This window comes from Felis catus, chromosome C1 (genome assembly GCF_018350175.1).
Source record: "Felis catus isolate Fca126 chromosome C1, F.catus_Fca126_mat1.0, whole genome shotgun sequence".
NCBI classification, from domain to species: Eukaryota; Metazoa; Chordata; class Mammalia; order Carnivora; family Felidae; genus Felis; species Felis catus.
The window spans coordinates 49,531,508-49,819,865 of record NC_058375.1 but is presented as its reverse complement, the minus strand read 5'-3'; the positions used below and the strand labels follow the sequence as shown (position 1 = coordinate 49,819,865).

Here is a 288,358-nt window from a genome sequence, read left to right as displayed (position 1 = left end):
GACTTCTCTTGTGACTTGACTAATAAACAACACCTGGCTTATCTGTGGGACCAGACCTCTCGGCCAGAAACCCTGCCATCACTTGCTGGGGCCTTGACAACAGCACTTTTGGAACTTGTCCACACTGAGGCCATCATTCCCTCAAGTCCTAGCTGGTTGTGTCATATCGACCCCTTCTCTATTTCACTTCTGTCCTCTCTGTTCACTTCTAGCATGGTGTTCATCATTTAGATTCTTGGGTCAGTGTCCATGGAGCCAGCAACTATTGGATCGAACCACATGAAATTGCCTTTTTTTTTGGTGGTGGTTAAACAAAAGCCAAATATCGGCAATTGTAGCCAGAGTGGTTTCTTCGTTGTAAATTGAAGTGTTGGTATCTGGATCACAGGGTTGTTGAAAGATTTAATTAGATAATGTTCATAAAGACACCAATGACATTGCTTGGAACATAGTCAGCGCTCAATAAACGGAAGCCAGGCTTAGAATATGATTACTATTGTCCCAGGCTCCTTACTCCATCTGCCTACAAGTGGAGTCTTGCCCCAAAGTCCTGCTTCATGTCACTGGTCATGTGTGCCACTCCCCACAGCTTGAGTCTGCCTGAAACGCCAGTCCAGCTGAGAGGTTCCCACCGCCAAAGACTATCTCCAGCCCTGAATGTCTGCCTGCCCGGTTTCATGTGGTGCCTTCATCGCCTGATGGCCCCAGAGTAGCCAGCTTCTGGGCAGAGTCCATCCCCTCAGCTTCTGTGTTCACTGAGTTACGCAGATCTTAGGTTGGTTTCCCTCTGTGTCTAGAAGAAATGGGACAGCAGGGTCTTCTGGGGGGACCACAGACTGCTCAGCCTGGGCAGTTCTGTAAATTTAGAATTTGGACCAGTGGTCAGGACAGATTCCTACTAGCTTGGCTTCCGGGAGGGCAGAGCACGATCAGGGCCAATTTATTCATTTTCAGTGAGAGACAGAGCAGCCAAACGGAAATGCTGGGGTCAGTACATGGTCTCTGGGTGGAAAATCTTTAGGGGAAGTTTATGGGATATTTGGTGAAGAGTGAATCCGACAAAAGGAGGCCAAGTATCTTGAGGGATGATGAGGCCTGACGAGTCCTCTGCCCCAGCCGAGCACCCTCTCTGGTGGCCAGCTGGAGTCAGTGATTAGTGCATTGACTTTCTTCTCTTAAGCAGGGCTGGGTAGAAACAACCAGTTCTTCCCTTTAGCGGTGCTAATTATTTTCCTATTCCACTATGACCTCTCCCCTTTGGTAAATACCACCATCGTCCATCACATATGGCAACACCATTTGATCCCATTAACCATCCACTAGCTTCCTGAAATGCAGTTAATCTCGGTTTTGCCTTCCTGAGATGATCCAAGTCATATTCAGTTTAATTCAATTCCATACAATATTTACTGTGTACCTGCCATGTGCCAGGCCTGCCTAAGATTTTCCAGGTTATATTAAATTCTGTCTTTTCAACTCAGTTTAATTTGACCAGTACTTAGTGAGCTAGGCCCTGTCCTAGATCCCAAGGCTGCAATGGTAGACAGTATAAATATATATAGTCTTTATCCTGTAATCTAGTTAGAGGAACTACGCAGGGAAATTAGCAATCACAAAACAGTGTAGAAGGGTTACGATAGGGAAATATGAAGTGCCACTGGGCAGTCATAGGAAAGGCATATAATCTACAGTTCTAGAGGGCTCCCTGGAAGAAGTGACATCTGCTCTGGGCCTTAAAGATCGATAGGAGTAGGGGGAAGGTGTGCATATGCATTTGTGTGTGTATTTGTGCATGTGTGTGTGTGTGTGTGTGTGTGTGTGTGTGTGCACGCACGTGCACATGCATGTATGGGTGGGGAAGGGGGGCCCAGTGGAGACAGGATTAGGAGGGTACCAGGGGCGAGGCTAGAAAAGGGTTGAGAACTGCAAGGTCTCCTAGCCCAGTTAAGTGGTGAGGACTTTGTCGTCCTAACAAGGGGAAGCTATTGAAAAGTTTTAAGCAGGTTGTGAAGTAATCCTATTTGTGGTTTAGGAAGATCACTCTGACTGTAGGGAAGGCTTTGGGGGATTTCCAATATCCTTTACTAATACTTTTATAGATACATGTCTCAATTTCTGCTTACATATGATTAAATTTCCCCGTGGATTATGGATTATCCTGTTTATTTCATTCATTATTTCCAAGTTTCTGATGGACTGGGGGGGGGGTTGGAGAACACTCTTTGTCACCCAGTGAACAGAACATGTCTCTATCCCCTCTTTTTTCCTGCCTAGGTGTTGCTAGAAATGAACCATCACGACTCACCCCTGAGCCTAGAAATAACAGACTGGAATAATGCCGCGCAGAAAAAGTATTTTCATGAGTATTAAAACACTTTTTTGGAGGGAGCAAATGGCCGTAAACATGACTTTAAAAGTAAGAATTCCTAACTCTGCATTTGGTTGTTTAGGTTCCTAAATGATCTGGGTGTTACGAAGGACTCTGATGTGTGAGTGAGGGAGACATCATTGATCACTTCATTAATGGAAAAGGCTCTGGGGAAGGACAGAGATAATCCTGTTAGGGAAATCAGCAGGTTCTAATTGACTTAGAAGTAGTGGGGGCAGGGGGCTCCATTTCTTCTTCACTTGCCATCATCAGATGGAGAGGAAACAGCTCTGCAGCTCTTGCCTGAGACTAGATTTTCCTTCACCAAGGGGAGGAAGAGGGACCTGATGCTGGCCTGTTGGGCACCATGACCTGCCTATTTTGGCTTCCACAGTGAGGTGTGGGTGAGGAGCAAAATGGAACTTCGTGATACCTACAGAGTTACTCTGCACTTCGGTTTGGGTTTAACACATGGAGGGAGGCTTTGCCTAAATTTCCCATCTTTTGCCACTTATCAGCTATTGAAAAGTGCACATGTTCAGAGGCGCCTGGCTGACTCAGTTGGTTAAGCATCTGACTCTTGATTTCAGCTCAGGCAATGATCTCATGGTTCGTGAGTTCGAGCCCTGTGCTGAGCTCTGAGCTTGGGATTCTTTCTCTTTCTCCCTCTCTGCCTCTCCCCTGCGCTCTCTCTCTCTCTCTCTCTCTCTCTCTCTCTCTCTCTCAAAATAAATAAATAAACTAAAAAAAAAAAAGTGCACATGTTTGTGTGCATGAATGTGGATAACAAAGGATGCAGCTCCTAAAGGGGCAAGTTCCTGACAGCTGTGGAAAACAAGTCAACTTGACTTTGTGTTTCCTCAGACTTCTTGGCTGTGGGGGCCTCGGTCTGAGCGCTTCTCTTTCTTTCACCGATTGCTTCCATGGGATTGCCTCCCTCCCTCTCTTCTTCCCTTCTCTGTGCCTTCCTTCCCCTTTCCCTTCCCCTTCCCCTCCCCCTCCCCCTCCCCCTTTCTCCTCTCCTCTCCTCTCCTCTCCTCTCCTCTCCTCTCCTCTCCTTTCTTTTTCCTTTCAGGAAAGGTTAGTAACTTGCAACTGAAACCTATTCCATAAGCATTTCTAGACTACCAAAGGAGCTAAAAAATAAGAGACTGTAGCTTCAAAGGGAAGCCATAAATAGTGAGTCCATAATGTGGAAATTCTCAGGGTTATAAGAGAGCTGGAGAAAGTGCTTACATTCAATGAGCAACTACTAGCTACTTGCTGTACATTATTTCTTTTAATCCTTACGAAAACCTCCTGAGGTAGACATTCTAATCCTCATGGTATTCATGAGAAGGTGATGTTCGGGGGATGTAAATAACTTGTTTAATGTCACAAAGTTCAGCTGTGGCCACAGGTCCATTTGACTCCCAAACTCATGCTTATTTTACGCGTGTTTCAAAGTATAGAGAGAATATATCCAGATTTTTTTGGAGGAAAGGGACTGTGGGTAAAGGCTTCGTAAAGGAATAATACAGGAGATGGACACGGAAAAGAGGAAACCTATTTTAACATTTGAACATTGGGATTTTGTAGTGAGATACGCTTTTTAGTCAGAGGAGAAGCATACAGGGAAACTTTTCCCATGCATGTTAAGTGAGAGAAAGTTTCAAGTAGAGACTTCTCTCCAAACTGGGTTTCTGGACCACAGCAAGATATGTTGGGGGAAAATAAACTGGCTTTGAAGCCTGGGTTCAAGCCCTGGCTCCACCATTCTTTGACTTTCTTGTGTGATCTTTGGCCAAAATAACGACTCCGAGGCTCAGTTTCTGCATCTATAAAATGGGAATAGTGATAGCTACAGTAATACCCGTGAAGATTAAAGAAGCAGATGTTTATAATGTGCCTGGCACATGGCAGCTCCCCAGTCGATATTAGCAATTCTTTTTTTTTTTAAATTTTTTTTCAACGTTTATTTATTTTTGGGACAGAGAGAGACAGAGCATGAATGGGGGAGGGGCAGAGAGAGAGGGAGACACAGAATCAGAAACAGGCTCCAGGCTCCGAGCCATCAGCCCAGAGCCCGACGCGGGGCTCGAACTCCCAGACCGCGAGATCGTGACCTGGCTGAAGTCGGACGCTTAACTGACTGCGCCACCCAGGCGCCCCGATGTTAGCAATTCTTAAGATAAAAAAGCTGCCTGTTGGGGTCCAAGCCACTGGGGTCAGTCAGGAGAAAGAAGTGAGGGAATTTTCAGATTCACCCTGGGTGTAGGCGATGGCTCTCAGAAGCAAACACTGCTCCCTCTAATGACACATCCTTTGGCCGTGTCTGGGAGCGGAACTATTTCCACCTTTTACTGTGTAGTTAGTACAGGCTTTTACAGGCTTCGGTTTCCTAGGAAGGCAATTTTTGAAGTGTTTATTATTTCTGGTTCTTATTCAGATGCTTGCTCGCTCTTCTTTGCACCGTGGGATGGTGCAGAAACGAGAGGCCAGGGACAGCCCCATGACGGGGAGTGTTAGAACACGTCGGTCCACTGAGGCCAATTTGGTACGTGTAGTAGAAGGCCTGTGATGTTCACGAGCCAAGAAGTCTGAGGAAATGGGTCTGTGGACACAGGAAGACGCAGTCTCAGAAGAATCCCGAACCGGCGCCTGGAGCACACGGTCTAGGGCCACAGAGTGGATGGAGCAGAAGGTGAGACAAGCCCTGTACAAGCTACAGACACAAAACATTACCGTGCAGACCAATTTCTTTACCCCGACGACACCAAAACTTACAGGAGAACAGGCTGTCATACGGAGAACGTGCCTCCCCAAACCCTCTCACTTAAGCTGTGGCTTGCGTATGTGATCTGCCTCCTCCACACTCTCCTGTCCGGCCTCTTCTCCTCCCCTTCCCCCTTTCATCTGCTCGGCCCCAGCCACATCCCTCTCTCTGCTTTCCTAGAACATTCCAGTCCTGCCCCTGCCCTAGGGCCTTTGCTCTGGCCTTCCCTTCTGCCTAGAATGTTCTTTCCTGATTGCTTTGCTTAATAGGGCTCCCTCATGCCCTGGCCCTCCTGTCTTTCTCGCCTGCTTCATTTTTCCAGAGCACTTATTCGTCCAAGTTACAATGTTCGTCACATAACTCAGTTATCATTCTAAGTTAGAAAGTTATTCTAGCATTGTTGTGGGTTGAATTGTATCCTCTTTCCTGAAATTCGTATGTTGAAGTCCTGACCCCCCAGGACCTCAGAATATGACTTCATGTGGAGGTAGGGTCTTTTACAGAGGTCATCAAGGCAAAGTGAGATGGGACAGGTGTCCTTACAAAAAGGGAAAATGTAAGAAGTAAACATAGAGACATACACAGAGGGAAAATGATATGAAGACACACAGAGAGAAGATGGCCATGTGGAAGTCAAGGACAGAGGCTCCGAACAGACCCCTCCCTCAGACCCCTCCCTCAGAGCCCTCAGAAGAAACCAGGCCTGCTGACTTCCAGCCTCTGGGTGAGACACTGCATTTCTGCTGTCTAAACCACCCGATTTGTGGTGCTTTGTTATGGCAGCCCTGGGGAACGAATACACAGTCTCTGTAATTTCCTTTCAAAATTAAACTTATTCTAGATCTCTCCCTGTGAGAACACAAGCTTTACAAGGCAGAGCTTGCTTTCTGTTCGGGTCGCAGATATAACCCCAGTACCAGAACGATGCCTGCCATATAGGTGCTGTCCAATAAATATCGGTGGAGTAAATCCATCAGAAGACAGGGCATTCATACGTTTACTCTCCGAGTGCCCACATTAGGCATGAGACTGGGAAGAGCAGCTGTCCGCCATGATTTGCTTGGTTCTTCTATGTGGGGGTGAGGACCCTGTACTCTGGGCGCTATCTTCACTTCCAGCAGGTTTCAGAAACCTGAGCCATTCTTCAGAAGACCTTCAAGGATGAGGAGGGAGCAGGGCCTCATCGGTGCCCAGAGAGAGTAGCTCCAGATGCAGCATTTAGCACACAGCCCAGGATCCAGTTACACTCCACCGCCCTGCTATGAGCACTAATAGGGCCCGACGGCCTAATCGGCTGTCCTGTGGTGAGGCTGTGTTGGGAAGAGGTTACCAATAACAAGATTATTCTCTTGACGGTTAGCTTGGCAGGGGTCAGCAGCCCTGGAAATAGGGCGGGTCAAGGTGTGCTGGGCAGAGGCTTGTGTGCAAACTCTGGGCTCTCAAGCCAGTTTCAAAAGGAGAAACCCCTTCCCTGTTGGCTGGCTGCAGCGGCGAACAGTTTTCTGGAGACACAAAAGGTCCTCTTCCTTTTCTTTGGCTCTTCTTTCACACTGGCCCAAGTGAACTAAAGGTATTAGCATAGCAGAACAGCTTTTACTGAGCACCTACTTATGTGGCAGGAGCTGTTCCACCGCGAGGAGATGAAGGGGTTAGAGACATGCTACAGAGGTATCATGAGGATGGAATTAAGTGAAATTAAATGAAATGCTAAGGAATGGATGGAAAGTGCCCAGTACAAGGTCTGGCTTCGAGTGAGCATTGAAGGATGCTGGGTTCCTTTCTTTGGCTTTTGGCGAAGGTAGTGACCTGGGGTGGACGGCAGCATATATTACAAAAAGGCAAGTTGATTTCTAGTGTCTCCTGGTGGCAAAGCCTCTTATGTGTTACAAGTTTCAGAGGAGGCCGATGTCATGAGGCTGGACTGATCATGGGGACGAGAGTGGACCAGAGGCTGAGAGATATTTGGATAAGGGGAGATGTATGGAGGTGTCTGGGTTGAGGTTGAAGCCCGTGTATTTTGTAGGGACAAAGGCACAGCTGTGGGTGGAAGTGTATGCATTTGGGAGGTCCCCAAGGTAAGGCCTGGGGCCAGGGAGGTAGGGGCCAGGCTCTGTGCTAAGAGCTTTGTGTGTATATTATTTCTTTAAAAATCATGTGCCTCTATGAACTACGTTCAATGATCATCTCCATTTTCTAACTGAGAAGATGGAGGCCCAGAAGGGGACGTAACCTCTGGTTGCACAGGCTGTAGGGGGCAGAGTCTTGGTGCATTTGACTCTAAAGCTCATACCTTTTCCCATAAACCAAAATGTCTCCATTCTTTCTATTGTCAGCTTCTACCTCCTTTCCACCCCGTGTCCTCTCAGGGTATAGGAGTACAGTCCCTTTGTTTGGCAATGGGATTCCTTCTGGGGAATGCAGAGCACTTTTCCAAGTGTCACGTCACGTCCCTTAACACTGTCCTTGTGACAGATGGTTGCACCTTCAGTAAGACTAAGCAAATGTCCTTGAGAATGTATAAGTCTCTTAGGGCTGCTGTAACTAACAAGTGCCACAAGCTAGGTGGCTTAAAGCAATAGAAACGTATTGTCTCACGGCTCTGGAAGCTAGAAGTCCAAAATCAAGGTGTTGGCAGAGGCATGCTCACTCTGCAACCTGTAGGTGAGGAGCCTTCTTTGACTCTTCCTAGCTCCTGCTGCTATCCTTGGCAGTCCTGGCTTGCAACCACTCTCATCTCGGCCTCTGTCTTCACAAGTTGTGTCTCCCTGTGTCTCTTCTTATAAGGACTCTGGTCATATCGAATTAAAGTCCGCCCCAGTGACCTCATTGTAACTTGATTCAACGTTTGCAAAGGCCCTATTTCTGTATAAAGTCACATTCACCGGTATTGGGGATTGGGGCTTCGACAGATCTTTTTAGGGAACACAATTCAACCCATAACGGAGCACCTTAGTCAAGATCCCACTACTGGCTGGGACCTCAAATAGGATTAAATTTTGAATTCCTTGCTTTCTTCTAAATTCTCTGTGTTCTTTCTTATCTCCTTGCTTTGTTTATCTAACTCACTGTTGGGATTGTTCTCTTCCTTCCTTTGTGCTGGAAAGTTCCTCCTTCTTTAAGTCCAGCAACCTCTGTAAATCGTCCTCCTTGACCTCAGTGACCTCAGCTCTACTGGCAGCTTCTTTCTCTAAACCCCATAACAATTAGGTTGACTATTTTACAGTTTACTAATTCCTACCTGTCACTTGGTCTTATTTGCCTGTTATAAGTTTCTGATTCTCAAATACAGGCTAATCATGACCATTTCTCCAGGGGTTAGTGTTGAGTGAGGCCACCACAACTCACCGCAACAAAGCCTTGCTGGGGGAGTACTATTCATTTGTTTCAGATTCTAACTGTCCATTAGGGTTCCTTGGATTAATAGGACCACCCGGCCTACACAGAGGGCTGCGCAATGATCGGGCAAGGCTGATGCTTACAGGAAGCCAAGCTGTGCCAGGCCCTGAATTCGGTACTCTTTCTCTTTCTTCAAGACTAGAATCATCTGGATAATTGTCTTAACTTTCCACCTGACTTAGCCTGTGCCCACCAAGCCAAAATCACTAGAGGTTTGACTAATCTGCGGACCGGTAGACTGGAAGCTAAACTGATTACAGACCAGAGCAGAGTGGAAAATCTAAGGGCCCCTTTGTTCCAGATGTCCTCAGTGCAGCTCCGCCCCTGGGGGATCACGTTGCAGGCTCTGCTCCTGGGGAGCAGAATGCTTCTCTTTCCTCCCCAAAGGCTGGCAGGAGCCCTGGAACAGTGTCTTTCTGCCCTGACAGCTTTTACGTTACTGACAGTACATCCTCTGTGGGGCCCTGGTGTTTCCTCCTTCTTCTTAAGCACCTCTCTTGAGACTTTCCAGGGCAGGACCGATCGGAGCCCATGTTCCCTTCACTTCGTTTCCGGAAGTGACAGGCCCAATGATACCCAAGGAAGTTAGCAAGAAATTGAGAATATGAGAATCTTAGTTAGGTTGGATGATTTTGCTCAAATGTATCTCGCTTGGGGAAAGGAAAACTGAGGCATCCAGAAATGAAGCCATGTGCTTAAGACATACTTTACAATGATTAGGTGACAAATCTGAGATTAGGACACAGGTCTTTTTCCATGCAGACCATGTCTTGTCTGCTCTCCCAGGTGGCCTTGGTAATCATGGAGCCAGGGACCCAGGAGGGGACTCTGCCCCCTAAAAGGAGTATGGAGGGAGGTATTCCTCTATGTGTAGGATTAAACCCAGTCGGCCTCTGCTCACCTCTCTAGCCTCAGCATGCACCTTTCTTCCCCTGGTTAACGAAAGTGTAGCCATCCAGACCTTCTCTCATTTCTCCCTCCCCACCTCCAAGGCTTCACACAGGCTCTTCTCGCAGTCTGGAGTTGTCTTTTGCCTACATTTCACCTGTATACTACCAACCCATTCTTTAATTCTTGGCTTAAATGTCACTTCCTCAAAGCAGCTTTCCTCGAGCTCTGTCATCTCAAGAACACTCAGCACTAACTGCTTTCACAGGACTATGCATTTTCTTTCATAGACTTGTCTGTTTGTTTGATGTCTGTGCTCTCCTACCTCACCTAGTCTGCAAGGCTCATGTGGACAGGGACCATGGGTGCCTTGCTGATGAGCACATAATCTGGGCTAGGCACATAGTAGGCACTCTGTACAAATTTGCTAAATAAGTAGATATATGAATGAATAAAGTAGAAGACTGGCTTCTTGGATATGAGAGGGGCTGACCGATCCATCTATCAGAGCTTTGTTGTGGCTACCGTGTGATAGAGGACATGCTAACTCACTTCAAGCAGGCTTGTGATGTGGGTCTGTTTACTCAAGCTTTTATACAAGGCAGCTAAGGCTCAGAGAGGACAAGTGGCTTGCCTAATGTCATCCACATTGCAGATGGCCAGGCATAGGTTAGAATGCAAGTTTGCCCGGCTCCAAAGCTAAATTTCGTTTTCTGGTGCTTCCCCTGGACATCAGAAGCTTTCTCTCTACATCAGAAATGTCACCACGTCTCCTTCTGCCCATCAGGCAGTTCAGGCTTTGGCTTTCCCAAGACTGCATCCCTTATCAGTGGAAAAGCAAGCTCTTGATAAAACTGCTGGCTCTCAAGTCAGAGTTTTGCATTCCAGCTTCACACTCGGGGCGCCCCTTGGGTGTGCACTCTTTGGGGTTACAAGTCCCTGGGGCACATACTAGCAGAACTCCGGGCTGTGTGGGGTGAAAAAGAAGTCATTACAACACCCATTTACCACGACTCCTGTTTTTTATTTTATCCCTTGTAACTAAGAACAAAGCTCGTTTCACCAAAATGTTCTCATGCCAGGGGCCCAATGAAACTCCCGTTTTCAATCACTTGCACATAGTTAAGTGGAGACAGTTAGAACACTCTAATTACTGAGCTGGTAGGTCCTGCTGACACCTGTAAGACATTTGGCCCAGTGCAGGAAGTAAGGCTTCCTTTCCAGTTTACATCACCATTTAATCTAATTATTCCTTCCAGTTTAGCTTTCACATACTCCATCAAAGAAGAGATTGCTCATTTCCTTGTGAAACTGTATACATCCACTGTAATGCTATTTTTTTTTTTTTTTTTTTGCCTCTCGTAAGTAATCTGAGATTTCCTAACCTTCTCCCCCTACTGTATTCTCTGGTTAATGTATAAACTTGGAAGAAGTTTTTTGACAGAGAAGTCAAGAAGGTCTCACCTGTGGGAATAGCATTTACATTTCAGAGAATTTGAGAGCTCAAAGGGCCTTTCTGTCCTCAGCCACGTGGAGTCCTTCGTTTTCTAACTAAGGAAACTGAGGCCTCAACAGGGGAAACCAATCACCTATTGAACTCCTCTTGAGCTCTTGCTAGGTATGAGACTCCAGAAAAAAGTAGCCCTTTCCTCTAGGCCAAGCCCCTGCCCTCAAGGAGCTTGTGTCCAGAGGAAAAGAGAGAAATAACCTTAATTGAAAATAATTAATGAATCTCAAATGCTCAAAGTAATGTATAAAAGAAGTACAGGTTTTTTATTAAATTTAAAACATTGTGGAAAATTCCCTAGGTAAGTGATGCTTAAAATGAATCATAAAGAATGAAAAAGAGAGGGGAAAGTGGGTGATGGGCATTGAGGAGGGCACTGGTTGGGATGAGCACTGGGTGTTGTATGGAAACAAATTTGACAATAAATTATATTAAAAAAAAAGAACCCAATCCTTACTATTTTCAAGAAATTGAATTACAGAAAAAAAAAAAAAGAATGAAAAAGATTTCACTAAGCTAAGAGTAGAGAAAGAGCATTCCAGGTGGAAGGAGCTAGCGTATGGTTAGGGCCACTGACAGATGTCTGCAACACCTGGAATGGGCAGAGTTAAGAGAGAATGCAGTTGAAGTGAGGCCACCTGAGTGGCCAGGTGAGGGCCAGTCTATGGTAGAGCCCATGTTAAGAATATCTTCTTGAGGTCATGAGTGGATACACCCTTCTAAATCCACTCATCACCCTTCTGCACTGTGCTCCGTGCCCTAGGAGGCTGACCTCTATAAGCTATCTTGACAGGACTCCCTTGACTGCCCTCTGACTTCCCGTTGGGTTTGCCCAATAGGTGGCACCAGGGGAGATTGGAGAATGTGAGGAGAGAGATAAGGGCATTCATTCCCTGGGCTGCCTCTCGGCTGGGTGATAGGCTAGCAAAACGTGTTATGGAAGGTCATGGTTCTGGGTTAGGTGGTCATCTCCTATAGGTGTCCCTTCACATGTCCCTTTAAGCTAAGGGATTGTAACATGCTCTGCTCTTGCCAATGTTAGGTCACTTCTGATCTCTCCTTAGTCTTACTCTCTCCTGCCCACACCATTATAAATAGACCCTTTATTAACCTCCCTTCAGTGACTCCATTGGAGTTTTCCATCTGTTTCCTGCAGGGTCCTTTAACAAGGGCTCCCACCCCAAAGGGCAGCCTGCAATGGAGAAGGCCCTCAAAGTGAGGATGTCAGTGATGTGCATCCCATGGCTGTAGCTGCTGAGAGTCAGATCAAGGGAGAGGTAGCTGGGGACCTAGCAGAGGACCCTCTGAAATCCCACAAAAGTGCACCCAATAAAGCAAGGCATCTCTCAAACCTGGCAGGCCCAGAGATCTCAAAGCTGTCTTATAAAGGTACCTATCAAGGAGGAACTTTCTTACACTCTCCTTCTACCCCAATCCCGCAGCCCTGTGCTCCAACCACAGAGGGGCCAGAAGTCAGGATAAACAAGTTCAGGGAAGAGATGGAGGGAGAGAGACAAAACCAGGTGTGCCCATTGTGTGAAGGTATGCCACTTGCCTGGTGCAGCAGACCCAGAAGATTGAAGTATTGATTGATCTATTTGCATCTCAAAGTTGAGTTACTGTCTGAGTTGTTAGAAAAGTCATAGAATTGTCTGAGTTATCCCCCAGGTGCAGGGGAATGACTTTGACTCCTAGCAAACAAATTTATAGGAATTGTTGGAAATCAAACACCCACAAGCGCTTTCAGTATTATTCTCCATGTAATCTCCATGTAAGTCTTCAACATACTGGTTTTATGATTTTAAGAAATGCTGCAAACTGAAACTCTATTGTGAATTGACAAGTTGCCTATTTCACTTTGTTCGACTTGTGATAGATACCATTAAACTCTTTTTCTGAGTAGCTAACTCTTAGGTAACTGATGTTCCTTCTAATGTACTTTGTAAAATATTGCTTCTGATACCAAATACACAAGTAAGTAAGTAAGTAAATAAAAAAGTGTCTTTTCTTCTGAGAGAGGACATTGGAATAGCTGGTTGAGGGTGTTATGATGAAGCAGATCCTAGCAATATAGTTGTAAATAAAAAATTGATGCTCAGATCAGGAAGTTATAAAAAATCGTCAGAGAACATTTTGCATACCTGCCATGTTATACAAATAGTTAAGTCACACTAATAATGTGGATGCTTTGTATTCCTTTCAGGAGCTCTGGGAACCCACAGTTCAAGGGAGAGTACGGGGAAGGGCCTACTGGGCATTAAAGGGAGGGTGTTAATGGAATCATGAGTATTTATCACGTAGTAGCCATCAACATGAAACACTGTGGACTCTGCATTTATAAAGGCATGTCCTAACTTTATAACTGATTTAAAATACTTGCTAGAATCATGGCAATAAAGCAATAAGTGAAAACAAGGAAGGAGAAAAACGTGAGGCAAAAACTTGCCCTAGAGAGGTCTTGAAATTCACTTTTGTATGAGTGATGGCAGGCTGACAGGCAGGCCTTCGTAGACCCTTCATGGAGTCCTTCAGACGTGGTCGTTTACATTTTGTTTCCCCGAAGAATTAAGTATTGAAGTTGTGGGTGCTGGTGCAGCAACTATCACAGAGCAGGTGTTCACAAACTATTTGCTGAATGAATGGCTTAGCCAGCACCTTCCTTTTACAGGTGGGACACAGGCACTAGTGGGCCAATTCCTTCCTTTCTCTCTGCTTTGCTTCATGCCAGGTACTTTATAGACTTTAAGTCTAAACTTCACAAAATCTCTATGAGGCAGGAGTTACGATTCTTACTGTGTGGATAAGAAGACTGAGGCCCAGAGAAGTAACACAGCTGGTGAGTGAGGAGCCGGACTTATCCCCCCCTGCCCCGGCCACTGCCCCAGACAACGTAAAGCACACCCGTTCTTGGGTTTGTGGGACTGTTGCCCATTTAGCCTAAGACAAGAACCATAAAGAATAGAAGTGTTCATTGTTAACTTCCTAAAAAGCTTTCAATATGAGAGTTTTGGGCCCAATAGCTCTGAACACTTCAGGAAACCAACAATAATTCTTGATGGGCATTTCGGAGGATAGGAAGCCGCAAGATGCTGGAAAGGAGGTCTGAGAGTTGAGAGAACAAAGTAAAGAGGGAATGATACATATTCCAATATTTGACAGCATTATGAAATAGGTAGGGTTGGCCTTTGGTACCCTCTCATCTCTACTTATTGCCTTCAGAATCCAAAGAGTTAGACATTTAATGGTGGGATTCCAGGCATTGTTTTGGGTGTTAAATCTGCTTTCTTCTCATTAGCATAGCTTTTGGCATCCCTAGAAGGTTGTCAAGTTCATCTGCCCCTTCAGTAAAAGCCCCAGTTTCTATGGTCTTGTCTTATTTTACAAAAGCACATCTCAAGGTTGGGAGAACCAAGTCAAGCCAACGTGGAGCCAACTGCATTCTCCTGTGACCTTCCGGCTAGGAGTTCCTTGACTCTTGGGGGATGCCATCATTCATATTTTGTTCCTTGACTCGGGTACACTGGGAATGTTTATTGTTTTTAATTTAATTTAATTATTTTGGGGGGGGAGGGACGTTTCTTTAAATGAAGCTTATGTATACAGATCCTGTTTACAATCTTTCCCACTTCCATTACTATTCTGACCTCATCTCCTACTATGTTCTTGATCACTCTGTTCCAGCCATATGGGCCTCCTTGATGTCCCCTGAGTGCGCCAAGCGTGCTTAACTTCGCCTTTACACTGGCTGTTCCTTCTCCCCCCCAGACACCTGTGCAGCCCACTAGTCACCTCACCTCCCTCACCATCTTACTCAAATGCCAGCCTTTTAGACTCAACTTTCCTGACCACCCCATTTAAAACTGGACCCTTTCCTCACTCAGTACTCCCTTACCCCCCTTTCCTCTTGCATCTGCTGTACTCAGAACAATGCCTGATACGGAGAAGGTACGCAATAAATATTTTGAATAAACTAATGAATTCGAGCAGCCTCTGCTTTAATTAGATTTTCGGCAGCCACTCGCAAGTCTTCAGTGCCTGTGCCTAGCTGGCACTGTTCTTCTGCTCAAACACTTCCCATTTTTATTAAGCTCCTTCCTGCTGGCCAGCTTGAGGTCAAACCTTTTGGCTAACAGGGGCAAGGAAGAAGACAGCCTTCATCAAGTGTAGTGAAATCGCTGGGAATGGCTGTATGCTTTGAATCAATACTTTTCTACTTTGAACACTCTTCCTAAATCCCTTCTCACTCCAAATAAGGCCGACCAAAAAAACAACCAACAGCTCGTGGCGGAGTTTGGTCTTCGATGTTGAGTCAAAATTTAAGTCAGCCTTCATTTTTATTAATCTTTATTTTACGGTCAAAAGAGGGGGTCATGGAGCTAGAGCATTTGGGTCTAAATCCTTGTTCTACCACATATTATCTGGGTCTTGGATAGACCAGTTCTCCTCTTAATACTCAGTTCCTCGTCAGTAAAGGGAGGATAGTTGTCATCTACTTCATGCGGTCGTGGTGCGAATTGACCAGGCTAATGTGTGTGAGGCACTTAGAACTATGAGTGCTCAGTAAGTGTTAGCAGCCTTCCTATTAGTCATCAGATGAGAATATGGCCACCCTCCTGTTGAGCATAAATGGTCACAATGCAGCACCCCCCATCTTCTCCCCTTAGCTGTCCTCATCAGCTGCAGACCCCGGCTTGGTGGGGTAATGATTTCCTGGGTCTTGTATCAGCACAGCAGAACGAGGCAAGGAGACAGCCATGCCCAATTAAAACAGGTCACTTAAAACAACCCTGGGGCCAGCCTGGCTGGACCTCCCGTGGTCATCCCTGCTTACCAGCATCCCTACCTACTGGTAGCCACTGCCCGTCGACTGCCTGTGCCTGCTGGCTGGAGAGAAGACCACACTCAGAGCTCTTGCCAAGTCATGGGTGAGAGGCAGGCTGGTGCCTGGCCCAGCCCCATGACACAGGGGCCTGTTGCCCCAACTGAGATAATTTTCTTGTCACAAGGCCTGAAATCCTCGCTCGAAGTCATCTTCAAACTGGTGTTCTGAAACAGGGCCAAGTCCCCAAGCCTGAGTTTCCAGGCTAGGGAGCTGGTGTTGCTAAAATGCACCTTTCTAAGAAAAAAAAAAAAAAACAAACTTAATTCAGCTACATAGCTTGCCAGGGAGAATTAAGTGTCAATGCTTTTTTTTTTTCCCCCGTTTTTCCTTTTTTTTTTTTTTTTTTTGGGATTGGCTCTTTGGATGTAGACAGGAAGCTTCCGAGTCTTTTGCAACAACAGGAGAGAAAAGATGAAAAAGAAAATCCCCTACCTCCCTGGGGAGACATTTGAGGAATAGTCAAGCCTGAGGGAAGTTTGAATGCCAAGAAAGCCGTGTTCTGAGCTAGTCAGAATGTGGGCACGGTGGGCAAGATTTGGGCAGCTGCACAACTACTGAGCAGCTTTCTATTCAAACCCACTCTGGCAGAGGGGAAATGTCCTTTCTGCTTTCTTTCATCACTTTCTTTTAAAGGGGGGGGGAACCACCATGAAAGATCTAGAGACATACTGATGTCACCGAGAGGAGAGACCTAGGTCATAATCAAAAGTTGGTTTCAGGGAGCCTTACCCCCCCACCCCCCGCACCCTACAATAAAAGCTTTGCTCTAAAAGGCAGCTCAGACAATGGATCCGATGCCAAACCATGTGAAGTGCCCAGAGGCAAGTCCAAAACACCCAGCCCACCAGAGGGGACAGGCTGCCAAGGCACCAGATGCTGTAGCTTTAAAAATATCTTCAGCTGCGTTGGCATCTGCAGCTGCAGGCTGCTGCCTGGGAGAAGGAGCAGGCCGGGGCTGGGACAGCCGGGCAGGCGGCCGCAACCCGCGTGCATGTAATGGAGAGCGCCTCTAACCACGGGGCTGCCCATTTGGCCTTGTTAAATCACCCCCAGCATATGGTGAGAGACATCTGCCCAGGATTTGGACCTCACAGACTGGAAGAGGAGGGCTCAACACAGGCACTCGGAGGCTTGAGAGGGTGGAGGCGGCTGGGAAGGCATTTCTAGGGCCAAGGGCCTCATTTCACAGAGCAGCCCCGAATTCTGAGAAAGAAGGGACGGCCTCAAGGTCATGCCCTAGCCCTACTGTCAGATCTGTGAGCGACGATTCGTTTCGTTTCTTTGAGCCTCTGTTTATTTATCTGTGAAATGGGGTAGACATATACCCTACAGGCTTGATGTGAGGATTAGATGCAATAATTTAAGGGAATGGCCCCTGTCTTCTAGTTGAATGTTTCTCAGTCTTCCAATTATAAAGATCAAAAGCAGCCACCGACGACAACGTTACGTTTTCAAGAGGCTTCAGAGAAGATTCAATACTTTCCCAAATCCTTCTGCCTAGAGCTAGAGGGAACTGCATCCTTTTGATTACTATTTAAGTACTATTTTAATGCAGCCTCACTTCCCTGGATAAAAATGTGAACCGTAGAAGGTTTACTTCTAGGTAAGTTTCTTCTTTAGGGGCCGTCATGAGTTATAGTGCCTGCTTTGTGAGAAGCCTTAAAAACTAGGAAAACCAGCAGGGGAGCCAACATCTTCATTAGAAAGCAGCCCTTAGCCTGTCAGAGCCATTTAACTTCCCTCCACCTCAAACCTCAACTTCAAAATCGAAATTATGGTTTTCTTTTTTTCTTTTTGGCTTCCAGATAACACTACTGGATTATCTGCACCACGACCCTCCCATTAAAAACAGCCACCAGGAAGTAAATTCTTAAGGAGGGCAATGGCCCAGCCTGGAATGTAGTGGGGGAAAATATACTCCCAGAGTGGCATTAAACGAGGAGAAATTCACACCGAAATCCTCGTGGACGTCGGCTCTGCACTCACACCTAAGGTGACTGGAGGTACACCACTGTTCCCCCTCGCATATGAACACTTTGTAAATACCTCTGACGAATACGACATATCTTTGGAAGCATCCAAAAATCTCTCCCGATCAGATCTAAAGACTTCCCAATACAGTAACATCATGACTGTTTCTTCACTACAGTGGCTGCCTTACCAGTCTTTCTTCTCACCTGTCCCCTATTCCTACAACTTCGAATCACCTATTAGAGATACCAGTAGTTCTTGGTTCCACTCAAGGTGTGGAAGGTATGACTGGGTATTTTGGTTTAAGGATGGGCCATGGGACCTACACGGATCCAGAGTGGCTCTTTGTTTTATTGTTGTTGTTGGGAATGCTGGGACCCTTTCTTGTTAGGTATGAATGGGGAAGTAACTCAGAAAGATTCCTGCCTTAGAATTCCAAGGTAGTCAAAATGGAGAAACTAGGTGACTGTGAGTTGCTCGATCAAGCCATGACTGAAGACAATACTACCTTTGGGCTTTTTGTATTTTATAATATATATTTTATTTATATGTACAATATGCATATTATATTTATATTTTAAGCTCATTTGGGCTATGTTTTCCATATTTAGCAACTGAAAATCCAGATGTGCTCCGGAAGCCCTCAGAAGTTACAGACATTTGGCCTTGGCTTATCTTTAGATCATCAGTTAAGACCTAAAGTCTTTTTGGTTTGTCACATATGTTACATGACAAAGCCATTAGAGCTGGGGGCTGAGTATGCAGATCATGCTCTTATAGATGAATAAGATAGTCTTGGATTGGGAACGAGGATAAGTGGGGGCAAATCCTCATCTGCCACCAAAAATACCTTCCTGGTCCTTCATTTATCCACTTGGATTGAAAAGTGGGTCTTACTACATTAGGATTTGCCAAACTTCAGTCATTTATCTATTATCGTTACATTTTTTTTCTATTGTCGCCTGTGTTATTAGTTACTTAATATTTTTCTTTAAATTAACCCACTTTCCCTAATTTTATAAATCTTTAAGAATAGAATAAAATGTATCTTATGATAGAAAATGGAAAAGCCAGTGTTTAACACACATGAAAATAAACACGTTGTTATTAACATGAAAATGCTTGTGTACCACCTAAAATGACCTTGCATATGATCCACTGGGAAAGTCTAGGAGTTGATTGATGGCCTTCAAACTGTGTTTTTATGGGCTAAATTATTTAAATTTAAATTATTTGCAGTGTTATATGCGAGTTTAATTTTGTAGCACATTTTTAACTATTTTGAAAATTGAAATAAAAATCCATGAATATATTTAAGTCTGTGTATATATATATTATATTTCTATTAGAGACCACCATCATAATTATTTGTGCTGATAAGGTTACTAATTTTTGTATGAGCTCAGAAGAAAACTTCCAACAATTCCCATGGGTACTTTTAATTTTATTTCAAAAGTAAGTCTCATCAAAATTGTAATACAGAAAAAGACAAATTACAAATGGGCAACAATCTCCATACCCACAGAATCCCTTTGATGTTAGAAAAATAACACTACACGTCTGTACATACATTCTAATGTCTTACAAATATGTCACCGATTGCGACCATTGTAGCTCTCCAGTGGTCTTTCTGGAATGCAGATTTTTAACCTAGAATTGTATGAGTGAGTCACAGGTACCCCAAATAAATGTCAAGTTAACATCATATCAGGATTGCTTTGACCAATCCTTTTATCAAACTGTAACATTCTAATGCAGAAACTTGTGAATTTGAGACATGCTGATCTCCGTGAATCACATTATAGACAACTTAGTGTTAGTGTAAATTTTGGGCTCCTCCTGTCTGATTTTCATATTTATGTCAAAGAATATAGAGAACCATAGTAAGTGTTGTTACAGATTCAACTTTGAAACTGAAAATGTCTCGCTATCCTGCCTTCAAGCTTCTGGCCCAGATTAAATGAAGAGTATCTTGGCGATTGTGAGTCAAGCTGTTAACAAAAAACAAACAAACAAAAAGCCCACAGATGTTACCACTTTCTCTACTTATCAGTGCAATCGGAATTTTCATAAGGCCATATATGCAAAACAAAATGCCAAAATAAAGATGATACTGAGGCTATGATTGCAAATGTCACCTATCACTCTAGTATCGAATGTTGGGGACGAATCTGAATAAACCCATTGCTCTTTACGGTGGAACTTGATGAAGCACATGTGATCAGTTGGAAATTATAAAACAACATTTTGTCAATATGATATCAATATATGTGTCCAGGTATACAGACACACGTATACATCCACATACACACGCTCGTTTATTCGGAAAGTGGTACCAGTTTTCAGGTGTTCCTCCACCTCTAAAAGTAAAGTCCTTGTTTCCCCTTGGGCTGATAAACCTCAAAGCCGTGGTTTTGAAAAAGAATAAGAAAACAACAGGTAACATTTGTACAGTGTTTTTCAGAGGCACAAAGTGCTTTTTCCGTTGACGGAAGGCTATGAAATCTCAACCCGTAACCTTAAATCTTACTTTTTCTGTGCAGAGTTCCTCCCGGCTCCCAGGCTCCCAGGCCACGCTGTACTGCCCCACGACACATCGTTTTGAAATGGTTACCGTGCAGGCTTGCCTCTGTGGCTGGATTGTGACTGTCTCAAAAGAACACACCGTATCTTGCTCATCTTTGTGTTTTCAGTGCCTAGTCTCACGTGGACTACCTGCTTAATGAACGCTTAAATGAATGAATGGTTGTGTGGGATCCAATAGAAAAGCTGAGCCCTGTATGATTAAGTTTTTTTTTTTCCCCCATTAGCTCAGCACATGTCTTCCCCATCAGGAATATTTATTAAGTAACAGCATATGTTGTCCTCATGAAGGAATATTTATTAAGCAACAAATTTGCGCGTAGAATTTTTTGGCAAGGTACCACTTGGTCTGACATCCCTCCTCTCCTCTCAGTCTTGACTACCCAAGTTCACCTCCTCCAATGCTTTCCCGCGTCTATTTCCTTGAACTCTTATCAGTACACATCTGACCCATCCCTACCTCTGGGCCTCTGTGCATGTGTTTCTTTTCACCTAGAATACCTCTCCTCATCGTTTCTGCACCTTCATTAACACCTGTACTCGAATCTTTTCTCCTTGTCTCTTCTGACCCAGCCCTAGCTGGAGGTAATGGAGTGCAGATACGCCATTTTCTAAAACTCTCTAAAACAGTGACTTCGTGTCACTGTTACTTGCAAACAGGCCTCCTTGACTCTTCTGGAGTTTGCTCTCCATGAGGGAAGCCTGCACCAAATCATTTTTGTGTCTACCAGAATACCCAAATCCTACAGCCAATGCTGGAAAAATATTTGGCGAGAGAAGAAGTTGTATGGTCCCTATGGTTCGTTCTGCTGCTGTCCGAAACAACTGATAAGATAGTCGCTGTCACAATTGGAATAGAATCCTGGAATCTTGAATCAAGCTCACCCATTCCCACCAAGAAAACGAAAGGAACTTATTCCTGCCTTTTGTTGATTCTTACGTATTTACTAGCTGCATGTTCTTGTGCAGGCCACTTAGTTTTTCCAATTGCCCAGCTGTTCTTTCATAATCATGGCTGAGAGTGTGTACCTGAAGAGTGAAATGAGCTAATATATGTAAAGGGCCCGGCACAAGGCGAACGTCGAGTGGATAGTCTCTATTATTACAATAGGGGTTATTATTATTGCCAATAGATGCTGAAGAAAAATTTTGTAAAAATTGGAAATTAAAAGGCATGTGAATAGAGGAAGAAGGTTAAAGCTGTTTTGTAGCTGATGAACAGCTCCCTGACGGTAGGTTCTCTGTCTTTTCTGACTCTGCATCCCCAGCACTTCACGTAGCGCTTAGTACAAACAAGGGATGTATTAAAAGCTTTCTGGGGTGCCTGGGTGGCTCAGTAAGTTAAGCGCCCGATGCAGGATTTTGGCTCAGGTCATGATCTCAGTTCTGAGATATGAAATCGGGCTCTGCATCGGGCTCTTGGGCTAACAGCATAGGGTGGGTGGGTGGGGGAAGCCTGCTTGGCATTCTGTTTCCTTCTCTCTTTCTGCCCCCCCTGCATGCATGCGTAGGCTCTCTCTCTCTCTCTCTCTCTCTCTCTGTCTCAAGATAAACATTAAAAAAAAAAAGCTTGCGATGGAGCCATATGCATTTGTGGATTATGTTAACTTTGGTGTATTGTGTTCACTAGGTAACAGGAAGTGTCCCAGATCCTTTACAAACTGTCTCAGGTACTCCACACAACACCCCTGCTGGAAGGAGCTACGCTACTATTTTGTGACTGAGGTCACCCAACTTGCTTGTGTTTGCACAGCCAGTAGGTGGCCCAGCCATGATGAAGGTGCAGATCACTCCGATTCTAAAGACCACTCTCTTTTACCCATTGCGAGGCACACTGCAAGGTTGCCCCACAATGTTAGAAAGCTCATGGAATGTTCCAGGCCCTGAGTGAAGGAGGTGGCAGAGGTGATGGAAGACGGAGAAGGAAGCAGCAGCCCTTTGCCTTTGGTGACCAATTCCTCAGAGAGGGACCTGAGGGGGTGGAGTGGGGAGAGGAAAGCTGAGGATCACAAAGAGAATTCCTGACCGAGGCCAGCTAGGGAGCCAGGCTGCCCTGTTTCTAGCACAGTGCACTTGCCCCACCCAGGTCCCTGCCGGCTTCCCTCAGAGATTTCCTGACAGGCCCTGATCAAGGTCAGCAGTGGCCGGTTGCAAGGCAGGCAGGCGAGGTAACAGCAGTGTTAATGGGAACTTGGCCCTGCCCCAGGCGGGTATGGAAAGCGGCTGTTGGCTCTTGTAAAAATCCTTGGTCCAGGCTGGTTTTTCCACAAAGAGAAATTCACCGCCCCCAAGAAATGCTATCGCCTGTTCCCGGTGCCAAACTCGAGGAAAATCAAGTCGTGAGACTCTCTCCTCTGCCTGGCTGAAATGACAGATAGCGAAAGAGCTTTCAGTTTCCTCTCCCCCAAAAAAGTCTGCCAGAGATATAAATATTTAAAAACAGGAGCTAGACTGAGAGGGTTAGCTTTCACCGTGTCTTCTTTGGCAAGCGTTCGATCCACCCACCAGATAGCATTTTATTCTGTGTAATGGAATGGCAGTTCTGGGTCGCACATCCCAACTTCTGACACACTGCGTGGAAAAAAGTGACTGTGACCCTTGTAAACTATTTTTGTCTTTGGAAACAGATACAGACCCAGGTTGCGAATGCCAGATTGAACATAGCTATGAGCGGTTTAAGTGGGGTGTGTGTGTGTGTGTGTGTGCGCGCGCGCGCGTGTGTGTTTCCTGCTGTTCCCTTATTTTTATCTCCTGCTAAGAAGTCCCCTCTCTAATTTCTGTCTAGTAGGATAACTCCTCTTCCTTGTTACAGAGGATTTATTTATTTATTATTATTTATTTTTATTTAGCTGTTCTCACCTCACATGGGTTGAACAAAGTGAAGGTCTGTCACAGTGTAGTCTGAATTTCTTTGTTTCTCTTACGTGGCGGTCCCTGCAACTATAATAGGTGCAGAAGACAATTCAAAGTTATTAATTCTTTTTTCATATGGAGAAGTGGGTGCAAACCTCCATGATGTTAAATAGGTTTGAATCATCCCTGATGACCTTCACAATCAAGGTCTTTATAATTTTACATAGATTAGAGGAAACTAATGAGGATTTTGAAACAAGCTTTGGACTAAAACTCTCATCATGCAAATCCACGGAAAAACCCCACGACTTGAAAGCACAATTAACCCGATCCCCTGTGCCCAACGTTCCTGTATCTGACTCATTGTATTTCCTCTTAATCTACTTTCTTCATAAAACAATAATAACAGCAGAGCAGTGGGTATTTTTCTCTGTCATCAGATTCCACGGTCCTTCTTCTTTTTCTTCTTCTTCTTTTTTTTTTTTGTTTTTGTTTTAAATTGCTCTGTCCTCAGAGTCCTTTTTAATATGGTTTAGGACTCACAAGAGTTAATAGGCGAGGGTGGGGGGAGGAACCCACTTGTTTTAAGCCTGGAGCCTGTCACCTTTTCTTGGCAATTACACTGCTAATGGCTGGGTCCCAAGCAAAGTGGCAAAGAATATCTCTTCTCACGTTCCCAACTCACAGTGCATTCCCAAATACCAGATGGTGTTTTTGGAATCCATTTCACTATGTTTGATATGACAATACTTTTGTATAATGTTAAATTATATATAACTATTGCAAATAGCTGAGATCAGAACAACCAAGAAGCGGAAAATTAGACACAAGAAGGAGAGATAGAAACTAAAGACTGTGGACTTTCATCTGCCCCCATTGTGTCCTGTTTCCCTTGGATTTTCTTTTAATCTGAAGAGGATTGGCAGGCGGAGGCTGGGTTTCGGGGGCGGTGAGGGGGGCTGGAGCAGCATGGGGGATGGGGAGGAGCGAGAAGTAGTGCCTCTGTGTTGTTGCAGTGAAATTACATCAAATTGGGATCCTCTCGCTGCTAGAGTTTGGTACACATCATGAAAAACTTGCCAGACGTTTCGAGAGCAGCGGCATCTCATTTCAATGGCCAAAAACCTCAAAATAAGCCGAAGAAGACTGATAAAACCCCATGCTCAACCCCTTTGGAAGCTGTGTGTGTGTTTATTCTGCTGGGAGGGACAAGCAAATGAATTACCAGATCCTAAAACCTCAGTCACTGCCTTAGGCTCCATTAGAAGGACGGTGAGAGAGAGAACAGACACGGACTCAAATCGGTACCAAGGAACTGAACAGAAAGAGTGGAGAGATTTTTCCTAGTTTGGGGGCACATAGACATGTTGATGTGATTTCTAAAACAGTGGATAGAACTGGACCGCAGCAATAAAAACATCTCAAAGAATCCACCCTTGAAAAGCATGGGTAACGCCAACGGAGCTGCATTGCTACCCCAGACGGCCAAATGGGGGTAAACATATCACTTTAATTTTAATTTTCTGGCTATTTGACAATAGGCAACCTCTGGTCCTCTTTCCCCAACCTTCAGACAGGCCTTATCTCCACATTGCAGGACTTATTGATTTCAGCCCAGAGCGAATGCATTACAGCCAAGTGATAAATTGCTTAAAATTATTCTTAAATGAAAACGCTGGAAACCTCCGAGGCAGCTTTTTGAATGGAGGGTGGGCAGGACAATTTCCAAACTGCCCGGATCAGAGATTCTTGCAGACGATGGATTCCTCCTTCCCCGGCTACGGCTACGGCTACGTTACTAACCTTCAGAGCCCACTGTCAGAACCAAGGGCTTACCCTATTCACGCTGCTCGCTGGGGTTTTCTGTGGCAAATGAGCTGTGTTTCCCTACGGGTCCTTGCTCCAAGCTACCCTCCTGGCCGCAGTCACCCCTCCCCCACGTCCTTCTGCTCCCAGCCTATAGCCCCGGAAGGCTCCTACAGCTCCAGTGACTACTACATAATTAACAATAACTTGTAGTAATGCAATTTAAGAGTCCTTTTAATGGGCAGCGATGGTAGAATGTATAGCCCATCTTTCTTTGTCATCTGAGAAAAGCGGCCCCATGCAGAGCTGCTGGTTGCTGAGTGACGCTTTGTTGTCTGCACCAGACACAGTACCAGCTGCACTGGCAGGTAGCCGAAGTGCAAGGAGATAGCTGCCAAACTATGCTATACAAAGGGAGCCGTGCCAGAGAGAAAGGGACCTTTGCATGCGGTGACCTTTGACCCCCAAGCCAGCATGGATCCCATATTCATCCCTTCCAGACAATTGCATCTTTCATTCCACCACAAACTATGATTAGAAAGGGGCCATTTGTGATCAGGGGGCTTGGTTAGCTTATAAGTTCCCAGCAATGGGGTTATTGCTTTTTTTCTTCTGTTTTAATGGTGACAATATTTTCCTTAAAACGGGGTAGGAGGAGATGAGCAATTAAACGAGGGAAAATTATAAAAGCAAAACAGTAACCCAGCCAATGGTGTGGGGCAGGGATTCAAAGAAAGTGCAAAGCGTGTAGACAATGACCATATGGCACTTAAAAAGTCAAACGGAAATTGAACCCTCACCTGATCACGGGGAGGCTTCCCACAAGCAGACCGCTAGAACCGCGCATTTTTAAGGAAATTGCTAACTTACTCGACACTGCTATATAATACTTCTTTCATCCCACCAGCCAAGCTTCTGTTTGGTCAACTTAGATTAATGAGAAACTAACAGCTTGTATTTGAATATGTCCTAGCAAGTCCACTTTTGTTCTTCTTTGAAAAACACCCGTGATCTTTGGAAAACGGCTTTTATTTTGTGTTTTAAAGCCATTCTGCATCAGGACTTCTGAAAAGAAGCTTAGAGCCTCGCGTAAGGACCACCACCGAGTCAAGGCAGCCTTTCTGCACCTGCCTCTTGGCCATTTTGTCCAGTGGGCAGAGGAATCACTTGTAGGCATGATATAGCCGCCTGCATGGCTGCACACCCAGGGTACCTAGGAGACGTTCTCACAGCGGCTGGAACCTAATGAACCACAGTTTCAAATTCTACATCTTTCCAGAGCAACAACAACAACAAAAGCCCGTGTGTAGGTTGGGGGTGCACCTGGAGAGCTTTTCCAGAGGCAGAGGAGTGTCTGGAACAGCCCCGGTTTGATCTGTCTCCCTATGGAAGGCACTGTTTCTCTGAGGCAGGGGAAAATCCGGGTACCTGCAGGCCAGCCCGAAGAGCCGCACCTGACTTCAGGCTCCCGTGCGAAGCCGTCTGTTCCTTATTTTCACTCTGTATGAAGCTAATGGAATTTGCAGCTGATTAACCTCAAATCTGGAGAAGTGATCCAGTCTGGGATTGCAGCTGGCAGGGCGAAGGCTACTTGTACTTCTTAAGCAAGTCAGACAGCAAAGCAACAAGTGTTCTCCCACAGAAGTAGAGGCCCAGAGAAATGGGTATGAGAGCGAGAGTCCCTCGGGTCCAGAACAGCCAACAGGCATGGAGGCAGACTGTGTTTAGTATCTGGGCTCCAAGAACAAAGTCCTGGTGTCTAAATGACAAATTACACCAGGAACCTGAATCTTCTTTAAAAAAAAAAAAAAAAAGAAGAAAGAGAAAAAGTCCCCAACACACAGAGGCTTTACTCTGTGGAAATGCAGCAGTGTGGTAGTTAAAGCACGGACACCAGAACTACACTGCTTGCCTTCGAATCCTGGCTCCCCTACTTATTGGCCGTTTGACTTTGAGTAAGTTACCGAACTTCTCTGTGCCTTGGTCTCCTCATCTGTCAACTGGAATAATCATAGTCATCAAGGAATTGTAATAAAGACTAAATGAATTAATATTTGCAAAGTACTGGAGAATCATGCCCGGCCTATCGTAAGCTTATATGTAAAGACACGTGGATTTTTTTTCCCCCGGAAAATGTGCAAATATGGATTTTTTTGCTGGAAGATATGCAAATCCATATATTTTTTTCTATCAGGGTCATTTCTCTAATTCATAGAGTATCAAGACAAATTCAGTGCTACGTCATCAGCTTCTAAACACAAAAGACAATAGTGTAAGGTATGCTGATATTCTGTTTGGCTAAAAAAATTTTACAGAACAACTCTCATGTTTAAGACAGTCAAGAGAGAAAGTAAAAGATGTGGGGTTAAACTTAAAACAAAGGTATAGGATTGTTTCTTATTGGTCTGCATCAGACAGTAAAGGTTGCTGCTGAATTTTCTGAGGGGAAGCTTCCACATATGGTATATTTAGTGCATGAAATGTGGCAGTTGGATTCCTGTGTGTGTTTTTTTTTAAATTGTCATATAAACAAATAATTCCAAACATATTTCTTCTTCGTGGATTTGTTTCTATTTTGCAAATTGTTTCAGGCATCAATAAACAGGATTACACAAATGTGCATACAACTGCAAAACTCATTTAGTTTAGCAAGTGCTTCTCACATATTCATTTACTCAACAATGCTACTTTCAAGTCATGTCAACATTACTCCATTGCTGCCTCATGACTAATACAGTGTTACTTAAACCCATTTCACATCTTACAACCCAGGAACACCACCAACCTTTTTGGTTTGTACCACCTGGTTTCTAATTAAAATCAAATTGAGAAAGAGGCCTTCTGCGGATGCGTAGGCTCTTCCCCAGCACACTTCTGGGTCCTCAGCAAGGCTTTAAAATATAAGATCACTAACGTGGAAACTCATTAAAAGGAAAAAAAAGCAAAAACTGAAAAGCACATTAGACCCAATTAAGAAGCTGTGCGTGAGAGGCATATGGGTATCCAATAATGCCATGGTTTCATTGTCCGCTTTTTATCAAGGAGGGTGAAAAGAATTTGTCACTTGTAAAGTAAGACTTTGCCAATTCCAAAATACTAGAAATCAGATCTGCGAGATCCATGGATGATAGAACAGAGGGAAACACAAAGTGAAGCCCCTCAGCCTCAGCATAATAACAAGAGAATCTGCTATTTTGTGTGTCAGAGATTTCGAAACACGCAAGCACTCTAACCACGGCAAATAGGAAAACAATACCCGTTATTCACTCAATTTTCTTGAGCTAAAAAAGGCGAATGATAACAACATATGCTCTAAATGTGACCCATGCAGTTTAGCTTAAAGGCAAAATAAGATAAAAGTCAGCATTGCACACAGAGTTTAAACAGAAACATACGTATCTATACACTTCCTTTCCCTCTCCATATGTTACCCTGTGGTGGAGATTATAATACTGTACATCACACCTTTCACTCAAGGATCTCAAGCCCCTCTCAGAAATGAACACAAACCCGTACACCAGCCCTGGGAAGCAGGTGGTGAGTATTAATATTGCCATTTAACAAATGGAGACACTTAGTGTTCCTGACTTCTAGTTGGTTGAACTCAAGGCACTGGTGCTCTCTGGGTGTGTGTGTCTGTGGTGGGGGGTGTGGCAGGTGGGGGGAAGTGTGTTCTCTCTCTCTCTCTCTCTTTTAAAAATTTTATTTTAGTGTCAATACAAGTGAATTGTAGCACTTATAAGTGCTAACGGTTCACTGATGGCATTGTAAAAGGATTTGTTTTCCCGCCACTGACTTTTCTTCCTCCCTGAAACTGCCTAATACCACTAAGAATAATGATTTCAAACTTTCTTCTAGGTATCTCTGTTGGATAAAGTTTGGAACACTAACAAATGAAAGTCACAACCCAGGGAAGTGGGTTCTCAAACTGGATGTTTTTATTATGAGGCGGTGAAGCCTGGGCATCTTAGAATTGAAACTGATGCATCGCACCCTCTGAGATCCAAACTCCTGGGCTGTAGTTGGGGAAATTGGTTTGGACAGCTTTCCAAGGCAGCTCAAATATAAATCCGACGCGGATAGGTGTGCTTCACAGCAGAGTTACCCATTTTAAGTTTTAAGTTTTCATTTTAAGTTCTCAGCTGCTCAATTTTAACCAGAGGACAACTGTTTTTTGGAACCTGAGGTCTAAGTCAGCATGCACACGGAGGGGTCTACAGCGCAGATTCCCAGGGAAAACAGACCTTTACAATCCATGAACTCATCCCAGATTGGGGATTTCCTTAAGAATCATTAACTTCCTGCCAGGTTCATGTTCTCTGAAGTTGGGCTTCAATTTGCTGTAGCTGGTCTTGTGTAAGTGACAACCTTTGTGTATTTGACCTAATGGATTCTTGGGAAAATATGCTTTTTAAAAAATTAAAAAAATCATTTTGCTTATCAGGTCCAAGTGTCTAAAGGAGAAACACACATTTTGTCAAAATCATTTTTATAAAAATATATATTTATGGGACAGACCATTCTTACATTCTTGATGAGACCCAGCACAGTGTGAAATATATAGAAACACTGGATGGGGGCTCAGGAAGTCCTTTGTTTTTATTTTTAGGAGGATCACATATAGCCATAGGAGGAAAAAACCCCCACAAATCAGAACTCCCTCCTCCTTTCCCTTGTCAAAAACAAAAACAAAAAAACCCTTAAAACAAAATAAGAGAGTATATTCATCTAATAATAATAGCTACAAAATAATAATACTTAACACTTTGAGTTTTTATTATGCACCAGGCACTGTGCTAAGCACTTTATAAGCTTGCATCCCTTTTAAAAATTCTGAGAAAACAGAGGCACCTGGGTGGCTCTGTCAGTTAAGTGTCTGATTTCAGCTCAGGTCATGATCTAACAGTTTGTAAGTTCAAGCACTGCGTCAGGCTCTCTGCTGTCAGCATGGACCCCACTTCAGATCCTCTGTCTACCCTCTCTCTGTCCCTCCCCTGCTTGTACTCTCTCTCTCTCTCTCTCTCTGTCTCTCAAAAAATAAAATAAAATAAAAAATTCTGAGAAAACAGAGGCTAAGAGAGTTTGAGTAACTTCTTCATGGTCACACAGGAAATACTCTTGGATGCTAGGTCTGTTCGTCCCCAGAGCCCATGCTCTTTGTCATTGCTTATACTGCCAAAGGACAAAATATTATTTATATGGATTACTACAGCCTAATTAAAATAGGAAGAGAATGAGGTAGCAAATAAAAGAGTTGCTTGTAAAATTATTTCTTTACAGAAACCTGCTGTGCTGGGTAATTATGCACCACACACAGCAGTCGTAGGTTGCCTTTGTTCCTCTGGATTGATCTCATTTCACCCAGCTTTCACCAAGCCTTCCTAGAGGCTAAGGGACTCTATCATAATTGCCTTTGTCTTCTCAGTAGCTAGGACAGTGCTGGTCATAGGCACACGCTTAAAAAAAGTCTATTGAATGAATGAATGAATAAATGAAATGATTCTAGGTTCTCTGAAAATATACGGACCTGCCAATGGATTATCAGTGGCAACTTTTAAAATAGTGGCCAGTCTTCCCAGACGTTGAGTCAGGCTCCCCTTCCCCTCTGGTCTGTGTGCAACATAATGCAAATGCATCGTCAACTATGATTATGTCCGGGGACAGTGGTGAGAGGTGACACTGGGAAAAGCATAGTAGGAGCAGCTAGAGGAAGAACTCGTAAGAGACTTGGTACTCATTTAAAAGAGGTGGCAGTGAGTGATGGAAATTCTGGAGAAGAGGCAACATCCTGATTCAAAATCTATTCTCAATAAGCACAAGAAAAGGTGCTCAACATCACACATCATTAGGAACATGCAAATCAAGCCACAAGGCAATACAAGTTTGCATTATTTAAGTAGCATCAAAGATTCACCCTGTGCCATTATCCAGAAACCAAACCAAAGCAAACCAAATCTGGAAAACAGTAAGTGTTGGCGAGGGTGTGGAGAAAATGGAAACCTTGTGCATAGCTGCTGAGAATGTAAAATGGTGTAGCCCCATTTTACTGTACCATTTACTGTGGAAGACAGTATGGTGGTTTATCAAGAAATGAAAAATAGAATTACCATATGACCCAGCAATTCCACTTCCAGGTATACACATACCCCAAAGCACTGACAGCAGGGACTTAAACAGATATTTATACACCTGTGTTCACAACAGCATTATTCACAGTGACCAAAAGGGGCAACAACTCTAATGTCCATGAGAGGATAAATGGGTAAGACAAATGGAGTTTGTCTTACATATGATGGAATATTATTCAGCCTCAAAGAGAAAGAAAATTCCAACGTAGGCTACAACGTAGATGAATCTTGACAATGTTATGCTAAGAGAGATAAGCAAGAAACAAGAGGAAAAATATTATATGATTCCACCAGCATGAGGTACTAGAATAGTTGAATTCATAAAGATAGAAGGGTTGGTGGCGGAGAGAGGGAGGAATGGGCAGTTATTGTTTGATGGAAATGGAGTTTTAGATGAAAAAGTTTTGGAGATAGATGGTAGGGATAGTTGCACACCCGTGTGAATACATTTAACACCACTGAATTGTACACCTAGAAAAAGTTAAAAGATGATGAATTCTATGTTATGTGTATTTTACCAGCTTTATGTTATGAATTTTTAATATAAAAAACCTATCCTCACGGTCAGCAGGCAATGGGCCTGAAGTGTGTAAATGACTGTAAACTTGGGACAGGCCTAATCTTTCATGACACTTTAACAAATTCCCAGGGCCCACCATCATAGTAAAAGCATGCTTGGTGAGGGTGTTGATGGCCCCTTGGCAAACTCCCAGGGATGGGGAAGTGGGTGGCAGGTGCACAGCCCCAAGGGTGTGGTGTTTCCTGAGCCTGTTGGTAGGTTCCACCATCTGGCACACAGGACCGAGCGTTCCCAATCTCTGCTTTGAACACCTTTTGAATTTGAGTGGGTCCCGGGATGTCAAGCATAAAGTCTCTGGGTTAGAGGGCTGCTTCCCTTTCAACATTGCCTTTGGCTTTTAGCATGATTGCCACGCCAGACAGAGCAATACTTTTTGTTCCGCTTTGACTTAAAGGACGTTGCCCTTAGGCTAGTTCCTCCCTAGTTAGGACGAGGACATTAATACAGGACATCAGAATCAGATGCCTAATGATTTTTGGAAGATGTAGACTGATTCGTTTCATGGTAAGTGGTACTCGATACGATTGTTTAGGAATCGAGAGCATTTAGGAATTTCGAGCAAAGGCGCCGAACTGAATTTTGGTTACTTCATACCTAACATATTAGGGCTTTAAATGACACGGATGATGATATGAATCTCTTCTTTATATTGTTTTTAATATTTTATAGCATTGCTTTCATATCTGCTCCTGACACTAAGATCCTCACAATAAAGAGCCTGTGTCTGGTTTCCCATCGGATCCTCAGTACGTGGCCCTTTTACTCCAGTTTGGAACCTAAGAGGTTTTCTGAAAGTTGCTGCTGAATGACTCCGTGACTGTGTGGAAAACTTTCAGTGAATTGCTTACCGTTCTTTAGTAATGAGGGCTGGGGCTGGAGGACCTTCCGATTTCTTTTTCTATGACAACACCTTGATACAAAACAGCAATTTTTCCCAAGCCAAATTTCTTCTGGAGAATCTGTCCACCAGCAAGGTTAAATACATCTTAGCCAACCAGCCACCAGCTTGGTGGGCTGAATGCCTCAGTGGTTTCCCCTTAAGTAAAAGATGTACATCTCGATTGGAAGCTGGCAAGGTAGTAGTGCTCCTCTCGGATCCCTCCATGCCACCCTGCACCTCCCAGCCCCTCCCCCTGCACCTAGCTCTCTGGTTGCCGGGCTTCTGTCACCCTTCCCTTTCCACGTCAGGCGATTCCTTGTCTGCTTCCAGACTAGCTGCTGCAGGCCAGACTCCCTTTATCGCGTGGCTTTCTATCGCTATCTTATCAGGCAACCCCACTCCTGTTCCAATCCTTCCAGGCCTCCCTGCCGGGTTCTCAGCCTTTGGTAGCTGTGCACTCCCCGCCCTGTCCCTCCCCCGCCCTTCCATGCCCATCGAGCTGCTTCTCTCATTCCCCTTCTCTCTCACAGTCTGCTCTGTTTCCCATTAGGGGAGCGTGCATTTTAAATGTCTCAGCAGCGTCTGTCTCTGCAGCCACAGCTCCACTGCTTCCCCATCCCCCCAACCCCCTTCCTAAGACAGACACTGGAGTGGGGGGCATCAATTTACAGTTTCTGGCCAGATACCAGATGTGCTGGGTGGAAGCAAATCGTCATAGAAAATGTTTGTAATTTCAGATAAAGATCAACCTGAAAGTGGTAAGGAGGGTAAGGAAAAAAAAGAGCTACAGTTTTTATTGTCATCACGATTGATAATAGTCCCAAGCAGTCTCTCTCTGTCTCGCTTGGTCTGTCTCCCTCCCTCCTTCTCTCCTCTTGCTCTCGTTCTCTTTCAACCAGTTGGAAGTGATTATAAAGTTTTTCTGATACACAGCCCCTGTCCTGCCCCGATGCCACCACAGTAACACAGGTAGCTAAGAAGGAATTTTTACTGGGTAATGGGGAAAAGTGATAAGTGATGATCGCAGCTGAACGTTTTGTTTCAATGATAAGGCTTCATAGTCTCTTACGGTTGGGAAATGGAAGGTACCAGTGAAATGATCTACTTGAACCTCCCAATTTTGGAACTTCATCAAAAATAAAGACACTTGCCCAAGGTCACACAGCATGATTGAGGACTGTTGCTTATTATAAAACTGGAGACCCAAAAGCACAATAGCGTGTTCAAGACACTGAGATTCAGCAGTCAATAAATAAGTTTAACTCTATCTGGCCAAGCATACTCCTATTGAATCACATAATTTTTTCTCTCTCTCGGTAATTAGGAATTAGTGCTCTGCAGAATATCCTTTCACAAAACCTGGCTTAATATAATAAAGGCCAGCACTATCTCTGGTCTTAAATGGTGTATTCGCACCCAAACAAAGATGCTTCTGTAATAACTGGAATTATTCTTGAAATGATTTCGGGGGGCTTGTAGAGAATGTGCCATCTGTCTGTGCTCTTTGGAGATGGTTGCTGGAGACACGAAACACACTCGCTGGGTGACCTATGTTGATTTCATCTCCAAAGGGAGAAAACGCTTCCTATTGTGGCACATCCAATGAATGCTGCCTTCCAGAGTTAGAGTGGACACCCTGAAGAAAACATTTCGAATGACAATTAGGGGAAATAAAAATCACCAGACTTTTAGCAAGCACCAAGTCTGAAAGATTCTGGCTGCTTGTCTACGCACACATACCAGGGATTCAGGGACAAGAACGGTATTCTGTGATATTAAAAGTGCTTTAGAAGTTGCTAAGTGAAATAGGTCAGACAGAGAAAGACAAATACCATATGATTTCATTCATATGTGGAATTTAAGAAACAAAACAAATGAACAAAGAAAAAAAAAAAGGGACAAACAAAAAACCCAGACTCTTAAATATCAGAACACCCAAACAAACTGGTGGTTGTGAGAGAAGAGGTGGATGGGGGAGGTGAGTGAAACAGATAAAAGGGGTTAAGAGTAAATTATCTTGACGAGCACTGAGAAATGTACAGAATTGTCGAATCATTATATTGTACACCTGAACCTAACATAACACTTTATGTTAATTATACTTTAGTTTAAAAGATAATTTAAATAAGTGCTTCGGGGGTAAGATAATAGAATCAATGGGTAGGTCTTTGAAAAGTGAACTGGTTGATTTAGAGACTTATGCTTCTGTTTTCCAAGTGCTTCTTTCTTTTTCTTTGGGCCTTCTCTCTCCTGCCCAGGTGAGTATGTGCAGGTGAGTGAAGGAACCCAAACACATTTGCTCAGTCAGCATTTGGACTCCACAGGGACCCATAAAGAAGACTGATGATCTGAGTAAACGAATTCACTCATAAAGTGAGAGACGTGCTGTGCCCACAGGTGGCATTTTAGTCATGTGATAGCTTGCAAATCGAAAGAATTTAGAATCTTCATCTCAGATTATAGCATGTAGGTGACTGCCTACCACACCTATGCGTGACGATTGAAAAAACGCAAACAACGTAAAAAGGTAGATGATTTAGTGTCCATGGCCACGGACTCAAAGGGAAAGAGCTGGGCAGGCAAGTAGGTCCAATAGAGCAGTTGTCCCCATTTTGGGGACGGGAAGTTTGGGGTATCTTTGTCTCCTCAGGACTCTGAGGCCCAGGAGAGTTATGGCATAACTGTCAAGTCCCTATAGATAATGTTAAAAGGAAGGAACAGATTATTCTGAACTAAATTGAGTGGAAATGAGAATTCTTCTTTTGCTTTATAATCATTATAATAGGGTAAGAGGCAACCATAAGGTCAGAAATTGAAATCAGAATTTTTCTCAAAAATGTTACCCAGTATATTAAATTACCTAGGAAGACATTTCAAAGCAGGTCTGCTTCCCCCCCACCCTATCTGAATCTGGAGCTTTAAGGCATGTGTTGAAGGAAATCCTCAACCCCCAGGTGTGCTGATAATGCCCTGTTTTAGAACCACTTTTGGGGGTTTGTCTCCGTGTAGGTTCAAAGAAAAGACCATGGGATTTGGGATCACCTTGGGATAGTTTTATGACAAGAGGGAATTTATTAACTCTCTGAAGCCTCGGTTCTTTTGTCTGGAAAATGGGGATAATAATACCTACATTTGAAAGCACGGAGATCCAGTGTGTTTAAAAATGTCAGGTCAGTGACTGGCACAAAGCATAGTGCTCAATAAATGTTAAATTCTTTCTGTTTTTAAACTTAAAGCCACCACCTTATGCTCAGAAAAATGACTGTGAGCTCTGCAAATCCTCAGGCATTAAATAAAACTTCAGCCCTGTGGAAGCAGAAAAGTAAGCCATTCTATTTTACAAGGAATCTTAGCCTCTAGAGTGGAGATCAAAATCTAGTTAGCTCTCAGCTAACTAGAAAGTAAAATCAAGTAGACCAACTCTTCTCCAAAAATACTGATTGAGATACTTTTGTATATTGACAAGTGCCCAGAGGATCAACGAAAGAAACAATTTTACTCAAGAAAGGCAAGAGGTCTATAAATAATATTAAAGTTCTCCAGATTTAATCCTTTCCAAGCATACATTTCAACATTTTCAAGTCAACATTTTAAGGGTTGAGCTTTCAAAGAAAGTCAATTTCTGGATGGGAAGGGTGGGTGGGTGGGAAAAAATGTTCACTTAAAAAAAAAAATCCCACTCTGTGTCTTTTCACAGCAGACCTTATAATTGACTGGTTGGTTTAAAGACTTTGAGTGGTAAAGTGGGTGGAGCATGAAACCTCACAATCAAACTACTACTAATTAAATACTAATTGCAAATGAAGAGCAATTTCTTAACATTCTTTATCCTCTCCCTACCCTAGGACTATCTTGCCTAACCCTTGAGCTACTTCTCTAATCACACTGGATGGATCACACTGGACACTCTTTCCATTCCTGTTTGATCTTGAGGCTGCTATAGGTTCCGTTTACTTCTCTGAGACATTCCCACTTCTACCTGATGAATTTCTATTTGGTCTTCAGGACTCAGCTCAGATTTGCCTCTTCTTAAAGTTCTCTGGTCGTCCCTAGACTGGGTTTTTGGTTTCCTTTTTAGCATCCTGTGCAAAGCTCTATCATTCCAGTAATCACACTGAGCTGTAATTATTCGTTCCCTTGTCCATGTCTCCTACTATAAGGTACCTGGCATATCAGGGCCATCCAATAAAGAGTTACAAAATTTATTTATTTGACTAATATTCATTAAATGCGTACTATGTGCCAGATGCTTTTGTAGATACAGGAGACACAGCAGAGAAGTCAAATGGGTCCTTGACTTCCTAAAGCTTCTCTTTCAGTAGGGATAGACAGACAATAAGTAAATGGTGAAAAACACAAGGGAGAAAAAATAAAATTAGTAAGAAGGAAAGGAAGGGTTTTGGTGTATGTGTAGTACCGAACCTAGCTAGGGTGGTCAGGGGAGGCACTCATCAGTTGACATTTGAGCAGAGATCTCAAAGAATTAAGGGAACACACTCTGTGCAACCTGGAGGAAAAACATTCTAGGCCGAGGGAAAAGTGAGTGCAAAGGCCCAGAGGCAATTGTGCACTTGCCCTGATGGCAGAACAGCAAGGAAGCTGGTATGGCTAGGTAGAGGAGTGATTGAGAAATCACAGACGTGAGGTAGGTCAGAGAGGGTATGTGACATGCCCAGGTGGGTTCTGTGCCCGCAATATCAGTTCCTTTCCATCCGTCCTCCACACAGCTGCTGGAGCAACTGATGTAAATGTGAATCTCATCTTATCACTTTCCTGCTCAAAATTCTAAAATGATTCCTCAGCACTTCCAGAACCAATTTCAGATGGCTGGCCATGCACTTCTCCCAGGAGTGTCCTGCCCCCAGCATGACTCTTGCTGGTCACACTGAATGAATACCTCTTCCAGTACACTGATTTGTTTCCCCTCGTCTAAATTCTCTGTGTTGCTTTTCCTCTGAGTAGTTGCCTCTACCCCAAGGCAAATCCTCATGTAACTCAATCAACCTTCAAAATTTAGCAACAATTGTCGCGTGTCCTGAAAAATGTTTCTGGACACCGAACTTTCTTTTAGCTCTCTGCCCCTCCTTATACTTCCCCCTAAACCTAACCTTAAAACTAAGTTGGATCCAGACCTACCCCAGATCCAACCTAATCCAGCTCCCACTGCAATGTTAACCCATAATCCTAACTTCAATTTAATCCTTAATCTAGTCTGAACTCCAGCCCAAAGCTCACCCCAACGCCAACCTGGACTCTATGTTAGCTACCCTAGGATCTGCGTACTGTGATATGTGTACTGTCACAAAGACAGAGTGTGAAGTCCGACATTCCAGTACTTAGCTTCCTGCCAGTGAGGAAGTGTGGGCTATACACGCTAGCTTCTTCTTCTTCTTTCTTTCTTTTTTTTTTTTTAAAGTTTATTTGTTTATCTTGAGAGAGAGAACATGAGCTGGGGAGGGACAGAGAGGGGGAGAGGGAGAGAATCCCAAGCAGGCTCCACACTGACAGCATGGAGCCTGATGTGGGGCTCGAACTGACTAACTGTGAGATCATGACCTGAGCTGAAATCAGGAGTTGGATGTTTAATGACTGAGCCACTCGGTCATTCATAAAATGAAGCAAATTAAATTTATGTCACACATTTCCAATGAATCCAACATACTCCAATGCCAAAGAACCCATTAGACCGTTGGAAGTTTAGCTCAGTTGGGACCCCACATGATCCGGGTCTCTAGGAGGCCTTGGGCTTTTCCTATACCTCTGAAGGGTCCCTTCTTTCAGTAAGCAAAGTAGTTTCCATATTAGAAACTGAATACATCTTACTTGGTAATATTGTTATTCTTGAAACTTGGTATAATCACACTTCATTCTAAGAGGATAGTAATCTTCATCTCATATTTATGCAGAATTTTGAAATAAAAATGTTTATTGTCTGCTGTTCAAATTCCACTAAGCTTTACCAAAGCAACAAATAAAGAAGCAAACAACCTACAGCAATACATTAGGATTTGGACCTGAATGGCACTGAACTTCTGAATTAATTTGGGAGAAAACTGTTGTATTTGCAATGTTTATGACATAGCATGTTACAGCCCTACGCTGGGAACAGACTCATTAAAATCTCAGTAATGATTTCTGATCTACTCATATAGGTTGTCTACACTACTTGTTGGGATTTCTTCTAGGTGCTTTATGATTTTGTTTTTGTTACAATTGGGGAACAGAGTCATTTCTCATTATGTCTTTTATTGACCATTGCTGTATATAATTATCTGGTGGCCATAATTATATCATAATTATATCAGTTGACTAATCTTTTTCTTTAAATTGAAGTATAGTTGACATATAACGTTATATTAGTTTCAGTAATCAATTTTATTAATTGCAACAGTTTTTCATTTGGACCTTTTGGATTTTCTAAGTATTTAATCAGGTCACCGGAATAACAATACTTTTGTCTTCCTTCAATAATTTCATCTTGTAGGGCCCCTGGGTGGCTCAGTTAGTTAAGCATCTGACTCTTGATTTAGGCTCAGGTCATGATCTCACCGTTTGTGACAGCACAGAGCCTGCTTGGGATTTTCTCTGTCCCTCTTCCTCTGCTCCTCCCACATTCACATGAGCTCTCTCTCTCTCTCTCTCAAAAAATAAACATTTGAAAGAAAAGTCTGTTTCTTGGCTGAAAAAATATATACTCTTTAAAAAAATATATCTTGTATTTCTGTGTCCTATCTTCTCAGTTGGTCAGAACTTCCAGGTTAATAACATCAAGTTATAATGGTAATTTAGGGCACCCTTACACTGTTACTGGTTTTAGTGGGAATGCTTCTTGTTTTGCCATTATGTATGATGTTGACTATTTTTTGTCATTATATTCTAGCTTCATTGCATGTGGCTAGACAAGAAAGCCTGTGTAATTTTCATTTTGGGGATTTACTGGTATATGTGTGTGTGTGTGTGTGTGTGTGTGTGTGTCCATACACCTGTATGACATAATAAGTTTTGTAGTTTTCATGAATGCTTTTAATTTTTTCAATGTTTATTTATTTTTGAGACAGAGAGAGAGAGAGCGAGGGAGGGGCAGAGAGAGAGGGAAACACAGAATCCAAAGCAGGCTCCAGGCTCTGAGCTGTCAGCACAGAGCCCAATACCAGGCTCGAACTCATGAGATACCGGGCTCGAACTGTGAGATCATGACCTGAGCTGAAGTTGGTCGCCTAACCAACCTTGCTACCCAGGCGCCCCAAGTTTTCATGAATGTGTTTAAAGATGGCACATTCTACGTGTAGAGGTTCAACATCATCCAGTAGCCTTAATATTATTAATTATACTTATTTAAATTCTCCACGTCTTTCTCTGGCTGGTCTAATTCAACTAGAAAAAATGGATAAAAGTGTGGTTAAATTTACAGGTACAAATTGCATTCTTGTCAGTTTATCTTCACTTTTCTAACCATTTTTGCTTTGTATCATTTGATATAAACCTATCTGTTATTAGGTTAATTGCTGCATAAAGGCATTAATTACTACTCTAGCTTCATTATGCTCTTCTCCAGTTTATAAACATAAATAATATAGGTAATCTATTTTTCTCTATTTACTTTTGCCTTGAAGCCTACTTTGCCAGAAATTAATAGTCTTTCCTATTTTTAATTTTTTTCTATTTAATAATTATTTTCCCTTTATTTTAAATATGGACACTTTTGTTTTAGGTATGTCTCATGGAGGAAGCAGATATGTGGATTTAATTTTTTCCTACGATCCAAGAATTGTTTCCTAATTTTAGGACTTAACCACTTAGGTTTATTGACATATAGATGGCTTTGTTAGCTTCTGTCATTCTGCTCTGCATGACTTTTTTCTTTTTTGATTTTTTTGCTATTTCTTTTGGGGGTCTGCATATATGGAATGTTGTGTGTGGTTTTTGTTTCTGTAGTAATTGAGAAGGTGTATATCCTCTTTCCAAAATCCAGACTTTGGTTTATATTTTTCTAATTATCAGAGTCAACAATTGACATGGGATTTTAGAATCTCTTCTATGTGAGGTAAGGCATTTGGTGAATTTTTACTCCTCTCCCACCCAATTTTGTAGAATCCTTTTCCCCCTCCCAAAGACAAGGCTGAACTAGGTATGGATCTCTCATTGGGCTTTTCCTGAAACACAGTAAACTTGGCTCAGTCTATAAACGTCTTATGACATTTCTTCCCCTTTGAGATCAGAAAGTTTTGTTTTGTTTTTGTTATTTCTTTGACTCTTCCTTATTGTTCACTTGTTCTATCTTCTTTGGAAACACCTTTGTAATCTTTGAGTTAGAGCTTCAGTTTCTGGGATAGGTGTCATTCTCTATCATATGAATTTCACATTTGGTGTAATTTGTGTATATCTGGGAAAGTTATAGAAAGTACGACTTTGGGGGAGCCTGGCTGGCTCAGTTGGTAGAGCATGTAACTCTTGATCTCAGGGTTGTGAGTTTGAGCTCCATGTTGGGTGTAGAGATTACTTAAAAAAAAAGGAAGTATGACTTTGAAATTACTGGGTCAATATGCATAGTGTTTATTCTGCTCTATAGTAGACTTAATGCTATTAAATTTCTGGAATTACTGCTTTAGTAATTTCAATTTTATTTTAATTTTAATTTAATTTAATTATTATTTTATTTATTTATTATTTATTATTTAATTTAATTATTATTTTAATTTAATTTAAATCTTATTTAAAATTTTATGCTCTAGGGGCACCTGGGTATCTCAGTTGGTTAGGCGTCTGACTACAGCTCAGGTCATGATCTTGCAGTTTGTGGGTTCGAGCCCCGCGTCGGGCTCTGTGCTGACAGCTCAACCTGGAGCCTGCTTCAGATTCTGTGTCTCCCTCTCCCTCTGCCCCTCCCCACTTGTGCTCTGTCTCTCTCTCAAAAATAAATAAACATTAAAAAATTTTATGCTCTCGTTTTTATTTCATCATATATATTTTCTTTCCAATGACATTCTACTATTGTTTCACAGAAAAGAAAATTTTCTATTTTTCTCCTTAGTGTTTCCATATTTTATGATTTTCAGAAGATTTCTTCCTCCAAGTCTCTCTTTATTCTTGTTCATAAGCATTTAATGCTTTCTATTCGTGTATGTTCTTCTTATGTATCCATCTTCAAATGAGGGAGATAATTATATGGATCTATTTTTTTACTAACATATAAGGTATATGGATTGCTCCTGGGCTCCGTGGCTCTCCAACCGGGTTCTGGTGAAATCCTCTTTCCAAATCTACAATGGTATATCAGACTGATGTCTTGGCCTGATTTCCAGTGTATCAACATCCTCCTGCTATTCTGCTAGACTATGATAAGAATATCTTCTTATCCCAAGGCTTGATGCCTTAATGTTCAGAGCAGGTGCCATATATAAAACTACAATTCCCAGAGTGTAAGGACACTCTGGCTTTCTCCATTATTTCCCCCAGCTCTTTGCGTTCTACTAATGGGAACATACTTCAGAGGAAGCATAGTGTTATCACCAGCTTCCCTGCTACCACCACTTGGTTGTTTTGTGGCAGTTGCATCATCTAAATGAGTAAAAAAATCTTAGTGACAAAAGAGGAATGGCCATGTCTATGTGTTGTAGACTCATGTTTTTAAAGTAATAGGAAGACAGCACGGAAGTGACAAAAGATCTTCCTACCTCTTGGCATGTGCTTGTGGGCCTTTCATTTTTGGAGCATAGCAGTCATGGGCCATTAACTGTACATTTTTATTCAATACCATAGGTATTTATTTAGTTAGAGGAACTTCCTCCCAGAATTGTTAGTGGGTACTAAGAATAGTACCAGTTGTCAGTATTTTTAAGAAGTCTTGTCTTTGTTGGTAGTGTAAGTATTGGAACATTGGAAAGTGACTTCTAGTTAGAAGCCCTTTTAAACCAGAGGTCTACAATTCTTCCCAATGATTCAGCAGTGAGAGGGCACCCAGGCTTAATTATTACACTTTCCAGGTCTTTAGTGATATTGCCTTGACTCCTGGATCCTAATAATAGCTTTGTGATTACTATTCCCAATGTGGAAAAATATTAATGATATGATTAACTGTTAAGTTAAATTCTAAACAAGTAATGCAGTAACACATTGAATTAGGCAATATAGCCAGGTGATTGAAAACATGAGTTTTGGAGCAGGGTTCAAATCCTGGATTAGTCACTCACTGGCATTTTGAATCAACCTTAGGTAACTTACTTAACAGTGCAGCTTCTAATCTATGAAATGGGAATATTTCTTGGGCCTTGTTGTTGCCCAGACTCAGTTGACATAGTAAGTTAACCTAACACATGAGGGGAACAGTTTTATTGTTTTAAAATCCAAATATACCTTCTTGGAAGAATGAATCTGTTAGATATTCTTTCACTGCCTTGCTGTCTTCCTAGGCCTCTGAACATTGATCTCCTAAAAAGTAATAACCAACATGATGATGAGAAGGAGGAGGACAAAAAAACAATAATCTTACTAATGGTTGACCCTTATGAGTATACCGTGTGTCAGGCATTTTTCTTAATGATTTATGCAGATCGCATAATTTAATTCTTACAATAATCTGGGTGGCAGGTACTATCATTTGTCCCGCTTTACATATGAACAGATTAAACAATTTGCCTGAGATCACCTTGCTGGTCTCATTCTAAAATGTGTGTTTTTAAACTACACTCTATTAACTTCTCCCTCTCTCTCCACTTACACTCATGCACGTAATTTCAATGAGCTACTTGAAGTCATTGTTGAGTAGGTGTGTTGAACTACACTCTCCTTCTTCACATATAGTCTATCATGAACAGAAGAGAAAGGAAAGGCCATGAGAATTTTTGATGGACTGTGTTTATTTGGATCCTGTGTTTCTTAGGGTTGACAACAGCACTGTCTTACATATCTACCACACTTTAATAATTTTCAGAGAAACTTTTCCACGTGCTTATTAGATTAATCAGAGAAAGATTTGGGATTATCTATAATAATCAGAGTAACAATAAACCATTTACTGAAGCCAGGGCTCACCCCAGGTTGGGGGCCCTTGGTTCTTTAAGTTTCTATTTCTCTAATTACTTTACTAAGGAGAATTGAATTTTATTTAAAGGACTTATGAAGAAGACTTAATCTACTGTTAAATACCTTTCTGTATGTGGAAAATATTCATTATGATAATAATAATTAACGCTATCTAGTGTTCGCTATGGTAGGCACTATACCATCCATTCGCTCACTGATTTCCTAAGTATTGACGTACCACCCGCTATGGGCTAGGCATTGTTCTGGGAGCATGAAAACACATATGAGCAAAACATTATCTTTCATGGAGCTTACAGTCTTTTGGGAGAAACAGATAGTTACCAAATGATCACATATCTTTATAAACAGTGCTAAGTGCCCTGCAGGGAATTTGGAGTGATCTGAGAGTTTGTCAGTAGACTTCTCTTACACAGTCTTGTTTCCTGACAAAGCCACATTTGTATTGAGAAGGGAAGGTGGAGAAATGTTAATTATAGGAGAAGACTGTGTTCCAGGGAAAGGAGTAGAACATACACAGGATCTGGGATTTGGGGAATTTTGAGCAACTTTTAGGTTAATCAACCAGCTGGAGTATGTTTAGGAAGAAGAATGGCCCTAGACAGGCTTGGAGAGGCAAAGCCATACAGGCCTTGTTAAAGATTTTCTCTTTAAGAGACAGGGTAATTCATTGAAATGACAGATTACTTGTGTTTGAAAAGATCCTTTAGCCTTAAGTGTGAAAGAATAAATCACAGGGGGCAAAGATACATGCAATGAGGCCAGTTAGGAGGCTACTGTGTTAATGTGGGCTGGCCAAGATGGCAGCTTGGACTGGGGGAGGGTGGTGGACATGGAGAAAAGTGGATGGATTTAGGAAGTCTTTAGGAGGTATTTCAACAGAGTTTATTTTGAATTAGATACACAGAGTAAGCAAGAGGGCATTAGGATGTCTCCCAAATATCTGGCTTGTGCAGTATGCATTGTTTCGTTTGCTCCTCACAATAGCACTATGATTACACTTCCAAGTTTCAGGAAACCCATTCAGAATGTTTCCAGTCACTGTCCATGGTCATACAGCTTATCTATGGCTGAGCCAGGATTCACTCAGGTCTGCCTGAATCTGAAATCTGTGCTTTTGACTGCTGTTGCACTGGGGAATGGGAAGAAAGGACATGACCCGTTGTAAGAAAGGGAGTGTTGACAACAGCAGTTAAATGTAGAATTTAATGAAGGAAATGGGCATCACTCAACTCTGAAAATACATACATCCTCAATGCCCAAGCTCTCATGACATCCAGGCATGTTTGCATCTGGTGTTACTGCTCTTTTTGTGAGCTCAAGGAGAACAAGACCAATATCTTCAGTGAGTATGACTTTGCTAAATGTCACTTTTATAAATAAATAACACGTGTTCATTGCACAAACATGAACAAATACAGAAAAGCAGAAAGAAAAACAATGGAAATCTCCTGTAATCCTCAAAGGGGGAAAATAATTGCTTGTTTTTAATTAAACAATGCCATATACTATGATTTACCACCATGGGTATTTAATTGAAAGATCACTGGAGACTCCAGTCCTTGACCCAGACTTCTTGACAATTTTGACTTTGGGGGACATTTAGCCTATGGGGCTTTAGCCTTCTCCTCTATAAAATGAGGTGAAATTTTGTCCCCATTATCCCAGTCCTTTTTGGAGCCTGAGTCAGAGTGTGACAGTGCTGGGCATATTTGTGTCAGTAGAGTGTAGGAGTGAAAAGCACAGCTTTAGAGTTCCTCAAACTACTGTCTGGCCTCTTCACCTCTCCTTGGTTTCCTCATCGGGGAAGTGGAGACAATGATACTGATCTTATAGGGACGTTTTGAGGATTAGTTCACATGTGTGCAGAGTGTTTGGAGGGCTCGGTGCCTACACAGAGCAAGCAGCCAGCACAGGGTAGTCAGGAAACTCCACAAATACCTGGCAGGGCAATAGTTTGCTGAATGGTCTCCTGTAGCTGTGAGCCTCATGCTGGGGAGGAGCAGAGTCACGAAAGGCCCACTAACCTTAAGTGCTCTCACTTCTCCAACAACTTCTCCTGCTGAACTGCACCAAACCACTTTTTTTTTTTTTTTTTTTTTTGGTACTTGCCATGGGTTAGACATTGGCTAGACCTATAAAGAAGTATACGATTTAGACCTTATTCTTTCCTTTTTTTTTCTTTTAAGTTTATTTATTTATTTTGAGAAAAAGAGCGAGTGAGCAGTGGGGTGGTGGTGGGGAGCAGAGAGAGAGGGAGAAAGAGAGAGAACCCCAAGCAGGCTTTGTGTTTTCAGCCCAGAGCCCGATGCGGGGCTCGAACCCACAAACCAAGGGATCGTGACCTGAGCTGAAACCGAGAATTGGTCGCTTAACCAACTGAGCCACCCAGGGGGCCCTAGACCTTGTTCTTAAGGAAGAAGAAACACTGTGGGGCTGGAAAGTGAACAGAAAAAACAAACAAAAAAACAAACAAACGAACAAAAACCCCTCCAAATTATTTTAATCAGTGTTGTCGTAATACTTTGAGCAAAGGAATGGGGGGTGGCAGCAGCGGTGGCAGTGAGGTGGGGAAGTAACTCCTTTTGCCTCAGGGAACGTGGGAAGGCTTCCAGAAGAAGGCCTGAGCCTGGCAGGAGGGTGGAGTTTGCCGGGTGGAAAAAAACGGGCATGGGCATCGGCCTGTGTGCTAGTTAAGAATCCTCTTCTGAAACTCCCAGCCCAGGATACCCTCGAGATGCCAAAGCCACTTTGAGAAATCTGGTGACAAAGTAGAGGGAATCGGGGTGGGTAGGTGAGGCTCGGGAAGGCAGGTCTCTGCAGCCACCAGGCTCCCTGCTCTGCATTCTGTCTGCGTCCTCCAGTATCACCCAGATGCCCTTCCGGCTAACCTGTTCCTGTTTGAGGGCCCCTCTCCCTGTTTTAGGAACTTACATGGTCTTCTGTCTCCCTTCTCCCGCCCACAAAAGTCTGCCGAGAGAAAAAGGATCAGATGCGAATGGGTGAACCTGCAGTGCAGTTTGTGCTGTTTATGTTGCTGTGATTCCCTCTCTCAGGGATACTTGCATGTCAGTTCCCCGATTTTTGTGGAGTGAAACACTTTGAGGCTGGGATCCCATTCTGTCTTCAGATCCATGGTGTACTCTCACTAGCGCTGGGCCCTGGGTAGCAGGTGTGTTTGTTTGGTTATTACAGTTTTGTTTTTACTGTTGGTTAGTGGTAATTAGGTATCACTCTCCAGTTTGTCACCAAACGTACCATTCCCCACTAGATGGATTATATCCTCACTGTCTTACACTTAGCTCACCTGCTTGGGCTGAAGATATTAGCGTCTGTGGCGCCCCGTGTTAGGCTTTGTTATTTCTTAACTTTTCAGTTGAGAAATTGTATTGGTCCTTCCTATGGTAATCTCCCCCCCCCCCAAGACTTTTGCATGCATCAAAAAAGAAAGTGGCCTGTCTTACGCAGTCCTACCAACAATACTGTGTGCTCAGTGTTGGACAATGTATGACAAGTGTTCAAGGACTCCCTCCTCGGTACTAGGACAGAGTCCAGACCATAGCACCTGTTACCAGGTTGTTTCCCACATGTTTACAAAAATGAGAATTGAGGTTGCTGTTTTTCTTAAAATAAAACATAGCAAAGCGATTAATGATGATTTCAATTGATTCATAAATGAATAGACGACATAAATTATTTAGCCCACAATGTTTATCTTTTCAACGTTTGAAGGGAGATTATCAAATCCAGCTGCTGAGACATGTCATTAGCAGGACTAAAAGTCATACATCTGTGGGGGACAGGGTGGATGAGGGATATTCGGGGTTGCAGGGAGGCAGATGAGGCCGTCCTGGGAACATGGAGTTCTCATACCCTAGGTGGGTATAGAGTTTGTCTACACGTAGGTCATATGGGGAGACGATGCAGATAATCTAGCATCTACTGAGGTGAGAAGGCTCAGCCCCATTTACTGAATGTCTGATTCAGCTCAGGGGTGCCAGCCCTCCCCTATGAGCCTGCCATGCACTCTGATTTGGTGGAGGGCCTGCTCTGCCTAGGATTATGCATCCCCACCTCTGACCTGGTCATTATTCCCAATCATCATCCATTTCAAACAATCAGCAGGGCAATAGCATGTGCACATCAAGGATCACAAAAGGAACTTGGATTATGAGGAATAAAAAATCTGTCTAACATGTGGCGCCATTAAAGAGCTCTGACTGAGACATATTGTTTATACGCAGCAGTTGTCTGGAAAATAGATGTTTACTTGTAGCGAGTGTATTAAGATCTTTGCCATTAGGCAATATATATCCTGCACTGTATCTTCTCTTACAGAAAACTATGTTGGAATAAACCTTCAATTAGCAATGCCTGTGGCAATGAAAAATATTAAACAGCAGTAATATTCTACATGGGCATTTCTGCTTATTAGAAAGAGAGAGAGAGATTGAAACACCAGGAATCTTTCTTTGGAAGGATGGCCTTTTAAAAATGGCATATTCCACTTAAAACTGCACGTGAAGTATCTGCTAAATAAAGATTAAATTACCTACAGAAAAAAAAAATGTCCCTAATATTCAGCAAGAACTTGAACACACTGATTTTCCCTGAACCATTCATCTTCTGATGAAAAGGTGTATTTTAATACGACCACATACATCAGCCTTTCCTGTCTCTGGGAGCTTCTGCAGTTGGTGAAGAGGCAGAAAGCTTCTATTACAAAATAGGAACTTGTTTCCCACAGCTCTTCTAGAACAGGGCCTGGGTCCTATCTTGCTTTTGACACTTAGTCATTTCTCTGCCTCCATTTTCTTAGCCAATAGACTTGTGCCCCCCACAATACCATCATGCGAAGGGATGGTGCTAATCCTGGAAGGTTCTGAAAACTGTCACATGATAGCACTAAAAGAATCAATTCACTTATAACAAGTTTGGTCCAGGATGAAGCGAGCGGACTCCTGCAGTCTGGGCGGCTCATTCCAGGTATGCACATCCTTGGACAGTGTGCAACCTTTTGAGTCTTGGTCCCCTTGTCTGTGAGGTGCATCAGTGATGCTTCCTTTATAGGTTTATGGGTAGGATGAATTTAAAACATGTGCAAAGTACCTAAAACAGATTCTGGCAGACAGTTCATGTTCAATCAATGTTATCTCTTAATATGAAATATTCAGAGATGGAGAGGTTGGCTCCCTAGTACCTTTGAAGCTTGAATGATGGCAGCAGGCAGAAGCAGCACCTGATCCTCTGCCCCCTGGCCGTTTGTAGGGGCTCAGTGCATATTTGGTGAATAAATGAAAAACTGCTCGAACAATCTCCTAAGTTTTCACTCCCAGATCAACCAGTCTAACTTGTCCAGCTCATTTTGCCAGACCTTACACTCCTCTGTTTTCACCTTCTATTTTTCTCAGTAGAACCCACCATTTCAGTTAAAAGCAGGAGAAACTGTGACATATTATTCTGGAGCTTTCTTAAGCCAAATCAACAAATACTTATTGAGGGCAAGACAGGTGAGCAGAATGAGGTCAGGAAAAAGAATTCTCAGCATAGTTTCTAGAACATCGCTCTGCAAATATATACGACACGGTAAAAATCTAGGACAGTGGTTTGTCTTTATTATTCCTTTTCGATCTTAGATGATCTTAACGGAATAAGCTGAGTCTTTACCCTCTGTCCTGATTTGGTATTTCATTCCCTGCCAAGCACCCATTTCACAATATAGGCTCACCTGGAACACTCAGCCCTGTTGTCACAGTAAAGCAAGATTTCCTTTCTCCGTAGGTGCCAAGGAGAGCCCGACATGGCTTTGGAAGCTTCTTAGGTTAACTCCTTCGCTCCTTATGGGACACCTTCTGTACTCCCTCAATAATACGGGTGTTTGGAATTCCGAGCAGAACTGAGGAGAGATGGACGGCGTAAGGGCAGCGGCCATCTATTTTGTATTTCCAAACTAGTGCATCTTGCTTTCTCCCTTATAGTATTTCCTTATTTGCTTGATTTCACAGAAATGTTTTAGTAAGAAAGTTTTGAGAATATCCTGGGATTATAGTCTTGGAATGAACTTTCATGATCGTAGGATAAGCCCCTTTAGTTTAAAACGATCCTACTTTAAAAGCATCTACTTATAACTACCAGCTGCTGGTTCTTTTCTCTTCATACTCACGCATGCATACACAGACACATATAGCCTGCATATGTATACACACGCACACACACACACGCGTGCGCGCACACGATCCCTCACATGGAGTGTATATGTGTAAACATCCAGAAGGAACAATGCATTGTAGAAATTGTCCTGTTGAGTTTGTAATCCAGTGTGAGTTACTGAGTGCTGATAAGTAAAGGAAGTTCAACCAGACAGTTTAATCCTCCAATTTCCTGTCTTCTAATCAGCCCCTGATTCTTTTGGTTTTAAATTAGAAACATTCCTGACAATATTCAGGACAGGTGAAGGAAAATCAGCTAGAAAATAAGGAAGGACAAAGCATTTATTTTACAGTCTAAAGTTCACAGGAGAAATATGAGCGTAATAACAGGAAATCAAGATTTTTAAGAAGATAGTACAAGTACATAGGCTAGCTTAAGTAACCAATCACATTTCTGAATGAAGTACATTTGGATCATAATTTGATTTAGAGAAAAAAAAATAGGAGCATAGTTTAGTGTATTTGCTTCTCCCTAAGCATGGTAAATGGTAGTTTAAAAGATGTTGTATAAGGCTAACCTAAAGACAGTGGGAAGGGCAGTTTCTTAATATTTGTGAGAGAAAAAAAAGGAAACACTACCTTATTCAGATTTTGCTTGCAATCGATCATCACTCATACTGTGAGACAATAATAGTGCATGGAAATCTTTGAAGTGAGTGCATATTCTTGGAAATTAATACAGTCACACATATTTGCAATAGGAGATAAAAATAAGACAAGTGTGCATTTAAAAATAAGCACAGGCAGCGTGTGCAAATGCTTGAAATAGAATGTATATAATTATGTTTATCACGGACACTTCCTTTTGAACGTATACTGAGTACCGAGAATACGATATGGTTTATTATTTACTGAATCTCCTCATTTTGATTCTTTTCATTTATAGCCATTGGAGTGATTTCCCAGTTATTTTAATTATCATCACGAAAGAGCTAGGGCAAAAGCAGAGAGAAATCTCCGTTAAAGCCATTTCTTCAAAGGAATATGGAAGACAAATATTAACATAAGTGGCTCAGTGGAGAATTAGCACTTTAAAAATTGAAAGAGTAAACACAACCTAAGTTGTGATTCAAAGCAAACAACAACAGCAAAAGGTTGCACCAAATATGAGTTCTTACTTTTGTGTCTGCAGCACTTAGGACTGTCAGGTGTTCGAGAAGTAGGCTGGAGTTAAGAGTTTATTGAATTGTTGAACACAGTAAGAGTATTTCACAGATGTACCTTGTTTGGTAAATATATATATAATATATATATATTATACATATATTTACTTAAAAAATGCCATTTACATTATAAGGCCTAGCATATCCTTTCTACTCATGTATTTTCCTGGTATACAAAGTCTGAGTTGTACACATTTGAATGAAGTGATGGATAATTCTTGACTGAAAAATTGTATGGCAATTTCTAAAAAGAATGTTTCCGAGATAGGTGCTTGGGAACCTTGCAGGTGGTGAGGGGGGTGGCAGGATGATCTAATAGCCTCCGTTTCATAGTCACTACGAGCTTTTACGTTGGGTTGAAGAAGCAAGACAAGTGTATTTTGTAATTCACATAAAAATTGTCCCCTAATACCTTATTGGCAAATCGCGAGGAAGAGGACGCTATTTATTCTGCCTTCATTTTAATGCCATGTGGGTAGAATGGAGGTGATTCCCTTGGACAGAATGATATTTTGAAGCATATACATGATTCCGGGGTGCTTCCATTTCATTTGGAGTGGAGAAAAACTTCACGAGGGTTTTCTCTAGTTGTCTGTGGAAGGTTTCAAATAGAGATGTCACAGCGTAGCTAGATTAAGGTGATATGCAATATCTATTTCTTGATTTGCATGATTAAAGCATTAGAGAAGTAGCTCAGGTATCAAAAGATTTCTCATAAGCAGTGGCGCCAAAGGTAATTACTGTTAAAATGTACACGCTCGAACCCTGGTCGCTCGTTAACTTCTAAGTTGTGTTTACAACTCTTTGGGTGGGAGTAAAAGTTTTCATGTGATTTTTGGATGCCAAGACCCCTTTCTCACTCCATTTTGATATCAACAGTATATTGAGCATTTCTTATATCCTATGTCTATCACGATGACAATTAGCTTCAACTCAAAAAAGCAATAAAAGGTAAAGAAGGCCCTTCTTACTATTTCATACTTTAATTGTTTCTTAAGCAAACGTAACCTTTTGAACACAAAGCTAAAATGTATACTTAAAAAAAAACAACAACGAACTGATTAATTTAGTCAACCAACCTCCAGTTCCTTATCAAAAAGTGCTGTTAAAACCCTACTGTAAGCTGGGTGCATTATGATAGGGGGTGGGGACAGAGAGGGAAAGAGGAGAGGGGTTGTTATTCTCAGCCTTTTATTAACCAGTTTCTTTCATTCTAGTGGGTCTTTATTATTTAGAAAAATAAAAATGATCTGGGGCTCTATCCATTCTCACCTACAATTTTGGAGTAGGTAACGGCTGCCTACAACGGGTCCAACATATGCCCCAAAACTAAAACAAACAAACTCATTTGCCATACAAATTGTTTACGATTCATTAAAAAGCAAAATTGCATATCCCGGTGCTGGCAGCTGAGGCCGAGCCTCCACGGGCAGGAGGGGGCATTCACTGAGTTGCCTTTGTATGCTGGGAGGACCAAGCCGAGGTTCCCACTATGCAGCCCGGAGTCTGTGCAGCCAGATGACGCATGAGGTAATTTTAAAGCTTTATTTGCCTTTAGTGTGAAACTCGGATCTTGTACTGTCCTTTGGTTAAAGAGCCATATCAGCCAGGGGCAATTCTAAATTTCTTTTTTTTTTTTTTTTTTTAGTTGGGGAAAATTGTTTGGGGTAGTGAGGTGAGGGTGTGGAGGGAGAGGGAGTGAATTCTATTCAAGGGAAGAGAAGAGCTAAGAAAAAATGTGAAATTTGTCTTATTTTAATTAATCCTTCCCCCCACCCCCCCCTTCATCAAAGTCCTCAATTTCCCATCAATAGTGGGGAATTTACATTAGAATTATTTGTAACTGGCAGATTTAAAATGCTGTGGTATGCGCTTACCTTTGAGGGAAATGAAAAATCGATTTATTCTCTATGGTAACTTCTACAACTTCTACACTCTGATTTCTCACCCCTTTTCAAAGCAAAGATCTAGAAGCATTGAAGTTGAGAGAAACTTCCTGTAGTATGCAGCCTAAACAGCAGCATGGAGCTTACAGCATTGTTTATTTTTAGTCAACTGCATTGCTAAATGTTTCCACCACTTTTATATTTTATATTCCCGGCAGTAAAACATCTGTAAAACAATTTTAAATGAAAAGCAACTTCCAAGTAAACTTTGCAAAAAATAAATGACAGTTTTCCAAGTTAAAAGAAAAAAAAAGAGGAGCATTTGGTGATCTTTGCAAGAAAGAAAAAAAGATAACACAATTTGCCATAAAAAGTAACAGTCTATAAAATCTATGAGCTCTTGAAATACAAGGAAGTAGAATGTCACCCAGAATATGACATCAGCGCGCAGGTTTTTTTTTTTTTTTTTTTTAAGGCTTACAACTTAGCGTAGAAAATAATAGCTAAACCAATCAGTATATTCATTTCTGGTGTTTAACAAGCTGCACAAGGCGAAGCAATAGACAACATCATGACATACAAGTAAACCTTGTTCTTGCTGGCAGAAACACTACAGGGAAAATAAGTGCCCTGAATAGTTCAGCATCTAAGTGGATAGATCTACTGTTAGTCTAATTAAGCAAAAAGTGCAAGTTACATTGTCCTGAAATCACTGGTAAAGTTTCTATTGTCTAGTTAAGAAATCACAAGTTAAAATACACATGGACACACATACCCACAACCACCTTTACTCAAGGGTCCTTAGGATGGACACACTGCACCCCATGAGCAGCCGAACAGAGTCCTGTGGTAGCTCACTTTTAATAGTCTCTCAGTCCTCGGAATTCCTAAAACTTGCCCAAATGATACTACCATTGGTCCAGGAAGGGGAGAGGAGAACTCTTTCCGCAGATCGTGCAATGAAACCGACCATGTCCTGTCTTGTAATTCCATTCGCCAGTCTCCCCCTCCAACACCACTCTCCCTCTCTCTCCCTCTTTCTCTCTCTCTCTCTCTCTCTCTTTTTTTTTTTCTTAAACTGATATCTATGTGAAATGAGCTGAAGTTCACGGTCCAGTTAGGAACGGATAATACATTCATTGTCCTGGCAGCAAACTTTTTTTTCACTCCCTGGAAGAATTCACGCTTGCCGCAAGAATAATAATTACGGAAAACTAAAAATGCTCTGCTAACGAAGTAATCCTTAACGGACACCACCCTAACGAGGGCAGTGATGACTTGAGGACTGTCTTCCTCACAGGACTCGCATCTCCCGTGACAATAAGCTATTGTGCACCCTCCCAACTCACTCTACCTCTTATAGATCCGAGATGTCAAAGGTTGTCTGGCCTGGTTGACCATGACATGTGAGTTAACTCATTCTGCGGCGCAGGGTAGAACTTTATTAAAACTTTATTTGCACCCAGAATCGCCAAAAGATAGCGTGTGGGGGTCTTTCCCACTCAGAGCTAGAGTCCTAAGAGACTTAAGACCTGCTCTGAGATAAACAAATGGGGAAAAGTTAGATGAGAGCTATAGGTCCCCAGATGGAAAACAGGCAGTGGGGACCCAGAGTTCTCTCACAGGTGACTCCAGGGGATCCAGTTAATGGGGCAGGACAGGAATTCGCCCAGGGCTTGCTTCTCCCCAGTGTCCAAACACACGTCCTCAGAAAATACCACAGCCGAGGAAAAACCAAGCACCCCATATCCCCTGAAAACAAAAGTAAAGGGGATGTGAAGCCAGAGAGAGGGAGCAAAACCTGAGGGCCAGGACAAGCGTTTCATTTTTTTTGTTTTTTGTTTTTTTTTTGTTTTTTTTTTACCCCAAGACCGACTTGGCTAAAATACCCACCTCCACCTTAAAGCTCCTGCTACTTTAAAAATAAAAAAAAGAAAAGAAAAAAAAAGCCCCACCAACTCTCCAACACTGTCCCATGGCAAACCAGGGCAAGCATTGCTGGGAACTCGAGTCGCAGAGTGGCAGGGAGAGGATGGCAAGAGGAAGCAGTGTGAGGCTGCCTCACTGAAGAGTGTGAAAAAAATCAAATGTGAATTTGATGAATGTGAGGTCTGGGACATTTTGTCAAAGAGGGAGGGAAAGTAGAAAAGGGAAAAAAAAAAAAAAAAAAAAAAAAGCAGCCCGGCTGCCAACTCACCATCCACCAAGTTCTGGCCGAGATGTCGTAGCAGAGTTGCCATTTGATGGAGCCGTCGGAAGCTTTCCCTGCCATTACGCTGTCAGCAAGCTTCATCTGATGCTAACTCACGGGAGATAAGACACCTAATTGAGAAAACATTTGCAGTGGCATGTGGGGCAACATGTAGTCCGGTCCATACCATATGGAATCATGGGTAAAAAAAAAAATCTCCTTGACAATGAACCAATCTCTCACAGACCCAGTGGCAAGGTGAAGTGGAGACGAAAAGTCTTCTGCTCCTAGCACTGTCTTCTCTCTCCTTTTTTAAAAACAAGGACCCACGGCTACACATCAAAGAGAGGCGGTTAAAATTAGGGCTTCATCACTCAGATGATTTTGGTCTGCAAGGTTTTTCCTTTCCTTCCAACAACCAATCCCCCCTCTTTTTTTTTTTTTCTTTTTTTCTTTCTTTCTTTCTTTTTTTTTTTTTTTAAGGAGAATAAAGAGATTTAATAGGACAAAGGCAGGTAGTGGACTGCGGAGGGAGATCGCCACAGGCTATTAGCCTAAAATTTCTGCTTGACAGATGGAACTGCTTAGAGACTATCATGCGATGTTTTGGGCTTTTTTTTTTTTTTACTGCCCCCCCTCTTCGACTTTAAGTCTGATTCAGTATCTGTTTTTCACAGCCACTTTTCCCGAGAACGTGAGCTGTGCATTTAAAAAAAATGTTTAGTTCAGTTTTCCTGTCTTACACATCTCATTGGAAGCAAAGCGAAAAGTCTAAAACTAGATCTGGAAACAGCTGAACAGGTTTTCCAAGGAGAAAAAAAAAATTCTAGGGAAAAAATATTTCTCCTTCCTTACCTTATTATTTTTTTTTTTTAAAGAATTCATTAGTTAATTTGGTTGTGAAGGAACATAAACATGAGACAACAGTGTTCAGAGTCCCTAGATTTTTGGTTTCGCTGGCATTGTATTTAGATGTGTGTCTTAATGTGAGGAAATACATTACTGATATTCACAAGTTCTAACCTAGGCTAGGCTACGTGCCATCTCTACTTTTTGGTGTTCTATTTTTTTTTTTTTTTAATGAATTCTGAGCTTTTTGATTCTCTGTAAATAAAGCGATCAGTCATTATCAATTCAGTTTAACACAATTCAGGCTAAACTTGACATGACTACTTCCTTATTCAGGGAAAATCACATCTGATTTCCTTACTGTAACCAAGCGATCGTCTTCACAGGGGTTTTTGACCACACATCCTCTCTGTAGAGGAAAAAATAAACCACAGCACGGATCTACCAATAAGAGTGACTATAAAAATCATTTTTTTTTTTAAGTGAGAAGTCCAGGCAACTAATGAATTTCCAGTAATTTTATTCAAGGACCAAGAGGGGAGAAGACGTAGAGAGAATACTTGTATTTGCTGTATTTTATTCTTTCAAACTGTGTGAAATTAGGAACAGCAGAAATACCTTTATAAGAGCAGTGTACCGAACACATCCTATTTTTTCTTTTTTTTCCCCCTGGATATAGGTGGTTCCTCAATCCCCAAGAACTTAGCAGTGATATTACAGTTCTGTGCACTGCAAGTCTCCTATATGGGCACTCAGGAGCCTCAGGGAATTTATCTCAAGCATTTTTCAGGGCGATTGAACTGTGATTATTTAAAGAGTTGTGCATTTACAGCCCAACTATCCAGTGGATTTTTTTCTAGTCACATTTCCAACTGGATAATATTTAGACAAACTTATTCGGGACACATTTTAAGTTCCCAAAAGGTTAACTTTGGTGGCATTTGCTTTCCTACTCGTAACCTCTTCCTCAGTAGGTGTTAGGCTAGCTCTTTAGCATCAGGTCGATAGTTGCTTTGACAAAAATAATTTCCGTCAAGTAAATTTTATCCAGTTGCATCTGAAATGTTTTATAATTTGCGACACGATGCACAGACTGCTTTTACAGAATTAGCCACAAGTGTAATAAATATGACATTTTTTTCTTCCTCATCCCTCAGCGTAATGGGATTTTTTTCTCATCATAGTGGGGTAGAGGGTGGTATCGGGCATTATTATCAAATATGGATATTGCCGTCACTCTCAGAGGCGTCTTTACATTCTATTCTTTATTACTCTGGAATTACCTCCCTTTCCAGAAAAAGATTCCGCAGCAGTGCGGGCAATGTTAAGTTACCTTCAGCTTCAGCAAATGGACCTTCCTCCAGGATCTTGCCCTGAGCTCGCCAGCCAAAACATTTGTTGCCTCCTGTAACTGCAGCGTCATTAAAATGACCTGGTCTTTCTGCGGTTTGTCATTTAGAGAAAGCAAAGGAGAAATGCTGCAAATTCTCCATAAAATGTAAAGTAGCATAAACTGGAAACAAAACAAAACAAAACAAAACAAAAGGGTAAAAGGGAATAAGAAAAGAAGTGGAGCAGCTTTCTGCATTTGAATCAGCCTCCTGTTCCATTTCATCCTTTCCTACTTGCCTCTGGAAAGCAGACAAACCAAAGTTTCTTTGCGTTAGGGTCTTCTCCGCATTCTCCGGGGGCATAAAGGCACAGGGGCATTTTGGATTTGTGGGCCCACAGCCTTACAATTTCTAAGTCGGCCACGCGGCAGCCTCTGAAGTTCGAGGTGTCTCTTATCTGAGCGGCTGCATTTCTGAGACTCAGAACACCCTGTGCACGCCCATTATTTATGAATGAATGGGGCATAAGGTAAACTGGAGTCCAGATTTTACTTTGTGAATGATGGAATACCCTGGAAGGTTTTACAGAAGATGGCATAGTAGTTTGGAACAAAGAAACGAGAAATATTATTGGATAATAGTGTTTTAAATCCAGAACAATTAGGTGCATTTAACTTTATCATTGTTCTCTAAGAGGCTGGTGGAAGCTGTCCTTTCTCATACAGCAATCAGCCTTTTCACAGTGTGGCCCGTTGTTAATAGCCTTAAAACAAGATTAAATAAAACATGTTAAATATTGCAATTATTGTGGGAAATAAAATTATTTGGTGAGCATAATGGGGAGCAATTCAAGCATTTAACATGATCCAGGAAATGCTACTCCAAACAATTGCATTTGCTTTATGCATTTTTCCCCTTTGATTGCTGACAGATGCCTTTTTGGAAACAAACATCTAAATGGTTTGCTTTCAGTCAGGAAAAAAAAATATAACAGAAAGTGGCTACATGTTTTGAATTTAACTCTTGTCATTTGAATACTTCTTCCCACTGCACGTGAATGAGTCTGAGGCAAAAAAAAAAAAAAAAAAAAAAGAACACCAGGGCCCTCATCAAGAAGTAACCCCATCAGGATTTGGACTTTCTTATTTCCTCTGAAGGTGTTTTATAAGAAGTGGGAATCCTCCAGCTATGAAGCCAAGGGGTGGGTTAACCGCTGGGCATTCCACATGGTGTGAGCAAGGTGAGAGGGATACGGTCTGGGGACTGTGGGGCAGCGTTAGAAAGAGAATTGCTTTCTAATAGCAAATTGGCCTCTGGCAAAGGGCAAGTTACTTTCCAGACTCTTTCTGGCTCTTGTGGCCAAAGCTCCCCAAATCAGCTACCCCCTTTTCATGAGTGGGAAGAACCCAGGAGAGCTGAGGGGATGCGGGATTCCCATCTCTATCTTTGCTGCAGTACTTGGATAAAGGCCTCAAAGACTTCTCTGCCAACAGGTGTGCGATACCAAGGAAGGGTTTGAGTCTGTCAGGTGTTGCTAAAAGGTAACATGAAATGAAATATTAATGTTTTTCAGAGGCTGGGGAGTAGAGTGGTTGAGCACACTTTCTGAAGTTCAATTGCCCATATCCTGGCTTAGTGGGTTACTGTGTGACCACTCCCAGCTTACTTAACCTCTCTGATTCTCTGTGTCCTAACAGGAAAATGAAGATAATCATATATATAATATTTATATAATATGATATAACATGATACAATATTTATATAATATATAAATATGATACGATATAATATTTATATAATATTATATAATATGATAATTATATAAATATAAATTATACAGTTATTTAGCAAAAATACTCATAAAGACAATAATTCCTGGTATATAATGAGTGCTCAAGCACCGTATTGTTTTGTTATCGATGTTTTGTTAATACGAGTCCTCTGTTGAGTTCAATCCTGTCTTGCCTCTTCTGATCCCATCTGGTGAGGCTGGGTTAGGTCCCTTCTCTTTGATCTAAGAATCTAATAACAGTCCAATAATCTAATAATCGTCTAATAATCTGTGTCTTGCTCCACTGCAGCTCTTAACACCCTCTATGCAATTCTTCTCATACTTACACCTTTTCATTCACCTTGGCTGAAACGTTTGTCCCTCCTAGAACATCATTTGCCTTTGCAAGTTAACTTTCCTCTCTGAGACGCCAGTCCATAATGATCTCCAGTACCTTTGAATTCCCGTTGGCTTCCATATCTGTATCATTCATTGGTACTCACATAAATTGACTACAATATTTTTTATCTTCAATGCACCTATGTCATTCATTCATTCATTTGTAACTCACTTAACGGCAACTTCTGCAACGCAGGCAACTAAAACGATTTTTTATCCTTTTTCTCAAGCTTGGTTTCTAGAGCCATTGGAAAATTAAAACTCTAGGAGAAGAGTAACTTGATTTGGAATGCACCATATAATAACAGCTAACATGTATTGAGTGCTTCCTCTTAAAGACAGGTGCTGTTCTAAGATCTTTTTATTTGCGGATATGTCCTTATGATGTAAGATCTATTATTAACCCCATTTTAAAAATAAAAAACACAGGCTTCAAAAGTTGAAGCAACTTGTTTGGGGTCCTGGAGTTAGAGATGGAAGGATTCAAGCCTAAGAATTATGACTCCGGAAATTTACCACTCTGGTGTTGCCTCTCTCTCTCTCTCTTTTTTTTAATATTTATTTATTTTGGGAAGAGTGCAAGCTGGGGAGAGGTAGAGAGAGGGGGACAGAAGATCTGAAGTGGGCTCCATGCTGACAAGCTGACAGCAGCAAGCCTGATGTGGGGCTCAAACTCATGAACCACGAGATCATGACCTGAGCCAAAGTCAGACGCTCAACTGACTGAGACCCCCAGGCGCCCCTGGTATTGCCTCTTAAACCATGAAAGAGGGGAAATAATAGGACTTAGCACCTGCTATGTGCCAGGTATTTTTAAGGTGCTTTTGGGTATGATAAGTCACTTAACCTCACAACAACCCTTGGAGATTCATATTATTATTTTCAATTTGCAGGTCAGGGTCCAAAAGTAAGAGTCTTGCCTAATGACACATACTGAGCAGGAAGAGCCAAGATTCAACCGTATGTCTTTATGTCTAAAAGGGCTTTCATACTCTGATTAGGTAGCTCTCAGAAGATTTTTAAAAATTTCTTTTGTAGTGTTGGATGCTGGGCTTAACACATATGTATGGCTTTGAATCTCCAGGCTCTTGGAAATCATGAAATTAGAAATGTACAGTTTTGCTGAAACTGTAGAGAAGTTTGGTTTAGAGCAATAGGCATTTGAGACCTTTTTTTTTTTTAAAGCCTGTATTGAAGAAGCATTATCTACTATTAATACCTCAGTCTTTTCTCTAACCTTCACCAGGTGAAAAATCCTAAAATGGTATTCAGGACATCAGTGTCCAGCCTTGAAATGAGTGTGTACTCAGATGTAACCTTTGGAATAAGGGGAAGAATGTGCACAAAAGGATAGATAGTCTAGTTCCTCCGAAGCCGAGGAAAATGCCAAGGTGTTTGGTGGTAGATTTATCCCTTTGTGAGGACAGTAGCAAAGTCTTCAGAACAGGGACACATCATCATTGGGCACGAGCGTGGTGACTTTAAGAAACCGGTGTCCCAAGTCACCTGGCATGGTTTTCTCACCGTATGGCAAAAGGAAGCTGAAAAGGGCAGAATTGAAGAAAATGCCAGGGGGTCCAGACAGCCCCATCCGTTTCCATGATATGCCCAGAGATTGCCCAGATTTTTGAACTAGCATATATATATTTTTTTTTCTCAAAAAAATACTGATAATTTTTTTCCGCAGAAACTCACCCTCCATGCCCTGCAAAGAAAGGGTTTTCTTCTAGTGGCAATTCTTGTACTTCATTTCCATTTAGATATTCTTTGACTTTTCCTTTCTCTGCATTTTCTGTTAACCAGCTGCCACCCAAGATTGGACTAAACCCTCTGCCCCCTGTTAAAAAAGAAAAAAAAAAAAGACAGGGAAAACGGCATAGAACACAACCCTCTAATAAGTATATTCACAACTTCCACGCAAGGCGCTTAAGAAAACTAAAAGGTTAATATATTCTAACTAGATGTTGGGTATAGAATGTCAGATCTGTCAAATTTCATTATAACTTGCTGCTCATTGAAAAAGATTTGATTTCTTTTGCCACTGTCCTACTATGTTCAAGTCACAGACTGCCAGCAGCGGCCCACCGAAGACCACAGGCTGGCAGTGAGCGGGCTCGAGTGGGAAACCAGCCGCAAGGACCATCTGTTTCCGATTTCTAGCTGAGCCAAGATGTGCAGTGAAGTGCATTCCATTCACCAGGCCAGCTTCTCCCCTGCTCAAGTTATTAGTGTTACAAGTGAAATTATCTTTTCCAAACAGCAGGGGAGCTATAATCCTTATGGAACAGGACCTTAAAATGCGCACATGCACTCGCGAAACACACACCCACATACACACGCGTGCACAACACTCAGGCATCTTCTGTTAAAGTTGTGTGTCAGGCTGCTTGTAAATTTAATTACGGCCTCCATGGGGTTTATAAAGTATGTTTTATTAAGCATGATAACCTCTGAGGCAGCAGCTTATACATTGGCCTCATTTAGTCTAATTGAATGATCGAATATCTTTAGGATGCTTTTTGTGGGCATGGTTAAACATGACAAGGCGGATGTATTTAAGACATCTTAAAAGGTAACGGCTTTCAGAATGGAAAGGGTTTTTAGGAATAATCAATGGGAGCCCTTGCTTGGCGGGCCCAAGTGAGCCAACCTCATGCAAGTCGACAGTGCTGTGGCTAGTTAGCCAGCTATTAATTCCCGGAGGGGCCAAGTGACTGGTGTCACCATATAACTTGGGAGACTATAATAAGTTACATCGTTGTTATTTGGTGTTGGTTGTCTGTCTTTCTCAAGGTTGATCATTTTTTAGAAAAATCTGGAGGTGAATTAGCAAGGCTGATTGTATGATAGTGTAATAGAAATAGCAAGGAGAGAAGTCAGGAGGTTTTAATGAACTAATATGGTAAACACACCATCTAGTAACTCATGCTGACCACTGTGCCAGGTGCTCAGGATACAAGTAAGAAGGACAGGGGACCTGCACTCAAGGAGCTCTTGGGCACTTCCGTTACAGTGTGACGGAACCATGGTGGTAGTCTGGCCTTGCTTCTTCCACATTCGATGCAGGACTCTGCATTGTCACATGCCCTCTGGAGGCTTGTCTGTAAAATGGAGATGGCAATGGCAGTGGCCATCATCCAGGGAGTGTTGTCTGAATTAAATGAACCAACATATGTAAAAGGGCCAAAGTCAGTGATAGAAACTTATCACTGAGCAGGTGCTCAATACAGGTTAGTTTCTGTTTCCCTGTAGTTATCCTGGGAATCCTCTAGAGCCTTATAAATTACAGAGTGATCTTCCAGTAGATTTCTCATTTGTGGATGAGTAGCATAGTGGATCCAAGGAGGCTGCCTGCGTTGTGGCTCCCTAGCCACGTCACTCAGCACCAGACCACAGATTTCAGAGGGCGGGGCTTACAGGCGGCACTGGAAAGAGCCATGAATAATTAGGCACCTAATATACACTTTTGGCTCCTGGTGAATGAAAGACTGATTGAGGCTGATTTCTCCAAAAATTAACTTTTTTTTCTTTTCAAACCAACGATCACATGAATTCATTTAACGTGAGGAGGTAGAGGGACTATGACAAAGCTTCTTATTTTGTAGATTAAGAAAATGAAGCCCAACTGAGAGAATTACCGGGAATTACACAGCTAGTTTTGAGATCTCCAACCCAGAGATCCAAATATTCAGTGTCTCTGTCACTGTATCACTAGTTTCATAATGTTTGAAGAGCCGATGTCCTGAATTCTGTAATCAGTTGGATTCAGATATTCATGAGACCCAGCTGTGGCTGCCTCTGCTGATTATATTATACACCTGGCAGTTGCATCTTGTGCTTTACTCACGTTTACGGACAGAAATGGAAACATCTTGCAAAGTCCTCTTACTGGATCAATGGGAAAGCTAGGGACCGGTGTCCCAGGTAGGTTCCTCCAAAACCAACTTCGAGTCTTGTGTGTGACTTGTGGAGATGTGTATGCAAGGATTTTACTGGGGTGGCGGTCAGGATCAGTACCTACATGGAAGTAGAAGAAGGAGGAGCTAAAAATCCATGCAGTCCCAACAGAGGTCTAGGTAATTCTGTAGGGAGCCCAGATGCTGGAATGGCCCTGCAGAACTGTTCCAAATTGGGCATGGGGCCAAGCCTTTGAGATATAAGGTTTATTTTTTTAAGGTTTATTATTTTTATTTTAAATTTATTTATTTAATTTTTTCAATGTTTATTTATTCTCGAGAGACAGACAGAGACAGAGTGTGGGTGGGGGAGGGTCAGAGAGAGAGGGAGACACAGAATCTGAAGCAGGCTCCAGGCTCTGAGCTGTCACAGAGCCTGACACGGGGCTCGAACAAACTGTGAGGTCATGACCTGAGCCGAAGTCGGATGCCTAATTGATTGAGCCACCTACGCACCCCTTAAATGTATTTATTTAAATTAAAGTTAGTTAACATACAGTGTAGTATTGGTTTCAGGAGTAGAACCCAGTGATTCATCACTTACGTATGATACCCAGGGCTCATCCCAATGAATGCCCTCCTTAATGCCCAGCACCCATTTATCCCATCCCCCCACCAACCTCCCTCCAGCAACCCTCAGTTTTTTTCTCTGTATTTAAGAGTCCCTTATGGTTGCCTCCCTGTTTTTATCTCATTTTCCCTTCCCTTCCCTTATGTTCATCTGTTGTATTACTTAAATTCTACATATGAGTGAAATCAAATGATATTTGTCTTTCTCTGCCTGACTTATTTTGCTAAGCATAATACACTCTAGTTCCAGCTACATTGTTGCAAATGGCAAGATTTCATTCTTTTTTTTTATCACCTAGTAATATTTCATTGTATATATATATCACAACTTCTTTAAAAAAATTTTTTTTTAAGTTTATTTTTGAGAGAGAGAGAGAGAAAGAGACAGAGTGCAACCAGGAGAGGGGCAGAGAGAGGGCTCCAGGCTCTGAACTGTCAGCCCAGAGCCCCACGTGGGACTTGTACTCACAAACTGCCAGAGATCATGACATGACCTGAAGTCAGATGCTCAACCGACTGAGCCACCCAGGTGCCCCTATATATCACATCTTCTTAATTAACTGAGCCATCCAGGTGCCCCATCACATCTTCTTTATCCATTCATCAGGTGATGGACATTTTAGCTCTTTCCATAATTTGGCTATTGTTGATAGTGCTGCTATAAAGATTGAGGTGCATGTGCCCCTTTGAATCTGCATTTGTGTATCCTTTGGATAAATACCTAGCAGGGCGATTGCTAGGTTGTAGGGTAGTTCTATTTTTAATTTTCTGAGGAACCTCCATACCGTTTTCCAGAGTGGCTGCACCAGCTTGCATTCCCACCAACAGTGCAAAAGTTTTCTCCTTTCTCTGCATCCTAGCCTCTGCACTCTTGCCATCACTGACCAGTTATTGAATATGAACCATCTTGGGCAAAAAGAAGAGACTTTGGGCTAGATGGATCTTTCAGCCAAAGACAAATTCCAGAGGGTTTTCAGCTGACAGCTGTCAGGCTCCGATGTTCCCGATAGCTGGAGCACATCCAGATCTATGCCAGAGGATCCACTGGTGCTCGGAGAAGTCAAGTGTCTTGCTTAAAAACACTTGCCAAGTTGGTGGCAGACTTGGGCCTAGAATTCATGGGTCCCAGTCCATAGCTCTATTAGTTTCCCAAATTTCCAGGGGAAGGCTTCATTTCCTATTTCAGCAGCATCTACACAGTACATCCAGGAGCACCCCTTCTCATTGAAAAACAATAGGGGGCAGGGAAAGAAAGCCAAGGCAATGAGGACAATGTTGGGCATTTCTTGGCTTTTTCTCCAGTTGTCCAGTGGCAGATATATTCCTTGGCATATACGAGAATTCAGTGGAATGAATAAAAGAGAGGTTTGGAGTGTGGCTCTAAACCCATACAGTCAGATCTCTGTTTGAACCACCAAAGAGTGTCTTAGTAGAAGCCTGGGTTGGCATCTCCCTGGGGGTACTGTTTCAGTGGAGAAGAGAATTTGGGTGAGAGAAGAGGGGAAGCAAAAGGCGGTAGTGGAGTGAGAAATTGGTGTTTCTTAGTCCCTATATTTTCATCTCAAAGAAGCTGTCCCATAGAGCACCTGTTAAGAAAAGAAAAAAAATACCCCCAAATCTGAGCATTAATGGTATGGGGTGATGAAATTCTTTGCTTCAAAGGAGAGCTTTGGAGAACAAATCCAAGCTCCCATGATCTTTTAAAAAGAGCAAATTTGTTCAGAGCTGAAAGAAGGCTTTTGGCTATCTACACCCGCATCTAATCCTGACTCCTTAATTTTTTTTTCCTTTATACCTTCAATTGGACTCTTTCATTTGCTATAGCATTTAAACATATACATAAGAATATAAGATATTTAGAAGAAGCCATCTTGATTTTTGAGACATTACCATCTCTACACTCTACTGGCAGAGAACATGATGTAAATGACTCGGGAGTCTGTGGGGGCACACAGAATCTCTTAGTTGGTACCTTTTCCCTGGACCTTTATGGGAGAAATCCAAGAGACTTATTTGTGCCTTGTTCTTCACTGTCCCCTCACAATGGGCAGATACTACCAGAGGGGATCATGGGCTGTCCCTCATCAGAAGCAGAAATAGGATTTCCACATGCACTTTGGGCAATTTTCCTTGCATGTCTCTTCTAATGATTTGGGGTAGGCTCTTTCCCTACTCTCCACCTTTCCACATTCCAGTCCAGAACCTGTATTTACAGTAGCAAACTTCTTTCATTGGTCTCTCTCCCCTCCGTCCTTTCCTTCCCCCTTCTTGTCCTTCCTTCCAACATTTATTGAACTCCTCTTATATTCCAAACACTGTGCTAGTTACTAAGCAGGCTCAGTTATAATCAAGATGGGAATCCGCTTTCACGGCACTTGACCTCAAAGCAGGCAGGCAAGCCATGCCAATCCAGTGTGATAGTCATTATGATGGGAACCTACAGGGTGCTAAGGGAGAACAGAAAAAGGGCACCAAACTTAATACAGGGCTGGTGGTAAGGATGGGTTGGTTGCATTCCCTGTGAGAAGGACAGTGCAGTTTGGTTTGAAGAATGAAAAAGTATGGCAGACAAATGTGGATGTTGAGAAGGAGGATGGTGGTAAGAGGTTTGTAGTTCAAAAGTATAACACAGCAAAAACAGAGGGGAGTGGGGGCTGGTGAGCAGAAAATAGCCTAGTGTGCCCGGAGAGTCTCACATTACCTGACCTTCACATTCTCTGTAGATGTATCTACAGTTCACCATCTGTTTTTCTATGGCCCCCAAGCTAAGAATAATTCTTACCTTTTAAATGTTTGGAAAGAGATGAAAAGAAGAATAACATAGTGGGACATATAAAGTGATATGAAATTCAAATTTCAGTGTCCAAAATCAAGTTTTCTTGGGCATAGGGCAGGCACATTTGGTTGCATGTTGCTTATGGCTGCTTTCACACTAGAGTTGCAGAGTGAAGTAGTTACAGTGTAGACCATAAAGCTGGAAAGACCTAAAATATTTACGATCTGGCCCTTTACAGAAAAAGATTTCCTGATCCCCTCCAACCCCTGGTTGGGGCTTAGGGCTTGTAGTCCAGCAGACTTGGATTCAAACCTGAGTCTTCAACTTCTAGTGATGTGACCTTGAGCGAATTTCTTGAACTGTCTATATGTCAGTTTGCTTACTTGAAAAATGGTAATGATAATACTTCACAGGCTTGTGACAGTTGAAGGAGATATTGCTGTGTAAAGCTCGTGAGACTTGGAAATGCTTGAATAAAATTATTTCTTGAAAATAGTTAATGACAGTTTCAACCATTTGAAGATATTAATAGAGTGTGTAATAAGATAAATATGAAACATCGTGAACTGCCATATTCATCACCGAACTACTGCTTTGGGGATTATCAGTTAAAAAATATTTTCTGTTAATAGATAAATGGGGAAAGAGAAAGTCAGATTTGTGAGTGAGAAGAGAAAGCTGTGAATTGCCAGAACTCCTCAAATAATTATAGCTGAAATTGATTGAGAGCCTGCTATGACGTGTTGCTAAGTACTTTATGTGCACTGTTTTATCTGATCATCATCAGACGTATGAGGTAGCAACTCTTGTCACTCAGCTTTGCAGATGAGGAGACCGGGGTTTAGAGCAGTTAAGTTAATCCAAGCCACACAGCCAGTAGGAGGCAGAGTCCTAACTTGAACCTGGAGTGGTCTGATGCCAAAGTTTCTGTCTCTACCACTGTGCTTTTGGAAAAAATCTCTTGTTAAAAACCAGGGACCCACATTTCAGGGCCCATAGCCGTGCCTGTGGCTGGCACATTGGAGCATCATTCTGAGCTGAGCTCTGCAGAATTGCCAATTGCTATGGCTACTGCCTTGGGTCCATCTAGGGTTAATTTCTCAGACTTCCCATGAGAATTGCAGCCAAGATTACTCCCTGAGGATTGTCCTATTAGGAATGGTTCTGCATGTAATCTGTCTGTTACATGGCTATGGGGAGATGGGTATGACAAATGAGACAGAGTTTGGCTGTGTGATGGGGATTAAATGTTATGTTTAATAAAGAAAATCTTTTTGGTTTTCAGGTATTATTTATTGACATGAGAATATGCTCACAAACTCTTGTACCAAAAACTAAAACCATGCGATTGTTTCAGTTTGGTAAGCATGTGTGTATATGTATTTATTTTTTTAAAGGGTAGGGAAGGAATGTGCCAGGATGATGAGTAGTTTCTCCCTGCGGGCTGAGGGAATGATGGCGAATATTGTTATGATTATTATTTATCCATACTTTCTGGAATTCTAAAATAATGTATAATTGTGCACAAAATAAGAAGATGTATATTATAAATGATATGGATCAATTTGCCAAAAAACTTTAAAAAATCTTTGAATCTTTAATGCCATAATTTTACCCTGGTACACCATCCTAAACACGGATTGACTGTAATATGTAGAGGCATTTGTTCATTTTAACATTATCTGAAATAGTGAAAAAAAATTTTTAAATGGTCTGAATGGCACAACCACTTTAAAGCATATTATGTAACCATGAAAGAAAATGTTTACAAATGGAAAATGCTTATGCTATTATAGTGTAAATAAAGTAGGGTATGAAATTGGACATACAATATGAACACAGTTCAGTGAAAGCTCAATGATCTATTTGGAAAGAAAAGACGGAAAGAAAACACATCCAGGTGTTAATGGCTGTGTATATAATTGGGGGGATTATATATTTTCTCCTTTTCCTGCTTCTCTGCAGCTTCAAAATCTTCTTTAAAAAATGGATATTAGGGGCGCCTGGGTGGCGCAGTCGGTTAAGCGCCTGACTTCAGCCAGGTCACGATCTCGCGGTCCGTGAGTTCGAGCCCCACGTCGGGCTCTGGGCTGATGGCTCAGAGCCTGGAGCCTGTTTCCGATTCTGTGTCTCCCTCTCTCTCTGCCCCTCCCCCGTTCATGCTCTGTCTCTCTCTGTCCCAAAAATAAATAAACATTGAAAAAAAAATTAAAAAAAAAAAGGATATTATTTCTATAATGAAAGCAAATAGGCCTTAAAAACACTGTTGAAGTTGGAAATCCACTGACTGGTGTTTAGTCTTAAAAACGTCCCCCTTCCTCCACACCCTACTGCATGACCCTTTATCTCTGTTGTCTCTTATGGTTAGTTGGATATTTTCCAGCTTAGTCTCCAGAAGCTTAATGAGAATGCAAAGAACACCAAGCTAGGAACCGGGAGATGTGGATTCTAGCCAAGGCCATGCCACTAACTCACTGCATACTCTGGGGTGAGTCCCTTTTTGTCTTGGGGCCACTGATTCTTTATAAAATGAGGAGAGCTAAGACTATATCGGGGGTTCTTGGCGACCGGGCTGAGAGGCAGTGAGAGGTCTCAGTGACAGTGTGTGCTCTCTGAAATCTGGATCCTTCTCCTCCAACACAGCTCAATACAAGTACTTCTGCTTTTATAGCTTCTTTATCGAGTTTACTGGAAAAATTTAAGTGAAGAATGATTCCAATGTTGAGTAAAGTTTCAAAACCACTGTACTGGGCAAACTATATTGTCTAGATCATTGCTTACAGAGTGTAGCTGCTGTTCATGTCTCTTATAATTTTTTTAATTGTGGTAAGAAAACCTATAACATGAAATCTCTATTCTCAACAGTTTTTAAGTATACAGTATTGTGAACTATATGCACATCATTGTATAGCAGATCTCTAGAACTTTTTCATTTTGCACGTGAAACTCTATTCTCATTGAATAGCGACTTCCCATTTCTCCTTCCCACAGCCCTTGACAACCACCAATTTACTTCCTGCTTCTAAGAGTTGGACTACTTTAGATCATTCACATAAGTGGGATCATGCAGTATTTATCTTTCTGTGACTGGCTTATTTCACTTAGCCTATGCCTCCAAGTTTCATCCATGTTGTAACATATGATGAGATTTCTTTCTTTTTAAGGGTTGACTAATATTTCATTTCATGTATATATTCTACTTTCTTTATCCTTTCATCTGTTGATGGACTTTTAGGTTGTTGACACTTCTTGGCTATTATTAATATTGCTGCAATGAACTTGGGAGTGCAAATATCTTTTCAAGATCCTGATTTTAATTCTTTTGTTGGATATTCAGAAGTAGGATTGCTGGGTCCTATTTTTAGTTTTGGGCGGCAAGTCCGTTCTGTTTTCTACAGCAGCTGTGTCACTTTAAATTCCTACCAACAGGGTGCAAGTGTTCCAATTTCTCCACATCTGCACCAGAACTTGTTATTTTATGTTTTTCCCCCCTTTATGTTGTGTGTTTTTTAATAATGGCCATCCTAACAAGTGTGAAGTGATATTTTGGTGTGGTTTTGATTTTCATTTCTCTGATGATTAGTGATTTTGAACATCTTTTCATATACCTGTCTGTCATTGATATGTCCTTGTCTATTCATGTTGTTTGCCCATTTTTTTTAATGAGGTTACTTGTTTTTTGTCATTAAGTGGTATGGTATAATTAGATCTATTTTGGATATTGGATATTAATCTCTTATAAGATGTATGGCTTGAAAATATTTTCTCCTATTCTGTAAATTGCCTTTTCACTCTGTTGATTGTTTTCCTTGCTGCATAAAACGCTTTTGGGTTTGATGTAGTCCCACTTGTCTATTTAAGCTTTTGTTGGCTGTGCTTTGGTGTCCAAGAACTCATTGCCAAGACCACCGTTATTCCCCCATGTTTTCTTTTAGGAGTTTTATAGTGTCAGGTCACACATTTAAGTGTTTAATACATTTGCAGTTGATTTTTGTGCATGATGTCAGGTAAGAGTCCCGTTCCATTCTTCTGCATTTAGATGTCCAGTTATCCCAGCACCATTTGTTGAAGAGACTATCCTTTTCCCATTATATAGTTTTGGCATCTTTGTCAAAGACAATTTGACCATATAGGTAAGGGTTTATTTCCTAGATCTCTGTGCTGTTCACTGGTCTACATGTCTGTCCTTATGCCAGTACCATACTGTTTTGATTACTGTAGCTTTGTAATATGTTTTGAAGTGAAACCATGTGAAGCCTCAAGTTTTGTTCTGCTTTCTCAAGAATATTTTGGCTATTTGGGATCTTTTGTGGTTTCATATGAATTCTAGCATTGCTTGTCCTAATTTTGTAGAAAACAATACTGTTGGGATTTTTATAGGGCTTGCATTGAATCTATAGATTGCTTTGGGTAGTATGGATATTTTAACAATATTAAACCTCCAATTTATGAACTTGGGATCTCTTTCCATTTATTTATGTCTCCTTTAATTTCTTTCAGCAATACTTCATAGTTTATAGTGTATAAGTTTTTCACTTCCTTAGTTACATTTGTTACTAAGTATTTTATTCTTATTAATGCTATTGTAAATGGGATTGTTTTCTTAATTTCATTTTCAGGTTGTTGTTAATATATAAACACACAACTAATTTTTGTATGTTGATTTTGTATCCTGCAACTTTGCTGAATTTGTTTATTAGTTTCACAGGTATTTTTTTTTAACATTCATTTATTATTGAGAGACAGAAAGACACAGAGCATGAGCAGGGGAGGGGCTGAGAGATGGAGACACAGAATCCGAAGCAGGCTCCAGGCTCCGATCTGGCAGCACAGAGACCAACGCAGGGCTAGAACTCACAAACCATGAGATCATGACCTGAGCCAAAATCGGATACTTAACCCACTGAGCCACCTAGGTGCCCCCAAGGTTTTTTTTTTTTTGTATGTGTAATCTTTAGGGTTTTCTACATATAAGATTATCTCATCTGCAAACAGAGATTATTTTACTTCGTTCTTCCTAATTTGGATGACTTTTATTTCTTTTTCTTGTCTAATTGCTCTGGCTAGGATTTCCAGTACCATGTCAAATAGAAATGGTGAGATTGGGTATTCTTGTCTTGTTCCTCATCTTAGATGAAAAGTTTTTTGTTTTTCACTGTTGAGTTTTTCACTACAGACTTTGCACATATGGTCTTTTTTATGCTGAGATCATTTGTTTCCGTTTTTAGTTTATGGAGTCTTTTTATCATGAAAGGATGTTAAATTTTGTCAAATGCCTTTTCTTTACCTATTGAGATGACCATGTGATTTTTATCCTTGTTTTATTAATGTGTTGTGTCATGTTGATTGATTTTTTGTATGTTGAATCATCCTTGTATTCCAGGAATAAGTCCCATTTGGTCCTGGTGCATTATCCTTTTAAGATACTGTTGAATTTGGATTGCTAGTATTTTATAGAGGAGTTTTGCATCTATATTCAACAGGGATATTGGCTTGTAGTTTTCTTTTCTTATAATGTCTCTGTCTTCACTATCAAAATAATGCTGGCCTCATAAAATGAGTTTGGAAGTATTCTCTCTTCTTCAATTTTTTTGGAAGTGTTTGAGGAGGATTGGTGCTAATTCTTTGAATGTTCTCTGTGGTCCCCAGGTATCCAAAGTATGCAGTTCCATAAGAACTCTAAGTCAGGCAAAACAGAAATCAGTCCTTCCAATAGCCCCCTGAAAAGCTGGAACATTAGATCCACATTTTACTCTTTTCTTTCCTTCTCAAGGGAGATGCCGCAAGAGTGCCTACTTCTGATCATGGTGAGCTGTTCCGGTTTCTTTCTGTGGTATTACAAATCCCACAGAGTTTCATAAACTGCTGAGCTCTCTTTTGTTCCCTGAGGCCCCCAGGCATCCAAGGTATGCTGGTTCTCCATCACCTTTCCACATCAGGCAGGACAGAAACCAGTTCCACCTCAGGCAGCCCTGTGAAAAGCTGAAACATTGGACATACATTCCACTCTTCTTTTTCCTTCCTAAGGGAGAAACTGTGAGTTGGACTTTTCATCTTACTTGCAAACTGTGCTGGCTTGGGAGAGGCAGATGTGGTTGCAATGAAATGGCTTTACATACCCACTTCAACGTAACTGTTCTTGGCTTTGAGATAGCCTGGGGGTATTGTGACTTCCTAACTGATTTCTGGAGCTCTTGTAAAGGCTTTTTGGATCATATATGTTGTTGCTAAGTCAAGAAATGAAGTCTGGCACTTTCTATTCTGCCATCTTGCTGATGTTGCTTTCTCATGTGAGAAATGAAAGCTTGCTCATACCATAACTCATGTGCAAAGGCACACACCTCCTAACCTGTGATTCTCCTACCTCTGGCCCCTTCTCATTTCTATAATCCTTCCACTGAAGTACCCTCTCCCCCAATATTGTCTAGCCAGTCACCTCTGAGGGTTCATGATTAGATTTAGTGCTACCTGTAGACCTAAGTTATAGGGACCCCTCACTGAGCTTTGCTTTGGAGGGCTGCACATATGACAAGCACAACAGATTTATTCAAGAACACCTCTGTAGCTCAGGATCTATTGTTGAAGAATGACACGCGCAACTCACTTTAATTCTATATATCTACTATCATGAATAATACCTTTCAGACCTCAAAGAAAAACTCCTTTACATCTCTTGTTGTATGTCCTCTTTAAAGACTTGTGGTTTGTGCCATTGCAATATCTCAGATAATCTCCACTTGAGAATGTGGGGAGTATTTATTTTTTCCCAGTTTTACTGATATAAAATTTACATGTAACTTTTTTTAAGTTTTTTTTATATTTATTTATTTTTGAGAGACAGAGACAGAGACAGAGTACAAGTGGGGGAGGGGCAGAGAGAGAGAAGGAGACACAGAATCCAAAGCAGGCTCCAGGCTCTGAGCTGTCAGCACAGAGCCCAACGTGGGCTTGAACTCACAGACTGTGAGATCATGACCTGAGCCAAAGTCAGATGCTTGTCTGACTGAGCCACCCAGGCACCCTGGTATCTCTCTCCTTCTCTCTCTCTCTCTCTCTCTCTCTCTCTCTCTCTCTCTCCATCTATCTATTATCTATCTCTATATTTATACCTATATCTCTCATATCTTCTTTATCTATTCATTCATTGATAGATACTTCCATATCTTGGCTATTGTAAATAACTCTGTAATGGACATGGGGTTTCAGATACCGTTTTGGGATGGTGATTTTGTTTTCTTTAGATATATACCCAGAAGTGAAATTGATGGATCATATGGTAGTTCTTTTTCAATTTTTTGAAGTTTATTTATTTATTTTCAGAGAGAAGGCATGCACACAAGTGGGGGGAAGAGTAAATAGAGACAGAAAGAGAGAAAGAGAATCCCAAGCAGGCTCTGCACTGTTAGTGTGGAGCCCAGTGTGGGGTTGGAACCCATGAATCATGAGATCATGACCTGAGCCAAAATCAAGAGTTAGACACTTAACTGACTGAGCCACCCAGGCACCCTATTTTTAATTTTTTGATGAACTTTCATACTGTTTTCCATAGTGGCTGTACCCATTTCCAATCTAAACAATACACAACGGTTCCCTTTTTTTCTACATTCTCATCAGCTCTTGTTGTTTTCTGTCTTTTTGATAGTAGCCATCCTAACAGGTTTGAGGTGATATCTCATTGTGGTTTTGATTTGCATATCCCCAATGATTAGTAACATAGAGTGCCTTTTTATGTACTGTTTGCCATTTAAATATCTTCTCTGGAAAATGCCTATTTAGATACTCTGTCCTGTTTTAAAATGGATTATTTAGAGTTTTGTTTTGTTTTGTTTTTGCTATTGAATTGTATAAATTCCTTTTATACTTTGTGTATTAACCCTATATCAAATGTGTGCATTGAAAATGTTTTCTCCAGGGGTGCCTGGGTGGCTCAGTCTGTTGAGTGTCTGACTTCAGCTTAGGTCATGATCTTGTGGTTTGTGAGTTCGAGCCCCCACATTGGGCTCACTGCTGTCCGCCTGTTAGTGAAGCACCTGCTTCAGATCCTCTGTCCCTCTCTCTTTCTGACCCTCTCCCACTTATGTTCTCTTTCTCAAAAAATAAATAAAACATTAAAAAAAATAAAAATGAAAATGTTTTCTCCCATCTGTATGTCTTTTTTTTTTTTCATTTTGTTGATCATTTCTTTTTCTGTAGAGAAGATGTCTGTGGGGGGAATATTTGACCAGCAGATGCTCTCAGATGAAGGAATGGCAAATTAGTCAACTTGTCAATTCTTTTCAGATAGCTCAAATGTGATAGATTCTTGCTCAATAAACAATCATTTCCTAGAGGTGTAGAGGATCCCTTTTCTTGCATCTCTGTCTTCTAGTGGGGTTCCAGAAGAGTTATTTGTGGCAGATGGAGAACATTTTGTAATAGTTAAAATTCATATTACTCTTTTTTTTTAATGTTTATTTTTTTTTATTTTTGAGAGAGAGAGGGAGAAAGAGAGAGAGAGAGAGAGAGAGAGCGAGCAGGGCAGGGGCAGAGAGAGAGGGAGACACAGAATCCAAAGCAAGCTCCAGGCTCTGAGCTGTCAGCACAGAGCCAGATTCAGGGCTCGAACCCACAAACTGTGAGATCATGACCTGAACCGAAGTCGGATGCTCAACTGACTGAGCCACCCAGGTGCCCCAAAATTCCTATTAGTCTTAATATTGTATATAGGTAGGTCTAGAAGTACTATTTATGAAATGTGACATTCATTTTTACCTTACTATATGGGTTTAGGTATTGTTTTAAAAATGGTAAAAAATAGGGGCGCCTGGGTGGCGCAGTCAGTTAAGCGTCCCACTTCAGCCAGGTCACGATCTCGCGGTCCCTGAGTTCGAGCCCCGCGTCAGGCTCTGGGCTGATGGCTCAGAGCCTGGAGCCTGTTTCCGATTCTGTGTCTCCCTCTCTCTCTGCCCCTCCCCTGTTCATGCTCTGTCTCTCTCTGTCCCAAAAATAAATAAACATTGAAAAAAAAATTAAAAAAAAATAAAAATGGTAAAAAATAAATAAAGGGGCTTAAGAAGTACAAACTTCAAGTTATAAAATAAATAAGTCATGGAGATGAAAAGTACAACATAGGCAATATAGTCAATAAAATTGTAATAATGTTGTACGGTAACAGATGGTGACTATATTTATCATGGTGAGCATTAAGTAATATAGAGAATTGTCAAATCCCTGTGTTGTAAGCCTGAAACCATTATAACACTGTGTGTCAATTACACTTCAATAATAAAAAAAATTAAGTAAAAATGGTGAAGATGATGTGATAATTTACACAATGAAATTAAAAGTATGTAAACTTTTCTTGGATATTTTGTCACATGTAATCCCATTACTGTGTTTGATTATACCTAAAATTCACAAATCTTTATAAATCTAAGTATTGGTCTAATAATTTTGTTGACAATTCCAGTTGCTGCTGCCTCTAAAGAGTGAGATGTTCCAAATTGAAATAAAAAAAAAAGTGGGAACTGTAGTGGCCCAGGAATGAGTGCATCATTTTGCATTACTACTAAAGAATAAAGGTTATGTGACAATCTTAATCATGATCGCATAACTAAAGATTTTGCCAAAACAAAGAAAGAAGAAAACTTTGTGGAATTAGTATATAGTAATTTATAAATTATGTATGCTTTTACCTTATCACTCAACAAACCTCAACCACTAGTAAGTAGAACTTTCAGACATATACAATAATTCAGTCCTGTTATCTTTGATATCTTGCTTATTTCCAATCATATAAAAGCTATAGCTTTACATATATTTTTAGATTTTTGTGTCTATCAATATACAGTTAACCTTTTACTGTCTTGATTATAAATTTCAAATATTGAGTCCTATGGCATGTGGGCCTCTAGGTTTATCTTTGTCCTGAACCCACAAATGTTTGGGGTCATCTTGAATGGGTTATGGTGTGATGGCCAACATTGCTGGGCCACTGTGGCATGCGGATGAGCATGTGATTACCATGTGGAGATACACTTCAACAGCCTGCTGATCACGACTCAGGAGCTATTTGAGGAGTCCTCAAGAAGCACAGTGCTCAGTTCACAGAAGGTGGATGGAGAGAGGGGAATGGGCTGAAGTTTCTGGCATGTTATCTTCAGGTCACAGAGTGTTTATCTTTAGTTACATAAAGATCTTTTGGTCGTCTCATGACTGTTGCTCTTTGGTCAAGCAACTGCAGAATGACTAATGACACAAGCCCAATTATAGGTTCATCACTGTTTAAAATACTGGGTACAGGTGCCCGGATGGGCTAGTTGGTTAAGTGGCCTACTCTTGATTTCCAGCTCAGGTAATGATCTCTCGGTTCCTGAGATTGAGCCCACATTGGGCTTTGTGCTGACAGCGGGGAGACTGCTTGGGAATCTCTCTCTCCGTCTACTTCTGTCCCTCACCGGCTTTTTCTCTCTTGCTCTCTCTCTCTCTCTCTCTCTCAAAATAAATAAACATTAAAAAAGTAAAAGCTTTAAAATACCAAGTTTAAGAAGGTTTGATTGGTATCTATACCAATTTACATTTTCATAATAAATTTCAACACTATCTTTGTTGATGAAAGAGAGCTCTCAGAATCTTCATGATTTTAACTGTTGCACATTTTTGAACAGTGTTAAAAATTGTTTGGATTTTTTTATCACCTACTTGTGAAAGAAAAAATTTCTTCTTTGTAGTAATTATTAAGTATTTGAAGAGATTATTAGTTTAAGAACCTTGATCAAAGACTGTGTGTAGTTATTTCAAGCATAAAAAAATCTGATAATGAAGATTTAATTATAAGTGCAAACTCCAGTCTTGCATTATAATTTATGAAAATCATTTTAAGTTTTCTATAAATTCTAAATTTATAATCATTTACAATATTTTCAAATTTTTATATCATGATTATAATAATGAAAAGATGTTTTCTAAAACCAATGCCATATTTCCATATACCAAGCCCCTAAATCTTCTCTAATATATTTCAGTGTGCTTTATAAATAGTCAATTTCTATGTGTGCCATAACATTAAAAAAAAAAAGTTGGAATCCATGTTTCATATGATAAACAACATTGGCTGCACTTTGAGGACACCAGATGAGCTTTATAAAGTACCCGGCCAGTACTCAGTCCAACCATGAAAGTCTGATTCAATTGGTCTGGGGTGGGAGTTAGAAACTCTGTGTTCTGTTTGTTCTGGGAGTAGATCTGAATGTTAGAGTGGCCAGCAGAACTTAGAAAACACAGATGCTTGAGCTTCATTTCAGACTATTGAGTCAGACTATCTGGACCACAGGATCAGGACCCCATATTTTCTCAAATGTCTGAGGTGTTATCCTGCCCTCTCCTTCCATTTTATAACAAGACTCATTGCTCAGCCCTCCAGTAGAAGACTGTGAGTTAGAATCGAATGATATGACAGCTCGGAGCCTGGAGCCTGCTTTGGATTCTGTGTCTCCATCTCTCTCTGCCCCTCCCCTGCTCTCTCTCTCTCTCTCTCTCTCTCTCTCTTGAAAATAAATAAAACATTTAAAAAAAGGATAAAATAAGCATGACTGGGCCTTACCCCAGACCAAATTAAATCAGAATCTCCAGAGATTGGACCTACATACTGCCTTTTTTTTTTTTCAGCTTCTCAGATTATTTTAATGAATAGCCAAAATTGAGAACAGTTGGCTTAAAGGCAAAGTGCAGGATTTGATTTCCAATTACTTCCCTGCTTATGTTTCGCGACTCACACTGTTCTACTTAGTGTCCACTGTCTGTACCCCTTCCTAACTCTGTGGTTCTCATCAACTGCACGATAACCCATTCTTCCTTCTTTCATAAGCCATCTCAACTTTTCTCATCCAGCTGACGACTCACTCTGTCTGCAGAGCCTCCCTTTACTGCCCTAGCTTCCAGTGACTGCTTCTTCCATGATTTCCTCTAATTTTAACACTACAGCTATCAGTGAGAGCAAGAACAATGCTGGACCCATCTCTGTGTCCCAACACAAGCAGTGTGTATTCACAGCAGTAGTTTAGGAAATACTTGCTGTGGCTGACTGTGCTTCCCTCAGGGAAGGTGGAGGCAGAGAGCAACTAAAGGGATTCAAACTCTCCATCTCTATTTTCTTTCTTTCCATTTGAGTCATCTTTAGAGTGAAGGTGTGAGTCCAGGCTATTGGATATGGATCTTTTATTGGCAGGGTTTTCCATTTTACCACCGTTATTCCACTTCCATGTCATGGTGAGAAGATCTTAGATCAGGTGCTGTGTTCATTATAATGACAAATAGCTAAAGCCAGAAATCACTTGGAATTAGACCATAGCTGGGAAATATACCTCTTGATCTTAGATCTCCTGTGGCATCTTCTAAACATAATTTGATGTTCTCCTCCTTGGAATAGCAATGTGAGCTCTATCCCACAACTCGTGTGAACCATTTTGATCTTCATCCATTCACTTCTTCATAACTCATTTGTTGAGTACATTGTGTCCAAGCCCTGCATCAGGCCCCATGAAACTTCTGTAGGGCCTGCTAGCTAAGTGCCTACAACTTTCAGAGCTAGGGTTTAAGGAGTAACAGAATAGCAGTTCCTTAGGAAGATTTCCCCTACTCATTTAATTTTTTTTCATTTTATTTTAAACTCATTTTAATTTATTAGTGAAACACTGTAGCTAAATTATGCAGGCTAAGCACATCTAGAAAAATGAAACCTTTACCTGAAATAAAAAATGTAATCTTTGCAAATGTTTATGAATGCAAGGTAAATAAATCCATATTCATGCAAACACAGAACTATAAATAGAAGGCACATGCATATGTGATATGCATTGCTAATGCATATGCAGACCCTTGTAACATGTCCATTTCAACACTAAATATTTAAATTCTCCTTAAAGATGCCAACAACTTGCCAATTCATGATAATTTCATTCCATTCTAAAACCTTACAACAGTTCCAAGTATAACTGGTTCATAATTTTCGGTGCTGATATTGAAGCCCCAAGTTAGGAATTGGATAATTACTCTGTAATTACATGGTTTTGGTATCTATACACACTGATTGTGGCTGAAAAAGGTCTTGGTTCATTTTGTGTATTTATAAATTATTAACCTGTTTTGCTGGAGTTCTTGAATTTGCATTCATATATTCAAGTAATGTCTCATTTTATGAGCGTTTGCCCATGGCTAAAAAATAATAGTCTAATGAAAAAAAACAAAAACAAAAACAAAAACACAAGTCATTGGTCTTTGCTTTACAATGTTTCTGAGAAGTGAATCTCATTTTAAAATTGTCATTTTTAATCTCTAGATCTTTTGGTGAACTAACCAGTTCATTCGAATTTGGGAAGTTGATCCTGTTTTTTTTTTTTTTTTTTTTTTTTTAAAGATTCTGGGACTGTGACTTAGTCACTGCATGTATAATTCCAAGAAAACTTTAAAAGGAATTTACACAGAGCTCTACTGGAAAAATAAGCAAAGCAGAATGGCACCCAGCTTTGATGTTATCACTGGCTTGTGTAAAGGCTATCTGTAGCTTCTGTTTGAGCATTACCCTTTCTACCTTTGGGGAACCATTCTTCTTTCCTGGTGTCTTGTGTGGTGGAAATGCCAACAAGGTGCTCTGCCACCCCCAGGCAGAAGATAAGGCAGCTCACACTGACCAATCCCAGGGTTATACCTGGGAGTTTGAATACTCAGGGGGATTATGGGGGGGTGGGGTGGGGAGGATGAAAAGTGGGGCTGAAGCATTGTGTAGAGATGACCCTAATGCTTACAATCCCAAAGAGGCTATGATAACTGATGTTTCCAAAGTGTTTTTCTTAATGTTTTCCTTAGACTGGATCACTTTTTACATCCTTTCAATACATGCCTTTTTTCCAAGGGGTGAAGTCTTATGTTATACTGAGTTTGTCTGTGATGTTTGCAATCCAAGAACCCTAAGAGGACTTGGAATTTCTGAGATGATCATAGATTCATGGAGATTTTATATCTAGAGTACACCCAAGGGATCATTTGGTCCAATCATCTCATTTTACAGATAAAGAGATAGAAGCCCAGAAAAGATAGCTGACTTGTCCAAGGTCATACAGATATTTAGTGGCAGAGCAGGAAATAGAATTAAGTTCGTTCAGTTGTACCAGTGTACTTGTTGGAGTTAGATCCATAGATTCTGAAGACATGAGAAAACTTAAAGGAGAGCCTGGGTCCATTTATCCAGTTTAGATAATGTATTATCACTAACTTATAGGTGAGCTGAGACTCCAAACATTTGAAACTTGCCTGGTTTTGTAGATATCAGATGCCCATTTAAAATCCATGCCCATTCAGATTTTCCTTTGGGGAACTATCTCTCCCAAACTCTCAATCCATGTGGTTGCAGTAGGGCTGATCCTACTTCCAGCGATAGATATACGAACCAGGTCTGGCTAATCAAAACACTTCATTTCTTTGGCCACAGTTTTTGGTGATTATGACCACAACTCTGACATGGAAGCCAAGGAACCTCCTCCCCGGGGCTTTTGTTACAACTATTGAGAGCGAGGAGTTCTCCTCTCAATAGTCTAAATTAGTGTCTAAAAAGAAATAAATGACATATTCAAATTAGATGACTCAAGGAAGGTCTATATACAAAGGGACTTTGTGCTAGGAGAGATAAGGTAGGTATCCTGAGGCCAGTAAGAGAAGAGCTGTCTCCCTCAGGCAAAGCATGATGGGAAGAGTAGTTGTAAGTAATCAAACAGGAATAGTCATGTAAAATAGATCACTTTGGTCATGAGATATAAACAATCCAGCCTGACCTTTAAAATTTTTTTTTTTTTTTACATTTTATTTATTTTTGAGAAACAGTGAGACAAAGTGTGAGCGGGGGAGGGGCAGAGAGAGAAGGAGACACAGAATCTGAAGCAGGCTCCAGGCTCTGAGCAAGCAGTCAGCACAGAGACCGATGCGGGGCCCGAACCCACGAACTGTGAGATCATGACCTGAGCTGAGGTCGGACGCTCAACCGACTGAGCCACCCAGGCGCCCCCCAGCCTGACCTTTTAGGAAGGGAGCCAGCTGAATGAACACCTTGCCCTCATTCTCTTTCCTCTCTCCTCCTGCCATCGCTTACTATTGGTCAAATCTCACCAAAACACAGGAATCTTTTGACGTCATCCATACATGACAGCCTTCCAGGGCACAAAGCAGTGTGGCTAAGGGTGGAGAATAGAGGGGCGCCTGGGTGGCGCAGTCGGTTAAGCGTCCGACTTCAGCCAGGTCAGGATCTCACGGTCCGGTCCGTGAGTTCGAGACCCGCATCAGGCTCTGGGCTGATGGCTCAGAGCCTGGAGCCTGCTTCTGATTCTGTGTCTCCCTCTCTCTCTGCCCCTCCCCCATTCATGCTCTGTCTCTCTCTGTCCCAAAAAAAAAAAAAAAAAAAAAAAAAGTTGAAAAAAAAGAATAGATAGAAAGGGGCAAGTTGGAAGAGATCTGGTATAAGTAGAGAAACTAAGCAGAGGAAATGAATTTTTTTCTTTTTTGGGGGAATCTTCTCAGGGTTTTTCCCCCCAGGTTTTTTGAGGCATAATAGACAAACTGTAAGATGTTTAAAGTATACAGTGTAATGATTTGATATATATTTACATTGTGAAAGGATTTCCCTCTCCACTGAGTTAATTAGCACATCCATTGCTTCACATATTAACCCCCCTCCTCTTTTATTATTATTTTTTTTTGCTTTTGGTGGTGAGAACATTTAAGTTCTACTCTCAGCAAATTCCAATTATGCAATTATGTAATACAGTGTTGTCAGGTAGAATCAGGTATAATACTTGGATCCTCACACCTTATTTTATAAGTGGAAGTTTGTACCCTCTTACCAAACTCTATTTCCCCCACCCATCAGCTCCTGGTGGTCGCTTTTCTACTCTCTGGTTCGATGAATTTGACTTTTTGAAAAGAACATTCCACACATAAGCAATACTGTACAGTATTTGTCTTTCTCTGTTGGGCTTATTTCACTTACCAGAGTTCTCTATGTTCATCCATGTTGTCACAATGACAGGATTTCCTTCTTTTCTAAGGTTGGATGATTTTCTTGTATGTATGTATGTATGTATGTATGTGTATATGTGTATGTGTGTGTGTGAATGAAATATATACATATATGAAAAAGACTCTGCCTTGGTATAGGAACTTCAAAAAATTTTAGCCATGTTATTTATTTTTTCCAACTGCATAATCCCTTTCCCTTTTTTGAAGATCCATATATCAATTTAGTGTAGCTCATGTGCTCCAACTCCAGGAGCAATCGCTGAGAATTCTAAGGCTTGAGAGAGCCTCCGAGAGCATCTTGTATAATCCTTGGATTTTATAGATGAGGAAACTGCAGGCCAGAGCAACACAGTAACCCCGTAAAACAGGCATTTTCATCGCATTTTACAAATGAGGAAGGACGGGAATCAGAAAAGTTAAACACATTGCCGTAAGCCACACAGCCAGTTGGTGGTGGGGCGGGGCTGAAGCTCATATGTGTCTGCTTCAAGCGGTGTTTTAACTGAACCATTTCAGTTGAACCCCTGGGACATCATTTCAACTCCTGACATGCAAAAGTTGGGTTTTGTGCAGTGTAAAGGATCAGCCCACCAACCCTAGAGTTGGGGGCAGGGGTGAGAGTAAAGATGAGCAATTTGGCAGTGTTTACTTTCCTCTCTGTTAGAGTCCTTTCTCTTCTTAGCAACTTCTGAATAGTTAACCATATAATGGCTGACACGAATTCCATCCTGGCCACTGAGTTATTGTCACCTAGGGTCCTACTAATCTAGCTGTCCTTTGAGTATGTTTGACGGTATTTTCACTCCTACGTAAGTTTTTCTGCCTTTATTAGAGCACATTGTTTTCTTTTCATCTTTCTGAAGCCACTTTAATTCCAGTTTAGCAATTCCCCCAGAAAACTTTTGTTGGCATTTGAAAATTCCAGTTTGAAATGACTATGCTCTTTGTGAACCTAGCACATCTTATCTTTTATTGTAATGACTCAATTAGTTCCCTGTCCGTAGCTCAGACTATGAATACCTTTAAGGCAGAGATTCTGTTTTCCATCTTTGCTTCCCCAGAATTAAGACAACACCTGACCCCAAGTGTGTGTTCATATTTATCAATGTGAATAGACCTATGGGACATACTCAGCTACAGTCAAGGTCTGGTCAATGTAATAAACACAGTAGTGGCATGCTCACTCCCAGGAGTCGTGCCCTGTTAGACCTTCCTCATTCTAGAGATGCCGGCACTGAGACAGCTGTCGAAATGAACTGCTCAAGATCACAGAGCTGTATTTTAGCAGAACTGGGAACAAAATTTAGGATGGATCCTTTCTTGTCCGTGGGGCCTTTTTACGGCAACCGTGGTTTTCAAATACCTTTTTAGCCATAAAAGTCTTTGTTGAAATAAAATGGGATTCAGCCCACTACATCAGATTGTTAGAACTGCTTTGACTGTTATCGATGGTGGTGTTGGCAGGGGGAGAAGGGAGCAGACAGAAGACTTGGCCCTGTGGCTGCGGCTGCCAGCTACCCAGCCTCTCTCTGCCTCTAGTCCTTGGAAGGGTTCCGTGGAATACAGTTTGAAAAACACCATGCTACGCTCTGCCCCCTTGCTTCTTGACTTAGCTCTATAAATAGCTAAACAAATTCACAAGGAAGAAAGCAAAATCACGCATACATTCACTGCCCACAGCAACTCTTCTAAGCAGGAAGTTTTGCCCACTTGGTAACCCCAGCGGGGATCAGAGGAGCAAGTGTCATTTTCGGCCGCGCAGCACAAAATGCCCATTCTTGCACTTTGAGCAGAGGCAGCACAGCTGGGCGGGGCTCCCATGGCACTTCTGCTGGGCTGTATCTCACAGGAAGTAGTGGAGCTCTTCAGAGATAAGTTTCACTGGGGAACAAAGAGGGATTTTGTTCACTGGCTCAAGAATGATGCACTGAACCTGGACTCGGCTTTTCAATTCATGTAGCTGGAAACAGGGCAAAAATGGCCCAATCTGCTTATTTTTTCTCCTCCCCAAGTCAGGCAGAGTGGCCCCCTCTTCTTGTCTTCCAAAGAGGCTTAGAGAGCACTATCTACCCTTTTCTTTTCTTTTTAAAATTTTTTTTTAATGTTTCTTTATTTTTGAGAGACAGAGAGAGACAGAGCACGAGTGGGGGGAAGGCAGAGAGAGAGACACACACAGAATCCGAAGCAGGCTCCAGGCTGTCAGCATAGAGCCAATCGCGGGGCTCGAACTCATGAACTGTGAGATCATGACCTGAGCTGAAGTCAGCTGTTTAACCGACTGAGCCACCCAGGCGCCCCAACCCTTTTCTGTACCAATCATTTCCACTACCCCACCACACTCCCTGAAATCAAGCTTGAATGTTTATAATCGTGCTTATTTCACGCATTTTTTCCCCCTTTGGGAATCTGGGCAGTTGAGCTATTGACAGTAAGATGTTACAAATGGTGGAAGCCATCGTTAAAGGGGTTTGAACCCAATCATTCCAGCAAAGTATCACAGAGTCGCAGTGGCAGAGCCTTTTCATTTTTGGGGAAATGTGCTCTTGAATGAAAAGGGACAGGCCTGGGTTTGACGTTCAGTTTTCATCAACTGGACCTTGAGCAGTTTTCTGACTTCTCTGTGCCTGACTGTCCTCATTTGCAAAGTGAGAATAATGATACCCGTACTCCTGCTTCAGAGATGAATCCTGGAGAGTAGGCATGCTCTAGGAACGTCCCGCAGCAAGGTAGTGCCGAGGATATACAGGCAAGGCTCAAGACATGCCCTCGGAAGCTGGCCTGCTCGTGTGGCAGATGCCTGACCCTCAGCTTTGTGTCTCCATCCTAGCTTCAGCGCACAAATATGACCACATCTGACTTTCCAGAAGTTGTACATTTCCTGTGAGATAATGAGGTGTGGTATGGAGGCAGGCAGGATTTATATGGCAGTTAAATGTAGTTTGGTATCAAAAATATGATTGCATTATTCACTGTGGCATAGCAAAGATCACCTCTGCCCCCTTGCTTTTGGCTGGATCAGCAGATATAGACCACGATTAAGGAAACACTGTCAAGTATTTCTTTATAGTTTAATTTCCCTCTTACTCTCCACTGCCTGCAATGTCCTTGCCTTTGGAAAAGTGGCAGAATAAACATGGCCTTTCTTTTTTTTTTTTTTTTAAGTCAGTTTGTCCTTCCTGCTTTTAGGGAATGATTTAGGGATACTGATTGGCTCTGGTGGTGGCATATCATCTTTGGCTTGTTGCATGTGGGCATAGGGTGGCGAAGTAGGAACTGAGACTCTCCACCCAAAGCAAACTAAGGGCCTTTTGGCAGCTGAGAAAGTCCTGAGATGGGGAGACCACTGCCTCCTCAAGCAGCCAATTTCATTTATGAAATGCTCTCATTATTGGAAGCAAACACTTTCTAATAATCAGAGAAGTTCCATGATAGGTTGGGTCAAATGTGGATTATGGGCTTTTAGTCCAAGGAAGTGGTTACGTATAAACTGAATGTGACCTTTTCAGGGAAGCTAACAGAGGGATTCCTCCATGAAGATCAGGCAATCCTGGGTTTGAATATTAATTATGCCATTCTCTTCCCTAAACTCTGAGTCTCAGTTTTCTTGTATGTAAAATGGGGCTAATAATGTTTACCCACTGTATTTTTTTCCGGGGATAAATTGAGATGGTCTCTATACAATGCTTAGCATGTATGATAGGTCCTCAATTAACAATGTTTTCTACTTGTTTACTTGTCTAGAGACATAGGTCTTGGATCTTTGGAAGAGTAAACATCTTTACCGATGGAAAGAATTTGTAATGGAAGATTTCAGGCACTGTGGGAAATGGGCGGGGAAATCATTTTGGGAATGGTAATATGAGCACCTTTGTCTGAGGTCAAGCTTCAATGCCAGAGAATAATTCATCTTAATGTTCTAGGTCAATGTGGGGTCATGTGAAGCTTAGGAAAGCATCAGTTGCCCAGATGGTCAATGTCTCTGTTGAGGGATTGGGGTGTTTACAGTAGCAGTGATACCATGGACACGGATTAGATTGGATCGGAGGCAAGGTGGGAAGTGGTGAGAGGCAAGCATCCAGGATTTTGTCAATTTAGTAAAGTTTTCTTCTGCTTTTGAGAGAGAACAACTCTCTTTGGTGTTCTTGCATTATAACACTATCCACAGGAAATTTTATACTGACCTGTATCTTCTCTAATAATCTGTGAACTCTGTGAAGGTGGGAACAGTGGTCTATTTACCTTTGTACTTCTAGCCTTTATCATAGTGGTTGATCCAGAGGCACTTGATGAGTTGTTGTGCAACTGCTCTGAAAGTTCAGAGAGTAAGTTGGAGTGTCGAACTGTATTTGCATCTTACGTCTGCCACTAACTATGTACTTGTGAGTAGGTTAGTCACTTAACCTCTAAATGCCACAGTTTCCCCCTCTATAAACTGGGGACAATAATTGTAGCTATGGTGTTTGAGGACACAGGGTGGTTAAATAGTAGGAGCAAAACATCTAAATTAACCTTGGAAAATAATGAGAGTTTAATAAGATTAGTGATAATGTTGTTGTAATGGTAAGACTCCAGAGGGCAGAACTGGGACCAAAAGTTAGCATGAACATGAGGAATATTTCAGCACAAGATAAATAATTTTCTAATGATGGAGGGGTTTTCTGAAGGCTGAATAGGCTGCCTTAAGAAGGTGTGAATTTTAGTAACCAGAACAGCATGGTAGTGATGTACAGATAAACATACAGAGAATAGAATAGGATGCAGAGTCTAGATATAAACCAATACACATATGGTCAGTTGAGTTTTGACAAGGGTGCCTTACCATTTAATGGGGAAAGAATAGTCTCTAACAAATGGTGCAAACGACTGGATACATATATACAAAAGAATGAAGTTGGACTCTTACCTTACAAAATCAACTCAAAAGGGAGCAAAGACCTAAATGTAAGATATAAAACTATAAAACGATTACAAGAAAACATAGGGCTAATCTTCATGACTTCGACTTTGGCAATAGTTTCTTAGACATGACTGCAAAATCATAAGCAACAAAAGAAAAAATAAAGAGATTGGACTTCATCAAAATCAAAAACTTTATTTTATCAAAGGACACTGTTGAAAGAGTGAAAAGAGACCATGAGAAAAGACATTGGCAAATCATACACCTGATAAGTGTCTGGTATCCATAATATGTAAAGAATCCTTATAACTCAACAACAAAATGACAAAGAGTTCAGTTAAAAAGTGGGTGAACGACTTAAATAGACATTTATCCAAGAAGGTCTACAAATGATCAACAAACACATGGAAAAATGCTCAATGTCATTAGTTGTTTGAGAAATTTAATCAAAAGCGTAACAAGTTACCTCTTCATACCCACTAGGATGGCTCTAATTAAAAACAACAGAAAGTAACAGGGGTTGACAAAGATGTGAAGAAATTGGAATCTTCATATATTGCTGGTGGGAATGTAGAACGGTGCTGCTATGATGGGAAAAAAGTTTCATGTCTCCTTAATAAGTTAAACAGAATTACCATAGGAAACATCAACTCCACTCCTACGTATATATTCCAGATAATTGAAAAAAAATGTTCAAATGTTCAAAAAATGTTTGTAAGAATATTCACAGGAATATTCCAATATTGGAATATTATTCAGCTATAAAAAGGAATGAAGTATAAAACATGCTAATACATGGACGGACCTTGAAAACATTATACTGAGTAAAAGAAGCCAGACACAAAGACCCCATAGTGTATGATTCCATTTATATGAATCGTCCAGAACAGGCAGATCATAAAGGCAGAACGCTGACTAGTGGCTGTGGGGAAAGAGGTTATGGGGAGTGACTGCTGATGGGGTATGGGGTTTCCTTTTGGGGAGATAAACATTTTCTGCAACTATATTGTTGTAATGGTTGTATAACCTTATGAGTGCACTAAATGCCACTGAACTGTATGTTTGAGAATGGTTAAGATGGTTGGGGCTCCTGGGTGGCTCAGTTGGTTAGGTGTCTGACTCCTGATTTCTGCTCTGGTCATGATCTCACAATTCGTGGGATTGAGCCCCACATCAGAGCCTGCTTGCGATTGTCTCTCTCCCTCTCTCTCTCTCTCTCTCTCTCTCTGCCCCTGCCCTGCTCTCTCTCTCTCATGAGTATACTCTCTCTCTCTCCTTAAAAATAAATAAATAAATAAATAAATAAATAAATAAATAAATAAACAAATAAATAAATACATACTTTAAAATGGTCAAGATGGTAAATTTTATACTATGTGTGTTTTACTGTAGTAAAAAAAAAGAAGTAGGGAGATTTCTCTTGTAGCAGATTTTCAAACAGAGACTGAAAAGCCATTCACTGGGGATGATGTGCAGGGAACTCCACAGGATGATGAAGCTTGGACAAGATTACTGCAAAGAAATCAGTGACCCATGAGTGAACAAGCATGGTCCTTGTTGGGAAGCCAGGGTGCCACGTCCAGGCTCTGTGACCTTGGGCGCTACTTAACCCTTTCTGAGTCGCATCTGTAATGTAAGGACCATAATTACAGGGTTGCTGGAATGATACATGGTGAGTGCACAATGCCTGACACATGATAAGTCCTCCATTAAGGCCAATCCCTTTTCCAGTTTTGGGATTCTATAATTCTGTAAAGGAACCTCCTAATAGTAATAAAAAATACATTTTAAAGATAATCATGATGTGTTGGGGGTGCTGTGGAAGACTCTCAGAGATCAGGAAAATGTGAAGGCACCTCCCTCCTTTCCCATCTGTTCCCTGAGAAAACCACTGCCACCAGACCCGTTTTCCAGGCCTTGAAGGGTTTTGTTCCTTAACTTTGTCTTTGCTCTATTTTCATCAGCATCCGTCTCTGAATGGGAAGGAAAACTGGACCAAGCCAGTGTAAAGCCTGTGAGAACACCTTCTTCATTTTTTCCTAATTTGTTTCTGGAAAATGTTTCTATGTCCAGCTTGCTTTGTGGGTCCCAGCCCTCCCTGTGTATTGGACTCATAGTTTCTATCATACTTTAGTTTGTTAGGATTCTGACTGTAAATGCTCAGTCACCCTCCCTTTCTCTAAGTAATTACATCTACAAGGACTTGCAAGGCTGAGGTCAGCACTTCCACAGGCCTGTGGCATTTTCAGAGTTCACACTCATGGATTTGCCAGAAGGCTACAATGGAAATTCGAAACACAGGCATTCCCTGACCTCTGAGGATCTAATTTACAGAGGTCAAAACTCCATGGAAGATTGACCCATGCCAGGCAGGGAGCTTGGGAAGACTCCCTTTCCTGTGGGCCCTGGAGAGTGAGAAGGAGTTTCAGTTCACCTGTCTTGCCTTCTTACTATGGATGCAATGGCTGGGGGATAAGGGAAGGGGATTGGCATGTGGGGGAATAAGTGTGTCCCCAAGAACTCTTCATTTTCACAGATGATATGTCACAGTCCTTTCTTCCAGAGCCTGGAATTAGGCAATCAGGACTGGATTAGAAATCTGGCTCTACTTTTTCCTGAGTAAACTGCCCTGCTTGTTTTAAGTTTCAGTTTCTTTATCTATTAGGTGGAAGATAAATATATTTATCTTGTGAAGTCATAGCAAAGATTAAATGAAACAAAATATGTGGCACAGTACCAACAATAGCTGACATATATTGAGCACTTACTACATACCTGGAACTGTTCTATGTGTTTTGAAGTAATAGCTTATTTATTTAAAAAATTTTTAAACATTTTTATTTACTTTTGAGAGATTAGAGAGACACAGAGCATAAGGAGGGTAGGGGCAGACAGAGAAGGAGACATAGAATCTGAAGCAGGTTCCAGGTTCTGAGCTGTCAGCACAGAGCCCTATAGGGGGCTCAAACCCATGAACCATGAGATCATGACCTGAGCCGAAGTTGGATGTTTAACTTACTGACCACCCAGATGCCCCAGAAGTTATAACTTATTTAATCACAGCAACACTAAGAATACAGGCATAGTTTGGAGATATTGTGAGTTCAGTTCCAGGCCACCACAATAAAGAGAATACATCAATAAAGCAACCAAATGAGTTTTATTGTTTCCCAGTGTATATAAAACTTACGGTTACACTCTACTATACTGCATATAGTATATATTGCATACTTACATACGTAAGTGTGCAATAGCCTTATGTCATAAAAAAGCACATACCTTAATTCAAAAATATTGCTCAAGAATGCTAACCATCATTTGAGCTTTCAGTGAGCCACTGATCACAGATCATTGTAACACATATAATTATAATGAAAAAAAATTGAAATATTGAGGGAATTACCAACGTGCGGCACAGAGACACAAATTGAACAAATGCTATTGAAAAAATGGCACCAATAGACTTGCTTGATGCAGGGTTGCCACTAACCTTCAATCCATTAAAGAAAAAAAAAGCAATATCTGGGAAGCATAATGAAGTGAAGCACAATAGCAGGATATGCCTGTACTGTTTAAATTCTCATTATATATATGTGGAAACTGAGGCACAGAATAAAGGAAGTACCTTGTCCAATGTTCAGATCCAGTCAGTGTTTGGAGTCAAACCTAGGTAATCTGGCCCTAGTGCCTATGCTATTAATTGTTAAGCTATATTGTCTTCTCAGATACTATTGTCTTCATACAGAGGCCGAATTCGCACTATTATATGGCTTTCAAAATATTATTCCTGGGAGAGAGAGAGAGAGAGAGAGAGAGAGATGAAATGTGTCTCTGATGGTTCTGAGATTCCTAGGATCTCGCCTCAGTGCTAACATACTGCTATACATCACCTTCACGGCTTGACTTGGTTTTTGAGGGTCCTACTGGGAATCCAATTTTTGTTCACAATATTGTCGCTGTGGAAAAATGCATTCAATGTTCTTGAGGACAGATTTACACAGGGTGTTTTTCAATACTACTTATAGTAGTAGAGGTGGTGTAGTTATAATTTTCCTCACTCTTAAAGAAGGCCAATAAGCTTAACATTTCTTTTTGTATTCTTAAAATGTTTAGCGTGAGATGGAGAGGGGAATTGGAAAATTGGTTGGGTTTTCTTTTTTGAAAGCAGAAAACAATGTAATTAGTGGGAAATTTACCCGTAATCTTGATCTTCAAAATCTTCCGCCCTTTCATTCCATTAAGATTGCCTTTTTTTTTTAAAGGAAGGGGAAAAATGCATAAATAGCTAGGCTACTAAATTCTCTTTAATGACTGAAGCTAATAAGAAATGGCTCTGGTATTTCATCCAGCCTCTCAAATAATGGCTCTGTTGTTTTGATCTCAGAAGTGTAAGGGAAGCTTTATTTTCAGAGATGGGCGTCCCTGTCTCAAGCACCTGAGAGACTGCATTATATATTTGAAAACCATTTTACAATGTCCCTTCCCAGAGTGTGAGGCCATTGATGCTTTGATGTGGTTAAGTAATTTAGTGCAATCATGTAATAGATTAAATTAGATTTCAGCTTCCTTGACATTTTTGAAGAATGCCCATGAAATGAGTGCATCCATAATCTTGCAGCATTTTCCATTTTTCTGCTTTTATTTTTCCATAGTAAAGTATTGGTAGAGAAAGCAGCAGAGTTCCTTCACTTAATCTTGAGTAGAAGCAAAAGAGAAATCGCTGAATTGTGTTCTGATGTACCCATGCCTGAGTGGGAGAAAAAATGTTGGAGGAAGAAAGAGGGAGAATTTTTTTCAGATATAGAGGAAGAAGCTATTTTATTTTTCATAAAATAAATGGTATATATTGGCGGGCGGGGGCAAGAACAAAGATTTTGCAGGAGATTTATAAATAGGCAGATCGAAGTTTTAATCTTGATTCTACAATTTCCTTGTTTTGTTACTCAATCTTCATGAGCCTGTTCTCAAATCTGTAAAATTGGAATCACAATATTAAAGCTGAACTCTTAGCGTGGGGTTAAATGAGATGAAGCAGTTAAATGTCTGTCAGAATGCCTGGCAGAGTCAATCAATGCTTGATAAATGATTGTTCCTTTCCTCTGATTCTACGTTTAGTCAGTTAACAAATATGTACTGAGTTTTTATTTGGAAACATACACTGTAAGGGGTCCTGGATACTGCACTGAATAAAACATCAACTATCCACTTGACATCTCTACTTGGAGAATTTAGTGTCGCCAAACTTAAAATATCCCGAAATGAATTCATGATCTTCCCTTTTACCAGTCTCCTCTAGCTCAGCACATGGCACCCTCTTCACCTGGCCGTCCACAAAAGAAAACCAGGAATCATCCTTGAACTCTGCTTCTCCTTCACTCCTGACATTCATCACCAAGTCCTGTCAATTTTCTTCTAAAATATTGTCAGATCCTTTAATTTCGGGAAAACATTTCCAATGTTAGTCTTGTCAGCCATTCTCGAACATCTTTACCACTTTCCTGAATCAGATGACCACTCCTGTCCTCTGCATTCACCTCTGCGTACCTTCTCCACCCTGGTCTTTACAGAGAGTGCTTTTGTAAATGCAATCCTAGCATGTTACTTCCCTGATCAAACACCTTTAGTGGTTTCCTATTGCTTTTATGAGAAAGACAAAGATCTGTTTTGTTCATTACCTAACATGAATGCATTGCACACCATATTAACGCAATAAATATTTGTTGAATAAATGATTTTTAATTTTTTTAACGTTTATTTTTGAAGGAGAGAGAGACAGAGCATGAGTGGGGGAGGGGCAGAGAGAGGGGGAGACACAGAATCTGAAGCAGGCTGCAGGGTTTGAGCCATCAGCACAGAGCCCAATGCAGGGCTCGAACCCACGAACTGTGAGACCATGACCTGGGCTGAAGTTGGACGCTTAACAGACTGAGCCACCCAGGATCCCCGAATAAATGATTTTTTAAAACAGTATTGGTCTGGCTGCTGTGTGTAGAATGAAGTGGAGGAAGTAAGAGAGCAATCATTGGAAGACATTAAGGACTGAGGATATTATGGCGTGAGGAGTTGAGGATATTTCAGGAAGGTGGAACATCATAGGGAAAGGATGGAGTGTGGGTAACAGAGATAAGCAAAATGGAAAAAAGTTGAAGAAATAGTGTAAGACTCTGAAAATTATACTGGGGTTGATAGATAAGGAGCTTTTTGAGCATCTTTAGGGCGGTGGCTCTCAGTCTCTTAGTTGTGGACGACTTACCCAAATATTTCAACTTTTCAACTGTCTAAGATTTTAATGCTAATAAATAATCTGAGAAGACAATTCGAAAATAAGTTCTTATTTAATTTCTGAGAACTATGAACTTGTATGCATGCTATATTATAGCACAATGTCCAATGACTCAAGATAACTCAATAATTACATTATATTAAGCTTTGTTATTTGTTTTCTGTTTGTTCTATCTGCCAGTTTGTTCTCTGTTCCTCTTTTCTTAGTTTCTTTTGGATTCTTTGATTTTTTTTTTTTTTTAGAATTCCATTTTAATTTATCTCAGTGTCTGGCACATGGCAGGTGCTCAATACATATTTGATAATTAAATTAGAGAATAAAGAGTGTAGTATCTGAAACATAAAATTCATAATAAATAGAAGCTTCTTCCCTTTCCAACCAACAGATGATGTGGTAGGAGGGTTGGAATTTGGTCAGGCACCGGTAGGATTCACTTGACAGAGGTAAGAAGAACTTGGCTATCATTCAAAACTCAGGGCAGAAAGCAGCTGGCAATTGATATCGGAAGTGAAGAAGGCAGATCCAGACCTATGGGGCTGGCCTCAGGTAATATTGTGATAAATGCTCATCATCATTATTATTTTTATAGCATCTTGCATAAGTATGTTTCACATCTTTCAAAGCACTTTTTACACCTATGATTTTGCTTGCTTTTAGGACAGTTCTTAAAGAAAGGCTGCTGGTATTTCATGTATATTAATTATATGTCAGGTGCTATGTACATGTGTGTATACATGTGTAAATTATATATCATAAACAAATTATATATACAGCACCTGATATAATTTCCTGTATTTGCCTGCCAGTCCTATAAAATCTGCACAGGATTAAATCAGAGGGCCTGAAGTTGTTTGGCCCCTAATAACTCTGAGCAACTCATTTGATATTTATAGGAATGTTTTCTTATCTGGATTCTGGTTCTCAGGACTGAGCTATAAAATCTTGGAAAAGATACTTAACTACCCGTGTCTCTGTTTCATTATCTGCAAAATATAGACAATATCATATATCTCATAAAGTTATTAATTCACTAACACATATTTATTAAGTGCCTACTATATACCAGGCTATGTTCTAGGAGCTTGCGGCACGTTGGTGAACAAGAGAAATGGAAACTATTATAAAGTTGAAAGGAGAAGGTGGATGTGAAACAGTGCCTGTCATAAAAAGAGTGATCAATCAGAGCGTAATTATCTTAAAAATGAACAAACAGTATTTTCTAAGGTTTAATTCAGTCTGAATTTTATTATGTGTAAAGGGCACTATTATAATTTCGATTTTGTTTTCTTTCTCATAAATCTTGGCTTTTAAGACTATGGATTTTCCAAGGGTTCAAGAGAATCAGCTTAGAGTTGTTACAATGAATGAATCTACAGTGACAAATCATTATTACCCAAATTCATAATTAGCCTTACAGTTCACTCTTGGTGTTGTATACCTTGTGGGTTTGGACAAATACATAATGACATATATCCACCATTAGGGTATCATCCAGAGTATTTTCACTGCCCTAAAATTCCTCTGTGCTGCATCCTTTCATCCTTCCCCACTCTCTCAATACCTAGTAATCACTGATTTTTCTATAGTCTCTCTATTTTTTTTTCTAGAATGTTATAAGGTTGAATCATACAATATGTCACCTTTTCAGATTATCTGTTTCACTTAGCGATATGCAAATAAGTTTCTTCTGTCTTTTCATAGCTTCATAGCTCATTTCTTTCTAGTACTGAATAATATTTCATTGTCTGGCTGTACCACCATTGATTTATTCATTCACTTGTTGAAGATCATCTTGCCAGGTCCAAGTTTTGAAAATTATGAATGGGGGTGCCTGGGTGGCTGGGTCAGTTAACCATCTGATTCTTGACTTCAGTTCAGTTCATGATCTCACAGTTAGTGAGTTTGAGCCCCGTGTTGGGTTCTGCACTGGCAGTGTGGAGTCTGCTTGGGATTCTCTCTCTCTCCCTGTCTCTCTCCCTCTCTCTCCACCCATTCCTCACTTGTGCTCTCTCTCCCTCATTCTCTCTCAAATAAATAAACTGAAAAAAAAATGAAAATAATGAATAAAACTCTATGTTTATGTTCAGGTTTTTGTGTGGACATAAGTTTCAACTCCTTTGGATAAATATCCAAGCAGCATGATTAATGCATTATGTGGTAAGAGTATACTTAGTTTTATAAAAAACCTCCAAACTATCTTCCAAAGTGGCTATGTTGTTTTGCATTTTCATCAACAATAAATGAGCATTCCTATTGCTCCATATCATTGTCAACATTTGTTGTTGTCAGTATTCTGGATTTTCTCCATTCTAATAGGTGTGTAGTAATATTTTTGTTGCTTCAACTTGCATTTTCTTGATGAAATACGATGTGGAACATGTTTTCATATGCTTATTTGCCATCTGTATATCTTCTTTGCTCAAGTGTCTCTTAAGGTCTTTGATTCCTTTTTTAATTTGTTTGTTTTGTTATTATTGAATTTTAAGAGTTCTTTCTATATTTTGGATCAGTCTTTCATCAGATGTGTCTTTTGCAAATATTTTTCCCAGTTTGTGACTTGTATTCTTGTTCTCTTGATCAAATGATTCTTATGTCAAAATAGTTTGAGAATTACTATTATATATTATTTGATGAATGGACCATAAATGGAGTAGATTCACATTATTTGAATTGACCCTAACAGTGAAAAGAGTGGGAAATATCTCAACCAAAGAAATGGGGAAGGAAGCTAGCTATACTGGGAACCCACTGAATCCTAGACAAGGTGCTTGGCAATTTATCAATATGATCTGATTTTTTGTCCTTGATAACTATGTTATGAAATAGGTATTAGGATACATAATTAAAGAGGGCCTTATTTGAGGTTCTAGAGTTAAAAGAAGTAGAAACAAGACAGAAATTTGGGTCTAATCAACATTAAAGCCTTATGCTTGGTTATACCTGTACCAAATTGCTGAGTATACATTTGTATACTGAATCACGTGCAAGTCAGGAGAACTAAACTTTAATTCCCACTCTGATAGTATTTATCTCTGTGGTGTTAGCTATGTTTCTGGTCTTGTTTCTTCACTCTTTAGAGCTTAAGTGTCATGTAAGAATATGGCTCCATTTTCTATGGTGGTATTCCTTGTTAAATCTCTAATAAAAGACACTGGACCACAGAAAGAACGTCCATGGGAACTAAGCCTGGCATCTGAGGGTCACATGTTCTCTTCTCTTCTAAGTAACTCTCTGAAGTCAACATTTAAATGTTTTTAAAAAAGAATTCTTTTTTTTTTTTTAAATTTTTTTTTCAACGTTTTTATTTTATTTTTGGGACAGAGAGAGAGAGAGAGAGAGCATGAACGGGGGAGGGGCAGAGAGAGAGGGAGACACAGAATCGGAAACAGGCTCCAGGCTCCGAGCCATCAGCCCAGAGCCCGACGCGGGGCTCAAACTCACAGACCGCGAGATCATGACCTGGCTGAAGTCGGCCGCTTAACCGACTGCGACACCCAGGCGCCCCGTTTTTTGTTTTTTTTTTTTAAATTTTTTAATGTTTATTTTATTTTTGAGACAGAGAGAGACAGAGTATGAACGGGGGAGGGCCAGAGAAAGAGGGAGACACAGAATCTGACCCAGAGCCCGACGCGGGGCTCGAACTCACGGACCGCGAGATCATGACCTGAGCCGAAGTCGAACGCTTAACCGACTGAGCCACCCAGGTGCCCCAAAAAAGAATTCTTAAGAAAGAATTCTATTTTCTTCATTTGTGCAAGCAGTCTGAGACAGAAGTCCAGTGTACTGAAGATGTATTGGCATTATTTATTTACTTATATAATTTAGAATGCTCCCAGTCACCTGCCCTCGAAATAGGGCCATATATATTAACACCAACAGAATCTCAAGAGACTTATTCAGCAAAACTAGAAAAATAAAAAATGGTCTCACATTTGCTATGGCTATTTGCCTTCTACATTCCCGGATAAATTATGTCTAACCTCTGGGACCCTCTGTATACCAGTAAAGGTTAAGGGCTTTTTTTTTTTCCTAGATGCCTGTTCTATTTATAATGCAGCTGCCTCATTCTGGAACTAAATCCTGTGGGAAACATTAGCAGTGGCATCCAGGCAGCCAAGAGATTTCTGGTGGCTCTTTAAGTCACCCATACCTGTGCCCACACTGTTCTCTCAGGCCAGCGGGTGACTGAAGCCATGACAGGGTTGCATGTCCTTCAATGTGACTAAACTTTTCTAAATCATTTTCTCTGGCTCCAACTCATGTTGCATCAGAATGAGTTCTGTGGCCCCTCTAGACTTAGCACTCATACCACAGGTGTTCTTAAGATCTTTGGTTTGACTTTCTCTTTTATTTCCTTGTATCCAATATGTTAGCAGTGGCCCACAGGATGCTGTCCATGGCCAGCATTCAGCACTCAACACTTAGGTGGTAACTGGCTTTGTTAGCACCCCCAACTCTCCCCAGCTCCCTGATGACTGCAAGATAAGGTGAACAAGGGCTTTAATGAAGACTGGGGTGACCACACACTGGTTTGTCAGTAAACATCCTTGTTTACTTCCTTATCCCAGTATAATTATTAGTAATTTTCCCTTTTGCTTATAAAATGGCCTGGGTTTGAAAGATTAAATTATATCGTCACTGTATGTATAATGTTCTCTATCCCATGGAAATGGTCCTGTAGTGTGACACCCAAAAGAAACAGAATTACATGCCAAATGAAAAGCTGCCTCTGATGAATTTTCATGTATCATGGAGCTTTTCAAAACAGAGTCGCTCCTAGCACAGTCCCTGGTGCACCATAGGCATAAATAAATGGAAGTTTCATATCATCAATTCTGGTCACTTGTCACACTACCTGGGTTAGTGTGGATGGTAAACCCACAGTGAATCAGCCCAGCAAAGCATCTGTACTCCCCATAGGACATGCCAACCTCTATGTTAAAGGGGGTCTCAGGACATACTTTCCATTTTGAATCAAAGTTCTAAACTTCTCTGACCAGCTCATCCTTTCCATTTTCTATTGTCTGATTGCCTTACTTACCAATTCTGTAACTCATTTTTAGATAAAGAGAAGTATTAAAATGATAGAAGATGCTGTTGCAGAAAAGAAAGAACTGAGGGGTCTGGATGTAATGTGTTTGTAGCCGAAGCAATCTGAGATAAAGGAGGAAAGATAGCACACGAGAAACGTCTACATGGGTTTTACAAGTGATGATAATTTTATTCAAAAAGAAGGGGGACTTGGGGTGCCGAGGATAGGAAAGATTGGGGCGGGGAGATCTAAAAGTCCTTTTTTTGGTTATTATTTGTTTTATGATGTCTGGCTTCAGTGAAGGCCCCTGTGTTTCAGAAGATGTAGGAAAAGTGCTCTCCCCTTCTGGGCCCAAAGGAAGCATGTACTCTCTGAGGCAGCCAGATTCCAGGTCTTGGAATGAATGGTAAGCCTTGGAGCAATCACATGTCCTCTGCTAGGAATGCATTCCTGGGGATTTGTGGTCTCCCCATCTGGGCTGCAGGTGATGGAGTGGTATTAGATCAGGGAGGAGAAAAAGGCCCAAGAGGGGATTTGAGACCCTGGGCTCTGCAGGAGCTTTAGCTGGATTAACACAAAGGCCATGGTCATGGCCAGGCAGAGGGATTTTCAACTCCCATTGGCAGCACCCTTGTGTACGGTGTTGGGGGTAGGTGGTGGGGGTTTAAACTGTCATAGAGGAGCACCTGAGTTTGGAAATTAAGGAGAGCAGAAAACTTAAGCAGCAAAGGTCAGAGGAGCCAGACACATAGATAAGAGCAAGGATGAAGGACAAGGGGTTAGTCATAAATCAAGAGGTCTCTTTTGGCATGAAACTAGCTGCTGAGTACTTAAGGAAAGATCCAAGTCTGTAACCCCTTAAACACATGAAACAACTTGTAAATGAAGACCCAAGTTTCTCAATAGAAGTGCTATGTTCTATATCCTGATTCACAGTGGTTGACTGAGAGAAAGCTGTACTTAAAAAGACAGAGTTCCAGTCCTGAGTCTACCCTTAGCTTTTCATATGTGCTTGGACATATTCCATTTTCTCTCTCTCTCTCTCTTTTTTAAGTTTATTAATTTGTTTTGGGTGGGGGAGAGGCAGCAAGAGGGAGGGAGAGAGAGAATCCCAAGCAGGCTCCATGCTATCAGTATGGAGCCTAACATGGGGCTGCGTCTCATGAATTGAGATCATGACCTGAGTCAAAACCAAGAGTTGGATGCTTAACTGACTGAGCCACCCAGGCATCCACCTCTATTTCTTCATTTAAAAAAATTGGACTCTATATCTGTGCCACATATGATGACTTAAATTTAAATTTAAACTAATTAAATGAAAAAAAAAGCTAGTTCTTCAGTTACACTAGTCACATTTCAAGTGGTCAACAGCTACATATGGTTAGTAGCTAACATATTGTACAGGGAAAATACAGAAGATTCTCATCTCTGCAAAAAGTTCTTTTGAAAAATGTTTCAAAGATGATCTCTGAGGGACCTTCTAGCCTGGATTTTGCTTGAGTCTTTCTGAGAGCTGTAAAGAAAGTGACTGTGTGTCAGGGTGAACCTAGATGCCATTTGTGCTCATCCCAGGAATCTCTGTGAACAATCTTTGCAATCAGGCTGCTGCGGGGCTGGTGGAGACTTTCTCAGAGTTGAACCACAGCCTGAGGCTCTTTCTCCCAAACTCCCTGTCTCCCCCTTTCCTTCCACAGGAGAAAGATCCAAGTCTGTAAAGTCTGCATTGCAGCTTACCCACTGCTTCTCCTTCCCCTTTTGTCTTTTGGAGGCACTGTCCTCAATAAATCACTTGCATTTCTATTTCCATCTTGGCATCTGCATTATGGAGGGCTGGAACTGACATGTGATGGAAGGTTCTTCGTTATGGACAATTAAGATCACCAAAGAATATGAGTGCAAGTCGTGGTCTGAGCAGGCAGCCAGGCCTGATTTGTCTCAGGGTCCTTTCTAGTTCTCTTCTCAGCATTAAGCTTCCTAGAGACAACCTATAAAAGATTTCTTGCTCTTCACCTCTCTAGTCTCTGTCTTCTGGGTTCTCTGTGTTCTGCATATTTTATTTGAACAGACTTTGTCATTCAGAGCTCATACAGGCCAGATCTTGGACCACTGTCTTGAGCTTGATGTGTTTGACTATACTTTTATTTAAGGCCCACACTTATTCAGGATAGAGATCTTGATTCTCCTTTCCTCTGTACTCCATGGTTTTAGCCACCTAACTTATTCCCAGCCTTGGATTTTTGAATTCCAGCCTAGGGAAATCAGTAGGCCCCTTCTTGCCTGGAAAGCAAGGTGGATAAGACTACAAATAAAACAACGAAAACAATTGGGATTTTCCTATAGGTAGAAGTCAGATGTACCATGCCTGGGAATCTAGTGGTATTACAAAAGGAATCCAGAAGGGTACCAGTCAGTCAATAGGATTCCTTGACAGTCTTTTGGTCTTTGGAGTAGAGGATTGGAAATGAGGAAAGGCTCCTAAGAGGACAATGGTAGAATATATCATATCATTCATTCACTTTTTTCCCCTTAATATTCAACAAGTGTTTGTGTTGTGCTAGGTCCAGAACTAGCACAAATGAAAATCTGAATTAACAAAGTCCCTGCCCCTGAGTGTTTGTGGTCTAGACTGTAGACTTGAAGTAGGGATTCAGGAACTCTATCTGTGGCAGAAAACCAGCCATATACCTGGAAGCAACATTCTAGTCAAAGTATGGGCAAGAGAGTATTGAAGCTGAGACCTTGGAGGTGGCTCTAGGGCTACTCAAACTCTCCTACCTCAGACAGCCCTGGGATTTGGACTTGAAACTCAAACGGCTCATTCTGGGAGAAGAAGAAAAGAACAGTAGAGGGTGGGATCCAGAAAGACTCTAACACTGGCTTCCCTAGATAGATACTTTGTAGATTTCAGGCTTCTATGCCCTCCGAGTGACATGCAAACAATTGGAGGACTCACAGAAGCACTCCTTATTATAATTTTGATTATAGTTCATAATTTCATGACATCTTGTGTTTGTACATCTCTTCTTCTTGACATATTTGTCAATTGAAATATACAGAATTCATCCAGACAAATGACTTGTCCTATAGGTAGGTGTAAAAGGATATAGATATGGCTGCATATAACGGAGACCTAAGTCAATAGAGGCATATCTAGACAGATGTTCAATTCTATCATATAAATGTGCTGCTGCTAGGGTGGCTCTGATTTATGCATTCATGAAGGAAGAACCCAGGTCTCTTCTCTCTGGTTGCTGCGACATTCTTAGATGATGCTGTCAACCACATGGTCCAAGATTGCTCACTACCATTCCTGGGTTCTATCCAAAAAGAAGGGGGTTGGGGAAAGGGACGAACATATATTTTCCTTAAAAGCAGAGCCTGGACATTACACCTACACTCATATCCCACTGGCTAAAATTTACTCCTAGGCTTTGTGGAAGAGGCCATGTGCCAAGGGGAAGACAATGGCTACTAGGTGATAATTTCCATCAATCCCACTTAATTTACAGTGTGGACCATTTCTATCACTGCCCAGGTGTGGTTTCTAAACTTTTTTTTTTTTTTTTTTTTTTTTGCTATTACCATCACTCAGAATTACCTCTATTAATACTTTTTTTTTCACTGTGGATTCTAACTCAGTGTTTATTTGTATCTGTGAGCTTCTTGCCAAGTAAAAACTATTCATATCTGTTATGTGCCAAGCCTGGCACAAAGTAGATGCTCAAAACACTGGATATCTGGCTCAGTAAATGCTTGGTGAATGGATGAGATCCTTTAGAAATGAAATGTTACAAAATCCCTGCATGAAAAGAGATGTTCAACTATAGGCACTTTTTTTTCCTGCTGTGAGGACAAGCCAGGCTTGTACATATTTTTTGTGTTTTTTTTGAAATTTTTTGAGATGATTAAAAAAATCTATTCACATTAGTTATGATTTACTGAAGAAATGACTAAACAGGTGCGGAAGTTACAGGTTTAGCATTCCCAGATGCAAAAGTCACTGTGAATTTCAGCCTCTGGCCTCTCTAAGCTAGTAGCTCTCTCCACTCCTCTGCGGATAGGAACTGGACAACCTTTTCTGGCTTGGTTATACCAAGTGGAAGTAACATCCTTTCCCACCCCCTGCCACATCAAAGGGGCCCTGGGAGCAGGGAGGAGTGTTATTGTGGCTTTTCACTTCAGGAAGCAAGCATAATGATGCTATTCATTGCATTAACTGCAAAAATCTATCATTAAGTCTTTGAATGTCTTATAATCATGGGGAAGGGAACTAATACTTTGGAGCTTCAAATATGCCAGGCGCTTAGCGACCACCATCTCTTTTAATCTTCTCAATATTTTATGAGAAAGGTAATTTGAATCCCCATTTTACAGATGGGGATCATCCCAGAGAGATAAAATAATGTGCACAATGTGATGCTGGGGTTGAAACTAGGATTTGTCTGTCTGAAAACTTCTGCTCTTCCTGTGATGCCAAGTGGCTGTCCCTTATGTTCCTAGACTACTTTGTAATACATAAAGTGCCTTCATAGCACCAACTTACTTCACCCTGACGATTACCCTGTGAGGTGTGGAAGGCAGTGGATTTGGTCCCCATTTTGCAGATGATGAAATGACTTGGACATGTCACATTGCTATTAAATGCAGCCAGAACCAGGTCTTCAAGTCTAGGGCTCTTTTGCTCTATCCACACTCATCCTATGCAGAAGTTGTGTAGTTGGTAGAAGAGAAAAAGAGTTGATTTCTTCAAGATATCAAACATTGTCATAATGGAGTTATGAAAATTAATGAAGGGAAAATGTACTAGAACGGAGTCAGGAGGTTTGGCAGGGGCGGCTCTTCTGTCCTACCACTTATAGGCAATTGCATACACATGATAAGAAAGGAACTTTGCACCTGGATACTATTTTACTACCCCAGCAGGAGGAAGAAAGGCTTTCCTCATAGTCTGGGAATAGCCTAGCCAATGAGACACAGTCACAACTCAGCCAATGAAAAACCACTATACTTCCAGCTTCCAATTTAATCCAATGGACTTTTTGTTTATTTAACCCCCCTCTCCCAATTTCCTGCTTTCCTCTATAAAAGAGGATTCCCCTCTGGTGTTTAGAAGACTTGCCTATGGTTTTGCCAAATCTTGCTTCTCTCCAATTGCAATTCTCTGTTATTCCCAAATAAGCCCATCTTTTGCCGGTAAAATAACTGGCAGTTTTATTTTTAAGATTAACAGGAATGGTAATTGACTTGTCTTGATTTTCCCAGGATTTTCTTGGTTTAAGTACAGAGAGTCCTATATCCTGGGAATACTTTTGGCCTTGGGCAAACTGAGACTGTTGTTTTCCTGACCAGGTAGGATTTTTTGCATTTCATAGAAATCAATAATTTTCTTTGACAACACTATGCCAAGGAAAGAGTATCATAATAACAGTAGATTTGTGAATGAAAATACCATCATCATTGGCTCAAAACTGTTTATTAAAAAACTTGGTTGGGGGTGGGGAGGGGGGGATGAATTCCGGCGTCTTGAAGTTTAAGAACTTGCTCCAGCTGAGATGTATCTTGTGATTGCACTTCTGATCCGTCCTCATGTTAGAGCTAAAACCCCTCGGCCCCATCTGTGTATTTAGCTAACAGTGGTTCTTGAAGTTTATTATCCACAGAATCACTAGGGAGCTTGTTGAAACACTGATAGCCTCAGTCCCAGCGATTCTGATTCAGGAAGTCTGGGCTGGCACTGTGAGCTTGTCCCTGAAATAGGATCTCAGCAGATGCTGATGCCACCAGCTTGTGGAACACCCTTTGAGCAGCACTTGGTGAGTTCAATGCTCCCTAAAGTGAGGGTGCAAAGCAGTAATTGGGGTGTGGGAAAATTGAACATTTGCATATATAATTATGAAATTTAAAAAATTGTGATTTTAAGGAATACATAAAATAAGGTGTTAGTACAGTAGTAAAAGTAAATAATATGTAAACAAATATGCATAATTAAGTGTGTCTGTCAAGAAAAATCTTGATAGAGTCAACCAATCAGCTTTTCTCCAGGAAAGCAGGGTGTACCTCCTACCCAAGTCACCTCTGTGCCTCTGAACCTGCATTCTGGGAGGAAGCAGGAACTGCATTTTCAGCAGCCTACCTAGGTAATTCTTATGCACACTTAAATTTGGAAGCCCTGACCGAAGTTCTGGGGCTCATTCCCTGAGCCAGTGGTTCTCAAGGTGTGGTTCTGAAGCATCAGCATCATCTGGAAACTTGTTAGGAATGAGGATTACTAGGCCCCACCCCAGACCAACTGAATTGAATTCTCTATGGGTCCCACCTACAATCTGTGGTTGAACAAGCCCTCTAGGAGATTCTAATGCATAACAAAGATTCAGAAACACTGTTCTCCACAGGAGACCCTCAAGGAGAAGGAGCTGGAGACTCAGTAATGGGTTCCTCTCAAGAGTCCTACTGTTTCTGACTTTTTAACGCAGGCAAATCTCTCTTGAAGACTACCTTTCCTGAGAAAATGAATGCCTACTGGCTTTCTTCTGTCATGGAATCAGAGAAAAACAAACTAGGTCAGAGCCTAAGCCTCACTGAATCTCAGTTTTTTTGATCTGTAAAATGGGTGAATCCTAATGATATCTTGATTAGAGAGATCCAATGGGATGACGGGTGAAAAAGGGGTTTTGCTGATTATAAAGAACTATGAAAATAGTATTTAACTTTAAATTTTGAGCTCTGTTTAAATTCGTTTCACAGGGTTTGTTCATCCTTCTTGTCTTGTGTATATTGGATCAATTTCCACTTGCATTTTCTTCTAGCTACCCACTTACTACCATTTGCTGAGTGGCTGCTGTGTGCCAGGCACTTTGTTACTGCTTTACACACCTTATTTCTAATCCTTATAGGCCAACTAGTTATTTCCATTTTACAGATAAGGAAACTGAGATCCAAAGAGTTTAAATAATTCTCCTAATAAGAAGTAGAGCTTGGATTTAACTCAAGGCTGTAGGACTACAAAACCCACACTTCTTGAATTACAGCATGTTAAATCCTCATTCCGGTCTCATCATTAGAATTGACCTTTGTTTGTTCCTTTTGGGCCCCAACCTCCCGAGGAGTGGGGTAGGTTGTCTCCTCGGGTCCTGAGCCCTGATTCAGACACCGCTGCAAAGGGCTAGCAATATCCCGCTGGAGTCATCTGATGCCAGAGGCACACAAGAGTCTGTAAATATCACGGCTTCACCTGAAAGCAGTTGCATTTCTGGTTCATCCGCAAACATCTTAAAAGTCTAACTTAAATACCATGGCTTTTTATTTTCAACACACTCTCATGTGGGCTGCCTTAAGACCCTGTCCTATTTGCTCCCTTAGTATCTCAGGCTTCCTTCTCTTCTATTCCTTAAGTGGTGACCTGTGTGTTGTAGGTGCTGGTAGTTGTCCAGCCAACAGCCACTCTCCTCCTTGTTGCAAGACTAATTTATTCAGCTGCCTGCTTACTCTAGGAGTAAGTCCTCATTGTCTGTTCATGGCAGCTTGATTCCCGTTTTGAGGTACTGGTTTAGGGATGGGCATATTACACAGTAATGGCCAATGTCTGAGAGAAGGAGTCTCCTAAGGGCTCTGGGAAAAAGTTCTTTACTGACAAAAAGACATATAAGAAGGCACACCCCTGCTTCCTGTGCTGCAAGATTGCTTTACATGTGGGTCCTTAAAACTATGGCAGCCATGTTGTCTCTGTAAAAATAGCTAGCTTGTGGCAATGCCAATGTGCTGGAATGAAAAGGAGCTGAATTTTTTACACCAGTATTGAGACAGTGCATAAAACATTCTCAAAGGAATTCTGTCTGTTTGGGCTGCTAGAACAAAATACCACAGGCTGGGTAAGCTTATACACAACAGAAATTTATTGCTCACAGTTCAGGAGGCTAGGAAGTCCAAGCATGGTTGTGTTTGGTGAGGGCTTCTTTTCTGGTTCATAGCTGTGCCTTCTTGCTCTGTCCTTTGTGGAGCCTTTTTCATAAGGCACTAATTCCACTTATGAGGGCTCCACCATCGTGATTTAAGAAATTTCCAAAAGCAACTGCCACCCCCCCCCACCTTATTAATACCATCACTTATGGGGTTAGGATTTCAACATATGAATTTGGGGGGGGGTATAAACTTTCAGAACATAGCACCTACCTTGAACTTGTGTGAGATAATAAAACCTCCACAGATATTAAATCATGTTTTGAATTGGGGTTTGAATGTCTATTATTTGCATCTGACAGCATTATAACTGACACTTGAAACTATTTCCTTCAGTCTCTACACTGGAAGGTGGGGATTTTATTTTTCTTGTTTGAAGTTATATCCTTAGCATCTAGCCTATAACTGACACACAGCAGGTGCTCATCAGATGCTTATTGACGAAATGAATAAGAGCTCTGTCAGGGGAAACTCACTGAAAGTAGAAATGTGATATCCTTGCCTGGGAGGCAGATTGAAATAAAAACTTGAGATGACATTGTGTATGGACCAGGAAAAATTTCTTCTGGATAATACCCACTAGGAGTTAGTAGAATCCTTGGATATCAGAACAGAAAGGGGTGTTGGACACAGTTATCTCAAACTGCCTTGTTTTCTTTTTAAAATGAAGAAAAGAGGCCCCAAGAAGGTAAACAACTTATCCAAGGCTCTTGTTGTGGACCAAATGTTTGTGGTCCTACAAAATTCAGAAGTTGAAGCCCTAGACCCCGGTGTGACTATATTTGGAGATAGGGTAAGGTTAAATGAGGTCATAAGGGGGTGGGCAGTCCAGTAGGATTAGTGTCAAGAAGAGCGATCGGAGACAACATCCACCCCCAATAATGTGAAGGCGCAGTGGGCTATCTACAAGCCAGGAAAAGAGCCCTCACTAGAAATCTAATTGGCCAGCACTGTGATCTTGGATTTCCCAATCTCCAGCTCTGTGCACAATAAGTTCCTGTTGTTGAAATCAGACAATCTGTGTTATTTCGTTATAGTAGTACCTGTATATTTCTTGGCTCTCTTCCTTTATGCCAGCCAGACCCTTACTTGCTATGCCACTTGCTATGTGCCTGGGGCACATAATACCTACTCTCTGAGCCCCTTTCTTTCTTTCTTCCTTTCTTCTATTCAATTTATTTTTTTAAATTTTCATCTAAGTTAGCATATAGTGCAACAATGATTTCGCAAGTAGATTCCTTAATGTCTCTTACCTATTTAGCCCATCTCCCCTCCCACAAACATATTTGTTTGTTCTCCATATTTAAGAGTCTCTTATGTTTTGTCCCCTTCCCTGTTTTTATATTTTTTTTGCTTCCCTTCCCTTATGTTCATCTGTTTTGTATCTTAAAGTCCTCATATGAGTGAAGTCATATGATACTTGTCTTTCTCTGACTAATTTTGCTTAGCATAATACCCTCCAGTTCCATTCACATAGTTTAAAATGACAAGATTTCATTCTTTTTGATTGCTGAGTAATACTCCATTGTATGGTAGCAAAGGGGTAATGATTCCTGTTGGCTCACTTCCTAGGTTTATGGAAACAATAAATGCTATGATGGAACTGGACAAGTTTTACAAATTGCACAATTCAAGTAAAATTTAGTTTGCTCTTATACTAGATGTCATATATAGGGGTGTTGAGGTAAAATGAGGAAAAGAGCTATAACCAGGGTACCAGCAGCCTTGGTTGTGGGTTCATAGGGAACACATACACAAAAGTATTCAAATAGAGAAGGAGGGGAATGAAGAGACGTTGGAATGTAAAATTGCTAGTTTTCAAGATTTGGTTTGTGCCAGGCACTGCAATAGACCCATGCATCCATTATTTTGTATAATTATCACATTAGCCATGAAAAGGTGTTTTGGTTTTTACCAGTGAAGAAACTGAGGCTGTGAGAGGTTCAGAGAGCTGTTGAGGTAATGGGTGGTCAAGCAAAGTTTGTACCTATACCACCTGGCTCCAAATGTCCATGGATAAAGAAGATGTGGTGTATATATATACATATATATGTATACATATACATACACACACACATAAATACAATGGAATATTACTCAGTGATCAAAAAAGAATGAAATCTTGCTATTTACAACAACATGGCTGGAACTAGAATGGATTATGTATGTGAAATATGTCAATCAGAGAAAGACAAATAGTATATGACTTCACTCATGTGGAATTTAAGAAACAAAATAGATGAACATAGGAGAAGGGAGGGAAAAATAAGATGAAAAACAGGGGGGAGGCAAACCATAAGACAGTCTTAGAGAACAAACTGAGGGTTGCTGGAGGGGTGTTGGATGGGGGATGGGCTAAATGTGCGATGAGCATTAAGGAAGGCACTCGTTGGGATGAGTATTGGGTATTATAGGTAAGTGATGAATCACTAAATGCTACTCCTGAAACCAATTCTATACTATATGTTAACTAACAGGAATTTAAATAAAAAAATAAAAAGTAGAAAAGAAAGATATGAAAAAAAAAAATCATCTGGCTCAGCATCCGTGCTTTCTGCCATACCATGGGCTACTCCAGAAACTTGAAGGTGTCTGTCTGGATGATCCACTTTGAGGTCTTTCTGCCTCTAGCATGCCAAGTCTCCCATTTTCCCACAGGTCCTTCCCTGACTGAGCAGTGGGACTGCACCAGGAAGGTGGCTTGGATAGTGAAGGTTCAGATGTTATTGTGTATATGGTCATGGTGACCATCCACAGCAACTCTTCCAACTCCACCAGCTTAGCCCCTAAAAAACAAGGCATGGGCAATTCTTCATTTTTGTTTTGGTGTATAGTCCATGTGATTTTTCTTTGCTTTGGTTGTGTTTGGTCTACAAACCAGAGCTCTGGGATGAGGGCAATAAGAACTAGCAATTTGTCTGACTTCAAGTCAGGCATAAGTTCAAAGTCCAGTTACACCACTCTCACCTATTGTCTTTGTGCAAGTTTCTTCTAGGTCTCCATTTATTTACTTGGGATGTGGGGATAAAACCTTACTTGGAGGTTTATTGTATATAGTGATGTTGAATGTAGTTTTTCCATGCAAGAGATACTCAAAATGTGATAGCCATTCATTAAATCGTTATAGAGGAGAGAGAAAAAATTAATTCCAGATCCTTACAGTCCAGTTACTACCTTTCCCCCCACCTCTCTATACCTTTCTCATTTGTTCTCAAATTAGCTTCTATTTCCTGCAAATATATCTCTGATAGGTCCTACTTTACATTTTTTCTGGTTTGCCTTCCCAGCTCTGTTTATCCCTCTTAAATGGATTGTTTTGTTCTCCACCTCTCTCTCTTCCCCTCTCCCCATCCCTTTCCCCCTGTCCACTTTGCACCCCAGACTTGTTATACATAGTCATATAGAAGGCTGTGTTTGCCCTGAGTTTGTTTCCAGCTCCATTCAGTGTCTGTCTTGCTCCAGGAATTTTTGAGGCCAAAACATTTGGCTGCAGAAGTGACTCCCTATGGCATCCATTGAGGTGCATCTGGATTCTGCAGCCAGCAGCCTTTGAAGCCCTACAGTGCATCTGGTAGAAAATGTTTTTGGCCAACAAGGAGCTCAATTATCTATGCACTTTTCCCCCAATCTCTTCTTCAATCTGTTAAAAACATCCAGATTTCTTGGGTTCCATTTAGAATGGAAAACTATAACCACTTGGGAACTCTGATAGTAAAAACCTTTGCTGGCTCCCCATTGCCTATGGAATGAATGCTAAAGTACTCTGCAGGCAATCAAGGTCCTCAGAGTCCAGCCTCACTTACAGCCTTTAATCAGAGGTTCTTAATCTGGGGTTTGGGAATCCCTTGAAGTTCCAAGCAGAATTGTTTGTAATTTTTTTTTTTTTTTGGTCTTCTGGATAGAAAGTTCAAAGCTTTCATCAGTTTCTCAAAGAGTTCCCCAAATCAAAATGATTAAGTACCCATCAATCCATTAGGCTTGCTCTTAAGTCAAGTAACTGGCACATCAAACTATCATTTTCATAGACTTAGTTCTGAACTTCTTGCTCTTCTGTGCCCCTACCTACTGCCTTCTTAGCCTATATATTGCATCTTCTCTCACTTTCCTGCTTGCTGGCTTATGGTTCTATTTCCCCAGTTTTATTTCTCTTTTTTATTAAATTAAAATAAAAAACTGTTCATTTATTTATGTTGAGAGATAGAGGGAGAGAGAGAATCCCAAGCAGACTCCACGCTGTTAGCACAGAGCCCAATGTGGAGCTCGATCTTATGAACTTGAGATCATGACCTGAGCTGAAATCAAGAGCCCGACACTTAATAGACTGAGTCACCTAAGCACTCTATGTTTTCTCTTTGTAGCATTGTCCTGATTTTCAAAACTGACCGTTGGTTCTGTTTTTCCTGATAATGACTTTGTCTTTTGTGATAGTTTTCTGATAATGTCTTAGTTTGGCTTCCCCTAAGAAGCAGACCTTGGCACTAAGTCAGATGTGTATGGTATATTTTGAGGGTTATACTAGGAAACCTCAGTAAGAGAGTGAAGAAGGAAGCTGGCAGAAAATTATTACCAAAGAAGGTAAAAACATGGGCAGCTGGAGCCTAATTCTACAGGGCAGCACACATGGCAGGCTTTCCCTACCTGAGGTAAGTGAAGAGAGGTATTTATCCACCATCAGTCCTTGCTTGGACAGGGAAGAGAGCAGACATCAATTCTCTAGCACTCTGGCCTGCCTTGCCTACAGTAAAAGTGGAGTATAGCAGCTAGAGAGTCATAGGTGATAGCAGTGGAAACTGGGGTGGCTTGTACAGAAATAGTATATGATGAAGAGATATAGGTGGGGCCCCAATAGCATCGGCTACATGATCTAAGCTCTACTTAATTTTACCTTCTTCTTCTGACTACCTAGGCTTTGTACCTCCCAGTCTAGCCAGTCCTTGAGTTACTTCTTATGGAGGCACTTCTTTCATGTTTGCTGCACAAGACCTCTTACCAATTCCCAGGTGTAAATACTATTGTCTAGCTTCTGTCTGATTTCTCATTTTGCTTCCTTTTGCCTATGATGTCCCTGTCTTCTGCTGAAAACTTAATCATAATTCAAGGCTAAGATAAAATGTTCTCATTTTTATAGATTCATCTAAGTAAGAATCAAACACCCTCTCTCATTTGGTCCCTTAATGTTTCATGTTTGCTTCTATGAAATTGGTGAACCATTCTGGGTGGATGTACTGTCTCTTTTCCTAGGAAGTGGAGTCGGAGGTCATGTACTGATTTATTAATCTTTGAATCTCAGAGATGAATCAAATGCTTGGTACACAGTAGGTATTTGAAAAAGGTTTGCTGAGATGAAATTCATAGTATCTAATACAGTTCGTGACTACATCATGCCGTTGGACATGGAGTGTTTTGTTTGGTCTCTGAAATCTAACTCCATATGTGGTTTACTTGAGGGATAGTCTTTTTTTTTCTTGCATTGATCTATTGTGATATCCTTATCTCAGTTGCCTTTCTGGAAATCAGTGCTTTAGGATTGCCTGAAAATCATCCTATAAAGAAGGTTGTTAATTGATGCAGCAAATACTTACTGAGCATTAGCTATATTCTAAGTACCAGAAATATTCACCTAAGTATATTTTCAAGGAACTCTCAGTCCTGCTTCACTACTTTCTGGTCACGTGTGTTTAGCCAAGGAAATTTGTCAAGCTGCCTCAGTTTTCTCTGAGAGGATTAGATTCATTATCTTTATAGGAGCCTGTTTCTAACTCTGTGATGCTCAGAGAAATTTTTGATACTAACGATAAAGATAATTTTCTTTGACCCTTTCAGATTCTGCTTTTTCTCCCTTACCAACACTAAATTAGAACTAATACAGTTGGAACCACAATGGCTAGGCTGTATTTACAACCTTGGAGCAGTGCCTGTATCTGTTTTGTATGTATGCAAAACTCTTCTCTTTGTGACCAGATTGTAAAGCCAATGAGAAAGTGTTCAAGTATCCCTGCCCCAGAATGTGTATGTGTTATTATGACAGACTAGCGAAAATCTTATGGGTAATTTCAGGCCCATCTCAATAATTCTTACTCAGCCTTCAAGGCTCAGTTCAGATGTGCCCTTCAGGAAATGTTTGGGCATTCCGGTTCGGCCCATGCAGTGGTCCTCTAGCATCTGGGGCTTGTCATATCATATTAATATTATTAGCTGTGTTTCTACCTAATTGATTGTCAACTTATTGAGGCCAGGGGCTGTGCTTTGTTTGGCTTCTTCTTGAATGGAGTATCTGGTGTAAAGAAGGTCTCAATCACTATTTGTAAATGGAATATAATTCACATGCACACATTTTTTTTTTTTTTTTTTGTTTTGGAAGGAGAATCCATGGTAATTCCAGAGGTGGGTGATTTTCCCAGCAGACTTTCTTTTAACATCCTCTTTTCCCCCTCATCTATTCAGTCTTTCATTACTTTCCTTGACTGATTTGTAGACTAGGTTAGATACAACTCTAATGAAGCCAAAAAATTGTCACAGTACTTTTGGGGATTGCTGTACTTAACTTCTGGAGATAATTATTCATTCAGGCTCTTACTTCACCTTTCATTCCTTTGTTCAGAGAAGGAGATGTTTTATGCTTTCTGGAGGGTGAGAGAGGCTCCAAGTTATTTAGGTTAGTCAACAAAAATTTGCTGACTATAGTGGGCAGGAATATGCCATGTCTGTTTTCTGGGAAGTAGTAATTTTAGAAAACCATTGGATAGATTTTATTTTTTTTTTATTTTAAAAAAAATTTTTTTTTTCAACGTTTTTATTTATTTTTGGGACAGAGAGAGACAGAGCATGAACGGGGGAGGGGCAGAGAGAGAGGGAGACACAGAATCGGAAACAGGCTCCAGGCTCCGAGCCATCTGCCCAGAGCCTGACGCGGGGCTCGAACTCACGGACCGCGAGATCATGACCTGGCTGAAGTCGGACGCTTAACCGACTGCGCCACCCAGGCGCCCCTGGATAGATTTTAAACTCTTGATGTGTCCAATCATTTTTATGGCCTTTTTTCAGATATTTCCTTTGATTTTAATTTACTTTCCATGGATTTTTCCTGCCCCCAAACAGTTTAGTGCTGTATTATCAAAATGTAGCTTTAAGAGTTCAAGGATATGTCCAGGCCTTGCCTGTACCAAAGGGTGAGACTGTTAGGGGTTCTTTTCACAGGGAGGCAAAGAGGCCTAGAACTGGGAAGCAGAGATCAGTTATCCAGAACAGCTAGAAGCAAGATAGCCAGTGTGGAGAGCCAGAGCAATCCGGGTTCCAAACTACAAAAACACTGGAAGTGGGATTGGGAAGGGAGATAGGATGCAAATATGAACAGTTAAGTCATTGAGTAGAATACTCTAGACCAGAACAGTATGAGATATGAGGTACAGAAAATAGAAAATGGTTAAGGAATGAACTTGTCAGTAGAAGAAGCCACCAACACCAGCTGTTTAACTGATGCCTCATATAGAGGCAGGTGCTGCACCTTAAAGAGATCCCAGTTGTCTGGACAGAAGATATAGACAAAAGGTCCCTGTTAATAGGGTTTTTCCTTCACTCTATACCACTTTCCAGTCCCTGGAAACATTTCTGGAGTAGAATTATACTATCCACGGAGAGAATAAATACCTTAGTCAGTCATGCCTTTTATGATTTTCTTCCTACATCTATTTACCATCCATTTGTACTTTACTTAAAAAACAAGGCAATCATAGACCTACCATGCCTGTATTTCTGCTGTGTGGTATGTGAGCTAGTGGGGTAGCTATGAAAAGTCAAATATAAAACAGGTGTTCAAGCACTGGAAACAAGAGAGAGCAAGACCAGATTGATTCCAGTACCATGCAAGAGACACCCCCTATCTCAATTCAACCCTAAATGCTGCCTATGCAGCCACCATCCCTCTTGTTGTGGCTTTGACTCTCCTACACATATGCCACATATTATGGAATTGCAGCACCAACAGGAACGGAGTGGTTTCCATGCAGTTCAGCTCACAGCCCCCTTTCTCTTTACACTAATGCTGACATAGGCACCCAAAGAATAAGTGCACTCTCTCAACCCAGATGGACCACAATGCCGTATTACTTTCAAGATTTAAATTCCTTACTCACAAAATGGTTGCCAAAAAGTGAGCAACCCTTACACTCATTCACTCCAACCTTGGTGGACTATCCACTGAAATCAACTCCAGTTAGCTATATAATTAAAAGTACAAATTGAAGTCTAATTACTAAAAACCATGGACTAAAACTCAAGACCCTAAATTCAATAAGTGTCTCTTGGTTTTATAATGGAATTGAAAGAAATGGAAAATCCATGTCTGTCCACAGGAAGTATAGTGTCTAAAGTGATTCAATCCACATCTTCTGAGACTGACAGTGTTAGGCTCCATGAGAACAAGAGACATGGTTTAGACATTATTCCTGGTCTTAAGGAGCTCATGGCCCAGTGAGAGAGATATTCAAGGGTACAATCTGTTGATATAATATGATTAATTCTATCCCTTTTGAAGGTACAAATTAAATATTTCCAAAATCAATCCCATTGACTGCAATGAAGTCTTTCTTCTCAATGCATAATCACTACAGTGATTGAGCCAAGGTTTCTAAAGAACTTGAAATAAATTCAAGGGGTAAGTCTTGCTAATTATTGTCATACAGAGAAAAAATAAATTCTGAGCTTGGCCTGCATGGTCCTGTTCTTATGGAGTGTTACCACTCAAAACAATTGGTGAATGGCCTGACCATCTCAGTAAATGCTGCAGGGTCCCAGACACTGTCACAGAGACTAGGTGTACCTGTTTGCTGGGAGGTCAGGCAGTCAAGTGCAAGGAACAACTAAAAAAATACAGACTTGTCCCCAGCCCCCTTGCCACTGGTGGCTAAAAGGGCATAAGCCTGTCTTTGGTTTGGAGTTCAGACATGAGAAGGTGATGCATTTGACGTGTTTTCCAAATTAATGCTTGAGGTTTTCAATTTGATAGGAATGTTGGGATGGAATTGCTGGGAAGTTTGTTAGTTTGTTTTAACAAAGCTAGAAACACTGAAGGTGCAGAACTGAAGGAGACAGTCATTATTTCCACTTTGGTCATGTAGATTCTGGGGCTGCTGTGAAGCATCTGACAGCAAATTTCAAATAGGAGTTTGGATATAAAGGGCTGGAACTACAAGAGTGGCTAGAGATATAAATTTGTGTATCATCATCTTATTATTAATCCCACATTGTAAATGAGGTTAAAAACTTGCCAGAGTCTCATCTATATCTTATATGGTCTCTTCCTGTTTCTTTGTCTCTCTCCCACTCCTACATTACTCTGCGCCTAGAGTAGAGTCTTGTCCGAAGGAGATACTCAGTAAATATTTTCATATATCCCCCAAACTCCCTAGATAGATATCTCAGATCCACTTTAAATCTGCTGGCGACTCTTGTCACTTGGAAGAGCGTGCTTTGAAACTGTGAGCTCTCTGATGACTGCACTCTGGGAGACAACAGGCGAGGAAACGCGCGGTGAGACTGCTAATTGCATTTACTGGACCACACGCCTTCCCTGGCTCTCAGAGGAATACACGTTTCCAAGAAATATGGGGTTTGTCTGAGGTCCAAGGGCACTTAGACAATGGAGAAAACAAATCCCTCAGGTTGTGGTTAATGTCTCCGCCTGTCTCAAGACCTGACTCCCTGTTGCCTTATTTATATCCGAACAACCAGGACTTTGGGATATTTGTGTTTAGATTTTGTGTACACAAATTTAAAGCTTTTTTCTTGATCTAGGTGAATAACACCCTGTCCAGGGGTTTCAGTGCTCTTAATATGAATTGTATGTGGCGTTCTAGATTTGGAGACTGAAGCCTGGGCTGTGTATGTATTGTGACCCCTAGAAGTATATGACCTTGGGCAAGTAATTCTAATTATCTGAGTTATGTTTTCTTTACTCGTAACAGGGGATTAACATTACCTGCCTCCTAGGGTGGTTGTAAGGGTTCAGTGAAGTGGCCAGTGTGAAAGTATGTACCACATGTTTTTAAAAAAATATCTAGTGGGTATTGGCAAAGCATACTCTTCCAAGTCTTTTGGGGGTTTAATATTTTTTTTTGCCCATCTTCAGCTGGGGCGAATTTCTCATCTCACACCTCACTCTTTCTGTGGATAAATGGAGCTATTCCGCCTCAGAAAGTGCCCCTGAAATAATATTTTAAGCCACTCTAATACATACAGATTGCTTTGTCTCTTGAGAATAGCCATGTCTTTTGGGGTAAATTTTCTTGCTCTAATAATGTTCTGGTTGAGGTTGCTTATCATAGATCCTGCCCTTGGCCAGAGGAACTAGCTCCTGGATTAGGTCATTCCTAGACCTCCAATCCTTTAGCTGTAGTTATTAACCTAGCAAAGTGCACAGTGTCCAACTGGGCCAATGTCTTTCTCTTGAAGTTTAAATGAAAACCGACCCTGGGAGGGACCAGTTTTCTTTCCTGCTAATATGGAGAGAGAAGTAGAGGCAACAAGTAGGGAGAGTTCTGGTAACATCAGTTCGTGGACCATTGTCCTTGAGGCCAACGTCAGCCCTTGATTTTTCCAGATTCATTGGCTCAATAGATTCTCCTTTTTTGCTTACACTAGTTTGGTTGGAGTTTTGCACTTGTAGCTATCATGATTTTTCCAGTTATCTATTATGGCATAAAAAAACGACCTCCAAACTTAGTGATCTAAACTGTGGACTGCATCCTGGATTACGTGGGTCGGGAATTCAGACAAGGTACCAGGGGAACAATGTCTCTCTGCTCCATAATGTTTGAAGCCTCAGCTGATAAGACTTGAATAGATGGGGTGATTCAAATAGCTCAAAAGCTGGGACTACCAAGGGGGCTGAAGATCCCAACACTGAGATGGCTCCTTCATGCACATCACTGGCACCTGGGCTGGGATGACCCCAAGGCTGGGCTCACCTGAAACTGTTGCTTGGAGTAGCAGTGTGTGGCCTCTTCAGGTAGCTGAATCTTTTCACAGAATTGTGGCTGGGTTTTAAGAAAGAGTGGCCCAGGGAGAAGCATTGGGAGAATAAGTATTCAAAGACAACAGGTGAAGCTGCATGATCATTTATGATCTAGACTCTGAGGTCACATAATATCATTTCTGACATACCCTATTGGTAGAAGCAATCAAGTAAAGGGGACACAGACCCAACTACTTGATAGAAGGAATCTCAAAGACTTTAAAGCCATTTAAAAAATGAAAACAATCAGAACAATCTTAATACACCTGTCTTTCCTTTTTTTTGTTTTGTTTTTTTGTTTACAGCCTCATCATTCTAGGCCCTCATCATCTCTGTCAACGCTTACACTGGTGTCTTCAAAGCTTACCTTCTCTGGGAAGCTCTCCTTGACCTTCTTTATTTTACTCAGAACTCCCTTTGATTTTTTGGTCAAAGGCAAAACATTTATTTGAACTAAAGAAAAGACCAGAGTGTCCTTATTAATCATTGTCTCCTTGGTACTGGTGATGGTCATTTCTTATATATTCTTAGGTACCTCTATGAATCACAGAACCATAGATGTTGAAAGGTATGTGAGAAATAATTTGGTTGATACTTTTAGTTATGCGTATTAAATTCAAAAAAACCTTTATTAAATTCAACTCTATTCCAGCTAGTACAGAAGTTAAGAAGTTGAGCTAAGTGCACAGAATATCCATTTAGGAAATTTATCATCCAGGGAAGCATTTCCTAAAGCATCTTTTGATAAGTTAGGTTCCACTGAACGTTAAGCATTTTATGAAGAATAAAAGTTATGTTGTTAAATATTTGAGAAATACAGATTTAACAAAATTAAACATCTTTATGAGAAGATTCTTTAGGGCCTCTAATATACATCTATTAGCCTTGAACAAATGTTTGTCCAATAAAGATCATTGGATGAAAGTGCATTGTACATCTTCAACGTAGGGGTGAAGTTCTCTGATCTCATAACTTCTTTCCTTGAAACTTACACCCAAACTGTTCTACCATGGAAAATATTTTGGGATTGACAACAGAAGAAGAAATCAAACAATTACTCTTCGATTCCTCCCTTTCCCCTTTAGACTGGCTTTGTGCAAGGCCTGGGCTTTTGCTTCACTGTCCTTGTGTGCATTACTATATCCTGATGAAATGTAGGCTCAGCCCTCACAGTCTGCTGGTTAGGAAACTCCAACAATATAGCCTCACTCTTGCTAGGACTCCCTTCTGGGAGCTGTGTCTTGTGCCAGACACCTGATGGGCAGACATTCTGCTACAAACACACTAATGTTCCAAACCATGATGCCAGGATTCACCATAATTTGAGAATTCCCCATCCCTTAGATTGGACCTAAAATTCTGCCTGACAGAAACAGGTCTAAGTAAGCTGGCCTCTTCTTAACAAGTGATAATAAGACTAGTTACTATTCATCAAGGATTTACTTCAGACAAAGTCCTGGGTGAAAGTATTCACAATACTTTGCATGGGTTGAACCATACCATATTACCACTTTTGTAGGTCAAACCAGTTAAATATTGGCAAGCATGTGGTTGTGCCTAATATCATTTAATCCTCATAAAATTTCTACAAGTTAAGGCTTAGCTGGTCTAGGTCAAGGCACATGGGCATCATGGCAGGTGAATAATTTGTGCTCTTTCAAATTGATCATCTTTAAATTTCTAGCTCTTACAGAGAGGCTGAGGGTAGTGTAGGGGAAGTAGAAAAAGAGGATTCCTGTTGGCCAGCCAGCCATTCTTCTATTTTGCAGAACAGTTGCACTCTGGCCCAAGATTTCATAAAGCCCAACTTAATCAGACATACCACTCCTTAGTAGGTGGTTTAGCAACTATTTTTTTTTAATATACTCCCATATCACCAGCAGTTGATTAAAATATTCCCCCCATATGTTTTCACTCTTATGTGGATCCTGAGAAACTTAACAGAAGACCATGGGGGAGGGAGAGGGGAAAAACAAAGTTAGGGAGGGAGACAAACCGTAAGAGACTCTTAAAGACTGAGAATAAACTGAGGGTTGATGGGGGGTGGGAGGGAGGGGAAAGTGGGTGATGGGCATTGAGGAGGGCACCTGTTGGGATGAGCACTGGGTGTTGTATCAAAACCAATTTAAGGGGCGCCTGGGTGGCGCAGTCGGTTAAGTGTCCGACTTCAGCCAGGTCACGATCTCGTGGTCCGTGAGTTCGAGCCCCGCGTCGGGCTCTGGACTGATGGCTCAGAGCCTGGAGCCTGTTTCCGATTCTGTGTCTCCCTCTCTCTCTGCCCCTCCCTCGTTCATGCTCTGTCTCTCTCTGTCCCAAAAATAAATAAACGTTGAAAAAAAAATTAAAAAAAAAACCAATTTGACAATAAATTTCATATTAGAAAGAAAGACAGAATAAAAAAAAAAATATTCCCCCTAGCTACATATTCTATTTTTGTGAAAGAAGTTCTGGAAAATACTTTCCCTACTTAATTTCATTTTCAATAATGTTTTGATGCATTACATACAGCTGCTTGGAAGCCTTGGTAGATTTCATCTGGCTCTGGCTATATTCTCTCCATTTTTCAGATGAGAAACTCAAAGCTCAGATAAGTTAATAAATGTGCTAAAGGTCCCAGTGCCAGTATGTGCTGGAGCTGGGATTTTACTCAGATCTGGATGACTCCACATCCAGTTGTCTTAACCATTACAGAGTCCAGCTCTGGTTGCTCACAGGCATAGTTTCCCTCATTAAGTCAGCTAAAACCATAGTCCTTAAGAGTGTGTCCAGCCCGGGCTTGAATACTGCTTTGCTGCTTACTAGTTGCCCCTGTAGGGTAAATTACTTAGCCTCTCTGTTTCAATTTCCTCATCTGTAAAATGGAGATTAAAAATGCATTTTTGAGGGGATTTTGCGAGGATTCAATGACTTAAAAACAGTAGTGACTGCTGTCATTTATTATACCCTATCCCCATACAGTTAATTTCTATCTACCTTGCTTTTCCATTGGCCTGTGTTGCTGAAGACCCAGTCAGTCCTGGACTAGAACTGACTTAAGCTGGAATGGCCTATTTAAAAGCCTAAAGAATCTGCATCCTCATCTCTCTTTCCACTTGGAACTGGTGCCCAGGAATTCTAAATGGCCAACATTAGGGGATTAAATGGTACAAATTTAATAGCCACCAATAATCACCTAGTGTTAGATATTTAGATTGTGCCAAACTTTTGCAATTATAAACACAAAGAGCAAGGACGATTAAAGGAAAATGAAACAGAAAATTTTAAAGGTCAAGAGACGGATTATATAAATAGACAATGGTCAGACCATATACGACAATAGAATGCTGACCTACAGCCTCTGCAACAAGCAACTGGATTTGGTCAGTGACTGCCAACTTCCCTATTCTGTGCTCTTACTTCAACTCAGAACCAAGCAGAGAAAATCAAATGCTCCTCAAACTGATCACATAAGGTACCTTTCTTCTATTAGCCTGACTCCAGCTTCCCCACATCAACAACCTCCAATTAAAGCATGCCGAAAACCTTCCCATTTTTCCTTCTGAAAAGATTTCCCACTACCCTGCCTGCCTGCCTTTGAATCTCTACCAAACGTTAGTGACAGCAACTAATTCCTTGCTACAGCAGCAAACTCTTAATAAATAGACTCTGTTTGTTCTCATTTTGGTGGTTTTTGTTTATTTCCAGTTTTTCTGGAGGTACCACTGAGCTATAGTCTACACTGCTCATCACATGGACCCCAGGCTTCAAGCAGGTACAGCATCCAGAGAGGCCCCTTGTGCCTTGCTGCTCACAGCTTACAGACTCAGTGTCTTACGTGGTAAGTGAACACTGGGTCTGAACTCCATACTCTTGGATTGAGGTTCTTGGATATCTATTCTCAGTTTAGTAATTGGGTTTTGTTATTAGTTCTCATTTGGTTAGCATTCTTGGTGGAATCAGGCCATTCCTTTTTACCCCTTTGCTCTGTTTTGTGCTTTTGCATAGGCCTTGTAAGCCTCTTGTCTGAGCCACCCTGGTGAGTTTTTGGCTCTTACCAGACCAGCATCCATACAAACTTTGCTGTGGGTCACCCATGAGTAAGGTTCTCCTTCCATCTAAATATTTTGTCCTAAGAACTTAGCTTTGATCCAGAGATTTTCTCTTTTTCTACCTTCTGGGGTGTGCTGTCTGTATTTGGAGGCTACCAACTGTCAGATTGGGGCACTGAGACACAAAGTGCACAAGCACCAATTTCAACTGACTATTGCCAGCTCTCATGGGGTTGTTTAAATATAAATCCTCTCCAAGTCTTGGGAAAAACTGTCTTATAGGTACTCTCATTAGAATCCTAACTTTTTCAATTACCTCTCTACATGACGTAACTTCACCAAAGATGATTTAGGCTTTCAGTGGCCACTCTGGGGAACGTTTGAACTTGAACAAAATTATTCATTTGAGAGATGCTTTGGAAGGTAAAAGGAATTAATATTTCTCAGGGCCAATGAGTAACATTTTTTGTTTGATTGGTACACAGAAGCCTTCAAACGAAATTCTGATTAAAATAATTGCTTTATTAAAGGATGTTTTGGCCAAGGCTAGTGAGTAATTTAACAAACTTAAGTAATTATATGCTACACTCATTTTTTCTAAAAAATCGTTTTCTTCCTTGTCCTCTGGTTGCTTCCCTATAACCAGTTCTCCTGTATGTTATTCAGATCTCTCTGCTTCTTTATCTCTGTTGACTCTTCTTACCTCTACACCTTGACAAGATGTTCTACCTTTTCCAAAAGACCCTCTTGAAGACGTCAAAGTGTCAGTTGCCTCTAAACATCCATCTTGCCTATGAGCCAGATATGCTGGCTATGGTAGAATTAAAACCATGAACCCAAGCTGAATTAAGAACTATCAGGATTTTTCCTAAACCAAGACATGACCAGCAACTATCCTTAAAAGCCATGAACCCAAGCTAAATTGAGAACAATAAGGATTTCCCTAAACCCAGACATGACCAGCAACTATTCTTAGAAGAATTCAGAATTGTTTTGAATGCATACAACCAAGGTTGCCTGACCTATATCAAGTTTTACACAGGTTGGTTGGAATCTTAGATGGTAGATCCTTGATGGCAACAAGAATTAAACTGACCCAGAAAGGGACCTACAGGAGTTTTCTTTTCATAGTAATAAGCCTGATGGTCAAAGAAAGCCCTGGAAATTAGGGTAAAGTCTCCTGAAAGATGTTTCTTAAACATTTCCATTAAAATTAATTGGATCATATTTAATCATACAAATAGAGAAAAGAGAAAAATATAGCAGATTTTGGGATAGACCAAAAAATAATTGCTGACAACATCTGTGAGTTAGAGAAAGCACCAACATAACAGCACCCATGACTTTTATTGAAGATTGACTAAGAAAACAGAAATTAAAAAGGAAATAGGCCTTTTACCTGAACTACAACATCTGGTAGAACATTTTGTAAGTGCTCTAGAACACAAATGAAACAGGACTTCAAATAAACATATGGCTCTGCAGAGCAATCAGTCGGTGGCCCACTTGCTAACAGACTACCTTTTGACAATACCTATAGAAACTGTAAAGAGAAGGAACAATGGAAAATAGATTATCCCATCTGGGAAAAGAAAAACCAAGACAAAGTTTCTTAATTCAGATCAATGATATTGCTCCAAGGAATGAGAAAGTGTCCAATATTCTGCTTTTGTCCTAATGTGCAAGGTAAATCATTATGAATATAAATGGTCAACCTCCCCTATTTCTTATAGATATGTATGCTATTCTTTCTATGTTAAATTCTATCACCTTTGATCAACTTCTTATTTGCAGTAAACATGCCACACAGATGGTAGGTATTTCAAATAACTCACAAATTCCTTATCTCCTAGTCCTTAACTATAACCTTCAACTGAAAAACATTCTTTTCCTGCTCCATGATACTATTGTTGCAAGTTTAATAAGAAGAGACTTACTTGGCAAATGGAATTGTAATTAGCACATCAGGGGGACAATTTCTTGAGGTTCCAGAAGTCTCCTCTATTTATAATTAAACTGTGTCTGCTTTGGATGTACCTTTGCCTTCTCCATTATAATTGATGCATATCTCATCTAACGATCTTGACAATTGATGAATTAAAAATTTAACTGACATAGGGAAAACAATTGGTGCAGAACCTATTACATTTCAGGTAGATCCTACCAAACTATTACCCAAACTTTTCCAATATCCCTTGAAGCCAGAGGAAAGGAAGGACTCAAACCTATTGTTTATGGCTTTTTATCGAAAGGCCTTCTTACAGCCTGAACCAGATCTTGTAAACACTTCTATCTTTCCAGTAAATAAACCAAATGGATGAAGATACTGATTTTCAAGATCTCGGGGCTACCAACAAAATTATAATTCCATGATATTTTGGTAATACCTAACCCAAATATCATCCTTAAGCCACTGGCTTCACTGTAGTGGACATTTGTTCTGCCTTTTTCAGTTTGCCTCTAGTAGAGGACAGGTAAAAGCTTTTTGCCTTCATCTAGTGAGGATAGAAAAGGTCCTAGGGCAGTCAGTGCCCCAGTGGTTCACTGAAGCACCCTTCTATTTCTAAATGATATAAATTTTAAAACAAATAATTAAACTAACAAACAAAAAGTAGAATCAGACCTATAAATGCAGAGAAGAAACTGATGGTTGCCAGAGTGGAGGGGGTTGGGGGATGGGCAAAATGGGTTAAGGGGAGTGGGAAATATATGCTTCCAGTTATGAAATGAATAAGTCATAGGGATAAAGGGTGGAGCATAGGGAATATAGTCAATGGTATTGTAATAGCATTGTATGGTGACAGACGATAACTACCCTTAGGGTGAGCATAGCATACATGGAGTTGTTGAATCACTATGGAGTACACCTGAAATTAATGTTACATTGTGTATCAACTATATTCAAATAATAAAAAAATCTAAATTTCCCCTATAATTCAGTTCTGATACAATATGTAGATGATCTCCTACTTTGTTCAGAGAACAAGTAAGCCTGTAAAAAGATCACATTTTCTTTTTCTTAGTCCAGGCAGAAAGAGACTTAATGTTTCAGAAGATAAAATTATAATTTTATCTTGGTGCCTGGGTGGCTCTGTTGGTTAAGTGTTTGACTTCAGCTCAGGTCATGGTCTCACGGTTTGTGGGTTCGAGCCCTGCATGGGCTCTGGGCTGAGAGCTCAGAGCCTGAATGAGGCCTGCTTCAGATTCTATCTCCCTCTCTCTCTGCCCCTCCCCTTCTCATACTCTGTCTCTGTCTCTCTCAAAAATAAACATTTTAAAAAGTTACAATTTTATGAAACATAGTCCATTTTTTAGGGGAAGACCTATCCGTGGAAAAAAAAAAAAAACATGATCTCCCAATAGACTAAAAGATATGCAAACTTTCCTACATCTCTCACAATATGACAATTGAGAATATTTCTCAGTTTAACTGGATGTTGTGGACAATGGATGACAAGTTTTTCTGAGATTTCCATACTTGTTTATGGATTGGCTAAATCCTCAGGAAACTACTCCCTTCTCTGGGAGCCCAAACATGGACAGGCCTTCTGGAACTTGAAAACATTTCTTTGATAGCCTCCTTCCTTAGACATCCTTAACTATGAAAAGCATTTGTCTGTTCATGCATGAATAATCTGGACAAACCCTTAGGTTTTAACTCACCCTATGGGATACATAAAAAGCCTATCCCTTACTATGGCTTCAATACTGAACCAGTTACAAAGGCTCATCTCTCTTATCTTAGGGCAGAAGCCACTACAGCAAAATTTATCCATGCTTCTAATAACCTAGTTCTAGGTTTCCTACTTGACCTCTTGGTTCTTCATCCAGTCACACTGTGACTGACTGAGAACACTCAACAAATTACTCTTTTCAGTGGTCAGATTAATTTTTTTAGGAGAGTCTGTCACTCCCCCCCTCTCACATTATTATTCACCACTACAGAACCCTGAATCTTTCCACTCTCTTGCCACAACCAGAGAATCTCATTCTCCTTTTACATCAGGGAAACTTCTTTATCTCACTGAAATTTATAAGAGGTTTTCATTGGGAACCTTGTTCTAATGTTATTTGTTGATGAATCATACTCAAAACAAACTGGTTTCAAGCACAATTTGCTCTAACTAATTTAAACTATTTTTTTTATAATATGGTCCTCTGAAGCAAAATCAGCCTGGATAGCAGAACGTAGTGCATTTATTAGAGCTTATAAAGACCTAGCCAAAAACCAGAGTGTAAATACACACACACACACACACACACACACCCACCCACCCCAGGTATACTTGTGGAGTAATACCTTTCTTTGAGATGCTTTGAAAACAAAGGATTTATTACTTCCTCTGGAATTTTCATCCAAAATGGGCAAGTTAAGGAACTTTTAGTTCTACTTTTTAGAAAGATAGCTATTATGAAGGTTGAGGTCCATGAAAAAAGAGTTGAATTTTATCCGGCTCTACCCTCCATGGGTTTAAATATGTTTTAGTTATTGTATGTCTATTTGGGGGATGTATTGATGTTAAAATATTTCCTTGGCAGAAAGCTACAGTCTAAAAAGCTGTAGCTTGCTAAAAAGCTGCTTGATTTTTGTTTCCAACCTGGGATATGCCAACTTAGATGATTAAGACACATACTTTATGGGAGCCATTATTAAAAAACTTTGTAAGCTGTCACCAACAATTCAAAAACTACACAGCTCATACCATCCAAATCTTCTGTAAAGATTAAGAGAAACAATGGCATCCTTAAATTAAAATTAGCATAATTATCAAAACTTTTAGTAACCCTTGGCTGAAGGTACATCTACTATAGCCCATTCCCTTGGGGACCCATCAGTTATCCATTTATGAACTGGTATGTGGAAGGCCCATGCATCAAGGGGTTTCACCTCTAATATTAAACTCTGCCCTATTGCATGAAAACATGGCAAAATATTGCGTGGGACTCATATGTTATCCCCAGTTCTTTCACCAACAGTGTAAGGCTCCTTCCCACAATATCTGCCTGAGCAATCTTTTCACGATTTTCCACCAGGGGATTTCATCTATTGGAAGACAAATAAAAGGAAAACTGTACTTAAGCTTCATTGGAAGGTACTTTAACAACAGAGTAGTGAAACTCTAGGGAATCAATCCTTGGGATTATGTTTCATAAGTAAAGAAGTAATACAGAATTCCACACAATTGGGAGGCCACTAAAAAATGAAACCTCAAAAAAGGGTTTTCATGGATCCTTTAGAAAGAGCTGACCTTTGGAAGTAGACAGTTGATCCAAGACCTTCAGAATCATCTGATGGCCATCGGTAATGGTCAGCTCCCACACAAGATGTCAGACCAATACCTGTGTAACCCGTTTTGTTTTTCATTTGCTGGCTTATTATCACTTGTCTTGCCATTTTATATAGAGTCTTTTTGTTTATTTTTTTTCAAGTTTTTATTTAAATACTAACATATGGTATAATATTAATTTTAGGAGTAGACTTTAGTGATTCATCATTTACATATAACACCTAGTACTCATCACAACTAGTGTGCTCTTTATTGTTGTCCACCTATAATGGTCCTTTTTTCCCCTTTAATGACCATTGTTAGGTTACAATTGAGTTAGATAATTCTGACCTAAAAGTCAAAAGATGAACTCTAGAAGTTATTGATGACACCACTCTTGCCCTAGATAGAATGCAACTTGTTGGCACAAGTAGTAGATTCATTGTTGTAGGCTTTTTGTTGACTAGGCATGGTCTGTGTTGGTGTCATTGCTGATAGTCCTTACTTACTCAGATCAAAGAAACCAGCAGTATAGAGCAGGCTATTCTTCACCTTAAAGAATAAGTGATGGGGCACCTGGGTGGCTCAGTCGGTTGAGCATCTGACTTTGGCTCCCGTCATGATCTCACCATTTGTGAGGTGGAGCCCCTCATCTGGCTCGCTGCTGTCAGTGCAGAGCCCACTTTGGGTCCTCTGTCCCCTTCTCTCTCTGCCCCTCCCCACTGGCACTGTCTCAAAAATAAATAAGCATTCAAAAAAAGAAAAAGTGACTTGATTTTCCGAGCCCCATCCTTATGGCCTATGGGATTTATTCTCTTTTCCTAGATTAGCCAATTGGAATTCCCTGTCCTGACCATCTAAAAGGAACTATTAATTGTTCTTGTTTTTGTCATAGTGGTTATAGTGCTGGCCCATTACATTCTGTGCAGACTTGTACATGCTTCCATGCAGCAGCTCTCTCATCTGATGGTCGCTATGATGATACAACAATAAAAGGGACAAAAAAATCTTGTAATCCAGTTGACTATAGAGACAACTGGTCCATTTCCCATTAAGAGGGTCTGCATCTCCAGTCCCTGTTTTATTTCTCACCCTCCTGTAGGTGAGAAAATGAACAAAAGGGGGACTGAGGGTCTGAATATACAAATGGATGATGGCTAGGGTATATATGACAATAGAACTCTGACTCAAAGCTATAAATATGGAGTTTGGACATAGGATAACCTAAGTCAGGAGTCTGCAAACCTTTTCTGTAAAGGACTAGATACTAAATATTTTAGGTTTTGCTGGCCATATGGTTTCTGTAGCAACTAAAGCAGTCATAGACAATAATAAACAAATGGACATGGCTGTGTTACAATAAAATTTATTTATAAAGACAGAAGGTGGGCTCATCTGACCTGCTGGCTATATTTGCTGACCACTGGTTTACTTGTCTGTAACTGAGAAAGCCTTCCCCTTATAATAAGAGCGGAGTGGGGGGGAATGAAGGAAATAAACACTGATCAAATTCATACTATGAGCTAGACACTGTGCTCAGGACTTCTGTATTCATCACATCATTTAATCCCCACAATCATATCCCTGTGCTATAGAGAAGAAAATGGAGTTTCTGAAAGCTAAAATAGATTGTCCACAATCACATGGCTGGTGGAAAACAAAACCTTCTGACTTTAAAATGCTTTTTCTTCCTCATCATTACAGATTTCTTTATTTGCCATCCACATCCCTTCCCCAGCATCTCTAGCCATATTTGCTTTCAACTCTATAGTAACCACCACAACAAAGAAATAATAGCAGCTAAATGTCCCTGTTTGACATATTTATAATATATGTTCTTATTTTTATTAAATAATTTATAATTAAGTTATATTAAATTTATATTAAATTTATATTAAATAATCTCCACAAAAATACCAGGAAGTATATTTTCCCTTTTGAAACAGGGATGGGGAACACCAAGTTCACAAAGCTGGAAATTGGCAAATGAAGCATAAGAACCCCTATTTCCTAATTCCTAATTTTCTAACTAGGACTTTATTTCCTGGTCAACATTTGTTTAATTAACACAGAATAATATTTTCCTTTCTGTGAACCTCTCTAAGTACAGCTGCCAAGTCAATTCTGACGAACAGAAGTAGCTGAGACTAGATTAATGGTTTTGGAGGGAATATCAAGTTTAATGAAATGAAATTCTGTTAAAGTAATATAGATTGGTGTCCAGGAAATATCAGAAACTCGGTGCTTTGTCAACAACTTGGCTATCAGGCTGAAGGCCACCTGGATTCCTCTTTAAGGAGTTCCCCAAGTGAAAAATGGCTTTGCAGAACATCTAACTCTTAGATCTCCCAAAGTTCTGGGCAGGAAGAAGCCACTGTCTTTGGCTGACATTTCCCAAAATATAAATTCAGAGTCTCAAGGGTAGGGAATCTTTTTATTTTTAAAGCTGTGTATTGAAAGAGAGAAATCAGGATATTCCCAGATGATACTACTGGAAACTCTTCAGACTTTTTCCTTTTGTAGCTCTATCATAAGCAGTTTTCTGGTTTGACCTGAGAGGAGCTTCTGAAGGAGAAGTGTGCCTGTCTCCCGGTCTCCTGGATCGACAGCCCATTCTTTGGTAGCCTGTGCTAAAAGGATGTTGGAGGCTATAGAGCAGACTTGAGGTGAGGCTTTCAGTGGAACTGGTCTGATGAGGAAAGTGTAATGTAAGCCCCAACAGTGCCTGACTATGTTAGGATCTGACCTTGCAGTCTCAGATGTGGAAATGTCATTAAGGAGGGGAGGGGAGAGGAAGGGGGAAGAGAGGAGAGGAGAGCAGATTAGAGGGGAAGAGAAGAGACATACCTCCTTTCGTTCCTAAATCCAGGTCCATCCCTGGGCTTTAGATACCAGTGAGCTGGCAAAAGCAAGTATCTCGCATTTCTGCCTCTATAAGAAGCAATTTTATCGTCCAACAAGATCCATGCTGAGTAGCTATCATAAATGACTAATGACCATGAGAGTCTCCTGCCCCAAAGCCTTGACCTTCGCAAACTCTTGCTTTCCAAGGAACCCTATAGTGGCATTCTCTCTAGAGGACACTGAATTCTGAACCTTTCCCTCTTCATCTTTCACCCCATCTTTCTTACAATGGGCTTTGTGTATAACCCCAGAATCCTGGCATCTCTGTCACAGAGGCACAAAAATGAACACCCAGGCCAATGTTTTCAAACAGAATCTGGGGAACCATAGAGCTTCCTCAGATACCCCATACCAGTGAAGGCGCTTTCTCCCTTCCCCACCCTCCCCATCCATACCCAGCCCATTTCAGTTTGGAGGAGCTCATCTATGAATTGTTTTGCAGATTGGGCTTTTCTTTTGAAGGAGGATTCAAATGTTTATAGCAACTGGTGTAGCCCAAGACCATCTTCATGTCCCATTCCTCTTTGTAACCCTGGTGCCTTCCACACCTCTGGCACAACAGAGGTACTTAATAAGTATTTAGGCGTAAAAATACATATTTAATTCATTTGTTAATTCATGTATTCACTGGAGAAACACTTGTTCAACTCCTGTTGCATTGTGAGGATCATTTGCCCATGATTTCTGCGACTCCATTGACTGCCAGTCCTCAGTCAGTGTATGTGGTTGGAAACAAACCATCCATTTCCCCCCTCACTACACCAACTCCGTGCCACCCATGCTGTATCCCAGGCTGAATCAGCCTGAGGGTTAAAAGTGAGGTCATATTAACAGTAACAGACTTTATTTATTTATTTATTTATTTATTTATTTATTTATTTATTTTGGCTTTACTCCCAATCTGTTATTGTACATTTGTCTCATTTGCTGGCCTCATTTCTCTTTGAGACATGCTTTGCTGTGAGCTTTGTCTCCTTACTAACACAGGATAGAAGTGGTGGGAAGAGCCTTTTGTTGCAAAGATTATGGAGCTTTAATAGAATATATATCTGAAAGTACTTTGAGCAAGGGAAACCGCTCTTCAAGGGTCAGAGGTTGTTATTAAGTAGGGCTGCCTGCCAGCCAGCTGGGTACTTGTGAGAAATTTAGGATGCCAGGGAGAAGATACTCACCCAGAATAATTGATGCTGTTGTTAAAAAAGCACTTTGCGGTCAAGTCTCAGACAAATCTTAGTCTTTCCCGCGGGGAAAAGCCACAGCTTGTTGGTAGTGTTTCTATTTGGTACTGGCATCATTCTGCTGGCTATTTGAACTAGACTGTGGCCCTTTGCTTCATTCAGCTAACATTTAATGAGAAACTTTTTAATGTTTAATTTGCACATGGATTCATGCAGCCATTCATTCATTTACTGATTCAGTCAACAGATACTTACTGTGTTCCTACTATGTGCTATAACGGTACAGCAATAAATGAAATGATCTAGAATTTCCGCCCTTTTGCAGTTTATAGTCTAGTGGTAGCAACATATAAGTGAAAAGTGAGGTGAAGATGTAGAAATATATGGAGTCTCAGATGGTGATAAGTGCTGAGAAAAATAAAAGTAGGGAGGAGAGATAGGGATTGTTGGGGGGATGGGATCATCATTTTAGTTAACATGGTCTAGGTAGGGAAGATCTCCTCGCAAAGATGATGGCGATTCTATGAGCTAGATGCTAGCTCTATTGTGTAGATGAAGTACCTCAGCTCAGAGAGGTGAAGTGACATGGTCAAGGTCACACAGGGAGTTAGTGACTGAGTAGGTACTTGGGCCCAGTTCTGTGTGACCTTAAATTCAGATTCTTTCAATAGTGGAACACTGACTGCCTACATGTTTTCATCTATAAAATATAAGGCTGGGCTAAGCCAGGACATAGAATCCTTCCTTTCTGGCTTTGACATACCTTGGGTCAGTGGTCTTTTCTGAGGGCTACAGAAATTTGTAATGCTTTCAGTAACATCTGAAAATGACTGACGTTACCCACTCTCTTGCACAATTTGAGGCAGTAATTTCTTGTTAGAGATTTGGCTTCAAAGTTAGATCTTGAACACACACAGACACAATACTGAAAGGTGAAATGGAAGAGACATTTTGGTGCTGTGTAATGCTGTTAAAATGAACCAATGTGGGAGTCATAAGTATTATTTAGGGTAATAGATTACTTAGATTTTAAACAATATTCATGAAGACCATAGAAAAGTAATGCTGAAAAAATCTATATGTATGGAATGCCAGAGAATTCTGGAAGGGGATCTGTAGGTGAGGCTGTGGATGGATGTGAGAGTTCTGAGGACCAGTGAATCCTGCGAAGTGAGATGTAAAGAAGGGGCATGCTGCTATCTTGAAGTGCTTTGAGTGCAGAGCCTCCAGAATTAAAAGCTAGATCCTGTGGCTAAGGTCTACCCATGAGGGCAGGGATTGACTTTTGATTCTTTTGTATCTCCAAGGCCAGGCAGAGTGCCTGGTACTTACTTGATGTCTCAATAAGTACTTGTTGAGTGAATGAACGTAAGATGACAAAGAGATCTGAGACCATATAATACAAGGAATGGATGCTGGAATTGAGACTGTACATTGCTTTTTCCACACTTGCAGATATTTCCTTCTTTCATTTGTACTTTTGCAAAGGAACGTAAACTAAGTTATGGCACTATTAAATCTCTCTTTCTCTTCCTCTTTGGGTCTCAGTGTATACATCTTGATATTATCCATCTATCTCGTTGTTTCATATTTGTTGCTATTATTTTTGTTGTTGGTGGTGGTGGGTGTGTGCACATGCGTGTGTGTATGTGTGTATGTGAAATTGCGTCCGAGTAGAAGATCTAATCATTTCTTCAGTAAATTCTGTTAAGAAAATTGTAATAATGTCTGAACAGGAATAAACCTTTCTTTCATTTATGATATTCAAGCAGCCGTAATTGTCTAGTGCTTTTGACAATGCTCTGCTGATTCCTGAGTTGTCATTGCTATGTAAGCCCCATTAAAGGCTATACAAACCCTTTTGAGCTTTCTCACAGCTAACTAATTATGCCTTGATTGATGGAAAAGTAAGCACACCTTGATTGCTTATGTAATTTTGAATTAATTACATTACTTCCAGATTTGTATGTCATTGAGGAAGGTACTTATCGACTGATTCCAATTAATGTATAACAAATTTATGATATACATAGAAACTTTACAGACTTAAGATATTATAACTCCCAAGGTTCAATTCATTCATTCATTCATTTGTTCAGTCATTCAATGAATATTTATGGAATTTTTAGTATGTAAAGATGCTTTGGGAGTTGGTATGGTAATGCAGAGAACATATAATACTTGGTGCCTGCATCCTAAAATGGGAGTGACAGGCACACAGATAATCACAAAGTGAAAATGGCAATACATAGGATAGTTACTCTAGCTTTCTGCCTTATCTTCATTTATATTAGTTGAACTAGGAAAAGAAAAACCCTTTGGGGAATTTAATGCAGGGAATTGGTTACACAGGTGATAGAAAAGCTGGGACATCAGCAAGGGATGGTAAGGCAACTCAAAGATTTGTGGCAGCAAGAAGTTCCCACCTCTGTAATTTAGAGGGACCAAAGAAGTATTCCTGGAGCCCAGGGGTGGACACCACTGGACAAAGCTTGACCATGGCCAGGCTATCAGATGGTGTCTGTAGCTTTGGAAATGATGGGGCTCTTGAGCATAGAGAAGGGGTGGGAGATACTCTGGCCCCCTTCCTCTTGCTCCAGTCTCTTAAATATCTCTCCTGGTAGTTTCAGGCTGAGGAGGTGAGCCCTTGCTATGATATGGGGCAGAGGAAGGGTGAGGAATGGATCTGAAGACAAACTGCCTGAGTCTTGCACAGAACTCTAGGGTTTATGACTGTCTAATACACATTACATTTAAATGTAGAGAAGGTGTTTACATCATATTGGAATCACATACAAGGTCAGTTTGTGGAGAGAACTCTGTGTGTGTGTATCTGTGTGTGTGTCTAATGTGCACCCTGGGTGTTGGGGGGGCGCAGGGAGTAGGATGGGGTAGACTGCTAGCTTGGAAAAAAAGAGAATGATAAATTTCTCCCTAGTAGTGGATCAGATGTGAGAATTTAGTGGTAAGCTGTCTACCATTAAGGTAAAATATTTGGAAAAGGATTGGAACTTACTTCATGATTGAGTTGAGGTGGGAATCCAATAATATAGAGGGTATAAAAATATAGCCTTACTGGGAGACACTTAACAGTGGTTAGTCCATTAACTAATTAATTCGACAAACATCTATTAAAAGCCAACTATAGACCCAGTGCAGGATCAGGTGCTGGTGATACTATGATGTGCAAAAATAGACTTGTTTCTGGCCTTAAGGATTTTATACCCTAGTGAGTGAGAAAGATGTTTACTTTTCAAATGATTACAAATGTGAGTAAGTACTGACTGTGATAAGAGTAATAAGAGTGCAGAGGATTATAATGATGTATTGTAGGGGGACGGTGATCTGCCTGAGGGATCAGGGAAAGCTTCCTACAAGAAAAGCCAGTTGATCTGAAATTTTTAAGTATTATAGGAGTAGGACTAAAAAAGGGAAAGAGAGTGGGGATGAATGGTCCTGGGTCGAAGAAGAGCCATGCAAAGACCCTGGTGTATGAGGAAACATTCCAGTGAGATGGGCTGTGGTGGGAAATAGAATCTTTCAGTGGCATTTTCAAATAGGTGATCAACTACAGTCAAAAGGACTCACGTATCACAATTTTCTGTAACCTTCCAATCCTAAAATTACGTGATTTACAGCATTCAATTGCTTGCTGACTTTGGGTTCAATCCAGTGAGACATGCTTTGAGAGACAGAAGAAGAGCAGGAGACGGGTGCTTTGGTGAGGAGAGTAGAACACGCCAACAAGTTGAGTAACCATACACGACAGCATATGATTAAGTACTGCAATGAGGGGTCTACAAGACTGGAAGGATTGGAGGTCAGGGAAGAAAGCAGAGTGCGATGGGGCTTCCTGTTGTCACCTCTCCTGATCAGACAGCTAGATTTCTCTACTCTGCAGGAGGGCGTCTTACTGAAGAGAATTCTTGGCAGCTAGTAGGTAATCACTACATCAGCTGCCAGTGTGTAACTCACAGGAAGGAGCAAGAACACAGCGGGTGGGAGTACCATTACTGTTTTGTGCCAGGTGTTTTAAATGTATTGTCTCATTTAGTCTTTATATCCACTGTATAAAATAGTATTATTATTCCCATTTCATAGACAAGGAAACTAAGATGTAGTGGTTTGGATCACATGCCCATGGTCACACATTTATACAGTGGCCAGCCTAGGGTTAGAACCCAGTTCTGTCTAGCTCTAAACTCAATGGTTCTATCACAGAGGCTTCCCTACTCACTGCAGTTTGTGCATGTGTTGTGTTTTCTTGCTTTATTCCTTATCTTAGAGTATTACATTCTTAAAAAGAAGGGAAATAATTTTTTGAAGGATCTGCTGTTCACCAATCAATATGCTTGCTAACTACATAGAATCTATTTCATTTCATGTTCACCAAAAAGTCCAAGCTATGTGTTATTCTTTCCCTTTTATAGATGAGGAGACTGTTAAGTGTCAGGTGTAAGGTCTTTCATCTACCAGGGTAGCAGAGCTGGGATTAGATTATGGGTCCACTTGAGTCCAAATTCCATGCTCTTTCCAGTCAATCACTTTTGTCTCTGAGACCTTCCAAGTCATGGTTATATCTTGCACTATCATGAAACTTCTCAGGTTCAAAAGTATTTATTTATTTACTATTTATACATTGTACAACATTTTTGTGGTAGACACTGTAGTGAGCACAGAGAATGGAAAATAATTCTTTTAATTCCTTTTTGGTCTTATGGTCAGTTCTAAACATTATGACACTTAATTGTTCTCATACTCTTTCTTGGATTTTACTCCATGGATATTAGCACTTAAAGGGATCTTACAGATCACTAGTCAGTGTTCATATTCTAAAAGATACTGTAATCAAGATTTTAAAATCCCAAATAAAACATCAGCTAGCAGAATTCAGCAGCATATTAAAGAATACTATACCACGAGAAAGAGAAGTTACTCCAGGAATATAAGGATGAATCAATATAAAGATATATATTAATAAAATTTTTCATACTAATAGATCTCATGACAAAATTTCTCTGATCATTCTCTAGACATAATGAAATGCAATTGATTAGTGCAACATCACACATAGCTTATGAATATACAAATTATGTATGCATATATTATACATGTATGTATAAATGCAATTATGTGTTTATCTACATGCATATAATACACACACATACACACACTTTTAAAATTTCACAGAAGAAGAGCTGAACAAATAACAAGGCATATACTAAGTCCTTGGATAGAAAGGTTCAACCTAATTAAGACATTTTTCCCTTCATTAACTTATAAATTGGATACAGTTCTAATAAAAACACTAAAACTTTTTTTAAAAGTTCTTATGGAAAAAGAACCAATAAGAAGAGCCAAAAAACAGAGAAAAAGAGGGGAAATGAGGGAGCATGAGTAAAGCGTATCATAAAACTTCAATAAATTAGTGAGATTGGTTGATAGGCAAGACCAAAGAAAAAGAATAGAAAATCCAAATATATATGAAATTCAAACATATATAGAAATTAGGATATAATAAGGTTAGCAACTCAATTCAGTGTATGTGTGTGTAGAGGGGAGCAGTAACAGACTAGTCCATATGATAATAACTGGTAGCCACTTGGAAAATAATTCGATTCATATTTATATTAAGCACTAATATGAATTCTAAATGGACCAAAGACTCAAAAATAAAAAATGAAATCATAAAGGAAGTAGAAGAAAATATGTGAGAATTTTTTTATTACTCAGGAATGGGAAAAATCTTTTCAATTATTATACAAAATGCAAATGGCAGAAGAAAAATATTGATAAATTTTACTTTATGTATCTAAAAAATCTGTATGCAAAAAAATTTTGTAAGCAGCGTCAAAAGACAAATGACCGTAGGCAAAACATCTGCAGCTTATCACCAAGGGTTAATCTCTTTAATATATAAATAGCTCTTACAAATCAATATAAAAAATCATCAATTCACTACAAAAATGGGCAAAGGATCTACATAGGTCAGAGAAAAGGAAAATCCAAAACTAAAGTCTCTTAAAAAAAGGGAGAGTCACTTGATTTTTTGCATAATAGTGGAAATGAAAATTAAAAATATGCTCATCTACCATTTTCACCTATCAAATTGGCAAAAATTCAAATGTTAGGTGATACCCTCATGTTGCCAAGACTGTGGAAATACTCCTATAATGCCCCCAGTGGGAGGGAAATTGGTATAGTTTCAACAATATTAAACAAAATTACAAATGCATCTCTTTGTTGACTTCTTTTACCATTCCACTTCCTGGAGATTATACTATGGATATATTTACCCATGTGAAAATGACATATGCAATATTATTCTTCATAGAAAAGGATTGGAAATAATGTAAATATTCATCAACAGAAGATTTGTTAAATGGAATTATGCAGCTGGAGCTTTTTAGCAACTGATTTGGAAAGATCTCCAACTTGCATTTTTAAGTGAAAAATTAAGCTGTAGAACAGTGTGTATAGTATAGAAGGAAAATGGAAAAAAAGAATAAATACATTTGCTTCTATATTCATTAATAACATCTCTGAAAGGACTCATAACAACTTAATGATAGTGAAAACGTTTTCTGTTGTTTTTTTTCACTTTTTCTTTTGGAGAGAGGTGTACTGAGTAGTGGGGGGATTTGAATAGGAGAACGTTTTTCATTTGATACATTTTTCTACTTTTTCAATTTTGAACCATGTATAATATGTAAATTATTTTAGCAATTCAATACCTACAAAATATGTGAATGAAAAAACCCCAAATTTTCAGGTTCCTTTTCTGGGTGATATTAAGAGGGCTGACCCATAGACCCATTCAGTGTATCCTCTCCTCTTTTCAATTGCCACCATAGCACCATTCACGGACAGTCTGAAAGCCAACTTTTAAACTCTGAGAATTAGTACTTATAGAGCATCTCTGAGAGGGCTGGCACATAGTAATTATTTTGGCAAATGTTATCTGTTGTTTTTATTTTTATACTTCGTATGTGGGTAAACTGAATCACACAGCCAGAAATTGTTAATTAGATTTTAATATGCTTTTAAAATGTTTCTTACTTGGTACTTATCAATGACTTGACACATAGTGGATATTCAACAAGTACATGGTGATGGATTGACCTCACCCTGTGGTATCATCAGTGATTAACAAAGACCAGGGGCGCCTGGGTGGCTCAGTTGGTTGTATTCAACTCTTTTTTTTTTTTAATGTTTTATTTATTTATTTTGAGAGAGAGAGAGAAAAAATCCTAAGCAGGCTCTGTGCTGCCAGCGCAGAGCCTGATGCAGGGCTTGAACTCATGAACAATGAGATCATGACCTGATCTGAAATCAAGAGTAAGAAATACAACTGACTGAGCCACCCAGGGGTCCCAAGTGTCCAACTCTTGATTTTGGCTTGGGTCATGATATCCCAGTCATGGGATCGAGCTCCCCATCAGGCTCTGTGCTGAGCATGAAATCTGCTTGAGATTCTCTCTCTCTCTCTCTCTCTCTCTCTCTCTCTCTCTCTCTCTCTCCCTCCCTCCCTCCCTCTCCCTCCCTCCCTCCTTCCCTCCCTCCTTCCCTCCCTCCCTCTCTCCCTCTCTTCCTCTCTCCCTTTCTCCCTTTCTCCCTCTCTCCCTCTCTCCCTCTTTCCCTCTCTCCCTCTCTCCCTCTCTCCCTCTCTCCCTCTCTCCCTCTCTCCCTCTCTCCCTCTCTCCCTCTCTCCCTTGGCCCCTCTGTCCTGCTCACACACTCTCTTTTAAAACCAACCAACAAACAAAACAAACAAACAAACAAAAAACAAAGACCATATTGTTGGTGGAGGACTATGGGCATGAGGTGATGTATCAAAATGAGGTAGCTTGTCCTGTCCTAGGCCTGAGGAGCTTCACCTCCTGAGAGAAGAGTGTTCAGCAGGCAGGATAAATTTCAAATCATAACCTATGGAAGAACATGGGGTGATAGGAAGCTCATGGAATCTTGAGTCAAAAGATCTAGTATAGATTCATGGTTCACTCACAGAGTAGCTTAGAAAACCCTGAGTGGGTCTCTACCTGTTTCCATTGTTGACTGCATCCTTGCAATATCTGCCCTCCTCTCCTCATGGCTGCTATAAAGTCAGAAGACCTAACTAGATTTCAAAGCATTTCAAAACTATATAGTAGCATAAAAGTTGCAGCATAATACATGACAATTTCACAGTAACATTAGGCCTGTTCACTCTCTCTGCCTAAGTAGAGGATTTGTGGCTGGTTAAGACAGTGTTAAATTTACAGAGCAACCCAAGAAGAGACTGGCTTGCTATAGGGGGAGACCCAGGACTGATGGTAGGCACTTAACAGCATGTTCCAATTACAGCCTTTAAATCTAATTGCATACTCTGTTAATCTCTGTCAGTGCGGCATCATTTAATATCATCACGGCAGCCTCTAATATCGTGAGCAATGTGAGCTGAGCTGAGACTATTGAAAAAGTTCAGTCCCAGGTCTTCATATCCCCTTTAATTCTCTCTGTCAATTATGCCACAGCCAGGAGTTCAAACAAAGGTCTTGGGATCCGGGGTTGGAGCTACCTTTTTGAAGCGAAGCCTCTTATAAATATACAGATTATATCAGGAGCCTCCAATCCCTTCTCTTGGTTATTTTTGATGGGTTAGTTAAATGACTAGTCCCTGAGATATAACTTACTGTGTGCTTATTTCAAATAAATATTGTAAATGCTATCTGTTCCACAGATTATAGTTTTGGAAATAACATGGTGTCACTTGCACATGTATTTCCCACCCTACCCCCAAACCTCCTGGCTCGAGAAAGGTTGATGGGAAAAAAACCCCGGACACCTACTTAGCTCTATTCCTTGTACACAGTAGGCTTTTTACCTTTGTTTATTCTCATTACGAGTGACAGTTTACTAGCATGAAACTGCTGGTCACAAACTTAGATTTATTTTTTAAATTAAATTAAATTGATTTTAGGGGAGGCTGGGTGGCTCTGGCTGTTGAGCCTCTGACTTCAGTTCAGGTCATGATCTCATGGTTAGTGGGTTTGAGCCCTGCGTTGGGCTCTGTGCTGACAGCTTGATCAGAGCCTGGAGCCTGCTTTGGATTCTGTGTCTCCCTTTATCTCTGCCCCTCCCCTGCTGTGCTCTGTCTCTCTCTGTCTCTCAAAAATAAATATATAAATGTAAAAAAAAATTAAATTTGAGTATAGTTGACACACAATGTTACATTAGTTTCAGGCATACAACTTAGTGATGCATCAGGTTTATGTATTATTCTACGTTTGCCACAAGTATAGCCACCATCTGTCCCATTACATTGCTATTACAGTGTCACTGACTATGTTTCTTCTGCTCTGTTTATTATTCCTATGACTTACTTATTCCACATCTGGAAGCCTGTATCTCCCTCTCCCCTTCAGTCATTTTGCCCAACTACTACCCCTCTGGCAACCATTATCTTTTCTATTTATAGTTCTGATTCTGGTTTTTGTTTATTCATTTTTTAGGATTCCATTTTTAAAATTCCAATTTAAAAATTTTTAACTGGAATCATATAGTATTTGTCTTTCTTAGTCTGACTTATTTCACTTAGCATAATACCCTTTAGGTCCATCCATGTTGTCTCAAATGGAATGATCTTGTCCTTTTTTATGGCCGTGTAATATTCTGATATAATATTTGATACATTTGATATAATATAATATAATATAATATTCTGATATAATATAATTTTCTAAGCTTCTCTAAATCTAAGCTTACTTTTCTGTTAGTTTAATACCTTTGTTTCCATTGAAGCACTGTTTGGAGGATTAAATGAGATAACCTATGTAAAATACCAAGTACAATTTTGAGCACTTTTATTTTGATATGTTCACATTTTTTTTTTTTTTGCTAAGAGTTAATGAATTGTTACCATCTATCAATCAAAAGGTTAAGCCCCTACCATGAATCATTGATTCATTTAATTTTTCTGGCAGCCCTATAGTTAGACACCATTATCATTCCCATTTTCAATTAAGGAGGTTGAAACACAGGAAAATGGAGTATTTTGTCCATGGTGTCGCAGATGGAACATGGGGAGCAGAAATCTTAACCTAGGAAATGGGAATCCACAAGTGTGTTCTGTAAGACCACGGGAAGATCAATTCCATGCCTCCAAGGACTTTTCTTCAAATATTTCTGGAGACATGAGGCTCACCAGAAGTAGTAATTGATTGGCCAAATCCAGCCACATGTGATTAAGTGCCTAAGTGACTCTGCATGTTTTGTTGGAAGGTTCTGAGACAAGGTGTGTTAGAGGACAGGCTGAGCCACTCAGACACATGATGTAAATGAGGTAGCCCAAGTGTTTCTCTCTCAAGAAGTTGTCCAGAGATACATTGTCCTGGGATGCTTGGTTTCATCTGCCCTCTGCACACAAAGTTGATTTCAAGGCAGCTGCTCAAATTATTGTTAGTCTTGGGTTCTTCCTATTTGTGTGACCCAGTGTTATGGTATAGTGATTAGGACTTCTGTTGTCTTCTGCCTATGGGAACTTAGGGTATTTACTCTCTGCTTTAGTTTTCTCATCTGGAAATAGGCATAATAATAAAGTTGATAAAATTGGAAAATATTTAGAACAGTGCTTGGCACATAGTGAGTGTTATATTTTGTATGTGTTATTATTATTTCTATATAGTGGGTCTCAGTATTTGCGCATCAGTTGGCTCCTGGAGATGGGTGTCCCCTTTCTGGAGATGCCGGAGGTGAATCTACTTACCTGAAATGAATGAGATTTGTAATCTTCTCAATCTGGAACTCCTGCAATGGTAACAGGGACCCAGATGGAGATTACAGGAGACAAGACAGAAATCTGACTACAATGCAAAGAGCATAGGGCAGGGCTTATTTGTCTGTAGGCAGAGGGGTTCAGAAGCAGTATGGGGTAAGTGATGGGATACTCCACAACCAGTAGTAAAAGTGCAGACTTTTCCTGTCTTTCCCATCCTTTCTTTATTCCTACAGAGAAAATGAATTCCAATTATAGTCAATGATATACCATAGACCATAGAACTAGACAGGGATACTTTAGCATTTTAGGCAACGTTTCTTTGAAGGCTCTGCCAAAGATAATTTCAAACATTTTAAAATCCAGCCACATCCCCTATTTTCTATAATTATATATAACCGTATGAGTTGAGTTGTAGTCTAGTAGCTGACAAAATGTTACATTTATGTAGATACTTAATTCAACATTCATTCATTTTGATTTGCGGTTTTTGTTGCTTATTTTGGAACCAATATATATTTTTTATGCATGGAAGTTTAAGGCTCTGAGGTCACAGTACCAAATGGTTTAAGTAGCCTTGGCAGATGGTTGGGAGCAGATGATTTGGTCAAAATAAAAAAAACTGGTTGAAATGACGATTTTGCTTTCCACTGATTTCTTTTTGGAAACTTTGTTCAGAACCTGTGTGGTTGGAATTCCTTCTGCATGGGAGGGGGGAAAAGCTCATAAACTCTTGCTTTTTTTACTCTTTTGGGATTGCTCTTCACTTTAGATGGCAAGGTAAGATCGTCCAGGGATTCTTCTCACTGAGAAGATGGGACTCTACCGCCAAAAGCAGCACAGGGTCAAGATGGTGCTCAAAGGAACCCAGAAGTGAATGCTTAGATTTGATGCTCGAGTGGGGGAAAAAGATTCTGGAAGTGTCTCACATATCTTAGTCCAGATAGTTGGAGTATGCTTTAATAATGGTGTGACCTTCAGCAGAGGTTAGTGGAGTCATGGAGGAGAAGGGGTTTAGAAGCTGTAGGAACAGGAATCTCAGTTGGAATGTCAGCAAACTCCAGGGCCCTTCATTGATATGACCAGAAGAAGGTTTTACAAAGATATCTTTCTTTCTTTTGTGGAGGTGGAGGGGGGTGGGGGTGGGGCAAAACCTTCTGAACAGTTGGTGTGAGTTACTTAATTCCTGGCATCCTAGAAACAGAGACTTTTCCTGGGGACAGGATTGGGAGGATCTCTATGAGCCAGTCACTTTTCTTACCTTAACTAGACCAGGGCAAGTCCTGGAGGAGATTGATAAAATGCCTTAAAACTTTAAGCTTCCTTCTGTTTGCTTTTTTGGTGACCCCTTTTCTGCCTCTTAGTAGTGATGAGCAATAACAACCCTTATGATAAGAAGGGATAATGAACTCACCTTTTGGGAAGCAACATATATTTTAAAAAATACTTAATAATATAACCCATATGAGAGGTACTTACTGAAGGGAAAGGTAGGTTCACAGATGGGGGGCAGGCTTGAGATGAGGGAGAATAGTGGTAAAGAACCAAGGTTTTTGAGTTAAATCAACTTGTGTTTGAATTTTACTTTGGATCTTATTAACTAGCTGTGTGATGCTGAGGAAACGATTTAATCTTTCTGAGACTCAACGTCCCCATCTATAATATGGGTCTCATCATTGTCATGATATCTTTCCATAAAAGGCTTATCATAGTGGCCAGTACACACAGAAATGTAACATGGGCAAGTAAAATCATGTAGAGGCAGCTTACAGTTGGGAAAAAAAGATGCTGCTGTTGCCTCTGCTTCTAACGTCAAAGAGACACCTGCTATAATATCCAGTGCTGGCCACATGTGAGTTTTGCATAGCATGGCATTCCAAAAGAAATGGTAGGACAGCACTTTACCTGCATTGTCTAGTCAAATAAAGCTGTGTGTGTGTGTGCAGAAATTATTTTAGAGTTGAATTGAAGTTAGTCCCCTCTTCCTACTCTAACTGAATCCTTGGGATTTTTCAAGAAGGGAAAACTGATAATTCATTCTCCAGATGAATGTTTGCTAGATTTAAGACATGTTCCCAGGATCCCACACTTTGGAGACAGAACTGGTGCAGAATGTTGGAACAGGGCAAAGGTCATCTGCCTATTGTGGGTTCTTAAGGAACACTGAAAAATCCCACATACTTCTGCAGGTCTTGAATTTGGGTTGATGAGGGTAAGGAGACTGTTGATCTGAAAGCTCATCAGAGATGACTGTAGATATTAAAGATATTATCTGGAGTCATGTCCCTAATCTCTTGGGGGACTCCACCATAGGGCCATGTCCAAGCTGGCTGAAGAAACTAGTGCTCACCTATCTCAGACCATGAGTAGAAAGACAATGAGAGAGAAGGGAGAGAGGGCACCAGAACTCACAAGTGTGTCCCTCACATTCTTCTGGGGAACAGGCTGCTCCTCCATTGACCCCCACCCTGAGAAAAGAGAGTACATGAGCATGATAATGAATGGTCAAGGAAAGAGCAGGCCACCCTCTCCTCTCCTTTCGCAGTGGCCCCCGGCAGGTGCTTAATGGAAGATGCAGGGATGAGGGATGATAATTCCTATGTGGGACTGAGTATTTACCTGAAATAAATTAGAGGGTCCATCCACAAACTGCCAAGCCAGGTTGGACTATTGGAGGGACTATGATATGGTCAAGGGTTATTTGTCAATTTAAGGTATCACCAAACCATTGCCCCAACCTTATCTCTCCACTAGCATGTTGTGGTGGTAAGTGCTCAAAAAAGCGGGCAGCATATAAACAGAAGATTATAAAAGGGAAAAATAGTGTGATAGAGTTAAGTAGGGAATGCTATGGGTCCACATTCAGAAAGTGAGGTCCATGCCTATGGAGGGTATGAATGTGCAGTGGTGTAAATATTGAATAATCCCTCTCTGGGAAGAACGATCCTGATTCAGGTATTTGCCAATTTCTGTGGTGTAAATACTCGTACCACAGCTATAAATATGATGTCACAAAATGAGGAGTTGAGAAGAAATGTGCACAATCAGCTCTAGCAAGCTAGTTCCGGCTACCTCCAGCATACCAGAATGTGTATGTGTGAGTGTTTGTGTGTGTGTGTGTGAGAGAGAGAGAGACAGAGAGAGTGTGTGTCAAAGAAGGCTTTCTGGGAAAAGGGACCCCTGACCTAAGTCTGAAAGGATGAATAGGAAATAGCCAGGCAAAGAAAGGTAGGAAGAGGAAGGACATCCCAGGCAGGGGAATAGAATGAGCAAAAGGAGGAGACCTAAAGTAGCATGCCTTCTAAGGACAGAGCATTCAGTACACTTTATGGTGGTTACCAATGCTCAGTGCAGTTCTGTTCTTTTTATTTGTGTTGTAATTGACATGCATGTTACTCAAGTCATGGCCATCTTTAAATCTGTTCATTTTATTGACTCATCATTCGTCAAACACAGCAAATGTTGATGAGAGCCTACTTTGTGTTTATTAGGAGGTAAGGGTTTAAAGACGGGTAGGACATAGTTCCTGTCCTGAAGACACTTATAGGTAGGGGCAGAACATAACTGTGTAACAGGTAACACCATGGTGAGCACAGTGGTTAAAATATGTATATGTTATTAGGGATTGTGGTAGGCTAAGTAATGAACCCCAAAGATATTCTTGTCCTAATTTCTGGAACCTTGTGAATATGTTAGCTTACATGGAAATAGGGACTTTACAGATGTGATTAAGTTAAGGATCTTGAAATGGGTAGATCATCCTCTGTTATCTGGGTGGGCCTTATCCATAAGAGAACAGTTCTCAAAAAGAGAACAGTGGTGTAAGGAGAGAAGCCGAAAGAAAGAGAAGGTCCTGTGCTTTGAAGATGGAGGAAGGGGCCTTGAGCCAAGGACTGTCAACAGCCTTTAGAATTTGGAAAAATCAGGTAAAGGAATTCTCCCCTAGTCTCCAGAAGCAATGTAGACCTACCACAATGGATCAGGGAAATGGATCTCAGACACCTAACTTCTAGACTGTAATTCATGTTGTTTTAAAGTCACTAAATTTGTGGTGATTTGTTACTGTAGGAGTAGGAAATGAATACAGGGGTATTAAAGGGTACGATGTAACAATGATCAAGGATCTTGACTTGTGAGTCAGATTGCCTCTTTTTTTCTTTTTTAGGTTTATTTATTTATTTAGAGAGAGAGTGTGTGAGCAAGGGGGGTGGGGTACAGAAAGAGAGGGAGAGAGAGAGAAACCTAAGCAGGCTTCGTGCTGACAGTGTGGAGCCCGACATGGGTCTCGGTTTCATGAACCATGGGATCATGACCTGAGCTAAAATCAAGAGCTGGAAGCTTAACCCACTGAGCCACTCAGGTGCCCCCTCAGGTTTCCTCTTTTAGAATCATGGCCTCATCTCTTAATAGATCCATAATTTTGGAAAAGTTACTGACTGCCTCAAGCCTCAGTTTCCTCATCTGCAAAATGACATAATTATACCAACTTCATAGGTTTAGAGTCTGGATGTTGTAAAATTCTATACATACTGCACTGACTCCATAGTGAGCAATTTGTAACTGTCAGCTATGCTTTTCTTTTAGACTATCAAGTTTCCTCCTTTCTACTTCCTGAACTGACTACATTGAGGATTAAATAGGCTTTTGTGGTATGGCCTGGACGAATGGCTACCATTCCCAAAGTTATTTTTGTGGACAAATATGATCTCAAGTTGGAAAAACCCAATACTTGACAAATTTTGGAGCTCCCGTACAATTTTAACGTGAGGCCCCTCTTCTCTTGGAAATGAACACTCACGCTCTATCAGCCAATGAAAGGGTTAAGAGCTGTGTGTCTTTCCCATCTCCCTGCCACCCCTCACCCCCACCCCACCAATAAAAACTCCCATTTTGTGCACCCTGTCTTTGGCCCGAGTATTATTCTCTGCTCTGTGATTTGGAGTCGGCCTGTCTGTCCCCTGACTGAGCAGGAGCAGCTGAACAGCTGTGAAAACAATGGAGAAGCCGAGGAGCGCTGTGATCAGTGGGGGAAGCTGGGGAAATCTGGGACCCACCGGCCCGTTTCCCACGTCAGCACACAGCCTGCAGAACCCGGGTGTCACGTGGCCAGGCTCAGCCTTGGGGGCCTGCTCCCAAGTGGGGGCTCCCCCATCGCTGGCCCTGGCGCAGCTCGGACTCTCTGGCACCCTCGCTTCAGAAACTGTTCTTTTATCCCCCCTCTCTTACTCCTTCCATGTTCTCGGGGCTGTTGCATAAACATAGTGTTGCTAGGCAGCCCTCAAGCTTCCTTTCATCCTGGATCCCAGGAAACTGTCCAGGCAAATTCACTGGAGTGTGCTTATAGCTGGTGTTGTGCTCAGAGCCAGCTCTCCTGTCTGGCCCCGGGTTTCCCCTCCAGAAGCCCCCCAGCGTCTGTCTTGTACGTTTGATTTTCTGGATGTGGATATCAAGGCAAGTTTAGGGACCCCCCCCCCAAAAAAAACGTCCCCCTGCTATTTAGTGCCCCTTACTCTGCAGGCTGTACATACACAATGCCTAACTTAATCACAGCCCTTTGCCAGCCTGCCCAAGATTACTGGACAACAAGGAATTTTGCCCAGTCTTCACTGACATACCCAGTGACCACCTAGTAGTGTTCTGTATGTCACCCCTCTTTTTCCTCTGAGCCACAGACCTCACCACTCCCTTTTCCCAACTTCCTCCCACCTCAGCTTCCTCGTGCCCATCCTCTCCTGGTTTTCCTTTCCCTGAAATGGACAGCATGTTCCCCTTCCTCAGAAGTCAGCAGTGTCCCATTCACCTTTATAACCAGCAACCGGCATACAACTTAGTACACATTTTGTCAGTAACATTTGTAGAGTGAAGAAATGATGAAATTATTTAAATAGATTCCTTCCTTATTTATCTCCCGCCTTTGAAATAGAATTTAAAAAATCCTGGGGCGCCTGGGTGGCTCAGTTAAGTGTCTGACTCTTGGTTTCATCTCAGGGCATGTGGGTTCAAGAATTGGGGTTCCACGCTGGCAGTGTAAAGCCAGCGTTGGATTCTCTCTCTGTCTCTTCACCGCTTACGTTTTTTCTCTCTCTCTCAAAATAAATAAAATAAACTTAAAAAAAAATCTTATTACCATCCTGATCTTGGTTTAATATTTTCTCTTTTGGATTGAGTTGTCACTATAATTATTCTCAGTTCTCATTTGATCAAAATAATCTACATACATTATAAATGTTGATAAATATTTATTGAACATAAAATTAGAATTTTCACTGAAAAAGCATCTCTCAATGAGATGAATGGGCTTATTCATGTAGTTTATGTATCTGTAGATGAATACTACTTATTTTTAGAATGACTGAGGCTTCTACATTAATTCTATTCCAATATTCTGTTTCTCAAATATTATATGTTATTGGAAATTTCAAATATACGCTAACTGGAGAGCCTAATATAATACAATTATCATTCGCCTCTTTTTCTGGTTGCATACCAATAGTACTTTCTAGATGCAGATGAGCTATTTAGCATGTGTAAGTTTTTGTTTAGTCAACTTTTATTGAGTGAATGATGTAAACATCTGTCCTTATTTGACTTTTTTAATTGTTATACACAAAATATTGCTCTTATTTGTATCAGGCTGTTAGAATGTTGACTATGCATCCTATGTGGCATCATCCCTTTTTGGGGCTATGGCAGACTTGCTGATCAATCAGAATATTGGCTTCTGCTGAATCTTGATGCAGCTCAAAATTCCTCTTAACATGGTGGCCAGGCAATGACTACCAACCAATTGGATGAGCATGAAGCCAACACCAATTTTATGGCCTTGCATTTCTTTTAAGAATAATATCTTTATTATTTTTGCAAATAGAGTACATATGAATGAAAAGCAAACAGTATTGAAAAGTTCACAGAAGCAAGTAAAACCTCACCCCAAATTCCTCCACCTATGCATTAACATCATAAGTGTTAGACAGTATTGTTTTGTATACTTCTCTTTGCAAACCTAGTGATAAAGCTACGTACAAATAATTTCGTTAAAAATGTGATCATTATAAGCCTATCATTGAGTAAAAACTACATTTATTTTTTCTTGAATTTAGTGAAAAAAAGATGGAAGTGCTGAACTTCAGATTGTTTCTTTATAAGAAGAAATATTCATTCTTACAAGAGAACCTCAAAAGTTAAGAAAAACATCGTGAAATAGACTAAGGAGTGAGGAAAAATTGCTTTTAAATTACATGTTTCAAATTGGGCAGTATCTATAATGCTGTCTTTGAAATATGAGAATATTAGGTAATCTAAGTCTCCATATCCCCTCCTCACACTCCCATTTCCTTCTTTAGTGAAATTATTTTCCATTGTTGGAACTCATAATATTAGTATTCGGATCTCTAATTCTGACCGTTGTTTAATCTTAATTCAATATTCAAATCCATTTAGTGCTCAGTACTAGCCTTGTTACCATGGCTTTGCCATTAAAGAGGCCTTTTATTTTGAAACATCAATTGTTTGGTATTTTGTTATCAGGTACCTTTTTCACAAAAGACTCATAGGTGTCATTTTTGAATTTTTAATATGCTTGAGAATGTTCTCATCTTTATGCTTGCATGGCAGATAATTGTCCTAATGATTTTGTGATCTGGACAACAAGACGATACTATTATTTCTTTGCGAAGGGACTTACGGATGGCCCATGTCTTCAGCCTTTGGGTGTTCCTCGGAATCCTGCCTGAGGTCTGGGAGGATCAATCCTCTGCTCACAGCCAGCACTGCTGCCCCAGGAGGCCCCCTTCGCCTTTCCTGCATCACTCTGCCTCTCTCCAGTCCCTCTTTGCTCTTGGCCCAGCCAAATACCTTTTCCTTCCTTACCATGTGGATCCTAGTTCTGGCCTTCGTCCATCCTCTGTGAGATTTAATTTCTTTAGCACCTGCTCTGGAAAGATCGTATTTCTCACCAAATTTCCTCTTTCTTACTCACAAGGAAAATGCATTCTGTCCTTGGCACCTCTGGAAATTGGAGTAAATGATTTTTCTAAGCCTTTCTGCAGGTTTTGCGACTTATTCCATTAGGATTTTCCTTGTCATCTCTCTCCCTTTTTTTTTTTTTCTCAGCCCAATGTTTCCTTCTTTCAGGATACAGCTGCTTGCTTTGAGCGGTTCTTTATTCTGTCTAAAAATGGGTTGCTTGTCAGAGACATATTACTTCACAGCTCTGAGATGCAGACTGGTTCAAAGTCTGATAACCGATTAGCAACATTTCACTTGGTTTCTGTCTTTGACTCTTGCCCACTAAACATCAGTAATAACCCTTTCTTAAAAAAAAAAAAAAGTTTTATTTTGAGAGAGAGAGAGCATGAGTGAGTGGCAGAGAGAGAAAGAGAGGGAGAGAGAGAGAATCCCAAGCAGGCTCTGCACTGTCAGCACAGAGCCCAATGTGGGGCTCACACCCACAAACCATGAGATCATGACCTGAGCCAAAACCAAGAGCCGGACACTCAACCAACTGAGCCACCCAGGTGTCCCAGTAATAACCCTTTTTTATTAGCATGGTACAAATACAAAACCTAACTAATTGGGGGTGATGTCTGATTTGTGATTTCAAGGGGAGCAGACAAGATGACAATAGTTCTAATGCAAGTGTTGCTTTAACCAGGATGAGAGGAGGGATGGTGGGAAAAGATGGTCTAAGCCTGTTTAAGGGCTTCAGGGAAGATTTTACAAAGGATTTGGCATTTGAAGGGAGACTTGTAGACCAAGTCAGAATTTGTCAGGAAGTCAAGCCCTTGGGGAGAGTACAGCAGAGAATGATAGAATGCGCAAAGTGGCAGCAAGGAAAACACGGTGGACTGTAGGGACTAGAAGTCGCTTAGCATGGCCTGGAAGGAGGAGCATCGGAGTCTATGGCTTGTAGGTATGCAGAGCTGTGTGTACCATGTAGAAGAGTTTTGATTTTATGATGAAGGTGGAAGGCAGGGAATGATTTTAAAAGGCAGGGATTTGATTTAATTGGATGTGCATGTCATGGGAGGTCACTCTGGCAGGGAGTGGGGGCCGTTGTCAGAGGGTGAGCCTAGAGACAGTGAACAAAAGGCTACTGTAAGTGTACAGGTGAGAGACAATGGGCTTGACTTGGGCCTGACTGACTAGAAAGGCAGTGGTCGTGGGGATGACCGCACTGTGAGATTTCTTAGATGATCTAGAAGACAGACCGCAAGTTTTTAGAGAAAGGATCAACAGCTCTGAGTGCATCGGACCTGGGGCAGCACTGGCTCTGTCCCTGATTGACTGTTTAATTATGGGATAATCACTAGACAGCATTAGACTCAGTTTCCTCATCAGCGTATGGAGGAAAAATGCTCAACCCACAACTGTGAATGATATACATAGAGCTCTTGCTGGGAGAATGCTGGTGGCTAGCGACCCATCAAAGTGAGTTAGGAGCACCTGCTTCCAGCCTCCTTGACATTTAAGATTCTTTGACTCTGTGAACAGTTATGCCATCAACTCTCTGAACAGTGGGGGTGAACATTCTGTATTTTGAACTACCCTAGTACCACCTTGTGTTATTAAATCGTTCAGAATGTGAGTCAGGAATATAAAATCAAACCCAGCTGAGCACATTTTGCGTAAGATATCTTATTAGACACAGGATGAAAGGTGATACAAATAACCTCTCTTTGCAGTTTCTTGGGACTGAAATCCACGTGGAAGGTAGGGTGGGAGGAGGTATATGGCTAGTAATACTATCACTATCACACAGCTACTAGTCCTAATACTTGCAGCTACCAGTAATTGAGTATTTAACAGTATGAGGCATTGTGTACCAAATATTGCATTATATCATTTAGGTCCCACAATAAGCTTATGAAGTGGACATTTCTCATCTATTACTCAATAAGGGAGTATTAAAGTAAAGCACTGTAAATAACTTACTTGAAGTCACTTATCTAGAAAATACTGACTTTGGAAACTGGAACTCTATCAGTTAGCTTTTGCTGAATAACAAACTACCCTGAAATGCAGTAGTTTCAAATAACATTTATTATTCCTTATGAGCCTGAAGGTTGGTTGGATATTTTGGGGGATTTAGGTCAAGCTTGGCTGATATTGGCTTGGCTTTCTTCTGCATCTGTGGTCAGATGGAGGACTGACTACTGGAATGGCCTCTCTCAACAGCCTCTCTGGCTGTGGCTGTTGGTCAGCTATTGACTGGAGCAGTGAGACTGAATGGGCCTCTTCAACTAGCAGGCCAGCCTGGGCTTCTTCACAAGACTGACAGGGAGTGCTCCAAAACCAAGAGCAAGTGTGAAGAGATGCTTGAGACCCAGGCTCAGAATATCACTTCTGCCACAGCCTTTTGGCCAAAGCAACACAGGGCCCATCCAGAGGAAAGGATGGAGAAGTGGATTCCACCTCTTGGTGAAAGAATTGGAAGGAATTGTGGCCATTTTTGTAATATACACCACAAGCCATGGCTTTGGGCTTGCAAGTCTATGATCCTGCAGTAAAGGATGTTGTTTTTGTGCTTATTTTGTAGATAGAAACACTAAAGTTCAAAGATATTGAACAATTTGCTCAAAGTCACTTGACTTAGTAGCCAAACCATTGTGTGAAGCCAGGCATGTCTGACTTCAGTCAGTGACTTTTTGCTGGATACTCATGGTTCAAAGTCTGTGAGATACAAAGCCATACCGTTCTAGAGGTGGAAGGAACCTCAGAAGTTGTCTGATCCATTAGCTGATAGAATTCTGAATTTCATAGGTTACTGTAATTTCAAAAGTCATTTTGGCAACCAACATGGATTTGTCAACTCTTTTTTTTTTTGCCTAGTCAAAGCACTATAAAAACCATCTCCTAGCTTCCTCATTTAATGGAGGAAAAAAAGGAAATTTCAATGCCAAAAAGCATAATTTTGTAATAAAGTGAAATTGTTTAAATTGAATTAATTCAACTTTGCAAAAAAACAAAACAAAAAAACCTTACTACTTTGTCTTTAATTTTGCTTCTTTTGTTGTGGGCCTGTGATGTCTTTACATTGGTCAAAAGATGAGCATACAGGAGATACTAATTTAGCCGATTCTCCTCATTTGTTAATACTCAAATGCCCTCCAGAACATTCCTGACATGTGGTCTTCAACTGTTGCATACTTCTGGTGAGAGAGCTCTTTATTATCTGAAACAGTTCACTTCATCTTTAGACAACTGCAGAAAACAATCTTCTCTTACTATATTGAGCCCAAATCCTTCTCCCAGTGATGTCTACCCACTAACTGAGCATTGTCTTTCGGTGCTCAATTATAAGAGATGAGTGCACGAAGGTATCTGGAAATAGTCGTGGGTCCCCTGGATTGTCATTAACCCTAGTTCCTTTGGTCTCCACTAATATAATATTGCCTTGGAGTGCCATCTGCTTTTGTCCTGCCCTCAGGCTCCATCCAGCTTGACTACATCTGCCTTCATGTGGATGCAGAAGTCAGTTTATGTCTCTGGATTTGGTCTGATTAGCTGGCATAGATTAGGTCATACCTTTTCTCTCTCTACATGTGATTCCTCTGTTAATGAGGTTTAAGATCATATTAGCCTTTGCAGGAAATCTTATCAAGCTGTTGACTCAAGGTTCAACTTTAAGACTCAATTTCTGTATGAACAAAATGTGAGCACTGTAGAGCTGTTTTAAAGGCTCAATAAGTACTTAAAAAATGCAATACAACTTCAGTAGCATTTAAAGAATATCTGTCATGGATTTGGCTCTGTGATAGGTGCTGGCACTATAAAGAAGAAAAGACAGTCTTTCTGTTTTCAAGGAAGTCAGAGTCCAGAAAGTAAAACAGACACACAAAAATAATATTACCACAAGATGATTGGCTTTTTTGGGTGGTGCGTTCCAAGTGAAGATGGGCGAATAGGAAAAGCAGCATCAGTGCCTACATGGGGCTCAAGGAAGGCTTTCTAGAGGATGTAGCCCCTGAACCAAGGCCTGGAGAACATTAAGTTTGCCAGGTGGGCTTGGTCTCTTTACATTCATGACAGGTGTTATATCATAGCAATTAAACAGTGCAGGCTTTAGGACCAGACCGTCTGAACTCCAGTCATGGCACCTGCCACTTTCACAGGTTAAACCCCTGATTCTTCAGCTTCCTTCTCAAGGATATTATTGCTCCCTGGTAAGGCTTAGATGAGTCAATAAGCATAGGATTGTTGGCATAATCCTGGTGCATAATGTGGTAACTATTCTCATTCCAAATGACTAAGATGACTCAAATTCTGAACTCTCCTAGTTTGATCAAGGACATTTTAACTCCCTTAACCTTTGCCCCCCGCCCAATGCAATGAAGAGCTCACCCAGGATGCATCCTTACCTGTCAACATCTTAAGAGAATGACTTCATGAAGAATGCATGGGTGGACCAAGAGGCTGCTGCGTTCATAGTGCTGATATCCACTGAAGCAGCAGGATAGTCTGAGGTGATCAGGTTCACATTTCTCTTCTAAAATATAATTGCTGGAGGGGTGCCTGGGTGGCTCAGTTGGTTAAGTGTCTGACTTCAGCTCAGGTAATGATCTTGTGGTTTTTGAGTTTGAGCCCCACATCAGGCTCTGTGCTGACAGCTCAGAGACTGGAGCCTGCTTCAGATTCTGTGTCTCCCTCTCTTTTTGCCCTTACCCCACTCATGGTCTCTCTCTCTCTCTCTCTCTCTCTCTCTCTCTCTCTCTCTCTCTCTCTCTCTCAAAAATACATAAAAATTAAAAAAATATTTAAAAAATAAAATATAATTGCTGGAAACCCAACCCAACATTAAAAAAAAATGTATTGTGTATATAAACCACAATTTCTTTATCCATTCGTCAGTTGATGGACATTTAAGCTCTTTCCATACTTTGGCTATTGTTGAGAGTGCTGCTATAAACATTGGGGTACAAGTGCCCCTATGCATCAGCATTCCTGTATCCCTTGGGTAAATTCCTGGCAGTGCTATTCCTGGGTCATAGGGTAGATCTAATTGTAAATAATTTCAAACATGAAAAATCAATAAGAGTAGTACCATATGCTCTTTATCCAGGTTCTCCTATTGTTAGCATTCTGCTCCATTTGCTTGATCATTTCCTCTCTTTTTCCCTTCTATACACACACACACGCACACACAGACACACACATACGTACATAGACACACACAGGCACAAATAGACACACACAGAACAAATAGACATACACATAGACACTCATACACAGATACACACACAGACAAAAATACACAGACACACAGACATGCAGGCACAAATATACAGACACAGATAATATACACACACACAGACACCCATACACAGATACACACAGACACACACATCCAAGGATACAAATACACAGATACAAAAAGACACACACATAGACACACATACACTGATACACATGGACACGCACACACATAGGAAAATTTTTTCTGAACCATTTCAGACTAAGTTGTGTCTTTATCTTTACCTTTTCCTGTTGGTTGGGAACAATGATGTTCTTTATATAACCACAAGGTGATTAGCAGCTTCAGCAAGCACTGATATAATAATTTGATATACTCTAATGTCATTATTCCAATTTTGTCAATTTACCCAATAATATCCTTTATATATTTTTTAACCTCCATTATAGAATCTAAAAGTCAAAATTTTATAAAAAGCTCTACCCAGAGGGGAGCTACTTCTTTCCCTCCCCTTCTCCCTGTTTTCTCACTCCTATAAGTAACCCACTTAATTGTTTTCTGGTTTATCCTCTTTTATTGGTAAAGATAAGCAGGGACTTGTATGTTTTCTTATTTCCCCTTTTATTTTACAGCAGTGCATATTATATATGTCATTTTGCATTTTGCTTTTGTCACTGAACATATCTCCTGGAAATCATTCCATGTCTGTGTATAGAGACCACCATCCTTTTTTTATAGCAACCTGGTATGACACTGTGTAATACTACGGTGTTTTCAACCAGTCTCCTGTGCTTGAGCCTTTAGATAGTTTCCAGTGTTTTGCAAATAAAAATGAGGCCGCATTGACTGACCTTATGCATTTTATTACGGGTGTATATTCAGGGTAAATTCCTCGAAATGATATTGCTGTATTGAAAGGTGAATTACATATGCAGTTTTTTTCTTGCTAAGACAACATTTATTATACCAAACACATTTAGTTCCCTTTCTTTTTTTAATGCAGTTTTAGTATATATATTGACAAATTGTCTTCAAAGGGGTTCTATCATTTTGCATTCATACCAGTAAGAGAGTACCTGAGAAATCCAATGTTTTGACTTTTATTTTTGCACAATGATAAATTAGGAAGGATTCAGGAGCCAGAACAGGATGAAGATCAAAGGTCAGGTGCTGCATGGAGTAAGAAAAAAGGATGCCCAACAAAAAATCAATTCACAAAATGCTTTTTCAGACACTTGGACACCATTTGCTTAAGGGCAGGGCAGTCTTATTTAATTTTTCACTCTAGGGCGAGGCATCTCTAGTAAGATATCTTAGCAAGGTGCCTAGAACATAGTAAATGATCTATAGATAGTGACTATTTAAATAAATGAAAGAATAAACTGGCAAAAACCTGGCATGGCCCATGGGAATAACAAAACCTGGCTGGGAGATTATTTTGAAGGAGCACATCTCACCTCTTCTTCTCCCTTCCCCTCCTAGACAGATGCTTCCTTGTACAGTCATTCCTGGGGACTGAGCAGTTTGAAGTTTCCAAAGATGAAAACATGTAAGCAGTCCTTGCATTAGGAGATGGGGCTGCACAGAAGCCTATTGTCTGCAGGGACACAGGGAGCTCTGTGGTGAAAGGGGAGTGTCTTCCACCACAGCCTGGCCTTTTCAGGCTGAGCATTGCCTTTTCTCTCTGGAATGTAATATTCTACCCATGCCCTTCGAGTGGCATTGTGCACTAGCAGGGTCAGTACTGGGGGGTGGGGGTTGGGGGGTGGGGGCCGTGGTGGGGGTGCAAGCAGGGAAATGATCTCTGTGCAGGCAATCCAGTAAGTCAGAGGCAGCATCAGAGGGCACGGCCAGGTCTGGGCTCTGAATGAGCGCTTTGTGAGAGTCTTGGTGGCAGTGGCTGGAGAAGCACCTTCCCCTTGCAGCTCACCTGGTGGCTGAACAAAGCTGTCTTTCAGGCCTCAGGCCCCACAGCAAATGCCGTGCAGGTGATAGATCTGCTTTCTTGCCCTGCAATGGCCTGGGGATCGCATTTCTGCCTGGCATTTCTTGTGGGTTGCCACTAAGGCCTGTACTCCCTTCAAGATAATGAAATAGCAGAACTAGCCCAGGAGGAGATGGGCCACCTGTTCCGAGGCCAGAGGGGTCACTGCAACCCTGAGGATTTCTTTTCAGAGTCACAGGGGAACAGGCACGGCTAATCTAGGTTTCTGCTGACTCTTGGCATTGTCCACATGAGCAAGCACTCTTTGTCCAGCCCTCAGCATTTATAAAAATTCTTTTTAAAATTTGATCTCCACGATGGTTTTCAGGGGTCAGCGTAACAGCTTTCACCCAGGAGAAAATGGAGCCATCATGAGCTGGAGTGGGTGGAGCCTTCCAACTCCAGAGACAGAGTTCTCTCTCGGACACTGGAATCCACAGTATCACAGGAATCAGTGTGATGGCAGGGGGCAAAGTAGGATGCTGCAACCGCATTTTGGATTTTGTTCTGGCTACGAGCCACACTTGAAAGGACAAGAGGCTTTTCCCTCTCCCTTAATGTAAGAGCCAAATCTCTGTATTCTGAGTTTGGCTTCCTTGTCAGAGGGATTGCTAGTTTTTCTGCGTCAGGGTTAAAAACAGATGCTGTGGAGCACCTGCAGAAAAACACTCCTGGTTCTGTTTGGGTTTATAAGCTCATGGCGAGAGGCCGGCGCTGGGATTCAAGGGACAGAAAGGGTAAATCCGGAAGTGGAAGGATGGATTTCCCTTGTGTTAATCAGGGGAAGTTAGTTAGTTGCTTAGACAGGGTTAGGTAGGATTTGGGGTGTTTTTTGAATGGCAGAGATCCAGGACCTACGAAGCACCAAATATAGGGAGATGTCCGTGAGAGGACTGTGAAAGCCTGCTGCCAACACAGAAGCTTTTGGAGCAGGTGTTGGGCCTGTGTCGAGTGGAGAGGCCTGCTGTGGAGCACCTCTGAGCCACCTGGAAGACCGTCATCTGCTAGATGGCCGAGGATGGTTGGCCCAGTACTGCCACATACAGAACGGATACAACTAAGGATGGTGAACACCATGCAGCCATCCCTCATTTTGTGGATACCATCTAAACATCCAAGATTGTTTTTTTTTTTTTTTTTAATTTTTTTTTCAACGTTTATTTATTTTTGGGACAGAGAGAGACAGAGCATGAACGGGGGAGGGGCAGAGAGAGAGGGAGACACAGAATCGGAAACAGGCTCCAGGCTCTGAGCCATCAGCCCAGAGCCCGATGCGGGGCTCGAACTCCCGGACCGCGAGATTGTGACCTGGCTGAAGTCGGACGCTTAACCGACTGCGCCACCCAGGCGCCCCCAAGATTGTTTTTAAAACCCCAGGGAGGGAAGGAAATCCCCCTTAGAAGTGACTGAAATTGAATCCTTCCTGTACCTATCAGATAGGTGCTCAGAGACAAATTTAATTTGCTTGAAGAAAATGAAAATTCACTCACTCATGTATTCATTCATTCAACAATATTTATTGAATGTCTTAACAAAATTTGACTAAAATGGATTATTTTGATATTTGGCCTCTGTAATGGTTCTGCTTTCTCTGTCGTGTTTCCTCTTTGTGGGTCATTTGCTGCAGTGTTTGCTTAAATCCTACTCTTCCTTCAAAATATGGCTCAAATACCTTCTTTTCCATAGATACTTTCTTCTCCCACCCAACCCATAAATTAAGGTGGAGTTGGGTCTCAGCTTGAGCATGGGCCATGTCTGCTCATGGATCCAGGCATGTCTGAGAGTGTCTGGAAAACTGAGATTCAGGCCTGATGGAACTCAATTTTGGGGGCTATGAGAATCCTCCTGTGAAAGAAATCATGATGTTTCCACTTGTGAGATCCAGCCAGACACATCTCAGCATGTCTGGAGAAGCACTAGAGTGACTTCAGGTTTTAGGAGGGGATAGCAAATTCCCAAGAAAAACCTTATCCTCTAGTGAGAAGGAATCTTACCTAAAGATCTTGGTACAGTGACAGGCTTTACCTTCAGAGGCCAGAGAACAATAACTCTGAATATAGTATTCAGATATTTGCCATTTGGGTTTGTCTCCTAGCTTGCCTGAGGCTCTTTTGGAGGCTGGCTCTTGTGAACACGGAGTTGCCGTATATAAAAACAGAAATAACTACTTAAATATCTGCAAACTTTGGGATAAAATAATCCCTCATGGTAACCTTTCTCTGCCTCCTCATTCTTGGAGAGTTACACAAAAGGGATAGAAATATTCTCCTCCATTTGACCATAAAATTGTGCTGAAGCTTCTAGGCACCTAGAAGTTTGAGTCACTGAAGGTAAAATTTGTCAAAACAGAGTTAGGACAGCCACGGACCTTGGTCTTGGGCTTGACTGGGTAGCATAGAGGAGCAGCCAGCACCATGGTGCCTAATGTCAGGTGTAGAACTTCTTCAGAAGTGGGATCTGCCTGTGGAATTCCAGAAATTACTTGAAAGACAAGTCTTGCAGGTCGTTAGTATTAGTCCAGTAGATGCAAAATGCCACAAAATGTTTGGATGTTCAAGTAATGTAACCTAGATCCATAAGTGTGGGTGAAAGAATGATGGTGACAAAGCTGAGGAGGGCAGCGGAGGACGATGATGGACAATCTTGTAGCCGGTCCAAGGCAGTATGAATTGATCATGAGGACTGAGGTCAGATTGTGTTTTAGAAAGATTGTTCTGGAGGCTGATTGGTAATTACTAGGAGATAGGTAAAACTTAAGAAGAGGAAATTAATAACATTGATAATAACCCAATGTTTCTAGGGCTGTGTCTGGCCATGGAATATGTCCTGTCCAGGAAATGGCAGCATTTAGTACCCAGTGTCCTTTGTTTGGATGGGCTAACTATCTGGGGAATAAGGTACAAACTTAGTCTTTATCTGGAATTCTTTTTTGATGACTCTACTTTCTAGTTATCAAAGAAATCTTTGACTTACAGGCATTTATTAAAGAATCCTTCATATTACAAATCTTGATAATCAAACTTTGGTCTCAAAACTAATTTCTGCCTTTATTGTGGCATCTCAAAGATCTGACCATTCTGGGATGGTAGTGAATAAAGAAACAATGAATAAAACCTGATTCCTCCAGTGGGCTTCTCACCCTCCCATGTTTTCCTCATTTTGCCTTAAGTAATAAGAACACTCCCTTCTTTAAAACTTCTGTTTGCTTTTAAGTATATTTAGTAATGTTTGTTAACCCTCAGTTCTCCCCTGACCCAAACACACACACACACACACACACACTCCCATACCGCTCACATACCACTCGTGAAGTGCTTGACCCTCTCTCATCAGAAATAGTGGTTTATTCTGACCAAAAAATTGGGGACTTTGAAGACATGACTAGTCATGTAGTTTGAAAAATTTCATGCAGAAATGTTGCTATTTCTCAAAGGGCTGAGAATCACCAGCCTTGTAGAATGGAGGTCTATTTACCTTTTGGATCATTGACACCCACCTTCAGGATCTATCTACAATGGCATTTAGAAAAGCAAAATATTTATGTGATCTCTAACTACCCAGAAGAATTTTACCTGTGGGCAATGGAAGAAGATTTATGTGGAAATCCAAACACAAGAATTATTGAAAACAAATTTATAATGGTTTCATTATTCTTCATTTAAAATGCCATTGGGATAGGGGTACCTGGATGACTCAGTCAGTTAAGTGTCTGACTGTTGGTTTCAGCCCAGATCATGATCTCCTGGTTTGACAGTTCAAGCCCCACATCAGGCTCCTCACTCACAGTGCAGAGCCCACTTGGGATTCATTCTCATTCTCTCTCTCTCTCTCTCTCTCTCTCTCTTCCCCTCCCCTGCTCGTGTTCTCTCTGTCTCTCAAAATAAATAAACTTAAACAAATTCTATTGGAGGAATCAGAGAATGCTTTCCCATGGTGCCTGGTGAAGATCCACAGGGCTATGAAAGATAGACTGATGGGTCATGTGGACAGAGTGGGATGGCAGGTTGTCATGGATGATTGCAGTGACATAATGAGGGAGTTTGGATTTTTTTTTCCTTCTTAGCTATTTATATGTTTTTATGACAAATTATTTTAGGATATTAAATGGCAATTACACCATTATAATATTATCTTTTAAAAAGATAATTGAGCTCCTTAACAGTGTTTAGTATTATTAATCTGACAAAGATCAGAGCTGGAACATTTCAGTTAAAGGTCTTTCTTCCTTTCTCCCTCCCTCTCTTTTTCTTTTTCTTTTTCTTTTTCTTTTTCTTTTTCTTTTTCTTTTTCTTTTTCTTTTTCCTTTCTTTCTCTCTCTCTCTCTCTCTCTCTCTCTCTCTCTCAGAGAGTGCAAGTGGGGGAGAAGGGCAGATGGAGAGAGAGAGAATCTTAAGCAAGCTCCAGGTCAGCATGGAGCCTGAGATGGGGCTCAATCCCATGATCCTGGGATCATGACCTGAGCTAAAATCAAAAGCTGGATGCTCAACTGACTAAGCACCCAGACTCCCCTATTTATTCTCCTTTTAATATGCCTTGTTCCAAAACATGGAGGATTTAAAGGTGTATTTAAAGGTAACTTAGTTGTTCAACATTTTTATTCTCCAGGTTAGAATTTTCCAAAATGGCCAATGTTTCTGTCCCTTTAAAGTGTCCTTAAATATTAAATAAATGAAGGAAAGAAGGAAGGAAGGAAGGAAGGAAGGAAGATGAAAATCTAGTCAGCTAATTACAGTCATGTTATTTATTTATTTATTTATTTTCAGAAACCTTTTCTCCAACCAGGATTGTACATGCAAAGGGATGCCCAAATCTTCCATGGCGCTTCAAATCCTCTTCTGCCCAAACACTGAATTTCCTCAGAAATGGCTTAACATTTCTTGGTCAAGCCATAGTTGAGGACTATTCTTTTCCTAGTTCTAGAAAAAAAATCTCCTCTGTCTCATTTTTATTTGTACAAAAAATGGTTAAAATGGGACAATGCCATTTTTTTTAACCTGAATGGTGACTGCCAGCTATTAAAATGCTAATTTCAAAAAAAAAATTACAAAAAAAAAAAAAAACCAAATAGAAGAGCCAAAGACAGCCAGGAAACAAGAGGAATGAAGTCTACTGAGTGATTAATCATTTGATTAACCAGGTAAGTCTCTGGCACATTACTAATTAGCTCACTTACAAAGCCCTGGACTGAGCAGCCCTGGTTTGATTAAAGAGGTGCCGAGCCATTCAAACCCTGATGCTCCAGCTTCTTTTATAAAACAAAATGCCACTTTCATGCTAAGCTCATCTCTTTAATCCAGCTGTGATTTCTCAGGCCTCTGACACTCAGGCCTAGGCACATAAATCAAAGAGTAGAAAATGGTCCTCATGAATGTTCACAGAATAGGATCTAAATTTTAGGACTCTGTTTTTTTTTTTTTTTTCTAATTTAAAAAGGGGTTGTTTAAATTATGAGGTTGTGGTAACTACCTGTTGACTGTATTAAAGCTGCTGCCTTTGATGACCCTTTAAGGTTATCTGCAGGCACTGGTAGAGGCCCTGCCTTTGTAGGAGGGAATAAATCTGCTCTCACTACACTCTATTACTCTGGGAGGATTTATGAGCTCTAAACAAGGATATTTGAAGTTGATAATATAGATATTCTCAACTTTACTAGGGAGTCTGGCTTTAAAATATTTTCAAAGCTTGGGGTGCCTGGGTGGCTTAGTTGGTTAAACCTCCAACTCTCGGTTTCGGCTCACATCATGATTTCACTGTTTTGTGAGTTCGAGCCCCACGTCGGGCTCTCCACTGAGAGTGCAGAGTTGGCTTGGGATTCTCTCTCTCGCTCCCTCTCTCTTTTTCTACTCTTCTCCCGCTCACACTGTCTCTGTCTCTCTCAAATAAATAAACATTAAAAATTAAAAAAAAATATATTTTCAAAGCTTATTTCTTTGTGATAGAGTATTTGTATTCTTAGTCACATTAATGCCACCCTGCTCCTCACCCTGAAATGTCCATCTTCTTGGTGGTACTGAAGTAGAGGCATCCTGACTGTTTAGTGGAAGCAGTGAACTCTTCCTGCTCCATGATTCCACTTCGGATCCTCATACAGGATCTTTGCTTCTTTACTTGAAAGCTTGCTTAAGACGACTGAATACTTTCTCAGGCTGTGCACTGTATCAGTAAATCTGGCAATTCTGTTGTGGTTTCCTTTGTGACTGTTGCAGGAATAAAGAAACTAACAGAAATGTTGGCTGGATCAGTTGAAGTATAGGATTAAGGTCAAAGCTAAATCCTCATCTCCTGATATTCCAGGTTGATCATATCATGGCTGGATCTTGTCTTCCTTGTGGGTGTTGTATATTGAAGGGGCATGAATAAAAAGAACTCATCTAGCAAAGGCCAGGGAGGAGACAATGGTGGGGACATCTTGTCATGAGGGCAATAGCTAAGAATCTAGAGAAGAGACTAGTAGAGTAGATATGGAGTAGAGAAATGTGGTACCTGTCTTTAAATTTTTTAAGTTTATGTATTTATTTTGAAAGAAAGAGACAGAGGAAGAGAAAGAGAGGGCATTAGAGGGAGAGGGGTAGTAAGAGAAAGAGAGAGAGAGAGGGAGAGGGAGGGAGGGAGGGGGAGAGAATCCCAAGCAGGATCCAAAAGCATTACACCCAACATGTTGCACAGTGCTTGGTAAAGAGCAGCCATAAACAACAGTGATCACTATTTTTTGAGCACATGTTATGCTCAAATTAGAGCATATGCTAATTATCTCAATTAGAAATTATTATCTCCAATTAATAGTGGAGGAAGCTCAGGCTCAAGATAGGAAACTTGTCTAAGGTCACATAATCAATATCTAGGCTAGGATGCAAGCCAGGTCTGTCAGGGACGGAGTACTCCTCTCAGTGATGCTCTGCCTGGAAAGACACCTCTCCTGATGCAGGAATGAGGATGATGTCACTAGGGTCTGGGGTGATGCTTCAGTGACCAGATTCTATCACTTTTATTTTTTCTCCTGTGGATGAAGAATCGCAGTTAGCGATACAGAGTTTCCACAGCCAGTATGTTCCAGACTCAGGATTGAAACCTATGATTGCCTTGTACAAAATTCAACCTCCTGATCACTATGTTTTAACATTTTCCTGGTGCAAACAAATGCAATTAATGCGTGTTTCTAGTTTCACCTGGGCGAAATACTGCTATTTCGAGTCTGAGTCTCTGTTACCCTTACCTTCGGCTTAACCTCTGAACACTTGAGCACTCCCTTGTCCTCTGTACCTGAATTCCTGGTTTGCCCTCATCTGGTGCTCTGTTCCTCTTTGGATTCTCTACCTGGCCTGCTCCAGCTGACGTCCCTCCCTGATGGAGATGAGGATAATATAATTGAAGTTTATGGAGTGTTTTGTGTCACTGTGAAGATATGAATTGCAGTCCTAAGGCTTATCCTCATCACATTTAAATATTCCTTATAACAATCCCATGAATATAATGAATATTGCCTACATTTCGCAGATTAGCAATCAGTATCATAGAGAGGTTAGGTAGGTTTTCTTAAGGTCACACAGCTAGTTAGTTAATGCCTAAATTAGCCTACTAATACTAATGCTAATACTAATACTAATAAATATTACATTTGTTTTTTTCTACCACATGCATGCTGGGAATTATTTCCACACTTGTCACCTTCACTTGCCAACTTTTTCCTTCTTGTCCAGCAAAGAGCATGAAGATCCCCTACCTAGTTAACCAGGGCATCACCAGGTAGGTACCATCATCATCTTCATCATCAATTCATGTTGAAAACTCTAAAAAACGTAAACAATTCTCAATTCTAAGAGGAATTCATTACAAAGTAGAGAAACTGAGGCTTACAGAAATAAGGTGCATTTCTCAGTCACTCAGCTAAAGAGTAAGAAGGCGGTGCCTTAGTTTTAGAATCTTAAATATTGGAAGCATGTATATTTGATTTTTTTTTCAACGTTTATTTATTTTTGGGACAGAGAGAGACAGAGCATGAACGGGGGAGGGGCAGAGAGAGAGGGAGACACAGAATCGGAAACAGGCTCCAGGCTCTGAGCCATCAGCCCAGAGCCCGATGTGGGGCTCGAACTCCCGGACCGCGAGATTGTGACCTGGCTGAAGTCGGACGCTTAACCGACTGCGCCACCCAGGTGCCCCGGAAGCATGTATATTTGAAACAGGAGCAGTTGGATAATCCAGATGTTGGTAGGGGAGGGAATAGACAAAGATGGGATAATGTTTAAGAGATCTACAAAAGAGGGGTTCTTGGCTGGCTCAGTTGGTAGAGCATGTGACTCTTGATCTTGGGGTTGTGAGTTTGAGCCACACATTCAGTGTAGAGATTAGTTAAAAAATAATTAATTAAAAAATTATTTTAAAAAGATCTACAAATGATAGTGAAAGGTTATAGAAATATCATGGAAGTCTTAGTAGAGCATAACTGAAAACTTTTAGTGGTATTAGGCTGTCTGTATAGCTGTGTGGGTAGACAAAGCAGCCCTTTTTAGTTCAGAGGGGATTCCTCTGCTCAGACCTCTCCACTGGCTTCTCATCTTGCTCAGAGTACAAGTGTAGGTCTTTATGTCAACACCCCTTATGATCAGGCCTCTGCTTAGCTCTTTTGTTTCCTATGTCTATTGTTCTGCTTGGTTCTCTCTCTGCACCTGCCACGCTGGCCTCCTTGATGTTTCTCAGTCATGGCACGCATGCTCTGGCATCAGGGCTTTTGCATTTACTCTTCTATCTGCTTTGAACTCTATCTCCAGATATTCACAATGCCTGTCTGCTTGTTTCTTCAGATTTCAGAAACCACCTCACTACCCAGTCCTTCTGCGAGCCACCCGCCTAGAAGAGCCAGAACTTTCTCTCACCACCTTCGCCCTTGGTACTTTATCACTATGCCCGGTTTTGTTTCTCTTCCTTGCACTTGTCACCATCTGACATATTCTATTTTTGTTATTGTTGTTCATTTGCTTGCTTTTTGTCGTTCTCAGAAATACAAGCTACTGCGTCCCTTTTGCCTACACACCTAATGGGCACTTGTAGATGTTTTTAAATGAATGAATAAAATGAGCATCTGGGTATGTGACCTTGGTCAACCTAACAGTGTAAGCAGTTATGATGACTGCTGCCCAGGGAAGGTGGTAGGGGGCTGGTGGTGGACCCTTGTCTGTCAGATCTCACAGGCCCAGCCTCAATAGTGACCTCATGTGGCATGAGAGTCAAAGTCAGCAGAGGGCTGACGTTAGACCCTTTTCTCTCTGCCTGGCCTGGCATTTGTAAGTAGGACTGAGTAAGCTCCAAGGGGTCCTGGGCAATTGTAGGTGGCATGTTTTTTAAAATTTTAATTCAACATATGTTGTGATAAGGCAATATATTCTCATGGTTTAAGATACAAGAATAGCTTAAGGTATATAGTGAGGGGTCACCTCCTACTCTTTGCTCCTAGTTACCCAGAAACCCCTCTCAGTTCCTGTGTGGCCTTCTGGAAATATTCTATGCAAGTTTAAACAAATACATATAGAGACCTATATATTTTTCTCTTTTGCTTATATTGTACACAATACAGGATATTACACATACTATTCTATATCTTGCTTGTATTTTTTAACTAAGACAAAACATCCACAGTAAAGTGCAGAAATTTTATGTACAATTGATAAATTTGTCTTCCCATATATGCTCATATAATCATCATCCAGATCAAGATATGTATTTATAGCACCCCAGTATCACCCTGTGCCTCTTCTCAGTCTCTCCTGAGGTCATTGCTATTCTCACTCTTATCATCATCTATTAGTTTCCCTTGGTCTTCAATGCCATATGGATGGAATCAGATAGTATATGGTGCTGTGTTTCTGACTGTTTCACTTAAGGTCATGTGCTTTTCAATATAAAGACATATGTCTTTTGTGGGTGGCTGGGTGGCTCAGTTGGTTAAGTGTTGGACTCTTGAATTTGGGCTCAGATCATAATCTCAGGGTTGTGAGATTGAGCCCCAAGTTGGGCTCTGTACTGGGTGTGGAGCCTGCTTAAGATTCTCTCTCTCCCTCCCTCTCTGCCCCTCCCCTCCTCTTTAATTAAAAAAAAAATCTGTTTTTGATGATTGTATCTCATAAAGATAAAGGACATAAAGAATTTCTTCATCTTTTATGATTCCATGGTATTCCTTCGCAAAAATGCCCCACGCTTCATTTCACAGCTCCATCCTGGTTTAGATGGGTGTTACAGTAAAATGAGCAAAAACACTTGTGCAAGTGTATCTGTTCCTTGCGTACAGGGAAGTGGATTGCTAGGTCAAACAGTGTGTATGTGTATAATTTTTAGAAGGCTCCCAGTGTCCTTCTGAGGTGTTTGTAGTGATGTGCCCCACCAACAATACCTGAGAGTGCTTATTTCCCTAAGTGTTTTCGAACTGTGGATCTTTGCCAATTTTGAGAGAGGAGTGATATCTCAGTATAGTTTCTCATTATGAGAGAGACTGAACATCATTTCTTATTTTAAAGACCCATTTTTTTTCTTTTGTAAGCTATGTCCCCAGAATTTGATCATTTTCAACGGGGTTAGTTATTTTCTCTTATCCCTCCCTAAACATCCTATTTGTGTTAGGAAAATTATCCCTTTGGTGAGTTTCCAATATATTTTTCCAAATATTTCATTTGTCTTCTATTTCTTTAGCCATTTACAAATATTTTGTTTTTATGTGGCCAAACTTATTAATTTGTTTAAAGTTTCAGAGTTTTGTGTCATTGCTTAAAAGGGCTTCTCTACTCCTAGATTGTTAAAACGAATCATATATTTTCTTCTGGTCTTTTTATAGTCTCCTTTTAAATTATTAAGTGTTTTGACACTTCTAGAAGTCATTTGTGAGTAAGATATGAAGTAGGGATCCAACAGTTTTTCCCCCAAATTACCCCAATCATGCTCATTCTGTATATTCACGGATCCAGTTTTCCCAAAACTGAAATGCCATTTATCCTATCCTAAATTCCCCTATGCATTTGGGTTTCTTTCGTAATTTGACATTATGTTCTATTTATGTGTGTGCCAGACTAAACTATTGCAGCTTTACTATAATATCTGGAAGACTTGACTTTAATATCTGGAAGACTTATAAGTAGGGGTATGCCAATGTGGAGGTACTGTTTTTCCTTCTAATAATGACAGCCGGCTCCATAGCAATTAATTATAATAACTGAAGAGATATAACTATATTTGCATCTCAAATTTGGGAAGCAGAATGCAGTAGCTAGAGAAGAATAAAATACAGCAATTAGAGGGATCTTAGACGAGGATTCCAAAGTATATGCCTATCTGCCTCCCACCTCCCATCCCCACCCACACCCCCAGCAGACACACACACTTATCAGATTGCCTGCATGGAGTAGACAGGACAGTGTGCCCAGAGGAGTGTGGATGGTAACACGAAATTGATAAGTGGGAGCTTGACTGAGGGGGCTCTTTCTTTAGTCCTCGTCCTCCAAAAGTTATCTTATGAATAACAGAGTTTATAAGTCTACTTTTGTAATAATTTAGAATTTTTTCATCTTAATTTATAATTAAAAAAAATTATTTTTTGAAAAAAATATTTATCTACTACCCACTTATTAGAATGGCCAAAGTCCAAAACACAGCCAGCACCAAATGCGGGAGAGGATGTGGGGCGATAGGAACTCTCATTCACTGCTGGTGAGAATGTAAAATGGTACAGCCACTCTGGAAGGTTGGCAGTTTCTTACAAGAATAAACACAGACCATATGACCCAGCCATCATGTTCCTCGGTATTTTAGCTAAAGGAGTTGACAACTTATGTCCACCAAAAAACCTGCACACAAATGTTTATAGCAGTTTTATCCATAATTACCAAAACATGGCAAGATGTTCTTCAGTAGGTGAATGGATAAATAAACTGTGGTACATCCAGACAATGGAACATTATTTAACACTAAAAGAAAATGAGCTATCAAGCCATGAAAACATGTGGAAGAAGCTTAAATGCATACTACCAAGTAAAATAAGGAAATCGGAAAAGGCTACATACTGTATGACTCCAACTATGTGACATTCTGGAAAAGGCAAAGCTGTGAAGAGAGTAAAGAAATCAGTGGTTACCAGGGGTTAGGGGCAAGGGAGGGATAAAGAGAGCACCAAAAATTTTTAGGGCAGTGAAACTATTCTGTACAATGCTTTGATGGTGAATACATGTCATTATGCATTTATCAAACCCCTACATTTGTCAGTGTAGCTTCACTGATTGTAACAACTATACCACTCTGGTGTGTGTTGATAGTGGGGGGAGATTCTGTGTAGGGGGGAGCAGGGGTATATGTGAATCTCTGTACCTTCTTCTCAGTTTTGCTGTGAAATTAAAACTACACTACAAGATAGTCTGTTCAAGAAAGTTTTTTTAAAAAAATATTGAGCTTCCATTTGATTTTAGGTAGTTGGCATTAAATGATAGTCCCTGCCCTCATGGATCTTGAGAATTCTGATTTAAAGATTAAGTAATATCTGATGAAAGAGTCCTAAAAAATATTGGAGGGAAAGCAGTAAGAGTTGAAGGGGCTTTGGTGGCAGTCAGCTGTTAAAATTCTGACTACACAAATTACAAGCACAACTTTGGACATATTTTTGAGACTCATTTGCTCAGTTGCAAGGAGATTAAAATTTCTCTCTTGTGATATTATTCTGAGGATTAAATGATAAATGTAAAGGACCCAGAGTAGCACCTGACACATAATAGGTATTTATGAGATATGGGTCCTTTCTGCTTCTTTGTGTGCCATTTTACTTGGGCAAACCAAAGGACAACTTAGCTCAGAGAGTGCTGGCAATGCTTTCTGAACATGCAGCATGTGTATATCCCTCTGTAGAGAGCTTGCCTGGCCTTGGCAATTTCCCCCAGAATCTTCCCAGATTGCACATGTTCTTTTCAAACTATTAGACACAGACTAAACATTCATCTTTTGCTTCCATGTACCTTTCCTTGGGCTTCTCTTGTTTATTCTCTCCTCTTCCTTTGGCTGAAAACTTGGCTTTGTAAGAAATTTCTCAAGTGATATGCTTTTCTTTTCAACTAAGAAGGTAGATGCTTTTGACAACTGAACATCATTATGATATTTACGCCATGTCTAATATTCATAACATCTGGTTTTTTGTTGGTTTCCCAAGGCCTAAGCTGACTACTAAGAGGAGAGGCTGATACAAAATCAACTGTGTCAGTCTGATTCACAGCTCTGCTTTTGGAGGGAGGTATTGGAGGTCAGAGCTGAGTGTTCACTCTAGTATCAGTGTGAACAGAGACTGAATTACGTAGCCCAGACAGGGAATATGTGCCATTGTCTGATTCCCATTCTGGACTAGATTCCTTCCTTTGTTGCTCTCGCAGCTCCTTGTGTGTTTGCCCCTGGACAGGTAGTGTTGGACAGTGATTAAATCCCATGGGCTCTGCAATCTTACTGCTGGGTTCAGAGCCAAGTACCATCATGAAGGCATTTTGGATCTGTATTAAATTGCTTATCTACTCGGTGCCCTAGTTTTCTCATTTGTGAAATGGGCTTAATAATAGCACTTGATGTGAGGGTTGAGTGAATTAATGCATAAGAAGCACTTGTGCAGAAGTGCTTTTTATGCATTAATTCATTCAATCCTTACAACAACCATATGAGGCAAGTGCTATTATTAAAAGTGTTCAAAAATACTATGTTTTTCTATGTCAAAACAGTTTTCACAGTGAATTGTAAATCTATGTTTACTTGTATCTTTACCCCCACTAACCCGTAGGGTTTTGGTGGCAGGAAATATGTTTTGTTCATTGTTGTATCTTCATATCCCAGCATTGGGCTGGAACATAGCATGTATTCAATATTTATTTCAAAAATAAAAACAACATGGATGGGCCTTAAAGGCATTGTTAGGCAAAGACAAATACTGTATGATAGCACTTATATGTGGAATCTAAAAAAGCCAAACTGGTAACATAATAATAATAATAATAATAATAATAATAATAATAATAATAGAGTAGAATGGTGGTTAACAAGGGCTAACGGTGGGGGGTGGAATGGGCAGGTGATGTTTAAGGGTACAAATAAGTTCTAGAGACCTAATGAGGAGCATAGTGATTATAATCAACCAATACTGTACTATAAACTTCAAAATTGCTAAGAGACTAGATCTTAATTATTCTAATAGAGAAACCCTGGATTAGGCAATCACTTACATGGTTTCTTTTTTACAACTTTTCTTTGTATGCACAGCTTCCTTAGTTAGGCATCCTGAAGGGGAGGAAGGGCTGTGTGCTAATATTTGGGAAACAAAACCCCACCCTCAAACCCCCAAATATCATGGTCCTTGACCGTGACCACAAGAGGCTGGATATTATGGAAGTTCTAGAATCAGAAAGACCTGCATTGAATCTGGGCTTCATTACTCTGTGACTTGGAAATGTGTCTTAATCTAAGTTTCTTCGTTGTGAAGGGGAAGCCTGTTTGTATCTACCACATAGGGTTCTTGTACAGATTCTGCGTGATAATGTATGCAAAGCACTTACTATGGGAGTGTCTGTGGGAAGTGGGCAATAAATGCAAAGTAAAATCATTTTAACTAGTTTCCCATTTTGAAGATTATCAAGAGTATCTTCTCTTGATAACAGCCATGCTTATTTTAACTTGAAGAGATAATTAAATTCAATTAAAAATAGCTTATTCCCAAAGTGAGCCATTGAGCTAGAAGTGAATTTTAATATTACCTTTTCTTTTGAATGTGTGGACAGTTTCTATGTGTTTAATTTCATTTCCCACTGTTTTTCAACACATATGTTTCTTCCCTTCACTTCATAGAGTCAGCACTTCAAGGTCATGGGGGCATGCCCTGGAGACCCAACTAAATGACAGTTTCAGGATCAGGAAAGTTTATCAGAGAAAATAGCAACTCACCTGGCCAGTGAGGGTTACCCAAGCATAGCTTAGGGGTGGAGGGTCCTGGCCAGCATCACCCACAGGAGAGAGAAAGTTGGAGAGCTGGGGGATTTGCAAGTCATTTGTTATGATTGGGGTTGAGGGAGAGGAAGGAGTGGCTCTAGGTAAGTATGGAGTCATTCGCAGGCATTAGGTCATAGAGGGTCTTGCTAGCACAGGAAAGAAAGGGCTTTCTAATAAGGGCAATGGAGAATCACGGGGTGGGGGGTGTTTAATAAGGCTGCTGATATGAGAAAGTGTTTTCTTTAGAACGATCTTTTTGACTACAGTGTGAAGAATGGGTAGGGAAAGAAAGACAAGAGGCAATGAGACCAGTTAGGGAGTTACTGCAATAAAGTTGCCAAAAGATGTTGATGGTTCACACAAACACAATGTTCTTGAGGATGGAGAAGAGTAGATGGATTCTAGAGATACTTTAGAGGTTAATGTATGAAACTCCATGATTTATTGGTTGTAAGGAGTAAGAGGTGAGACATCCAGATTTAAGTAATTAGGTGATGTGGTATCATTAATTAAAGTAAGAGAGAAGGAGCATGCTTTGTGAGAAAGAAAATCAGTTTTGCACATAGTGTATCAAAACAAGATGAAAACCAGGAGTTGATAACACAAGAGAAGGCTTCCCTAGGAGAAAGGAATGACCACCAGTATCAATGCTGCCAAGATGTCAAATAAAAAAGATTATCAGGGAGATCTAGGTTTCAGTGAGGAAAAACAGGTTAAAGATGTAAAAGGGTGTGGTTTCCATGGAGAGAGATTTCTTGCAAAGGTTTGGGAGAGAGGGGAGCATAGATAATAAGTCTATGGAAAGTAAAACAGCAACATCAATAACATTTATGGTGTGCTTCCCATGTACCTTGTAAAATGTTTTACCTGTATTACTGGAGTTGATAACTCTCATTATCCTGTGATTGACTGGAGTTCTGAAAGGTTAACGAAATTTGCCTAAGGTCACATAGCTAGTAAATGAGAGTCAAAATTTGAACACAAACCTGTAGACTCAAAATCCTGCTCATCATCACCAGCTATGCTGCTGCCTAGATATCATGCACAAAACATTGTGAAGAGTAGAAGGTAAGTAACAAATGGCCACCAAGACCCAAGTCTTTGAGAGTCTAACCCTGTGAATTGCATCAGTTAGGGTCCCTTGCAGGTTGCCTTCTGATTGCCTCCAGCCAATGGGAGATTGGTGGGCAGGAGGAGGAAAGAGACATCTTTCCTGTTTTGGTGTCCCACATCTGGCAATAGCTGTCTACTTCTGGGCAGCCCCTCGTTCTTTAGGGCTATGGTGCTCACTGTGCTCTGGTAGAAGACTTACTTGCTTCGTCCCTGAGGCCATAGCAGGGGGTAACTGCTTCCAGATATTGCTGGCCTCTTGGCACCTCACCATCCTTTGTTTATTCTCTTAACTATACCCACCCCTTTCTAAATAGGGGCTTCATTAGAGTCTCCCCGTTTGAACCATCTGGAAATGAATCATTTCTCCTGCAGTGACTCTGAATGATAGAGACAGTAGCCAGAGGTAATGGGGACATGGGGATTGAAAGATTTAACGGGCAGCAAAGCCTATACACTCCATCACCATAAATAGCAGTGATGAGAGTCATAACACCCACTCACGGTTGTTGGCACTTTACAATTTATAAAGTGCTTTCACATAAGTTATATCATTTGAGTCAAGAAATAATCCCAAATAGTAGGTGCCATTATTTACATTTAGACAAACAAACTGAAACTCAGAAAAGTTGATTTGCCCAAGGTCTCCCAATGGACGGAGCTGAGCTTCTGAACCCAGACCTCTGGAGACCAAGGCCAGCATTCTTTCTACTGCACCTTGTCTGCTTCTCGTTAGTTACTGAGGTGACAGGATACCTCTTCTGTGTACAGCCTCCTGCAGTGGGCAGGCGAAGAACATCTAAATCATGCCAGGAATCCCCAAGGACTCAGTGTGTTTCACACATAGCTAGATTCACATGAAACAAAAGTTCCCTCCACCTCCTGGGAGCTGTCTCACTGTGTTTCTTGAAGAAGACAAATAAAGTGTGCCAACTTCACCAACAGTATCAATATAGAATGGGAACTGATAAAAGGTCTCTAGGGGATGAAAATAACTGGACAAAGTACTAAAAATCACCCCACCATGCCAGGAGATCATGCTGATGATTGCATTGAATTTATTCCCTTTTCCAACATGTTGGGCATTCCTCTATGAATGTTGTTTATTTCTTAAGATCCATCCTAGCTGAGTATAGTTTCAGATTTGAAAACGTCTTTTGACAGCCTCCTCTGTGCCAAAAGTTTTCACATGTATGATCTCATTTGAATTCCCATAGCAGCCCAGACAGGTGAGGTGTCTTTTCTCAAGGCCGTAGGACTAGTAAGAGGATGGAATAAAACCCAGGTCTCCTGGTACTTTTCAGAATATAAGTCTCTCAATTCTGTTGCTACTGGTCAGAAATCAGCTCCTGTAATTTCATGCCTATGTATGTATGTCAGTATGTATTTATTTATTTGAATTAAAATTGGCATAAAATATTACATTAGTTTCATGCATATAGGATAGTAATTTGACATTTTTATACATTATGAAATAATCACCATGATAGGTCTAGTTACCATCTGTTACAATATGAAGTAGTATTGTCTATATTCCCTATGCTGTACATTACATACAGGTAACTTATTTATTTTATAATTGGAATTTTTGCCTCTTAATCTTCTTCACCTATTTCACCTGTTCCTCCAACCCTGTCCCCTCTGACAACCACCAGTTTGTTCTCAGCTCTGTTTCTCTTGTTTGTCCATTTGTTTTGTCTTTTAGATCTAACATATAAGTAAAATCATACAGTATTTGTCTTTGACTTATTTCACTTAGCATATATCCCTTAGGTCCATCCATACTGTTGTATATAGCAAGATTTCATTCTTTTTTTATAGGTGAGTAAAATTCCATTGTATATATACTATAATTTTTAATCCATTCATTTATCAATGGACATTTAGTTTGCTTTTATAACTTGGCTATTATAAATAATACTGCAATGAACATGAAATGCATATATCTTTTCAAATTAGTGTTCTCATGTTATTCAGGTAAATACCCCAAAGTGACAGTGCTGGATTGTATGGTAGTTTCATTCTTTTATCTATCTATCTATCTATCTATCTATCTATCTATCTATCTATCTATTTTTTTAGGAATCTCCCTAGTATTTTACATGGTGGTTGTACCAATCTACGTTCCCATCAACAGTGCACCAGGGTTCCCTCTTTTCCACATCCTTGTCCACACTTATTATATCTTGTCTTTTTGATAATAGCCATTCTGACAGTTATGGTGTAGTAGCTCATTGTCATTTTGATTTTCATTTCCCTGATGATTAGTAATGTTGAGTATATGAATATATAGTATATTTTCTTTGCAAAATGCCTATTCAGATTCTCTGCTCATTTGCTAATCAGGTTTTTGTTTTGTTTTGTTTTTCAGTTTTATGGGCACTTTGTATATTTCCAACTCCTTATTGGATATATCATTTGCCAGTATCCTCTCTTGTTTAGTAGTTTGTCTTTTGGTTTTGTTGATAGGTTCCTTCATTATGCAAAAACTTTTTAGTTTGATATAGTCCCTCTTGTTTATTTTTGCTTTTTTGTTTCCCTTGCCTGAAGAAACATATCTAAAAACATATTGCTAAGACTGATGTTAAAGAGCTTACTGCTTATGTTTTATTCCAGGAGTTTTATGGCTCCAGGTCTTACATTTAACTCTTTAATCCATTTTGAGTTTATTTTTGCATATGATGTAAGAAAGTGATCTAGTTTCGTTCTTTTGCATGTAGCTGTCCAGTTTTCCCAAACTTATTTGTTCAAGAGATTATCTTTCTTCTTCTTTCTTTCCATTTCCTTGGATGTGCCTAGGGGAAACTGAAAGGAGGATCAAGTTCATGGGGTTGGATCTGTTGATTCAGTCTAAGGGTGTGTGGAAAGGGCTCTGCTGAATAAATAGGGAATAAGGCTGATGGAGTGGAGATTTATATTGTCCAACACCCAAGTCTTCCCTTCATCTTTCCCTAGATGCTTAGACAGAAAGGAAGAGGTCTAAACTTGTTTTTTCTTTTATTTTTGGGTTATGAGAAAATAGGCTTGGAAAACCTCTCCTCTAAAAGTAGCTCTTGAGAGGTGTTCTAACCCAGTTCTCCAGCCTGAACAGGATAACTCCCAAAAGTGACTCTGACAATGACAATCAATAATACTAGCCATTATCCTTTTTATCATTGTTTACTGCCTAAATTATTGGAATAGTGTACTAGCCTCAGGGTTTATAATGTGAACTAATGAATGGTTCATCCAGGCATCATTCTTGATGGGAGTTGTCATTCTCTAAGTGTGACAGTAATGGCCTGAACATGGCAGTGGCAATGGAGATGCAGAGACCCTTCTGTTGAATAAACTCCTAGATGTTTAGCATGGAGTACAAGGCTTCTCAACTTGATCCAAACTTATGCTCTTGCTATGTAACCTGCTTATGATTCTCCTCCATGCATACTGAGCTACAGTTGCACCAAATTATTCAAGCTCCTTGAACACACCATACCTTCGTGCCTCTGCGAGATTTTCCCGTGTCAGACTTCCATCCTTTTCCATTTGAGCAATGTCTGTGTTTATTTTAGGACGCGATTCAAAAGTCATCTTTTCTTTGCAGCCTTCTCTGATTCTCTCCTCTCATTCCTACTGCTCTAGAGCTGATCACTCCTTTTTCTGTGCTCCCAAGGTATTGGCATCTTACCTTCAGTGCAGGGTTTATTACTTATAGAAAGCAAGCTATCTGTGTTCCTGACATTCTGATAAACTCTCTTCAAGGGAGATAGCTGTTCCAAAGTGGGCACTCAGTGGAAGCTGATGCCTGGGTAAGGGATTGGATCCTAATTCTGCATGTGGAGGATTCTAGTGTTTGATAATTCTCTGATCCTCACAAAGCATTCCAGATTGTGGTTATACAACGACAATTTATATCTTTGCCTTCAGATAGGACCAAACTTTGGCTTGATGCCTAACAATATCGTGGACATAAATTAACAGTGAAGCAATTTACAGTCTGTCATGTCTTATTGCTTAATGAATTTGTCAAAAATCATATTACTCTGAAAATTATGGCAAGCAGGGTCCATGGGGCTTATGTCTTTAAGAGCAAGATTGCTCTGGCCTCATTCAAGCAAAACTGCTTCACTACTTTCGTCTTTTTAATGCGGACACCGGAATCTCTGAGCACTTCTGTTTATTTATCAAATCTCTATTGACTTTCACTTTGCATTAGGACTACCAGGGATGACCTTGGCCAGTTTGCAAATCCTCAACCCCAGTGCACCTGCTGTCAGAGCCAAATAGGATTTAAGAGTCTCTTAAACTCCTGATTCTATGCTAATATGATGTCATCCATTTCTGGCTTAGGCTCACCCCAGACTTTATTACTCATTTTTTGAACAAAGCCAAGCCTTGTCCTCTATTATACGGGCACCAAGAAGAACCCCCTTTTAGTTCTGCCTCAACTTCTCCATCCTCTTCCTCTTTCCCCATTCATTTGCCCCCCAAATCTCTCTCAATGGTTGTTCCTCTTTGTTTCTTAGAATATGAGTTGTTTTGAATGATGCTATTTCACAGGGTAAAGAAACTTGGGTTTCTCTAGGCACTACTGTCCTCACTTGTGCAATGAGATTAACATTAACTCATTGGACTAGCGTGAAGATTAGAGTGCCCCAGCATCCATCCATCCATCCATCCATCCATCCATCCATCCAACCATCCATCCATTTATCCATTTAGAACACATTCATTCATGTTGTAAACAATGTCTGAGAACTTAAAATGGGTCAGGCCCAGTGCTTTATTTAAGATGCATAGCCAAACTTTAGACTCTACTGTCAAGGACCTTTGAGTCTACTAGGAGGATGGACAAATTAAAAAAAAAAATAGCTAAAAGCTAAGATGGGAAGTTGAGTGATTGAGACATGCTCACACAAGATGGCAGTTTCATAGTGATTTTCACAGGCCTCCCAGGAGGTGTGTGGAGGGCTGCCAGGGCTCTGTCCTGGAGGGACAACTGCCCTTAGGTTTGAGGCCATAGTTAATACTCAAAAAATGGTGATGGTGCTGCCGGTGGGAGCAACAGCACTGGCAATAGCAGTTTTGACTGTTGTTCTCATATTTCTGTCAGTTTCTCTCTCTCTATTCTCTGTTCCTCTTTTTGTAAGGCTCTCTTCTCTACATTTCTTCATTGCTCCTTTTACACCTTGTCTTATAATTCTTTTGGGAACATGTAACTATGGATTAACTGATGGCCGATTAAAACACAATTGGATCTTTTTATTATGTGTTTTTCCTAAGGAAAAATTGCCCCAGTGGCACCTGAACATATGGAAGAGCCACGGCTCGGTTGCAAACCAGTGGGGGCTGCCCCATGAAGGTGGCAGATGCCCCCGGGCAGCTCCCTGGCTCATCCTGTGATCTGTCTGGTTGGCCAAATGGAAGCAGGCCAGCCACCTAACAGTTAACTGTGATGCTTTTTTTCCCCATTTCATTTCAATCTCTTTGTTCCATGCAACCAAAGAGCTAATGCCTGGCGAATTTATTATGACCCATTGTTTGGCTCGTGGAATAAACCGATTCTTCCCCTTTCTGTGTTCTGACTCCCCCCTTTGTCTGCAATTTTATTTTATGGTTCTTTTTGTACACATCCAACACATGCTGAGGTTATTGAAAAGCACAAATTACACAGAATTCAATTTGCATATCTATTGAGGGTCCAATCCCAGAGTCCTTAGTCAGGCAAAATGCCCGTTGACTCTTACCTCCTTTACTCTGCTCCTTCTTGGCACCAAAACCTGCAGGCTGCCCCTCTGCTGCTTCTAGCAGACCTGGCAAGTGGCCTTCATGGAGGTTTTAAGCAGAGTCACACCGTAGAGGACAATGAGTTGGGTTTTTGTAAACTTCCAACAAAGTCACTCAGAGTATCTTAGTGGACAAGGTAGAGAAAGAGAGGTCAGATGACAGCCAGGTGGGGTCAATTTAGTACCGGTGTGACCGAGAAAGTACAGGTGTTAGAGTCACTCAGAGTTATGTATGAATCCCTGCTGTGTCAGTTACTTGCTTTAAAATTTTTTTTTTTTGTTTTGAGATAGCTGTCGGTTCACATGCAGTTGTAAGAAATAATAGAGAAAGAGAGTTCATGTGACTTATACCTGGCTTCTCCCATCATTTGCTTTTGACCCTGGGCAAGATAGTTAATCCATCTGTCTCATTTTCTTCACCTGTAAAATGGGAGAAATAATATTACTTACCAAATTAGATTGTTTTGAAGAACATCTGAAATAACATCTATGAGATAACTTAGGATAGTACTTGTACCTGTACAAGTGCCTATACCATAGTGTTTGTAACCTAGTCCCCAATAAACAGATATTCCCCTCAGAAATAAGTGATGGTAGCTAAACAATTCTGATCATTGAGAAATATTAGTCTGGAGTGAGTCTCTAGCAGCACATTCATAGTTTTGAGCTAAATTCGGTCATGAAAAATAGCATATGTATTTAAATTTTGTTGTAAGAGTGATATTTTTTGTAGAAACATTTAAAAAAGAGAATAATATAAAATAAAATAACCTCGAATTCTAATAGCCAGATAAACTTATTGCTAACATTTTGTTGTTTTTCTCTCATAGGTGTATTTTAAACAACAAAAAATGTGATCATACTTCTCATAGCCTTTTGTAACCATTATTTTAGGGTTATGTGATATTGTACAGTAAGGAGGATCTGAATGATTATAACAGTCCAGGCAGAAATGTGTTCTCCTATTTTACAGATGAAGGTATTGAAACTCAAAGAGTTAATTTACTTGCCCGAGGCCAGAATTGGTAGAGCTAGGTGTTGGCTTCTTATCGCCAAATGTTATGCTTTTTAAATTTTCCATACCACAAATTTTTATTGGTGAATCTAAGAGGAATCAGTATAAAGTAAAGAAGTTGGACCTTCAAATCCAAGTGGACAAAAAACCCCATTAGGAGATGGACTTTTTCTAAAACATCTATCAGAAAGACTTGAAGCAGCATCCTCGAAATATTGTCCAAAAATCACTGACTCCAGAATTTTTGGTGGGGGAAATTATTAAAAATTCAGGTTCTTGAGCCCCACCGTAGATATACTGAATTAGGATCTCTGAGTTGGGGCCCAGAAATCTGGATTTCTAACAAATACCTACATGATTAGCATCACACCAAAGTTTGAGAACCAGTGGTTAAGAGTTTTCACGAAATTGGGGTTTAATGTAAATTGGCAGGGTAATATTCCTGAAAAGATAAAGAGGTCTTAATGTGAGCCAAATTTATATTGATCAAGAGCAAACACACCTACACTGTTGAAGTCACTGTAGTGCACACATTTGTAGAGAAAAGTAATCAGCATGGCGGGTATATTTGATACAGTTCCAGGCATTGTTATTGCTCAGGCTGGAGTACAGAAAAATTATATACAAAATAGCACTGCTCTTACCCAGTTACAGGCAAGTGATGATATTTGCAATTTAGTACACAGCAGCATTCAGCTTTTAGGAAATCAGAATTGGACATTAAATTTGAATAGCACAGTCTAGATTCCTGCTTTTAATTATTATGCTAAACAACTTTTTTTGTATATGTTGATTAAATTAGTCAAATAAAGGGCTTATAGTAATGACTATTGTTTTCTTGGATCTAGTAAAGTTTGGCTTCCAGAAAGTATATTCTTTTTTTTTTTATTAAAATTTTTTTTTAATGTTTATTTTTTTTTAAAGAGGGAGAGACACAGTGCAAGTGGGGGAGGGGCAGAGAAAGAGGAAGACACAGAATCTGAAGCAGGCTCCAGGCTCTGAGCTGTCAGCACAGAGCCTGATGCAGGGCTCAAACCCATGAACTGCAAGATCATCACCTGAGCCGAAGTGGGACACCCAACTGACTGAGCCACCCAAGTGCCCCAGTATATTCCTTTCTCATAAGAATGAAGCTTATTGACAGCTTTTTTTTTTTTTAAGACTAGAATGAGGGTAGGGTCTTTATGGTAAGACCAAGCATTTAAAAATTATGTTGAAGCCCTTCACTTAAAGGAAGGTCAGTCAAATATTTCTTAAAGATAGAAAAATAATGGATCATAAGAGAAAAGATTGATAAGTTGAACTTCCTTAAAATTAAGAATTTTTCTCAATTTAAACCCCATTAAGCAAAGGAATATACAGTTTTCACACTTGGATAAGCTGTGTACAATGCACACCTATAGAAAGAACTTATTCAGAATGCACAAAAATTCATCTAAGTCAACTAAACAGCAGAAAACAACACAATTAAAAAATGAGATAAATACTTGAACAGCTTTTTCATAAACAAGGATAAATATTTGAAAAATTACTCAAAGCGCTTCCTGCAGATAAGCTATTACATCTGTGTTCTATGGCCTTAGTGCATGACTTGGACCAGGGCTGATATGCAGATGGCATGAACTGCATCAACCTTGCAAGTTGCTAATTTTGTGAATGCCACCCTAACTTCAGTCCAAAGGACAATAAGCCTTATGGAGGGCTCGATCACTGCTTAACACAAGACAGAAATTCCTCACAGTCAAAGATGACATGAACTGCTCCTGAAGTAACTGAATTCCCATCAGTGGGGATGTCAAGTTCTCTGGACAAGTTCTTGCAGATGCTTTGAAGAAGATTTGAGTATCAGTTGAAAGCATGGACAAGATTTGTGATCCTCAAGATATTTTCTTGTTTATTGTTACTGGCAGATCCATTTCTCAATAGAAATATTAGATAAGGGCTCAATCCATAAAAGAGATAAAAGAAATGCTAAGATGGGGTGTCAGGGCTTCCTCCTTACACTCCCCTGCAGAGGCCAGCAGTACAGTTGGAAAACCTAGGACTGGGGACCATATGTTCTCTGTAGCAGGGCAGTACAGGCTCTCATCTTGGAGGCACCTGTGGAAGTCTTTCTCTAGCAGGAGGAAGGGCTGTCATACATGGGATGAATGGCAACTCCCCTCCACTATCCCAGATTTAAAATCTATATATTTAAACATCTATGTTTAAAAACACTGTGCTCAACGGTAACAGAGCTGATCGTGCTAAAGTAGGAAGGAACGGAACAAATTAACAATAAGTTCTTGTCCCTTTCCACAAGCCCTGCTCCCTAACTTACAGGGCCATTGTAAAGAATGAGTAACTATGTATGTAAGGAAGGACCATGACTCTGCCAAACTTGGTTTAAAATGCATTATTATATTCCTATTGTAATCCTTGAGAGGCAGCTGTTGTAAACCCCCTATGTTATAGTTGAGGACACTGAGGTCCAGCAAGTGAAAGCATCCTACCCATGGCAGTCATTGGCAGCTCTTCATAAAGGAAATTGTTGACACTACGTAGAGGTGAGGGGTGAGGGGACTGTGTTCTTCTGTAATGTCATTGGTGAAGAAACGTACCATGATTTAGGTAAGATAGAAACACAAGAAGGGTCTCAGGAGTAGAGCTGTTTGATAAATACAATGGGTCTAGGATAACCTTGTGGCAAGGATGATCTCCTCTTGTGTGCATTTGTGGAGTTCCTGCCCTGAGTACATACTCTGCCAGTCACTGGAGAGACAGCCAATAGCACAGTTTCTGCTATTAGAGTCCCCTCAATACTTGCAAAATCAGTTTACATTTACACTTTTTGTAGATTCTGCTTCCTTCCTCCTGCCTCCTCCTTTTCTTCCCTCAGTTACCGGCCTGTGAAAACTGCCAAGATAGAGTGTGGATATTCTGCCTCCTCTCCTTCTCACACTTTGCCTTTTTCCTGGTAACAATTTCTTATATACTTACTATGTGCCAGACTTTGTGCTGCACACTTTATGTAGACCATCTAATTTAGTCTTCATAACAACACTGTAGGATGTTTAATGATCCCATTAAAAAATAGATCTGGGATGTTGATTTGTTCTACATAGTGTGTCACGGCCAGTAAATGTTCAAGCTGGCTTTCATGCCTGGATCTTTGGTCTTGAAGTATACCACCCTTCACATGATAAAATAACTGCCTCTATACAGCATGCATATATGTTTGCTGTTGACATTGATAATTACTTTGGTAGATGTTAAGAATAAAAGGTTAATGGCTTTTGGAAGTCATATTTTAAGACAGTCGATGTGCTCTAGTATGGAAATTATAAGTAAAGGTCATATGTCTAGGAATTATTTATCTTGTAGGCAAAATTAGGAATGGGTACTTACATGCTATCATTGTTAAGAGCCTGTAGAGTTAGAAAAATTGGATTTGAGTCTTGCTTCTACCATTTAATTGATGTGTGACTTTGGAGATTTTATTCAATTTTTATTTACTTATTTTTTGAAAGAGAGAGAGAGAGAGGACACACAAGTGGGGTAGGGGCAGAGGGAGAAGGACAGAAAGAATCTTAAGCAGGCTCCACGCCTAGCATGGAGCCTGACTTGGGATCGATCTCATGACTGTGAGATCATAACCCGAGCTGAAATCAAAAGTCAATTGATCAACTGAGCCACCCAGGCGCCCTTTATTTATTTATTTATTTATTTATTTATTTATTGAGACAGAATGTAATTTTTATTATCCTCATCTGTATAATGGGAATAATAATAGTGTCTTACATATGGTAATTACAAGGATTTGAAGCACAGCATAATTCCTAGTGTAGTAAGTGCTTATTATTATTACTATTATTATTACTATGATTGAGATGTTAATGTTTTTCAGGTACTCTCATGGGTCTAGTAGAGGGTGCTGTCATTTTTTTTTATGCTCCATCAGTGTAGCATGAGTGGAAATTTCATGAGTTATTCCACACTGTTAGAAGGAGATGTTTTCTCCCTATGACTTGCTCTAGGCAAGTTTTTAGTTTCCTTTTTTTATGGAATTGCTCTGTCTCTGGATAGGTGTCAAGGCTTCATGAAAAAATTAGGTAGGAATAACTGGGGATGACCTATTCTTTTTTCCTCTTGGGGAAAAGCAGGACCACTCTCCTGCAGTGAACTTTCCTTCTGCTTAGCCACACTGTGAGTGTCACCTGAGCATACCTGCCCTGGCTCGCCATGCTGTAATTGAGTCTACGTTACCAGATTTTTGTTTTCAGTGCTAGAAAAGCCATTTTGATTCACCTGCTAGCTTACATACTCCAACCTATCAGCACAGGTACTGAAGTTGGACTTTGACCTTCGCCTTCTATTCTTATTATTATTCTGCTTATTCTTAAATACATTCAGGACTCAGGAGAGGAGGGGTACTATTTATTCCAGGTTCCCTCAGAGACCCCCAACAACACTTTTCAGTTAATTTAGCAATAATTTATTAACAAGTCTAGTGAGACCTGCATTGCAAGGTGCTGTTAAGTCTAGACTGTAAAGGGCTTACAGTGACGTGACAAAGTCAGGACTTACCCTTGGAAGCCCGTGGCCCCAGATGACAATGTGGGTTGTACAGTCAAGACAAGAAAGGACAATAAGAGGAATCGGTACGGGCTAGGATGGAGTTGGTGGAGAAGTGAGCCTTGAGATGAGGTCTGGAAGGATGGAGATAAGATCAGGTAGTTGAAGAATATTTGGCAGGCCTTTCAGGGAGGAAGAGAAATGGTACTAGCATCAATGAAATGGCTGAGCTCTGGCGTTTGAGAGATTGTGATTACTGTCCAAACAGGATATGGACCTTGTATAGCAGTGGGATCCTCAATTTGTAATATACTCACTGAATGAACTTGGGCAAGTGAATGCCCCTCTATGAACTATGGTTTCATCATCCTTAGAACGAGAACAATAACTTTGCCTTTGCCTGGCAGTTGTGAGATATTACTGAGACAATGGATAGAAAGCAACCAGCTCAATGCCTGGCACATATAAAAGCTTAATACATTTATTTGTTATGACAAGAGTAACCACAGTGCCTGTAAATGAAGTGGCTTGCCTGCAGTTAGTGTCACCTATGCTTTCTATAAAATCATGTCAGAATTCTTTGAGCTCTGAAAACAAAACCCCCTAATTCTTAAATGGATATACTCATTTTTCAGTAGACCAGAATTCAACCTTTAACTTGTAGTTGCAAAATTCTTTAAGCTCTCCTCTTTCTTCAATTATTCATTTTCACTAAATTTTTAATAAAAGAAATGTAAATACAGAACTGGCATGACCAAATTACAGTTCTGATGTTTTGTACCAATTATTACATGTAGGTTTTAAATATTAAATACCAGGGTTACTAAGGAGGATTTTATGAAATCAAGTTTTGCTAGAGGTTTCCTCTGCCTCAATTTCTTATTATAGGTGTTCTATCAAAGTCCCATTTCCTGTCAGCAGTTCAATTGCTTATTTTTTTGTATGTTTTGGAATAGTTTAAACATGAACATTAGGTGAAATAGCCATGTCCTTAGACAACAGATAGTTTACAACTCGTAGAATAACAAGTATTCCATAGGAAATAAAAAACAGTTCTTGACATGCAGTCAGAACCAGATTGCAACTTGAAGAATACCACCCTGCCATTTCACATGGGCCACCCCGATGATAGTGGTGGACTGTCCAAATCACCCACTTGGTGACCATTGCCATCTATATACAGGTGATTTCCAAATCTATGTCTTCAGCCTAGGGCTGTCTTCTCTGCCCCACATCCACTTGCTCAGCTCTTTAATGGGCTTTTCCACCATGACATCTCAATTGCCTTAATTTATATGATCCCAAAGAAATGTAATTCTTTCTCCCAACATCTCCTTTCCCCTGTATCAGGAAGTAAATGACATGACCATCCATCCGGTAGCCAACAAAGTCACAGTCAGTCACTCCTGGGAGTCACTCTTTGTAGCATAGTATTGGTGATATTAGTAGTTAAGAACATGGACTCAAAGGGACAATGACCCATTCATTAGCTGTGGGACCTTGGGTAAGTGACTTAACCTTTCCGTGTCATATTTATCTCATTTATAACACAAAAATGATAGTAGTTCTAATTTCATAGGTTTGGTGTGATGACTGAGTTAATATTTCCAAGTGCTTAGAACAGTGCTTGGCACATAGTAAATGCTATGTAAGAATTTATTAAATAAATAAATCACACATAACATTCCCTGAAAGGCTATTAAATTCAGCCTCTCCATCTCCATGAAGTCTCCCTTCGTTCAGACTCTACCTCCTTTGGAATAGTGCAGTGATTTTCATTTTCTCAATGAGCTTCTGCCCCTCGTCTTGTGTCCCTTCAGTCTATACTCCCCATGACAACCAGAATGACATTACTGAATGCAGAGCAGATTGTGTTTCTCCCTTATATACAACTTTGAGTGATTTTTCAGTGTCTTACCCAGGCTAACTTGGTTCTTCATAGTCTGGATCCTGCCCTCATCTCCAGCAGCCACCCTCCCTCCTTGTCACTAAATATGACAAACAAATTCCGTTTCCCTAAACTTGTCTCCATTTACTCTGATTCCTGTTGGTAGAACTCTCCTCTCTGCCTTATTTACCTTTAGATCCAGCTTAAGCATCCCTCTCTGTCTCTGAAGACTCCTTGATTCTTCCACCAGGAAGAATTCCTTCCCTTGTGTTTCCTCTGTATAGGTGGTTATCATTGCACAATGACCCTTATGCATTTATTTGTTTGCACATCTACCTCCCCCCCACCAAAATGTGAGCTCCTGAGGGCATGGAATGTTTCTCTGTCTCACTCAAACTTAGTTTCAATTAACTTTTTTTGTTTTATTCTAGTAACTTTCCCAATGTCTGACATAGGGTAGATGTTTAATCAACATGCATTGAGTAAATAAAAAATAAACTGAGTGGCATCTTTTTTTAAAAAAAATTAATGTTTATTTATTTTTGAGAGACAGAGAGTGAGCAGGGGAGAAGCAGAGAGAGAGAGGGGGAGACACAGACTCCAAAGCAGGCTCCAGGCTCTGAGCTGTCAGCACTGAGCCCAACGCGGGGCTCAAACTCATGAGCCATGAGATCATAACCTGAGCCGAAGTCGGATGCTTAACTGACTGAGCCACCCAGGTGCCCCATGAGTGGCATCTTATTGATCACTTAACCCTTAATTTTGTAAATGAGAAAACAGATCTCAGAGAGGTTAGTTATCTTGTTCTAGGTTACCCAGCTGGTCAGCATTAGAATCTAGACTAAAAATATCTTTCTAGTATTTCTCATTACAACATAACCTCAGTTATTAAGGCCCTTTTGGATCAATTACACAATTTTAAATTCTCAAGTGAGGAAGCTAAGTGCTCCCTGACCCCATTCTCCTAATATATTCCCATTAGAAATACCTTTCTTGATACCCTGGATTCAGACCCTGTGGTCATGAATGTTAGCTTAATCTCTAAATCACTTAGGGTTTCTCTGGAAAGCCTACTTTCCAGGCACTGGAAGTGACCTTTATTCTTCAGCATTTTAATTAGGGTTGGGGTTGTTGCATCAGGTCACTTTTTGAAATTTAAATATGGGAACTCTTTTAAGGAGAATTATTTTGTCCTTGAGAAACTGTGTGTGTGTGTGTGTGTGTGTGTGTGTGTGTGTGTGTGTGTGTTGAGCAGGGGGGTAATAGGTTACTTGAAAGAATGGTTCAGAGATGAGAACTTGGGGATGCCTTGAGTTTTGCATTCTTGTTGAAAAGTCATCAGAAAAGAGTAAGGTCAATTCTGAATTCTGCCAAGTTTTGCCTTCCGTGCTGCAGAATGAAATGAGGTAATGTACTTTATGAACTGTGAAGATTACAGAAATGTGAGGCATTTTTAGAATCATTGATTTATAGAAAAGGAAAGCCTTTAGAAATGATGTAGCCCTCCCACTTCCTCATTTCACAGAGAGGGGAAGTGACTCTCCCAAGGTCGTAGCTAGAAGGTAGCCAAGCTGGGCCCTGCTCTCTCCCCAGCCCATAGCTTGCCTCTCTCCATAGGTACTCTATAATCTCACCAAATAATGTGGCCCTGAAAGGGCTGAACTCTCCATTCTTCTGTGCTTTTGCAAATGCTATTCCCCATGCCAGGATTCCTTGATTTTCATGATGCCTTGGATACCTCCTCATCCTCAAGTGACAGTGCTCTAGTCTTCCAGCTCTGTACTCCTAATGTCTGGTCACAATACAAAACATGTAGAAGACAGCCCTTCCCTTAAAGACATTTACAGTGAGCTATTTCCATTTCAAAGGAGGTCCCTTGAGTACAAGTTCCCACTCATAGTTGTGATCCCAACTGGAGATGTTTTAGGTGGTGGGAGATGGAATTAGGGCACAGAGAAGGTCCTCATAGACACATGATCCTCTTGGTCCTTTCCAAATCACGCCTCATAGACCACGTCCTATGATATTTAAAATCAGGGAGTTTATAGGAAGTAGATATTTTGGGGCTTCAAAACTGCCTGAAATATCTATCAGAAAAATGTTTGCTTCTCAAAGAGAGATGGAGTTGCAGAGGAAGACTTAGAATCAAGGAAAACCTTTCTTACCAGGGATAAACAACCATAGATGGGTGTGCATCCCTGAGGAGGTAGAGATCTCTCTGTCCCCTGGAGTGTTCAAATTCGGCAGCAAACAGGGCTGAATCACATGACCTCCAAGCTTCCATCTGGCTCTGAGTTCCTGGATTCAATGAAAGAGTTTCCATCTCATTGAAGCTTGCAGCTTGAAGTCTTAATCCACAAAGTGAAGAGGAGAGTTGTTTCTGTGAACCTCTATAGATGTGTTAGTTTAATCAAGATTGGAACGACCAAATGAAGATTTCTTGAAATGTTAAAAAAAGGTCATCATTATGGTGTGTGTGTGTGTGTGTGTGTGTGTGTGTGTGTGTGTGAGAGAGAGAGAGAGAGAGAGAGAGAGAGAGAGAGAATGGAGAAGCAGCAAATATAGATATATCATTTATTTTTTCTTTTTTTCCTTCATCTTTTCCACCACTGGTAATGCTGTAGAACCCTTTAATACACATATTGAGCACAGATTCTGTATCCCAGCTTCAAAGCTAGATTTTGGGGTATAGATTAAAAAATGAATAAAATTTGAACACTTTCCAGTTTGCTTAGCTTAGTGGGAAGAGAGAGAGAGAAAGGAGAGCCTCTCTACTTAGCCCTCAGCTGTTTCAGTGTCTCAAGGTGTCCCTAAAAAATATACTCATTTTCCCCCATCTTTAATGAATTCCCATGTCCACATATTTATTTGGAGTCCACGTGCAGGACTTAGTCCCAGAAAGAAATAGATGACATACTCAAACTAGGCGATTGGGGTAGAATTGAATAAAAGATTCGTTTACAGAGGTATGGATAGGTTGTATGGAAGCCACAAGAAAAATACAGTGTCTGGGACTATTAGCAGCTGGCTATTTTTACCCTTGTGTGTGAGGGATAAAAGGAGAGAGCAGTTAACAGAATCTAATGGTATAGAAAATGGTATGGAGAGGGCTACTTGGCAGGAGTTGTGACCTTCTGCCAAGGATACAGCAGCCTGCAATGACTGCAGAGGAGAAAGATTGAGATGACTCTTCTTTCTCTCAGATCTTCGAGATGCCCTCCATTGCTTGACTCAACTGGTGGTCAGGTAGGAAGCCCTTTGATGGAGTCTGAACAGGTCAGGCTCCCAGGGCACACAGCTAATGATGAGGGGTCAGGTGTGGATCTGAGGGAACAAATCGGAGATAGTTCATTATACTGGATAAAATAAGCCTTTCAGGACACCCGGGTGGCTCAGTCAGTTGAGCTTCTGATTTCGGCTCAGGTCATGATCTCGCAGTTAGTGGGTTCAAGCCCTAGGTTGGGTTTTGCTCTGACAGTGTGGAGCTTGCTTTGGATTCTCTGTTTCTCTCTCTCTGCTTCTTACCCACCCCATCTCAAAAATAAATAAATATCAAAATAAGGCTTCAGTCCTACAAAGACATGCTCAGGGGCTCCTCACTCTACATGCTCAAATACCTACACGCATCCTTCTATCACTCCAAGTTTATGAGAATTTGTTGGTGTCAAGAGACTGTATGAAAGACATCATCTACTGTGTTTTCATCACAATCATGCCTCAGAGTAGGTGAAGAGACAGAACAAAAAGGAGAATAAAATCTCTCTGTCTCCAAAGTGCCTGTAGCATGCCGAATTTCTGAGCAGTATGAGCACATTGGCTTTGGGAAGTATCCTCAGGAGATAAACTCTCCTCTGCCTGGACATCCTTCCAACCCTCACCTACCTGACCAGCCATGATTCTTCACCCCTGACTCAGGTTGGTTTTCTCATGCAGGAAGTCTTTATAGAACCTTCCAGCTGGTGGTGTGTCCCTCTCTTATGCTCCCTTACATATACTGGCCTGGCTTCTCATGTGGCACCAACCGTATTGAATTTAATCATCTTGATTATTTTCCCTGTGAGGCTGTTAGAAATTTGAGATCAGGGATCATTTCTTTTTCATTTCTCTGTCTGTAAACACACAGTGTCTGCCATGCACTAGGGCTCAGTAAATATTTCTTGAATTATTGAAAAATAAAGACTTCATCTATAACTAAAGAAGATCAGGTGGAGGAATGCTAGGAAGGTACAGAATATCCTTTATTTTTCAATGTTTCAGGAATATTCACATTCAGGAAACCTATTCAAATAGTAGGTTCTGTAACCAGATAAGCCAAAATGATGTCATGAAAATCCCACTGTTATCATCCATGAGAACACCATCCCATTGCAGTTAATGGAAATAAATGTACCATTTAGTACTTTAAATCACGAAGCAACATAACTGCCTTCTATTTGCAGTGACCTTCTGGTGCCCTCATTATTTTCTCACTGCGGATGTCTGTGTCTGATCTTGTTGATTCAGCATAAGGGGGTGCATCCAAAAGGCATAGGTGAGGTGCAGAGAGGTGGTGGAGTCGGGGAAGGAGGAATCTGGAGTCACCTGAAGACTGGAGAAGGACTACCCGTGATTCTTTACTCTCACCTGCATGTCTGACCTTTAGTACATTCATTGCATTGCTGTGCTTTGCACAACTCCCCACTGGACCATGAGCATCCTGAGGGCTAGTATCACCTTTAGCTCATTTCTAGGTCCTCAGTGTCTGGTATAAAATTTTGGACATAGGAGGTTCTCCATGTGTGCCCTATGTAAATGATGAATGAATGAATGAATGAATGAATGGCTAGCTTTTTCTGACCTCTACTCTGGATTCAAAACAATGACTGAAGGGGTGAGAGAGGGAGTTAGGACCCTGTGAAGAACATGACAATTGAATTTGGGAGGGAGAACCCCCAAACAAAGATCTTCTGTTTTTTATTTTTTTTCCTGGTACTATTCCTTTCTCTCTGACAGCCTTCTTGCTTCCTCTGTAGTGACACCCATCATGGTTAAGCCAGGCACCATAAGCACTATATTTGGTTCTGTGTGATAGCCTCACTGCTTTGCACAGAGATTGGCACATCATTGTAACTCAATGAGTATTTTTTTAATAAGGTTAAAATCTCTCTCTGGGCTTTGATTCCTCCTCTCACACTTGGCCCCTCCTATCTCTCTTGCTTCCACTTCCAACGCTGCATGCACACCCTGAGCTGTGTCGCCCCATGGACATTCCAAAGTGAAATAGGAAGGGGGCTAGCTCTTATGCTGTTTAAATTTTCCATTTTATAGACAAGCGAACTGAGGCCTCAAAGGGAAAAAGACTTGTCTAAAGTCACAAGAGTTAGTAGCAGGCTTGGCATTAAAAAAAATGAATCTCTTGTCTCCCTTGTTTGCCATCATATTATGACCCCAAAGTTCAGTTTTGTGGTTTAGTGGCTTTCAACTATTTTTGTTTTTTAACTAGGAAACTCTTTTTTCTTATCCAGAAGCTCAATGTGTAGGATGGGCAGAGTCAGTGCTGCTCTAGTTAAAGTAACACTGGAGACACTCCTCCCAAAACTCAAACACAAACAGTAGGGTGCCTGGGTGGCTCAGTCAGTTGACTTCTGCTCAGGTAATGACCTCGCAGTTCATGGGTATGAGCCCTGCGTTGGGCTCTGTGCTGACAGCTCGGAGCCTGGAGCCTGCTTCGGATTCTGTGTCTCCCTCTCTCTCTGCCCCTCCCCTGCTCACTCTCTGTCTCTCAAAAATGAATAAATATAAAAAAATAAAAATAAATTAAATCTCAGCCTACTTGAGAAATGGCAATAGGGAGACAAGTCTGTAATATTCCATTCTGAAATTGTAGAATAATTTAGCATTCACGTTGTTCACAAGTGTTATCTCTATTCATTAATGAAAAATCCTGCAATGTAGATGTGATTGATGGAGAGACTCTGGGGAGACTCAGAGAGGTAACATGATTTTCTCCAAGTCATCCCAGCAAGTTTGCCACAGAGCTGGGACTCAGAGTAGTCAATTCCAGTTAGGGCAATGTTTATTAACTATATTCATGAAGACAGTCCTAATAGCTATAATAAGTAAACCTCTAAATCTTAATGGTTAATACTACAAACGATTTTTTTTCTTGCTAATCGGAGAGCCCAGTGTATATGCTTGTGGTTAGTGGGTCTTTCCTAGGCAATGATTCAGGGAGCCAGGTGCCTTCCATCTGTGGTTCTACAGTCTTAAGTGCACAGCCCCCATGTTACCTGTGGGTCATCTCTATTCCATTCAGTTGGAAAGGAGGAAGCACATGGAGGGTTACATGAGGAACAATTTTCTGGAGCAGGTCTGGAAATAACCCACACCATCTACCATTGGTCTTAGACAATCGCATGACTGTGCCTGACCGCAAGTGGGCTAGGAAATTTACTGTGTGCCTGGTAAGTATGGAAATGGACATCATAATCTGCCACGTTAGTATTGTGAGCACCTTGAGGACCAGGGCTGCGTCTTATTCATCTCTCTGTAGTGCAAATTGCTTTTGTATGTGTTGAGAATCATATGTTGAGAACCTCCCTCAGCTGTTGTTGAAGTGTCTTCTTTCTGTTGGTGAGATGGAGTGTGAGATCCTTATTCCTCTCTATTCTTCTGGGAGCAGCCTACCCCCCACCCCCTTTCATACGGATACAGCTGGGTTTGCCATATTGTTGAACATAACCTTGCTTTTTTAGACACAGCTGATTGGTACAAGAGTAGGTACCACCCCAAGCTGAACCAAATAGAATGCTTCATAGAAGACTCTGGGATTTTTCAAGCTGTGGGCTCACTTCTCTGGTGCAAGAATCTGTGTGATATGAGGCTCAGGAGTCATGGGTAGCCACATTTTTCACTTTGCAGAAGGCAGTCAGCAGGGATTGACAAGGAAGCCAGCAGTGCAAAACCAGGGAGGTGCAAAAACAAGATGAGACAAGTCCTTATGGTTCATATTCTTATTCTAATTGCTCCAAGGTCCAATTACAACCATACATCCCTGCAGTTTGGTTCAACACTTCCACCTATGTGAGATAACCCAGTATCCTTCCAATATATTTTCTCTTTGCCTGAGCTAGTCTGAGTTGGGGATACATCTAAAGCAATCACAGACGACCTGATCATGCAGTTTGACAGCTTAGGGTGAGCCAGAACAGGACTCTGCTGCCCTCCAGAAGGGCTTTCTCACTTCAGTGGGTTGTAGTGAGCTCATTCTCCTCCCTGGAGTCCTTTCCACCCCCAGTGGAACTCCTATAGGAGGACATTGTTCCTGAATATTCTAAGAAAATTTTCTGTGTGGTTGCATGGTAGACTTTCCCTTTGTCTTTCATCTGCCTCACGTAAACCAAAACACTTGATTATATTTCCAAGTATATTGAAGGTCTTATCTGGAAGCTGTGGGCCAATGAGGGCTCTGGTCCTGGGCTTAGTCCCATCTCCACCAGATGATCTGTGACATCCCTTCCTACTCTGAGCCATGTACAAGTGTTACATGGGAACATGGAAAAATTATGATTTCTGAAGTGCCTCTCCTTTTACAAAGTGACTCTCCCATATATTTATCTTTTAAGCCTATTGGGGGCGAATGACATCATCACACATGAGCGTGGTAGCCTAGTGACCTGTAGGATTTCTGCCTTCTCGTTTGTAAAATTCATGATTAGTGAGGATTACATTCTATTAATGTATGCAAAACGCCCGGCCACGGACAGGAGCTTGCTGAGTATTAGTTATCACTCATAACTCCTCACTTATGTACCTCTCTACTCAGGGCTCTGGGCAGCAGAGGCAGCTTAAGGCAAGAGGAATACACTGGTTTTGTCCAAATTCTCTCAGGAACCACCACCTCGCCCCCTCTTAACCTGCTCACCTTAGCCCTCCTTTCACCCTACCGCCTTGACACCTCTATGTCTCTTCTTTTTGATGCAGTGTCCTTGCTGTCTCCCACAAGCCCCTCTCTCATCCCTGGTGCCTCTCCCCTCCTCCTGCCAGCCTCAGCTGCTGGTGTGGCTGGCTGTTCAGATGCTATTGATTTTCTTCTATAAAAGATTGCTCAATTCATTTTCTCCACCTCGGCCCAGCGCCAGACCTCAGGGTAGGCCCCATGATGACCGAGTTGATTATGTGCACTGCTTCCCCTGAAGGACTGCAACCGCATTCCCTCTTGATTCCCAGGCAGGATAAGACAGTGAAGGTGAACATGATTCATAAACTCTGCAGAGCTAAACAGAGAGCAGTGGACTCTGACTTACTCATCTCCATATATACAATGCCTAGCACAGGGCCTGGCACCAAGTCAGCGTTCGTAATGTTTGTTGAAATTAAATGAATCTCTATTCTTAGCTTCACAGCATTCTGGGCACACAAGAAGGATCTCCACTGCTTCCGATTGCCTACTGCAGTGGTTCGCAGCCCTGACTGAACATGAGAAGCACCTGGAGAAATTTAAAAAATACCCATTGCCTGGCCTTACCCAAGACTAATTAAACTTGAAATCGCTAGCAGTGTGGCCTGAGCATTGGCACTTTGTAAGAGTCAAAGGGTGACTTTGATATGCGCCCACTGGCGCATATCTTACAGGATACGACCAGGTTCCCAGTCTGTCACTCAACATCTCCACGTCTCTTCTCCTGCCTTGTTTCCAGGCTCATCTCTTCCCACTGCATTCCACATACTCCATGTTCTAGTTGCTTTGACCTTTTTTGCTCTTCTCCTTGGGCATCACTATGCATTTGTCCCTGCTGTTGTCCTGTCAAGGAATACCCTTCCCTAGTTTCTCTCCCTGGTAAGCTCCTGCTCATCCTTTAAGACAGATCAAATGCCACCTCCTCTGAGAAGATTTTTCTAGCCTTTCCAAGACTCTGGTACTCCAGATTTTCACCTCTGCATCACATTCTCTTTTCTGAATGGGTTTGCCCAATAACCTCCAATTTTTCCTCTGTCCTGGATTTAGCTTCTTCCACTCTGACTCGTTCCTCCTGCCTGATAGTCCAGGTAGAAGTTTTGCCTGGCCTTGTACTGTAGCTTTGTCCTTGGTCATGGCTTTTTGGGGTCCTCTTTGGCTCTGAGCTTTGAAGTCCACTTGCTGACCCCTTCCCTGTATCCTTTCTCAGCTTTTAGAACTCCTGTACAGGTACAGTGGCTGGGACCCTACATCTCTGGAAGAGGCATTTGCATACAAACTGCACTGGGTAACAATGGGTGAAATTTATTGAGTGTTTACTATGTGCCATGTTAAAGTGCTTCACTGCATTGTCTCACATGGCCCTTTACTATTGAGTCACTGGGACTTAAAGACCATAAGGGACTTGTCCAAAGGCAAATAAGCAGCAAGAGGGGAAGCTGGTATTTCTCTGCAGCTAGCAGTGTCCAAGTCCATGTTTTATGCCTATGTGATACTTTCTCTAATGCTTCTCTGCTCATTTGTTTTTCACTCTGTTGTTGCATTCTTGTGCTGGGTCATAATTTATTGGTTGCTGTGTCTTGTCCACCCTCCTACTCTGTGATCTTCTCAAGGTCAGGGATTGAGGTGTTCAAGTCTGTATTCATAGCATTTAGCAAATCACCTGGCATGGAACAGAGGCACCATAAATGCTGTGGCATAAATGAATAAGTATATGACCACTATAGCCTTAAGGGAGACTGGTCGGTCCCCTTTATAGACCACAGACCAGAAAGGCCATTCTACTGGGTCCCTGATTGGTGAGATCTCTGCTGGGCAGAGAAGGCAGATGGGTGGAGGAGTAGAGGCAGACGGCCCCAAGGGCGCCTTTCCCTGGTTCCCTTGAAAGCCGGCGTCTGTCCTGTCCTGTCACCCAACAGCAAGAGAACATTTGTTCCCCGAAGGACCGGCGCTGTGCCAGCAGCAGGTGGTGGCCTGTCCACCGGGAGGGAGGCAGCAGGCGGGAGCACTGATGTGTGCCTGAGACAAGATGCTGCGAGTCCGCTCTCCGCACGGCAGTGACAGCAGCTGGGACAAGGTTGCAAGGCACCATCCTGTAACCATTAAGAACCAGTTGCTGTCCCTTTCATAATAATAAATGAAAATATCACTCCAAGCCGTGCTGGTTTCAGAGAGCAAAAAGGAAAAAAACCCCACAAGAAACAACAACAACAAAGAAACCACCACATAGCATTGGACCATATGTCATCAGTTAGATTGTCTATGAAATTGATAGTTGTCTTGGTAATTACAGAAAAGCTTTATGGCTGCTTTTCAAGATGCAATTTTTCATTTCTCACAGGAAAAAAAAAACCTACCATCAACCGACAATGTACACATTTGGAAACAAGAAGGTAAGAAGAGTAGAAGCAACATATCTCTGTCTTCTTAGTTGGTTGCTTGAATAACTTCAGTGTTATTACTAAACCAAGCCATCAATATCTCTTTTCACAACTGTCTGAAAATATACCTATTTGATGTTGGCAGGACCTGCAAGGAAGCCTGTAAAGTTGTCCTCAGTGGCCCCATGTGCTTTGGCCTTCTGCAGACTACTTTTTAATTTAATGACCAGTTAAAGTGTCTGGGAGCCCTTCACCTGTCTACAGTGGGCAGCCCGTGCCCTCCTGAAGATTTAAGTGGATTCATGACATAGCTCCTTATGATCTCTTATGGTCCCTGGCTGTGAATTTGGCTTCTCAATCAACCAGCTCACGCATTGCCTCTCATGGTTGCCCTCCTGCCTCTCCATGCACGGTCTCATTTATTGACACTTTCTTCTTCACTCTACAGAGCATCGCTGACAGAAGGCAGCTATATGTAACAGATTTGCTAAAAAATTTAGGGATGACTACAGGATTATAGCACAGAATGGGAAATGACCTAACATGCAAGCTAGACTACTAGACATCTCAAAAACTGCCAGCCATCTTTTCTACAGGGAACGCCTCACTTGCAGTGTTTATAGTAGGTCCCACTTACAGACTTACAGATATGTTTCATTAGACCACAACTCCAAAATTCCTGTTAACTTATGTGCAGAGCAAGTCAGTGTGTGTACTCTCTCTCTCTCCCTCTTCTTTTTTTGTTATTACCCATCCAGGGCAGCATAGGAGGCTTTTCTGGGTACAAACTTCTTTTTTTTTTCCTTCTGTAAACAGGAAATAGTTTCTGAATTTTATTCCAAAAGAAATAAGAATCTAGATTTTATAATACATCTAAGAGAGGGAATCTGATTGGATAAGTTTGATATCAGACTCTTACTATACAATATGACTGCTACTATTACCATTAAAATTACCATATTACTCTAAACAGAAAAAGTTGGGCTGTTCTATGTCCCCTTGGTTTAGAGGCTGAGAGCTCATGCTCTGAGCCCTGGTCTGAGCAGTCTTGGGTAGCAGGGTGGCACTGTGGCTGTCACAGAAAGGCTACACACAACAATCCATTTGCAGTGACTTCCTTAAAAAGGGGCTGTAAGTATGGCAGGTATTTAAATTTTCAGCCTGTTCTCCAGTAGGATAAAGTTGGGTCTTTGAGTTAAGGGGATACTTATACTGATAAGTGTAAGGGGATGCTGATATTCTGGTGGAGGGCTCCTTAGTTTGCTTAATAAAAGGAAAGATGGAAATGCCTCAGTGGCATAAAGGTCTTCTTCCACACTTGAAGTCATACTAAATATGTGAGATTTATTATTTATGAGGTCTCGTTCCTGATGAGTCAAAATGAGTTCTTCAAGGAAGAGGCAGTGGATCGCAGGAGTTTGCATGAGACTGGCCGATGCCTGGTATACAGCGGACACCTAAGTTGAGTAAATGGAATATGGTGTATCATGACAAAGGCCCTTATGCATGTTATTTCTGCACCCTGGAATGTTTTCCCTCAACGTCATGAATGTGTACACACACACACACACACACACACACACACACTCACACAGTCTCTTCTAACTTGGTTGATTCCTACTTATTCCTATACATCTTAGCCTCCTGTAAGCTATGTCCTAATACTTACAGAAGTTGCCTTTTGTACTCTACATTCATATCACATTTGTAATTGTATTGCTTAAATATGTGTGTCCATGTATTTGTGATCACTTGTGAAACACTTTATTCTCCTCTACATTCACAGCTGCCTGAGGGGAGCCCATGTCTGAGTGCTCTAGGGCATAGCCCGATGCCTAGAGCAGAGTGAGCCATAAGGGCAGAGATGGAGTAGTTTTCACCAACCCCGTTTCCCCTTCTTCATGGGCCAGGCTACATTTCCTAGTCCCTTTGTTACTAAATATGGCTATTTGATGGGGTTCTAGCCAACGGAATGTGAGCAGAAGTAATATGTGCCACTCCCTGCCTTTCCTTTTGAAAATCTCGTGTGTGAGGTCATCCAAGCTCTTTCTTCCTACCACCGGCTTGTGGAAGACACTAACCGTGACTTTGAAAGGCACATATGAAAGATGGCAGAGCCACAGGGTGGAAGGAACCTGAACCCTGAGTCATCACTTAGAATAACAGTTTCACCAATGAGGATTACCTGTTGTGGACTATCCTTGAATGAGATTCTCTTATTATATTTGAGCCCTCATGCATCTCAGAGTTTGTCACAGTGGCTAGAATCCCCTCAATTAACACAGTACTCGTGTGTGTGTGTGTGTGTGTGTGTGTGTGTGTGTGTATGTGTGTGATTAATATATGTACACAGAAAAGCAGATATCTAGGATACAGATTGTGTCAGAAATGCTGAGCCCTATGATATTAGGCCAGTCTTCAAGGAGACCAATGATTCCATAAGTAAGAATGAGGTGATATTCCAGCAATCCAACATTTGTGTCATTCTTGTAATAAATACCTCGGACTAATGCTAACAGAGGCCTGTTTCCCCTTTGCACCCATGTAAATAAATCCTCCCTTCTCTAAGACACTTAACTTTCCCAGTTGGCATGTGCTGAATGTTTGTGTTCCCCTCAAATTCATATATTGAAACCTAGTCCCAAATGTGATGGCATTAGGAGATGGGGCCTTTGGGATGTGATAAGGTCATTAGGGTGGAGCTCTCACAAATGGGATTAGTGTCCTTGTAAAGCAGACTGCAGAGACCTTTCTTGTCTCTTCCTCCACATGAGATCGCAGCTAGAAGACAGTGGTCTGTGAACTAAGAAGCAGGTCCTCACCAGACACTGAATCTGCCAGCGCCTTTATCTTAAACTTCCCAGAGCTGTGAGAAATAAGTTTCTGTTGTTTGTAAGCCACATTGTTGTTTGGTATTTTGTTATATGAGCCTGAATTATGATATGGGCTCTCTATTCCAAAGCGATCTTCCCTTCTTTCCCATGCCACTGAAAAACACATTTGACCAGGCATTAATGACCTTCTGAAGCCAGCTTGTATTAAAGGGTCGACTACTGCTTTCTGTTTTACTTTCATGGGGAGACTGTGCATTTTTAGGGACAATGGCAAAAGTCAGTCTTTGCTGAAATTTCAAGAGTAGATTAAACTGAAGCATAGATCACCAAGTGCTGGCAGGCAGCTTATATTCTCATCCTAAAGCATTTGCAATAGTCACTCACAATGGCAGGGAAAAATAACAGAGGGAGTCTGAGATATTGATGAAAACACACGACTGCCTTACCTGTCCTGGACTTCAACGTCTGATCTTTTATCGAAGGAATGTAATTCCTAACTGAAATAGGTGCCATGTTTTCCCATGACAATGGGCTGCCTCTGGAATCATGGACATCAGGAGACTGAGAGGTGAAGGTAGGAATGTAGAAGCTAACTGTGCCAGAAAGACTGTAGAAATGCTTGGTAGTGGGTCATGAGATTTGTTTTCTTTTCCCTTACTAGAACAGCCTATACTATTCTAACTAACTGATTTCTTGCTTAAGTTTTAAAAGTTACCTGTTGTTTATCGGGTGTGTCACCAGACTCATTTTGTGCATTGTTCCATATCTTCTTGGCCATGGTTTTCTGCTTGATGCTGTTGATCTAGGAAGATCACCTGACAGTTGTATTCTTACAGGCCGAAGAGGAGAGGTTTTCATCTTAAGATCTGTGACCACTTTATGGCAGGGCTAACTTGTCACGGTACTCCACCTGTTTCCAGTCCCTCATATCTACATGATGGCTCCTATTCCAGGGCTTTCCTGCTGCTACTGAGTCAGGAAACACTGTGAAGCCCTGACATTTGTTGTAAAGCATGCATGCTAGGTCACTGTGGTTGGGCTGCAGGCTGCACACATACAGATGAGGAGAGCCACAGGCTCACCACCTGTAGGGACTCATGCCTCAGCTACTCTTAGGGGATGGCTTCAGGGATCCAGGGATCTGACTTCCCTGAGACTGTTGCCAAGGGGCAGGGTAATACAGCTAGATGTGGGAGGAAGTTGATGCTAACACTAAGTTAACTTTATCAGTTAATTCTCCCTTTTGGTCCATATTCCACCTCTATGGAGAAGTAATGGTTTCATAGGATCTCTCAGAAGATATCCCCTGAGAGTGAGATATGACCAGTATGGTAATGCTGTCTTTTGTATTTTCTTTCTTTTCTTCCTGGTCTCACTCCCCTTTCTCTGCATCCTGTGTCCCTGGGATATGCTCTCCAATAAGCTCTACCATGAAAGCTTTTGACTCAGGATCTGTGTTCTTGGGAAATAAGACATAAAGCTCCAGTGTTGAGTCAGGGGGATGCTAACCTACCTAAACTGGGATATTTGAGGTGCTGGACAAAATTGAATATTGTTATGGGGATAGAGGGTTGAATAATTTTAATATTTATCTGTTTTTATGAAAATATATGTTGTAGAAAATAAAACCCCACAAACTTTGTTATTAATGCACTCATCTTCTCTCGTCCTCTCTGGCTTTCCTCACTCACTCACCCACAAGTCCAAATATTTGTTCATTTTATTGATGAGGAAAAGCTCTGATATTCACCCTAGAAACACACTAGGGAATTGTCCCATTGCCTTTCCAAGGGAGAAGTTCAGCATCTTTAGAAATACTAACCCCTCAGAACTAGAACTGGCAGAAATGTGAGGCAGAAGAGACCAGTGAGTGCCAGAGACATTGTGCCATGGACTCACTTGGCTCAGGTTGTATTCCAGATGCCAGTGTGTGCACACATGTGTGTTTGTGCATCGTGGGGTGAGCAGTGAGGGGCAAACAGCAAGAGAAAAGAAGGTATCATCCCACATCACTCTCTCCCTCATTTCCCAGTAACTTCCCATTGAGGCAAAAACATATTTAGAACAGGGTGAGTTGCTAGCGTCACAGCCACATGGAGCCTCTTCTTTCAAAGTGTGCCTGGCAGCCCTTTATCACAGGAGTTGAGTCCAAATGCATTCGCATTTTCACCTTTGTCAAGTGAAGTTTTTAATGACGGCTGGGGTCTTTGGGAGACACAGTTTGAAAATAAATGTAGAGGTTTGGTGAAGCTGCCAGAACCCAGACCTTCACCTTTTAAATCGCATTAGTAATGGTGGTATGTGTGGTTGCCGGACAAAATGGACTTGAAATATCATCAGGAAGGAAAAATAAATCAAGATATGGTTCCTTCCGGTGGCTGACTCTGAAAGCAGGGATAAAAGGCCCACGGATAAGAGGGGGTCAGATCTGGGTTGCATTTGTAACAGCAATGAATGAACAACAGCAAAAATCCATTCCTGATCCACAGAGCTTGAAGAGAGGTCAGATCAGATAAATTAGGAGCTCTATAAAGAAAGAAGATTTCTCACAGCCCAGCCAACCTGGGCTCTAAAGCAATTGAAAGGGACTCTGGAGAGCTGGTGGGGGGGGGGGGACCCTCCAGATAGGCTAGAGAAGAATGGGGAGGAGAGGTCTGTGGGTTGGCAGCTGGGGTCACAGACTTAGCTTAAGACTTCAAGGCTTTGCATCTTAAAATTTAACTTTTTTCCTATCTTGCTCTTGGATTTGGAGACCCAAAGGTCTTTTCCAGGAAAAACTCAAGATTGAGCAGCTGTTTATTAAGTTTGGCTTTTTGGGTGGTATGAAACAGAGTGTTGCCTACATTACCTGAGGACAGTAATCATTAGGGACACATTTAGATGGAAAAGGAGGAGTTGTTAGGAACGAGGCAGCTCTAATGACTGCTTCCTTCCTCTGTCATGGCCTCATGGTCTCCCCCACCCTCTCAGAGGTTGTACTGCTCCATGAGCACATCCACTGCATTCTTTTCCTACCACCTGGATTTCCAGGCATCTGTCCATTCTTGCACCCTGTATCTTTGGCTTGCCCTTGGACCATCATCATTACTCTAGTCCTGACTCTATCACTGAGCTGCAGTACCCAATAGTAACCTAACTCATCCCCTTAGGGTTCCTTATTTCAACGTTCCAAAAAGGATATCTGACTGATGACTTCTGGGTCTGATTAGCTGTAGTCAAAGAGCAGAATCATATATCACATAGGCTGCAGGGGCTGTAGAAGAGGATCTGGATGAAAAGGTACAATAAATATCTGATTCCTCCAGCCCCAAAGGCAAGCTAGATTCTCAGTAGGAATGTACACTAGATGGTTTTGGGTGAGTGTGATCAGACCAGGTTCACCTTTGGGTAAAATGTGTGATCTGGATATGGGCATGGGAGATACAGCAAGAAGAAGTAGGAGGGAAGGAGCCAATGTGTGTCAGTAACCAAGTATGAGTCAGACATTTGGTAAAATGAGGTAAAATGACTTTTAGTTCAATAGAATAGCTCTGGGGAAATTACTTAGATTCCCTGAGGTTCAGTTTTCTCTTCATTAAAATAATGTGGCCATCAAATAAGAGAATATGTATGAAAACATATAGGACATTCACATATTTGCTGGTGGAACAGCATGGTGTGGATTTAGAACATACACAACTCCCACTAAATTTAAATCCAGGAAAGCCACTCACTAGGACTCACTAGGGCAATCTTGAACAAGTTGGTCAATCTTTGCAGGACTCAGTTTTGTTATTTGGTGAGATTAATAGAAGGGAATGGCATGAAGCATATTCTCAATAAGTACATAGTGTGAATATTACAGTCATTGATGTTTGTTTCATATTGAAATAATGATACGTATGAGCCTGTCAAGTAGAGACTGGGAGAGGGGAATTACTTGGGTCATGGGAAAACAGTGTATATAGGCATAGGGTTGTGGAATACTTTGTTTGGAAAACAGAGAGGGGCCCAGTGGAGTTGAGTGAGGTTATCGGGCAGATGGAAAGATTGGCAAAGGCCACTTCATAAAGGACCAGGGCAGCAGGGAGGGCTCCCAGTGTCTTGGATTGGGAAGGTGCAGAAGTGTGGTGCAGAGTCAACCCTGCAGAGGTCTGTCTTCAGGCTTGCCATCTTCAATCCATTCTCCACGATGCTGCCAGAGCCCTCTTTCTAAATCTCAGATCTGAGCATATGGCTTCCCAAACAGAGTGCTCAATAACTTCCAATCCCTGCAGGATAAAGTTCATACCCCTTAGCAGGGCATTTAAGGCCCTCAGGATCATTCTAGGATTCTGTCCCTGCTACCACAGCTGTGCCATAGAAAACAGCTTTCTGATTCCTGCTGCTTTGTTTCTCCAGCTGTGGAGTCAAAGCCTTAGGAAGGGGCAAGGGGTGGATAGAAGCCAGGTTAGGTGCCCACATGTCAGCTGCCAGGCAGCTGGGCAAGTGAAAACCTCCATTTCCATCTTTCAGACAAGCATGAAATGCAAATCACTTTTTCCATATTCCAACTATAAGTGGTGGCTGACCTTTTGAGGGATGTTTGAAGTAGAAAGTTTTCACTACACTATATTGATTTTGCAGATACTTTTCCTACTTGCCTTTACAAATGAATAAAAACATTATTTTACCTTGAATTTACATGAAATATTATTGATAGAAATGACCAGAATAACAGAAAGTTGGTAATGACTAAAACTTTACTTGATTAAATGTATTACAGGTGAAAAAAATGGATAAGTTGAAAAAATGCGAAAATGAACTGGGGAAATGACAATTTTGGGAGAAATAACCCAACAAAACCATCAAAGCCTAAAAACGACATATGGGGAAAATTGACAAAATATTGATGAGTGAATAAAATAATACTGACAAAAATTATAAATGCAAAATTGCGTCAAGAAAATTAGACTTTGTGGAAAAAATGGCCCACAGGGAAAACTTAGTGTGGCAGAAACTATTATTCAATTCGATGTGGATGAAAAAAATCAATAAATGAAAGTTCTATTATAAAATGTATGTGAAAACCAGTGGATATTCATGAAAGTAATTTTAGTAAGATAAAAATAAAGATGGAACAAGAAGAATGAAATCTTGCCATTTGCAATGACATGGATGGAGCTAGAGTGTATTATGCTAAGCAAAATGAGTCAGAGAAAGACAAATACCATATAATTTCACTCATACGTGGAATTTAAGAAACAAAATAGGTGAACGTAGCAGAGGGGGATAAAAAGGAGAGAGATGGAAGCAAATCGTTGAAGGCTCTTGACTATAGAGAACAAACTGAGGGATGATGGAGGGTGTTGGGTGGGAAGATGGGCTAAATGGTTGATGGGCATTAAGGAGGGCACCTGTTGTGATGACCACTGGGTATTATATGTGACTGATTAATCACTAAATTCTATACCTGAAACCAATTTTACCGTATATGTTAACTAGAATTGAAATAAAAACCCGAAATAAAAAGAAATAAAAACAGAAAATATTATTTTTTTTTAATTAAAAAAATTTTTTTTTCAACGTTTATTTATTTTTGGGACAGAGAGAGACAGAGCATGAACGGGGGAGGGGCAGAGAGAGAGGGAGACACAGAATCGGAAACAGGCTCCAGGCTCTGAGCCATCAGCCCAGAGCCTGATGCGGGGCTCGAACTCCCGGACCGCAAGATCGTGACCTGGCTGAAGTCGGATGCTTAACCGACTGCGCCACCCAGGCGCCCCTTAAAAACAGAAAATATTATTAAAAAATTGGTCATAGAGTTAAAATGACTTTATACACACACACACACACACACACACACACAGTACAAACACGAAAACAAACATATATAAATATATATATATTTAAAATTTTTTGATGTTTATTTTTGAAAGAGAGAAAGCATGCATGTGCACAGGAGGAGCAGAGAGAGGGGGACAGAGTTTCCAAAGCAGGCTCCACACTGACAGCACAGAGCCCCTTGTGGGGCTCAAACTCACAAACAGTGAGATCATGACCTGAGCCAAAGTCAGACGCTTCACCGACTGAGCCACCCAGGTGCCCCGTATGTATTTTTCTTTCTTTTTAGGGAAGATTCACTAATACTGATATAATTCTGGGGACATGTTTGTATTTGTGACTGTTGAGTTTAAACAATTTTAGGGTCACTACATTTTGATTGAATTGAGCATTGTTAGCCAAAAATTATACCACTCATTTATTGGCAATGGAACTATGAAACTATTTATTAGAAAAGCAAATTTTGGCTGAAGTATTTCTCTGAACTGAACATAAAAAGCAAGGATTTATTCGTTTCTTCTGAGTCGATAATTAGATTCTGCGAGCAAGCTGCTATGCAATGTGCTCCTGATATGAGAGGACTCCCACTGGGGAGGACAGCAACTGTCATTCTGCAGTACCCAGAAGCTTATAGAGAAGCCTGTATTCTTCAAAGGTAGTGGGTGGTGAGCAACCAAATACGGCATACTGAGCTTCTGGGAGTGTCCCAAGGGGTCTCCAACTCTTTTTCTCTTGTCATCCCCTTAAATAATTTCTCCCCTCTGTTCCTGGGAATGTGAATAGTACCGAGGGATCCTGGGGGTCTGCTCCCTATGGTTGGCAACGCTAGGCCATGCACACAGTATAGGACCTGTTTCAAAGTAGGACACATGGGACATCTCCTCAATGTAGCCCCATGGACACTGCCTGCTGAGGTCTGTTTCTGCATCCATTGTCAGCATCTAAATGCATTTACTAGGATCTCTTTGTAAATACTTCATTGTGGCACTGGACACAATGAAGGGAACAGATGCGGTGGGCCAACCTCCAGGGGTTTGTAATCCAAGGCAGAAGGACAGACAGTGTGAGCACAGATGAGCGCTCAGGCATAACCTGCAAACCAGGACACAGGTATGACAGTTGGGATTGACACAGTGCTGGAACCAAGGCTGAGTCCCTCCCTTTACATAAGGATGCTTCTTGTTACCATAGGTTTCCCTCTAGGGCTCCTTTAAACAGCTGGCTCTCTCTGTGCATTTCTAATCGGATTTGATTTACAAAAAATGTCTTGAAAACAACTTACACAGCAGCATATTGACTGTATACTGCTCATAATGTTGGTATAAGAGGATGTGGTCAACACTGAACAGGGCAGTAAAGGAATGTGAGCATGTATTTACATGCTAAACAGTCCTAAGTGCTCCTTCCATTGTGCACAGTAGTAAAAACCCTGGTTCATTTCTGTGCCTGGTGGGTGGGAGATGGTCAACTAATGTTTATTAAATGAATGGATGGATTAAAAACAAAATACCCCATTCATAGGTAAGATAGATAAAATTCATCTCTGTTTTCTACTTGTTCTTTCTTCTCTACCCTCTTCTTCCCTTTCCCCCTTCTCTCCTGTCCCTCACTTTCTTCTCCTCTTCTTCCTCCTTTTTCTCTTCTCCCTCCTCTTCTTTATCTTTCTTCCTTCTCTTCCTCTCCTTAACACATATCATTTTACTAATGATAATGTGATTTATTTTGGTATATAGTATATGGTGAGACTTTACATATTTTTCCCCAGGGTATTAATAAATTCCCTGAAGACATTTATTAAATAGTCCTTCCTTTGCCACTAACTTAAGGTTTTACAGGACGTAGACTCTTGTTTCCTAATCTTGATGTCTCTCGTACCTGCTGCAAGGCCTAGAACCTCTCATCTTCTTACCTGGATGTTTGATGTATTTGTGTTGCCACACTTAGCACCTGTTATGGGCTGAATTGTGTTCTTCCAAAATTCATGTATCGAAGTGCTAACCCCTGGTACTTCAGTATGTGACTGTGTTTGGAGATAAATTCTTTAAAGGGGTAACTAAGTTAAAATGAAGTCTTTACCATTGTCCCTAATCCAGTATGACTGGTCTCCTGATAGCAAGAGGAAATATGCATGTAGATATCACAAAGGGAAGAGCCTATGAAGACGTAGGAGGTGGTCATCTACAAACCAAGGAGAGAGGCGTCAGAAGAAACCAACCTGCCGTCACCTTCATTTCCAACTTCTAGCCTCCAGAACTGTGAGAAAATACATTTCTGCTGTTTAAGCCACTCACTCTATGGTCCTTTGTTATGACAGCCTAGGAAACCAATGCAGCGCCTATAAAAGCAACATTTTTTCGTGTTAGGATCTGTGAGTTATCTACTTTACTACTTTAAGCTCTCTGACCATGCATTCTGACTTTGCTATCTGAATATGTGTACATTGCATTGTTTCAAATATGTATCATGCTCACCGCAGAAAAAGGAAAAGTAGCAAAATGTTAATCTTGGTTATCTCTGTGTGAGCGATTTTGGTTGAATGTATTTGTTTATTTATACCTTCCAATATTAAACAAAAGTTTCTATAATGAACCGTAGCCACTCCTCTAGCTAAGGAAAGAAATTATTTACAATTCATATGACGGCATTAGTGTGTTTATGAACTGGTGACCTGGCTACGAGTCACAGGGGAGGCTGATATGCAGATGAGTTTTGCAGTCTCTGATGCTCCTGATCCAGTTTTGAATTGCAGTAGCCTAGGTTTATTACGTAAAACTCCTTGTTTCTGAAGACAGTGATTTGTTTGGATAATTCCCCCCCCCCCCCCCTTTTTGGTCTTTTTATTGTACATTTGAAGTGGGAAGGCATTGCTCACCTATCCTGACATAGCTCCCGCTTCTCTTGCTGGCACTGACAGCATTATTTGCAGCTGCTTTTTCTTTTTCAGCTCCTTCTAATTTCCACACTACCACTTATTGTATTTCATTAAAACTGGCTTAGAAATGCAAGGCATATAATTAGATTGAGAAATATGCTATCGATTTAGTTTCCCATTATGATGTTATCACATGCACAAAAAGAAAAGTCATTTGGTACAATTGTTATGATTAAAACCACAAAAGAGATCTATTACATCAGGCTTAGTTTTCAGTGCCTGATGTGGTATAAAATCTGAGAGAGGGGTTAATCCGTTTTTATTAGAGCTGTATATGTCATGTATCCATAATGCCTATAGGCTAATAATTTCAATTGAATCTTCAGTAGACAAGAGGTTTTTCAGGAAGTAATATTAGATAATAGTACATCAATACTTAAATATTCTATTTTTAAGGTTGCCGTGGATCATCTTTTCCAGTGCTGCACAAAACTGCACAAAAACACGTTCTACATGTCTATACAAGGCATGTTTTTATTGCAGGGAGACTAGGAAGGGCAAAGAGCATGGACTCTGGAGTCAGGCAGAGGTGGGGTCAGATCAGAGTCCTGTTGCTGACTAGGAGAAGGTGGGGTCACTGTTTAGTAAGTATGTACCAAGACCAGGCTTTTAAAGAGGGTATTTCAAACAGTTCCTACAAAGCCGTTAGGTTATTGGCCCAAGTTCATCACTAGTAATTGACAGGATCTTAGTCTTCTTCACCCCAAAGTCCATGGGCTTTCTGCAACAACTTTCTTGCCTGTTGTTGAGTGATGTTGAATAAGTTACTTGACATTTCTGTACCTTCCTGAGCTTTAGTTTTCTTATTTGCTAAGCAAAGATAATAATATTTCTTTGTAAAGTAGGTTTGAGGGGTGCCTGGGTGGCTCAGTCAGTTAAGTGTCCAACTTCTGCTCAGGTCATGATCTCTCAGCCCGTGGGTTTGAGCTCCGCTTCCGGCTCTGTGCTGACAGCTCAGAGCCTGGATGGAGCCTGCTTCAGATTCTGTGTGTGTGTCTCTCTCTCTGCCCCTCCCTGGCTGGCGCTCTGTCAAAAATAAGTAAACATTAAAAAAAATTTTTTAAGTTGTTTTGATGGTTAAATGAATTATACTGTCTGTATAAAACTGAGCATCCTCCTTGGCTTATAATGTCGATAAATGCATTTACCCTTTCCATCTGGTAATCTGGGGTAACCTGGGGGTTGTTCATGTTTGGAGGAGAGATGCTGATATTCCTTACCCCTGCATATACAGGTAAGGAAAATGTAGGTCAAAAAACCCACAATTTATGATACACAAAGATCTTGTTTGTTAATTAGAATGACCTGGGAACTAGCTATAGATTATCTTATGGCTATGCTTCTTAAGTTTTTTTTTTTTTTTAATAGACTTTAGTTTTTAGACCTATTTTAGGTTCACGGCCAAATTGAGAGGAAGGTATAGAGATTTCTCTTACATCCCCTCTCCTCTCCCCGCCCCCACAATGTTCATAGGTTTCCCCATTGTCAACACCCCCCACCAGAGTGGGACATTTGTTACAATCGTTGAGTTTACATTGATACACCTTTGCCACCTAGAGTGCAAAGTTTACATGAGTGTTCACTTTTGGTGTTGACATTCTGTGTGTTTGACACATTTATAGTGACATAAGTCCATCTTTGTAGTATATAGAGAGCAGTTTCGCTGCCCTGAAAATCCCCTGGGTTTTGCCTGTTTCTCTCTCCCTCCATTTTAACCCCAAGCAACTACTGATCTTTTTACTATCTCCACAGTTGTGCCTTTTCCAGACAGTCATATTGCAATCATATCATCTGTAGCCTTTTCAGATTGGCTTCTTTTACATAGTAGTAATGTACTTTTAAGGTTCCTCCATATCTTTTTATGGTTTGGTAACTTTAGTTCTTTTTAATGCAGAATAACATACTCGAGTTAAGTGATTAACATACCACTGTATTGCTGCATTAGAATATTCTGAATTTTACTATATTTTTACCTTTACCAGTGTGTTTTATATATTTATATGTTTTCATGTTACTAATTAGCATTCTTTCATTGCAGCTTGAAGAACTTCTTTCCACATTTTGTTTAAGGCAGGTCTAGTATTGATGAATTCCCTCAACTTTTGTTTGTCTGGGAAAGTCTTTATCTCTCCATTTCTGAAGGACAGCTTTGCTAGGTAAAGTATTCTTGGATGACAGAGGCTTGCTTTCTTCTTTCTTTCTTTCTCCTTCCTTCCTTCCTTCCTTCCTTCCTTCCTTCCTTCCTTCCTTCCTTCCTTCCTTCCTTCCTTTCTTTCTTTCTTTCTTCCTTTCTTCCTTTCTTCCTTTCTTCCTTTCTTCCTTTCTTTCTTTCCCAGCACTTTGAATGTATCATCCCACTCTGCTGAGAAATCAGGTTTATGTGGGTTCTCTTGTATATGAGGATTTTTTTTTTGCTGCTTTTAAAATTCTCCCTTTGTTTTTAACTTAAAAATTTTAAATCTTGGTGAAGATCTCTTTGAGTTGAATTAGTCTGGGGACATCTGAGTTTCATGAACTTGGATGTCAAATCTTTCCCCAGATTTGTGAAGTTCTCAATCATCATTTCTTTAAATAAACTTTCTACCCCTTTCCCCCCTTTTCTCTGGTACTATAAAAATGCATAGATTGTTTCTTTTTATGGTATTCTATAGTACACTTAGGCTTTATTTACTCTTTTTCATTCTTTTTTTTTTCTTTGTTCTCTTCTGACAGGATAATTTCAAATGATTTCTTTTCTACCTCACAGATTCGCTTTTGTGCTTGATCAAGTTAATATTTATGTGCCCCACTGTAGTTTTCATTTCATTCATTGTATTCTTCAACTCCAGAATTTCTTCTCGGGTCTTTAAAATTTCTGTGCCTCTTTTAAACCTCTTATTTTGCTTGTGTATTTTTTTCTTGATTTTGTTGAATTGTCTTTCTGGGTTTTCTTAGCTCACCGAGTTCTCATAAAACAGCCATTTTGAATTCTTTTTTCAGACAAATCACAGATCTCCATTTCTTTGAGGTCAGACCCTGGAAAGCTATCACATTCCTTTGCTATAGCCTATTTCCTTGGTATTTCATGTTCCTTGAAGTCTGATTGCTCTCCTTGCATTTGAAGAAGAGTCATCTCCTCCAGTCTTTTTTTTTTTTTTTAATTTTTTTTTTTTCAACGTTTATTTATTTTTGGGACAGAGAGAGACAGAGCATGAACGGGGGAGGGGCAGAGAGAGAGGGAGACACAGAATCGGAAACAGGCTCCAGGCTCTGAGCCATCAGCCCAGAGCCTGACGCGGGGCTCGAACTCACTGACCGCGAGATCGTGACCTGGCTGAAGTCGGACGCTTAACCGACTGCGCCACCCAGGCGCCCCTCCTCCAGTCTTTATTGACTGGTATTAGGAGAGAAATATCTTCCATCAACCCTTTTGGGGATTCTGAGGCTTTCTCAAACCTTTATAATATACGTGCCCCATACATTTTTCCCCCTTTTTGTGGGGGAATTCTTAAAACTGTGTGCTTTCTCTTGACTCTGCAGAACAGAGTCAGGTGCTGACAGCCTTCCAGTTGCTTTTCCTGGGATAGCGCTAACTGCTGAAGTTTCTGTGTTTTCTTCCAATCCTGAAAAATTAGGCCAGCTTTCTGTGTATTCTCACCAGATATCTGCAAAGGCTTGATCTTTCTGCCCTCAGGGACATGCACAAGGATCCAACTGTGGGAAGGGGCATGTGTAGGTGAGGACACTGCGTGTTGGGGTCACCCATCAGTCAGTTGAGGGGATCTACAAGCAAGATATCCGCACTGGCTCATGGGCAGGCTTCCTAATGGAGTCTGCAATGCAGTTAGTAGTACTACATTCCTTAGATGCTGTCTGAGAGGCCTGGCTGTTGTTTTTCCAGCCACCTTATGCCCCCAAGTTGTACAGCATATCTCAGTATACTGGATTGGGCAAGAAAGAAGAGAGTGTCTTTGGCAGCATCCTGCATAGCTTGGGAAGCCAGATGTTCATTCATATACTCTCACTTGTCTTTGTGGGAGAAGTCATGGGCCTGGAAGGTCTCTTTTGGGAGGGGTAACACAGGAAAAATGAAACTATTCCTCTTACCCTCTTCAATATGTCCTGTATCAGATTCCTCCCCCCCCCCCCCCCCAATGGCATGCTGGAATTTCTCTGCTGGGCTATTGGACTTGCACAAAGGCACTCTCATCCATGGGTGATTGTCAGAATCAGTGTTCTTTGGGATTAAGAAAGTAGAAAACTCCGATTTTGCCATTTTGATGATATCATTCTTCACAACAATCAACTTTGATTTTTATGTTAGAGCTACAAGCGTTCCCCAAGTTGTGTGGCACACGCAGTGATGAATTCCTTGGGAATGAAGATATTGTACCTCTAAGGATGATGTTATGGACTGAATTGTGTCCCACCCAAATTCATTCTTTGATGCTCTAGCCCCCAGTGTAACTATATTTGGAGATGCAACCTTTAGGAAGGTAATTAAGGTTAAAAGAAATCATCAGGGGGGTTTGCTAATCCAATAAGGAATGGTATCCTTATAAGAAGAAAAAGGGACATCAGGAGCATGCATGGAGAAAAACAAGTCCATCTGAGTACACAGTGAGAAGACAGCTATCCACAAGCCAAGGAGAGGCTTCAGGAGAAGGCAACCCTGCCAGCATTTTGATCCTGGATTTCCAGTTTTAAGAACTGTGAGAAAATAAATTTATGTTGTTTAAGTCACCTAGTCTATAGTATTTTGTTGTGGCAGCCCTAGCACATGGCATCTGGCCTCTTTTACCTTTATGGAAGCTTCAAATCATATTAGATTTGTTTTCAAAAGTTTCAATAATTCATGCCTTTTATAATGGTAAATATTCATGTTTATTTAAAGAAACAGTTGTTGTGTAGATTAAATTAAACTGTTAGGATTCAAAAGCAGGATAGATTTTCATACCATAGAAGAGAGCTTGAGAAGGACAGGCCTGAAAAATGAATAGGGAAGTGGGAAAATGTGCTGTACAGAAAATACCAGGTTTTTTTTTTCTTTCTGACTCTAAATGTGAACCTGATACATTTGTTCTTTTGCACATTAATATGAGCAGCAGCAGGGCCACAGCCACATCCTGAGGGCCTCTGAGAGGAAGGAAAATGTGTGAGAAGTCATTTAACCAGCAAGAGGATCACACATTTCTCCCCCCCCCCCCCCGCCCCACCAAGTTATTTTATTTTATTTTTCTACTAAGACTTTATTTAAACTCAAGTTAATTAGCATATAGTGTAGTATTGGTTTCAGGAGTAGAATTTACTGATCCATCACTTACATATAATACCCAGTGCTCGTCACGAGTGCCCTTCTTAATACCTATAATCCATTTAGCCCACCTCCCCCACCCACTTCTCTTTCAGCAACCCTCAATTTGTTCTCTATAGTTGAGAATCTTTTATAATTTGCCTCCCTCTCTGTTTTCCTTCCTTTCATTTTTCCTTCCCTTCCCCTATGTTCATCTGTTTTGTTTCTTAAATTCCACAGATGAGGGAAACCATATGGTGTTTGTCTTTTTCTGACTTATTTCACTTAGCCTAACACACTCTAGTTCTATCCATGCTGTTGCAAATGGCAAGATTTCATTCTTTTTGATGGCTGAGTAATATTCCTAGACACACACACCCACCCACACACACACCACATCTTCTTTCTCCATTCATCATTTGATGGACATTTGGGCTCTTTGCATAATCTGGCTACCATTGATAGTGCTGCTATAAACATTGGGGTGCCTGTATCCTTTCTCTGTATCCTTGACAACATCTGTTGTTTCCTGTGTTGTTAATTTTAGCCATTCTGACAGGTGTGAGGTGGTATCTCAATGTAGTTTTGGTTTGTATTTATTTTTCTGATGATGAGTGGTGATGAGCATTTTTTCATGTGTCTGTTAGCCATTTGTATGCCTTCTTTGGAGAAGTGTCTGTCTATGTCTTCTGCAAAAGGATCACACATTTCCAAAAAGACATTTAAAAAATGCAAATAGGCAAGTATATAGTATTTATTGAATCCTACCTCTGTGCCATACAAGGTGCTGAGTCATTTACTAAGAGTTAGAGTTTTTATTAATAAGTATGGTATTTTGTTAATTGAGCAATGCTAGCTGTTTTAACAAATTAAATGCCAATATGTTAGTGGATGAACTTAGGGGAAATTTATTTCTTTATCATATTTTAGTTCAAACAGCATTCCTGTCTAGAGGAGTTTCTCTTCCATGTGGTAATTTGGGAATCAGCACTTCTTTTGTTCAGTTATCCTTGAGGGACTTTCACCTGGAAGAAGGGGAAAAAGAGGGAGAAGTACAGAGGCTGCTACACTACTTTGGTTCAGGAGTGATGCTCTATACTTCTTATGTTTAATGTTACATGACACGATTAACATTCATGCTTTTTTTTTCAATTATGGGGGTTTGTCACTGGATGGTAGCTGTCCAGACAGGTACTACTGGGTCCCCTCTTAATCTGGAGCTGTGTTACTAGTTCTTGTTAATGGAATATGAATGAAAGTCATGTACATAACACCTGGGCCATGATGGTAAAAGATGGGCATCGTTTTTCACCTTTTTTCTCTTTCAGTGATGATAAGGCCCTGGGGCATGGAAAGGCCTCAAAGCAAAGGAACCTGGGTCTTTGCATGATCGTTTAGAATATTTCCCATTTCACTCACTATGACTAATTCCATTTTATTGCAGATGAAGCAGAATGCACTTTTATTGTGTTAAGTCTCTGGAATGTTGGGATCTCTTTGTTACAGAGGTTAAGTTTACTCTAACAAATCCACATGACCTCATCTAGATGCAAGAGAGGATGGGAGATATGATCCCTGGTCATGCAATCACTTCTCAATGAAAACAGTTTTAATACTTTGGAAACAGGAGTATAGCTTTTGGGTGCTTAGTTAGCTGGCTTTGCCCAAGCACCTTTCACAGTGCTTGATGTTGCTGAATGAATAAATGGCCCATAATTAAATTTTTTTAACGTTTATTTATTTTTGAGAGAGAGAGAGAGCAGGGGAGGGGCAGATAGAGAGAGACACACACAGAATGTGAAGCAGGATCCAGGCTCTGAGCTGTCAGCATAGAGCCTGACGTGGGGCTTGAACTCACAAACTGTGAAATCATAACCTGAACTGAAGTCAGACTCTCAACCAACTGAGCCACCACGTGCCCTGGCCCATAATTAAACTGATGCCTATTTGGGGAGAAGCTCTGTGGAAGTTGATATAGCTATTAAACACTAGCCCCAGTACTTTTTATAAACATACTGAGTTATTTATATACATTATTTCATTTAACTCTGGTGATCAACCAGTTAGTTTTCATTTTCCTGCACTCTTATTTGTATGTTCTTTTTTCTTGAACTATGACTTTCTCATCATTAGGATTAGTGTCTAACTTCTCCTTGTGCCTTTGGTGCCTGGGACATGGTGGGGACTTAGTGTGTGGTGATTGAATTCATGCATGGACAAGTGGATGGATAGACACTGGTTAGTATCTATAAGTCCAACTGTATGTCATCTAGGGCTTATGTGTCAGAGCTAAAGGCAAAACAGAGCTAGGAGCAGGAGAAAGGTTTTGGGAATAGACATGTATACTAGGTGAGGGCTAGAGGCTAGGTGCTAGACAGTAAGCTGATCTTTAATTGGGAGAAATTCTCCAATTGGGAGGAATTCTGGTCAATAAGTTCAAGCACAAATTAGGAATATATGGTTTGGGGTGCTATGGTCCAAGCAAGTGTTGAATAGGTCTCCAGAGTTATGGGATCTAATTGTCCTTTAGATGTTCTAGGCAAGTATTCCTGAATCTTTTGGGCTATATATACCTGATCTACAATGCTGCTAATTTAGCAAAAAACCATGTCTCTAAAATGCTTGGTTTTCTAAAATTGAAGAGCATTCAGAATTTCCTAGGTAATGTCAGCACTTTTTTTGAAAAAGCATCAGATGCACAGTTTAAGTTAATCTTCCTCAGTCTGGTTCATCTCATCATCATCGGTACTAGAAGGTACGCTTTTTTGTGTCGTTATATTTAGCACTTTCCCCCTTCATTCTCTTTCCCTCTCTGCTATTTCCTCCATTTCCGCAATTGCATACAAATGGTATATTTGATATATGCCCTTCTAAACCATCTGCCACAGAAGAGGTGATATAGCATGCTGTATAACAATTCAGGTGCTAGGGGTACCTGCATGGCTCAGTTGGTTGATTGTCCAACTCTTGATTTCGGCTCAAGTCATAATCTCATGGTCATGAGATTGAGCCCTACATCAGGCTCCATGCTTAAGATTCTCTCTCCACTTGCCCCCCGCCCCCCCGACTCTCAAATTAAAAACAAAAAGAAACTTTAAGAATACAAGCTTTAGAACCTAGGGTCCACTCCTCATCCTGACAGTGGGACCTTGGGCAAGATGTTTAGCCTCTCTGTGCCTCATTTGCTTAATTTGAATATGGTTATTTGGTGAATAAATAGATTAATATGTATGCAGTATAAAATTAGTGACTGGCAAATAGTAAGTGCTTGTGAACTCTTGAAAATGTACATATTTATGTGTTTAAAACAGCTATCCACTAATTTATTTTCTGTCTCTATCATCCGGTCTTTTCCAAAATGTCATAAAAATGGAAACATAAAGTATGAAGTCTTTCAAAGTGGCTCCTTTCATTTAACAATATGCATATAAGATTCACTGGTAGTGTTGATTCACTTAATAGCTTATTCCTTTCTATCCCTGATAAGTATTCCATGAATTGGTACAGTTTCTTTACCATCCACCTTTTGAAGGACATCTGGGTTGCTTCGAAGTTTTGGCAATTATGAATAAAGTTGATAGAAGCATTTCCATGCAGATTTTTGTGTGGACATTGCATCTACTTTTAAAACTGAAATTGGCTTGTATTTTTATTTTCTCATCTTGTCGTCTGATTTTGGTATCAAAATGAATTATATTAGCTTCACAAAATGAATAGGGTTGTTTCACCTCTTTTTATATTCTTAAAAATAAACTTGTCCAGATTGGAATATTTATTTCTTGAAAACTTTATAGAATTCATCTGGAAATCTATATGCTGTGGCTTCTCAGGTGAGCAAAGGTTTTCGGTTACTATTTCAGTTTTTAAAAAATGATTATTGATTCATTAATATTTTCTAACTTCACATATGCTTGTTTTGGCATTTTATATTTTCCAGAAACATCAATTTTCAATGGGTTCTCAGAAGTCTTCTTGTTTCATAAAAATTTCTATTTTTTATGAATCTATTTCTCTTTGTTTCCTTCTGTGCATGTGGTGGTGTGGGTATGTATGTGTGTATATATGTGCTTTCTTCTTCTGTGTTTGTCAGTTGTTCTTTACTAGAGATTTATCTATATTACTAATATTTATTTTTTTACCTGTTTATTTATTCTTGAGAGAGAGAGAGACAGAATGCGAACATGGGTTGGGGGGGTGGGCAGAGACAAGAGACACAGAATCTGAGCAGGCTCTAGGCTCTGAGCTGTCAGCACAGAGCCCCACACGGAGCTTGAACTCACAAACTGTGAGATCATGATCTGAGCTAAAGTCAGACGCTTAACTGACTGAGCCACCCAGGCGACCCTATATTACTAATCTTAAAAAAAAAACACTATTGTTTGCTGTTTACCTGTTTTCTTCTTTTTCAATTACTTCTGCTTTTATGTTTTTTTATTTCTTTCTTTTTGTTTCTTTTTTTTATGTTAATACTCTTTCTAGCTTCTTTTATTTTATTGGGGTAAAAATAGGTGACACGACATCTACCCTTTAACATATTTTTAATTGTACAGGACTGCTAACTATGCATATTGCTTTAGAGCAGACTTCCAGAACTTATTCATCTTGCATGGCTGAGACTCTATACTCACTGAACATCGATTCTCCATTTCCCTCCCCCTATCCCTTGGTGACCACCATGCTACTAACTGCTTCTGTGAGTTTGATTGCTTTAGGTACCTCATATAAATGGAATCATGCAATACTTGTCCTTCCGGGACTGCCTTTTTTCATTTAGCATAATGTCTGCAAGGTTCATCCATGCTGTAGCATATGACAGAATTTCTTTTTTAAGGCTGAAGAATATCCCCTTGTATGCTTATATGACATTTTCCTATCCATTTATCCTAGATGGACATTTATGTTGTTTCCACCTCTTGACTATTTTGAATAATGCTGCTATGAACATGGAAGTGAAAATATCTCAAGATCCCCTTTTCAATTCTTTTGGATAAATACCCAGAAGTGGAATTGATGGATCATGTGGTAGTTCTGTTTTTAGATTTTTGAAGCTCCATACTGTTTTCCATAGTGACTGCAACATTTATACCTCCACCAACAGTGCACAAGGGTTCCAATCTCTTCCCATCCTTGTCAATACGTATTTTCTCCTCCTTTTAAACTAATGGCCATCCTAACAGTTGTGAGAAGGTATTTCATTGTGGTTTTGATTTGCATTTCCCTGATGATTAGTGATGTTGAGTATCTTTTCATATATGTGTTGGCCACTTGTATGTCTTCTTTGGAGAAATATCTGTTTAAGTCCTTTGCCTGCTTTTAAATAAATTATAATTATTATTGTTTTTGCTATTGAGCTATACTCTTTTAGCTTATTATTAAATGCTCAGTTTATTTGTTTCAGTCTTACTTGTTTTTTAATAAACATATTCATAAGTAAAATTTTCCTTTTAAATACTGCTACAGTTGTATCTCACAAATTTTGTCATATACCTCTCTCATTGTTTTTCTGCTCTAAATCTAAACAGTTTCCTTCTGACTTAATTTTAACCCATGGATTATTTAGTAGTATTATTTCAGTAATTAGGACCAAGAAATTTAAAAATTTTTTGTAGTTGTTTATGATATTATAGCAGAATTATTTTAATTATTAGATATATAGGATTATAAGCTTAGCTTTTTGTAATTTACATAGGATATTATAGTGTATTATCATCTCAAATTTGGTACTCAAGCATTCTGTTCTTCAGCAGTTGCTTGGTATAAATTTCTATCTGTTTACTTTTAACTGTTTTGTTTCTATTCAATTTATTTATCTATTTATTTATTTAGTTTTTATTTAAATTGCAGTTAATTAACATACAGCGTAATAACTGTATTTCACTGAAACTATAGTTTCATGTGTACAATATAGTAATTCAACACTTCCATACATAACAACAGGTGCACTCCTTAGTCCCCAGCACCTAGTTCACCCATTCCCCCCACTTACCTCCTCTCTGGTAACGATCACTTTGTTCTCTACAGTTAGGAGTCTGTTTCTTTGTTTACCTCTCTTTCCCCACCCATCCCCCCTGTTTTTTTTTTTTTGTTTGTTTGTTTGTTTCTTAAATTCCACATGAGTGAAATTATTTGTCTTTCTTTGACTGACTGGTTTTGCTTAGAACACTTTCTGGCTCTTTCCACATCATTGCAAATGACCAGATTTCATTCTTTTTTATGGCTGAATAATATCTAAATCTCTCTCTTACATTTAATATATTGCTGGATTAAAAAATTATTCTGGAAATATCTTTAAATTAGCTGAAGTTATTTTCATTATTATAAATAATGATAAGACCTATTTCTACTATATTATCTATATTTACTAATAGTCATATTTTCTACGCCTATTAGGCCTTTCTTTGCTTTCTTTCCTCCCTCTCTCACCCTGCTTTTCTTTCTTCCTTCTTTTCCTTTCTTTTCTTTTCTCTTTTCTTTCTCTCCTCCTACTCTTCCTTCCTCTTCTTCATCATAATTCCCTTTTCTAAGACCATATCTTCTTTTTCTTTCAACGTTTATTTATTTTGGGGACAGAGAGAGACAGAGCATGAACGGGGGAGGGGCAGAGAGAGAGAGGGAGACACAGAATCGGAAACAGGCTCCAGGCTCCGAGCCATCAGCCCAGAGCCCGACGCGGGGCTCGAACTCACGGACCGCGAGATCGTGACCTGGCTGAAGTCGGACGCTTAACCGACTGCGCCACCCAGGCACCCCCTAAGACCATATCTTCTTATGCAGACTCAGAAATTGTGTAAAATTCATCCTTATATATAAATGATAATTCAGCTGGATATAAAATTTGTTTCAAATCCTTGTCCTTCAAAATAAAAGTATATACTATTTTTCTTTATATTCACTGTAGGTATTGAAAATTTTAACATCTGTTTGATTTCTTTCCTGCCTTAGGTGAATTACTGTAACTCTCTGGAATTCATTTTTTTTTCCTATTTGAGATTTGGGTGTTTTGAATATTCTTTTTTAATATATCTAGGCATTTAGAAATCTATTCTATGTCAAACTCTATGATCCCTTTTAATTTGAAATATTGCATATCTTTTTATTTTGGTCATTGTTCTTCAAATGTGTTTTTCCCTCCTTTTATCTTTCCATTTACTTCTCTCATTCCTCTCATTTAATGGTATTACCATCAAATGTTGATATCTCTACATTTCTCTTCTGTATCTCTTGTTTTCTTTTTATTTAAAATATCTTGGGGTGCCTAGGTGGCTTAGTCAGTTAAGCATCTGACTTCGGCTCAGGTCATGACTTTGGCTCAGGTCATGATCTCATGGCTCATGAGTTCAAGCCCTGTGTCAGCCTCTGTTCGGACAGCTCAGACCCTGGAGCTTGCTTTGAATTCTGTGTCTCCCTCTCTCTCTGCCCTCCCCTACTCATGCTTTCTCTCTCTCTCAAAAATAAATAAACATCACAAACATTCTTAATACTTCCTGGGATAATTCTTTGACTGGATCTTCTAGCCAACCAAATCATTTTTGATTCTATATTCTGTTATTCAGCCTATCCATTGAGTTCTTTACTACAGCAATAATGTTTTTATACCCAATAAATCCAAGTGATTCTTTTTCAGACTTGCTTATTTCTGGTTTATTTTCCATTATGCTCCTTTTTCTCTGTGTAAATTATTTAATTGTGCTTTTAAAAGTTATTTCTCTATTCGTTTCTTCTATTCTGCTGCTACTGTTAAAGAAAGTTGACACATGAGCCCCCGCTTGTGATTTTCCAAATAATATTTTTTGGGGGTTAGTGGTGGTGGTGAGGCTGGAGTTGTTTTTTTTTTATTTATTTTTCAAAATATGAAAATTATTGTCAAATTGGTTTCCATACAACACCCAGTGCTCATCCCAAAAGGTACCCTCCTCAATACCCATCACCCACCCTACCCTCCCTCCCACCCCCCATCAACCCTCAGTTTGTTCTCAGGTTTTAAGAGTCTCTTAGGCTTTGGCTCTCTCCCACTCTAACCTCTTTTTTTTTTTTTTTTCCTTCCCGTCCCCCATGGGTTTCTGTTAAGTTTCTCAGGATCCACATAAGAGTGAAAACATATGGTATCTGTCTTTCTCTGTATGGCTTATTTCACTTAGCATCACACACTCCAGTTCCGTCCACGTGGCTACAAAGGGCCATATTTCATTCTTTCTCATTGCCACGTAGTACTCCATTGTGTATATAAACCACAATTTCTTTATCCATTCATCAGTTGATGGACATTTAGGCTCTTTCCATCATTTGGCTATTGTTGAGAGTGCTGCTATAAACATTGGGGTACAAGTGCCCCTATGCATCAGTACTCCTGTATCCCTTGGGTAAATTCCTAGCAGTGCTATTGCTGGGTCATAGGGTAGGTCTATTTTTAATTTTCTGAGGAACCTCCACACTGCTTTCCAGAGTGGCTGCACCAATTTGCATTCCCACCAACAGTGCAAGAGGGTTCCCGTTTCTCCACATCCTCTCCAGCATCTATAGTCTCCTGATTTGTTCATTTTGGCCACTCTGACTGGCATGAGGTGATATCTGAGTGTGGAGGCTGGAGTTGTAATGGAGGCTTAACCAGTGCCTATTTACGGCTCTCTCCCTCCTTGCCAGAGACACTTTCCCTGACTGCATCTTCTGAGCATTGCTATTTTCTGAAGGGTATCTCTGCACTTTGTTGCCTAGCTCATGGATAGGTCATGGAAGGGAGATGAAGAAATAAGGAGAGATATTGAATTAAAAAAAGAAAACAGAAGGAATATTTATAGGTAATACCGATCTCAGTTCCCGTAGCAGTGGCATGTGGACCAGGTCAGACCTGTGATTTGCCTTTGGCTATGGCTATTTCCCAGCCTGATCATCCATCCATCCTCTAATGGGTGTCAGTGAACCTCCCCCTCCCTCCCTCCATCCTTTCCTTCTGTCCTTCCTTCCTTCCTTCCTTCCTTCCTTCCTTCCTTCCTTCCTTCCTTCTTCCCTCTCTCCCTCCTTCCCTCCATCCTTTCCTTTCCTTTCCTTTCCTTTCCTTTCCTTCCTTCCTTCCTTCCTTCCTTCCTTCCTTCCTTCCTTCCTTCCTTCCTTCTTCCCTCCCTCCCTCCCTCCCTCCTTTCCTCCCTTCCTTCCTTCCTTCCTTCCTTCCTTCCTTCCTTCCTTCCTGTCTATCTTTTGGAGACCCAGGGTTATTACTGGGTCTATTATCTTTTGCTAGCTCCCATGAATCCTGGCTAGAACAATATGTGCTTTAACCTTTTAAAATGCAATAATTTTAGAAATTAGTCAGAACATATATTCCCTGGGCTTGTTAGCTCAAAGAAACATTTTATATGCAGGAAAAGATTAAGTTGTAATATGTTTTATGCTGTAAGAGAAGGAAAAAAAACTGGATGTGCGAATCTATTGCTGGCAAATGATTATTTTGAGTAAGATATGGAAAAAGATTAGAAGTGAGGTTTTAAAAAAACATTGCTTTGAAAGCAGGTGTCACACACCACCTCCTTCTCCTAGTAAGTATAATTACTCGATTTCCGGCGAAGTCTGTGCTTCCCAAGTGAAAGGAGAAATGTGGAAGACATTTCAAAGAGTTTTAGCTGTGTATTTTATTTATCTATCTCTTGGTCGTCTTTCCTAATCACGGAGAAACCCTTGTCTGATTAATAAACAATTTCTGGCTCTGTTTCAGAATCTGGCTGCAATACATTTGCTATTTGATATCTGAGAGATGTACAACATGTTCACAGTGAATTCTCCAACTGAAAACAGTAGAGTTCAAATAAAGTCAATTAATTCACAGAGTGAATGGATTGAAGCCCAGAATCGCGTGTCTTGTGGAGGCCTTTTTGATTCACTTGCCAAAAGATATCTGTTTATAAATGCATTAAATGTAACTATTTGGTACTATAGCAGTTACAACCTGATGTGATTTTTTTTCTTCCTGTGTTATGGCTAATCTTAGATAATTGAGTTACATTTTACATACATTTCAAATGCTCTTTCTAGCACCCTCCTTCTCACTATAATTCTCTCACATCTTCCTGATTTAACATAGAGACCGTTTCTCTCATTTCTTCTCATTCTCTCTCTCACTTTCACCTTCCTCCCTTCTTTTTTCCTCCCCCCCCCCCGTTATCTTCTTCCAGTTCTCTTATTCTCCATGCTTTCCTTCTTTATCTTCCCAACTTCCTCTTTCTTTCCTTCTTTTCCTCCCTTCCCCTTCTCCCTTCCCTCTACCAGCATCCTCACCTGGGGTCCCTGAAACTGCTCCCCTGCAGGTGCATGAACACCCTCTCTCTGAGCACACCAGGTGCCTCATTCTCCTCTACTTCTGTTTCCACAATGCCCTTGCATGGTGTGTCTGAGGTGACCTTCAGCAGTAAGTGTTCATCGTGGCCCTGGATCTCGCCTAACTTGCCTATATGCCTTGGTCCTGTATCTATAGCTGGGTGTGTTGCTGTTGTTGTTGTTTGAATTTTTTTCACATTGGTTTCCTTTTTTTGTGTGTGTGCCAGTCCATACTGTATGTGAGCCCTGGCTTAACTCTTAGCCAGCTTAGCTATTGACCAAACATCTCTTTTTAGGCCTCATTTTTTTTTTAAATTTGGGTGCTGCTGTCCCTGATACAAAAGAATAACAAATCGTTATCATATCCTGAAAGGTTTGGTAATCAGGATTCTGAATGAGTCTTTACTTTGTTTTCAAGTGCAACAACCTGCTTAGAGATCCCCGTAGCTGTTTCCTTCACATGATATTGCATGACATTGGGCTCCTTCTTTTACACCAGGTTGAGGACCCGTCAGCCTTGCTTCCACCCTCTCTGGCACTCTGTATTGAACCGTGGAACACTCTAGTAGAAACAGCCAAACAAGTTGCCTCTGGTCATTCCTGCATCAGTAAGTTCTATTTTCCTCTTTCACCAAATCATCCTGGTTGTATTCCTTCCATCCTCTCTTTACCTCCAGCCCTGCATATTTTTTCCTCTTTCAGTAGAAACATGGACAAGAATTTGAAGCAGGAGAATAACGGACCCTTTCTTTCTTGAAACATGATTTTCTTTCTTTTTTGTTTTTAACCAACCTTTATTTTTTCCTTTATTCTTTTCCCTGTTAGTTAGTATTGCTTTTCTTTTTCTTTTTAAAATTGCTTGCAAACATCTCATCTTCACTGGACCTTTAAACGTTAGTATTCTTGAGCCTTTGGGACTCTCTTCTCAGTCACACCCTTTCCTGCTCTGATCTCATTCATTCCTACTGTTTTATAAGCCGTCTTAATGGTAGTTTTGCCTAGTGATTTTTTCAGCACATCTAGTTTTGTTCATTTTGTCTGCTTAATGTTAATGGACCTAGGTTCTCAAATTAGTAAATATCTTCCTTGAGTGATTTGCTGAGCTTCCCATGGTATAGTGTTTGCAAAATTTCTCTGTAAAGCATAAAACACTAAATAATAATGGCTAACATTTACAAAGAAAAAATATGTATGCCAGCAATTCCTTTAAGCATTTAATTTAATTTATATATTTTTAAGAGAGAGAGAAAACATGAGTAGGGGAGGGGACAGAAGGAGAGAGAGAGAGAGAGGAAGAGAGAGGGAGAGAGAAAATCTTAAGTAGGCTCCATGATCAGCACAGAGCCTGACCCAGGGCTTGATCCCACAACCCTAGGATCATGATCTAAGCTGAAATCAAGAGTCAGGCGTTCAACCGACTGAGCCACCTAGTGCCACCCTTTAAGCATTTTATACGCCTCTTTCAGAGACTCATCACAGCTTCCTATGAGCAGAAACTGCTATTGTCCCCATTTTATAGATGACATAACTGATGCTAAAGGGCATTGCATTAATTGCAGTATTTGCAGGAAAAAGAAACTGACTTGTCTGATTTGAGAAAAGGGAATTTTTTAAAAGAATCATCATGTTAATTGGAAAATCAGATTCAGAAGATGCTTACCAAAAACAGGACCCAAAATCAACCCTAGAAAAACTGGGTTGTAGTGGAAAACATTGTGACTGCCAACACAGAACTAGCAGTTACAAGACACTAGAGACCGACAGCTGGAATGTTATTTTGTGATGGTAACCTCCGAATGAGAGGATTCTCCATGGTGCTGCTTCTTGGGGTTATGAACTTCTAATTGAAAGCCCATGATGGATTTTGCTGGTCAGCAGACTCAAATGCTCAAGTCCTACCTGCCTAGGAGACTATAAATCCAAGCATTCAGCTTCTTTAGCTTCTAAGGTGAGAATTAAGGTATGCTCTAACCAAGATTTATAAGGTAGAAAACATCCCAAACATGCAGAAGGAGTTTAGATAATAGTTAATTGAAAAGAATGGCAAATATCCATTACAAGAATTTGCCCCAAGTCACAATGCTGAGATGCTAAAGGAGGGTTTGCTAAGACCCAGGAATGAACTACTTTACCGTGCTACTTTGTGGGCTAGAAATGGGAGCTGGTGGAGAAAGCTATTTAAGCAAAAGCATGGAACCTAAAATACAAGTGTTGAAAGGCTCCTTAGAGGTGACCTTGACTGGAATTCTTTATAGACTGCCCCGTCACCCTCCTTGAGACACATTGTCTTTACTAACCCTAGTTTGGCTAATTCTGTTCCGGCAGACTGGTGCTGCATGTTGATTGGAAAATCAGATTCAGAAGATACTTACTCACCACTGCTTCTTAATCTTGGCATCCGAGCTCCTGGTTTGGCATCTCTCTCTTAGATTTCTGAGTTTTGGCTTGTGTTGTGTGTTTGGCTCCAGTTACTGTTTCCTGCTAGATAACATTCTTTTTGTAAGTATGTGTGTTTTTTAAACAAACATGTAGTGAACTCCTCTTATCGATCAGGCTCTTTCATGGATATTATCTCATTTATCCTAATTAATCCTTATCACAAATTTGTAATGGAGGCACTAGGAATGCCATGTTGCAGATAAAGACACTGAGGTTTAGGAAGATTAATTAATTTGCCTAAATTGTCACAACTTGTAGATTTATAAATAGAAGGTCTGGTATTTAAAGCCAGCATTGTCTGACGTCTGAGGATGTCCTTAGTTCAACACGTCATCTCACTGTATCTTCTGGTTACTCTATTTCACTGACCACTGTTGACAGATAATGGAGAGACTTCATGCTTAGAGGGCTCCCCATGACCCCCATTCCCTTCACCCAATACCTGATATCTTGCTGTTTTATTCCTTTATATACTAAAGCACTCTTAATATCTGAGTGGTGAACATCTATTTTCCATCTTCCTTTTGGATAGCAACAGAGGAAATTAGACTTTTCCAGAAGCCAAGTTTGAAGTAGATGTTTAACTTTCAGATATGTTGATGAAAGCTTCAGTTAATCCACCTTTATACCATTATTGATTAATAGATTAATCAGAAAAATATACATCAAACACATACTATATTATAAATATCATGTTTCATCTCTTTAGGGTTTTTTTAGTTCTAATTATTTTTCCCTCTATTTTTCTTTATTGAGGTACAATTGACATATAATATTGTATTACTTTTAGGTGTACAACATACTAATTTGATATCTGTATATTTCTCACCATGATTACCACATTTAGTCTTGTTAGCATCCATCACCATTCATAATTATAATTTTTTTCCTTGGGATGATAATTTACTATATTAGCAATTTTCAGCCACCAGTTCTCTGCATTGATGAGTCTGTTTCTGGTTTGTTTGTTCATTTGTTTTCTTTTTTTTAGATTCCACATATAAGTGAAACCAGAAGGTATTTGTCTTTCTGTGACCTATTTTACTTAGCATAATACCCTCTAGGTCCATCCATGTTGTCGTAAATGGCAAGATTTCATTCTTTTTAGTGGCAGAGTAATATTCTGTGTGTGTGTGTGTGTGTGTGTGTGTGTGTGTGTGTGAGAGAGAGAGAGAGAGAGAGAGAGAGAGAGAGAGAGAGAGAGAGAGATATTCAAACTGCTGCCAAAAAAAAAGGAAAATAAGAAATTCTTGAAGTTAACCAGATAAAGAAAGTATTCACATTACATATGGAAGAAAAAATAAGAATTACAGCAGATTTCAGAAATCATGCACACTGGGAGATAATGGTATGACATCTTTACATGCTGAGAGAAAACCCAAAGAGGATTTCTAACACCAGCCATAACTGAATAAGTGAAAATAGGTTTACTCTTTCACTGAAAACAATTAGGGAACCTGACAAAATATTTAAAATAATTTTTCAGGGGCACCTGGGTGGCTCAGTCAGTTAAGCATCTGATTTCGGCTCAGGTCATGATCTCATAGTTTGTGAGTTCGAGCCCCTCATTGGGCTCTGTGCTGACAACTCAGAGCCTGGAGCCTGCTTCGGACTCTGTGTCTACTTCTCTCTCTGCCCCTCCCCTGCTCACACTCTGTTTCTCTTTCAAAAATAAATAAACATTAAAATAATTTTTCATACATAGGACAACAGGTACTGCAGAACAGTAATCTCTTAGAGAAGGAGAGAAAAATAAGGTGATTGTCCTGTTTGGAGGAATTTTCTGGACTGTAGTGCAGATAAGGGAACCCCACACATAGCATGGCATTTTCACTGAGTTGTGGGTAAAGGGCTAAAAGTTTAGAAATTATAAGTGGCAAGAATTTTCTAGACAAATTATGAGAAAGGAAAGGGATCCATGGATAGAAAATCTCCTTGAATCCTTGGCTAAATTTAACCTATTCATATATAAAGATAGAACAAAAACAAATGCCATTAAGATGTAAGCTAAATTGGGGAGCCTGGGTGGCTCAGTCGATTAAGTGGCTGACTTCTGCTCAGGTCATGATCTCGCGGTCCGTGAGTTTGAGCCCCACGTTGGGCTCTGTGCTGACAGCTCAGAGGCTGGAGCCTGTTTCAGATTCTGTGTCTCCCTCTCTCTGACCCTCCCCTGTTCATGCTCTGTCTCTCCCTGTCTCAAAAATAAATAAAACATTAAAAAAAAATTTTAAAAGATGTAAGCTAAATAAAAAGATGCTCAGCATCATTTGCCATCAGGGAAATGCAGTCAAAACTACAATGAGATACGACTTCACACCTGTCAGAATGGCTACAATCAACACAAGAAACAACAGGTGTTGGCCAGGATGTGGAGAAAGGGGAACGCTTTTGCACTGTTGGTGGGAATGCAAACTGGTGCAGCCACTCTGGAAAACAGTATGGAAGTTTCTCAAAAAGTGAAAAATAGAACTACCCTGTGACCCAGCAATTGTACTACTGAGCATTTACCCCCCCCCCCCACACACACAATACAAAAGCACTAATTCAGAGGGAAACAGATTCTTACTGTTGAGAACAAACTAATGGTTACCAGAGGGTAGGTAGGTGAGGGGATGGGTGAAATAGGTGATGGGGTTTAGGAGTCCACTTGTTGTGATGAGTACCAGATGTTGTATGGAATTGTTGAATCACTATGTTGTACACCTGAAACTAATATAACATTGTATGTGGACTACACTGGAATTAAAATTTAAAAAGGATATAAATTAAATAATTCCAAGAGCTCACTCTGGACTGGGAGATGTTTGAATACAGGCATACTTCATTTTAGTAAACTTCATTTTATTGCACTTCACAGATACTGTATTTTTTACAAATTGAATGTTTTTGATAACCTTGCATCAAACCAGTCTAACAGCACCATCTTTCCAGGGGCGTTTGCTCAGTTCATGACTCTATTTCACGTTTTGGTTATTCTCACAATATTTCAAACTTTTTGATGATTATTATATTTGTTATGGTGATGTGTGATCAGTGATCTTTGATAGTACTATTATAATTGTTTTGGGGTGCTATGAATCATACCCACACAAGCATGAGGAAATTAATAATAGACTAAAGAAAGAGCAAAATGAAACTTCAAGATTAAAAAAATGTAGTATTTGAAATGAAAAATAAATTTGCTAGATGGAATTAGACAGCAGATTATAAAATGCAGAATAAGAGGTCAATGAAGTTGAAATATACAAATGGAGCCACAGAGAGGAAACAGGTTTAACAAATAAACAGAGATAGACCACTTCTGCTTACCAAGTTGGAGTAACAAAGACTAAATTTACTCTCCCATCTGAAAGAACCAATAAACACCTCCCCAAAACCAGCAAAACCCAGTGATTTTCAGGAAAGGGGTAAATATAAAGTAGGCCCTATAATCTTGCTTTCTTGCTGCCATGGGAGTTTCCAGGCCATGGTATGGCTAATGGGAATCCACATGGAGCCCATTGGACCCCTTGAGTTGAGGTGCTACAGATGAGCATCTGTGGAGACTAAGACAGGCTCAAAAGTCAAAGTACAGGAGAGGGGAGAGCTTTACAGAATGAGCCAGAGATCTGTAGAGGATCTCCACTGAATATTCAACAGCTGCTGTAGAGGATCTCCATGGAATATTAAACAGATAAATCAGCTCATACTTGTAGGGATTCTACCTGAGGTAAAGGAAAGAATGTCCTGAAATGATAGTGGGAGTAGTTCATGGCACACATGCCAGGCTGGGAATTGTGCCCATTTCTACCAGTCAGACTGGAAAAAAGATCAGACCTTATGATTCATCACCAAGATTTGGGCTGAACAGCCAAAGAATTTGCCTCCATAGTGGAAAGTAAATAGCTTCATACAGAGCTCTGCTCTGATCCCACCCAATATGTCTTTTTTTCTTAATTTAATTTTATTTTTTAATTTACATCCAAGTTAGTTAACATATTGTACAACAATGATTTCAGGAGTAGATTCCTTAATGCCCCTTACCCATTAAGCCCATCCTCCCTCCCACAACCCCTCCAGTAACCCTCTGTTTGTTCTCCATATTTGAGTCTCTTATGTTTTGTCCCCCTCCCTGTTTTTATATTATTTTTGCTTCCCTTGGTTTGTGTTCATCTGTTCTGTGTCTTAAATTCCTCATGTGAGTAAAGTCATATATTTGTCTTTCTCAAACTAATTTCACTTAGCATAATACCCTCTAGTTCCATCCACATAGTTGCAAATGGCAAGATTTCATTCTTTTTGATTGCCGAGTAATACTCCATTGTGTGTATATGTATATATATATATATATATATATATATATATATATATATATATTATACACACACACACACACACACACACTACATATTCTTTATCCATTCATCCATCGATGGACTTTTGGGCTCTTTACATACTTGGGCTATTGTTGATAGTGCTGCTATAAACATTGGGGTGCATGTGCCCCTTCAAAACAGCACGCCTATATCCTTTGGATAAATGCCTAGTAGTGCAATTGCTGGGTTGTAGGGTAGTTCTGTTTTTAGTTTTTTGAGGAATTTCCATGCTGTTTTACAGAGTGGCTGCACCAGTTTGCATTCCTGCCAGCAGTGCAAAAGAGATCCTTTTTCTCTGCATCCTCGCCAACATCTGTTGTTGCCTGAGTTGTTAATGTTAGCCATTCTCACAGGTGTGAGGTGGTATCTCATTGTGGTTTGGATTTGTATTTCCCTGATAATGAGTGATGTGGAGCATTTTTTCATGTGTCGGTTGGCCATCTGGAATGTATTCTTTGGAGAAGTGTCTATTCATGTCTTTTGCCCATTTCTTCACTGGATTAATTGTTTTTTTTGGACATTGAGTTTGATAAGTTCTTTATAGATTTTGGATACTAACCCTTTTGCAAATATGTCATTTGCAAATATCTTCTCCCAATCCATCAGTTGCCTTTTAGTTTTGCTGATTGTTTCCTTCATTGTGCAGAAGCTTTTTATTTTAATGAGGTCCCAATTGTTCATTTTTGCTTTTGTTTCCCTTGCCTCTGGAGATAAGTAAGCAGTTGCTGAGGCCAATATCAAAGAGGTTTTTTCCAGCTTTGTCCTCAAGGATCTTCATGGCTTCCTGTCTTACTTTAGGTCTCTCATCTATTTTGAGTTTATTTTTGTATATCCACCCAATGTATCTTAAAAGCAAGCCTGAAAGGACCAAACTGTTTCCAATTAACAACTTCAGCATTCAAGAAGAAAACTCACAAATTTGATATGATACAGAAAGTATCAAACACAAAACATGATAAAGTCACAATATTTGGCATTAAATTTAAAAATGGCAGACATATAATAAGGAAGGAAAATATGACCCATAATGAGTCAAAGAAAATCAATCAATGAATATTGATTTAGAGCTAACGAAGATGCAGAATTTGCAGATGTATTAAACCCATTATAACTATATTCCATATGTTTAAAAAGATAAGTAGAGACATGTAAGATATAAAAAGGCCAAAATCAAACTCCTAGAGATTGAAACTGTAATACCTGAAGTGAAAAATTACTTAATGGGATTAATGGTTGACTAGACATTGCAGACCAAAAAAATCAGTAAACTTGAGACATAGCAATAGAAGCTATAAAAATGAAACACAGGAAGAAAAATAATTTAAAAAATAAAGAAAACTTCCATAAGCTGTGGAATAACTTTAAGTGGCCCAATGTAAATATAATTGGATTTCCTGAAGATCAGGAAAGAGAAGGGACAGAGAAAATATTTGAAAAATAATCACCCAAACTGTTCCAATTGGATGGATATTGTAAACCCACAGACTCAGGAAGATTAATAGATCTCAAGTGCAAGAAACATGAAGAAAGTTACACCAAGGAATTTATAATTAAATTGTTCAAAACCAGAGAAAAAATAAAGCAAATATATAAAAAGAGACATGAACAGAGAAACAAAGCTACAGATAACAGCATACTTCTTGTTAGAAACACTGTAAGTGAGAAGAAGTGGAATGCAATCTATAAAATTTTGAAAGATGTCAGTTCTCCTAAGTGAAATAAATCAGTCAGAGAAAGGCAAATACTATATTATTTAGCCATATAATAATACTTGTGCAATGTATTTGAATCTGTTTTGCAGCTTAGTAAAAAGTTAAAGCATGTTAGATTATTATCTAAAAAAGTAAATATATTGAGAACTAAATTAAAATGAAATTTATTATTGAGTGCTTAAAGAATATCTCATAATATAAATACCCAAATTTTCAACCTCAGTTTTGCAATCAGAAAGCTGGGTTTAAATGGTTTTGAATGATTGGATAGGTTCATGAATTTCTATGAAATATTTTTTGGGGGTAGGAAAAAACTGTGGTCTAGATAATATTAAGTAATATTATATAGGTGAAAACACATCCCATGGTTTTTTGTAGAAGTGGTACACATTGTTAATAAAGAAAATCACCAATCTTGTGAAGGGGAATGGGAGATGAGAGACCAGTGTAGACACCTTTGCAATGTCACTGGGGAGAGATATCAAATACTGGAACAAGGGTAGTGGTGGTGGGATTGAAGGCGACTGGATACATTCTGAACACGTAGAGATAAAATCTAGAATAAAGCTTCTTGTTTTTGGTGGCTGTACCACAGATAAGAGCATTTTACTTGGCAGGCAAGAAGCTAAGTTTTGAGCTTCCCTTTCCTTGAAGATTCCCATTCTGTGAAGGCAGCCAAACCAGGGATAAGATAATGCCTTTGTAGAAAAAGGCCTGGAATTGCTTTGACTTTCAGACTGATCCCAGAGGGTTTGTCCAAACCTTAATGTTTAGCTTAGAAAGTTTAACAATCGTGTGAAGGATGTTAACTCGGCATATGTGGGTTTTTGAGCAGTTGCTGGGGTACGGGTGTCTCAGTTGCAAGTCTGACCTCAAGGAACTCACGGCTAAGTGGGGACAACAAGTTCTAGCCAAAGATGATTTCAATACACTGTCACACGTACCAAACCCATGGGCTGTGGGGCTACAGGAAAAGTTTCCTAACTTGTGCGAAAATTGAAAGCATTTAAGACTTTGTGCCTGAAAATGCTAAGCCATGTTTTCCAGTGAAGAAAGTGGGAATTATAATGTAAGGAGGCATTAGTTCCTGGAAAACACTCATAGAAACAGTTTTTTGACACTATCCTTTTTTTAGCTTTTGTACTTCCCACCTTGAACTGGTAAAAATACTGGTGTTTCCAGAGGTGTTCATAGATGTTGTATTAAAAAAAGAAACAAAGTAAAACAACACCTAACACGACGATTAAGCAATTAAATAAATTTTTTATTGCAGATTTTCTTGGATCATTTGATTTACTAATGTGAATTGCTAGATTCAAGACGGATGTAAACATAGCGTACATCATTTTCCAGACTTATCTGACCACAGAACACCTTTTTTTTTTTTTTTTTTTTTTTTTTTTGGTAAGATCCCAATGAACATTTCAAATATGTGTTCTGGGAGCAGTTTAGGAAACATTATTATTGTATCCTATTTGTTTCTTAACTTTTCTTTTGGCATCTGTCAAGGTTATTGAAAAGGTATGTTCATATTCAACTTCTCCTGCTTCTCATTCAAGCTCTTTCTCAAGTGACCAACATCTCATGCCGAATTGGTTTCAGACTTCCGATAGGAGAAAACCTATCATTTCCCCCATAATATTGCAGCAATCATACAACAGCCTGGATCCGATTAGTCCGTCCAGTGCCATAGCCTCCCCAGTGCCAGGCCAGGGCCTCAGGGTATTCCGAGCAGAGACCACTCTAAACTAGAGCTCAGTTTCCTTGGTGCTCAGTCAGCATCTACACCTCAAAATCTCAGATGCCACCCATATAGCCCCTTTTGCCTCCCCCGGGCCCACAATATAGCTTTCTTGGGAAAGAGTCTGGGTAGCCAACGCTACATGAGGAGGCTTGATGTTTGTCCTCTTGCAGCTCAAAATCTTCCTTGAGGGGCTGAGCAAACTTGCACACCACCACTAATCCCCATTATTGCCTACAGACTGTCTCTGAGGTTCCGTGCTGCTTACTTCCCATGAGGCTGATCATTAGCATCCTTACCAGATAAAGAAACCAGAGATTAAAAGTTGCCCAGGGTCTTAAAGTGGCAGAACTGGCACCCAGATCAGAGAGAGATGACCCCAAAGCCTGGACCCTTAGGTCCCCACCCTTTATCGCTGTTTGGTGCCAAATATGCATGGCCGGCTGATGTTCAAGTCCTGGTTTACAGACAGGACTCTCTTCCCTCTCCCCGTTTGAATGCCTCACAGTGTAGTTCAGAATGTCTTTATTTTTCTTTTCTTTTCCCTTTTTGAAAAGGACAAGCTCCAAGAAATCCCCTTGAGGATTCCTCACATCATCCCTGATCCAAATTCTAAGTGAAGACTCCTTTTGAGATTTGGTGACTCATATTTAGCACCACATTAAGATGTGCCCTCTAAACTTGGGATGTGAGATTGAGGTCCCCAAGCACACATTCCAGGCACTGAGAAAGCACTCCCTTGCACATGCGCAGTGAACAGTATCTCCTTACAATCTCTATATACTACTCAGATGTTCCAAAATTTAACTGTAATAATTACTTTATTGGATGGCTATTAGCATGACATACTTGATAAAAACCGTGTCTGCCCAGTACTTTTGCATGTTGTAATAACTTAGTTTATTATTATTTCTGACAATAATAATAATTTCTGATGGTATGAATGAATTCTTTATGTTTTTCTAGTCAGAAACTCCTGCTGCTAATCAGATCCTTCTGAGTATTTCACATCTAGTTTTGATCTCCATGCCATATCCTTGGGGTGGGGGGGAACATGTAGTTTTAATTTGATCATGAAGTTTACTGTTTGAATAGATTTTTTTAGACTTCAGGCATGCTGGTTATTTAAAGTGACTCAGACAATATAAACTAGGCTTCCTGACATTCCAGAGACTTCAAGGGTCAGTGGCTTCTGGCAAGGGCCCCAAAGTCCTCTATTTGGCCTTAACTAAGTTGGTTCCAACACACCAGTTCTTTAGCATTATGTGCATGGTGAGAGGATTTCAATAAAGAATATTCCAACCTGGAAGCACCTGGGTGGCTCAGCTGGTTAACCTTCAGACTTTGGCTCAGGTTATTATCTCATGGTTTGTGAATTTGAGCCCCACATCGGGCTCTGTGCTGACAGCTCACAGCTTGGAGCCTGCTTCAGATTCTGTGTCTCCCTCTCTCTCTTCCCCTCCCCTGCTCATGCTCTGTCTGTCTGTCTGTCTCTCTCTCAAAAATAAATAATTAAAAAAAATTTTTTAAAAAGAATATTCCGGGGGCGCCTGGTGGCGCAGTCGGTTAAGCGTCCAACTTCAGCCAGGTCACGATCTCGCGGTCCGGGAGTTCGAGCCCCGCGTCAGGCTCTGGGCTGATGGCTCAGAGCCTGGAGCCTGTTTCCGATTCTGTGTCTCCCTCTCTCTCTGCCCCTCCCCCGTTCATGCTCTGTCTCTCTCTGTCCCAAAAATAAATAAACGTTGAAAAAAATAAAAAAAAAAAAAGAATATTCCAACCTGAAGCCAGAATACCTATGGCCGTGAACTGCTAGAAGAAACTTTCTCCCTGTCATTCTCTTTTGGAATCCTGTAGCCCTTTTATAGATCTTGCTGTTTTGCAATCATAAAGGCATCTGTTGGTTGAGAGACCTCCTTGTAACTGATATTTTGAATTTCTTTTACTCTCATGGTATACTCCATTTTACAGATGATGGAACTGAGGTAGAACAGGTGACTTACTCATTAAGCGACTTACTCATTAACTGCTATTTAATGATATAACTAAGGTGTAAACTTGCAGTTATCATATATGCACAATGAAGATTTATTCTCTTTGAATTATTTAAAAATGATAGAGTGCATGAGCAGGGGAAAGAGGCAGAGGCAGAGAGAGAGAGAATCTTTTTTTTTTTTTAATGTTTATTTATTTTTGAGACAGAGAGAGACAGAGCACGAATAGGGGAGGGGCAGAGAGAGAGGGAGAAACAGAATCTGAAACAGGCTCCAGGCTCTGAGCGGTCAGCACAGAGCCCAACGCGGGGCTCGAACTCACGGACCATGAGATCATGACCTGAGCCGAAGTCGGATGCTTAACCGACCGAGCCACCCAGGCGCCCCAAGAGAGAGAGATTCTTAAGCAGACTTCACACTCAGCATGGAGCCTGACTCGGGGCTTGATCCCACAACCGTGGGATCATGACCTGAGCTGAAATCAAGAGTTGGATGCTCAACTGAGCCACCCAGGCACCCCATGAAGATTTATTCTTAGTGTAAATACAGCATTCACTATACTCTACTCACTGTTCTATTAGGTTGAGTCACATGAAATTACTGATCTTTCACCAGAAAACAGTAATTTTATAGGCTTTAACCTAACATTTGTCTCATCTGATCTTAACAACAGCATTAAGAAGCAACTGCTGTTACCGTCATTATATAAGAGAGGAAACTGAACCTTAGCTAAGTTATATAATATGCACAGGGTTAAATAGTAAGTGGTATGCTTTTTTTTTCTTTTCCTTTTTTTTTTCCCCACCAGGCAATTCTTCTTCACCATGAGCTGGTGACTATGATGGACTGATATGACACTTTTATTGTCCCCAGTGGTGGCAATTTTGAGTTTGTTAGTTCACTGACTTCATTCAGTATATTGAGCACATGCTGTGTGTGTGAATCATGTATATTCAACCTTCGAAGGAACAATGAGGTGGGAGATTAAGCTGGGTATTCCAGATTTGGGTTAAAAAAAAACAACAACAACTCAAACCCATCTGAAATAGATTTTCTTTAGTGCCTATGTAGGTAGATCTTGAAGACTGTTCCTAAAGTATTCAGAAATTGGTTATTATTGGAGCAATATGTAGCCTTTCAAAGTTTTTATGTCTAAAGTAATTTCACTTTCTGGGTAGTACGACTATACCCTTTGGATATAGTGTAGATTCTGAGGTATTTGTTGCTTTTGCTGTTCTCTCTGCCTTGAATGCCCAGTTATTTCCTCATCACAAATCTTTTAAGTCTTAGCTCAGTGGTCACTTTCTTCAGAAGGCTTGTCCAATTTTCCCAGCTATAAATGAACTATTTTGGTTCTCATTGCATTTTTTTTTCACTTTTCATGTATCACTAGTCACCTTCTCTCCTAAATTATGTTCATTTGCATACCCATCCATCCACCACTCACTATACATCTGTAAAGTTCTAGTCACTGTTAAAGGCCCTGAGGATACAGAGATGCAGAGACATGGTTCCTCTTCGAAGACCTATTAAAGGGACACATAAGTAAACAGAATATTTCAATACAACTATCATATGCTATTTTTATTCCAGCTCCACACATCTGAAAGTTGCATTCCTATCATAATGGTCACTTATGACCATTATGGCTATGATTCTGGTGGTTGGTGAGGACTGGTGGGAGGGGAAAGGGGGAAAAAGGGGGGTAAAGGGGGAAAAGGGGAAGTGACATGTCCCCTCACCCCATAATGGAGATAGGAAGACAGGAAACACATGATGCATGTCTCTTTAGCCTCCTCAACTGGGGATTAGTGTGAGACATTAGCACAGGTGTTATTGACACAGAGAGGAAGTATGTTTCTACCACACTTGGAACATCCTTGAGGGTGGTGAAGGGAAGACTTCTGGGAGCTGATATTTGAATTAACTCATGAAGACGAGTTCACTCAGTGAGTGCAGGAGGGAAAGAGGTCAGGTAGAGAAGACCTGGAGGTAAAAAACCGTGTGTGTGTGTGTGTGTGTGTGTGTGTGTGTGTGTGTATGTAAGTCTGGCATAGCTATATTAGAGGGCAAGGTAGCCAAGAATTTAATGGTCAAGATCAGTGTCCAAATAATGGCTTTAAAAAAATGTTTATTTATTTTGAGAGAGAGAGAATCAGCATGCAGGGGAGGGGCAGAGAGGGGGGGATGGAGAGAATCCCAAGCAGGCTCCATGCTGTCAGCACAGAGCCCCACTCAGGCCAGTCTCTCGAACCATGAGATCATGACCTGAGCTGTAATCAAGAGACAGCTGGATAACCAACTGAGCCATCCAGGGGCCCAAGATAATGGCGTTTTTTTAAAGTTACACTTGATGATTTGGAGAATGGGGCGTACATATGTACCTTATATCGATCAATGGACTGTGATCTACCTGCAGGCAGAGATTTTTTTTTGACCTTTTTTATTTTTTATTTATTTTTCAATATATGAAATTTATTGTCAAATTGGTTTCCATACAACACCCAGTGTTCATCCCAAAAGGTGCCCTCCTCAATACCCATCACCCACCCTACCCTCCCTCCCACCCCCCATCAACCCTCAGTTTGTTGTCAGGTTTTAAGAGTCTCTTATGCTTTGGCTCTCTCCCACTCTAAGCTCTTTTTTTTTTCCTTCCCCTCCTCCATGGGTTTCTGTTAAGTTTCTCAGGATCCACATAAGAGTGAACACATATGGTATCTGTCTTTCTCTATATGGCTTATTTCACTTAGCATCACACACTCCAGTTCCATCCATGTTGCTACAAAGGACCATATTTCATTCTTTCTCATTGCCACATAGTACTCCATTGTGTATATAAACCACAATTTCTTTATCCATTCATCAGTTGATGGACATTTAGGCTCTTTCCATCATTTGGCTATTGTTGAGAGTGCTGCTATAAACATTGGGGTACAAGTGCCCCTATGCATCAGTACTCCTGTATCCCTTGGGTAAATTCCTAGCAGTGCTATTGCTGGGTCATAGGGTAGGTCTATTTTTAATTTTCTGAGGAACCTCCACACTGTTTTCCAGAGTGGCTGCACCAATTTGCATTCCCACCAACAGTGCAAGAGGGTTCCCGTTTCTCCACATCCTCTCCAGCATCTATTGTCTCCTGATTTGTTCATTTTGGCCACTCTGACTGGCGTGAGGTGATACCTGAGTGTGGTTTTGATTTGTATTTCCCTGATGAGGAGCGACGTTGAGCATCTTTTCATGTGCCTGTTGGCCATCCGGATGTCTTTTTTAGAGAAGAGTCTATTCCTGTTTTCTGCCCATTTCTTCACTGGGTTATTTGTTTTTCGGGTGTGGAGTTTGGTGAGCTCTTTATAGATTTTGGATACTAGCCCTTTGTCCGATATGTCATTTGCAAATATCTTTTCCCATTCCGTTGGTTGCCTTTTAGTTTTGTTGGTTGTTTCCTTTGCTGTGCAGAAGCTTTTTATCTTCATAAGGTCCCAGTAATTCATTTTTGCTTTTAATTCCCTTGACTTTGGGGATATGTCGAGTAAGAGATTGCTACGGCTGAGGTCAGAGAGGTCTTTTCCTGCTTTCTCCTCTAGGGTTTTGATGGTTTCCTGTCTCACATTCAGGTCCTTCATCCATGTTGAGTTTATTTTTGTGAATGGTGTGAGAAAGTGGTCTAGTTTCAACCTTCTGCATGTTGCTGTCCAGTTCTCCCAGCACCATTTGTTAAAGAGGCTGTCTTTTTTCCATTGGATGTTCTTTCCTGCTTTGTCAAAGATGAGTTGGCCATACGTTTGTGGGTCTAGTTCTGGGGTTTCTATTCTATTCCATTGGTCTATGTGTCTGTTTTTGTGCCAATACCATGCTGTCTTGCTGATTACAGCTTTGTAGTAGAGGCTAAAGTCTGGGATTGTGATGCCTCCTGCTTTGGTCTTCTTCTTCAAAATTCCTTTGGCTATTCGGGGCCTTTTGTGGTTCCATATGAATTTTAGGATTGCTTGTTCTAGTTTTGAGAAGAATGCTGGTGCAATTTGGATTGCGCTTGCATTGAATGTGTAGATAGCTTTGGGTAGTATTGACATTTTGACAATATTTATTCTTCCAATCCATGAGCAGGGAATGTCTTTCCATTTCTTTATATCTTCTTCAATTACCTTCATAAGCTTTCTATAGTTTTCAGCATACAGATCTTTTACATCTTTGGTTAGATTTATCCCTAGGTATTTTATGCTTCTTGGTGCACTTGTGAATGGGATCAGTTTCTTTATTTGTCTTTCTGTTGCTTCATTATTAGTGTATAAGAATGCAACTGATTTCTGTACATTGATTTTGTATCCTGCAACTTTGCTGAATTCATGTATCAGTTCTAGCAGACTTTTGGTGGAGTCTATCAGATTTTCCATGTATAGTATCATGTCATCTGCAAAAAGTGAAAGCTTGACTTCATCTTTGCCAATTTGGATGCCTTTGATTTCCTTTTGTTGTCTGACTGCTGATGCTAGAACTTCCAACACTATGTTAAACAACCGCGGTGAAAGTGGGCATCCGTGTCGTGTTCCTGATCTCAGGGAAAAAGCTCTCAATTTTTCCCCATTGAGGATGATGTTAGCTGTGGGCTTTTCATAAATGGCTTTTATGATGTTTAAGTATGTTCCTTCTATCCCGACTTTCTCAAGGGTTATTATTAAGAAAGGGTGCTGAATTTTGTCAAAGGCCTTTCTGCATCGATTGACAGGATCATATGGTTCTTATCTTTTCTTTTATTAATGTGATGTGTCACGTTGATTGATTTGCGAATGTTGAACCAGCCCTGCATCCCAGGAATGAATCCCACTTGATCATGGTGAATAATTCTTTTTATATGCTGTTGAATTCTATTTGCTAGTATCTTATTGAGAATTTTTGCATCCATATTCATCAGGGATATTGGCCTGTAGTTCTCTTTTTTTACTGGGTCTCTGTCTGGTTTAGGAATCAAAGTAATACTGGCTTCATAGAATGAGTCTGGAAGTTTTCCTTCCCTTTCTATTTCTTAGAATAGCTTGAGAAGGATAGGTATTATCTCTGCTTTAAACATCTGGTAGAACTCCCCTGGGAAGCCATCTGGTCCTGGACTCTTATTTGTTGGGAGATTTTTGATAACCTATTCAATTTCTTCGCTGGTTATGGGTCTGATCAAGCTTTCTATTTCCTCCTGATTGAGTTTTGGAAGCGTGTGGGTGTTTAGGAATTTGTCCATTTCTTCCGGGTTGTCCAGTTGTTGGCATACAATTTTTCATAGCATTCCCTGATAATTGTTTGTATCTCTGAGGGATTGGTTGTAATAATTCCATTTTCATTCATGATTTTATCTATTTGGGTCATCTCCCTTTTCTTTTTGAGAAGCCTGGCTAGAGGTTTATCAATTTTTTTTATTTTTTCAAAAAACCAACTCTTGGTTTCGTTGATCTGCTCTACAGTTTTTTTAGATTCTATATTGTTTATTTCTGCTCTGGTCTTTATTATTTCTCTTCTTCTGCTGGGTTTAGGCTGCCTTTGCTGTTCTGCTTCTATTTCCTTTAGGTGTGCTGTTAGATTTTGTATTTGGGATTTTTCTTGTTTCTTGAGATAGGCCTGGATTGCAATGTATTTTCCTCTCAGGACTGCCTTTGCTGCATTCCAAAGCGTTTAGATTGTTGTGTTTTCATTTTCGTTTGTTTCCATATATTTTATAATTTCTTCTCTAATTGCCTGGTTGACCCACTCATTCTTTAGTAGGGTGTTCTGTAACCTCCATGCTTTTGGAGGTTTTCCAGACTTTTTCCTGTGGTTGATTTCAAGCTTCATAGCATTGTGGTCTGAAAGTATGCATGGTATAATTTCAAGTCTTGTATACTTATGAAGGCTGTTTTGTGACCCAGTATATGATCTATCTTGGAGAATGTTCCATGTGCACTCGAGAAGAAAGTATATTCTGTTGCTTTGGGATGCAGAGTTCTAAATATATCTGTCAAGTCCATCTGATCCAACGTGTCATTCAGGGCCCTTGTTTCTTTATTGACCATGTGTCTAGATGATCTATCCATTTCTGTAAGTGGAGTGTTAAAGTCCCCTGCAATTACCACATTCTTATCAATAAGGTTGCTTATGTTTATGAGTACTTGTTTTATATATTTGGGGGCTCCCGTATTCGGCGCATAGACATTTATAACTGTTAGCTCTTCCTGATGGATAGACCCTGTAATTATTATGTAATGCCCTTCTTCATCTCTTGTTACAGCCTTTAATTTAAAGTCTAGTTTGTCTGATATAAGTATGGCTACTCCAGCTTTCTTTTGGCTTCCAGTAGCATGATAAATAGTTTTCCATCCCCTCACTCTCAATCTAAAGGTGTCCTCAGGTCTAAAATGAGTCTCTTGTAGACAGCAAATAGATGGGTCTTGTTTTTTTATCCATTCTGATACCCTATGTGTTTTGGTTGGCGCATTTAGTCCATTTACATTCAGTGTTATTATAGAGAGATACGGGTTTAGAGTCATTGTGATGTCTGTATGTTTTATGCTTGTAGCGATGTCTCTGGTACTTCGTCTCACAGGATTCCCCTTAGGATCTCTTGTAGTGCTGGTTTAGTGGTGACGAATTCCTTCAGTTTTTGTTTGTTTGGGAAGACTTTTATGTCTCCTTCTATTCTAAATGACAGACTTGCTGGATAAAGGATTCTCGGCTGCATATTTTTTCTGTTCATCACATTGAAGATCTCCTGCCATGCCTTTCTGGCCCTGCAGGCAGAGATTTTAATGCTGTCCATTGTCCTGGTTTGCCAGATTCCTAAGACATTATTCTAGATGCTTCAGAATTGCACTACATTGTAGCTACAGCTTGGATATCATCTCTTGTCTTTCGTTCTGGGTTGGCCAGCTTGCAGGGCCATGGATTTCAGAAGAATATTGCTAGTTCCTAGGGGATACCAGGGACAGAGAGGCACTTGGTTAGAAGTGAGAGGATCTGTTTGGAAGAAATAAAGGAGGCTTAAATCCATTATCATGACGACACTTAAATACAGCATTCCTTCTCTGAATGGTATCTGTTCCTGTTTACTTTCCTCCTTGTAGCATCGAGCTGGGCTACATTTGCTGTTTAGACATAATTACTATTTTATTATTATTTTTTTCACAGTTAAGTGGAGCATTTGAGCACAGCTGAATTGCTGGGAGCCTCAGTGGAAGAAATCTATTAGTGGTATGGCTTGAAACAATACACAAAAGGCCCCTGCGTGTGGTCTGCCCTCCACGCTTTCAACTTCCTTGTGTGGAACAATAAATTTCCAAGTCAGCTAGAATGCAGAGACTCACATCCAACGAGAGGAGAGCTGCATTTTTATCTTTTATTCATTGGCAGGAACATTAGCTGTAGGAGGTATTCAAATCACACTTTTATTTAAACAAACACAGCTGGATCGCAGCCTCTTAATATAGCAATTCTCTAATGAAAAATAACAACATAGTATTTATCTCTTTTCTTTTGTGTGACTCTCAATTTGCTAAAATTAGGCAGACTTCAATCCCATACAAAATTGGCATGTTTTCATGACCAGAGCTCATCGCAACTAACTGCAAAATTATAATGGGGATATAATTATAGGAGGGCATGTGAAATACACATCCTTTTGCTGCTGTAAGCTATATGGGGTTATACAATTATGTTGTAATAACATCATTTATCTTAAAGGAGTCAGACAGCTGACTTCATTTATTTAACTTGAGCACTCCAATTATGTGCTGTGTCAGTTTAACATAAATGTCTTGCCCAAAGAACATGGTGTAATAATAATGGTAATAGCAATAATAATAATAACACACATTTGTATAGGGTTCTATGAAGCACAAAGCCTTTTTACAATTGTGATCTTGCTGGGACCTCCTAACTGCTCTGTAAGGCAAGCATCTAGGCCTGTGATTGTATGTGCCCCATTTTCCTGCTAAGATAAATGAGATTCGGAGAAGTGAAATGAAGTTGTCAAGATTACACAGTTAGTAAGTGGTGAAATAAGAGCTTAAAACTCAGGTTTCCTGACTTAATGTTCGGGGATCATTCTTCTACTTTCACCGGTGGTACCAGATTTTGGACAGTGTGACATCCATTTTTATCTCTTGTCCTATTTTACGTCACAGATTTTTTTTTTATTAAAGTTTTTTTTAATGTTTATTTTTGAGAGAGATAGAGAGACAGAACATGAGCAGGGGTGGGGCAGAGAGAGAGGGAGACACAGAATATGAAGCAGGCTCCAGGCTGTCAGCTGTAAGCACAGACATGGGGCTCGAATCCACAAACTGTGAGACCATGACCTGAGCCAAAGTTGGACGCTTAACTGACAGAGCCACCCAGGTGCCCCTGTCACAGCTGTTTTTTTAAGGCATGTAGAACAGTGTGTGGTGTTGGGAATCACAGGGTTAATTCTGTGACCGTGGGCAAATTAAATGAATTTTTTAGATCCCAGATTCCTTCTCAGAAAAACAACAGCCAATAATATCTATTGAGCAGATGAACAGAGTTATTATAAGAACTAAATGAGATAATGCTTGAAAATACATGGCTAGGTGCTCAGAAAATAGATGTATTCTCCTTCCCTGCAGGACAAGAACAAATGCTTTCATTTTATAAGTGATGAAATTACTGTACGTTTTGCATAACTGACTTGCCTAACTTACCAATCGAGTGTCAGGGCAGTGTCTAGAATTCACATCCTCCTCTTTCCAACCTACCTATCATTATTTTTAATCATATTGTAATGTATTAAAATGCCTCTATCACCTTTCAGCTTTTTGATATTTTTTTGCAAAATTTACTTGCTTATGTCCCCAAAGATTGAATAAATTACTTGTCTTTTATTTGAGCTAAATTTTAGGGCTCTTTGCTTGAGTGGGAGAGGTCAGAGGGGTGGAAAGAGCAGGATTTGGAGTCAGAAAGCTATGTTGAGTTTCGGCAGCAGTGATGAGTAGTTGTGTGAATTTCCACCAGCCTGGGTTCACTCATTGATAAATCCTATTTCAATCTGAACTTCCTGAAGGAAACCTGCAGTTCAATGAGAGAAGAAAAAAGCTGTAAAATAATAGGCTTTGTTTACCCTGCACTAGGCACTTTATTTGGCACATTATTCAACAAAGACTGTCTTATGTAATTTCATAAGATGTTTTTTCTTGTTTTACAGGCAAGGAAATAGAGATTAAATAATTTGTCAAAGAATCATAAGATTTGTATTTGAGAAAATTCTACTTAGTGGTTTGAGGGACTTCATTTTCTTTGTTTTAAAAAAAATTTTTTTTAATGTTTATTTATTTTTGAGAGAGAGAGAGAGAGAGAGAGAGAGAGCGAGCGCATGCGTGAGCGGGGGATGTACAAAGAGAGAGGGAGACACAGAATCTGAAGCAGGCTCTAGACATGGGGTTTGAACTCACAAACCATGAGATCATGACCTGAGCTGAAGTCGGACGCCCCTGGGGGACTTCATTTTCAAGTTTCCTGAATAATTAAGTAGTTAAATGGGAGAAAGTGGGTGGGGTCTCCTTGGATGCCTCCAATTTACAAAGCACAAAGTTTTATAAACTTTATCACGATTCCTAGAGGGACCATCTAAAGATATAGTTTCTATAACATCAGTGTTTCCAACTGAGCCAGCAAGGATGGGGTTTCTTAACTTAGGAAACCTTTACTTAGTGAAGTCATTGCAATTGTCTCACCGAATCCAGGCTCAGCCCAGGGGCCCAGGTATTTTGTAGGTGAGTGGATGGAGGCACAGAAAGATGAAATAGCCAGGAAGGACAAGAACAAGATTTTATGCCTATTTCAATGCTTTTGTTCCTCCATTATTTCTCTTCTAACCCCCCCCACCTCTACTTATCCATTTATACACTTAATTTGCTAAGATCTGAATTAAAAAAAAAAAAAAAGAAGTCCTATACTTACATTGCTTTCCAGGAACTCACAGTGTATCAGGGGAAACATCCAAGGGAGGAAGCATCACAATGAGATTGCAGTGAGACAGATGCTGTGCCAGACAGGAATGTTAGGTTGAATGTAGGCTTAAAGGTGGGAGCTATCAATTCTGCTCAGAGGATAGAGTTAGGGCAGCTTTACAGATGAGGATTCCCTTTAGCAGACTTTTTTCCCCAAATGCTTTTAATTGTAAGTGATAGAAAACCTATATAAATGATTTAATCTCAGAGGACTTTTATTGTAGAGACATGAGTGTGTTCCCAGTAATCAAGGATAGCAACATGGCCATGCCCAACGTTCATTTATCTGAACATTAACAAGGCATCTCTTCACCTCTCCTCTCCACCTCACTTTTGCTGCAGACTGGTCTTCTCTGTCTCTTGGTGTCTTTCTCAGAAAGTATTGAAACTGGCATTTGCAAAAGCTTACACCAACAGCTTCACTGGAAAGAAGCTACTCCAATGAACTGTCCACATGCCAAAATTCTGAGGCCAAAATTTCTGGGGAAGAAATGTATTGGTTCACTTCCAAGCCAACCAGATGTGGTTTGGGGCAGGATTACTTAGAAATAGGAGCTTCCACAGGAGCTGTATCAGAGGAGCTGAAAGAGGCAGTTCCCAAAAGAGGGGAGATAGGATCAGGTTACCGAGTCCATAGGTGACTCTCAAAGTATGGTCCCTGGGTTTCAAAGCCCTTTTCGGGGGTCGTTGAGGTCAAACGATTTTCTCAATAATCCTCAAACATCATTTGCCCTTTTTTGGTTTACTATGTTGACATTTGCATTAATGTGACAAAAGCAGTCACAGGTGCAAACTGCTTGGCATCTTAGCATAGATCAAAACAGTGGTACCAAACTGTAAGGTTGTGATTGTATTTGTTAGCACCTTGCATTCACAACTAAAAATGCCAGTTTAAGAATGTCCTTGAATAAACAGTAAAACTTTTAATTTTATTAAATATTAACCCTATTTACATGCCTTTTAATTCCTGTATGCCCAATTACTTATGCCATAAAGTTATTTTGCTGCATGCTGAAGTAAAAAGGCTGCCTTGAAGAAAAGTCATGGCACAGTTATTTGAGTTACAAGCTGAACTAGCTGTGTCTTTTTCATGGAAAACAATTTTTATTCAGAAAAATAATTTACAGAAAAACTATGACTGTTCAGATTTAGATGTTTGCCAGACATACTCATGAACAAAGTAAGCCTGCTACTTCAAGGAAAACAACTAACAATATTTGTTGCCAGTGATAACATTTGAACTTTCAAATAAAAATCAGAATTTTGGAAAACTTGTGTCCCCCCATTGTGAACTTGATCGTTCCTAATAATGACTTTTCTGATGAGATGTGTGGTGATATTGATATGATAGGGTTAATATTTCAACATTTGGAAGATCCACATGGCTAAACCAATATTTCTCAAGTGCTCTATTATTGATGCTACAAAGTCTGTGGGTAAAAGCCCCATTCAAAGCTGACCAATGGATTTTAATATAACAATGTATGAAGAGCTTATTAATGTGGTTTCAGATTCCATATTGAAGGTAACCTTTAAGAAGTCACCACTTATTGAGTTTTGCATAGATTCAAAGAATAATATCTACAAAGTTATCCAAGTTTTCTTTATATACTTCAGCCAAAAATGTCAAAATAGATTCAATGCAGTCACAGATAGGAAAATCTTCTTTTAAGCCAGAATAGTCCTCTATTAAGTCAGACAACAGAGACATTTGCAGAAATATAAAACACTATGACTCTTCTCATTATTTTTTAAATGTAGTTATTTTTTATAAAATATTTTATGTATGTTGGAATATATTCTTAACTGTAAATGAATTAACATGTCTTTATTCAGAATTATTGTCATTTTAAACTTCTAAGTGATAAATGTTAATAGATATAACTGACATGAGCAAATAACTTTTGTGGTCCTCAATAATATTTTAAAGTAGGTTATGATTCCAAGACCAAATATTTGTTAACTACTGCTATAGATACGCACTGCAGTCTTTAATGTTTCTTAATGTTTATTTATTTATTTTGGAGGGAGAGAGCATGTGTGAGTGGGGTAGAGGCAGAAGGAGAGGGGGAGAGAGAATCCCAAGCAGGCTCTGCATTATCAGCATGGAGCCTGGTGTGGGGCTTTATCCTAACCACAACCATGAAATCACAACCTGAGCCAATATCAAGAGTTGGACACTCAATCAACTGAGCCACCCAGGCACCCCTGCAGTCTTTAAATACAGATAAGAGGGGCGCCTGGGTGGCACAGTCGGTTAAGCGTCCGACTTCAGCCAGGTCACGATCTCGTGGTCCCGTGAGTTCGAGCCCTGCATCAGGCTCTGGACTGACGGCTCAGAGCCTGGAGCCTGTTTCCGATTCTGTGTCTCCCTCTCTCTCTGCCCCTCCCCCGTTCATGCTCTGTCTCTCTCTGTCCCAAAAAAATAAATAAAAAACGTTGAAAAAAAATTAAAAAAAAATAAATAAATACAGATAAGAACAATTCAAGTGAGTGAGAGATGGAAGAACATGTCACGAGAGAGACAGGAGGCATGAAGCAATGTGGCACATTCAGGACCTTATGCTGATGGAAAATGGAATATTGGAGTATATTATGAAGAGACAGGGTTGAAAAAGGAAAGACCTGTCAGGTAATCTGGAACCTTCGAAAAGCTTTAAGTGAGAGAATGATGCGACCGTATTTGGATTTAGACATGGCACCTTGTTGGCAGTGTGGAAAATGGTAGGTGCTATAGATAGAATGTGTTCCCTCCAAATTAATATGTTGAAATCCCAACCCCCTAGGTAATGATGGTAGTATGTGGGGCCTTTGTAAGGTGCTTGGGTCATGAAGGTGAAGCCCTCATGAATGGGATTAGTGACGTTATCAAAGAAAGTTTTTTTGCCCCTTCCACCATGTGAGGACACAGCAGAAAGATGCTATCTATGAACCAGAAAGTGCTCTTTTTTTTTTTAATGTTTATTTTAGAGAGAGAGAGAGAGAGAGAGAGAGAGAGAGAGAGAGAGAGGCAGAGTGCAAGCCAGGGAGGGGCAGAGAGAGAGGGAGACACAGAATCGGAAGCAGGCCCAGAGCCTGACGTGGGGCTTGAACCCATGAACTGTGAGATCATGACCTGAGCCAAAGTTGGACACTCAACTGATTGAGCCACCCAGACACCCTCAGAAAGTGGTCTTAACCACACAGTGCATCTGCTGATGTTTGATCTTGGACTTCCCAGACTCTAGAACTGTGAGAAATAGATGTTTGTTGTTTACAAGCCACCTAGTCACCATAGTATATTTCTATAGCAGCTAGAGCTAAGACAGTAGGCAATGGGGTGGAGTGAGCAAGTTGGCAAATAAGTGACAGGGAAACAAGTTAGGAAGAAGTGTAGAACAAAGGAGATGAGAAACTGAATTAAGATAATGGTGGTAGGGATGGAAAGGAAGGGGTATGTTGTTGAGATTTTTAAAAAACTGAATTGAAAATAATGTCATCTTGAAGGAAGCTATACAGAGTGGATTTCATAGCTGGAAACATGCTTTAACATGGATGGTCCCCTAGTAATTATTTTAAAGTTTTGTCTAAATCCAAGGTTCCCGAGGTTTATTTTTGTAAAGTTGCAGTATCAGATAGGATTGGGTTCAGCTGTACATAATGGAAAATACCAAACAATGACTTAAATAAGAGAAGAGTTTGTCTCTTGTGCTAAATAAGTAAATAAATAAATAAATTTAAAAAAAAATTCAGGGGGTACCTAGGTGGATCAGTTGGTTAAGCATCTGACTCTTGATTTCAGCTTGGGTCATGATCTCATGGTTCGTGCGTTCAAACCCTGTGTTGGGCTCATGCTGATATTGTGGAGCCTGACTGACATTCTCTCTCTCTCCCTCTCTGTCTTCTCATCCCCTACTCATGCTCGTGCTCTCTCTCTCTCTCTCTCTTTCTCAAAAATAAATGAATAAAGTTAAAAATTTAAAAAAAATTCAGGGCCATTTTCTATTTTACTACTGTCAGCATATTGCTTTCATTCTCAAGGTCACCTCATTATCCAAGATGGCTGCTGGAACAAAACCACATCTGCATTCCAGGATGGAAGCAGGACAGCCAAAAGGGTTCAGGTTTTCTAGTTTCTACTTACCTGTCATGGCCTTTGATCATGATCTTTTAAACTTTACCACACTCAACAGTAAGAAGGCTAGGACATGAAGTCTTTTAGCTGGGTTCATTGCCATCTCAAATAATATCAGGGTTCTTTTACAATAAATGTAGGGAGAAATGTTTATTGGGTGACATCCAGCAATCTCTATCACAGAGGTCTAAATTCTTGCCTTCTCTTCCCAGAAATGCTGTTATCCAGATTTTTAAAAACCTTTTTCCTTTTGTCATTAGATCTTCTGGGAATGAGAAAGATACTTACTTTTTTATTTGGGGTCTCTTATTTGGAAGGCCCAAGTTTTCATAACACAGCTGGAGAACTGACAATAGAATAAATAAGTCTATAATATAGCCTCTTAACTACTTGTTCCAATTTATTTGCATATTTCATTCCAATCCTCCCTACACACTGTGGCAAGATTAAGTTTTCTGAAGCATATTTCACATCATGCTATTTCATTTGTCAAGAACATCAATTAATCTCTCGTAGCCTACCAAACATTCACAAATGTGTACCAAGCATTCAAAGCATTCAAAATTCTTGCATTTTTACCAAAAGCAACATTTCCAGGCATACTTCCCATACCATATGTTTTAGACAAATGGGACCTAATCCCTTTGGGAAATCTAACCTCTGTGGTTTTATTCAAGTTGATTTACTTTTTAGAATTCTAGCTGTGCACCTTCATGGACCAGTGAAACCTATAGAAGATACAAGGATTTCTTGAATTGTAGTCCCCTCTCAACACTATCCTTTGATGACACATCAGAAGACTCAACTCTGTAAAGAGTACATTTCACATTTTATGCTTAAAGGGCATGTTCCTTCAATCCATGTCCAACATCCATAACACTCTCAGGGAATGAAAGTTTGCTTAGAAGCAGAGTCTGGGCATGTGCTTAAATGTGGCCCCTACACCTCTTACACAGAGTTCTATAGTATGTTCCTAACCTGAGCCCTGCATTTATGAAATGGACAGTTGTTGCTGATACTATTGTGTTCACTGTTGTCATGTGTCCCTCCTTTGACCTGACTCTTAACAACACAAGTGTTTTTGGCTTTGAAAGAAGATACCTCAGCATCATCTTCACACACATTTCTATTTTATTTAATGTATATAATTAACCTTACAAACCAACCACCAACATAAGTAAAAGAACTTGGAGGATTATCAAGTGCCAGGGGCTCCTTATTAATATGGGAACCTTTGTGTTCATATCTGCAGACCAAATGGTCTCATTTGCTCTGGCTTCTTTGAAAGGTGCCAGGGAACCCAACACCTCTAAGACATGCTTTTCGTGATTTACTCCTGCTACCATTGGAAGTGTGTTGTGGAAACATGGTGGACTAGAATGAGGACACCTGAAATCTCCTTCCCACCTTTGCCAGAGATCCACAGTATGATGTAGTATAAATGGAGCAGGTGGTTGATTCAGAGACTGATTCAACTGTGTGTACTATACAATTTGTAGGACATTGACACAGTGCTACATAATCCTATTAAAAGTTATATTTTGAACCTGAATTTTCTCATTAATCTATGGAGAATAGTGCCTATAGAACTCTCTACTTTTCATCTTGGCAACAATCCTTTGAGAAAGTCAGGGAATTTACTGTTAGCACCATTTAAAAGGTTAGATATGTTAAATAATTAATATTATTTTCTAACTCTAAGGTAAGTAAAGGTCCATTCTGAGATTCCATTCTGTCTCTCTTCATTTCAGTTTTATTATCTATAGAATAGATATATAGTAATGATCTTATATCACTAGTCAATTTGGAGCACTAAATGAGATAAAAGATGTGGAAAATTCTGGCCTACGGTAGGTGTTCACTAGGGATTGGTCTTGAGAAATGTAGCTTAATTCTCTATCATTCTAGATTTTCCTTACCTTTTCCCAGTATTTCAGCTAGTCTGGTTAGTTGCCTGATAGAGTAACACAGATCTTTATCCCTGATGGAAATGAGCCCTTAATTGCCTAACTCTTGTTGGGTTGTGGTTGCTGTCATTGCTTATCAGTGATTATTGCTTGGCATGGAAATATTAGAAGAACTTTCAGTGAGTATCCTGAGGTAAAAGCACAGTCTTCCCTGCTGCCCATGTCATGTAGTAACTTCTTTTTTTGCCTACTGGCCCACTAGCAGGATGTACCCAAAGTAGCCACATCACAATCCAGTTCAGTGGAACTGTTAATTGACTTCCTTTCTGGGTATGTTCACTATCTCCAACACAAAGTTGTGGGGATAGGAACTACAATGCTATAAGTAGGTCCCTGGATATGAGAAAGGACATATGTACATCTACTTCTTGATACCTGACCTATGTACTCTAGGTGTTGTGGTCACAGTACCACATGTTGGTTTTTGATTTAATACATATTCCATATTCTGGAAGTTGGGAAGCAAGACAAGGTGATGTGTTATTCCTTATCTATTGCTTCATAAACGCCACAAATATGGACCCCAGATCTCTTAGCAGTTGGATCCACTTGGCCTCGTAAAATATTGCTAGTCAGGATATACAGCAATCCCAGGCTTCAGAGAATTCCAAAAGAAATGAGAAGGAAAGAGATTTTATTTGCTTGGCTTGTTCGAATTTCCTATTCATTCATTCATTCATTCATTATTTATTTATTTATTTATTTAGACAACACAAGCAGGGGAGGGGCAGAGAGAGAGAGAGAGGGAGAGAGAGAATCCGAAGCAGGCCCTGCACCGACAGTGCAGAGCCCAAGCGGGGCTCAAACCTATGAACCATGAGATCATGACCTGAGCAGAAACCAAGAGTCAGATACTTAACTCAGCCACTCAGGCGTCCCCCAGTTTCCTTTATCTCATTGGTTAAAGTTAGCCCCACTGGGAGTTAATACATGTATGCTTCTTGGCTGTATCCTCCATTCCTTTGATTGATAAATTATTACTAGCAGTATAGTATGATAAGTACTATTATTATCATCATTATTATTACTCTATACTAGGAGAGGAGAATATAAATTTACATACATGTCTATACAGCTCTCTATCTCTATATATCTATCATAGTAAATGCAATGACAAGTGTATTTAATGGGAATGTCAGAGCACTGAGCAGAAAAAAAAATTAATCCTCTTGGGGATCAGAGGTGCTAATAAGGAGAAGGGAAGAGGGTCTGCCTGGAAAGTGAATTTCAGTCAAAGAAATAGCATGAACAAAAACTCTGAGTCAAGAAACATTACAAAATATGCAAGAAAGCTGTTTATTAGTATTGAAACATGAAAGGTAAGGCAAAGCTGTCAAACCAAGTAAGGGCAGTATTATATAGGGACATAGATTTCTATTGAGAACTTTGAAGTTGGTTCAAATGTTAGTAACTTACTAAGTCATTACCCTTTCTGTGCTTCAAATTTCTCTTTTTCATAACAAGAATAATAACAATATCTACCTCACAATTGTTTTGTTAGGAAGGTAGTGAGGATTCAGGAAATGTTAGCCATTATTAGATAGCAGAGAGACACGAAACATTTTCAGTGGCAGAACAACATGGTCAGATTTATGACACTGGCATTGACAATGGATTGGAGAGGATTAGGGCCAGAAGCAGAAAGATAAGTTATTTGCTGATGTGATACTGTAATAGCCCAAGGAGTGATGGTTGCCTAGAGTAGACCAGAGTCAATGGGAAAATAAAGGAAATACCTAGAAGGCGAAATGGATAGGACTTAGTAGGTAATTGGTTGGAAGTGGCAAATAAGGGAGAGGGCTGACTCAAAGATTACACTCAAGTTTTTGACTTGGGTGACTCAGTAACTGTGATGAAATCAAGTAATATAGGAAATAAGGAAAAGAGAAGAGAGCAGTGGATTTTAAGAAGGAGGTCAGCATTAATGCTGACCTGGAGAGGGTCAGGAAAGAAAAGGACAGAAATTCATCATTGCATTTGTATTAGTGATCTTAGTAATAGTATTTTCAGGGAAGTAGTCACTATTTTTATCTGTTTTTTACAAAAAAAAAAAAAAGGAGTCTCAAAGTTGTGAAAATCCCTTAAGATGGTATAACTGGTTAGGTCCAGCATTCAGTGTGGGCTGTTAATTCATTAAAAACTGCAGCAGCCATAGCAGCTGCAGCAACAACAAAACACTTACTGAGTACTTACCACTGTAGTAGGTCCTGGAAACCTAAGAAAAGTCATACACAGCTCCTGCCTCCAAAGGGCTCATGCTTTTGGAATCCATGTAAAGAAACACTGTAAAATTTTTTTAACAGAGCTGTGTTCAGAGTAAGGGGCAGTGGATATAAAAAGGGTGCCTAGGGATTTGATGCTGGGATTTGAAAAAGATTTTAAAATGGTGAAGTTGCTCAGCTGACTTTTGTTTGGGGTGAGTTGGGGAAGTGGGGGAAGATAAGGAATAATTGCAGAGTTTGGGAGTAGCAAGAATACAGGCAAGGAAGTGAGGAAGAGTGCCATATCCCCAGGAATTCACAAGCAGTTCAATATGGCTACAGGTAAACTGGGGCTTCTTAGTGGGGGTTGGAAAACCAGTCATAAATTTGACTGTATCTTACAGAATTGAGGTGCTGAATGGATTGGTTTTAGAAGGTCTTATGAGATCCCTGAACTCTTACTCCCAAGGTTCTATATAGATCTATGTAGTCTCAGAAGAGGGGGGAGTTTCAAGAAGGTATTTGTTGTCAGTGTCAAATTTTAAAATGAATATACATCTTATTTTTCTCAGGAGGTAATTATATTTTATAGAAAAAAAAGCCTGCGTAATCTTAAGATAATTGTATACTCCCTACTCTGCCAATAAGTCAGTATAGGATCTCTGGGGAATAGATAATTAAATGCACAAGAGAGTTCTTGGGGGAGATGTTTGTGAAACATAAGTAGGAAGGGAGCAGAAGGAGGCAGGAAGAACTTTCGGACCATAATTCAAGTCTGACACCTGTGAAAGGAGAAAACAGAGGAGGACTGTGTCAGAAGATCCTCAAAGACTAGAGCAATTCTGAGAATGATTGGCTAGGCGGATGGGGAGCTGCCAAGAAAAGGTGGCCCATTTGAGAAATACTGTTTGGAGCATTAATGGCCTCCCACCTCTTACACCTTTCTTATCAGGCCCAGTCATTGTCTGGGAACAGTGTGGAGGAAGCACGGCCTTGGCATGAATACCACACAGAATCCAAGGATGTGGCCACAGGAGGCCACCAGTCAACTATGCTCTGTATAGTGGGTTATCTAAAAGGGAGGTCTGGCTGCTCCATTTTAGACTCAGGGAAAAACCAATCAAGCAGAATGTTGATTGGTTACATCTATTGCCAGAATTATTAAGTAGGGTCTGAGTTGAGGACATGGATTCCAGTTCCCCATGTTTTAAAAATAACTATCAAAAATTGGGGGTAGGGGCTGCCATACCTAGTCTTCCTAAGAGCTGTCAGAATTGGCTCTGTTACAATGACACTCCTCCTCTCCTCAGATTCACATAAGGGAAGCATACTGTTTTTAAGTGTATAAAAAATACAATATTTCTTCAGAGGAAGTACCCTTTTATCTGAAAGCTAGTAGTGGGAGTGGGAGTGTGAAGTAGCTCTAAAGAGTTATTGTAGAGACTGGAGTAGTTACAAGATATGGACTGGCATTTTGATGAATGGACTTATACTGGAGAAACTTTAGCCTTATTTGGATATTGATTTTTTTTTCAATATATGAAATTTATTGTCAAATTGGTTTCCATACAACATCCAGTGCTCATCCCAAAATGTGCCCTCCTCAATACCCATCACCCACCCTACCCTCCCTCCCACCCCTCATCAACCCTCAGTTTGTTCTCAGGTTTTAAGAGTCTCTTATGCTTTGGCTCTCTCCCACTCTAACCTCTTTTTTTTTTTTTTCCTTCCCCTCCTCCATGGGTTTCTGTTAAGTTTCTCAGGATCCACATAAGAGTGAACACATATGGTATCTGTCTTTCTCTGTATGGCTTATTTCACTTAGCATCACACTCTCCAGTTCCATCCACGTGGCTACAAAGGGCCATATTTCGTTCTTTCTCATTGCCACGTAGTACTCCATTGTGTATATAAACCACAATTTCTTTATCCATTCATCAGTTGATGGACATTTAGGCTCTTTCCATCATTTGGCTATTGTTGAGAGTGCTGCTATAAACATTGGGGTACAAGTGCCCCTATGCATCAGTACTCCTGTATCCCTTGGGTAAATTCCTAGCAGTGCTATTGCTGGGTCATAGGGTAGGTCTATTTTTAATTTTCTGAGGAACCTCCACACTGCTTTCCAGAGTGGCTGCACCAATTTGCATTCCCACCAACAGTGCAAGAGGGTTCCCGTTTCTCCACATCCTCTCCAGCATCTATAGTCTCCTGATTTGTTCATTTTGGCCACTCTGACTGGCGTGAGGTGATATCTGAGTGTGGTTTTGATTTGTATTTGCCTGATAAGGAGCGACGTTGAGCATCTTTTCATGTGCCTGTTGGCCATCTGGATGTCTTCTTTAGAGAAGTGTCTATTCCTGTTTTCTGTCCATTTCTTCACTGGGTTATTTGTTTTTCGGGTGCGGAGTTTGGTGAGCTCTTTATAGATTTTAGATACTAGCCCTTTGTCTGATATGTCATTTGCAAATATCTTTTCCCATTCCGTTGGTTGCCTTTTAGTTTTGTTGGTTGTTTCCTTTGCTGTGCAGAAGCTTTTTATATTCATAAGGTCCCAGTAGTTCATTTTTGCTTTTAATTCCCTTGCCTTTGGGGATGTGTCAAGTAAGAGATTGCTACGGCTGAGGTCAGAGAGGTCTTTTCCTGCTTTCTCCTCTAGGGTTTTGATGGTTTCCTGTCTCACATTCAGGTCCTTCATCCATTTTGAGTTTATTTTTGTGAATGGTGTGAGAAAGTGGTCTAGTTTCAACCTTCTGCATGTTGCTGTCCAGTTCTCCCAGCACCATTTGTTAAAGAGGCTGTCTTTTTTCCATTGGATGTTCTTTCCTGCTTTGTCAAAGATGAGTTGGCCATACGTTTGTGGGTCTAGTTCTGGGGTTTCTATTCTATTCCATTGGTCTATGTGTCTGTTTTTGTGCCAATACCATGCTGTCTTGCTGATTACAGCTTTGTAGTAGAGGCTAAAGTCTGGGATTGTGATGCCTCCTGCTTTGGTCTTCTTCTTCAAAATTCCTTTGGCTATTCGGGGCCTTTTGTGGTTCCATATGAATTTTAGGATTGCTTGTTCTAGTTTTGAGAAGAATGCTGGTGCAATTTGGATTGCACTTGCATTGAATGTGTAGATAGCTTTGGGTAGTATTGACATTTTGACAATATTTATTCTTCCAATCCATGAGCAGGGAATGTCTTTCCATTTCTTTATATCTTCTTCAATTACCTTCATAAGCTTTCTATAGTTTTCAGCATACAGATCTTTGACATCTTTGGTTAGATTTATTCCTAGGCATTTTATGCTTCTTGGTGCACTTGTGAATGGGATAAGTTTCTTTATTTGTCTTTCTGTTGCTTCATTGTTAGTATATAAGAATGCAACTGATTTCTGTACATTGATTTTGTATCCTGCAACTTTGCTGAATTCATGTATCAGTTCTAGCAGACTTTGGTGGAGTCTATCAGATTTTCCATGTATAGTATCATGTCATCTGCAAAAAGTGAAAGCTTGACTTCATCTTTGCCAATTTGGATGCCTTTGATTTCCTTTTGTTGTCTGATTGCTGATGCTAGAACTTCCAACACTATGTTAAACAACCGCGGTGAAAGTGGGCATCCGTGTCGTGGTCCTGATCTCAGGGAAAAAGCTCTCAATTTTTCCCCATTGAGGATGATGTTAGCTGTGGGCTTTTCATAAATGGCTTTTATGATGTTTAAGTATGTTCCTTCTATCCCGACTTTCTCAAGGGTTATTATTAAGAAAGGGTGTTGAATTTTGTCAAAGGCCTTTCTGCATCGATTGACAGGATCATATGGTTCTTATCTTTTCTTTTATTAATGTGATGTGTCACGTTGATTGATTTGCGAATGTTGAACCAGCCCTGCATCCCAGGAATGAATCCCACTTGATCATGGTGAATAATTCTTTTTATATGCTGTTGAATTCTATTTGCTAGTATCTTATTGAGAATTTTTGCATCCATATTCATCAGGGATATTGGCCTGTAGTTCTCTTTTTTTACTGGGTCTCTGTCTGGTTTAGGAATCAAAGTAATACTGGCTTCATAGAATGAGTCTGGAAGTTTTCCTTCCATTTCTATTTCTTGGAATAGCTTGAGAAGGATAGGTATTATCTCTGCTTTAAACATCTGGTAGAACTCCCCTGGGAAGCCATCTGGTCCTGGACTCTTATTTGTTGGAGTTTTTTGATAACTGATTCAATTTCTTCACTGATTATGGGTCTGGGGAACCTGGTGAGAAAATTTTGAGGAAAGCTTCATGAGTAAACCTGGATGGTGAGAGGTTTAATTGGTACAGAGAATGCTATCTTTTTGTTTATGGGGTTTCCTGGATGTAAGGTGCTTGGTGGAGCAAAATGAACTAAGAAGCCAAGGAAAGGCTATAAGGTTATCTGACTGGGAATAGGAAAATAGTTGTCCAATTCTAGGGACCATGAAAAGGAAGACCACAGCATCTCACACTGCTCCATGTGAAGGAGACCAAAAGGTAGAGACGTGGCAGAGGCTACAGAGCTTTCCAGGAGACTACTGAGCATGAAGACATCCACTTAGAGAGGACACTTGGGGAATGCACCACTGGTTGTGGCTGAAGGAAACATGGCTATGTCTCTCTGAGGGGCTCTTCAGGGATGGAGGAGGTGAGGAGAAAGCCAAACACTACTCCAGGAAAGCCCAAGATATATCTTGTCTATGTAATATTCACTATATCTTCCACCCACGAGGTGTAGCTGTGGGTAGCTTATCTAACCTCCTTGTTACAGTTCCCAGATCAGGAAAACGGGTTAATAATCATAGCAGATCTTACAATATTAGTGTCTTAGATGAATTAGGACATGTAAAATGGTTAGAACTGTGGCTTGCACATTCTGTATTTTATCAATTTTCAGAGGCCATCAGTTGTTAGAGTCATCATTATTTTATGCACCACAAAGAGTGAAGAAAATGCTTACAATTAAATCATGAGACATCATCAATTATTAATCACATTGCTATTTCAGAAATATTGGAATATGAAAGAATGTATTTTAGAATTTATGAAGTGTGGTTGTGAGTGCTCAAGAAGCATCATATATCATTATAATTATAGCTATTATTTGTTACAATTATTGTCATTATTTGTGGAAGTCACTAGGAGAAGATAAACCATGCAATCAGAGTATGATCAAAGATGGCTTCCCTTTACTGATAATGTGATCAGTTTTATACAATGACCCCTACTTCCTCTATTCTTCTTGGGTCCTTATCAAGCCCTAGAATAATTAGAATCAGAAGAGGGTATAGAAGACTATGTTTTCAGGGCTTTTCTCTATGGTTGTGCAGATTATGTATTGGACAACATAGAGTGGGTCATACGGTACACTGTATGAATGCTCCCTAGAGTTGAACGTTACATATCCTGCATGGATCTCATAACACAGCCCACACAACCTCATCTATGACCCCCTGCTCTTTTAAGTCAGAATCACAGCCCAAGGTTTAGGTGGGGAAAGTGGAAGAGATGAGTTTTAAATCAATTTTGAGATTAAAGTTTTAAACTTTACTTCAGTCATGAAAAATAACTAGATATTATAAAATCTTCCCAAGGTGTTGTAAAGAAATTTGAAAGGTTGATTTATCAGAATACTGTGGAAGGTGTTAATGGCAAAAAGTTAAAATATATTCATGTTTTTACTACACCCTAGTGAGAATCCCCAATAATCTGGCCATATAAAATTGAAAAGAAGATATGTTTCTGACCCACTCCTCCCAAGAGAAACAGACAAATCATAATGAGCTAAGTGCTATTGGAGAGGACAGTTCTAGCCAGTATGAGGAGGGGCAGGAATTAGTTCTGCAGGAGAGTAGAGAAAGATTTCTTTGGAAAGTGGATATTTTGAACCGGCCTAAAACATTATCCATGGAATCCAAAGCCACGTCTGACTTCTGTAAATGGTAAATTAAGATAGTTGGAAGAGGAACCCTTTGGTAATATTGTGTTATCGACTAAATGTTTGTGTTCCCCCTCAAATTCATATGTTGAAGCCTTAGCCCTCAATGTGACTATTTGGAGAGAGGGCCTGTGAGAAGGTGATAAAGGTTAAATAAGGTCATCAGGGTGGGGCCCTAATCTGATAGTCCTCGTGTCCTTATAAGAAGAGGGAGGGACATCAGAGAGCTCTCTCCCTCCCTCCTCTCTCCCTCCCTCCTCTCTCCCTCTCTCCCCCCACTTTCCCCCCTCTCTCCCCCACTCTCTCCCCCCCTCCTTCTCTCTCCCTCTCTGCCCCCCCTTTCCCTCCCTCTCCCCTGGCTCTCTCTCCTCAGAGAGGCCAAGGAGGTGATCTGAAAGCCAGGGAGAGAACTCTCTTTAAGAACCGGACCCTGCCGGACTTTGATCAGGGACTTCCAGTCTTCAGAACTCTGAGAAAACAAATTTATGTTATGTAAGCCACCCAAGTATGGTACTTTATTACAGCAGCCAGAACAGACTAATACTCTGTCCCTGCTCTCGTTTCTGTCTCAGTTCAACTAATTCTAGCCCACAATTATAATTTTAACCCATAAATCCTCAGCCATACAGAAATAGCTTAGTTTTTTCTTTGCTTCTTAGCAATCAAATTTCATTAGATCCTCACAATAGTCCACTGAAGATAAGTTACCTTCCCTCTTTCAGAGATGAAAAGTGTTGAGGGTCAGAGAGTTTCAGCCAACAAGTTGCTCTAAGTTCATTGCTGTTTCTATTCAAACCCAAGTACTGTTTTAAACTCAGAGTTAGGGTCAGGACTTTGGCAGCCCTAAATCACAGCACCTATATCTCCCCTCTTCACCTAAAAAATAAGGTTGTTCTTTCTTCCTCCCTTCCTCACATTCTCTCTTGTTCTTTCTCTCTTTCTTTCTTCTTTTAGAAGAGCAAAACTTCCAGAATTTTAGCAGATCTTTGAAGCCTTAATACCATCAGGTTGTTGACTTTTGCGGGGAGGTAAGAAAAGCATTTATCATAGTGACTCAAAGAATGATCCCAGAACATATTTGATCTATCTTCTATTTAAACTATTCTTTCCAAGGATGTGTTTTCCAAGTAATTATGCTAAAACATCAATTAAGACCCTTATCAGATATGGTAATACCTCAGGTGCAATTCAGAAAGTGCAATTATTAGAGTGTAAAGGTGGCCTCAAAGCCATCAAGCAATCACATCCATCAGTCTTGGTGTTTAGGCTAAAATAGCAGCAGTTGACGTTTGGAAATATTACCTGGAAACTCTTGTTCCAGTTGATTTGAGAGCCCAATATCTATAGCACAAAAATAATTCCATTTCCAGATGGCCCTCCCACTTGACAGATTACTAATCAGTAATCTCCAAACCAACCCACAGTCCCTCTTTTAGCCCTCTTGCCTCTTACCCACAGAATCACAGCAGGGTCCTTATACCTTCTGTAAGGCCACAGTTCTGGTAAGGCTCTTTGCCAATCCTTTCCTACTACGTTTTTTTCTTTCTTGCCATTCTTCAAACTGTATTTAACATTAATTTGTCATCTGGATTGGTTATTGATCGCACTGGAGCACACTGAGAAGCTGGCTAAGAAGCTCCACACTTTAAAAGTTCTCTTGCTTGAATTTACAAAGGATTTGGATTTTAGTGGGTCTGAACTGCTGGGGTAGAAGGATTTAAGGAAACACATTGCCCTGAGAATAGCAAGCCATGCACATCAGCATTTTCCTGGGAAAAATGAATAGGGCTCCTTGTAGTTATGTGGCCACATGCCATTTACAAGATACTTTTTCATAGGTGATTTTGTTTTTCTCCCTTTTCTCTTTTTCCTTCCCTCTTTCCCACTTCACTCTTTTCCCTTCTTCCTTCCCTCTTCCTACCTCCTGTCCTCCTTTCTCCCTACACCCCTTCCTTCTTTTCTTCCTTCCTTCCTCTGCTATTTTTCCTTTTCCTTCCTTTCTCAATTTTTTTTTTTCTGCAAACATTTGATGACTGCTTGACACTGTGCCAAAAACAATGTGCTTTCAGAACCAGAAGATTGTTAAGGTGTTCAGTGTGAGATTGACAGTAAGTAGTGACTCTAATATAGATAGATAAATTATCTAGTAGAAGCACAGAATATTTCCTAGAAAAGAAGCCTCTAACTCCAAGTAGGCTGGGTGCCTGGGCAGGGGTGAGGTTAGGAAAGTCTTTCCGCAGGTCTACTTCTGAAAGAAGGAATTCAATTTACATAAGTGACAAAAGGAGACAAAGAGTTTTCTAGGATGAGGGGATCAACAATTCAAAGGATTGTAGACAATATGCTTACTTTTAGGAAAGTACAAATACTTAGGTATAGCTGGCATTGAGGATAAGGGAGGTGGCAAAAGGGGTCATGTGGAAGGTCAGGGAATGGTAGGTTGAAGGCCTGAGCATATAAGAAATGGTGACATGAGTGTTCCTGTGTGTCTGTCACATGAAGGAGTCTAGATCTGTGTGTATGTGTTCTAGTGAAACTTTATTTATGGACGCCGAAATGTGAATTTCATAGTTTTCTCATGTTATGAAATATTTTCCTTCTTGTGACTCCTCCACCCCCACCCCGCTCCCAACCATTTGGAAATGTGAAGACCTTTTTCTCATGAACCAGATAGGTGTGGGCTGCAATTTACAGACTCCTGCTCTATCAAAGTGTGGTCCTTAACTAACAGCATTGGCATCACCTGGAAAGTAGTTTGAAATGCAGAATTTTGAGCCTCAGCCCAGCTTTCATCAATTAAAGGAGTCTAGTTTAATCCCGAAGGTAACGGAATGTTCTAAGAAGGCAAGCATTGCAGTCTGGTTAAACTCTAATTAGATTTCGAAGTCCCTTGTTTGCTTTTAGATTCAACCAAATGTTCAGAGTGTTGTTGCATTCTTACACTTCACCTGACCTATATGCTGCTGTTGCTTTGCAGAGTAGGAGAGCAGTTGCTGAATCAGCACTGCAGGGAGGAGCGTGTGTAAGGAACATGGATTATTCATGGGGCCTGTGCACTGTTCCAGGTGCAGCCATGATTGCCGTGGACTGGGACCATTTGTAATGCAAAGGCATGGCAAGAAAATCCATTTTCTCATTTTCAGAGCCAATTTTATCTTCATGCTCCTGCCCATGTTACAAATTTTAGGCTGATAACGTGAAACAGGAGGCAGAAGAGCAAAATGAAATTTCTGACGACTGTTTGCAAAAGGCATTTTTAGATACCAATTTATTAACTCCTTTATTTGGAAGGGAATGACTCAGAGACTGTATCTTGACACCTTGTGGTCTAAAACAATGGCAACTGAGTTTTAAAGTCAAATATGAATTTGAGTTTTGTGACCTTGGGCAAGTCAGCTCGCTTCTCTGTACCACAATTTCTTTACCTGTAAAATGTGAGTAATAATGCTATGGGAGGCAGAATTATCAGCTCCAATTTTTTTTTTTACCTCTTCCTATATCCTTGGCTTTTACCTTGTGCCTGCAGTCACTCCCACTATAGGAAAATCTTGTCCTTTTGATTAGGGGTTAATCATAGGACTTGCTTTGGCCAATGGGATATGGAGGGGAGGGAGTTACAGCATGATAACCTTAAAGTCATCACATGATTTTCTTCCTGAATTTCTGCAATTTCCAGCAGAAGAATTTCTCTAGGATTTTGCAGACTCCTTTGCCTGTGCCCCATTGAAACAATGGAATGCAGCTATGTTGACACCTTGATTTTTTTTTCTTTCATTCATTTTTTTGGGGGAGGAGTGGGGCCACTGAGACCAGTACCAGAGTTAAACCTACAGGAATGTAAGATAATAAATTTATGCTGTTCTAAGTGCTAAGTTTGTGGTAGTTTGTTATGACAGCAGTAGAAAATGAATACATAGGGTAACACAGCTGGGCTTAATGAATACGGATTTTCTTTTCCCTCTATTCATTTTTGAAACAAGTGGATTTAACTCTGTATAAGAGCAGTTTGTACATAAACCTGATAGCATTATTGAGGATTATTGAGAAAATGCAAGCCCTTAGAACAATGCACGTAAAAAGCCGTCAAATGTTAGCTATTCCATAGGGAATAGATGCCAGCATTGGATATAAGACTTATTATTATTCTTTTTTTCTGGGAATCCCAATGCTCAAACTTATAACTTTACTGCAACAAGTTTGGGGTCACTTGTTATAAACGTGTATTTTCCTGAAAAACAGTCACAGTTTGAGGCATTTATTCTTGTTGCTAAAATGAAGTCTCAGGATGTGAGAATTGTCCTCAAATATCTCATGGGCTGTCATGTGGAAGCAGGAGCAGATTTTTTTCCTTCCCTGTGATCTCATTAGGTATAAGGTTCAGGGAAGCAGAAGAAGAATCACTGGAGTTGCCTAGAACCCCAGGGTCCCTACAAGGCGACTTATGAACTATAAAATGAACAAAAAATTAGAATATGTAATGCTATCAGAGATATGGTGGAATGCACACTTTCAATCCCTAAGGGGACATATTCAGTCCACAATGTAGCCTCATAAAATAATTAAAGATGTAGACAAAGGCATGTGCAATTATTTTGTATGTAGCATTAATTATAATGGTCAAACAAAATAAAACAACAAAAAGGAAAAAACCTAACTGCTCATTGGCTAGAGAGAAAGTGTGAGTAAATCAAAACACATCCATTTACTGGGTTATTACACAGACATTAAATATGATTCAAAGTGAAGGGCTTATATGAAATAAAATATATGGTATAATTTTTTAAATATAATTTATTGTCAAATTGGCTTACATACAACACCCGGTGCTCATCCCAACAAATGCCCTCCTCAATGCCCATCACCCATTTTCCCCTTCCCCCACCCTCCGTCAGCCCTCAGTTTGTTCTCTGTATTTAAGAGTCTCTTATGGTTTGCCTCCCTCCCTCTCTGTTTGTAACTATTTTTTTCCCCTTCCCTTCCCCCGTGGCCTTCTGTTAAGTTTCTCAAGATCCACACATGAGTAAAAACATATGATACCTGTCTTTCTCTGACTGACTTATTTCACTTAGCATAATACCCTCCATTTCAATCCACGTTGCTGCAAATGGCATGATTTTATTCTTTCTCATTGCCAAGTAGTATTCCATTGTATATATAAACCACATCTTCTTTATCCATTCATCAGTTGATGGACATTTAGGCTCTTTCCACAATTTGGCTATTGTTGAAAGTGCTGCTATAAACATAGGAGTAATGTTCCCCTATCCATAAGCACTCCTGTATCCCTTGGGTAAATTCCTAGCAGTGCTATTGCTGGGCTGCAGGGTAGTTCTATTTTTAATTAAAAAAAATTTTTTTAACGTTTATTCATTTTTTGAGATACAGAGACAGAGCATGAGCAGGGGAGGGGTGGAGAGAGAAGGAGACACAGAATCTGAAGCAGGCTTCAGTCTCTCAGCTGTCAGCACACAGGCCAATGTGGGGCTCGAACTCAAACTGTGCGATCATGCCCTGAGCTGATGTCGGACGTTTAACCGACTGAGCCACCCAGGCGCCCCAGTTCTATTTTTAATTTTTTGAGGCACCTCCACACTGTTTTCAAGAGTGGCTGCATAGGTTTGCATTCCCACCAACAGTGCAAGAGGGCTCCCATTTCTACACATCCCCACCAGCATCTATAGTTTCCTGACTTGTTCATTTTAGCCAGTCTGACCGGTGTGAGGTGGTATCTCAGTGTGGCTTTGATTTGTATTTCCCTGATGATGAGTGACGTTGAGCATTGTTACATGTGTCTGTTGACCATCTGGATGTCTCCTTTGGAAAACTGTCTATTCATGTATTCTTCCCATTTCTTCACTGGATTGTTTATTTTGGGGGGTATGGAATTTGGTGAGTTCTTTATAGATTTTGGATACTAACCCTTTATCTGATATGTCATTTGCAAATATCTTTTCCCATTCTGCCAGTTGCCTTTTAGTTTTGGTGATTGTTTCCTTTGCAGTGAAGAAGATTTTTATCTTGATGACGTCTCAATAGTTCATTTTTGCTTTTAATTCCCTTGCCTTTGGAGATGTGTTGAGTAAGAAATTGCTGCGGCTGAGGTCAAAGAGTTTGTTGCCTGCTTTCTCCTCTAGGGTTTTGATGGTTTCCTGCCTCACATTCAGGTCCTTTATCCATTTTGAGTTTATTTTTGTGAATGGTGTAAGAAAGTGGTCTAGTTTCATTGTTCTGCATGTTGCTGTCCGGTTCTCGCAGCACCATTTGCTAAAGAGACGGTCTTTTTTCCATTGAATACTCTTTCCTGCTTTGTCAAAGATTAGTTGGCCATACATTTGTGTGTCCAATTCTGGATTCTCTATTCTATTCCATTGTGTCGGTTTTTGTGCCAATACCATACTTTCTTGATGATTACAGCTTTGTAGTAGAGGCTAAAGTCTGGGATTGTTATGCCTCCCACTTTGGTTTTCTTCTTCAGTATTTCTTTGGCTATTCGAGGTCTTTTGTGGTTCCATACAAGTTTTAGGATTGTTTGTTCTAGCTTTGAGAAGAATGCTGGTGCAATTTTGATTGGGATTGCATTGAATATGTAGATTGCTTTGGGTAGTATTGACATTTTAACAATATTTATTCTTCCAATCCATGAGTATGGAATGTTTTTCCATTTCTTTGTGTCTTTTTCAATTTCCTTCATAAGCTTTCTATAGATTTCAGCATACAGATCTTTTACATCTTTGGTTAAGTTTATTCCTAGGTATTTTATGGTTCCTGGTGCAATTGTAAATGGGATCAGTTTCTTTATTTCTCTTTCTGTTGCCTCATTATTGGTGTTAAAAAATGTAACCAATTTCTGTACATCGCTTTTGTACTCTGCAACTTTGCTGAATTCATGCATCAGTTCTGGGAGTCTTTTGGTGGAGTCTGTCCGGTTTTCCATGTAGAGTATCATGTTGTCTGTGAAAAGTGAAAGTTTGGCTTTTTCTTTGCCAATTTTGATGCCTTTTATTTCCTTTTGTTGTCTGATTGCTGATGCTAGCACTTCCAACACTATGTTGAACAACAGTGGTGAGAGTGGACATCCCTGTTGAGTTCCTGATCTCAGGGGGAAAGTTCTCAGTTTTTCCCCATTGAGGATGATATTAGCTGTGGGCTTTTCATATATGGCTTTTATGTATGTTCCTTCTACCCCGACTTTCTTGAGGGTTTTTATTGAGAAAGGATGATGTATTTTGTCAGATGCTTTTTCTGCATCTGTTGACAGGATTATATGGTTCTTATCCTTTCTTTCATTAATGTGATGTATCACACTGATTGATTTGTAAATATTGAACCAGCGCTGCAGGCCAGGAATGAATCCCACTTGATCATGGTGAATAATTCTTTTTACATGTTGTTGAATTCAATTTGCTATTGTCTTGTTGAGAATTTTTGCATCCATGTCCATTGGAGATATTGACCTGTAGTTCTCCTTTTTTGTGGGGTCTCTGTCTGGTTTGGGAGTCAAAGTTATGCTGGCTTCATAGAATGAGTCTGGGATTTTTCCTTCCATTTCTATTTTTTGGAACAGGTTTAGAAGGATGGGTATTAACTCTGCTTTAAATGTCTGGTAGAATTCCCCAGGGAAGCCATCTGGTCCAGGACTCTTATTTGTTGGAGATTTGTGATAACTGATTCAATTTTTCACTAGTTATGGGTCTGTTCAAATTTCTATTTCTTCCTGTTTGAGTTTTGGTAGTGTGTGGGTGTTTAGGAATTTGTCCATTACTTCCAGATTGTCCGGTTTGTTGGCATATAATTTTTCATAGTATTCTCTGAAAATTGCTTGTATTTCTGAGGGATTGGTTGTAATAATTCCATTTGTATTTGTGATTTTATCTACTTGGGTCCTCTCTCTCTCTCTCTTTTTTTTTTTTTTTTTTGAGAAGCCTGGCTAGAGGTGTATAAATTTTGTTTATTTTTTCAAAAAACCAACTCTTAGTTTCATTGATCTGCTCTACTGTTTTTTTTTATTCTATATTATTCATTTCTGCTCTGATCTTTATTATTTCTTTTCTTCTGCTCGGGGTGGAGTGTCTTTGCTATTCTGCTTCTAGTTCCTTTATTTGTGCTGTTAGATTTTGTATTTGGGATTTTTCTTGTTTCTTGAGATAGACTTAGATTGCAATGTATTTTCCTTTTAGAACTGCCTTTGCTGCATCCCAAAGGAATTGTATTGTTGTATTTTCATTTTCATTTGTTTCCATATATTTTTAAATTTCTTCTTTAATTGCCTGGTTGACCCTTCATTCTTTAGTAGGATGTTCTTTAACCTCCATGCACATGGAGGTTTTTGAAAATTTTTCCTGTGGTTGATTTCAAGTTTCATAGCATTGTGATCTGAAAGTGTGCATGGTATGATCTCAATTCTTTTAGATTTACTGAGGGCTGTTTTGTGATCCAGTATGTGATCTATCTTGGAGAATGTTCCATGTGCTGTCAAGAAGAATGTATATTCTGCTGCTTCAGGATGAAAATTTCTAAATATATCTGTCAAGTCCATCTGGTCCAGCGTATAATCCAGGGCCAATTTTTCTTTATTGATTTTCTGTCTATATGATCTATCCATTGTTGTAAGTGGAGTATTAAAGTCCTCTGCAATTACCACATTCGTACCAATAAGATTGCTTATGTTTGTGATTAATTGTTTTATATATTTGGGTGCTTACGAATTCGGTGCATAGACATTTATAATTGATAGCTGGATCAATTATAGATCAATTATAGATCAATTATAGATCATCAAAAATAGATGGATAGACCCTCTAATTATAATGTAATGCCATTCTTCATCTCTTTTTACAGCCTTTAGTTTAAAACCTAGTTTGTCTGATATAAGCATGGCTACTCCAACTTTCTTTTGACTTCCAGTGGCATGATATATGGTTCTCTATCCCCTCACTTTCAATCTGAATGTGTCCTCAGGTTAAAATGGGTCTCTTATAGACAGAAAATAGATGAGTCTTTTTTTTTTATCCATTATGATACTCTATGTCTTTTGATTGGAGCATTTAATCCATTTACATTCAGTGTTATTATTGAAAGATATGAGTGTCATATCCCATAGAGTCATTGTGTTATCTGTAGGTTCATGCTTGTAGTGATGTCTCTTGTCCTTTGTGGTCCTTGCAACATTTCACTCACAGAGTCCTCCCTTAGGATCTCTTATAGGGCTGGTTTATTGGTGATGAATTCCTTTACTTTTTGTTTGTTTGGGAAACCTGTATCTCTCCCTCTATTCTGAATTGCAGGCTTGCTGGATAAAGGATTCTTGGCTGCATATTTTTTCTGTTCATCACATTGAAAATTTCCTGCCACTCCTTTCTGGCCAAGTTTCAGTAGATAGGTCTGCTACTACCCTTATGTGTCTACCCTTGTAGACACATCCCTAGTTGCTTATCCCTAGTTGCTTTCAGAATTCTCTCTTTATCTTTGTATTTTGCCAGTTTCACCCTGATATGTCGTGCAGAAGATCAATTCAAGTTAAGTCTGAAGGGTGTTCTCTGTGCCTCCTGGATTTCAATGTTTGTTTTTTCCCCCAGATTGGGGAAGTTCTCAGCTATGATTTGTTCAAGTACACCTTCATCCCCTTTCAGTCTCTCTTCTTCTTCTTCTGGAACTCCTATGATATGGATATTGTTACATTTCATTGAATCACTTAGTTCTCTAATTTGTCCCCTCATGATCCAGAATGTTTTTATCTCTCTTTTTCTCAGCTTCCTCTTTTTCCATAATTTTGTCTTCTAATTCACCTATTCTCCTCTCTCCTTCTTCAATCTTTGCTGTGACTGACTCTATTTTATTTTGCACCTCACTTATAGCATTTTAAAATTAAAATTCATCATTACTATATTTTAGTTCCTTGATCTCTGCAGCAATAGATTGTCTGCTGTCTTCTATGCTTTTTCAAGCCCAGCGATTAATCTTATGACTATTATTCTAAATTCTTGTTCAGTTATATTATTTATATGTGTTTTGATCAATTCTTTAGCTGTCATTTCTTCCTGAAATTTATTTTGAGGAGAATTCTTCCATTTAGTCATTTTGGCTAGTTTTCTGTCCCTTATGTGTTTTAAAAGCTTTTTATGTGTCCTTCACCTGTGAGCACTACTATATTAAAGAGGGGTCATACACTGTCCAGGGCCTGGCCTTTCAGGCGGTGTTTTTTGGAGAGTGTTACTTGCTCTCTGTTGTTGTGACTTTGGTTACTTTATCTCCCTACTAGTAGTGATGTTTTGGCCCCTCCACCAGGTGTGCTTTGATTTGTTCCTTGAAGTAGCCCTGTAAAGGAAAACAAAGACACACACACAAACAAGAAACAAACAGAAAACAAAAACATGCAAACACACAAACAAAAACCCCAAAAACAAAAAACCAGAAACAACAGCTACAAGTAAACAACAGGGTGGAGGCGGGGCTGATGGAAGAGGCCTTATCCCATACAAAGAGAGAAATGACAGGGGTGGGAAAAAAGAAAGAATAAACGTGACCAGAGAAACTATATGGCTTAATCCAGAGAGAGAGAGAAAGGAAAATTAAGAAGGAGGTGGGGAAAAATGAAAGAAGCTAGTTGTCCAGGCAAAGAAACTATATGGCTTTATCCAAAGAGAGAGAGAACAGAGGATAAAGGAGGTGTGGAACATGTATCAAGAGAATGGATTAAATATGTCTGCTTAAACAAACCAACAACCAGAGTAACCAGACTAGAGGAGGGAGGAGATAAGAAGGAGAAAAGGAAGGAAGAATGTATCTACATAATAAGAATTGTTGGAGAATTAATCCAGACAATGCAGCAGTGCAGGTCTGGAGTAGGGGCCATCGGGTTCCTCACTGTCTAGCCCGCTCCTGTAGATTCGCAGTTACCAGGCACAGGGGGGTGTGGTTTCGTGTAGGCGGGTCCTACCTCCACTGTGGGTCCCCCTGTTTGATCCCTGAGACCCCCTCTTGGTGGTGGTGGGGAGAAAAATGGTGAAGCTCCAGTCTCTCCTCCACAGACCCTCACAAATGAGGTGGTTTGTCTCACTCCACCGACTCCCGTGCCTGGCGCTTGGCTGGGATTCAAACTCTCAGTCTGTACATCCCGGTACTAGGGAAATGCCGCTCTGATATGTGGTCCTTGGCTGGTGGGCACAGGCAGGCTTTATCCTGTCCTGTAGCACTCTAGGGAGGGGATTGCTTTCTCCTACTGTGGACTGCGCCCCTGACCTAGCCACCAAGCCCAGGACTGGCTCCCCTCCACCCCAGGTTCACGATCCAGGAAGCTGGCCCCGTCAGAGCAAACCCCACAGTTAGAGATTGGATCTTTGTCTATCCTGGTCTGAGGTTTTTCTGTTGTCCAGATATAGTCCTATGCTTCCCCACCTGGTCTTTCTCTTCCCTTTGTCTCTCTGCAGAAGTGAATCCCTCACCTCCATCCATTTTATCTCTCCCAGTTTGCAATCATGCACCTGTGGTCGGTCAGGTTTTCCTGGTGGGTCCCTGGAAGCGCGACTGTCTCTTTTTCTCCTGAACTCTTTGGCTTCAACACTTCTTTGTTTGGGAGAAGAGGGAAGTTCACATCCCCTTACTTCTATGCCATGTTGGCCCCCTTCTCCGAATATATGGTATAATTTTAAAGGCAAATACGCAGGAAAAGTAACTGTATATTCAATAAGATAACAACTATATAAAACAAATAAACAACGGTATGCTCAGAAGGTAGAAAAATGATAATGAAACATATTTCACTAATAACAGATGTTTTCTTTTGGGAGAGGAACTCTCTTCCTTCTCTTTTTACACTTCTATTTTTTCAACATATTTTCATAATGTGCAAATGTTACTTTTGCACTGAGAATATAATATACTTTTTTTTAAGTGGATAAAAGGTGCTCTCAGAATGTTTTTTCTTCCCCATACATTTATATTGTGTCCAAGGGAATCCAGATACTTCACTGTGTTTATACAAATACTCACTCAAAAAAGTCACTGTGCAAATTATTAAAAATGATAACCCATTTGTATAAACAAATAAGTACAAATACTAAAAGAGGTTCTATCCTTATTAAGTATTTACCACATATGAGGCAGGAGAGTGTTAATAATGAGGTCTTTCATTCATTGTTGAGCAGTGGACACAGACTATTACCATTTTTTGGGTGTTTACTATATGCTGGTGATTTTACATATATTCTCTCACTTGTCCTCACTACTGACATGCAAGTTAAATATTACATCCTCAATGCCAAGATAAATAAATTACAGCTTATCTAAGGTTGCCCAAATAGGTCCCTGCCTGGATAGGAGTAGAAGCCATGTCTATCTGTTTCCAAAGTCCATGTCCTCCTCAGTACCCCATGCCATTCATGCACAGAACATGTAAAGCACCAGTTTCTCTACTGTCACCAAAACCATTAGCTTTGTCTTGTTATGAAAGTGGTTGAGCCTTCTAATTTATGGTGTGTTCCTTTGTGACTCCTCTGGAAGTTCTACAGTGGATCAGGTCAGAATAGCTTGAAGTTGAATATGATGTTCTTCAAAGTTAGGATTTCTGCACTATTTTACTCTCCTGACTTACTTACCTCTAGACTCTATGTAAATATACTATTCATAAGCCATCCATTCTCCACTCTCCTTTAAATTTTGTTGAAGAGGAGTTTATGATGCACTACTTCCTCATAGGACATTTGTACGTGTTATTCCAGCAGACCGGTTGCAGATGACTGAGCCAGGGGTGGATAGCTGGCTCAAGGACAGTCAAGGACCTAGCATAATAGATTTGTCCAACAGCCATGTTAATCACCAAATGAACCAATTAGATCTGCCCTCAGTGAACTTGACTAGCATACATACAGTGAAAGATAATGATTAGTAGAAAGGCAGAAGCCATAAAGTACATATAGGATGGGAGTTACTGAAAGTTTGAGGTGATAGAAGATATCAGTACCAAACTAAGTAAATAAGGAAGGAAACCAGCCAGGAATTTGTTGGTGGTAGCAGGAGAAGAATGGTCAAGTCATGGTAATTGTGGACATCAGAGAAGGTCATGGACATTAACTGCTGATGCAGCAGTAGCAAAGGCTAGTCACTAGAATGGCTTCCCCATTCTTTAGCAGTATTCCATCTGCCTGGAGTTTGGGGTCTGCAGCAATTGAAACGTATTTCTCTGTGTATTCTTGAACAAACAAACAAACAGAAACTTATGAATGTAATGTGTGTGTGTTTATTTCTGGTCATTTGAAAGAACCTAACCATCAAATTACATCTGGCTGAATGGTGTAAGGTCTCTCATAGAGCCCAGAAGACCAGCCACATTAAAGGATGGGTAACTGATAATGCATAGCCAGGAGAGCTCCCTTCAAAACAACTGATTCTGGAATTTGTCTTGCTTGGGGAAGAGATGGAAGGAGAAACACTAAGAATATTACTTTTTTCAATTTTTTTCTAAACCTCAGACTTTCCTATTTGGTGTTTTTCATTAAAGCAGTGAGCAATCGACACATGCAGTGGTGTAAATATGTCATATTGCAGTCCTATCTGTCTCCCATACAGGCTTGGTGATGTGATGGGAAGGAATGTAGGACTGAGAATTTGAAAACTGAAAGTCATGCCTTATTGTGTCCATATTAGCTGTGTGATTCCTGGCAAGTTACTAAGTTCTCTGGATTTCAATTACCTCTTCCATTAAAATAAGAGGAATAATAGCCCCTGCCTTCTTAACCTCTAGGATTGCTCAGCAAGTTAAAAAAGATAATAAAATTGAAAACTATGAAGTAATTGAAAGAACAAGTTTTTTCTTACCACCAATAATGACACACTGCTAATAAGTCAGTTTTGAATTTGAGGAGTTTTAGTGAAAAGTACTTAGATTATGTAAACTTCAGTTGGACAGGCTCTAAAAGCAATGTTACAGAAACCTTGTGGACCATTTGCTAGAAGGGCTATATTAGTTTCCCTAAGGCACTGACCCTGAGCTGGGAGTGGCATTGGGAACAGGTTAACATTTGAAAGCAGCTGTTGATGGTGTGTAGTTTGCTAATGATCTTGTCTGTCTTCCATGTCTCTTTAAGAGTTTCACAGGGCACCAAGCCATCACTGACAAATCTGCCTATAACATCTCAATGACAGCCAATCCAAGGTGCAGGTCAGGAAAGGTGGTTACCTCCTTTATGTTGGCTGTAGAAAGCCAAAGGCCTTTATTTGAGCAGCCAACCCAAGAGCAGTTGTGGTCCACACATCACCTTGTTTCTTCTTCCCAAAGTCTTTGGTTGTGGAGTCAGCTCATTATCAGCCACCTCCCCATCAAAGCCCACCTCAAAGGCCAATGCCTCATGAAGCCTTCCCTGGTTCCCTTTAGAGGAGAATGATCTCTGTTGTCTGTCAAATATCTTAATGTTGTTCCTATTCCGTTTTTATGGAATTTAGTACTTTCTGCATTGAATTTCATATTCTTCTGGGTACTTTCCATTTCTATCACTAGACTGATACTTTACATGAGGGTAAACTGTGCTTCTGATTCATCTTTTTATGCTCCAGAATGCCAAACTTGCTAACTAGCACATAAAGGTTTCTCTAAAAATGATCAATGAACCAGTAGGTATAGACTCATAACAAACAGGAAAATAGAAGGATAGACTCTAACTTACAAAGTTTGCTATTAAAATATTGTACAAGTTAGCTTTTTGAATACTGTAACTTCATTTTCCATAGAGAATATTATAAATGGTGAGCAGTTAGTGGTATAGTCAGTCTTCAAACCTAGATTTGTCTGCCTCCAAAGTCATGTTTTTAATCACCATGCTAGTTTATAGCAGGCAGGCAATATTCTTATAAATGTGGGGTAGGGATGGGGGCAACAGAATTGGAGACAGGTCGTGCTTTTGGGTCTGACAGAACTGGATTGGAATCTGAGTTCTTTGGTTTCCTACCGCTGAGATCCTGGACAAGTGATTTAATCTCAATGAACCTGTTTCCCATAAAAATAAAGAGAGATGATAATGTATTTGAAAGGCCTAGGTCATTGGTTGGTGAAACTATTCTTTCAATTTTTTACTCTTGCTCTTCTGTTTCCTTGAAGTATGGTGACCATAAATGCCTATTTCCTAGTGTAAACAAGACCATTTTCTTTCACTGTTAAATAGGTCTCATTTGAACACAATGAATTATACGGGCATGCTCTGGATGATGGTAGTATTCTCCTTGCCTTCTTTCTCTGCATCCAGTGGTATCTTTCTAATAGAAAATATGATTGTAGCTCTCCTCTGATTAACACTCCTTACCTCATTTCCCTACAAATAAAATCCAGTGCCTTCATAGTGATATATTACCTGCTGCCTTGGTATCTTCTTCTCATACTCTCCCAGCCTTTTATTCTACATACTGTTCATAGCAACTGCCTGAAGTCTCTTGAAACATCTGTGGTATTGCTGCTATGCCTTTGCAAATGCTTTCCTGTACCTGGGATATTTTTTATCCCTGTCATTGATATGTATCACTTTTTTTTTTTCTATCATCAGGATGCTTGCCAAGTGTAGGGAATTCTCTACTTGGAGATATGGTGTTGAATAGACTGTTTTACTGCACAAGGAATGAAATAAATGTACTTCATTACAAACCCCATTATAGCTAAGACATAGGCATATGACCCAGGCTCTGCCAATCAGAATTTGGCTTGGATTTTTTGGCACAAGAAGGCAAAAACAAGGATTATCTATTTGACAGAGGCAGCAACAACAGGAACTTCAAAGCCAGAGAACTGAGTCCAAGTCCTCTGTACCTCAGTTACTAGTTGTGCAATCTTATACAAGCTCCATAACTTTACTTAACATCAGTTTCTTCATCTGTAAAATGGGGATAGTAATAGTACCTACTTCAAAGACTGCTTGGAGGGATTAAACATATATGCAATATGACTGAAACAATCCTGGGCACTCAGTATGTGCTGAAAATGTTAGATCTTATTACTATTGTTGTTGGAAATACTACTAATAAGAGCAATGACTACCTTCTGTAATACAAGCTTTTGTTTCTTGCATCTAAAAAGTGTGACCAATACATTTCCCTCTGGCAAGACTATTTGGATTTATGTTTGATGTCTAAGTTGAGACTTTTTTCTTCCCAGAAACCTTTTCTGAAACTGCTGCCACATTAGAGACCACAGTTATGGACTCATATTTTGTTGCTATTATAAGTAGCAGAGCACTTACCACACTTAATTTAAATGCCTGTTCTTTCACATTCTTCTCAACCAGACCACGAAGTTCTTCTAGATGACACTGACTATTTACTTTGTATCCGTAGAGTATTTCTTGGACAGTACCTTGACCCCTTGTCGGTGTTCAGTAAACATCTACTGGATGAATGAGCAAATACCCTGCCACCCTCCGAGATGCTGTAGTGGGAGAGTCGGCCAAGCAGGGGAGCAATTGATTTCTATTCATATGCTCCAACTCTTGCTGTGGGTTTTCTTCCTATGACCCCATGTGGGATTTTTGCAATCAATGTTCATATTTGCACTGATGATCCTAAAATATCCTTGACAATCTCAAGAGAGTTGCAATCAGTACATTTTACTGCCGCCATGCTCCTGCCTCCCAGGTTTGGCTTAGGAGATGGAACTTACCCCAGAGATTTGATCCCAATCAGTGCTATTGTGCTTCCCTGGAAGAGTATCTTACAAAGTCAGGAAGATGCAAAGCAGTTCTCCAGTTTGGGGAATGAAATGTGTCCTAAGAAGCAACTAGGTGCTCCTTTGTGCCCTTCTCTGAGTCAGTGACCTGAGGCAACACTGTGCTATCTTCAACCAAATAGAATGACTTAGTGTTCCTGTATTTAAGGCTAAACATCGACATCTTTTTGCCTTTGTGTATGCTATCATTTCTATTTCCTGTGGTGTCTCACTGTTTGGAGTATAAAGCCTTGATGACTTAGCTGGGTATTCAAAGTCCCTCACAAACCGAGCCCCATTTACTTTTTCAGTCTTATCTCTTATCACATTCCATCAGATCCCCTAGCCTCTACATGATTAATCATTTGTTCATTCCTTTCATATCTTTAACAATAATTTATAGATTATAATGTGGACCTTGTAGTAACCCTCATGGCATTGCAGTCTGCTAGTAGACATAGCATTTAACAAATAATATAAAATAGAAGTAAAAGTATTATTATAATCAGAATGCTGAAGTTAAATCATAACAGGGGGCTAAGCATGGCGGAGACTGTCTCACATTGGGGTCTGATCATGGAGAGTTTATGGAAGTTAAAACACCTTCAGAAAGCCCTTTAGAAGTTTATTGAATCTAGGCATTGTTCTGTGTCATTGTTCTGTGTCAACGCTGCTTAGCATCAGGCCCAGGACAGAGCAGGCATGCAAAAAATGTTAAATAAATGTAGGAATGAAAAATTGACATTGATAAAGAATAAATTAATCTGTACACTGTTTCATAACCAATTTCCACTCTTCATTCTTAAGTAACAGTTGACAAAATGCATGCACACACACTCATACACATATTTGGGAGCAAATACTAATGTAATTGTATATTAATTGGTACTTTAGTGTTTATGATGCTTTTCTATCCAATGTCTCAATGAATTGAATGTAAACTTATCATGTGGGGAGATATAATTCTTATGTTTATTTATAGAAGCTGAGTTTATGAGAAAGTTGCCCAAGGTAACACATCTAGTAAGAAACAGATATAGTAGTTTGGACTTCTGGCTTCAAATCTGGGGCCTCATTCTTTTTTATTTACAAAGAATTAAGAGTGAGATGACTTCAATAATATAGGAATATGGGGTGCCTGGGTGGCGCAGTCGGTTAAGCGTCCGACTTCAGCCAGGTCACGATCTCGTGGTCCGTGAGTTCGAGCCCTGCATCAGGCTCTGGGCTGATGGCTCAGAGCCTGGAGCCTGTTTCCGATTCTGTGTCTCCCTCTCTCTCTGCCCCTCCCCCGTTCATGCTCTGTCTCTCTCTGTCTCAAAAAATAAATAAACGTTGAAAAAAAATTTAAAAAAAATAATATAGGAATAAGTAATGTAAAGAAACACTCTATTGGATAAAATATTAAATAACATCTTCTTGAAGAAATAAAAACTTTATCAATGCAGTAAAGAATCACAGGGTCAGATTTGAGAGAAGGAAATCCAGAGAGATGAGTCTGGCATCCAGAGCCCCTTTTCAACTAGGAACATCTGCCATTTCAGGCAGAGGTAGCTGAGATATTGGGATATGAGGTCCAGGGCCCATCATGGATAGGAAGCTCCAGTAAATCACTCATGCTTTGAATTGGGAACCCAAAGGCATCTACTCCAGATGGGACAGAGAGCCACAAATAGCCTGGCTCTCTAGAGACTCAATCACTATAAATGCCCTGAGGTGGAGTTTCACTGCTAGTGCCCCTAGCCACTGCCAGAGGCAAATCTAAATGTTCCTTGGAGCAGGAAACATCACCCAGGCTCCAATTATTTCCAAAATTAATTTTTTTTCACATAAACTATTCAGAACTCAATAAAAAATAACCTGCAGGGAATCATTCTTGGGTAAGTTACATTTCATCTCTCATATATCATTGTGTCTCTGAAACTTGGCTTTATATTGGGGCCATTAAAGGACTTTAAGAAGGATATTGAAATATTTGGGTGTGTTTTTAAAGAGAAAATTCTGGAAGCTCTATGAAAATTGGTTTAGTGTTCATTTAGAATTCTCTTAACCAGCTTCCACTTAACCAATTGGCTAGGTTAACCAACTTGCAAGATTAAATGCTGCTCTTCCTCCCCTCTATAAAACTTTCATATTGATGTCTACAGAATGCTTGTGGCCAGCTGGCAATACTCTAATATTCTCATGTACTTCTGATCTGATCAAGGAGTTAGTTATATGTTTTCAAAGAGTCACTTGTGTTAATTACCAAAACATTTGTACCAATTAGAGTTCTTACCATAGATATATAATTTAAGTAAATGTATATATACTAATATTACTAGGAAAGGACAGTTTTTGTTTCAATAAAGTCTGCTGAATGCTTTAGAAAAACTCAATAGAGGTGCATACTAAATAATTACCATCAAATAAGGTGTGAAGAAAATAATTCTGATTAGAGAAAACTGCAAAATTTTAGAAGGATTCTGTATTTAAATTATTTTTCAAATATTTTTAAGTTTTTATTTAACTGGGAATTTAAATGGAGGTAATGGATCCTTGCTCTCATGGAGAATTACATTGCAGCTTCCACTGTAATTCTGATATGCAAAATATTTGCATATATAAAAGGATTTATTATGCATCTAATGTTACTACTATTAATCAATAGCATAGAGTCAAATGAAATACCTCCATATTAGTAATATGACATATAATAAGATATTATTATATCATAATATATTATTGTATTTATCATAACAGTAATATTCTCCTATGCTATATTGTTCATATATATATATAAATATAATTAGGATAATGCCATAGCACTATTATATAGTATTAATTGATAATGGCCAAATAGCAAGTAATATATTCAGTTTTTCAGCCATTCCATATATGAATATCCTCCATCCTTAATGACTAGCCCAAGGCTTGTGACAGAGTAGGCACTCAAGATTACATAATGAATGAATAAATCAATATTCACCCTTTCAGAATCACAATCATTTTTCTCAGGTATCACTCAAATCTGTCAACATCAGTTGAAGAATGTGAATCCTGCAAATCAACACAATAATTGTAGGTATGCTTTCACTAGCAATGGCCCATTTTCTCATAGAGTTGATTCCTAAGGAATTTGTCATCCAATAAACCGATACATCTATTTTCACACGAAATGCTCTTATTCTAGCTCATCCCTCATTCTGGATGTGTGGAATTGATTTTTATAACCTCGGTATAAAAGTTTGTATTGATTAATTTATTCATTCACTAGCCCCACAAACATTTATAGAGTACCTATCATGGGTCAGATATTGGCCTAAATATCTCAATCAATTGTCACTTTAAACATTTTGACCTATTCATTACAATGTTTATTTTGGGCACTTGAGTCTATCATCTAAGATATTAGCTATTTCTACCAGCTGTTTGTCACTTGCAAATTTTACAAGCAGTTTATCATGTAATTATTCTAATCATTGAGGGAATATGTTGAACACAATTGGGTTAAATAAAGAAGACAGCAGAAATCACTGGAATATTTTTTTTAGGTTTCCAAATTCCTGCTCTCACTCATTTGGGGATAGATATGGAACAAATCTCAAAAGGTGGAGTTTCAGATAACCTCTGTGGTTTAAGGATGGGATGTTAAGTATTCCTCAGTACTACCAAGTGTTTGAGGCTATCCAAGAAAATAAACAAGGAAGTTCTCTTCAAAAGGGTAAAAGGTTGATGCCCAAAGAGCAGCTAAAAGAGAACCAGCTAGAAATATAACCAATATGGGAAGAAGAAACCAGGGGAAGTCTTAAGTTAAGTTGATAGGGGTAAAAGGCAAGCATCTAGGTATTCCATAAGAAAATGGTAGGTGGCTATGACAGTTTTTTCTTAGACCATCTTATGTGAGTGTGTACTTTTCATGGCAGCGAAGCTGAATGGGGATAGGTTGACCTTAATCTACAAATCTTTCCTCTTTTATATTGTGAAATCTGCTTGGGTCCTTACTTTAACCCAGTTAGTGGGAAAGGGTATTGATTACTTGCAAAAGTAGGGGTTCCCTGACCCCCAAACCAAAGGAGAGTGAACCAGCCATTATATCAATACCCTTCCAGTGATGACCTGGAGATGTAGAGAGAACTGGCGCTTCCTGGCCAAAGGGTTAAAGGGGTTTCCTGGTGCTCTCAGCTAGCACTTGGTCCAGAATTCCCTTATTCTCAGATCCTGGTCTTTTTTGCTTAGGATTTTTTTTTCTCTATCACAAATTTCTCTATCCTGGTAGAAGAAAGCAGAGTTCTTACTGCCTTAAGCCTGGTATATGGGGACAGAGCACAAGTAGAGAAGGTTTTAAGGTGCATTCGTTCAACAAATATTTGTTGACCATTGACTATGTTCTAGGCACTCCTCTAAACATTTGGAGTATATCACTGAGAAAATAGACAAAAAACCGTGTCCTCATGGAGCTATTGTTCTAGCAGAGAGAAATAGATAACAAACATTAAAACCAATCAACAAGTGAATTAGGTAATTTCTTAGGAAGTCATAATTATTATGGAAAAAAGCAAAGTAGAAGTGTAAGACAGATAAGAGTTTCTGGGGTGGGTAGACAGATTGTTGTAGTCAGTAAAGTGATAAAGTAGGAGAGCCTCAATGAGGAGGTGAGTTTTGAGTAAAGTCTTGAAAGAGGTGAGAAATGGAATCACATGGATATGGGGGCAAAGAATGCAAGGCAGAAGGAATAGAATAAAGGCAGTGTCTGAGCTGGGAATGAGTCTGGCATCTCTGATTAACAGCAAGTAGCAGAGTTGGTGATGGGGAAGCAGTAGGAGAACACAAAATTAATGGTGAACAATGTCATAGTGGCCTTAGTAGATTTTGTAGCACTTTGGCTCTTACTCTAAATGAAATGGCTATTAGAAGTTTTTCAACAGTAAAATGAAATGATATGACTGATGTTTTAAAAGATCACTTTAGCACTTGTACTGAGAACACACTGCAAGGAAGGAAGGCTGGATTCATGAAGACCTATTAGGAAGTTGTCAGAGTTCAGGGGGAAAGTTTTTGGTGCTTTGGCCTGGAATGGTAGCCATGGTAAGAACTATATTCAAAGTGTATTTTGATAACAGATCTAAAAGGAGTTCTTGGCCAATTGGATGCTGCATGAGAGAAAGAGATGTGTCAAGGATGATTCCAAAGTGTTTGGTCTCAGCAACTGGAAGAAGTAAGTTGCTAGAAACTGAAATAGGAAAAACTGTGGAGGAGCAAGTTTCAGAGGGAAACAGAGTTCAGTTTGGGACATGTTAATTTTGAGATGTCTACTAGACATTCAAATGGAGATGCTGATCCAGTTATGGATATATGAGTCTGGACTTCAGGAGAGAGATCTGGGTTAGAGATAATTTGAGATGTCAAAATATTGGTGGCATTTCAAACCATGAGACTGGATGAGTTCCCTAGGAGAGTGAGTGGAGATAAAGAAGACAATGGGGACACCTGGGTGGTTCAGTCGGTTAAATGTCAGATTCTTGATTTTTGACTCAAGTCATGATCTCACAGTTCATGAGATCAAGGCCCATGTCAGGTTCTGGGATTCTCTATCCTACCCCTCTCTCTCTTTCTCCCCCACTTGCACTTTTTGTCTCTAAAAATAAATAAATAAAAATTAAAAAAAGAGAAGACAATGAAGGACTGGTTCCTGGGCCACTCCAATATTAAGACAAGGACAGAGTGGCCAGAGAGGCCACTGTCCTGGATGCCAACAAAAACTGTGAAGCATATGGAGTACTGCTGATAGGCCAAGAAGGATGAAAACAGAGAATGGAAACTTCAGCACTGTGGAGGTGATTGGTGACTTTGTTAGCACTTTATTTGCTTTATGAGGAGAGTTGACTTTCTCTTTAACCCTGCAGTGGTTTTCTTGTGGTGAGGGGGTAGAGAATGTAACCTACTTTTTGTTTCTTGTGCTTTATTTCTGGGTGGGATTCCTGGAAGGACTCGTAACTGTGGGAATTATCTACCTTCTTCACTCTGTGCTTCTGAAACTGCCGAGTTCTCAAAGATAGTATGTCTCTGATTCTTGGCATTTGATCCAGAATGGCATTAAATTAGCATACCTCTGTTTAGATGTGGTCTCTGGTGCAGTTAGTTTCATTTCACATTTTTGTTATTTAAAAAAAATCTCTTGCTACTCATTGCTGTCTCTCTTCACTCGTAGGAAAACAAGTCCCACTGACCTGGAGGCTATGACAACAAGGAGTTAACATCAATAATTATCACTGCTGTACCAGCTATTGTTCAATATTATAGCTAATTCTAACTGCCTTATCTTGTCATCAGTGAGGGCATCCCAAAGGTTTTGTTATGTGGCATTAGACCTTGTTACTGACAGATTTTGTGATATTTTGTTACTTGTCAGAGAACATGTTAAGTGTCACATTAACACTATGGTTATTGTTCTGAGATTTTTCTTGGTAGAATCTTTTCCAAGTGAATTCACAGTGGCTCCATGTGATCTCCTTGGTTTTCCCACATGCTAACAAGAAATCTGTTTATGACTATCTCTCTTGCCTGGGATAAAATCATACTTACATATCCTAATTTCTTGGGATTTTCTTATTTACCCTCCTTTAAAAGAGTAGCCTGTTTTTGATATTTTGGCATATTTCCAGTTCTCCATGATTTTCTCATGCAAGTATGAATTTGAAAAAAAAATTGCACAGCTTTTCATTAGCACTTTCTGGAATTCAGAGTTGGCAAAAGATGTCAGTTTGGAGAGAAAAATAGGGACTTTTCTAGGAGGAACGGAGGCTGGGATGTTTTTCTGACATATGTTACTATATTTATAAAATAAACTGTTTTTAGAGATCAGTTTATAAATTTGACATAAGGTTTAGTATTTCCATTCTATTTTATTAAACTTTTAATTTTCTTATGAAAATAACACAGGAAGCCACATGATTTTAAGTCATGGTCTAGCTGTAAAAATATACAGCAAAGTCTTTTCTATACATTGTGTGGCTTAGTGGAAAGACTGTGGCTTTGGATCAAAAATTTGAAATTACATTCTGATTCTGCTACTGACAAATTTTGTAACTTTGGAGGTTACATTGATTCTTGTAAACTTCTTTTCATCATCTGCCAAACAGGAATAATTATACTTGTCCTATGGGTTGCTGCCTTTTATAATTCATATAGTACCTGCTGTATGCTAGATACCATGCTGGGCATGGAGAATTCAAAGATAAAAGCGTATAATCCATGCCCTAGCAAATCGTTGTAGAAATAGACGTGTAAACACACTAATAAAATATAGTAGATCCTCTCTGTAATGAAAGGATTCTATTGGAAATGTATCACTTAATATACATGACAGATTTGGAGTATTGAGTCTGAAACAATTCTGGATTCTCCTCTTTTTTAAAGGTTTTTAAATACATGAAGTATTGAAAACTATAAAGTCTCATCAAATGGCTTAGCTACCAGCTAAAGTATAATTTAAATATAAGATTTGGGCTACATTAGAACTTCTTTTAAGTTATGAAGTCACTAATAAAGTGACAATCTCTAGGCTTTGTGGGACTTGGAACAAGATGAAAAGGCAACTCCAGATTACAAGAGAAGATAATATAAGAGATTGTGTGATATATTATGATATTTGGTCTAATAGGTTAGATTTCTTTTTTTTTTTAATTTTTTTTTAATGTTTATTTATTTTTGAGACAGAGAGAGACAGAGCATGAATGGGGGAGGGGCAGAGAGAGAGGGAGACACAGAATCGGAAGCAGGCTCCAGGCTCTGAGCCATCAGCTCAGAGCCTGACGCGGGGCTCGAACTCACGAACTGTGAGATGTGACCTGAGCTGAAGTAGGACGCTCAACCGACTGAGCCACCCAGGCGCCCCAGGTTAGATTTCTTTAACCCCTGGAAATTTTAGAATTAAGTGAAGAAATCAGTGGATATCAAACACAAGAATATATATCCTAAAACTAAAATGTTAATATTCCACTCTATATCTGTCCTTACTAATTGTATACCTAGGCAATTTACTTAAATTCTCTATACTTCCTCCATTTCCTCACCTATAGCTTTCCTTCCTTCTTTCCTTCTTTCTTTCTTTCTTTCTTTCTTTCTTTCTTTCTTTCTTTCTTTCTTTCTTTCTTTCTCTCTCTCTCTCTCTCTCTCTCTCTCTCTCTCTCTCTCTCTTTCTTTCTTTCTTTCTTTCTTTCTTTTTCTTTCTTTCTTTCTTTCTTTCTTTCTTTCTTTCTTTCTTTCCTTCTTTCTGAGAGGGAGAGAGAATCTTAAGTAGGCTCCACGGAGTGTGGAATCCAATGTGGGACTCAGTCTCATGACTATGAGATCATGACCTGGGCCAAAATTAAGAGTCTGATGCTTAACCAACTGAGCCACCTAGGTGCCCCAACATTTCCTTATCTATAAAAGGAAGAGGGTGACAGGGTTATTATGAGGACAGAGAATAGTCTGGAACATAGTAATTACTTAAAAGTGTTTGTTATTATAGTAGTATTAGTTACTAGCAATAATATTGAAAATCAATAATACTAGTTATTAACTTATTTTTTTTAAGTCAGGGAATTTGTATTCAAGTTCTAGGCAGTACCACAGATGAAGGAAAATACATTAAGGTCCCCAAACCTGGAAATTAGGAAATTAAAGTGGCATTATTTGCAGATGATGTGATAATTGATATTGAAAATTCAAAAGAATTTACAGACAAGATATTGAAAAAAATTAAAAGATTTCAGCACAGTAGCTGGCTAAATCAATGCAAAAAAACTCATTGGTATTTATATATTAAGTATTATCCCCTATTGTGTTATTAAATACCTATGAGACCTTGAATAAGTGATTTGTCTCTCTGGGCTTGGCATTTTATCTGTTGATATCAGCTTATCTCTGTAAACTGATGTCATTTTACTCAGTCTCTGCTCCTTTCCAGTTCTAGTATATGATGGAACATCAGATTTTATATCATACCTCCCCTTGACAGTGGGAGCAATTGAAAAATATGCTCTGATATTTGCTAAGTGCAATGTGTTATTTTACATGATAATTTTTATATCCTTGCCTCCTTGCCTGAGTTTATAAACTAGTAACAACAGAAATAGTAATGATACCTAGCTTTGTCTTAGCTCATCAAAATTATTAAAATGCTTTTTAGTTTTGTTGATTGTTTCCTTTGCAGTGCAGAAGTTTTTATCTCCATGAGGTCCCAATAGTTCATTTTTGCTTTTAATTCCCTTGCCTTTGGGGATGTGTCAAGTAAGAAATTGGTGCGGCTGAGAGCAGAGAGGTATTTTCCTGCTTTCTCCTCTAGGGTTTTGATGGTTTCCTATCTCACATTCAGGTCCATTATCCATTTTGAGTTTATTTTTGTGAATGGTGTAAGAAAGTGGTCTAGTTTCATTCTTCTGCATGTTGCTGTTCAGTTGGAATACTACTTGGCAATGAGAAAGAATGAAGTATGGCCTTTTGTAGCAACGTGGATAGAACTGGAGAGTGTTATGCTAAGTGAAGTAAGTCATACAGAGAAAGACAGATACCGTATGTTTCACTCTTATGTGGATCCTGAGAAACTTAACAGAAGACCATGGGGGAAGGGAAGGAAAAAAAAAAGAAAGAGAGGGAGGGAGCCGAACCCTAAGAGACTCTTAAAAACTGAGACTAAACTGAGGGTTGATGGGGGGTGGGAGGGAGGGGGTGGGTGGGTGATGGGTATTGAGGAGGGCAAGTGTTGGGATGAGCTCTGGGTATCGTATGGAAACCAATCTTACAATAAATTTCATATTAAAAAAAGAAAATAAAATAACTAATGAAAAAAATTAATAAAGTGCTTTCATCGATGTGACACAATATTTCATAAGTATATAGCAAGTAAATAATGTGAGTACCATATAGACTATTTCAAGCTCAGTAAAAGAATAGAAACCTAATAGTATTTGGGAGAACTTTAGTTAACATTCGCTGATTGGCCATGTGTTTACTTCTCTTTTTTTTGTTTTAATAAAAGTATAGTAAGGAATTAAATTAAAAAAAAAAACCTGTCAGCCCAGGAGGGTTATGATTTATCTGGCACTGCTTGATGTATCCCCAGAGCCTAGAGGAGTTCCTGGTACCTGATGGAAACTTAATTGATATTTGTATGAATGACTGAATAAACAACACCAAGAATTAAGGAGAAGCCATCAACAGATGGGATATTTCAACAAATTTGTGAAAGACAATGAAGGTAGAAAAATTCATTTCCAGTTATATGGAAGATTAGATAAGTTAACTGACCTTCCTGTAAAATATAACTGAAAGTTCTAGATTTAATGTGAGTTTTTAAAAATAAAATAATTAGCTAGGAAGAAATGAGGCCAAACTAACTTGAAAATAGGAACCTAGAGAGCTAAGCATAGCCCTGCATACTGCTTTTGATCTGAAGGTGTTTGATGAACACAGATGATCTTAGTTTGCATGGTTTTGAAAGGCACCTATGGCCTAGGAACTTTAATACAGTACATCCTCCCTCCTTTTCTCATAACTGAAGATACCTTCCAGTGTATCCTTTGGTTAAGTCTGAATGCCCTAACCTCAATAAGACAGCAGGGAAAAATCTTAGTCTTTTGTTTGTTACAGAGGAAAACAAACTATCCTAAGAATTTCAACAAAATAGCTACCATTAAAATATGTAGGCAAAATTGACACTGGCTAGTTTAATTTAAAAAAATCTCAATTTGAGGAGCCCCTGGGTGGCTCAGTCAATTAAGACTCTGACTTTGGCTCAGGTCATGATCTTTCAGTTCATGGGTTTGAGCTCCATGTCGGGCTGTGTGCTGACAGCTCAGAGCCTGGAGCCTGCTTCAGACTCTGTGTCTCCCTCTCTCTGCCTCTCCCCCACTCACACTCAGTCTCTCTCTCTCTCAAAAATAAATAAACATTAAAAATTTTTTTAAAAACAAATCTTAATTCGAGAGTCTAATTAAGAGTTCTAGATTTATAGTATCCTAAGTGCCTGGAAGAGGCAAATATAACTACCTAACTTTGCAGAAATCCTCAAACTAAACCTCAATGAATACCTAAACTTAAAAATATATATAATTTAAAAGTTAAAAATTACAAAACGCAGAAGAAAATGCATACCATGGGTAAGAGCCAGAAGAAACTACAGATAAAATAATCAGATTCAACCACCCAAATTTCAGATATTGGAATTATCAGTCAGAA

The 288,358-nt window shown here is 40.2% G+C and overlaps 1 long non-coding RNA gene across 1 annotated transcript; it reads left to right on the top strand.

Annotated features, from left to right (window-relative positions):
* Positions 1-104,086: 104,086 nt before the first annotated feature.
* On the top strand, positions 104,087-204,644 carry LOC123379633. Its single transcript, XR_006584337.1, has 4 exons — positions 104,087-104,340; positions 121,643-121,775; positions 196,859-196,910; positions 197,044-204,644. It is a non-coding gene; the product is annotated as an uncharacterized LOC123379633 (long non-coding RNA).
* Positions 204,645-288,358: the final 83,714 nt, after the last annotated feature.